The sequence below is a fragment of the Felis catus genome, chromosome B2 (assembly GCF_018350175.1).
Source record: "Felis catus isolate Fca126 chromosome B2, F.catus_Fca126_mat1.0, whole genome shotgun sequence".
Classification (NCBI taxonomy): Eukaryota; Metazoa; Chordata; class Mammalia; order Carnivora; family Felidae; genus Felis; species Felis catus.
The window spans coordinates 142,519,327-142,767,040 of record NC_058372.1 but is presented as its reverse complement, the minus strand read 5'-3'; the positions used below and the strand labels follow the sequence as shown (position 1 = coordinate 142,767,040).

Sequence of the window (247,714 nt, the reverse complement as noted above, 5' to 3'; positions counted from 1 at the left end):
TGAATGGACTCATTACCAGCAACGAAACCGAACCAGTAATCAAAAAAAACTCCCAACAAACAAAAGTCCAGGACCAGATGGCTTCAAAAGTAAATTCTTTTTTTTTTAATTTTTTAAAATGTTTATTTATTTTTGAGAGACAGAGTGAGCAGGGGAGGGGCAGAGAGAGGGAGACACAGAACATGAAGCAGGCTCCAGGCTCCAAGCTGTCAGCACAGAGCCTGACGGGGGGCTCGAACTCAAGAGCCGTGAGATCATGACCTGAGCCGAAGTCGGACACTCAACCAACTGAGCCACCCAGGCACCCCCAAAAGTAAATTCTACCAAACATTTAAAGAAGAGTGAATACCTATTCTCAAACTATTCCAAAAAATAGAAGATGAAGGAAAACTTCCAAATTCATTCTATGAGGTCTGCATTACCCTGATACCAAAACCATACAAAGACACTACAAAAAAAGAGTACAGGCCAGTATCTTTGATGAACATACATGCAAAAATCCTCAACAAAACATTAGCAAACTGAATCCAACAATACATTAAAAAAAAAAAAATCCTTCACCACAATCGAATGGGATTTACTCCCAGGATGCAAGGATGGTTCAATATTCACAAATCAATCAAATGTGATCCATTACATTAATAAGAGAAAGAATAAAAAAATATATATGATCATTTCAATAGATGCAGAAAAAGCATTTGACAAAGTACAACATCCACTCATGATAAAAACAAAGTAGGTTTAGAGGGAACATACCTCAGTATAAAAAAGGCCATATATGAAAAACCCACAGCTAACATCATACTCAATGGTAAAAAACTGAAAGCTTTCCTCTTAAAATCAGGAATAAGACAAGGATGTCCACTCTCACCATTTTTATTTAACATAGTACTGGAAGTCCTAGTCACAGCAATTAGACAATAAAAAGGAATGAAAGGCATCCAAATTGATAAGAAGTATAGTCAACCGATCCTGACAAAGAGCAAAGGGAATACAATGGAGAAAAGATAGCCTTTTTAGCAAATGGTTCTGGAACAACTGGACACCCACATTCAAAAAATGAATCTAGACACAGACCTTACACTCTTTAACTCAAAATGGATCAAGACCTAAATGTGAAGTGCAAAACTATAAAACTTTCTTGTTACACAAGGAAATCTAGTTGACCTTGTGTTTGGCAATAATTTTTTAATATAACAGCAAAGGCATAATCCATGAAAGAATTGATAAGCTGGACTTCATTAAAATTAAATATTTCTGCTCTGTAAAAGGCACTGTGAAGAGAATGAAAAAACAAGCCACAGGCTTGGAGAAAATATTTGCAAAAGACATGTCTGATAAAAGACTATTGTCCAAAATATACAAAGAACTCTTAAAACCCAACAATAAGAAAACAAACAACCTGATTTTAAAAGTGGGCCAAAGATCTGAACAGATACCTCACTAAAGAATAGAAACAGATGGAGGGGCGCCTGGGTGGTGCAGTCGGTTAAGCGTCCGACTTCAGCCAGGTCACGATCTCGCAGTCCGTGAGTTCGAGCCCCGCGTCAGGCTCTGGGCTGATGGCTCGGAGCCTGGAGCCTGTTTCCAATTCTGTGTCTCCCTCTCTCTCTGCCCCTCCCCCGTTCATGCTCTGTCTCTCTCTGTCCCAAAAATAAATAAAAACGCTGAAAAAAAAAAAAGAATAGAAACAGATGGAAAATAAGCATGTGGAAAGATGTTCCACATCATATGTCATCAGGAAAATGCAAATGAAAACGCCAGTGAGATAACCCCTGCACACCTATTTGGGATGGCCAAAATCCAGAACACTGAAACACCAAATGCTGACAAGGATGTGGAGCAGCAGGAACTCTCACTCACTGCCAGTGTACAAAATGGTGCAGCCACTTGGGAGAACAGTTTGTACTTTCTTACAAAACTAAACATACTCTTACCATAAGATCCGGCAATTGCACTCCTTGATATTTACCCAAAGGAGTTTAAAACTTAGGTCCACACAAAAACCTGAACATGGAGATGTATAAGTTTTATTCATGATTGCCAAATTGTAAGCAAACAAGATGTTCTTTAGTAGGTGAATAGATAAATAAACTGGTATGTTTAATTTGTTTTGCATTTTCCCATCTTACTTTGTATTGTTTATAAATAGTACCTAAAGTGTAGCAATTAGCTTAACATTATCCTCCTATTAGTCATTAAAGAATTTTAGGCTCTAAATACATATGATGTTAACTGCTTTCCCAAAAGATTGGACTAGCTTTCTACCCTCCCGTTAAGACCAGTGCAATATGGATAAGTTATATTTTTGCCTTCATGTGATAAATCATCTTTTATGCTAAACAACAAATAGGAATTTTCATGCCCAGCAATGACAGAATAAGACCTAACTGGAGGACTTCCCACAGAAAACAAGTATAAGCCCCAGACATAATACAAAAAGCAAATACCCCAATGAATTGGAGACTGAGTGGAGCAGACTGAATCTGATGGAGAAGACAAGCTCAGAGGAGGAGAGGAAGGGAGCAAACAAGTAAGTTCCCTGTGTTCATGGCTTCCCTTCCAGGGCTAAATGTAGTCCATGCCGAGTACATGGTCTTGGAGGGGGCACTAACTGAAAACAGCTGTCTCTTTGACCAGAAAAGCCTGAAACTATGGTATCATGCCACTGAAGAGAATGGAGGATTCTTGGAAGGAAAAACGCAAAAGAGGGTTTCACCAAAGTGCCTACCCATATTTCTGAGTGAACCCTGAGCCACGTATGTGTGAATCAAACTCACACATATTTAACCAACTGAGCCACCCAGGTGCCCCAACCTGGAATTCTATATCCATGAAGAATGAAGATAAAATACAGACAGTTTCAGATGAAAGAAGACAGAATCCATCACCATCACCCACCACGTAGGTCATGAAACCTACATGACCAGAAATTCTAAAGGAAGTTGTTGAGGCTGAAAGGAAACGATACCAGATGGAAAGCTGGATCCTCAAAAAATAAAAAATAAAAAAAAAAAACATGCTAACAAAAGATAAACATCTGGAGACACAAATGATGATTTTCTACTTTCCACTTTTTCCCCTTTTAAATTTTTTAAAGTCATAGAGTTGTTTAAAGCAAAAATTATAAAAATAATTTTGTTCTTGGTAATCACAAGTCAAATGTTTATTTACTCAGTATATGTTGATGAGCGCCTATGTGGACAAAGGTATATACAACTTACTATAAGCCAGGCACCACATCAAGCCTTTTCCGTATCCGTTTCATTTACCATAGTAGTCCTAGAGAAGGGGGCAAACCCCCTTTTTACACCAGAAGAAACTGAATGTGTGAAAACATGAGTGACTTGCCAATGGCTGCCCTGCTCATGCATAGCACAGCTGGTACCTGTTCTGTCTAATCCTCAAGCCGGGCCTCAACTCCTTACGATATCCTGCCTCTGGAAGAACCAATCTATCTGGGCTATAAGATTTGGGTCTATGCGCCATGAAAGAGATAAAGAGGAGAAGAGCCTGTGGTGTTGTGGGAGGAGAGACTGCAGAGAAGCAGGGAAACCCTCAGTGAAGAAAGGGAGATGTTAATACGCCTTGAACAATGGTTCAGGTTTGTACTGGCACTAAAGTAGGAACAGGCAAAACATTTTGGTGAGGGAGAAACCCTCTTAGACTTACCCAAGTATTTTGTGCTGGAAACGGGTGTGAGATTGGTTTAGAGAAGTAAATTGGAGCCAGACTAGAAAACCTCGGCTACCAGGTAAGTTACAGCCACACACACGTGCACGTGCGTATGTATTTGTGTGTGGGTGCACATGTGCGCGCTTGTGTATCTCATATTAGAAGCCCTTTCCCAAACCCCAGACACCTCATGTGTTATAACCCTCTGTCCTTTCCTTCACATCCTCTTCTGGTTACACGGGCTGGGCTTGCCCTCCCACCCTCACCTCCTGCTGGCTTGTCAGTCCATGGAAATCTGGATGTTGTCTTCATCACCCCCGGAAATTGGTCATACTAAAGTCTCCAGTGATCTCTCAAGTTTCAAATCCAGAGTGCTTATCTTACAGTAATTAATGTTCCTAACCACTCATGTTGGAAGCAGAAGTTCCTGTTTGTCAGATTCTCTGTGTGGGTCAACTTCACAATCTCTTCTTCCTTTCTCTCTTAATAGTTGCTGTTCTTGCACGTTCTCGTCTTTCTCGTGTTTCAAGTAGCATTCCTGCTACCCCCACCCCCACCCAACCTCCCCAATCAGCACCCGGGACTTCAACCCACCTATACTCCAATGAGACCCCAGTTCTGAACTCCCAATCTGGATTTCTAACCATCTCTGGCTGGATCTGTCCAGAACTCTGAAGAACCTGAGATTTATCTCCTTCCCGCCAGAGTTTCGTGGGTGCTGCTAAAAGACACAGGGATGAAAGGCAGTGCATTACTCGCAGCAAATGCAGTACCCAGAACATCAACCTTTTTGCGCTGGTTCCCAGAGCCCCAGTTCCCATTCGGCAAATAAAGAAGGCCAAGTGAGACTCGCACATGCAATGGACCACCTCATAGGAGAGGAGCCCTGAGCTTGGAGGATGCAGATCTTTCCCGTGGGCAGCAAGCATGCTCTTCTTTTGTTCCAGAGGGAGACACTCTTTTTCTTCAAAAGCTGCTCAAGTTTCTTTAGATTGTTTGCCACACAAACATCCCTAAAAAGATAGTCTGAAACAAGGAGCAGTCAGTGCCTTGCTCTCAAGATGTGCAGAAACTCAAGAGACTCGTGGAGAATGGTTTCTCAACGAGTTTCATTTTGCTATCCCACGGTCTCTTAAACTCAGTACATAGTTAAACCAAGCTCATCCTCATCTTCTGAATCGGTGCCTTTCTGTCTTCACTATATTGGATTAATGGTAGTACCATTGATTTCCTTACCTCTCTATATCAGTATAGGCTAAAAGCCAAAAAACTACTTATAAAATCCAAAAATCTCAATGGCCTAAAACCAATAAAACTTTACATTACTCTTATGCAAAACCCAGTTCAGATGTTCCTGGGAAAGTGACTCTCTTGAGCAGCTCTCTTCCAAAAAATAAATGAAGTATCCAGGCTCCTTCTGTCTGTGGCTTTACCATCTTGTGGCTTCAGAGCCCCTTTGGCATAATCCCATGAGCAGAGTCATTCAACCCAACAGATTTACCTCTAGACCACTGCAACTGCCTGCCTCCAGTCTTACAACCTGTCACTTTTGCTACAGCAACCCATCAAAACTCATATCTGATTGTGTCACTTTTCCCCTGAAAATTCTCCATCGTCTTACCATTATGTACAAAGTAGAAAGTCCAAACTCCTTAGTAGAATATAAAGGCTCTCTTTGATCTGGTCCCTTCCTATCTTTCCAGCATCATTTCCCATATGACTAACCCACATGCACCCTTTGTTCTTACCAAATCCAATTACTAACAGCCTCCTGATTTTTAGTTGCTCTGCTTTACTTCCGTACTTTTGCACCTGTTATTTCTCTTGCCCATATTCATCTCCTCCACTGCCCATCCACCCCACACAACATACACGGCACACAGGTATGTGCATTTGCCTATTTAGCAAACTCTCACCCTTAAATTCTCAGTTTGAGTGTCCCTTCCTTGGGCTCCAGCATTCTGACAGCACAGAGACCGCACCTGAAGAACACTCGAGGGAGGAAAACGTAGAGACAGTGTAGAGCAGCTTCCCCATTCACCATCACAATCTGGGAGTGTTTACAGGGATGAACCAGAACTGGCATTAGCCTCTGAAAGAGGAAGCTCAGTCCTGCCTTATTTCATGCGCATGAGCACCTGCATAGTAGGGTAAGTACCAAGTCCTCCCCCGGCATGACTGCAGTCTGGGGCCCATGCCCTGTAGCTGCAACAGTGTAACAGGTGGATCCCTGGCTTCCAGCCCTGATCTGCCCCTCGGCACTCAGGACCAACTGTACTGCCTTAGACATTCAGCTGAGGCCAGTGTGTGTGAAGCCTAGTCTAGTTCCGGTGGTCCTGTTCCACATGGGGCCAACTCCATCTCTGGAAGGCCACTCTTCAAGGATGAGTCCTTACCTCTCAGTTCACCTCCCTAAATTCAAAGGACTCCTCGTCCCATCAGTATTTCACACCATTTCAACCACAAGGACTAAGAGTCCAGCCTTGACATCACTCGAAAGAGACATCACAGGACAGACCGGAGGCCATCAATCCAGATCCAGCCAAGAAAAGAGGTCACAGGGTCAGAGTCCACTAACTGGGGGCAGCTGCACAGAGCCCATTGCTTATAGGTCTCCAAACTTGATGTAATGCTCCGCTATTACGGTCTTGACATTTTTAGTAAGTTTTGTACTAGGCCTGCAAACTAATATAGCCAGGCCTGTCACTGTGTTCACTGGGACATCATAAACAACCATCCTTCTCGCTTTGTGTGTAGGAGACTGATCTTTCTACCTGACCATTGGTATTGATCCATATTCAACATGATGTGTTGGCCAGCAGGCAGACAAACCCTTAGCTGGCCAACAGAAAGTCTGGAGCGATCCTGTTATCTAAAACTGCCCTGGCCAAGGAGGCAGGCCAGTCTGCTGGGTCTCTATGGTGTGGGAAGTCTCGCCACATGTTTATCAAGCACAGCTAACAGATTGGGATTGCTGTCAGCTCCCCTACCCACGCCCGTACCCAAGTGACTGGAGAAACTGTGGTGCCTCCTATATTCCATCACAATATTCTACCACTGCAGGAAGGCTGTTTGTTCACTCACACTGGGGTCAGAGGATGGCTGTCTGGACAGCATCGTATATAATCACAAGGATCAGTCAGTGGCCATTCTCCCCAGCCATGGGCACAGCGATGGCATGAGAACAGGCCAACCAGGGCTCACCACGGTCTGCAGCTCGCAAGCATCCTCCCTCCAACAGCATTTCTTGTCATCCTGACAGATGAGTGTGGCCCGCTTGGCTCCGGGGCCAAAAGCCCATTGCTGGCAGTTGGTCTTACCTCAGTTTTAGCAACTGTCACATGGGGTTTGCACTGTTAATTAGCCTGTTTCTACCACTAGTCTTGGCCCATGAGGACCAAGATGTACTTTGCATTTGAATTCCCAGTGTCCACAGAGCAAGCACCAACCAATGTCCACTGCATGAATAAACGGAGGCCGGATTAGCCAGATGATGCCGGCATAGGCTTAAACATGAACCGAGCTAGGACGTCAAGCTCACTTCACTTTGCTGTTTTCCATTAACCCCTTAATTTGCAGGCACATGTGCTTATAATTCACCTCAGCTCATCTGTCACATTTTGAATGAACAATTGTTGCCCGAATGACCAACACCTCGGTCACTTTTTTCACACAGCTAAGAATATTTTTGTGTCAACCTATTTTTCACACCTTGCCCATGGCTTTGGCTTTTCCTGAGTTTCTAACATTCAGTCACGTGTGTTTATAAGATGAACCAATAAGATATATTATTTCAGATGCTGCTACTCACATCACCTAAAAGAAATTCCTTTCAAAAGTGAGTTTACCAATTCAGCTAACCAGTGCTTTGTTTTTCGCAGTTACCTTGTTGGATAAAACGAAGTTATTCAAAGCTTCATAGGCAAACTTATAAAATGCCACTTGGTTTAGCTTCCTTGCGCTAATACAGTCACGCACGGGAGGGCAGACAGGACTCTGTTTTCAGAGTTTAGGCCCAGACTCAAAGGCCAAGAAGAATGCAGCAGGTGGGAGCTGCTGTCCAGGTGGAAAGGTGCCCACGTGCAGGCCCGGGAGAGGCTGCTCTCTTCGCCCTCTGAGGCTGTGGGGAGTCGGGTCTTCTGGTCGGGGCTTGTTTGGGGGTTACTGGTGTTCTGTGCAGGGTCTAGGCGGGAAAGAGGCTGCCAGCTGACCACTCAGGAGTTTGACCTGTGTTCCTCGGAGTTAGAGTTAATGCTATTGAAGGGTTTATTGCAAACTTGAAAGAAGTATCACCAAACAGTAAAGAATGGATTGACACACCATGTCATAAGCGACAAGTCCCAGTAACAAGAGCATTCCGACCCCATGGGACATTCTCAGACAGGACCTACCATTTCCCGTGTTCCCACCAGCCCCTCTGACCAACAGCCTGGTGGCTTGGGGCATCTCGCAGGTGAAATTCCCAGCCATCACTCAGCCGGTCACTACAACAGGCAGCCTGTAGTGGCACAGCACCCAGTACAGTTGACCTTTGGAAAACGTGGGGATCAGAGGCGCCAACCCCCCACAGTCAAAAATCCATGTATTACGCGGGACTGGGTCTGACTCTTAATTTCAGCTCAGGTCATGATCTCATGGTTCAGAGGATCAAGCCCCGTGTTGGGCTCTGTGCTGACAGCACTAAACTTGCTTGGGATTCTCTCTCCCTCCCTGCCTGTCTCTCTCTCTTCCTCTCTCTGCCTGCCCCTCCCCCACTCACACTGTTTATAAATAAACATTTTTTTTTAAATCCATGTATTACTTTAACTCCCTAAAAACTTAACTACCAATAGCCTGCCATTGACTGGAAGCCTTACCGGTAACAAAAACAGTCAATTTACACGTATTTTTTTAATGTTTTATGTATTAAATATTGTATTCTGGTAATAAAGTAACTAGAGAAAAGAAAACATTGTTAAAATGATAAGGAAAATACAATTCACATTACTGTACTGTGTTGAAAAAGATTTGTGTGTGAGTGAATCTGCGTGGTTCAAACACACGTTCAGGGATCGACTGCACGTCTCCCGCAGCCCTGAGAGCCACTCAGAGCACGTTTGTTTTCATCAGCTTGGCTTCAAAGCAACCACAGCCAGCTACCTCATGGGATCTTTGAGGAACTCCCAAAAGTTCTCTTTGAGGGGCGCCTGGGTGGCTCAGTCGGTTAAGTGTCCGACTTCAGCTCCAGTCAAGATCTCGCGGTTCATGAGGTCGAGCCCCGCGTCGGGCTCTGTGCTGACAGCTCAGAGCCTGGAGCCTGCTTCAGATTCTGTGTCTCCCTCTGTCACTCTGTCTACCCCTCCTTGGCTTGCACTGTCTCTCTCTCAAAAATAAATAAACATTAAAAAAAAATTCTCCTAGAGAGGAAAAGCTGAGACGCACATCCACCATCCAGAGGGACTGACGGCAGACCACAGCCCCATGCCTCTGAAGGCTTTCCCTCTCCCCACCTAGCCCCCCAGGAGTAAGAAACAGGCTTCACAGCAAGTTGGGGAGACTGGGAGAAAAGAGGAAGAGCCGGTCACACCACCCCCAGCCCTCAGCCACCCCACTGTAGACCACCAAACCCAAAGCTGGCTGAGTCACAGGACGGAAGAAGCTTCCAGCTGGATGAGAGTCAAGTTCTGACTATTGCACTGCATTAGATTCATTTAATATTAAAACAGGAGGTTTAAGTATCTTAAGAGTGATCAGAGGGACTCCTGGGTCGCTCAGTCGGTTAAGCGTCTGACTTCGGCTCAGGTCATGAGCTCATGGTTCACGAGTTCGAACCCCACGTCAGGTTCTGTGCTGACAACTCAGAGCCTGGAGCCTCCTTTGGATTCTGTGTCTCCCTCTCTCTCTGCCCCTCCCCAGCTTGTACTCTGTCTCTCTCTCTCTCAAAAATAAAATGAAACAAAAATAAGTAAATAAAGACTGATCAGAAAAGCCAAGAAGGAAGCAAGGAGAAACAGGTCCACAGAGTGGGCTCAACAAGCCAGGGGGGGAAGCATACAGTTGTGTTCTGCCCGCCCCCTCTCCAGTCCAGCTTGTTCCATAATCTGGGTACACGGCCGAGGGGTGAAATGCATTCATTAAATGCTATGAAGGTGCACTTCTCAGACATTGCCACTGTGTCTAGTGTGTTGCATTTCATTTCACAACTGTTTATCTTTTTCTGCACATAACACAAAGGAAATGCAAACATACGTGTTTAGAGAACACTGAGTTTCTAAACAGACATATCACCAGGCTGCCATCTTGCCGTGGTAAATTTTAATGCTTCGACCACCAGCAGGGTCCCTGAATTGTGAGTGAAAAACTAGTATAATCGATAGAAAATATAAGGTATCTACTTCACGTCTTTTATTCTGATTCCTTTTAGGAAAAGTCCTTAGAAATTTAAAAGCTTCCCCAAATGACAGGAATCCATACCATTTTGCACAATGCTGAACTGAATCAATTTAGTCGACAGAGTTCTCAATATTTATCTTCAAAGAGCTATATCTAGTTATCTTGTTTTTAAAAATCAGAAAATGAGAACGGAGTTTTTTAAACATCAACTAGTAGACTGAAAAAGCTCCTTGACAGCTAAACCTAAAAGAAACACATTACAGGCATTCTTGCGTTTGGAGGAGATTCAGGGCGGGCCCCCAACATGCGGGCTGTGGCGGTGGCACCTCGAGAACTCAGCATCAGGGCGCTGACAGCTCATCAAGCAATGTTATGGCTCCAGCCTGTGGTTAGCCTGCTGTTCTAGAACTTGTTTAACATCAGACACTGAAGCAATAAAAATCAGGGGTTTATTTCCCCAAGGTCTACAAATTAGGCAATATTATTCAGTAGATTAGCTCAGCCTGATGGGTCATCCAAGACCATCCCAGCACATAATGTGTGTCTGATGAATGTTAATTTTTAACATGAGAACAATACTGAATGAGAACTATTGCCTTTGACCAGACACACAGAAGTGAGTTCACTGTATCTTATGGATAGATGTATTCGCTATTGCTACATTAACACCTCTATACACATATAAGGAATGCCATTTGCAGTTTGCCTCTCTTAAATAACTATGCAGAGAAATAACATAGTACTTCCAAAAGATGTTGAAAACATACTATGTGTTCCACGTAGGAAATCGTGTGTACCAAATTCTTTTTTCTTTGCTCTTGCGTCTGGACTGTAGAAATTGTTTCGTTCCAGCTTCTGTATTAATGTCTAGGCAAGGATGAAATCTGGGAAGGAGGAGAGAGAAATCGTTTTTCAGAAAGGAATGACATCAGATTTGTATTTTGGCGTTTTTGTTTTTGTTTCTATTTATTTTGACAGAGAAAGACTGGGGAAAGGATAGAGAGAGAGAGGGAGGGAGAGAGAGAATCCCAAGCAGGCTCCGTGCTACCTGTGTCCCCTCACCCCTTGATGTGGGGCTCGAACTCACCAACCTTGAGATCATCATCTAAGCCAAAAATAAGATCAGACGCTTAACTGACTGAGCCGCCCAGGAGCCCCCCAATTTGTATTTTTTGAAGATAATTCTAGCAGAGCTTCAAAATAGATTTGCAATAAGACTGAAAACAGGAAGGTACACTTCCAGTTGTCTAGACAAGAGATCGTAAGGCAAGAAAGGGTGAGGGTTGAAAGTAAGAGCCAGTCATGAGAGACAAAGCTGAGAGATTACAGATGAAGCGAAGTGTGTAAATTAACAAATTGAGAGAAGATGAAATCAAATTTAGGTGAAGAAATTGGACTAATTAATTGCTCTTTGAGTCTCAGTTTTCACAATTCTAAAATGGGGATGGGACAATATGTTCCCCCAGCCTCATCACAAGGTTCTTGTAAGAAATAAAATAGGTCTCACTGGGTTTCAGAAGCAATCCACAAGTATTGGTTGTTAGTTTTTGCTGTAATTGTTTTGTTTTGTTAATGTGAATTTATTTTTGAGAGAGAGAGAGAGACAGAGCGTGAGTCAGGGAGGGGAAGAGAGACAGGGAGACACAGAATCCGAAGCAGGCTCCAGGCTCCGAGCTGTCAGCACAGAGCCTGATGTGGGGCTCGAACTCATGGAGTATGAGATCACAACCTGAGCCAAAGTCAGATGCTCAACCGACTGAGCCAACCAGGCACCCCGCTGTAACTGATTTTTTAAAACTCCATGTGCTGGGGTGCCTGGGTGCCTCAGTTAAGCATGGAACTTGGGCTCAGGTTATGATATCACAGTTGGTGGTTCGAACCCCAAATCAGGCTCTCTACTGTCAGCACAAAGCCTGCTTCAGATCCTCTGTCTCCATCTCTGTGCCCCTCCCTCTCTCTCTCTCTCTCTCTCTCTCTCTCTCTCTCTCACTGTCTCTCTTGCTCTCAAAAATAAACATTTTTAAAAAATTATAAAAAAGAAAGAAAATGTTTAATTAAAAAAAAAAAAAGAACCGCCCTAAGAAAAATCCATGCAAAAGAGTCACCGACAGGTGAAGTTGAGGGTCGTTTGGGCAACACATGTACACCGTGTATTTGCTCCATGCCGGGCACTACTCTTCTAGACCTGATAACAGCTGTCACGAAAAAGCCTTGCCCTCACAGAGCTCCCACTTGCACGACAGACGCAGGAGGAGCCGTCGGGAGCCCACCCTGCCTCTGACAGGGGAGAGCCGAGCAGAGCGGTGCTCGGGGCAGGGGAGGGGGCTGCCGATTTGCAGGGAGCCACGTGGCAGCTGCGGGTGTGGAGCCCAGTCGGGGTGGGCTGTGGGGAGACACCGTCGTGGAGACGTGTGAGGAGCTGTGGCGGAGGGAGGAGAGCGTGGGGTTGGAGGCCCCATCATCAAGGTCAGAGCTGGATCAGAAGCTTCAGAGGCCCTGGGGGTGGAGAGCGGAGAGGCCGCCGGCCAAGAGCTGCAGAGGGGCAGGTACCGCTCGGCAAGGAGGAAGGAGTCGGTGAGGGGACCAGACGATACGGTGGGAAAACAGGAGAGGAAAACTGAAGAGATGAGAGGATAGAAAGGAAGCTAGGACTTGCTTGCCAAGAAATCACGTACGCTCCTTTAGGCAGCCTTTCGTCTTACTTGAAAATTAACTTAACTGGCAAAAATCAAACTTTATACAGACTCCGCATATACATAAGCGGCATCTAAGAAAACCGTACCCAACCTTTTCACATTTTCAGACCCAAAACTAAAATCAGTCATGACGGACTATTAAAAGAACATCAGATTCTCTAAAATGAGCATATCAACACCTGACTAATTGGGTTCTGAAGAAAGTGGTGAGCAGTTTCTTTCTGACGTTGATACAACGTCATGCTACGTTTCATCGTTCGGGGCAATGTCACCCAGTGGAATTTCACTCCCACACCTTTCCGCACAGAAAAGAAAAGTTGAATGGTGGCTCCCCAAAGACGTCCACCCCCTAGCCCCCAGCACCTGTAAAGATGTCAGCTTCCGCAGAAAAAAGATGTGATTGAAGTAAGGCTCTTGAGATGAGGAGAGGATCCCGGATGATGCAGCTGGGCCCAATGCAATCACAACGCACCTTGTAAGAGAGAAACAGGAGGGCCAGCGTCAGAGGTGGCGATGTGATGAAGGAAGCGGAGGTTGTAGTGGTCTGTGGCCACAAGCCAAGAAACGTGGGCAGCCTCTAGACGCTGGAAAAAAGCAAAGAAATATATTCTCCTCCAGAGCCTCCCGAAGGAAACGGCTCCACTAACACCTTGATTTTAGCCAATGGAAACGAAGTTTTGGCTTCTGACGTTCAGAATGGTTAAGATAATGACCGCGTACTGCTCCAGAGTCCCTGAGCGTGTGGTCATTTGTTACAGCAGTGAGAGGAAACTGACACACCTAATAAACATTTTTAGAGGAAGAGAGACCCTTAAAGTCAGGTGAGTGAATTGTCGAGATTCCTAAAACTTCAGGGATTCCTTGTACAGACTATCAGAAACCAAAACAAATCACAAAAAGCAAACCTATTCTCTGGAGTACATTAATAATCGACATGCCCACTGTCATGTTGCTGTTGATGGCGTAGCGATTGCCACCCTCGGGTCTACTCCAGGAGAATTTTGTGCACGTGTGGCCTCAGAAACCCCTGGGTGTTGAGATTTGTTTAATTTTCCATATTTGTTCAGATTCGTACAATACTTTTTCTTCTTCCAAGTTTAAGTATTCTGTAAGAACTTGACCCACGATAACAAAAAACACTGGCTACGGGCACCAGGTGAATGATTGTTCCCTGCGCTACCCAAGCCATCAGCACAGCCTTGCACACAGTGGGTGCTCGATAAATGTCTGTTCAATAAATGAGCAGAGTGAGGCACAGCCCCCAGTGGGGGAGCCACAGCAGGGGAAGGTCCATCAGTTTGCTCATTCCCCTTCCTGCCTTTGCCCACTGCGGGCCTCAGCAAGAGCACCTGCTTGACGTCTCCGCCGGATGTCTGAGTACCGCGGGTGACAGCATCCTGCTGTCTCTGGCTTACTCCTCACCCTCAGTGACCGATGTCAAAGATGGTGTCAAAAGTCCTCCTCCACTTTCATCTGTGACCCTCCCGCAAATGCCCGCTTTTGAAGTCAATATAAATGTGATGTGTCTCATGCCTCCTGAACATCCTGCAAGGAACCTTCCTTGCAGGGCTTGAACGGGCAGTGCCGTGGGACTCCAGCCCACGAACGTGCAACGTGGACTCCAGCAAACGTGACAGGATCCTGGCTGCTGCAGGCATGGACACCTGCAACAGACACTGACCAGTGCAAGCGCCCAGAGCGTGTGAGGCTTTGTCAAGCATGGAGGGTGATAGCTAAGTGGGGAAGACTCTCACGCTAAGCTCCCTGCGCTCGGCATGCAGCCTCCCGGATGCCCCAGATTTAGTGAGGTGTCATTATCCCCTCGGTGCATGGGGAACTCACACCGCTGAGGTTAAGTAATGTGTCCCAAGGTCACACAACCATCCCAAAGCAGGGCCGGGACCCACAATCAGCCGGCTGGCTCCAGAGGCCCTCTCCCCACACTGCCTCCTCGTGAGCCTGGCAAGAAGTCAGCTAAGCGAATCAGGAAACGGGAATCTTAACTCCAGAAATTATGTTTACGTGCTAATTTTCAAGAGCCCTGACACCACGTTAAGAAAAAAGTTGGGTTTTCAAGATTAACGCTGGTGCCCCTTTTCTGGTCATGTTTAGACCATATAGAACCTCAGAAAGTTGGTGTCACTTTAAAATAAAAAGTGACCATATTCACATATTTCACACAGGATTTCATTAAGGATAGAGCTAGTTCAACATAAATAAAGTAGAATAACAGTTTAAATGACACTTCTTCCCAGAAGGTCAAGAGAACAGTTTAGTTTATACATTTGTAATTTATCGTTCCTTTTCTTTCTCTCTCTTTTTTACTTGGTAGTATCCATTAGGTTGCAATGCTTGGATTTTCCCTACAGGTAGACAAATATGTCCCTGGTTCCGAGGAAAATTCATCACTTAAAATTTCCTTAAAATTCAGTTTCTCATTTTTCAGTTAGTATAAACAACCAAATATCCCTGAAATGACTCATCTACTTCTGGTCATTGAAAACAAAAACAAAAACAAAACAAAACTCATTTCCTCTATTTAGAAAAAAAAAATGTAATGGCAAATAAAACCTATCTATAGCAATTTCTTAAGCACACACGACACAAAGGACTCATAAATACACAAATTTGGTATTTCTAATACTTTCACTACTTGTGTAGTACCTGCTAAAACTATTCCTAACAAAATCACAAACAAGTAAAATATGTTTATATGGCATACCTAGTATAAATTATCATAATTTTAGGAGATCTAAAGACTACCGTGTTATAAATGCATCAACATCACTCATGTAAAATATTGGTCATTACTTTAATAATCTTCATACAATCTTTTTATCAGAGTCCTGTCAGCTAACATATTTCCTCTGGACTCAGCCGAGCCATTCTTTCTGTATCCGAAAAGTGGGTCCTGTGGAAAATCATACTGTTTGGTCAGTAGATTTTTTCAATGAGATCACTGCCTTGTATTAATGTGATTTTTTACATATTGTGTGTGTGTGTGTATCTATATCTATATCTATATCTATATCTATATCTATATCTATATCTATATCTATATCTATATCTATATCTATATCTATATCCTCACAGGGAACCTACTTTATCCAAGATCATTCTTAATCCTTTGCATCAAGAAGATTTTGACCACAAGACTTTGAATCATCTATTTATTTTTGGATGGGGAAGAAGGGTCAAAAATGTGAAGACTTCTGTTTTGTGGTTCTCTATTCAATCTATAGATTATTCACAAAACCTTTTTCTTAACACAGTTGTTTTCATTTGTGAGTCAGAAAAAACATAAGCCACTATCTGTTCTTTCCGAAATAAAGAAAAGTAACATAAAAAGATAGCATTCAACAAGGAAAGGCTCAAGATCTTGCCTATCAAACCAGTACATTTGAAGGAAGAAGGCAGAGCGCACATCTATGCCATGAGGGAGAAAACATCATCTGGTCTTTATACTTTGTCATTTATTTCCTCCATGAATATTTATTTAGTACCTACATATATCAGGCTGTGCTTTTGTGGCTAGGAACACGATGCAAACAAACACAGAAAGTTGCTGCCCTGACAAATAAAACCCAGCCCCCCTTCAATTAGCAAGCTCTGTCAGCCCCGTAATGATCATTATGAGATCCTCCTAAAAGTCATTTTTAAACAACACTCTTTTCAAGGAATGTGTGTTGATTCAGCGGGTCCCGGGTGGGGCCTGGGTATCATCTATTTAAAAGCTCCTCAAGGCAAGGGCGCCTGGGTGGCGCAGTTGGTTAAGCATCCGACTTCAGCCAGGTCACGATCTCGCAGTCCATGAGTTCGAGCCCCGCGTCAGGCTCTTCTGGGCTGATGGCTCAGAGCCTGGAGCCTGTTTCCGATTCTGTGTCTCCCTCTCTCTCTGCCCCTCCCCCGTTCATGCTCTGTCTCTCTCTGTCCCAAAAATAAATAAACGTTGAAAAAAATTAAAAAAAAAAAAATAAAAGCTCCTCAAGGCAGTGGACTGTGCAGACACACACACAGTTGAAAAAGCTGAAAACCTCTTAGCGTTGTTTCTTCTCTGGGCTCTTTCATAAATGATGGTTTCTTTATCCGTTTTTGACCCAGAATATACTTCCCAATGTTACAGAAAAGGTGGAATTGGACCCAGCAAATTAGGAGCCACTGGCAGACCCTAGCGATTCTTGCCAATCTCTCAGTGCCCCCAGGACAGCGGCTGGTGGGGAGTAGGAGCCATATCCGCAGTGCCGGGGGAAATATGGGTCCGCTAACCCCATCCGCCTTCTCCCGCCATCTGCTACATGAAGTGGGCAGTTCAAAGCATGAATGAGAATTTGTGTCCACCGGGGGGAAATGCCAAAATTGTGCCTTTTCATGAAAATGACTATAACCAATTTGTATCTTATTTACTTTGGTACTGGTAAGAACAATTTTATAATCTATCCATTCTTATTCAGAAATTTAGGAGATATCTAGATTTTAAGAACACAGTCATGGATTTTATTATTATTAATATTGGCTTTGGCCAATATTACAATGGTAAAATAGTAGCATATAATCAAAATCATGAAGTATTAAAGCCTCAAATTTAAGTAAGAGTTATCTTTTAATTGATCAGTTTTTAGTGTGACATATATATACATAAAATTGTATATAGTGTGTGATAGATGTAGATGTAGATGTACATATAGATATAGATATAGATATAGATATAGATATAGATATAGATATAGATATAAAATACCTGGGGCACCTGGGTGCTCAGTTGGTTATCTGTCCAACTCTATTTCAGCTCAGGTCACAATCTCATGGTTCGTGAGTTCGAACCCCACGTCGGGCTCTGCGCTGTCAGTGTGGAAACTGCTTGGGATTCTGGCTCTCCCTCTCTCTGCCCCTCCCTTTCTCTCTCTCTCTCTCTCTCTCTCTCTCTCAAAGTAAAAAAAAAAACTTTAAAAAAATAAATAAAATTCTTACAATATGAGAATTTTATGTCCCATAACTTGCTTTGGTTGAAAATGTAATTTTAACAAGAGGTAGTTTATGAGCATGAAAGTTGACAATGTACCGTAAGTTATAATGAATCAGACCGGGTGGAAAAGTCTCACAGCGTGTATACTATGGTCTGACCAATCCTGACATTTAGCTTATTGACCTCATATAACATTATTTTAGCCTCATATCATGTTATTTTAAAAACGATTTCATAAGTATCAAGACATACCCAACACAGAATGTAGCACTTTTGAAGATAGAATCTCTCCCTGCCCTTCAAGAGCTTCCAAATTAAGCAAAACTAAATATTTTGAATTGCTGTCTGGGAGAACAAAGGGGAGCTTATAGTTCTTGATAAAAACCACATACACGTCTATAATCTGGAATTTGTCAGAGACCACTAATAATTTCCTTTTCTCCATGCGTTCATTCCTTCATTCCTTCTGCAAACATTTATCTCACTCCTAGGACTTCAAGACCCAAGGCTGAACGAGACAGACAGGGTCCCCCCCTACACAGAGTTCAGACTACCGCAAATGAAAGTTGCACCTCAAACTTCGGTTTGTTTTCCTGCAGAACAATCCAGGGTGTGCACAAACACCATAAACAGCAATGGGGGTTTAGCCCAAACCCGGCAGACATCGAGAACTGATAACAATGGTGGAGAGTCTTGATTTCATAGTAATCGTAAAGCATGACCATCTGGAGGCGAAGAGTGGAAAGACTTTTTTGTAAAATTCAAATTATACTATTTAAATATCTAAAACTAGCATTGACAAATAACTGCACTTAGGAAGGACAATTAGTTCTTTGAAGCATGGTACCGTTTAGTACCTGAGCAGGTCTAGCAACATGTTCTTTATGGTGTTTAGAAATATCGTGGATGTTGATTGCATTACCCCCAAACCTGATCCTCCCCAGAGCCCAGGAAAAGGAGGCATTATGTTTCACCAGTATTCCTCCTTCAGCTTCGGTTAATTCACTGACTCAAGAATCGGTGTTAAGAGACACGACACGCCACCTGCTAAACGATTCTGATACTGACTTCAGACCGCACCAAACACTCCCCAGGAACAGAACACCTAAGTCAGCACATCGACTCTTTGAGACCAGCAAGGCTGCATCGGGCAGGCTCTGCAGGATCTGAAGGCAGAGCAATTAGGCTGATGTTGGAAGCCACTCAATCCTAAACCCCTTTTTGGAGCCTCTGAGCTTCTGGGAAAGAGCCTCACACAATTCATCCAGTTGAATTCAATATGCGACAGTGCAAGGTTAACAAAAGAACCCTTATAAGTTACCCGCTTCACCACACTGAACTCGGACATAGGACCCAGGATGTTAGCCAGTGGGTTCCAAGGCCCTGAAATATGGGGAACACAGATAAATGAGCTTCCTGCTGCCAAAGAAACTCTTGGGACCAAAGATTCTGAAATGACGCAATAATGTTCCCATAAATACTTGAGTCGCCCCACACTTAAAAACAATACAATCAATTTCACTGACTTATCAACAAGACAGTCTAACCTATACTTTTACAGTGATTCTGTAAATATACATTTAAATATTTTTGAGTTCTTACTGTTTCTGGGTACTAAATAAAAATAGTCAGTAGATTTTGTAAATAAAGTTCTTGATCTAGCATTCTTAACTGAAACCAAAGTAACTTGCAAAAATACAAATGAGGCTTTCAGTTTGTTCTTAGGGCTTGAGGTGGAAAACTCCCCCGCCTTCTGTCCTCCCATGATTAGTGGCAACGCGCATTCTTAGGGGATGTTGTAAGGGCAGTGCCCAAGGACTCTGAATGCTTAATTGGAAATCTCATTTGGTCATTCTGAATTGTTAGTGCAAAATGGTATCTCTTATAATCCGCTATCACATATGAAGGAAAACTAGTAAAAGGATTATGTACATTCCATGATCACATTCTCCATTGTGTGATCAGACAATACAAGCAACTATTTTAAACAAGGTTTTTCCTGGAAAATCCAACAGCTTTACTACACAAACGAATTAAATGTTTACGCATTTTATATTACAGAGACACTGTACTTCTGAAAGAACACACAAAACTGTGTTTTTTCTCTCCTGGCTTACGATTTAATGCTGCTAAAGCTGTCGAAGAAGAAAATACTCTTATCTGATAACAAAGTCCTTGTGGGTTTTCTGCTTTTGAGAAACGTAAAAGAACAGTCCATAGTTGTGAAATGCAATTCCAGCATGCAGACAAAACCATGGATGTAAACACATTTACCGCCTAGGTGGTAGTAGCCCAGTAAAATGAGCTTGCTACCCCTGAAAAAGATTTCGCTTGAATTTCAAGTTTTGGAAGCTCCGTTTTCATCTATACATAACAGTTTTCATTGTTTTGCATGCACTGTCACTTTTCCCACTATGTGTTCTCGTTACATAAAGTGACCTTACCTGGGATTTCCCACACAGCCTAAGCAATTTAGATGAGATTAATAACTTTTTAATGTTCATTTATTTTTGAGAGAGAGAGAGATAAGGAGACAGAGAGAGAGAGACAGACAAAGCATGAGCGGGGAGGGGCAGAAAGAGAAGAAGACACAGAATCTGAAGCAGGCTCCAGGCTCCCAGCTGTCAGCACAGAGCCCACAACCCTCGAGATTATGACCTGAGTTGAAGTCAGACGCTCAACTGACTGAGCCACCCAGGCACCCCAAGATCAAGTATTATTTTTTTTAATGGTGGTAAAGTTTCCACTACTGGCAAAATTGAGATATTTTTGCGATACTCTTACCAAGAACAATTAGGAAACCCAGACAGAATATAATAAAAGTGGGTTTGAAGGTGTCAGAGCTCTCCCAAGGCACTGAGTGTCTTCAGAGCTAAGAGAAGAAAGCTGTGGGAACCCAAGAGAAGTAAGCAGAACATCTGGGGCCACTTCTACCCTCGAGGCAATTGTAGACTTAGAAAGCAAAAACAGTGGCTGACAGGTTAAGAAGATGAGCAGAGCTTTTGACAATCTGAGGGCTTAAGGACTATTGAAAGAGCAGACGTAGGCCGGCTGACTCCATTTTGTTCTGTGTCCTCCATCTTGTTCTGTGTCCTCCATCTTGAGCGACTATGTCCCCGACATGGCCACAGAAAGAAATTCCCGCTCAAACCGCAGACCACGCCTCCTCCCCTTGGGTAACTTCCCGATCAAACCACACCCCGCAACCTAAGTAACGGGACTCTGACCCTTCCCCAGCCAATCAGCTAAGGCCACGACCATTACCTCACCGACTACCCCTAGGCCCCTATAAAACCTTTGTGCTTTTGAAACTCACTGTCTCTCTCCAGTATCTCACCGCTGCATCGGTGCAGGTAGGGGAATGAGCTTGAGCTAGCTCGAATAAAGGCTCTTTGCTTTTGCATCAGACTTTGGGGATCACGAATTCTGGGCATAACACTATAACTGGCATTTCTGAGTCTGCCCCGGAGGAAGAGCCCTTGTCAGCACCCTCAGGTTTTGGTTGGGACCACAACTGCTAGATCCTTAGAAGAGTAAACCAAAAATAGACAACTCTAAAAAAAGACTGGAGCCCAGGGGTGCCGAGTGGCTCATTTGGTTAAGCATCCAACTTTGGCTCAGGTCATGATCTCACGGTTCATATGTTCGAGCCCCGTGTCGGGCTCTGAGCTGGCAGTGAGGAGCCTGCTTGGGGTTCTCTCTCTTACCCACTCTCTCTGCCGCTCCCTGACTCATGCTTTCTTTCTATACATAAACAAATAACTTAAAAAAAAAAAAAAAAGATTGGAGCCCAGCTGTGAACCATCTCATTCTCTAACAAAGTCAGGATCTTTCCTTACCCAGCTGTCTGCCGAGGGCAAGAGGGAAACCTCTCTAGAGGAAGACAACATCATGCAGAGCCTCAAATTATCACTAAAAATGTTGTATATAACATCTGGCATGCATTCAAAAATAACCAGAACTTAAGAGAAATCTGGAAAATTCCTTAGCCATGTGATCAAAACAGATATCCCTAAAAAAGGGACAGTCTGCGATCACAGGCCTCCTTAGTGATGCACCAAGAGGGACAAAATCTCAGTTATACGGTGCTTCTGCCAAACGAGTGGAACCTGATTCTATTCAATCAAACCCAAATAGAGAAATCTTCTCTAAAACAACTGGCCTGGCCTGACCTCATCAAAACCATCAATGTTACAAAACAAAGAACGGCTGAGAGAATATCTCACATTAAAGAAAATTAAAGAGACGGGACAAATAAATGCAAGAGGTGACCCTGGCTGGGTCAGGGATAAGGGAAAAATAGAAGAGATTGCAACGAAGGACATAATAGGAAAATTGGTGAAATTGGAATGTAGATTGTATTCAGACAAAACTGTAATATCAGTATTAAATTTCTTCAACTTGACCCTTGTGTTGCAGTTGTGTAAAAGAATGTCTTTGTTCTTAAAACACGCTGAAGTAGTTAGGGGGGAAAGGTTATGATGATGGCAACATATTCCCAAAAATACTATGTGTGTAACAAAAGCTGTACTAACAATAATATGGTGAGGGAGAGAGGGAGAAATGGTAAAATGTTAACAGCAACATTAGGTGAAGGTCTTATTCTCTGTGTTATTCTCGCAACTTCCCAGCAGACCTGGAAGTTTTTCAACAGAAAAGCTCAAAAGGATATAAGCAAACGGTACAAATTAAATAACACTTTTAATTAACCCACGGATCAGAGAATAAGTCACGAGGCAACTTAGAAAATATCTTGAACTGAGCTAAAATGAAAATACAACATATCAAAATTTGCACACTCTACCCAAAGGTTATGGAAACATTTACAGCTTTAAATGCTTATTATAGAAAAAATAAAGGCCTAAAATCCTTATCTAAGCTTTGACCTTAAGAAAATACAAAAAGAGGAGTTAACTCAAAGCAAAAGAAAGAAAATAATAAAGATCAGAGCTCCAGTTGGTGAAAAAATAAGTAAATAACAGAAAAAAATGACAAGACAAAAAGGACAAGAGTCAATGAAACCAAAACTGCTTCTTTGCAAAGAAAAAGAAAATTGATAGATCCTTAGCTAGACTGGTCAAGACTAAAACAAGACACAACAGATGGGCACCTGGGTGGTTTAGTCAGTTAAGTGTCTGACTCTTCATTTTGGTTCAGGTCATGGTCTCACGGTTGTGAGATCTGTCCCCACATAGGGCTCTGTGCTGAGCATGGAGCCTATTTGGTTCTCTCTCCCTCTCCCTCTGCCCCTCCCACCTTGCACACATGCGTGTGTGCTCTCTCAAAAATATAAATAAGTAAGTAAATAGATAGATAGATAAATGTCACAATGGAAAATAAGGGGGGGAGGACACCACTAAACCGATAATCAAAGAAGAATATTAATGAACTTAAAAGTGTAATAAGGAAATGTTATGAAAAGTTTATGTCAACAAATCTAAGAACTTAGATGGAATGAACAAATTCCTTAAAAGATACAACTTACCAAATTCGAGAAGAAATTCTAAAATCTGAATAGACCTATATCGAGTAAAGAATCTGGCATTCCAGAAATACCAAGGCTGTGAGACCAAAATGGAGTGAGCAAGTAGACTGGGAAGAGGGAAGTTTGAGGCCATAACAGGACCGAATCACGTTCACCTGGAGGGTTGTTGGCAGGATTCCATTGGCTTTCCTCTAGGTGAAACGCAGAGTTAATGCAAGATTTTGAGACTAGGAAGACCTATTATCAATTTATTTCAATGCAATGTCAGCATCACCAACTCCTTAATAAAGAAGATTGCCCGGAGGACACAACTACCAGGTGTCAAGGTGGAAAAGAGTAAGAACGATTTGCAGGAGTTGAGAGCTTCTGTCCAGCAGCCTGCTTGGGGGTGTGTGCAGGGGGCAGAGATGAGGCATCAATAACCACGTTGCCACTATGTGATCCTGTGTCCCCTCTTCCGCCTCTCCTTTGCTGACGCGCCCATAAGAAAACGAGTGACCCAAGGTAGACACATGACACACTGTCGTCACATAGCAAGCTGGAATTTTAAAGAAAGAGAGAAAGCAACAGAGACTGGTAATTGCTAGTATCGGTCATATTAAAGGCAGTGCACTAAAGAGAGGCTTCCAGTTCCCCAGGTCTCCGGAGCCTCCCTTGGTCCTGCCCTTTCAAACAGTTGTTCCAATTCCCTGAAATCCCCTGGCCTCCTTCCAGTGAATTCTCCTTGGTTCAGAATAATTATAGAGTCGGTTTCTGATACTGGAAACCCAAACAACCTCAGCAATTACAAGTAGACTACTCCAAAGCTTCAAACCTTGAAATGCAGTGAATGCAGAAGTTCCTGGGGGGGGAGTGGCATCTTGGCTGGTTGTAATAATTGTTTAAATAGTAATTTAATGATCATCTCTCTACCTCCTGCCACTATCTCCTCAGACAGAAATGACTTTCTGACACCCTTTGGAGAGCTGAAAGAGAACTCCAAACCTAGCTCGTATGTATTCTCCCACGCCGGCCTACAGCCACAGCCTGTGTGCTACATTATCTGATTATAATTTTTTGTTTGAAAGAGAGAGAGAGTGAGGGTGCAAGTGAGCAAGGGGCAGAGAGAGAGAGAATCCCACAGGAGCAGAGAGAGGAGAGGGAGAGAGAGAAAAAGAGAGAAGCCGGGTTCATGTTTTGTTTTGTGTTTTTTTACCTGCAGCGGGCTCGTGCTCACCCAATATGGAACTCGAATTCATGAACCATGAGATCATGACCTGAGCTGAAGTCAGATACTTAACAACCGAGCAACCCAGGTGCCCTGATTGTATTTTTGAAAGGGATTGTTTCTTGGTAACGATAGCCTGGCTCCTATAGTTTCACACAATTATTGGCAGGAAGGTATAGCCCCTGTTAGGTTTGTTCAGCTGGGCACAAAATCATGCTATGTGCCTCTCTCCACTTAGGACAAAAGGGAGAGTTTGCACACTATTAAAATGCTTGGCTGTATTGACCAATCAGGAGAATGAACTGGAACATGCCATCCAAAACGTATTAATTTTAGAACACTTGATTTTCATAAACTGTAGCCAAATGATTATCATTTTATGTATGCTCACCTACTAAACAAAGTTTGTGCTAGATCCATCCTTCTGTCTAATTCAGTCACATCAAGTTCTGAAACATTAAAAAAATAAAGCAAACACTATTTACTTTAACTGGGTATTTTAAAATTTGTCATGCTGAGAAAAGGCTACCTCTCTTAGCTTCCAGGACAAGCACAAGTGGGCCACTCCTCAGTAAAGAGAATTCCAGCACTTCCCAAACTTCCCCATAGCAAGAATTATCTGGTTGCTTGTTAACCACACAGCCCCCAGGTGATTCTGACTTAGAGGGTCTGGGGTGGAGCCAGGGTCGTTAACAGCTACCTGCGTAATTGTTCTCATCAGGAAAGCTGGACTTGATCATGGCTCTGTTCCTTCTCTGTTGCTGCTGCTCTTGATGACTTTGATTTGCAACAGTTGAATGATGTGTTCTACAAGTGTCCAATCAAGCTGGCTGATAGTGTTGGTCAAATCTTCAGTAACATACTGATTACCTACCTGTTCTGTCAATTACTGAGAGGGGCTCTTAGAAATCTCCAATTATACCTGCAGATTTTTCTATTTCTCTCTCGTCATTTTTTGCTTCATGCATTTTGAAACCTTTTCATCAGGCGTATGCACATACAAGATTCTTAGGTCCCTTTTGCAACTGATCCTTCATAATTATAAAATTTCCAACTTTTTCTTTGGTAAGACTCATCTTGAAGTCTTCTTTGTATGATACTAATATAATCACATCAGTTTTCTTACACTTACCGATTACACAGTACAGCTTTTCCATCCTTTGACTTTCGACCTGTGTCTTTGTATTTAAAGTATGTCTCTTACAGCATAGAGTTGAGTCTTCCTTTTTTCCAATCTGACAATCTGTAGATTTTAATAGAAGTTTTTACCCACTTATATTTAATGTAATTATTGTGCAATTGGGTATGTCTGTGTAATTGTTGCTATAATTGGATTTAAGTCTACCATCTTCCCATTTGTTTTCTAGTTGTGCCATCTGCTTTTTTTTTGGTTGGTTTGGTTGGTTTGTATTGCTTTGTTTGGGTTCCTCCTCTCAAGCCTTCTTTTGGGCTAAACAAATCTTTTTTAGTATTCCTTTTTAATTCCTATCTTGCCTCTTTAGCTATACCTCTTTATTTATTTAGTCATTATTCTGAGGTTACAATATACATACTATACTTACCACAGTCAACTTAGAGTTAATATTGCCGCTTTACCTAAAATCTAAGATCCTAAAAGTAAAATTCCATTTCCTTCCTCATTTTTAGTGCTATTATTGTCATATATATTTCACATCTACATGGGTATACCCCATAATACAATGTTATAATTTTTGCTTTAACCAGAGGTCAGCAGACTATGGCCCATGAATCAGCACTCATTTCTGTAAACAGAGTTTGTGTATTGTCCCTGGCTGCTTTCTTGCTACAAGGCAGAGCAGAGTAGTTGCGTCAGGGACTGTTGGCCTGCAAAACTAAACTACTTACTATCTGTAAATAACACTGCTGAACACAGCTTTACATAGTCCGTTGCTTTTCAATGATTAAGGGAAGAAAACAAAGTGGTTTATATTGACCTATATATTTGTCATTTCCAGAACTTTTCCTCCTTCCTGTAGATCGGAGTTTCCATCTGATGTCTTTCCCTTCAGCCTACAGGACATCCTTTAGCATCTCTCACAGTATAGGGCTGCAGGGCTGCTGGTGACCTCTTTCATCTTTCATCCATCTGAAAATGACTTTTTCTTTTCCACTTTGATTTTTTTTTTGTTTACTTGATTTTTTTAGAGAGAGAGAGAGAGAGCAGGACGAGGGACAGAGAGAGAGAGGAAAGAGAGAATCCCAAGCAGGCTCCTCACTGTCAGCACAGAGCCCAACGTGGGGCTTGATCTCGTGAACCGTGAGGTCATGACCTGAGCCAAAATCAAGAGTTGGACACTTGACTGAGTCCTCCAGGCACAGCCCCCCTCACTTTCATTTCTGAAGAATGTTTTTACTGGATATGGAATTCTGGGATAACAGGTTTTTTTCCTTCATATCAGTCCATTATTTTTTACCTCTGGTTGTTTCGCAGGAGAAGTCCAACATCATCTACATTGTCATTTCCCTATATGCTGTACATCTTTTTTCTGTGGATCTTTTTAAAGTTTTCTCTTAAAAAAAATAAATAAAGTTTTTTCTCTATATCTCTGGCTTCCAACAGTTTGACTATGATAGCCTTAAGTGTGGTTCTCTGTTTAAATCCTCTTTAGGGTTCCCTGAGCTACTTGGATCTATATATGGATGTTGATCATCAAATTTAGATGATTGAGTCTATTGTATCTTTGTATGGTTTTTCTGTCATTTTCTCTTTCCTCTTGCACTAGCATTCTGATTACTTGCATTTTAGACTGCTTGAAATTGCCCTCATGTCACTAAGGCTCTGCTTATTTTTCTTAAATCTTTTTTTCTATTTATTCTTTAGATTTGATCATTTCTATTGATCTATTTTCAGATTCACTAACTCTTCTGCAGTCTTCTGTTAAGTAGTGAAATTTTCATTTTATGTATTGTATCTTTTTGTTTCAAGATCTCCATTTGGTTCTTTATTATAGTCCCATTTTTCTGAGTTTCTATTTATGTTCTCTCATGATCATCTCTTCCTTTAAGTCTGGGTAATTCTATAGAAGTTGCTCAAAGTACACATCTGCAGCATCTAACGTCAACATCCAGTGTCCACATCTACATCAATTTGGAGTCTATTTTTATCGACTGTTTTTTTGTCTCAATCATGGGTCACATTTTTATGCTTCTTTGTATGTCTACTAATTTTTTATTGTGTGGTAGACATTGTAAATGATATAGGGAGTTTGAATTATGTCACCTTCTTTTATGTTTGAGTTTTATTCTGGCAGGAATGTAAATTGCTACTGTATCTTTTTTTTATCAGGATAGGCTAGTATTATTGTTTGTTAGAGAGGAATCTAATTTGGATTTGAATTTAGTCCTGAAGTATTGCTCTTACTCTATGACATAGTTCTTACTTCCTAGGCATAGACTTTCTAGGTCTCACTTGAATGGCCAAGGGGTTCACTGAGGTCCCTCTATTCAGGCCAGGCCAGGACTCCAACATCTCCTCTAATGTACAGCTCCGAGTATTACCATTCTTCTCTCAGCTCCACAATAGGCAATCTCTCTTAAGACTTGTGGAGTCTTGCCTTGGTCAGGCATAGCCTAATTCTTGGTTAGGATTCACACAACAAATCCCCACACAAACGTCTGTCCCCAGTATCTTACATAGGCTCCCTCTTCTCTAGTATCCCGCTCTGTAAACTTTAGCTGCTTCAGCAGCCCAGAACGCCAATCTCTGCCTCCTCACCTCAGGAAGGTCGCCACTCAGCTTGGGTTCCACCTCCCTGTATACCTACAGGCAGAATAGCAGGGTCACTGTGAAATTCATGTTCTGTGTTTCCCTTACCTCAAGATTGCAGTCCTGCACAGTCTGTTATTCAACATCTCAAAATAGTTGACTCATATATTCTGTTCATTAAGAAACAAGACTATTGTGAGTTTCTCTATAATGGCCAGAAGTAGAAGCTCAGCAGATATGACTGTGGTTCTGAAACAGCGATGTTCAACCGTGACAACACGCTGGAATGCCCTAACGGTTTTCTTTCCTTTTTAAAATTAAAAAAATAATAACAATAACCTAACCTCTATGTCCAAAATGTGAAGTTCAAACTCACAACCCCAAGATTAAGAGTTGCGTGCTCTACTGACTGGGCCAACCAAATGCCCCTTACTTTTCCTTTGTAATCCTAGTGCCCAATACTCTGGTTTCTCTTCAGATCGTATAAATCTTTCGCCTTTTAATCCTAGTGCCCAGAGGACTTTTTATAAGCTCTCCAGATGACCTGAAGATGCAGCCCAGTTTGAGAAGCAGTCCAAAGAGCATCACAGAGTTTCTACTCTGGCTTCTCACTTTCATAAATTGTAGGCTTCTTGTTCTTACTTAATGCAAAGTAATCCCCTGAAACACTCTGGCTTCCTTGAATAAGCCCATGAAGAGAGTTTGACAGCTTACTTTATGGCACAAGGACAGCTAGGGGCCGTCCTTTATAATGACTTGCTGGGTCAGCTGCTCCTGGGAACTCCCAGTCCATGTTGACTTGATTAATAATTTACAGTCATCATGACTGTTACTCTGTTTTGGAAGCTCATTTTTTTAAACTATACCATGGCTCACAGGTTTTAACACAACATCAGCATAGGATTACTGACTGCTTTGGAGATTCTTCAAGACCCAAGACTGTTCCAGTAAAACCAAGACAGTGCATTGAATTTGTATACTAGGAAGCTGATAACTATCTATAGAAAAAAACTGGTTTGAGCAGTACACCAGGCCAAGTCCCATGAATCCTAGTCACTAGTTGTGGGAGGAGGGTAGCACCCATGGGGTGGGGGAAAGTATCTGCAGAATGAGAGCAAGTGCAGCAACATCCTTCGAGTAGAAGTCACCACATTTTTTATCTCATATCCCTATCAGTAGGTTTTCCTAAGTAATGTTTTCCTTTATTGGTAAATGGTACCAAAAAATGGTTTATCCTCATTGAGAATATTAATAGTATATGTAATATAATAGTAATAGTATATGTAATACTAATAATATTATAGAGGCAGCAATGTGATTTAAAATGTTTCATAATTTTCTTTTTTTTAAGTTTATTTATTCATTTTGAGAGAGAGAGAGAGAGAGAGAGAGAGAGAGAGAACCAGTGGGGGAAGGGCAGAGAGAGAAGGGGACAGAAGATCCGAAGTGGGGTCTGTGCTCACAGCAGAGAGCACATATTAGGGGTCAAACTCACGAACCGCGAGATCATGACCTGAGCCAAAGCCGGACGTTTAATGGACTGAGCCATCCAGGTGCCCCTGAAATGTTTTATAATTTTAAAAAATATCCATTTAATACTTTAATTCAAAAGTCTGGTTTTAAGTTCATTTTATTTCATTACTTGCATTTGATGGGTGCCTAGAGCTCAAAAGATGAATAGAACCAAATGGCAGATATCATTACCTATGTTTGATTTACCATACTCGTGTATCAGTCCCATTCACCAATTACACAAAGGTTTTTTTGTTGAAATTCTGCTACCAAATGTGAATCCTCTCTGATATCCATCAGTTGTTCTTGCAAACCAATCAGCGGGTGTTCCACTTTTATAATTTTAGCAAATAGTTTGAAAGCCTGAAGTTTTCATTTGGGACATTTTAAGCAGGTTAGGAATTTCTGTTTCCAACTTCTGAAATGGGAAAATATGAAAATTTTAAAAAGTGCCACACATCATTTTCAATAACAAAATCACATATTGTAAGGGTAGGGCTAACCTGTAGCCTTAAGAGATAACATCTTTGCTTTAACATTATAGATTAAGAGACAACAGCCTTATCCTATCGATCAAGGGATGGATTAGCACTTGATTGGATTGGGGCAAGGGCCTGCTTGAACTGTTTCCACCTGGGAACTATTCCTTTGTTCTGTTCCCAGGTGATAATAAGATGTGATCGGCTATAAAAACTCTGTATCCTGGCTGTTCGAGACCGCACTCTGGTCAAGAGTGTCGGTCCCATCGATCGGTTTGCCTTGCCTCTCATTGCAATAAACTTTGTTGTGACTGTCACTGGTCCCCGTAGCATTCTGTTTCAGGAGTCGTGTGGATGCAACAATATGACAGAAATAGTTCCAAACATATTTTGAAAATGTTCTCTAGGGGCGCCTGGGTGGTTCAGTTGGTTGAGCGTCTGACTTCAGCTCAGGTCATGATCTCACAGTCCGTGAGTTTGAGCCCTGCGTCAGGCTCTGTGCTGACAGCTCAGAGCCTGGAGCCTGCTTCAGATTCTATGTCTCCCCCTCTCTCTGCCCCTCCCCTGCTCATGCTCTGTCTCTGTCTCAAAAAAAATAAATAAAAACATTTTAAAAAACCATTAAAAAAAAAGAAAATGTTCTCTAAACTTTCTTTTACTTATTTTTTTTTTAATGTTTATTTATTTTGAAGAGAGAGAGAGAGAGACAGAGGGTAAGTGGGGGGTGGTGGGCAGAGAGAGAGGGAGACACAGAATCCGAAGCAGGCTCCAGGCTGGGAGCTATCAGCACAGAGCCTGACACAGGGCTCGAACTCACAAACCATGAGATCATGACCTGAGCCGAAGTCAGAGCCTCAACCGACTGAGTCACCAGGCACCCAACTTTCTTTTACTTATTTTTGTTAACGTTTATTTATTTTTGAGAGAGAGAGAGAGGGAGAGCACAAGCAGGGTAGAGGCACAGAGAGAGGGAGACAGCGGATCTAAAACAGGCTCCACACTGTCAGCACAGAGCCCGACACGGGCTTTGAACTCACAAACCGTGAAATGAAATCAAAACCATGAGCTGAAATCAAGTCAGACGCTTAAACGACTAAGCCACCCAGGTGCCCCTAAACTTTCTTTTAGAAAACAATTACTGACATACTCAATGTTAAAATATCTCCTTTAATTATAAAGGATCAGATCAAGCATTTTTTTTCTCTTGGTTTTCAAAAATAGCCTCCAGGAATTGTATCTCTGAGAACAATTTGCTGTGTCAGTAAACATTAGCAAAGATCGAATACTGCCTCTTTACCGAAGAAATTTGTGTAACTCATCTGCAATTTCCATAACTCTTTTACGAGAGCTAGTGTGCATCCATCCACAGGGTACAACAGATTTTCATAGTCATTTCCTAGGTCATCAAAAACCTCTGCAGATAAACCCAGTTTAGAGGGTTTTTGGTTTTTTTTTTTTGCTTATACATCTTTATGGAGGCATAACTGACATACAATAAATAGCACATAATTAAGAGACAATTTGATGAGTTTGGACATATGTATATGCCCACGGAATCATCACCTGAATTAAGATAATGAACACATCTATCACCCTCAAAAGGTTTCTCCCGCCCCTTTGTCATCCATACACATAGCTCATCCTCAGGCAACCACCGATCTGCTTTCTGACTCGGCAGATGTGTCTGCATCATCTAAAATTTTATACAAATTGAGCCACACAGTATACGCTTGTTTTGTTTGGCCTCTTTCACTCAGCCTACTCATGTCGGGGCTCATCCATATTGTTGTATGTGCAAGAGTTGACTCTCCTATTGGCAACACCGGTGCATGGCAGTAATGGCCACCTCTCAATTCGTTTCTGTGTTCGCCAGCTGAAGGGCCATAACCTCGTGGTCCGGCCCCTACTTGGTATGTGAGCTTCTGATTCCTGTTACATGAGTGAGTCAAGATGGGAAAGATAACTTATCTCCTCCAAGGGGCTGGGGGAATGCTCACATCCAGGAAGTGGGGTGGGAGACACGCCAATATGTAGGCCTGATGTCAAGTGTGGCATAATATTTCTACAGACTCCCCACTTCAGCAGAAGGGGAACAAGCAGCCTGGACGTTCCCACATGAAGGAGAGTGTTCTCTGGGAAGTGAGGAGCCATCTTTGTATCTGTGACCGATCCAAGCTCAGGTGTGAATTTCTGTGGTCCTCCGTGAAGTTGAGCTATTATGTCTTCTAAAACATCTTTATATCCTGAAGGGGGGAAAAAAAGTGTGTGTGTGTGACAAAAATGTGAGGTCTTTGCTTCATGAGATTCTTATCAAGAAATGGCTGGCTGGCAAAGTTCACGTGAAAATGCCCATACTTGATTTCGCATGGCCTGTCATGGAATAACCTCTGGGCCCCACGGAATGGACCTAGGATTGGTTCATAATTCAAATGGGTAATTCAATGAAGCTGTTTAATGGTCTACCACAATAAAAGAGTAATCCTAACAGCTCCAAGCTATTTCTCGCACTGATCCTTACCCTAGAGGACTCGACCAACTACATCTACGTGTTTCCTGAGGAAAGAGCACAATTGGAAGAGGGCAGTCTCTCCATTGGTTTTTACCTCTCTGATCTAAGATGAATCTCCTTATCAGAAGTCTGGTGGGTAAGCCACAGAAGCTTCTCCTTTCCCCGGGCAGGGAATGACACAGCGGCTGAGTAGCCTGCACTCTCACTACCCAGACCTTCTGGTCAGGCTCCATACCGGGGGAGGAGGAATGAAGAGAAGTTGGGGCGGGGGAGAAGAGAGAGAGAAAGGCTTCAAATGACTTTTTCAAAAATATTTTTTAATGTTTATTTTTGACAGAGAGCAAGAACATGAATGGGGGAGGGGCAGGGAGAGAGGGAGACAGAGAGAATCCAAATCAGGCTCCACACTGTCATCGCAGAGCCTGATGTGAGGCTCGAACCCACGAACCACGAGATCATGACCTGAGCCTCAGTCAGACGCTCAACCGAGTCACCTAGAAGCCCCTTCAAATAACTTTAAATGCAAACCTAGTCATCTTCTGGCCCAGTTTCTTTCTTTGGACCAAGAACTTATTGCAAAATAATTCTAAGGCTAACTAAGTATATATTCTAGAGTTCCTACCACTGTGCCCTCATTAAAGTGATTGGAGTGGGGATGACTGGTCAGAGATGAAGGCACAGCCCACTTGTTTGTTTGTTTGTTTGTTTGTTTTTAAGTAGGCTTCATGCCCGGCTAAGAGCGCAACCTGCGGCCCAAACTCACAGCCCTGAGATCAAGACCTGAGCTGAGATCAAGAGTCAGACGCTTAACTGACTGGGCCACCCAGGCGCCCCTGCACACTCACTTTAAACACCCATTTGAACCACAACAGCCTTCTGCCTGTGTGTGCAGGTTGTGTGTCGGAAGCATCTAAGGAGAGGTGCTCAGCCTGAGGCCACCTTCAAGTCTATAAAACAACAACCCCCAGGGTGGGCTGCGGGACCAAATCCCTTTCCTGTGCTAACGTTCTGCCAGGTGCTAGGAAGAGACTTGGAGAAACCGGAAACAATTCTGCAAAGGCATTCTTTTTAAAGATGTTTCTCAACATTTGTTCCATTTCTACCTTGAAATCCACACCCAGATCGTGTCATCATGCTTTCTTCCCTCTTCACACATGCACGGTGTGGCCATTTGAACATCCTGCTGCTGCTCAACTGAGGGCCACGGGCCGTCTCGTTCGCCCGAGTGTCCCTGGGGCCCACTGCAGCACCCGCAGCCAGGAGGAAAACGGGAAGAAGTTATAAATGAGTGACTGAAGAAATTCACTGGATGGAGGTGCCTAACTGGCTCGGTCAGAAGAGCGGGAGACTCTTGATCTCATGGTCATGAGTTCCAGCCCCAAGATGGGTGTAGAGATTACTAAATAAATAAAACTTAAAAAAGAAAAAGAAATTCGATGGATGGGTGGATGGATGGGTGGATGGGAGGATGGACAGTGTCTGATCAGGAGGTGCTATGACTTAGGAAGATAGCATGGCCCTTTGGGAGGCAGGATAGGAAAACGACTAGAATCCAAAGAAAAATCAAGAAGACTCTGGCAGAGGGACTGAAGTGTAAGTTCCCCACTGCAATCACTCAGGGGTCTGCCCTGGGTAAGGCGCCTTTAAAGCTAGTAATTATTAATTTTTTATTTTATTATTTTTGAGAGAGAGAGTGTCGCTCCGAGCTATCAGCATAGAACCTGCCTTGGGGGGGGGGGGGGGCGGGCGTTGTGCAGATTGCCAAACTCAGGAATGGGGAGATCATGACCTGAACCGAAGTTGGACACTTAACCAACTGAGCCACCCAGGCGCCCCTAAAGCTCATGCTTTTTAACAACAAGACCTGTTACCTGCTAGTCTGAGGCATCTCCCCTGTCTCCGACTTCCAGCGCTCAGCTAAGTTACCCTCTAGGACCACCAGGCTCCATGTGGGTAGGAATCTCTGTTTTGAGTAGCTTGTATATTTTGCCCACATATTTATTATGAATACAACATATTTCGAGCGTCTAGCACAGTGCCCAGCACATAACACATCCCCATTGTATGTTTTTTGAATAAATGAATACAGTCAGAATGAGAAAGTCACCAAGGCTGTGGTGAGAGCCCTTATTCTCTGAGCAACCTGATATTTTTTCTGGTGGAAAGTAGATGCAGATTTTGAAAACACAAGGCTTTCCTGTGACTTAGGTGAATGAATGACTGCAAACGGGGTCTACAAAGGAAAGCAGTAGAGTGGTTGGACCCGCCGCCTGGGCACCAGGCCCAGCTTTGCCCCTCAGGAGCCATGCGTGCCTGTGTCCCCGACCGCCATGTGGGCCTAATGGCAGCACCTTCCTCTCAGCGTTTTTATGCAGATGAAGGAAGTCAGCTGGTTACAAGCACTTAGAAAAGGGCCCGGTGCATCCCACTAAATACTGTGTGCCGTGTTTATGAGTGTTTTTCGGGATCCCATGAATTTGCAGAAATTGTATGCAATTATTACATGAAAGAAGAATGCTGGATTCTGTCACCTCACAACTCCCTCCGCTTGTACTCACAAGGTCAGAGTCCCAGGTGGCATCTTGGTGAGAGTGACTGCCTTGTCCCAGCCCGCAGTCCTCGGGGTCACCTGTGTGGTCCACGTGAGGCAGTTGGGACATTAGTCCATCACCTCTGTACTTAAAGCCAGCCCGACATTTGGACTGTTAAGAGGTAACACCCTATAAAAAATAACACAAAGGCAAAAGGGGTGATTCACCTGGATGACAATATAGACGTTGAGCAAGGGGCCAGGTTGTTCCCAAATGGCAAGTGAAAATGCCGGAAAGGCAGCCTGCGTGGAGCTTACCATGTTAACCTTGATCTGTTTTAGGCATTATCGAAGAAAGGAGCTCTGAGGGCACATGGCAGCTTTAATCAATAGCTCGCTGTTCCATATTAGAGATGTTTTTTCCTTCTTTAGTGGAATTTTCCATTAGACTCACTGACAACGTTTCATGTCAAATAAGTAATGAATTGAGCTGAACAGTCAAGGCTGCGATGGGGCGATCCAGTAAGAAAGGCCACAAGCAAGTGCCAAAGGCACAGATCAACACGCTATTCCATCCCCGGCATATTCAGTTCCTAAAATGCAGTCACAAACATAAGGACTCAAATGAAGGTAAACTCTGAAACTCACAATTCAAGAAAAGTCGGACATTCCTGGCCCGTATTTAATTGCTACATCTCAGGAGAACAACCGCAGCCACTGAGAGGCAACGCCCTTGAATTGCCTTCGGAGGAACCTTTCCAGGGCCCTAAATTCAAACAGCTGGAATTACCATTCCAGAACCATCCGCTCAGGCTTTGAAAATGAGAGATGTGCCTCCTCCTAGGAAATGTACATTTTGTTTCACGGACAGGACACAGTGTTCTGGACCTCGTTTATTCTCCATATAAACAGGATTTTTTGAGAATCACATGTTAGTCTTCACCGCGGACACAAGTTACTGCAAATTCATTCCCATCGCAAAAGGTTCTGAGTGTGCAGAGGAAGTTAAGAATAAAAGCCTTATAACCAAACAACCTCTGCTCCCAAAGTTCCCAAAATTCCAAATAAAGAAGATTTTGGTGTGAAAACATCACTAAATTCCATTTTGAACATCCGAAATTCTTAAGAAGAGACTCAGCTGGGGGAGATGAAGTACTGTAAGATAAATGACAGAGCGGGGCGCCTGGGTGGCGCAGTCGGTTAAGCGTCCGACTTCAGCCAGGTCACGATCTCGCGATCCGTGAGTTCGAGCCCCGCATCGGGCTCTGGGCTGATGGCTCAGAGCCTGGAGCCTGTTTCCGTTTCTGTGTCTCCCTCTCTCTCTGCCCCTCCCCCGTTCATGCTCTGTCTCTCTCTGTCCCAAAAATAAATAAACGTTGAAAAAAAAAAAAAAGATAAATGACAGAGCAATGAAAACTTGGTGGTTCAGGTAGCAGAGGGCAGGTAAGTCAGCAGTGTGTTTGCACAGGACGAGGAGGCACCTGCCTGGTTTCCTAAGTTCTGCTCACATGCAGAAAGTGATATGGACGTCCCTAGCATTTCTAACAACTACAGGTAGATTTTTTAATTTATTAATGTTTATTTATTTTTGAGAGAGAGAGCATGAACAGGGGAGGGGCAGAGAGAGAGGGAGAGAGAAAGAATCCCAAGCAGGCTCCAAGCTGTCAGCACAGAGCCTGACACGGGGCTCGAACCCATGACCATGAGATCATGACCCGAGCTGAAATCGAGTCAGACACTCAACCCACGGAGCCACCCAGCTGCCCCTACAGGTAGTTTTAAAGGAGGAGGAAATCTTTGCAGAGTGAAGCCTTGACTCTCAGGCAGCCACATCTTCAAAACTCTCCGGGTTCCAAGCTGGGCCCCAAACAAGAGATATTATGCACACACACACTGGCATACAAAGATACCTGGCATATATTTGCATCTCTATTTTCTAAAGCAATTAAATATGTCTTGGCCTTGAACCACCAACCTGGCAGAAAATCCTGCCTGAGCTGTGCTTTGGGGATTCCCCTCTCTCTGAGCCTGTAGGCTCGTGCAGGAACCCCTGGGCCCCAGCAGTCCAGAGAACTGGAAAAAAGGCCACGTGGACGTCATGAAGGCCGGTTGCACATGCTCCTTTCTGACTGAGGATCAGCATGAAGATCTAAGCCAAGGCTTGCAGGTCAGGCTGGCTACTCTCCAAGGGCACGTGACTCAGGGGACCCATCCAACACCCTGTGGATATGCAGGGCATAGTTTTGGAAACTCCTATGGGCCTAAACTCAAGCCATCCCCCGCTGCCCACCCCTCCTCTTCCTGTCCAAGAGGCAGCCTTCTTCCTCTGTACTCGAGGTGGAGGAGGTGTGGGAGCAATTTCAGCCTCCTAACTGCCCTCCCTCAACGAGAGGGGTAACAAGATATTACAAACCACATGCCTGAAAGCAAAATTTTGGGGTGTTTTGTCCCTACTGTGTTTGTTTGCTTTTGTTACTTGCCAACACTTAAAAAAACCTAGAATTTTCACGTAGATATCCAGCTTCCTATTTTCTATTAAAAATCAGGTGCTCTGGTAATAGTGGGGTGCCTGGGTAGCTGAGTCGGTTGAGCATCCAACTCTTGATTTCAGTTCAGGTCATGATCCCAGGGTCATGGGCTAGAGTCCTGTGGGATTCTCTCTTTCTCTCTCTGCCCTTTTCCCCTGCTCGCATACTCTCTATCTCTAAAATTAAAAAAAAAAAATTTAATGTTTATTTATTTTTGAGAGAGAGAGAGACAGACAGACAGACAGACAGAATGCGCATGGGGGAGGGGCAGAGATTGAGGGACACACAGAATCTGAAGCAGGCTCCAGGCTCGGAGCTGTCAGCACAGAGCCCGACGCGGGGCTTGAACTCACAAACCATGAGATCGTGACCTGAGCTGAAGTCAGACGCTTAACTGACTGAGCCACCCAGGCGCCCCAAATAAAAAAAAAATTTTAAACAAAAAGGTGAAAATAAAAGTCAGGTGCTCTGGAAATAGCAGGTGCACATTCGCACATGCCATGGCTGGTGGGAGCTGACTAATGGCTTTCTTTGGGACAAGAGTTCCCTGTTTGCCACAGTCTCCACCACTCTCTATTGTTGCACTGGGGCTATGTCACGAATTTACATTACCTACTTGTGAGAATTGAATTTTACAATTCTTGATCCAGGCCTTAGGACATAAACGCTTGGCTGCCTTTCTGAGAACAGGAAAAGGAACAATTACATATTCCTCTCTGGGAATCGGAAAAGGAACTCTCAGATTTCCCAAAAGACAAGACAAAACATAATGTCTCAGTAGCTTATCCTGTCATTTACACACAAATATGACTCCTCTGATGGCAAAGCACAGGAAGGCCTAAGTGCCAGCAACCACGAACTTGCCCATCGCACATGGCACGCAGCAACTGATTCGTCCAAGCGTTAAGGAAAAAAAAAATCATTCTGATACTTGTTAAAGTGATAAGATGGACTTTGTTAGGGACCATCTCAATATGTGTGGGGATCACTGCAATGGGCTTTTGCAGTAATACAAGAAAAGTGGGGATTTATAGCCAAGGGCCAGTGGGGGTCCGTGGATGGAAAGCTGACCAGGTGGAAACATCAGAAGTGAGGAAGATTTGGTTAAAAGGAGCCAACCGGATCCTTGCTGAAGGCAGGCTAGGTGAGCAGGCATCCATTGCCTGGGGGCTGGGGGGTGAGGAATCTGGTCACACAGGACTCCACGCATCACTGCAGGGGAGGGGGTTGCTGGCTAAGCTAACCTAGGCTGGCAGGCCCAAGGGCCAGGCCTACTTGAAAAAGAGTCAGAGGAGCCAGACGCGTACCCCCTTATAGATAGTCCTCTCCCTGGAAGACCAGAAGGGCCATCACCAGCCGGCAATGTCTATAAAATGGCAGCCTTTTTCTGCCCCAACTCAAGGAGCCACGACTGAAGAAAAGACAGGAGAATGTGAAGAGCAGGACAAATTCCCAAAACAGCAGGGTGGGGTTTGTGAAAGGCGGCACTAGAAGTGACCAATATCCAAGCAACCTGGCTGGCTCCCGCAGGAGAGCATGTGACTCTTGATCTTGGAGTCATGAGTTTGAGCCCCACCTTGGAGGTAGAGTTGACTTAAAAAATAATAAATAATTTTTTAAAAAATGACCAACATTAACAGTTTAACCCAAGTAGAAAGAGAAGAGCTAGCCTAGAAGTGACAGGGGACATGGGCTCGCACTGCCACTGTCCACCGAGGGAGGCTATGCAGCCCATACAAGTGTGATATCACAACACAACAGTTGAAGTCAGGAGATTGCGTCGCACATTACAGGAAAATATTAGAATGCAGAAAGTTAAAAGGTTGTTGGGTAACCTCCCAATATCCATCTCATCCCCTTAACCAGAGTGACAACGTCCCAGAAGTCCTTGGGAGTGAGTTTTCCAATGTACCTGAATCTCGAGGAAGACTTGAAAGAGGAAGAGGCCCCCTTCCCTGGGCACCCAGGCCACCGGATATAACCCAGCGTGGAGCTCACCCTGGTGCCCCAATACAATGAACCATAACCAGCGTTGTTTGTCCCTTTTATTGGACAGGCTGGCAGAGATGTGCCACTGAGGGCAGGAACCAGGGGTCTGCCTCGCCTGGAGGACTTCCATCTGTCCAAGGAAGACATTCTCTGTAGACACACTGCATGAGCAATGCATTTTTGCCTTTGAAACATCTTTCAGATTCACAAATCTCATCCTCCAGACCCTTGAGCTGCAGTGTTAGTCTTTAGAAAGCAGCTACTCTTGACAAAATGCACACCCAAAAATGAATAGCTACCTACCTTCTAGAACCCCACCCCATCCCACCCCCCAGGCTAGCCTGGCTCCTCTCCACCTCCTTCACTTTCTAAACTGCAGGTTTTGGCAGGACTGTTACGGAGACCACGATCCATCACAAAGTCAGGGAAAAGAGAAATGTGATTTATTCTCTCCACCCACCCCCCTCATCAGGGTTACCTGAATTTCTAAAGGTAGACGTAGAGGGGCCAAATATGCAAGAAAACTCAATCATCAGAAGTCCTGTTAGTAATAAATGACTAAAGAAGAGCTTTTCTTTCTTCAATCCTCAGAGCCCTCTTCCCCTCAGAGAAGTCCACAGAACTGGAAAGATACAGGAGACAAAAGAGGTAAAGAAAAATCTAGGGCAAAAAAACAAAGAAGTGGAAAACGGCAGGACAATGTTCTTGAATGCTAAACCAAGCCCCGATTAATCAAACGCTTTGAATGTGAATCCCCAAGTCAATCTTTTATTTTTCATTAAAAAGAAAATGTCTACAGTCTAACAGTTTAGAGAACAGGTCTAAAATAGAATTGAAAATGTAAATTAAAAAATTTGTTACACCTAACTGAAGCAATAAAAAAAAAAAAGCGGGGAAGTGAAAGTAACTAAAATTGGCTTCCCTCCTGCTTTGTTTAAACATTTGTTGATGTCTGCTTAGAACCGAGCCAGAGAAAGGATGAACAGGGAGGGGGGCGGGGTGCCCGCTAATCAACTGTGCACTGGAACAGTGAGGGGGCAGGCGGAGGGCCGGGAGGGTTGGGGCTCGGGCCTAGGGTACTACTGCTCCCTCCCCCCACCGCCTCCCCGGCTTGGGCACCTCCACCTCTGAGCAGCCGCCTTCTTTCCACCTGCAAAGCTGCCTCCGGAGCCCAACTGCCCTTAGGAAGGTCTGTTACCGCGCGGCCTATCAAGCCCACAGCCTTCCGGGTTCAGTGGCCGCTAAGTCTTTTTAGATGTTAATTTTATGATTCGCTCAAAGGCTTTCCAGAGAAAGAGGCTTTTTAAGTAACGAAAGAATCCAGTGGGTTTTAAAGCCTTGGCAAGCTGATTCAGATCGGTCTCTGGAAAGGTACAAAAGCATGCTGCAGAACTGGTCTGGCTTGGAACTGAAACCTCACTTAGGAGAAAAAGCGTCCCACACGGGGAGGCGCCGCTTCCAGGAGGGAACTTAGCAAGGGGTCCGTTTCCCAGCGTGGCTTTTTTTACCTCAGGAGATTTCCTCCCTGTCCTGAGACACTGGGAAGAATCACCAAATGAAAACTCCTGTATCTCAATACTTAAGATGCGTCTCAACGCAGTACAAGTGCCTATGGCTGGATTGAATTCGATGAAAAACCATTTTTCACCAGTCTTGTCCAAGACTCAAACTTGGGATGACTTTTAACTTGCCGTGGAATTTTCTTTCCATTTGCAAGACTTAAGTGTTCAGCAAGTATGTGCTGGTGAAGGGGCTAACACGGCCCTGAAAGGCCACACGAGACCGCCGGCACCGGGAGCTGCAGGGATGGGGGGAAGAGCAGAGGGGCGCATGCTCTTCCCCCGCCCCCTCCCACCGCAGTCACCACCGAAGCCCAGCTGACCCATCCCCCACACGGGCAGAGAGGGGCTTAAGTGGCTTTTCTTTCTTCCCCCTTTTTTTTAAATTTTATGAAATATTTCAAACATACACAAAGGCATAAAGAGTAATGCAATCAGTGCCTTTTATCCTCCACCACACAGCTCAAGGAATAAAACATTTCAAGACGAGTTCCCAACGTAATTCTAACCCTAACCTAATTCTCTCCCTTCAAGAAGCAACTCCCACCTTGAATTGAATTCTGCAGGGGCCCTGTCTACATAAATAATTTGAGTTGCCCATATTCGTGTGTCAGCACCACGCTGGCAGCCCCGTCTTGCTCTGCGCCGTGAAAGAGAAAGGGCAGCAGCCAGCTGGAACGGTCTGCTGACAGCCCTTGCTGGAACCTAGCTTGGCACAGAAAGGCACAGTCCAGAGCTCCTCTGACATCTGAGCAACAACGTGTGCTGTGCAGGGGGGGGTGTGAGGACGGAGGTCCACGCAGGTCTCTGTCCAAGCGCTGACCTCCCTGCCCAGAGGGCAGGCAGCCCCAGTCCCAGGCACTGGTGGGGGAGGTAAAGCATGCCAAGGAAGGTGATCGAAAGTACAGGGACTCCTAGACAGGGGGACCCAGGACGGGGGGTCCCATATTCCCCAGTCGAAGACTGGGACTGGTATACACAGTATGTATTCTTCTGCAGTTTACATTTCCACGCAGTATTTTGAGATTTATCCATTCAGTATTCCACTATTTATCCATTCTCCAGATGATGGTAATTTCATGTTTGCAATTTTCCACTGTAAAAGTGTGATATTTTAGATAGTCCTGTACATGTCTCCTTGTCATGTGCAAGGGCTTGTCTAGGGTATGTACCTAAGTGAAGATTTACTGGGATCTCGTCATCTCTGTATTTTTTCAATTGGTTACATATTTAAATATTACTCTACCAAGTGGTCACCAGATTACATTCTGGACCGTTTGCATCTCATCCACACCAGTGGTTGATGCCCATTGACAGTTGGAATTTTCATCGATCTGAAGGGTATAAAATATTTCATCGCGGTTTTAATGTTCTTTTGCCTGATTACCAGGAACTTTTTCTATTAATTTTCCATTTTGTTTTTGTCTTGAGCGAATTGCCTGTCTTTTTCCACTGGGTTGTTCATCTTCCTGATTAACAGTTCTGCATGTATCCTGTCTATTAACCTTTTGCTGCTGGTACTTGTAGATAAAATACGTTGCACGTAACTTCTCAGAGTCGATGACTTATCTTTTTATTCCTGAATTTTGTCATGTGATGAAGTTTTGAAATTTAATACCAGGAAGTTCTCAATCTTGTTATTTATGCTTTTTTTGTGATTTGTAACAAGTCTTATCATTTTTTCTTAAAGGTGGAAATTTTTGTCTTTCCTATTAGGATCTTTAATCTACCCTGGGACTGATTTTTATTTATAATGTGAAGATGTGAAGATTCAATCTTTTTTTTTTTAATATGTGTAAAACTTACCCTTTTTTTAAAGATTTTATTTTTAAGTAACTTCTACCCCTAACATGGGGCTCAAACTCACAATCCTGAGATCAAGAGTCGCGTGCTCTTCTGACTGAGCCAGCCAGGCGCCTCTGAAGATTCAATCTTATTTTTTCCCATCTGATTAACCAATTGTCTGCACACCATTCTTTCCCCACTGATCTTCCACGCCTTTGGAGGTTTACCAAATTTCCATGTACACATGGGTATTTTTCTGTGCTTTCCACCCTACACCATTCATCTACTTGTCTGTGTCTTCACCAATGCCACTCGGGACCACTTAGTCCTAGTAAACAATGCCAAACCTGTGTTTCTTCTAATGTAGTTATCCTAGCACTTTGTTTTTCTACAAAATTATAAAATCAGCTTGTCAAGATCCCAGAAAACCCTGGTTTAGAATTTTTTTTTTAATGTTATTTTTGAGAGAGAGAGACAGAGAGAGACAGAGCGCAAGTGGGGGAGGGGCAGAAAGAGAGAGGCACAGAATCCGAAGCAAGCTCCAGGCTCTGAGCTGTCAGCACAGAGCCCGACGTGGGGCTAAGAACCCACAAACCGTGAGATCGTGACCTGAGCCAAAGTTGGATGCCCAACAAACTGAGCCACCCAGGCGCCCCTGGTTTAGAATTTTATTAGGATTCAATCAGAATTGAATTTATAGATAGATTTAGAGAGAATGGACAACTTTGTGAAATCATGTTTTCCTATTTTCCTTGCATATATTTTTTCATTTTTTTACTTTCAATTTTTTGATGTCTCATAAACAGCATATAGATTTGTCAAAAATCAATCTAAAATTCTGTCTTAAGAGGCAAATTTGGTCTATCAATATTTTTTATTAGTACTAGTATTAGTATTGATATACTTGGGATTGTTTCTATTTTGCTCTTTCCCCTGCTCATTTTATGCTACCATTTTTTTTTTCTCCTTCTCTACCTTATTTTGGATTAAGAAATTTGACTTAGTAGGTATCTGGGTGGCTCAGTCAGTTAAATGTCCATTTTGGTTCAGGTCAGGTCACGATCTCACAGTTCGTGGGTTCGAGCCCAGTATGGACCTCTCTGCTGTCAGAACAGAGCCAGCTTCAGATCCTCTGTTCCATTCTCTCTCTGCCCCTCCCCTCTCATGCTCTCTCAAAAATAAGTAAGCATTAAAAAAAAAAAAAAAGAAGTTTGACTTAGTTGTTTTCCCTCCACTGGGTTCAAACATATATAGTTAATTCCATGGTTCTCAAATGTTAGTGGCATCAGAATCACCTGAAGACCTTGTTAAAACACAGATTGCTGGTCTCCAAACGAGCATTTCTGATTTAGATTTCTGGGACAGAACCCAATAATTTTCATTTCTAAAAAATGTTTCTCTGTGCTGCTGATAATACTGGCCCAGGGAGCACACTTTGAGGAACACTGCTCAAATTCTATTCTTTTAGTGCTCAGCCTTTGATTTCTAACATTCATAATTAACAAAGCATAGAACTAATAAGTATCTAGGCTATTCTTCCCAAAAATATGAGGACTTTAAAATATTTGAAGTCTAATTTTCCTCTCCCATCACACATGTTTTTGTGATCCAGGATTTTAATCTGACCTTGTCTTTTAACTCCCAAATCAGATCCTACTGTAGGCTGAGGTTACAAAGACCTTCACATATGCTTACCAGTTTTGTTCACTCAGTTTTGCTTCTTGCATTTAAGAACTTCCTTCTGGAATTATTTTCCTTCTTGTGGATCACATGCTTTAGAAGTTCTCTCAGTGAAGCTGTGCAGGCAGTAAATGCTCAATAGTTTTTGCTGCCTTTGTTTGTTGTTTTTGTATTTGTCCGTTTTGTTTGTGGGGGTGTTGGGGGGGAGGTCTGAAAACATCTTCTTTGCACCCACATTCTTGAAGGATAAATTAGCCAAACGTATAATTCTATTTACCAGCTACTACTGTGTCTCTGCATTTGGAAGGCACCGCCCCTCTCCTGCCTCCACTTCCACTGTCACCTTTGAGGAATCTGGTGTTGAACTCACTGCTCTGCCTTCATAAGGCACCTGTCTTTTCTGTGGCTGCATGTGGTTCTGGTTTTCTTCAGTGATCTCTGTACCATGGTGCTGAGTCAAGGTGTTTTATTTATTCTGCTTGGGACTCGCTATTATTCATGAATCTAAAGACTCATAGCTTTTAGCGATTATGAAAAATTCCCAGAAATTCTCTTGTTGAAAAAAAAAAAACACCTTTTACCTGTTCTCTCCACTGTTCTTCTGGAAGTTTTATTGGAAACATATCTGGTAACTCCTGCCTTTTCTCCATTATTTTGTTTCTCTGTGCTGTGTTCTGGAAAATTCTTCAGCTCTAATTCAATTAATTCCCTAAATCTTTCTTTAGATATATCAAATCTATTTAATGCATTTGGTGATTTTTTTTTTTTGAATTTCATTGACTATACTTTCAAGCTCTTATTTTATTTGGTGCTTTTTCAAATCAGCCTAAAACTAATCTGTGCTATTAGAAGTCAGGATAGTAGTTATCCTTAGGAGAGGTATGAGTAATGACTTACAGGAAATATGGGGGATGTTCAGATTGTGAAATTTCACCAAGCTGTACACTTATAATTTGTGTACTTTTTGGCATGCATATTATACTATTATATTATATAGTCTCTTGTTCCTTTCTTGTGTATAGTTCATTTTATTTTTATTTTATATTTTTAAATTTTTTTAAATGTCTATTTATTTTGAGAGAGAGAGATCGCAAGCAGAAGAGGGGCAGAGAGAAAAGGAGAGAGAGCATCTCAAGCAGGCTCTGCGCTGGTAGTTATCAGTGCAGAGCCTGATGCAGGGCTCAAATTCAGCAACAGAGAGATCATGACCTGAGCAGAAATCAAGAGTTGGTCACTTAACCGACTGAGCCACTCAGGCACTCCTCTTGTGTGTATTTTAAATTTAATGAAGCATTTTAGACATTCTTGTTTTATATTCTGCATTTGATAAATCCAGAATCATAAGTTTTTAGGAGTTTCTGTTAATTTTAATTTATGGTAGGTTGTTTCTTCATCTGTTTAATTTTGGAGCGAAAGAGTATATTCAGCTGGAGTTTTCCTATAAGGCCTAGATTGAGGCTATGTCTCCCCAGAAAGATCTGCACAGCCTCTGTGACATATCCTAAATTGTTACCAACTCAGTGTAGATTCAAACCTCAAGCCCAAAACCCATACAAGTGGCAATGTATGGTTATGAATTCTCAGAAGCTCCTTCCCCCGCCTCCGCAACCCCCCCCAACCCCACCCCGCCCAGCATGGGCAAAGACAAATTTCATTATTTCTCTTTGCTAAAAGTCAGATTTTTTTTTTTTTTTAATTCAGTCCATTCTTTCCCAGGGACATAGTCCTTTGTGGGGCAGGGGGGGGTCTTCGAACCCTCAGTTTCATCTCCCTAACGAGGCACAGGCTCCCAAACCCACGTACCATCCAAGCACCTAAGTTACCAGACTAAGCACAGGTGTAAGGCCTTAGCGTTTGATTGTAATGCCCGTTTCCTGCTCCCTTTCCATTTGTGGCCCCAGGGAGTCTCCACGACCTCCTCCTGACCTCATATACACTTAATAGGATGTTTGTTGCATTAACTTAGCATTTCTAGGTATTTTGTGACTTGGGTTGTTTTCACTTTGTTGCTGTTGTCTGTTCCGATGGCTGAATTAGCAGCGGTTCCGGCCTAGTTCACAGCGCAGTGTGTGTTGGGAACAGGACGCAAGGCTTCATTCTCAGAGTCGTTTCTGGAAGCCTAGCGCAGGATTCCTGCTCCTCCAGCCCTTCCAGGGATTCTGTAAGAAGCTAATTCCCTTTGTCTAGCTCTTCCTCCTTAAACTAGAAGGAGTGCTGGGGCACCTGGGTGGCTCAGCGGGATAAGTGTGTGACTTCAACTCAGGTCATGATCTCACAGTTTGTGGGTTTGAGCCGGCGTGGGGCTCTGTGCTGACAACACGCAGCCTGCTTAGGATTCTCTCTCTCCTCTCTCTTTGCCCCTCCCCCTGCTCATGCTCTCTCTCCCTTCTCTCAGAAATAAATATTAAGAAAAAAAGAAAGGAAAACAAGAGAAAGAGTGGTTTCTGTTATCCACAGCTGAGCCCTGCCTGACAGACATCAAGAGTCTCAAGACAGAAGAGGAGGTTAATAAATACACAAGGGTTTGACCACATTTGTAATTGAAGAAACGCAAATTAAAATGAGATACTTTAAATTTTTTAAATTACTTTTCAAAAAGGTCCATTTCACCTATATATTGGCAACTATTCAAAATAAAATGCCCGGGATGGTAAAGATTTGAGGAGACAGAGGCCCTCTCATTCACTGTTGCTGCTAATGGAAAATTAGTACAACCTTTCTGGATAACAGAGCTTTAAAAATGTATACAACCTTTGACAGAGTGATTCTACTTCTGAGTTTATCCTCGAGGAATAATTAAGTAGGTGCACAAAGACTTAATTGCAAGAGTGTCCAATGAATTATTGTCTGTAATTTTTTAAAAAGGACATGATCTCCTGTGGAACAATGGAGGGCCGGCCAAATAAATTACGGCACATACATCATACAGAACATCATCCGGACTTTGAAAAATCCGCAACACAAGAATGCTAAAGACCAGGGAAACTGTTGCCAATGTGCTAAATGGGGAGACCAGTGACAAACAATATGCACAAGATGATTCCTTTTTGGCAAAATAAGAAGCTGATAAGATTTTCAACATATCTGCAAACAATATGCATCTCAGACATTATTTTGAACAAAAGGAGTCAGATATAAAAACTTCATCTTAAAAGAAGCCCAAATCATGTTTGCCTTTTTGTGTCCGGGGAGGAGAGGAGTCAGGGAAAAATGGATATTGACTGGAAACGAACATAGAGACATTTCTGTGCTGGAAATGTTTCATACCTTGAGCTCAAATGTAGTCATACAGGTACCCACAAATGTAAAACTGTATTGAGCTATGCACTTAAGACAAGTGTGTTTCGTGCACCTTATTGTCTGTGTGTTAAAACATGAAGAAGTAAATCTTTCTGCCAATGCATCCCTACCCCCAAACACCACTACCGCACACTGGAGCCTATGGTCAGTCACATGTTGACTGTATGGAGAGAGGTGTGACAAAGAGATAGTCTGTGTGGCAGTGGCTTCTGTCAGGCCACACTCCTCCCCGAGCTGCCCCTAGAGCTATACCAGCTGCCGTGCCTGTAGAGTCCAGTTAGAACCTTCCTTAGCCATTGGATATGCCCATCTTCATGCTGAGGTTTGCCCTGGTCTCTGCCCCTACACATGCGGATGACCCCAGCTGAAATCCTCTGAGGGCAAGAAAAAGGCAGCGAGAAGGAGGATGTGCCCCAGGAGAGGAGGGGGTTGAGGGTGAGAGGTGGGGAGCACAGACACTGAAAGGGGTCTAATTCTAGGAATTACCAAGCAGGCACGGTGGTTAAACAGCTCCCATTGCAAAGGAAGGAAGGAAGGAAGGAAGGAAGGAAGGAAGGAAGGAAGGAAGGAAGGAAGCAAGGGTAAAGGAAGGAGAGAAGGAGAGAGGGAGAGAGGGAGGGAGGCAAGGAGCATAAAAGATTTCGGTGGTGTGCACTAAAATAGAGTTATGGATGATTTTAATTTTTTGCTTGTCTGTGTTATCTAATTTTTTTCAGCAAATGTATGTTATTTTTGCAATAAAAAGAAGAGGGTGTTTTGTTTGTGCTTTCCAGTACTTAAACAACATGCCATAGTAGGAAGTGGACAATATGTATCAGTTCCCAAAAGGTCCTGTTCAATTTTGATCAAACGTCAATGTGCCCTGATCTTGATCTCAGGTCAACCCACTCTGGTGTCTGATCATCCTGGGCAATTTATCACCTTTAGGATTGTGCAAGAAACATGATTTTGCTGGGAGTCTTTTTCTCGATAACAAATTACTAAAGATAGAGCCAAGAAAAAATGTTGTCTGGCACACAAATGATCAGACTGTGCATTACTCCAGCACTACACACAGCGTGGATCCTGGCACAGAGCTGTGAAGCCAGCTTTCCCGGCTTTCCATGCTTTCTCCCTTTCAACACCTGTTCCCAGGAAAGGCTCTACAGACTCTTTAAAAGCACTTGGAGACCGCTCAGGATGCTCAGAATCTAAGGAGACATTCTGTGGAGATTTCTGCAAAAAAGTCAACTGCTGCACAGGTGTCTTAAGGATGGCACAGGAAGTCTCTGTGATGCCTTTAAGGTCAGCCCATACAAGCTCCGCCCACTCTGCCACTCAAAGACCCTGATCCAACTCCATTCCCCACTTATTGTTCTTACTTCTCTGTTCCTGACCAGGATAGCCTGGTTGTTGTGGGGTGTGGTTGCCACAATTTAAAATCACGTAGATGTTAGGGTGTTTGGGGCGCTCAGTCGCTTCCCGCTCAGGTCATGATCTCATGGGTTTGCGAATTTGTGCCCCACATCAGGCTTGCTGTTGTCAGCAGAGCCAGCCTCGGATCCTCTGACCCCCTCTCTCTCTGCCCCTCCCCCACTCACACACACTGTCTCTCTCTCTCTCTCTCTCTCTCTCTCTCAAAAAATAAATTAAAAAAACATAAAATCATGTCAATGTTGACATAACCCCATTCTATACTCTGTTTGGTGATTGTGTGCTTCTGAAAAGCAAGTCTGAGGTGACCTGGGATGCCCAAGGGGCTTCTTTGCAGGAGGTGGGCTTACCAAGTCCTAGAAAGGTGCACGTAGTTGGAACAGGCAAGGAGATAGTTTGCAAGGGCTTGGAGGCAGGACTATGATGAAACCCCATCTAGCTGGAGCAGAGAATTTAGGTGGAGCTCCTCCCCAGAGGCCAGATAGAAGCTCAAGCCACATTTAATGATAGGACGGAAGGGAGGGTAGGATCTAGGAGAGCAGCTGATTAATTTGGATTTTACTCTGAGCAGCCCAGTGATAAGCTGGAAATGTACTTTAGGCAGATAGATATGTGTGGGATAGATAAGGAAGGGAGAAGTGGCGAGGAAGAAGCTGGGCTGGAGGCTAACCCCCCAGAAGAGGGAGGACTTGGGGAAGCAGCCATAAAAACAGACATTGCAAAATAAGAATCATTGGATTTTAGTGCCTAACTGGATGTGAAGGGTCCCAAGCAGGAAAGAATCAGTCAGTGCTGACATATAAACCTAGGGAAATTTGATTCACTCTCTTGCCTCCTTCCCATTCATTCATTCACTGCTCATCAATTGAGCATTTACTATGTAGCAGGCCCCGTGCAAAAAGACAGAAAGGAAAAAGATGGATAAGAGAGATAGCATCTGCTCCGGAAGTTTATAGCCTAGTGCAGGAAAAGGTAGAATCCATAGTTATAAAAATGATGTGGAGCTGCAGGACTGGCAGGTGGCCCAGGGTATTGCAGAGCATGGAGAAGGGTCTTTAATCCCTTATGACAGGTTGCCATCAGCGTCAACACCTCTCCCCCACGCTGGCTCACTGCCAGGACTTTAGATGAAGGCAAAAGATGCAAATTCCCAAAGGGCTAAGGGTGGAGTCTCTCGGACCTCTGGGAAGGAGGAGTAAACGGGAAGGAACTCAAGAAGCCTGGCTTCCTTTACTGAGCACACGGTGTGGTGGGTGGATCCCAACCGTACCAGGTAACCACATATTTGGTTAGATCCCTGCTTAGCTTTTCATCTACCTTCCTCCCACTATTCTGAAGATAATGCTGAGAATACTGGATATTGGAGTTGGAAAAGAACATCTGATATACACAACCTTATTTTCTAGATAAAGAAACTCCCCTGGCAATTTCAACCATAGCCAATTTCAAACCCCATGGCCAATTTCATATGGCTTTTTACACCTCTCCACTTGCTCTCACCAACAAAACTTAACTATATTGATTGGGTCATTAGAAAGCTAGGTGATGAATACACAATACTGTATTAATGAATCACAGAATGGTATTAAGACCTATAATGACTTTTTCCTTCTAGGTTCATTTATATTTTGTAACAGAAAGTTCTTAAATGCACTTAACAAAAGACAGGTAAAGAAATGCATGCCTCCATGTAAATACAATCTGGTAGGAGCAGAAGAGGTAAATAGGCTATCAGCAGAAGGGAGTGAGAGCTTCTCTGATTTCACCCTCCACACCCAAGTCACTGCCTCCTTGGATTTCTATGAATGCAGCTAATCCTATACATTCAAATTCTCACATGGACCAAGCTGATGGTGGTATGATCTAGTTAGGAGAAAGGGCAGGTGGAAGATAATAGTCATGAAGGCAAGAGGACACTGAAGAAACAAGACAGGAGTGATGCTACATCCCAAAATTGGGATTTGAAACTATTTCACAAAGTAAGGTATGTAATGTCAGTTGCGTATGAGAGATTTAGATCAATGATTTGGGGTCAGAATCCCTTGGAAGCATCAAAAGATGGGCCCTCTCCTCCTAGTGCTGACAATGATGAGCTGGGACCCACTTCTCCAGGGCAGGTTGACTCTGTTCTCCAGTCCTCTGCCCTATCTTCCTCTCCAAACAGTGCACAATGTTTGTGCTGCACCAAGGCCCAGCCAAAGGGACAGAAAGGCTGAAATCCAGCTCAGGCTCAGCTCACCAAGCCCTATGTCATGGCCAGGTCTTTATCAGTCCAGAGAAAAGAGTAACTTTTCTTTTAGTGATCTAACCAAAGAAGTGTCTGTTTCTAATTTGAACGAAGGTATATACAGATCAGGGGCATCTATCGATCTCTTGCCTCCCTGGAGCCTACAAAAGACTAAATTGATGTCTTTGGAAATAAGTAAGGTAACCTCAGTCACTCCCAGGACCCATGACAGACCGTGCCAAACAAAAAACAGTTCTGAATTAAAAAGAACACACTGGAGAGTAATCTCCTTCATCACTCCAAGTCTCTTGGAAGGTGTCCACCAACACCACCTCCATTCAACATTGTACTGAAGGTCTCAAATAATGCAATAAGGCAAGAAAAAGAAATAAAAGGCATAAATATTGGACAGGGAGAAGTAAAACTATATGTATTTGTAGACGACATGATTATAAACATAGAAAAACTAAAATAAAATTATAATTAATAAATTCATCAAAGTCACTGTCTATAAGGTTAATACACAAAAATCAACCATATTTCTGTATATCTACAACCAAAAATTTGGAAATAAAAAAATTGAATACCATTTACAAGAGTATCAAAACTATAAATACCTAGGATTAAATCTAACAACAACAACAAAAATTGCCAGATCTCTATACTGAGAACTGCAACACATTTCTGAGAGATTAAAGAAAACCCGAATAGATATTCCAACATGAAGGAAGAAGGGATCTGTACAGTAGATAGATGTATCTTTGACTTGAAGTGATATTAGTTCTAATTAGGCTGTGAAATGTTAAGACTGTGAAATGTACATTACAATTCCTAAAGCCACCACTAAAAACATATACAAAGACATATAATGAAAAATTCAACAGAAAATTAATATGGAATATTAAAAATTATTCTAATAATCCAAAATAAGGCAGGAGAGAGGAAATAAAGATTGAAAAACAGGGAAAAAACAAAAAGAAATAAAGTTTTTAAAAAAAATAATCTAAATCCAGACATGTCAATAACTACATTAAACACAAATAATCTAGAGGAGCCTGGGTGGTTCACTCAGTTGAGTGTCCAACTCTGGATTTTGGCTTGGGTCATGATCCCAGGTTCATGGGATTGAGCCCCGCTTTGGCCCCTGCACTAAGCACAGAACCTGCTTGGGATTCATTCTCTCTCTCTCTCTTTCTGCCCCTCTCCCCTGCTCATGATCTTTCTCTCAAAAAAAAATTTTTTTTAGTTAAAAAAAAAGAAGAAACCATAAGTAATCTAAACCAGGATCTGCAAATTTTTTCTAGAGAGTGCCAAAGAGTAAATATTTGGGGATTTCTGAGTCATATGGTTTCTGTTGCAACTACTCAATTCTGCTTTTGTAAAGGAAAAGCAGCCAAAGAAAAGCTATAAATGAATGAGCACAGCGATGTTTCAATAAAACTTTAGTTACAAAAACAGGCAGCTAACCAGATCTGACTCACAGGCATAATTTGCCAGTTCCTGATCTAAATATGCAAATTAGGAAATAAGAGATTTTCAGGGTAGTAAAAAAACAAGACCAAATAATACGCTGTCTACAAAACAAAACACACACACACACACACACACACACACACACACACACACACACAACCTCATCTTAAATATAATGATAGAGGTAGGTTAAAAATGAAAAGATGGAGGGGCACCTGGGTGGCTCAGCTGGTTGAGCATCCGACTTCAACTCAGGTCATGATCTCTGGTTTGTGAGTTCAAGCCCCATGTTGGGCTCTGTGCTGACAGCTCAGAGCCTGGAGCCTGCTTAGGATTCTGTGTCTCCCTCTCCCTGCCCCTCCCCCATTTGTGTTCTGTCTCTCTCTCTCTCTCTCTCTCTCTCTCTCAAAAATAAATAAACATTAAAAAATCTTTTTAATGAAAAGATGGAAACCAATGTGCCATGCAAACACTAACCAAAAGAAAGTTGGAGTGGCTAGGCTAATATCAGACAAAGAGACTTCAGAGCCAGAAAAATTACCGGGGATAAGAAGGACATTATTGCTAAAAGACAATTCTCTAAAGACTCTCTGAACACCTTGTGAGCAGATCTGACCCAGAGGCAACGACTGTCTTGGATCTGGATTATCTTTTCAAGGATGTTTGTATACAGTCAACAGCACTGGGAACAGAAACAGTGCTTCCCTCTCAAGTAAGACAGCGGCTAGTTTGCTTCCAGTCCGGGATAATAGCGATAGTATCTCCCTTTGGTGCAAAGGTCAGGAAGCTTGCAAAGATTTGGGTTCCCTAATCACAGGGATCCTCTGCTGTGATTCAAGGAACAGCCTGTGCGGGTGCCATCTGGACGATGGCTGCCTCATCCTCTGAGAAATGGGGGCTTAAGGAAGCAGCACCAATGCTGAGTGTGGCTACTGCTCGTGGCTAATAGCATCCTGTGTCTTCTGCCAGCATCCATGAAACTGTGGCAGGCTAACGCAGTAGCTTGCAAGTGGGGTAAAACCTCGTAGCCTTCACTGTCCTTGCAAATGATAAAAGGGTCACCAAGATAGCACAGCCATTCTAATATATGCACCTGACAACAGAGCTTCAAAGTACCTGCAGCAAAAATCGATAAAATGAAGGAGAAATGGACAAATCCAGAATTACAGGTGAAAAGTCCAACACTCCTCTCAATAATCAACCAAACAAGTAGACAGAAAATCCGGAAGGATACAGAACTGAAAAACACCATCAACCAACTAATGTAATTGATACTTGAAGAACAGTTTGTTTAATATGTTCTTCCTGAGGAACAATGACCAAAAGAGAGATATCCAGGGTTATAAGACAAGAGCTGACACAGTTAAAAGAACTGAAATAATATAAAATACGTTTTATGCCCACCATGGAAATCAGATATCAGTAAGAGAAAGATAACTGGAAAATCTTCGTACTTAAAATTAATCAACAGAACTTCTGGTTTCAGGTCTCCAGTCTTAGAGGGTCCTCACATTTTCCTGGGCTTTATCTCCAGAAGCCCCACTATGCTTTTAGGCAGGAAAATTAACCATTCTGAAAAACACCCAAAGATGTCTCCAAGTAACAAAGGCCTGCCCTCTTAGGGAAACTACCAGAGTCTTATCTGATTTGAAGGAATGGCAATTATCCAATTCTAGGCCCCTCAAGCCTTCATGTCTCAGGTAAGGAGAGAGGAAAAAAAAAAAAAGGTTAAGAACTGCCTCTAAAGGTCACAACCCAAGGACTCAGGCCCACTAAAAACAGATTTGATTATATGATTACAGAACACCGCCCTCCCCTCACATCTTACCACCATATCCACAGGGCTCCGGATACAGTAACAGGGATTACAATGGATAGAGCTAGCTGCAAAACAGTGTCTATTCAAGGAGTTCTTAGGGAAACCCAAAGACAACAGGGAAGCACAGAAAAATAAGGAAGCTAGAGGAAGCCTCTCGTACCTACAACTATAGCAAACTAAACGTAGGCAACTGCTGGCCAGATTAACATAAAACTTTACCCTAAAAGCCTGATCACCCCAGTTCCTCTTACCTAATACATTATGTCTAGCATTCAGCAAAAAATTACCAGGCATGTTAAAAGATAAGAAAAAATATAGTTTGAAAAGACAAAGGGAGCATCAGAACCTGACTTAGAGATGACACAGAGCTTGGAGTTGTCAGATAGGGAATTTTTAATAATTATGATGAGTAAATTGAGGACAACAAGGAAAAAGTAAACATGTAAGAACGATGGTAATAAGCACACAATATGGCCAATGACTTTTCACACAGATGCAAAGTCAATTCAGTAGAAGAAAGTCTTTGAAAGGACCTATATCCAGAATACATAAATAATTCTCAAAATTCAATAGTAAAAAAAATAACCTGTTTTTCTTTTAATGGGAAAAAGGCCTGAACAGACCTTTCACCAATGAGAATAAATGCATCTCAAACAAGCCCATAAAATAATGCTCGACATCATTAGCCTTTATAAAATGGCACATTAAAACCACAATTATATACCACCATCTCCTATTGGAATCACTAAAATAAAAAGTGACAATAACAAGTGCTGATGAGGATACAGAGCAACTGGAACTCTCACATTGCTGATGGGAACACAAAATGGTTCTCTCTGGGAAACAGTTTGGCAGATTTGTATAAAGTTAAATATATATTTCCCAAGTCACCCAGTAATGCTCTCCTGGGTATTTAAACTTAAAGAAGCCAGACTCAAAAGGCTATTCACTGTATCATTCCATTCATATGCTATTTTGGAAAAGGCAAAACTATAACAAAGAACAGATTCATGATTCCCAGAGATAACAGGTGGCAGTAGGATATGACTACAAAGGGAGTTTTCTGGGTGATGGAACAGTCTGGATCCCGATTATGGTGGTGGTTACACTATTTACACATGTGTCAAACCTCACAGAAGTGTCAATTTTTAAAAACTCAATGTTATTGTACGTTCATTTAAAAAAGGTAAAATAAAGATACCATAAAAAACTAAATAGCAGGCGCCTGGGTAGCTCAGCAGTTAGGCATCCAAATTCGGCTCAAGTCATGATCTCACGGTTTGTGAGCCCCATGTGGGGTTCTGTGCTGACAGCTCAGAGCCTGGGGCCTGCTTCAGATTCTGTGTCTCCCTCTCTCTCTGCCCCTCCCCTGCTCGTGCTCTGTCTCTCTCTCCCTTAAAAATAAATAAACATTTTAAAATATTAAAAGGAAAAAAAACTAAATAGACAAGGCAGACTAGGAGAATATATTCATGATACACAATGCTTAACAAAAGACTCATATTCAGAAAATACAAAGCATTCCTAGGAATCCTAGGGAAAAGACAGACAAGTCTATTTTTCATGAAAAAAATGTTACCCAAATGGCTAATAAGTTATAAAAGGGGCTCGACATCATCATTCATTTGGAAATACAAATGAAAACCACAAGAAAATACTGCTACATACTCACGAAGGATTTAGAAGACTGTTAATGCCAACTGTTGGCAAGGATATTAAGTAACTAACTTTCAAAAACTGATTCAACCTTTTGGGGAAACTGCTAGGCAGTGTCTATTAAAACTAAACACACACCTATCCTATGACAGAAATTACATACCTGCTGCTACATACCCAATAAAATCGAGTGCATTTATTCACCAAAAGACTGTAAGAACGTTCACAGCAGCTTCTTCATAATAGCCCAAAACTGAAAACAACCAAATTAACCATCAATGATAGAATTGGATAAATTAATTGAAGTGTATTCATACAAAAGAATACTGCCCAACAATAAACAAACTATTGATATATGCAATACCATGCATCAATCTTACAGACATTATGTTGGGTAAAATAAACCAGACAGGAAAAAGAAGCACACTTCTTGATTGCCATTATATAAAATTTAAGAACAGGCAAATTAATATATATTAAGATTGCAAATAGTGATTACCTCTGGGGTGATAAGCATTGGCTGGGAAGGAGCAGGTGGAAACCTGGGGTGACTGAAACGTCCTACGTCTTGATCTGGGAGCTGATTTCTTGTGTATACATACATAAAAGTTCACCTACGTGTCCTCTTAAGTTCTGTGCAGGTTATTATGTGTAGGTTATACCTCAATTAGAAAAAAGAAAAATGAAGGAATGAAGGAGAAAAGAAAGAAAATGGAAATAATGAAAGGAAGAAACTGAGGAAAGAAGAGAGGGAGTAAAATTGAGGGAGAAATTAACATGATCACCCGGGGCGGGCAGGGGAGGGAGGGGCTCCTCAAAAATGTTACTGGGCATCTACTGCTATCTGCATCTTAAAGATGGAAACACGCTGAGCTTTGCTGATGTGTTCAGGGTTCACAGAGCGGGGGTGTGACCCGTGCAGAGGCTGGAACCCTGATGTGTACGACGTCAAAGCCTTTTTGTTTCCACCTAATAGCTCAAAAGTCACCTCCTCCTAGAAAGGTGACCTGGAGAAATGCCTTCCACCCTGCACTGACCTCTTCCTCCAGGGAAGGACGTCTATCTTACTACCATAGGCCTCGGCTGGGCGTGGACCCTCTATCTCCCACCCACAATTGTGAGCCTGCTCCCAGAGGGTAGAGCCGCGCCCCTTCATCTAAGACTTCTTGCAGGGCTCAGCGCCGGCTAAATTAACGTGTTCTCGGGTGGGCCCAGGAGTCGCCCCTGGAAACTCGGTTGCGGTCTGCTCTTTAAACATGCCCTTTGATTACGCAAGCCGCAAGTTGCGGTCGGCGCTTCTTTCCGACTTCGAAACCAGTCAGGAGAGCAGCCACGACTTGTATTGAACGAGAGCCCAGAGTCGGGGTTACACAGACCGCAGGTTCCGCGACCTCCGGAGAAGCGGCCGACTGCCTTTCCGGCACACGTCCAGCGGAAGCAGGTGCGCGCCGGCCCCACCCCGCTCACCTGCGCGCGCAACCCCGCCCCAGCGCGCGGCTCGGAGACTCTGGCTCCGGCACGCACGCCTTTATATGGCGCTATTTTTGTCACGCGCCCCGATTGGCCGGTTGCGAGTGACGACACGCTCGCGCGCCGCGGGGCGGAGCCGAGATCCAGGGGAGGGGCGCTTCCGGCGGGACCGGCGCCCCCTGAGGGTGTGTGTTCCCGTCCCCAGGCTTCGGCAGTCTGTAGGGGTACTCCGTGCCCACTCCGCAATCTGTCGGGTGCGTTATGTTTTAGTGAAAAAGCCTGTGTGGCCGAAAGGGCTGCTGAGAACCGCACTAACTCATGCTTCTGGGAGGGAGTTGCCAGATGGCATTACACTTCTTACAAACCACATGGTAGAAACAGCACGAACCTTACCAGATGCCAGCCCGACGCTGCTCCCGTGTCATTTCCTGTCTAGAAGCGCTTGTCAGCCCCATCTGCAGACCTCTCTCTGCCATCCTTACCTCTCCCTTTGCTGAAACAGCCCTCTGAGGCCTCTGTGCTTCCTCTGACAGTCGCTGGGCCTCACGTCTTCTCTTTCCTCGGTGCTGTCATCTGTCATCTGTCTGTCTCTGAAGCCAGAGGAACAAAACACTTCTTAGAAGTCTCAGAAGGCTCTCGTTTCCACCGTATTCAGGTCCCATATCGTGATCAGAGCCACGTCTGGCCTTTCCTGCTTTTCTGGCTGTCCATCGATCAGGCCGCATTACTTAGTTCTGAGTCTCCAGGTTTTTCTGTTTATTTTTTGGTGACTGGTTTTGAGCTTCTTTGGTAAAAGTTACTGAATAAATGCCAACTGTAGTTCACCGAAAATCCTTTTACTACTACATAAGCAGCAGGGACCATTCGAAGCCACTACTCCCTGTTGGATGATAACTAAGCTTGAAAGAGTTTCTGTTGATGAGTTCTGATCCTCCTTAGAATCACCTATCCTCACCTCTGGGTATAAAGCCCATAAAGGCTCTGTGATTTCCTTAGCTTACAGCCTTGATTGTCATTTGCAGTTGGGTGTAGAAAGAACATAACTTAGTGACAATTGAACGTGAACAACATCACTAAAAATTGTCATTCATTAATTTCAATGTGCCAGGCATTGCCAGTGCTTCAGAGGTGTTTCCTTTAATCCTAACAAAATCGCCACCCATGGCTTAGATACCATTATTATTATACCCATTTTACAGAAAAGGAAACAAAGGCCCAGAGAAGATAGAATAACTTGATCGAAGTCACATGTTAGTATAAAGGCAGTGCCAGGATTCTTACCCAAGTTTGTCTGACTCCAGTGTTTGTGCCCTGAATTACTAAGTTCTGTGGTTCTTTTATCCTTGTCGTATCTAATTAGAAATCCAGTCTTAGGCTGGCACAGAATTGAATTGAGATCAGTTCGTAAGTGTTATAAATCCTTATTAAGATGTGTGTACTGCTGCTGGCTTCAGAAAAGAATTACTACTGAGGGAAAATAATGGTGCCAGGGGTCTTAAAAATCTCCACTTCCCTGGAAAACAGATCATATGAAACCCGCAGCACAAGTTTTTTAAAAAGATTCTGGATCCTGCTGTGCTCATTAATACGGAGACCGGACTGTTTACAAAGTGGTTCACTTAGATCCACTTCGCTGGTTAGGAACCAAGAAGCAAACTGGTTAGAAGAATGACTTTCAGGTCGTCTGGGTTGCTCCGTTGATTGAGTTTCTGACTCTTGATTTCGGCTCAGGTCACGATCTCAGGGTCATGGGATTGAGCCCCATGCTTAAGATTGTCTGTCTCTTTCCCTCTGTCTCTCTCCCCCACTTGTGCTCTCTCTTTCTCTCTCTAAAACAATAGAAGGAGAAGAAAAATGCTGTTCAAACATTTTTCTACACTTTACCCTATACAACTACCAGAACTACCTAATGGAAGTTCCAAATACAGCAGACGCTCAGTGGGGACTCCCCTCAGGACTGGAGATGATCCCCAGACTATCACTCACCCTCTCTGGTTAATGCTGTGTGAATTTCCCAGTTTCTCTGAAACTCATTTTCCTTATCTGTAACCTATTTTGCTGAAAGGATGAAGTGAAATATATGAAGTTCCTGGATTCTTTTGTGGTGTATATAGATATTCAAAAATATTAGTCCTCTTTCTTGCCCCTTCCCCTGAGTGTTTAAGAAGGAAAGCACAAAACTGTGATGATTATGCCTTTATTGTTTCTTCTAGAGAGCTACATTTACTGTACTGAATGTTACAGTCAGGTGGTAATTTACATTAAGACCACTTTTACCATCCATAACTTTATTTTTTTTAATGTTTATTTTTATTTTTGAGAGAGAGGCAGAACATGAGCGGGGGAGGGGCAGAGAGAGAGGGAGACAGAATTTGAGGCAGGCTCCAGGCTCTGAGCTAACAGCACGGAGCCCAACGCAGGGCTTGAACTCACGAAACACGAGATCATGACCTGAGCCACCCAGGCGCCCCAACCATCCATAACTTTAAATATCCTTATTGAAACTTCAGTAACATCATTTTCAAATATCAGCTTCAGCTTTAGTTGTGTCTGCCATTCATTTAACAGTTACTGAAAATCTATTAAGTAGAAAACATCAGTTTCTTTAGTAGAGCTTTCTGAAATATTTCAGCAAAATAGCCTGTTTCACAAATAGGCATTAGGCATACTTTCACGGTAATAATGACCTGTTCTTTCTAACTGGTCCCAAGCTCCAATCTGACTATAATTCTTAATGAAAATGATTTGGTCTGGTAAGACCAAAAAGAAAACAAACACAAAGAACTAAGAACAGCACGAGGCATTAAGACAAATTAAAGGTTTTCTAAAATATATATATGATTTAGAGGATGTTGTTCTCTTTGAAAGTCATTCATTTTGTTAATTAATCTTGCATAATCAATTGTTCTCATCACTGCCAGTCAAAGGGAGACTTTTACAGCCTCTTCTCAAGTTTAAAGCTATAAAATGTACTGCGCGTGTGTACATGTGTGTGTTGCACAGTGAGGTAGCAGTGAATATAACTTCAAAACTGAAAACTGCAAAGCATTACACATCCAAATATGTTTTAAGTGAACTGAGTTTCCAGAAACTCACGAAGCATTAAGTTTAACTAAAGGATTTAAGGGTGAGCGGAGCTATTTTTTCCTAACTCAAAAGTGTGTGACTTAGGCAGCATGTTCTTGACATCGAATATCTTTTTGGATTATTTGATTCAGTCAGATGAGCAGCCAATTCAATAGAAAAGAAATTAGACGAACCCACTTTGTTAGACTACATTAACCCATACTTTTAGATGTAGCAGTCTTGAGGCACCTGGGTGGGTCAGTCAGTTGAGCAACCAACTTCGGCCCAGGTCATGATCTCACAATTTGTGAGTTCAAGCCCACGTCGTGCTCTTTGTTGACAGCTCAGATCCTGGAGCCTCTTTGGATTCTGTGTCTCGCTCTCATTCTGCCCCTCCCTGACTTGTGCTCTGTCCGTCTCTCTCTCAAAAACAAATAAACATAAAAAAAAAATTTTTTTTAGATGTAGCGGTCTTCAATAGAACTTGTATTTTAAGTATGAGAAATTAACATACAATTATATGTAATATGATATGAGAAATTAATATATAACATGTAATATACAAGATCAGTTATGGCAAAAAAAAACCTTGATGTTTTTAGCTACAAAAATAGTAATATGAACTGAGCGTGTAATGTAATAGATGCTGGCTGCCAATGTGCTTTAATATAATGGTTTTGATTCTTTTTTTTTTTTAATTTTTTTTCAACGTTTATTTATTTTTGGGACAGAGAGAGACAGAGCATGAACGGGGGAGGGGCAGAGAGAGAGGGAGACACAGAATCGGAAACAGGCTCCAGGCTCCGAGCCATCAGCCCAGAGCCCGACGCGGGGCTCGAACTCACGGACCGCGAGATCATGACCTGGCTGAAGTCAGACGCTTAACCGACTGCGCCACCCAGGCGCCCCGATTCATTTTTTTTTAATGTTTATTTTTGAGAAAGAGAGACAGAGGGCGAGTGGGGGAGGGACAGAGAGAGAGGGAGACAGAATCCGAAGCAGATTTTCAAACTCATGAACCCAGAGATCATGACCTAAGCCAAAGTGGGATGCTTAACCAACTGAGCCACCTAGGAGCCCCTGATTCATTCTTTTAACTCCTTTCATTGCCAGCAAGAGTGATTTAAGGTGTGATTCACTCAGATTATTGTTTGCTCCAGTAAAGGACTGCTTTTGAAAACCTGTCTATGCCCTAATGCTTTACTGTTGCCCCAATACAACATCCTCTGTTGACAAAACCAAGGAACCAAGCCGTAGCAGGTAATGGAAGTGTTTCCTACTATTGCTAAGCAAGTGAACACAACCCCCACACTGGAACCTGAGCCCATGAGAATCTACATTTTCAATGGCACCTTTGAAGCATGCAAGCATTCATTCATTCCCTCATTTATGCATTCAACAAATAAGTCTTGATCTCTGTATATATCGCAAGCACACAAATAAATCTGAGTAGGTCATGGTACCTGTTACTACTGGCTTGCAGTCTAGAGGGGATAAGAGACGAATAAGCAAATAATACAGCTGAGAACTAATTGGTACAATGGAGTGCAAGGGCATAGAAACGGAGATCATAGGCTCAAGGGCTCCGGATGCGGGGGGGTTGAGAAATGAAGGTAGCCAGAACCGCAGCAGCCTGAGAGCCACACAAAAGCATCTGCCCACCGTTTTGCAGGTAGTGTGGAGCCTAAGGAAGTGAAGAAGATATCAGGAAAGCAGCTCCCCAGGGTCTGCAGACTGGCTTTCCATGCTGTAGCACATACAGGAAGAAAAGTGGAGGACTCAGATCCGGAGTACAGTTCTCTTCCCCCAAATATTTGCCATGGTAAGGTGTTTCACTGTTTCTGCCTTACCCAAGGTGACAACTTCAGGTGAACTTTTGGGGGTATTTTTAGGGAAATTATTTTGCCAGACATCAATCATTGTTCTCCAATAGTAAAAAAAAAAAAAACAAAAAAAACCAAAAAAAACCAAAACGGCTCCAGTAGCCTGGGAGTAATTACCAGTTTTATTTTATTTTATTTTATTTTATTTTATTTTATTTTATTTTATTTTATTTTATTTTATTTTATTTTATTTATTTTAAAGGATATAGAAGTTTGTTGAATACACCACAAGAGAACAGCAGGCAAGACAGCACAGGAGAAGCTGTCTACCTACTTACCACATTTAATACATACAGTATTATAATATATTTAGGGGCGCCTGGATGGCCCAGTCTGCTCAGAATCTGGAGCCTGCTTTGGATTCTGCTTCTCCCTCTTCTCTCTGCCCCTCTCCTGCTCACGCTCTTTTTCTCTCTCTCTCAAACATTAAAAAAAATTTTAATAATATATTTAGACATGGCCTTTTGTTTAAAAACTACAAGTTTGAGGCTTACTGACATTGCTCACTTTACTGTGAAATACACGATGATGCTTTCTGCTGGCACACACTCGGGAGTCTATAATGGCTTGTTCAAGGCCTTAGCCAGCAAGGCTACATTACGGAATGCCAGGGTCGTTAAAGGGACACATTCTTTTTTTTCTTATTGAATGTTTATTCATTTTTGAGAGACAGAGAGAGACAGAGCCCAAGTGGAGGAGGAGCAGAGAGAAAGGGAGACACAGAACCCGAAGCAGGCTCCGGGCTCTGAGCTGTCAGCACAGAGCTGACGCAGGGCTCCAACTCACAAAGAGAGTTCGTTCGTGACTGTGAGATCACAACCTGAGCTGAAGTCAGACGCTTAACGGACTGAACCACCCAGGCGCCCCTTAAGGGACACATTCTAACATAAAAACAATTGCTATTGGTAAGATTAAGGCTGAGTATTCCTGCCAAAAGAATGAGTAGAACACAAGAAATGCATGCCATGGAATGAACACCTGAGACCAGTTTAGAGGCACATGTGAGCTGGGAAAGATGCCGGTTACTGATTCTACAAGAATGGCTGTGTCCAGAAACTATGTAACTCAAAATCCAATAGGATGAAATATAGAAATGTTCCCAGCCATTTGCTGTGCCTGGCACTGGGGAATCTTAATTATTCTCTTGATGCCAAAACTAAAGAATTATATCACATTGGATGGATCCGAGCAGAATGGTTCAAGACAATATCAGTTTATACCAGGAATCTTAAAAATGCCTGGAATGCAAGATAAACCCTTCCCTGGTTAAAGTCAGCAATCATTAGATATATTCACACAGTCCTTAGCCACCAAGCCCTTTTCCAAAGTTCACTTCAGATGACAGAGATCAATGTCTGAAACATTGTGGTGATTGCCATGGGACTCTTGGCTAATGGGATGGATGGATAGATAGGTAGATAGATAGATAGGCAACAGACAAGTAGGGCAGCTTCACCAAGTAAATGAAAGGCCTTTTAAGAAGGAGCTGATTCACACCACTAGAAATAGGTTGTTAAAAAAAAAAAAAAAAAAGAGGGGCGCCTGGGTGGCTCAGTCGGTTAAGCGTCCGACTTCAGCTCAGGTCATGATCTTGCAGTCCATGAATTCGAGCCCTACGTCAGGCTATGTGCTGACAGCTCAGAGTCTGGAGCCTGTTTCAGATTCTGTGTCTCCCCCTCTCTCTGACCCTCCCCCATCCATGCTGTGTCTCTCTCTGTCTCAAAAATAAATAAACGTTTAAAAAAAAGAAAAAAAGAAAAAAAAAAAGAGTCAAGATAGGCAGACTTTGAAAAAGCCTGATGTCCGGCTGCTGTCTAGCGTTTTCCTAAGCATACTCCAAGAATTGGAAGTTTCCAAGGGGGAGCCAGTGACATTCATTCTAGACCTGGCCACATGACAATTCACTTGCCAGTAGAAGGGTACTTTTCTGAGTAATTACTCAATTAAAATAATTTCAAGCTAGGTGTTCAGGACTGAAGTTTCTGGTAGCAAGTTGGACAGTCGAATTTGAAAACATTTTCACCACAAAACACCTAAAAATTCTAGTTAAAATAAAGCAAACTTCTCTTTAAATGCATATCTAAACTAGCAAGACATGATTATCTCAGGGCTTGGGGATATTAGGATGTCCTATTTTATCCCTATAGATAAAGTTTGTCACAGAGTTTGTGAAAAGTGAAAGACACAAAATCAAAATTTCTGAAGTCACCTTCTTCTTCTTTTTTTTAAATATTTTATTTTTAGGTAATCTCTACACCCACCCTGGGCTTGAGCTCAGGGCTTGAACCTGAGATCAAGAGTCACATGTTCCACTGACTAAGCCAACCAAGTGTCCCTGAAGTCACCTTCTTAACCCGTTCCCTGTTGTTGATGTTGCTTATCGTCAAATATAAAGTATATACAATCCATAATATTCTCATTCTAAAAATAAAGCAAAGCTCTTCCTTCCTTAAAAATTCAGTTGCAAAGTCCTTGGGATCAGTGGCCCATACAATCACTGCCCTTGTGCAGGGCAGTGGCCTGGCAGAGTCAGGAGATTGGCTTCATACAAAGAGATTGAGCAAATAAGCAAATATATAGAGGATAATGGGGGTGAAGTTTCTCACTGTGGAAAAGAGGAGTTACAAATGTGGAAAGGGGAGAAGCTAGAATGAACCACGTGGTATTGCATTGGAATTGGAAGTATTAATATGTACTGGTAGTTATGTGTGTGTGTGTGTGCGTGTGTGTGTGTGTGTGTGTGTGTGAGAGAGAGAGAGAGAGAGAAAGAGAGAGAGAGAAGGAGATTATACAGATATTTTCTACTTCTGACTATGGAGAAAGCCTAAAGCAGTAAGACCCCAATAGAAATGAACATCCCTAGGGGTGCCTGGGTGGCTCGGTCAGTTAAGCGTCCGACTTCAGCTCAGGTCATGATCTCACGGTCCGTGGGTTCGAGCCCCATGTCGGGCTCTGTGCTGACAGCTCAGAGCCTGGAGCCTGTTTCAGATTCTGTGTCTCCCTCTCTCTGTGACCCTCCCCCGTTCATGCTCTGTCTCTCTCTGTCTCAAAAATAAATAAACGTTAAAAAAAATTTTTTTTAAAGAAATGAACATCCCTAGCACCAAAATCTTGGTTTCTAAAGCCCATTCGCCACTAAAAGCAACCAGGGTTCCCTGATTCCAGGGCTGAGTCAGGGAAAGTATAAGATGAACCTTTTGTTGGAACATTTTGTTGGTCTAGAAAGTAAAGCACTCAAAGTAGGATGAAGGTAAGTAAAAAAGACATGGAGGCTAATTTGAATAGGGCCCCACTAGCCGAATCTGGGACAATTCAGGCATCAAAACGTATAATGGTAATAAGAGAATTATAATTGATTAAAATAAGAAACCCATTGAATAAAATAGGAAACCATGATTCTATACTGAGATAGATAGATGATAGAGAAGAGACAACTTAAAATTATTGTAGCATGCCAACACATAAATGTAGATGGCATGATACAATTCTGGTAGAATTTTGGTAACCATCATAATAATTTAAGCAACAAACTTCGATGGATGTTAAGCCAAGTGAATGAAAGTTTGAGAAGGAATGAGATATTTGCATAGTCTCGAATAAGTTCTTATTAGAAACAAGGAGCAAATACATAAGTTAATGGTGGAAAAACCCAACAGATACCACCTGAATCAAGTCATCAAAGTTAACCTCATTTGGTGGCTATAGAGCAGACATGCCAAGTCTAAGAACCACACTGCACACAGTCAGTCCCAAGAATGGTGCAAGAAACTATAAAGATAATGAATCTGTTAGTGGGATAGACCCCAAATTCTTTGCCAAGAAGCACAAGAAGAGCTTGAGGAAAATGCAGGCCAACAATGTCAAGGCCATGAGTGTGCATGGTCCGAGCCTGTCAAGGTCCTTGTAAAGCCCAAGGAGGTCAAGTCCAAGATCCCAAAAGGCATCAGCCCCAAGTTCAGCTAATTTACCTACACTGGCCATGTCATGCTCAGGAAGCATGCTGATGCCCACAGCACCAAGGGTCTCAGACTCTGCTGGACAGAGGCCAAGGCCAAGGCTCAAACCAAGCTCCCAATTCTAGCTCTGGCTCTAGCTCAGGCCCCCTAAAGGTGCCTACACCCCACAAAGGCCCTGCAGTAGAGGCTTCCATGTGTCAGTGTGAGGAAAGAAGGACTGGTGTCTTCGTAGGCTGCAGTCCTCCTCTGCCATTTGTACAAATAACCAGAGGCGGGAGCTGTCAAGAAATAATTAATATCATTGATAATGGGGCAAATAAAATCATGTGCCACCTGACAGGATGCAGTGTGGACACGAATCGCTTTTGTGAAATTCCTATCAAAAATGCCTAACTTGAATCTGATTATGAGAAAACATTAGACATACCCAAATTGAGGAACATTCTACAAATTTAATTGGCCTGTAATTTTCAAAATGTCAGTGTTTTGAGAGAAGAGGAAAGACAGAGCAACCACTCCAGATTGAGATTAAAGACCCCTGACAGCTGAACGTACCACCTACTCCTGGCTTGGACCATTTGACTATAAAGAACAGTATTCAGGGGCGCCTGGGTGGCACAGTCGGTTAAGCGTCCGACTTCAGCCAGGTCACGATCTCGTGGTCCGTGAGTTCGAGCCCCGCGTCGGGCTCTGGGCTGATGGCTCAGAGCCTGGAGCCTGTTTCCGATTCTGTGTCTCCCTCTCTCTCTGCCCCTCCCCCGTTCATGCTCTGTCTCTCTCTGTCCCAAAAATAAATAAACGTTGAAAAAAAAAAAAAAAAAGAACAGTATTCAGTTGGCGAAGCCTCAATGGCATTGATCGTAGTTGTAATGTTCCAGTGCTGATCTCCTCGTCTTGATGGGTCGGTTGCGGTTACACCGAACACTGTCTTTGTAGGCAACGTATGCTAACATTTTTAGGAGTAAGGGGAAATCCAGCCTGCCACCTACTCTGAAATTGTTCAAGAGCTAAAAAGTTCTCTGAGTTATTCCCGTGACACTTTTGTATTTTTGAAAGTATTAAAAAAACACAAAAACCCAAGGACTTCAAACATGTAATAAGTTTTTACTGCAATGGCTCCCATTCGTTCATTAAAGCTGTCGTAGGCACCCCCTAGGCGCTAGCTACATACAGTGCGTATGGTCACCCTTACTTATCTGGTCTCTGCCCCCCTGAAGAAAAGGATTCTGAAAAGTTGGGCCTGGCAGCAAAAATTTACTTTTGAGATCAAGTGTCTAAGTCAGAATCTGCAGCACACTGAACGCAAACCATTCATTCTCTCCATTGAAGCATTTCTCTCGAGATAAATCCAAGGCTTTATTTGGGCTATCCCTTTAGGTACCCTTTTGGTATCGACTGCACCCACTTTTGAAGGAGAACATACTCTGTAGAGCGCTAGAGTTCCAAAGGGTGTGTGCACCAGGCAAACACATTTGTTTAGAGCCATGCTTCACATGCAGAGATCTTATAATAAGGCCCCAGAGAACAACTGTGGGCTTTACAATGCACTCTGGAAAATGGTACAAGGTTGTTTTCTTGGTTTGTAAAAAAAAGTTTATTTATTTTGAGAGAGACAAAGATGGCTCAAGTGGGGTGGGGCAGAGAGTGAGGGAGACAGAGAATCCCAAGTAGGCTCTCCATTGTCATCGTGGAGCCCGATGTGAGGCTTGAATGCAGGAAACCATGAGATCATGACCTGAGCCCAAAGCAGGAGTCTGACACTTAGCCAACTCAGCCACCCAGGTACCCCAAAAATGGTACCAGCTTGTTAAGCCTAGTAACGACTTACTGCAATATTTCCCTCACCTATCTATGCCTTGTAGGGAACATCCCCTGTATGAAATCTACTAAGTGGGCACATGTAGGTACTTCTCCAGATACTGCAGACGTTCCCGACAGGGACCTCCTAAGTCTCCTCTTCACTGGATCCTCCACAGCACCACCCACCTCCTGTCAATCTCGAGGTCTCATCGGTGGAAACACCACAGTCCTCAAAAGGTCACTCTTCTATTTAGGTCCTCCCTGGCCTTCCCTCCCCTCAGGCTTGTTCCATCCCCACTCTAGTCAAAGTGGACTGCTGTCCCTGAAGAGGGCACATGCTTTCATGGCCACCGTTTTCCTCCACATCCTTCTCTCACAGCCTGGCGTGTCTTCTCCCCTCTTCTCCCTGTGGCAAACTTCTTCTTTTTTTTTTTTTTTTTTTTAATTTTTTTTTTTTCAACGTTTATTTATTTTTGGGACAGAGAGACAGAGCATGAACGGGGGAGGGGCAGAGAGAGAGGGAGACACAGAATCGGAAACAGGCTCCAGGCTCTGAGCCATCAGCCCAGAGCCTGACGCGGGGCTCGAACTCATGGACCACGAGATCGTGACCTGGCTGAAGTCGGACGCTTAACCGACTGCGCCACCCAGGCGCCCCGGCAAACTTCTGATCTGCCCTCAAAAAACAGCCTGACTTCGTCCATTTGGGCTACTGTAACAAAATACCACAGACTGGGTGGCTTACAAACAACAGAAATGTATTTCTCAGAATTCTGGAGGGTGGAGGTCCAAGGTCAGGGCACTGGCGTGGTCATGTTCTGATGAGAGCCCACTTCTGGCACGTTCCTGCTGTGTCCTCATGTGATAGAAGGGGTGACGGAGCTCCCTGGGGCCTCTTTTATAAGGGCACCAGTCCCCTTCATCAGGCTCTGCTCTCACAACCCAAGGATCGCTCACATGTCCCGCCTTCTAGTACCATTATCTTTGAGGTTTGAGAGTTTAGCATAGTGAACTGAGGGAGGCCCGTTTAGATCATAGCCCCGCCCGAATGTCACCTCCTCAGACCATAGCACAGCCCAAATGTCACCTCCTCTGTGAGGTTTTCTCACCTCTCAGAGGTAGACTCAGCCACTTCCTCACATGCATCTGGGGCACTGAGCACTCTGTTCTCAATTCTACCTTCATGGCCTTCAGTGTGTCCATCATCCCCAGTAGCTTGGAAACAGCCAGAGGCAGGGGACACATTCTGCTCATCTCTGTAGAGCCAACACCCTTACAACCGTGCCTGGTGTATGGCTGGCACTCAATTATTTCAATAAGCCTTAACTATTAATAACAATAAAAATATCAACAAGTACCTATTTACTGGATCCTCTGCCAGGTGATTTCCTAAATAAACCAATCAAGGCGGCAGCTAAAATGCATATAGGACCCAGGGAAGGGTAGGGGGGCTTCCGGGAGACTTCCTCCCTGAAGTAAATGTGAGTGACATAACTGAATTGTCGCCTTGGACTGAGACCTGGCAAGAGGAAGTCCATGGGTGGGAGGGGCTCCCAGCTGGTAAACTTTGGTCAGCCAGAGGCCACTGTGGGAGCCTCCTGGGGTGGGGGTGGGGGTGGGGCCCCTCAGGAGGATGGGGCAAGGAGACCCAGCCTTGGTGCTAGGCAGGAGAGGGGACACACAGCTTAGTGAGGATGGTTTGCCTTGTGTCTCTTTACCTCTAACACTGGGAAACCTCTTTGCATGTGGGCTCAGTCCTGGAAAGAGCAGATAAAGAGCTGAAGTAGCCAGAGGCCCCGATGGCCAGGCAAAAACTTCACGGGTTCACATGCAAATCCATCTGAGGAAAACACAGAGCACGGCCATTTGGCCTTCAGATGGTTTGCCCTGCCCTGTTAAAGAGAAGAGGAGGAGAAGAAAATTGAGGGTGAAAAACCGCCAGAGACTTTGGAAAATAAATCATTGCTGTTTAGACTCTGCCCATTTTCATCAACATTCGCAGTTGCTCTCCAGAGGTCTGGCCTAACCGGGGCGAGCATTGCCTGCTACCTTCCCTTTATCTCTTGCTTTAACTCTCAAAGGGAAATATTTGGAAAAGGTGAGGCTTTCTGCCCAAAGAGCCTTAGTGGCTGCCTCCAGCCCTTGGCTTGGAGCAGAGGGTCAGGGCATGGGGTACAGGGGGCCCTGGAGATAGCTGGCATCAGGAAACCTGGGACTAGTGAATCCCCATCCTGAATCTGGGGCACCTGGGGTTAGAACATGTCCTGCTATCCTGTGGCTGAAACAGAATCTGCCATTTGGTGACATTTCAATGACATAACAGGCTTTTGAATAACTTTTTTCCACTAATAAATTAGTCTTGAGAACCCTGAATCATTTCCCCTGTTTATGCCCAGGGTCAGGGACAGTCTTGGTCCTTCCTAGACCCTGGGTGTGAGGCCTTCTGCCTCCTGTTAAAGCGGTCCACTTCTCCAGTCCATTCCAGCATCACTGGCCAACCTGCACCTGGGGACACGAATGGGGAGAAGGGAGTGCCTGCCTCAACCAGGAGCAATCTGTTTGGGATATGTTGGCCCAAGGCTCAGAGGTGAATAGGAAGTCACTTTCACTGTTAATAATAATAATAATAGTAATAATATCAGGGCACCTGGTAGTCGGTTCAGTGTCCGACTTCGGCTCAGGTCATGATCTCATGGTTAGTGAATTCCAGTTCATTGGGTTGTCCGCTGTGAGCACAGAGCCCACTTCAGATCCTCTGTCCTCTTGTGTCTCTGCCCCTCCCCCACCAGCACTGTCTCTCTCAAAAATAAATAAAACATTAAAAAAATTAATAATAAGGGGCACCCGGGTGGCTCGGTCAGTGAAGCGTCCGACTTCGGCTCAGGTCACGATCTCGTGTTTCATGGGTTCGAGCCCTGTGTCTGGCTCTGTGCTGACAGCTCAGAGCCTGGAGCCTGCTTCAGATTCTGCGTCTCCCTCTCTGACTGCCCCTCGCCCATTCACACTCTGTCTCTCTCAAAAAATAAATAAATGTTAAAAAATGTTTAACTTTAGGGGCGCCTGGGTGGCGCAGTCGGTTGAGCGTCCGACTTCAGCCAGGTCACGATCTCGCGGTCCGTGGGTTCGAGCCCCGCGTCGGGCTCTGGGCTGATGGCTCAGAGCCTGGAGCCTGTTTCCGATTCTGTGTCTCCCTCTCTCTGCCCCTCCCCCGTTCATGCTCTGTCTCTCTCTGTTCCAAGGATAAATAAACGTTGAAAAAAAAATTTAAAAAAAAAAAAAATGTTTAACTTTAAAATAATAATGACATCAACAAGTGTTCTCTTTGCTGACTGCTTATGCTGTGCCAGGCCCTGAACTAAGCCTCTTATATACCATCTCATCTAATTACTATCCCCATCTTTCAGACCTGCCTCGTCTCCCGGCTACTGAATGGCAGAGTCCGGTTTCCAAGCTCCTAACTGCCCGAACCCTTCAGCTTCCCCAAGGGCACCTGGCCAGCTAATCCCGGTCCTTATACAAGGGGCCATTGCCATTTTCCCTGGAGTTCATCGGGTCACCCACCGCCTTACCAGGGAGATCTGGGGTATCTTTCCTCTCCATCCAATCTCACCACTAAGACCTGTCTCAAACCTCATGCCCCAGGTCCCCCCGACTCTCCCAGGGTTGATCTCCACCGAACACCCCTCTCGCATGTTGTCTGGCACCCCAGTGCTTGAAGTGTGGTCCACGGGCAGGCAGCCTGGGCTCCGACAAACACAAATGCAGAGTCTCAGACCCTACCCTAAATCCACATTTTAACGAGGCCCCGGGTGACGGCATGCACCCAGGCTCTTTGTAGTTTAGGTCATCCTCACTTATCAGTGGTTTTGTATGGTCCCAGAGCTGTTTGTTTGGTGGCATCTTTGTCATTTTGGAGAAATGACAAGTGGAATGTTGGTTTGACCCAATCACTGACGACTACCCAGATTGCATACTGGGAATAGAACTGGTGACCTGGGGTTCTTGCTCCCAGAGTGATCACGTCGTAAGCCCCTTGAATGGCAGCCTAACCGTCAGTATTATCCCAAGGCCTCCAGTCGTCTCTCAGACGCTACCTCCCCCTGACCTTTGTTTGGGTCCCGGAGGTGCCGAAACAAGCACTTGTTTATGGAGGGGCTTATAGGGCCCTGCCGGAAGGTTCATGAAAGAATTGACACTTTGATTTTTTCAATGCTAAAAGAACATTCTCTCCTAGGGCTCTGACCCCACATCTCAGGTGTCCCAATCGCCCCAATCCTGGGTACATTCTTGGTGGCATAGCAGCGCTGAGTCACAGAAGGAGCCACCTCCTGCGGGCTCTGGAATTTCAGAGCCCTGTTTATAAAAGAGTTTATAGGAATCCTGTGGTCTCCGCCCAGCTACTGCCACAGTCCCCTGACTCATTGTTCTTCTCCAGAGCTGTCACTGCCTCTTAAATAGCTCTCGATTTTTAAAATCACCTATTTAACAGTGTGCCAGCCCTTAGAGAACAACTATATATTTACTCTTTCTCGCTTCCTGTGGGAAGGGTGGGGCCCACCGCTGACTGCTCTTCAGCAGTTGCTATGATTCATCCTGGGAGTGAGCCTTGCAGCGGGGCGGGAAGTGATTTGTGTGGTCTTTGGAATGCAGGTAGGGCCTTACCTTCTGAAGTGTTTGCTGATAAAGGAGAGATGTGGGAAGGCAAACCTGTTATATAAGAGCACTTGAGTGTTTGTGTGTAGCTGCCCCCCAGCCCCCACCCCACTGGAGGAGAGGGCAGTCTTTTCTGACAGCCTTTGGCAGGGTCAGAGCACCAGAATGTTCTTTCTGTCATGAAAGTCAATGCCCCTCCTTGGGTGCAGCCCCAGGCCTGCCCTTGTGGGAAATGCATCTCCTCCAGGCACATGTGTTTGGAGTCAGAGTGCCTTGCCTGGCTCCCCACGAAGGGCTTTCAGGGAGCAGGTCTGGAGGGTTAAGCCTCAAGGCAAGCCCTGGGGGAGGCTGGGCTCAGGTGCAGCACAGGCCTAGGCCTAGTGCTCTGGGGCTGAGCCACGCTTGCACTCACTCACATTTGCAAGACCCTTAGGCCTTGGTGTGAGCGAGCCCCTGACCAGCCCGGAACAAGGCCAAGGAGAGTGTACTGTGAGAGGCAGCAGGTGGGTGGAGAGTCCACACCCGGCATGGTGACAATCCGAGTGTCAGGACTTGCTTTTCCCTTCTCTGTTTCAGAGGTGGCTCAGAGCAGGGTGGAGAGAGTGAAGTCTGGGGTTAGCCTGTCGGTTCCAAACTCAGTTCTGCCACATGCTGGATGCAGAGTCCTAAGGCAAGTGACTTAACCTCTCTGTGCCTCAGTTCCTTCCTCTATAAAAAGGACAATAATAGGGGTGCCTGGGTGGCTCTGTCGGTTGACCGGCCGACTTTGGCTCAGGTCATGATCTCACGGTTCATGAGTTCAAGCCCTGCATCAGGCTCTGTGCTGACAGCTCAGAGCCTGGAGCCTGCTTCGGATTCTGTGTCTCCCTCTCTCTCTGCCCCTCCCCCACTGGTGCTCTGTCTCTCAAAAATAAATAAAAACATTCAAAAAACTTTTTTTTTTTTAAAAAAAGGACAATAATAGCACCCACCTCACAGGATTGTTGTGAGGATTAAGGGATTAATCCATGTAAAGAGCTTAGAAGAGTGGTTAGCACATAGCAAGCACTTGATGAATATTAACCATTATTCTTTGGGAACAAAAATCAATGTTCCAGAGTGTGGCAGGGATGGGGTAGGGGAAATATTTTAATCTTCTCAACCCAGGAGACAAAGCTCATCCAAAGATTTTTCTTTTTTAAGTGTATTTATTTATTTATTTATTATTTTATTTTTGAAAGAGAGAGAGAGAGACAGAGACAGAGCATAAGTGGGGGAGGGTCAGAGAGAGAGAGAGGGAGAACACAGAATCCAAAGAATCCAAAGCAGGCTCCAAGCTCTGAGCTGTCAGCACAGAGCCTGACACGGGGCTCAAACCCCCAGACCATGAGATCGTGACCTGAGCCAAAGTCAGACATCCAACTGACTGAGCCATCCAGGTGCCCCAGTTTATTTATTTATTTTGAGAGAGAGAGAGAGCACGTGTGTGGGGACAGCAGAGAGAGAGAGAGAGAGAGAGAGAGAGAGAGAGAGAATCCCAAGCAGGCTCCACACTGCCAGCACAGAGCCCAGTGCGAGGCTTAATCTCATGAACCAGGAGATCACGACCTGAGCTGAAACCAAAAGTCTGACACTTAACCCACTGAGCCACCCAGGTGCCCCTCATCCACCATCAAAAAGAAAAGAATGCCCGGGACACGTCACTTCCTATTAGTGGGGAAACATTTTCAGAGTACGTTGTAGTGTGGTAGCAAAGGCCTAACTTTGCTCTAGGAGAATACAATATCTTGGGAAAAGATATTGAACCTGTGAGCTGGTTCTCAAGTCTATGTACTTTCCATGTTTCAAAGTATCTTGATGGTCTCCTAAGATTACAAGAGTATCAGCATTCTAGCATTCTGAATCTATACCCAAGCGTGTCTGGTTGCTATTTCTATATGAAACATATGACTTTTACATTCAGAGGAAGGACACGTCTCTAAATTAAGGGCATCTAAATTTTTGTCTCTTTTTATAATACCTATAAGGCCAATCACCACTTCATTTGCAGAACCTGCCTTGGATCTATTTGAAATCCATGTATTAGGAAAATGCAACGCTATATTAATCTTTGTGCTTCCATCCATTCTTCCATTCAATGAGCATTTATGAAGCATCTACTACATGCCAAGTTCTATGTCAGATGCTTTAAGGCTGTAAGGATGCAAGAGATCTAGGGCCCTATCTTGGGAAGACTGTAACCAGTACACAACCTACACGTGCTATATTCAGAATCAATAAAAGAAGAAGAAATAGAGAAGATACCGTAACATGTTCGCGTCAGGATTAGCTAACTAGTTTGAAATTATAACATCAAATCCAACAACATTTCCAAATGTGAAGATGTTCTCTCGATTGAGAAGCTCAGAGGCCCATTCACTATTCACCTGGGAGAGTTTAGAGGCTTGGAGAGAATGGCAATCACACAAACCACATCCAGACAAACCAGACAAGGGTCCTCAGCTGAGAAAAGGAAAGAATCGTGTCTCCCTGAAGCAAGTGATTTCTCAGGTGGCAATGGGAAGGAAGCAAATCAAAGAATTCAAAAGTAGATTCGCATTCCCTTTCGTAAACACTATCATATGACAAATTACTGTAAACTCTACATGTACTTCTTTTTTTTTTTTTAATGTTTATTTGTGTTTGAGAGAGAGAGAGACAGAGACAGAGTGTGAGCAGGGGAGGGCCAGAGAGAGAGAGAGACACAGAATCCGAAGCAGGCTCCGGGCTCCAAGCCATCAGCACAGAGCCTGACGTGGGGCTCGAACCCACGAGATGCGAGATCATGACCAGAGCCGAAGTTGGAGGCTTAACCAACGGAGCCACCCAGGTACCGCCACGTGTACTTCTTGTACCAAAAAAATGCACGGCTTTCATGAAACCAAAAAGAGCACCCCGGTTGTTCAGAGAAAAGGAATTGTTGTCACATAAAGCCTATTGCCTAGCAACAAAACAGCACACCTTTCTTCCAGCCATGGACACACACAGCCTCGCCCTCTTGCCTGCTCATTCCTCCTGACTGACAAATACAGGGCTCTTTTGATAGGATCTGGGGTTGGGAGAACTGAGTTTTAAGGTTCTGTCTTAAAAACACTAATCAGTATGAAGTTTTGAAAACAGCTAAGAATTTAATCATGTAGTCAGAGCCTCTGAAAAAGCCACAATACAATAAAACAAGAGGACCATTGGGCTGAGTTCCTTTTCTGTTTTGTCTTGTTTTGTTTTGTTTTCCATACTGACAGTTTCCCAGGAGAGTCACTCTTCTCCCCCTTAGCCACAGGCACCAAAGTCCTTCTCTGACTTTCATGCTTAGAGTGAAAATGGAGTCTTGCAACCCAGCACTTCTCTTCAGACCTTAAATCCATTGGTGAAAACCCATGCCCATCGATGCCAGCTTTATTTCATTGCCAAATGCTAAGTCACAATGGGCAACTTACCTCCTTTCATACGTGCTGTATAACAGAACCATTGGACAGAATGTTTGCAAGCAAGTTGCTAACCAACATTCTATAGAACAGAGTGTATTCAGTGATGACTCACAGATAAATTACTTCACCCTCACGGACCTCAAACTGGGTGTGCCATTTGCTGTAGATTGACTCAACGCTTAACCCTTCCAGGTATGGAGAAATCCCACTTGCCTTCTTTCCCCCACGATACCTCAAGTGCCTCTGAGTGGTGGCAGACACTGCTGGGGAGGGACAATAGCTGTTCACAAGGGCTATCTCATCACAGAGCATGATTACTTGTTTCTCAATACATGTTGCAGCCAGCAGCGGGGCATTGATTGTGGGAAAATGCAAATTCCAGCAGTTCAGCAATTAGATGCAAAAACAGGAGTAAAGCATCTCTAGCAATGTAAGCAGTTTTACATTCAAGAAAAACTCAATATTCTCCAACATGTTACCCCATCCCACTTATTATCTGTTCTGAAAGACATTTAACATGTCTTTTTCCCATCAGCATCCAAGGTCTTCGAGGTCTTCAACTTTTTTTTTTAAGTTTATCTATTTGTTTGAGAGAGACCGACATGGTATGAGTGGGGGATGGGCAGAGAGCGAGAGGGAGCAAGAGAGAGAATCCCAAGTAGGCTCCTTGCTGTCAGCACAGCACCTGATGCGGGGCTCGAACCCACAAACCATGAGAGCATGGACCGTGAGATCATGACCTGAGCCAAAACCAAGAGTCTGACACTCAGACCACTGAACCATTCAGGCACCCCAACAGACATTTATTAAATGAGCCACCCAGGCACCCCAGGTCTTCAACGTCTGATGCTAACTGATGACCTGAGTAGGAGGGAGAGGTCTGTATATCTCACTCAGGTTATGCTCCTTCTTTTTGTAAATGTTCTCTTGTGTGAAAAAAAACCAGGGACACCACTGTGGCATTAATACGAATACATGCAGCTTTAGTCATGAAAGACATATTCCCCCAATTTCTTTGTGATTTTATGACTTGTCATTTTCTTCCAATCTTCTTTCCTCTGCTTAAGATCAGTAATAATAGGAGTCTAATGACGTGTGATAATAGCAAAGGCAAAATATTTAATTCCAGCCCTGAAATGTTGGTATAGTCTTAAGACTGTTCATGGAGGGCTGATGATTTCTGCAAGAACTAAGAATGATCTAGAGTCACAAGCTGACCCAAAAGGCTAGGGGAGTACTTTCTTCTCTTTTTTTAAGGTGTTAGTTTTTAGAGCAGTTTTAGGCTCACAGAAAAATTGAGGTGAATGCACAGAGAATTCCTATATACCCTTTACCCACACATACGCACAGCCTCCCCCGTTGTCAGCAACCCCCACCAGAATGGGACATTTGTTGCAGTGGATGAACCTACATGGACACACTGTCATCATCCAAAGTCCATAGTTTACATCAGGGTTCACTCTTGGTGTTGTACATTTTATGGGTTCGGATAAATGTATAATGACATGTATCCACCATTATAGTAGCATACAGAGCAGTCTCACTGCTCTAAAAGTCCTCTGTGCTCTACTTATTCATCCCTCCCTCCCTCCAACCCCGGGCAACCACTAACCCTTTTACTGCTTCTATAATTTTGCCTTTTCCAAAATGTCATATAGTTGGAATCATATAGTATGTAGCCTTTTCAGATTATCTTATTTCACTTAGTAATATGCTTTAACATTTTCTCTGCATCCTTTCATGGTTTGATGGCTGATTTATTTTCAGTGCTGTATAATATTCTATTGCCTTGTTGTACTAACCTGTATTCACCTACTGAAGGGCATCTCGGTTGCTTCCACATTGTGCCGGTTTTGAATAAAATAAAGCTGCTATAAATGTTCGTGTAATGGGCTTTGTGTAGACATGAGTTTACAGCTCATTGGGGTAAATATCAAGGAATCTGATTGCTGAACCATATGGTAAAAGTATGTTTAGTTTTCTAAGAAACTGCCTAGCTGTCTTCCAAAGTGGTTGTACCATTTTGCATACCCACCAGCAATGACTGAGAGTTCCTGTCGCTCCATAGCCTCACCAGCATTTGGTGTTGTCAATGTTTTAGATTTTGGCCATTCTAACAGGAGTGTGGTGGTCCTCATTTTTATTTTAATCTGCTGCGTGTTCCTGATGACAGAGGATGTGCAGTATCTTTTCACATGCTTGTATCTTCTTTGTGAGATGTCTGTAAAGGTTTTGGCCGATGTTTCAGTCAGGTTGTTTATTTTCTTATTAATGAGGGAAAGTAGTTGTAAGGGGTAATTCACTCTCTTCATCAGCTAAACACCCAGATGTCTCAGCTGTGCCTGTAAACTCTATGGTGCAGTGAAGCTCTACCTCCTTCCAGAATGGTCCTCAGGTTGGCACAAAGTGCTCAGAGGCTAAGGGCACAGTCTTGGAGACCCCAGACTCTGTACCCTTCCTACTGGATAACCTCAGGCAAGTTACTTGATCTCTTTTATGCTCAGGTTTCTTCTGCATACAAATTAAGATCATAATAGTCCTCACGTCTAGGGGTTTGTACAGATTAAATAAGACAACATTGACAGCACTCCAGCATAGTGCCTGACACACCAGGTAAGCACTCAGGAAACATTACTTGTTAATAAGAAGTGAATCATGGGAAGGAGTTATCAAGTGAAACTGGGTTTTGAGAATCACCGTTGGCCGGTTTGGTTTGTGTGTCGGTTGCTAGAAACACCATAACAAAATCCACAGACGAGGTGCCTTCAATAACAGACATTTATTTTCTCACCATCCTGGAGGATAGAAGCCCCAAATCAAAGTGTCAACAGCGCTGGCTTCTCCTGAGGCCTCTCTCGCCAGCTTGCAGATGGCCTCCTTCTCCCCATGTCTTCCTTGGTCTTCCTTCCGTGCGTGTCTGTGTCCAAATTTCCTCTTCTTGTAAGGACACTGGTCATACTGGATTAGGTCCACACTAATGACTTCATTTTAACTTATTTACCTCTTTAAAGACCCTATCTCCAAATACAATCACATTCAGATGTCCTGAGGGTTAGGGCTTTAGTATACGAATTTGAGGTGGAGGGGCACAATTCAACAGATAACAGTTTGGAAAATCTATCTGCTTTGGTCGGACTTTTTCAAGAAAATGGCATAAGCTTTGAAGAGACCAGGAAAAGGCAATCTCCCTGCTCTGCTCTACCCAGTCTGAAGTCTGCTTTCTGGAGCCTGGCACATGAAGGAGTCAGCACTATTAAATGGAACAAGCAAAAGCTGCCTTGATAAATGGAGTCCTCTAGAACACAGGTCAGCTACCAAATCCCACAGCCCCATGTGTTATCAGTTGAGTTGCATTACCCCAAATGTGACCTTATTTGGAGGTAGGGTCCTTATAAAGGTAACCAAATTTAAAATGAGGTGTTTAGGGTGGGCTCTAATCCGATATAACTGTGTTATAAAAGGGGGAAATTTGGACCCAGAGACACACGCAAAAGAAGATGGTGTAAAGACACATTTACAAGCCATGAGGGAGGCCTAGAACAGGTCCTTCCTTCAGCCCTCAGAAGGAACCAATTCCACTGACACCTTAAGCTAAGACTTCTAGCCTCCAGAATTGTGGGAAAATAAATGTCTGTTGGGGCACCTGGGTGATTCAGTGGTTGAGTGTCGTACTCTTTTTTAAATTTTTTTTTTCAACGTTTATTTATTTTTGGGACAGAGAGAGACAGAGCATGAACGGGGGAGGGGCAGAGAAAGAGGGAGACACAGAATCGGAAACAGGCTCCAGGCTCTGAGCCATCAGCCCAGAGCCCGACGCGGGGCTCGAACTCCCGGACCGCGAGATCGTGACCTGGCTGAAGTCGGACGCTTAACTGACTGCGCCACCCAGGCGCCCCGAGTGTCAGACTCTTGATTTCAGTTCGGGTCAAGACCCCAGGGTCATGGGATGAAGCCCCACATCAGGCTCTGTGCTGAGTGTGGAGCCTGCTTAAGATTCTCTCTCTCCCTTTCTCTCTCCCCTCCCCGCCCCCTGCCCTCCTCCACTCCCGCTCTCTCTCAAAACAAATAACATTAAAAAATAAATAAATAAATGTCTGTCACTTAAGCAGGTAGTGTGTCACAGTAGTCCTAGCAAGCTATCATGCCATGCTTCCTTTCTGTACCTGACAGCTATATAATCTGTTGATGGTATTTAGGCCTTAAGATACAATGATGAATAATTTACATTTCCTGTCCTTAAGAAGCTCAAAGGCTTTGGAGGGGTAACAATTACATTAAAAACTCATTTGGGTTGGGGTGCCTGGCTGGCTCAGTCCATAGAGCACGTGACTCTTGATCACAGGGTCATGAGTTCAAGCTCCACATTGGGTGTGGAGCCTACTTTAAAAATCAGACAATCAGGGGTACTTGACTGGCTCAGTTGGTACAGCCTGTGACTGACTCTTGATCTCAGCATTGTGAGGGATTGTGAGTATGAGCCCCATGTTGGGGGTAGAGTTTACTTTAAAAAAAAAACAACTTAAAAACACCATCTAGGTTCAGTGTGGCTGGTGTTCCATTTCCTTGTTGGTCAGGAAATAGGTTTTCAGGTTTATTTTAATCTGTGTCAGAACCCTGACTCTGGCTAAGGAGGAGTCATTCTCTGTGGGGTGAGGGGCAACATTAGACCTCCTTTAGCATCCGGCCAACTGCCCTTCTCACCTAACTCCCCATCCAGTCTAGCCACCCTCCAATCCTTCCGGCACACAGGATCAGAGTCTTTGGGAAGACAAATCAGGTCTTACCACAGCTCGAACCACCTCACTCCTCTCTGGCTTAAAGCATTTCAGTGATTTCCCGTTTTCCAAACATGAGCATACCCCCCTAAAATGGTGTATACGCTGGCATGGCCTCCTGGGTCAGCTATGCTGACCTTACTCCCCCACAAGAACCTGGGTTTGCTGCTCCTTCTGCCTGAACCCCCCTTCCCTCCTCTCTTGACCTGGTCAATCTACCTCCCTCCAGATCTTGTTCATTCATCCATCATCGCTCCTAGAGAACTTTCCTTAAATACCCAACTTAGGGCAAATCTCACATGGTCCTCTCCAGCACCGGGTACATCTACCTCCTTATCATAGTTGAGATTTTTGAATTTATTGGTGCAGTTTTAAGCGCTATGAAAGCATGTCTATGTCCATTCACTATAGTATCTTCGGCGTTTGGGTACATGATTGGGGCTCAACAAATATTGTCTGAATGAATCAATGAATAAGTGAGTGAGTGGGTCAGTACTGACCCCTAGAATTTCCAATTTGGGAAGCAAGCTATCGTATTTGAAAAATAGTAAAGTATTAGTGAGTATGAACACAGTACAGATTTGAGCATCATTGTAGAAACAAACTTTTTGCCAAGTTGGTTAGTATTAAAAAGCTCCTTATCTCTGGAAATCAGCTTCCTCCTATGGCTTTGAGTACATTTTCTGAATATTTACTTAATTGTCTATTCGCTAAAAAAACCTCTCACACATGTTTAGAGAGATTTTAAGTAATTCTAATCCCCTCATTTTTAAACAGTCAGACACCAGTCGCCAAGTTAATCGATTTCATTGCCAGACTGAGAATTCTCCAAGCCTTCTGAATTTAATTTAAACTGATTGCATACTGAATGAGTTTGAAGGACTGTAAAGCAAAAGTGCATCTGCTCCAGAACTGATCTACCAAATGTTCATTGGTTTGTGCTGGTGCGAAGAGCATTCTGAGTCTAGCGGCCCAGCCCCGGAGGACGTGGTGATCTACTGTGCGCACAAGGGTATAAACCAGAGTCGCCGTGCAGCAACGTAAGTGCTACCCAAGGAGGGTTCAAGATGCTATCAACCTCTCACAACAAATGGAAAATGTAAGACTTAACACAATCACCCCAAGCCTCTACATTTTAATGAGAATCACGATCGGAGAAGGAAACACCCTGAAAAAAACCAAGATTGAATTACAGTTTACCTAACAGCAGAACAAATAGTTGGGCATTCGTCTTTCCTCACCTTTAGAAAACGTGAGCTAACTGCTTCCTTTGTCAGCTTGCCTGAGAATGCCCCTTCCGCTCTTGTCATTTCTTTGTATTTCCCTCCCTTCCTCCCTTGGCCAGGGCCTTTCTCCCGGGGTGTAATTATGTTTTTACTTTGTAGTTGGTCTTTGGCCACTGAGTTCCCTCAGGAGAGGAACTCATATTCCCTAAATCACCTGACTTTTCAGTATATCCTCCTTGATTCCTGGCTTTCTTAAAAATACAAATAAACCAATTCCCTATTAAAATACTTAAGAACTTGGAGTGGACAGGGAATTCAGAATCCTAAAATACAGGTTCAACCTTTCAGCTATTTTGGAGTATTTATAACGCAGCTCTCTAAACAACATGGAAATTGGGATGGAAATCAAAACTGTTAGCCCGTTCAAGGCAGACTTTCTAACTGTGAGATCATGACCGGAGCCGAAGTCAGACACTTAACCGGCTGAGCCACCCAGGCGCCCCTATAAGCATAATTTATTACTACCTACTTCTCTTCTGACCCCATTGGACAAAATGGCTCAGGTTAGTCAAAATGTTTTCCTCTGATATATTTTTAAACTGTCAGGTCCAATTAAGTTCTCAGTATATTAGCAAGTAAAGCTATTTTATGGTATCTGCTTTCTTTCTTTCTTTTTAAAGTTTATTTATTTATTTTTGAGGGGCAGGGAGGGGCAGAAAGAGAGGGGGAGAGAGAGTCCTAAACAAGCTCCTTGCTGTCAGTGCAGAGCCTGACTCTGGGCTCAATCCCATGAACTGTGAGATCATGACCTGAGCCAAAGTCAGATGTTCAACCGACTACGCCACCCAGGCACCCCTCCCTTCCTTCCTTCCTTCCTTGCTTCCTTCTTTCCTTCTTTCTTATTTTTGTTTTTTAGTAGGCTTCACACCCAGCATGGAGTCCAACTTGGGGCTTGAGCTCATGACCATGAGCTCAAGACCTGAGCCGAGATCAAAAGTCAGATGCTTAACCAACTAAGCCACCCACGTGGCTCATTCATTCACCCACTGCATTCAGAATTTATAGAAAGTAGAGTTTCTTGTTATGTAATTAGCTAACAAGAGATGTCCCTTCCTGAGAGGAGAGGTGGCTTTGCAGGTGGCCTGCTAGTGGACAGTAGTCTCTTTTGCTCTCTAGGTCACTGTTTGTTTGGACGCCAGCAATTGACTCCAGAGCTAATCATATAGGGAGAATGATATGAGAAGCCAAAGTCACTCACTCATGCATTCGTTCATTCAACTGATATTTATAGTTGGTGCCAGGCAGTGTCCTTGACCTTGGGGAAACAGCAGAGCACACCGCAGGCCAAGTGCCTGCCTTCATGGAGTTTGCATTCTAGCAAGTGAAACAGACCATAAATATATAAACAAGTAATGATGTACTTTTATGTCCAGTAACATTAAGTGGGACGGAGAAATTAAGGCAGATGAAGGGGTCAGAGCTGATGACAGGTGATATGAGGGACCTATTACTGACATATCCCAGTTTGGAATTAAAAAGAGGCCTGCAGAAATGCTCTGTATGTCTTGATGTTTCAGGGGCTGTTTGATACTCCAAATTCACATCCAGGTTACGGTCAGTCACAAGGATCTACAATTAGCTGAATTGTAAAGGTATACCACTCTGAGTGTCGCTTGTGAGTGACAGAAAACCCAGCTCAAACAGGTGAGGGAAAGAAAAGAGAATCTCTTAGCTTGCTTAACTGAAAACTTCAGGGGGGTTGGCCAAGCTGGACCCAGGAGTTCAAATAATGTCATTTGGACCCCAACCTCTCTTCTCTTGGGTATGCTTTCTTCCATTTTTACTTCATTTTCAGCAGGGTCGAGCAGATATCTGAATAGCTGAAGTCCATCTCTGTCTCCCAAGAGTTAAATCGACAAACAAAAAATGGAATTGAGTCCCGCTGAAAGAATTGAAGATCTCTGCTGAAACCAGTCACTGTGGACAGGGGGATTCCACCTCCTCACTGGCCATTCTGAGACACATGTCCAAACTCAGAGCTGGGGTTCAAGGCAGCTCAGCAAACCACATGGGCCAATGATGGAACAAGGCAAGCACTGGTTCTGTTACTGGAAGAACGGGGAAAGGATGTTGGGGAACTGAAATCAAGAAATGTCCATGATCACATACAGAAACTCTACTCTTTTACATCCTCTCCAACACCAATTTCGTTACTGATGTCACAAATAACATCTTTTTATATTTTGTATCCATTAACACGGGGGGTATAGTTTGTATTTTGGGCTTTTATCCTTTGAATCCTACACCAAAATTAAAAGTGATTTATGCACCACCATTCCAATATTACGGGATTATGTATTTGTCTATGTATTTACCTTTATCAGAGAACTTTATATTTTCATGTGCTTTGTGTTGCCATACAAGTCATTTTCTTAAGAGGAAAGTGTGTATACACACACACACACACACACACACACAAATATATTTCTCATTTTGGCAAAGTCCTTGTCCTTCAGTTACCTCGGGGTTTATTATTGTTCTGTCTTATGGATTTTTTAAAAACAATTTATGATCTTTTCCGTTAAGCTTGAATAATTTTCAAGGTGCTTTCAGTCTCTTGTTGCTTTTCCAGAACCTTAGGTCACCCAAACCTAGTCTCTGAACTTAGCAGAGGTAAATAATCTCCTTGCTTTAGAAAAACTTAACCGCAAAGAGTCTCAAATAAATTGTTTTCTCCTCAGTGTATTTCTCTCACTGATTGCACAGCTCAGAACCCCACCAAAATGTAACATCGTCCGAGATCCATGCATGGTGAGCATTTAGCGGGACCATGCCCAGTGTGGTCCTCTGCAGTGACATGTCCTGTTGCAGAAAGCAGAGGTCCCAGAACCCTAGAGATTTTCTTCAGAGAAACTTTACAACATCACTTCCTGGAAAGATCCCTGGCTGGGATCTTTTAACGCACCTTGTGGAACTCAAGTGGGAAATCCAACTTTCTGAAAGTCTAAAGCAGTTGTGTTATTCAAACAATTAGGGATTTAAACAATTTGAGCTATTTTTAGTTTGTTGCAGACCACAAAGTTGTAAATAACAAACGTAAAGGCTTCATGCTGGGCATATAATACGGTTTTCTAAAAGAAGTTGCCATGTTCGTTACCACTGTGGGGTTAGAGGTATGGGAACCTGCCAACAGTGGTATGTTTCCTGGATGCCATACAAGCTACACCTGAAGTTTTAGGTACTTTTTACTGCAAGTTAAGTGCTCTCCAATAGTCTCTGCATTGAAGTCTGTTCATATGGTTTGTTGGTGAAATTATTGGGCAGCTTTTGCTGATAATTATGAGGCTTCTGAACTTAGAATCCACTTTGACAACATTCTGCTGAGACTGCATAGGTCCCGAGACACGCCAATTGTGTGCCCTGTATTGCAGAGTTTCCTTACCTGGGTAAATGCAAATGTGATCAATAAATACAGAACCGGAATGGAAACTGAATGTGGTAATCAACATACCAACTGGGATCCAGGCCGTACTTTTTAGAGCTTGCTTTTCTACTTGTGGATCACCTGCTTACCACAGTTTTCTCCCTTCTCTTTATCTGACCCTGATCTCTCTCACAATAGAAAAAAAAGACACCAGGCATTCTTCTTATTGCCCCAAAGAATGTGAGCTCTTTATTCTTTGACCTCACCACACGTTGTAACTTTCGCGGAAGTTCCTTAGATCTGCGCAGTGTTCCAGTTATCTATGCACGTCGTATCCTTGCCCTCACTGGCTAGACTGAAGGATGTAAATTTAATCATGAAACTTCCCACGTTTGCAGCGTGTGTCGGTGTTGTGCAGCGCATAGGTTGTCTGGTGCAATGATGTCCGACTCTTTTTTTTTTTTTTTTAATATTTTATTTCTGAGAGAGAGAGCTCGCACAAGCGGGGGAGGGGCAGAGAGAGAGGAAGACAGAAGATCAGAAGCAGGCTCCATGCTGACAGCAGTGAGCCCAATGTGGGGTTTGAGCTCAGGAACCGTGAGTTCATGACCTGAGTGGAAGTCGGATGCTTAACCAACTGAACCACCTAGGCACCACCTTTTTTTTTTAAGCTTATTTTATTTATTTTTGAGAGGTGGGGAGGGGCAGAGAGAGGGAGAGAAAGAATCCCAAGCAGGCTCAGCAGTGTCAGCACAGAGCCCAACGCAGGGCTCGATGTCATGAACCCTGAGATCAAGAGTCGGACCCTCAACCAACTGAGCTACCCACGCACCCCTAATGATGTCTGACTCTTAAATGTGTGGTTCCTGGATGAAACTCCATCATTATCTTCTTTCCTGAAAATGTGCTTCCCACTTTGGTACATCTCCTTGAAGCAATTTTTCAAGAAATTTCAAGGAGTTGGTGATTAGTCTACAGTGGAAATATTTGTCTAGTATGGAGTCTAGGGAGGCCAGACGCCAGGTCAGCATTTTTCCTGAGGAAAAGGAACCCCCTTGAAACAGAAGCATACAACCTTGGGTGTTCATGAAATAGAGAAAGAATGAGGGATGCCAAGTTTCATCCTATGGCAGATGGATGTTGAGCCTCAGACATATTTTCTTCTTTCTAAGAGTAATTAATGGATTTTTCACTTCTGGTTGTGAAAATGAAAATAAAAACAAAGCAAAGCTGTGATGGTCCTCTGCAAATTTGGATATGCTCTGGAAATGTCCTTTCAAGGGTTGGCAACCTCAGGACATAAACAGCTGGCATTTGAATCATGTTCTTATTTGATAGGGCAGATTTTACCAGCCCCACCTGATACAAGAGAAGACTGCAATCGTGGAGGTCACCCCAGCTACTCCAACGTAGAGTTTTCTTTCAGCCCCAAGTCTCTGGTTCCATCTCCTGTGCTGTGCCCACTACCCACCCTCGTCCTGTAGAAGAATCTGATTCTTCACGGAAATTATGGAAGGTGCCCGAGCACGAGGTCAAGCTCTGGTTGCTAGCTTTTCATTCCAGCCTGAATGTCTCTTTCAGGACGATGCTGGGCCCCTCTGGTCCCTGTCTTCCAGGCCCCCATTCCCCAGAACATGTGCGCGCACGTGCGCACACACACACACACACACACACACACACACACCAGCTAGAGAACAAAAAACAGGGCGTAGGGTCCCTGCCTGCTCCACCTTCACATTCTCACAGAACCAGCCAGGATTCCCCGCTGTGAGGACGGGAGCCAGAATCTCCTGCCATCCAAGCAGGGACAGGCAGTGGCCACCGTGTCACCTCAGCAATTCCCACGATGCCAGGGGACGGGCTAGAGTCTCCAGGGCTTGCTGGCCACTGCCTCTCCCTCCCTCTGGAGAAGCTCATCGGTTCAGGTATTCTGCAGGCCTGCCAATTTAGTAAATATTTATTAGAGACAGTGACTCACATTTATTTATTGAGTCTCTACCCTGTTCAACACACAGCACTACTACCTACTAATTAAAATTTCCGGGGCACTCTCTGAGCACATGAACTGACATTAACATCACAATAGCTCTAGGTGTTGTGGTTATTTTACAGACGAGAAAAGACAAATGGCTTAAGGATCTTGCTCAGGTTTTACAAGAGGGTGAGTGACAAACCCAGGTCTGTTTCTCTCCAGATACCCGGCTGTAGGCAAGGAGCTGAGGATATAGAAGACGGCGGCCTAGATACCATGTCATACCGGGTGTGATGGGTTGAATTGCATCCTCCAAAAAGACATGTTGAAGTCCTGCTCCCCCATACCTCAGAATATGAGCTTATTTGGAAGTGGGGTAATACGGATTAATTAGTTACAGTAAGATGAGGTCAGATGGAAGCAGGGTGAACCCTTAATCCAATATGACTGGGTTCTTATAGGAAGAAAAGAGACGCGGAGAGGAGGGGGCCATGTGATGACTAGGCAGAGACTGGATAATGTGGCCACAAGCCAAGGAATGCCCAGGGCTCCTGAAAGCCAGAAGAACTGGGAAATCACTGGGAGGTGGTTTCTGAGGGAGCACGGCCCTGCTGACATCATGATTTCAGCCTTCTGGCCTCCAGAACCGTGGGACAATAAATTTCTGTTGTTTTAAGCCACGAAGCATGTGATGCTCTGTTATGGCAGCCCCAGGAAGCGAATAAACCAGGTTAAATGAAGAGTGTTTTAATAGAGGTATGCAGCAAGTAATATAAGACTGAGTCTGTTGGGGCACCTGGGTGGCTCAGTCGGTTAAACATCCGACTCTCGATTTTGGCTCAGGTCACGATCTCACGGTTCATGGGATTGAGCCCAGCGTCAGGCTCTGAGTTGACAGCACAGAGCCTGCTTGGGATTCTCTCTCTCCCCCTCTCTCTGCCCCTCCCCTGCTTGTGCACTCTCTCTCTCTCTCTCTCTCTCTCTCTCAAAATAAATAAACATTAAAAAAAAAAAAAAAAGCCTTAGTCTGTTATATAAGAAAACAGAGTGGGAAGGCCTGAAAAGAGAAAAAAAGCGAGTTCGTTTGCACTTAGTCTTTTTTTTTATGATTTAAATATTTTTCTAATATTTATTTTTGAGAGAGAGTGAGCACAGGGGAGGTACAGAGAGAGAGAGAGAGGGAGACATAGAATCGAAAAGCAGGCTCTGTGCTGACAGCAGAGAGCCTGATGTGGGGCTCGTGCTCACAAACTGTGAGATCATGACCTGAGCTGAAGTTGGATGCTTAACCGACTGAGCCACCCAGCACCCCTGTACTTGCTCCTGAAGGGTAAGTGGGCTTCAGGAAGTGAATAGATGGGGCGGAGCCAGGCCACGAAAGGCACAAGCCCAGGCACAGAGGAGGCGGCCTCTGACCCGCCTGGAAGGGGAGAAGGCCTGTGTCAGTGCAGTAAGGGGAGTGGTTGTCAGGCTGTTGTCCCCAGCCTTGTCCGGCACCCCTTCCTCAATGAGGGGTCCAAGTTGTCTCCTCTGGGCCCAGGACCCATCTTGCCCTGAAGCAGCTTTACTCTGCGGGACACAACACCAAGCTGGCCAAGGTCTGCCCCCTTTCCTGCTTGTTTTTACGACACCTTCAGGTTCCCCAGTCTCCTTGTGCTGCTCAGTCTAGTAACCAGGTTACTCCATTCATTTGCAGGTCCCCTCCCTGGGAATCGAGTCCTTCCTCTGTTGCCTGGGCCCTGGACCTTCCCGGAGCCTGGTGACTCCTTCCAGGACCTTCTACCCATGATCACGCCCACTGAGCTGCCTGGCTGTGCCCTCTGCCCAGCTGGGCCAGCCTGTCTGGCCCCACAGATGGCCTGGTTCCAAGTCCCAGTTCCTCGCAGCCACTCCAGCAGGCCCTGCCTTGAGCTAGAGCCCTGAAGGTTTGCGAGCAGGAGTGTGACATGATCCAAACCATAGCTCCAGCTGCCGTGTCAATGTTGCGCTGAAAAATAGATCATGTGGAAGCTGTATCTGGCAGAAACAGGGTGCTTAATGAGTATTTGTTGGCTCACCTAACAGATTAAAAGGCAACAACATGAGGATTGTTGTGATTGTCCAGGGCAGAGGTACTGAGCACCTCAACGTGGCCTTGTTTCATTTCATTTTATTTTATTTTTGTAAAAATTTATTTATTTACTTTTGAAAGAGAGAGAAAGAGAGGGAGGGAGAGAGTGGGGTAGGGGTAGAGAGAGAGAGAGAGAGAAAGAGAGAGAATCCCAAGCAGGCTCCATGCTGCCAGTACAGAGCCTGACTCAGGGCTCAAACCCACGAACTGTGAGATTGTGACCTGAGCTGAAATCAAGAGATGCTTAACTGACTGAGTCCCTCAGGCACCCTGGCTTTGTCCCATTTTAGATACAGGTGACAGCAGGGACGAGGGGCCTTGGGCTCTATGATGTAGAGGGGAGAGTGAGGGCTTTGCTGTTCAATCGTCTGGCTCCAGACCTGGCTCTGCTGCCTTGGGGAAGTGACTTCACCCCTGGGCCTCAGTTTCCTTTCATGGCACATGTCATGTGAACACCCACCTGTCAGAAGGACTGGAAGAGTGAGTGTAGAGCATGTGACCATTAACGTATGTGGTGGTCTGCCGTGGGAAACGGGTCAAGGGGTGGTAGACCCTCACCCCAGCCTCTAATTGCTTGGAGGAAGAATCAAAAGAATAAGGCATCACCGAGGTTCTTAAGGGTCTGGGGCACCTGGAGAAGGGGGTTACCTGGCAGGCACGCAGACTCAGAAAATAAAACTAAGGCGGTTGAGAAAACATAGACCAATTACACACATGACTGGATCTGGGTGCAACAAGAGAATAAGAAGTAGAAGCCCAGGGGTGCCTGGGTGGCTCAGTCGGTTAGGGGTCTGACTTTGGCTCAGGTCATGATCTCGCGGTTTGTGGGTTCGAGCCCCGCGTCGGGCTCTGTGCTGACAGCTCGGAGCCTGGAGCCTGCTTTGGATTCTGTGTCTCCCTCTCTCTCTGCCCCTCCCCTGCTCATGCTCTGTCTCTCTCTCTCTCTGTGTCTCAAAGTTAAATAAGCATTAAAAAAAAAAGTAGAAGCCCAAAGCCAGCCGGACTGCCCTGATGCACACCGTGGTGCCAAGTCCCAGAGTGTTCGGTCCACACAGACCCTCGGGGCTGGCAGACGGCTGGTGTGGACCGAGTGGCTCTAGCTGGGGGAGAGAAGGGCTGGATGCCAGGCTGAGAAAATAGCTGCGGGAGTCAGGCCAGAAAAGAAGAGGTGGATATGAGTGGAATTGTCCAGATCCGTCCAGAGGGTGTGGATGGGCAGAAGATAAGGAGCTGAGAATGAGACAGATGTTTACACCCAGTCTGACTGCCAAGCGGGCGCTGAGCCCCTCCAGGGGCGATGTGGCCCGCAGCCTGCCTGGCACAGCCGTGGAGTGGAAGCCGTGGACTCCCAGAGCACCTGGCTGTGGACAGGGCCGGGCTGCTCTGCCAGTTATCCTCACAACTGGCAAGCCGGGCACAGTCCTGGCCACATGCCCAGGTCCCTTCTCAGCAAAGGGGCCCCGACACAGTGTGCTGCATTCACTTTTTCAGAGGTTTGTGCTCCAAAGCTTCGTAACAATTATAATTGAGTAGAAATGAAACACCACTCTGAGTTCTACAACCAAAATTTTAAATTTGTAAACAGAGAGAGAGAGAGAGAGAGAGAGCAAGCAAGTAAGTAGGGGAGGGGCAGAGAGAGAGAGGGAGACACAGAATCTGAAGCAGGCTCTGGGCTCTGAGCTGTCAGCACAGAGCCCGACGCGGGCCTCGAACTCATGACCTGCGAGATCCCGAGCTGAGCCTAAGTCGGACGCTCAGCTGACTGAGCCACCCAGGTGCCCCACTGAAGTCTTTAATGAAGAAAGGTTTCGTTGTCTCAGGAGGCATTGGGAGAGTCCAAGCAGGAAGTTTCTGGCAGTCTGATGGCACTGGAGGGACGGCCATTGCTTTCCGCTTGTGTGGAGCAGCCTGGGGGAGAGACTAGGGGTGCCTTTACAGTGTGAAGGCACCTAATACAGAACGCTCCTCTTTCCCACCCTGGTTTCAAAACAGTGGAGAAACACCAGAAAGCTTTCTTGTGCTAAAGCCGCTGATGGGAATGTGGCCTACATCTGCGGGCAGGTGGACATCCTAGAACCACAGAATTAGAGGGGTATGCCGCCCTCCCAGCGGTGGCCCTGCACCACGTGGGCCTCCCAGCTGGGGCTGGGCCCTACCACACATGTGGCCCGAAGGGGCAGAGCCCCCCTCTTGGCTGGTGAGCTGGCCCCAAGAGAGACAGAGACAGGCTTCACATGACCAGGTTCTCCTTCCAAATGAAGGCCTTCTCCATCGAGGGGACAGGGGAGGCCAGACGCGTTACCCTCGTGGAGCTCCCTCAGAGGGAAGGAAAGAGTCTGTCTTCCACACGGAAGTGAGGTAGGTGTTTCTCAGTTATGGGATCTTCTCAGTTGCAAGTTCCAGAAGGCCACGGCCAGGCTTTGGGATAAAGGAAAGAGGACGGATAACACCAGAATTCTGAACTTTGGGAGAGTCACAAAACCCAGTTTGTCAGCGTCTCTACCCATTTGATCACTACCAGCTGGCTAGCATCTGCCCCAAAGTCATGAAACCCGGGACGGGAACCCCAGCAAACTCGGCTCTAAGACTTAACATAGCTTTGGGATCCAGGGTAGGCTGCTTTGCCTTCTTTCGTAAACAATTTCAAAATAAAGGCAAGTCTCGGGAGACGCATGCCTAACATCCCAGGTGTGTGGTAGGTGGGTCCAGGAGGAGAAGCATGTTCTAGGAGGGTCGGACATCTTGAGAAGAAGAGGGCTGCCTGGAACAGCAGCTCTGCACCGAGTACCCACATGGCGTGCTAGGTCGTCTCTGTGGCCTCCCCGGGGGAGGTTTTGTGGTGACAGAGATCAACCAGCGGAGGAGGTGGCCAATGACAAGGTTGTGAGACATTGCTAGTCTAGGTGCAAAATGGGCTGTTCTGGCAAGGAGATGTGCAGAAACCCAGAAGCTCCTCTAGCTTGGTGGGTGCATATGCAGGGCAAGGGGCCGGGCAGACAGCTCGGACGGCACCATAGCAGCCATCGCGGGGAGGACCTGCTAGGGAGGACCGGCACACAAATGAGGAGATCCCTTCCCTGAACATCCCTTAAGTCTAAGCCCTTGAGTTATCAGCCGTGCCAGACAATCCCCAAAACAGAAAGTATGACCAGAAGAAGTATGTGCAGAACGGAAAGACTGGATAGCAAGGCCTGGGGACCACCTGTTTTCTACCACATCCCGACGCGTGGAGAACAGCCTCTCCCGGCTGCTGTCCACAGGACAAGAGCATGTCTGCAATGACAGCACTCTGGACCCGGGGGGCGCAGGCGGGGGGGGGGGGGGGATACTACATGCACGGCGTTGAACCCATGTGCACCACAGATAATCAAGCCGGTCTGTAGAGCACAAGGCAGTGGATGTACACACCCAGTCTACAGACGTATTTTGTTTGGCTTGCAGCGTGTTTTGGAAAAAAAAAAAAAAATTTAACTCACTGCCAAATGTAAGAATTGGGAAATTTCATGTCAAAATCAGGATTTCAAGCTTTTCTTGAAAGGGTAGACATGTGGCAGGATAGGCTCACATTCTAGCCTGGCAATAGCCATCAGCAGAAACCGAGGGGTGGCTGGTCCTCTAGATGGTCCTGCTTCTCCAGTGACCACCATTCCTTCAGTCTGGCTGCTTCCCCCCTGTAGCATTCTCGTCTATACTGGGGTCTGCAGTGGTGTGCCAACAATCCCAGATAACGGCAGGTTGGCACCCACTCCAGATCTTACAGTTGTCTTTGGATGTCCAGCCATCCACGCATTCCTGAATCCAATTGGTGTGTGTGTGGCGGGGGGGGGGGGGGGGGGGTCCGTTGAGGACCAAGTCCCAGGAGGTGGCTTGGAATTGCAGACTGGCCAAGTGACAATGCCAATTTCATGGGAATTCACAGGAAGTCTGCTAAACCCCCAACAGCCAAAGGCCAAGTTTTATTAAGTGTGATCTTTAGGGGTTTCATCTGTCTTGCTCCCCCTTGTAACCCACTGCATGACAAAAAGCAGGAACTCAATATTTGTTGAATGACGTACGTGGTCCATGTTTCATCCTAAAAGCATTGCTCACGATGTTGTAAAGACAAGTTCATTCCGTAGATATTCAGTAAGATCCAGCCAGGTCAGGTAACCTTCATCACCTGCTACAGAAATTTGTCTGCCCTGTTAGCAACCAGTTTTTGTTGTTGTTGTTTAAGTGCCAAATCTTCAGTGTACGTTCAAATCTCTAGGATCCACACATTTCAATGCTTAGTGAGATAATATAGTCACTACAAATGCGCAGGCTCTGTGTTTGATTCAGCCCAATAAATATTTACTGAGCTCCCTTTATCTGCAGGGTTCTGTTCTAGGTACATGAGCTACTAAGAGAGCAGATTCTGGCTTTCCCTTCAAGGAGCTCACGGTCTGAGTAGACAGCAATCCAAACAAATGCTAAAGCTACCTCTGTCATGCCGGACATTTCCAGCTCATTAACCACGTTATTAACTTAGCTTTTGTGAAACCAAAAAAAAAAGAAAAAAAAAAAAAAAGAAAAAAAAGAAAGAAAAAGAAAGACAGAGTCATGATAAAAATGTTTATGGTTGATTATATTCTGCAACCAAGCACCTGATTAATAATAAGTAATTTATTCGGGACCTAGTCAGCTTTCACATTAAGTGTATTTTTTTTTTTCCATGTAAAGCATTAAACCAGGCATGGAAGAGACACATCAACTTTAGAACAGGAGCTTCTCCAGGGGAGGGCTAGGTGGGCTTCAGTGCTTTTTTTCATGAAATGTGAAGATAATGTGATAAAATATTACCATTTGTTAAATCTGGATAGCGGGTACATAGTTGTATATTGAATTATTTTTTGAAGATGAAAACATTTTGGGGCGCCTGGGTGGCTCCGCTGGTTGAGCGTCCAACTTTGGCTCAGGTCATGATCTCGTGGTCTGTGAGTTCGAGCCCTGCATCGGGCTCTGTGCTGACAGCTCAGAGCCTGGAGCCTGCTTGGGATTCTGTGTCTCCCTCTCTCTCTGCCCTTCCCCCACTCATGCTCTGTCTCTGTCTCTGTCTCTCTCTGGCAAAAATAAATAAACATTAAAAAAAATTTAAAAAAGAAGAAAACATTTTATAATTTTTACAAATTATAAAACAACATGCTTCCTGATAATACAGAGGAGACATAAATCCGTTTCCCGGGAAAACTATCGTTAGGAACAGCATGGGTTCCACTTTGTGCCCTTGGGGCCCCTGAGGGATGTGGCCCTGTCTGTCTCTGGCCTATGTGACCCTAGTCGGCTATATTTGGGTTATTGTCTGTTCTTTGTAATATTTCTGCGTCTTTGCTGTCAGGCATTGCGTCTTACTGCTGTCAGGGTGTCTGCTCATACCTTGCCGCCTCCTTTCTAATCTGCTGTGTCCTGGGAAAAGAGCTCATCAAACTTGTTAGAACCCCAACTAAAACTGGAATGAAGGGAAACACAGAAAGAGTCTTAATAGATGAATTGTTTAAACAGTTCCCCCCCCCCCCATCATCTGCTTTTCAAGGGTGTTTGGGGATCTAAGGAAGTCAAGCATTTTCCAGGGCACAGCAGTAAGGCGTGTTGGATAGAAAACTAACCTGACTCCTGTGACTTCGATACTAACTAGCAGTGTTCATTCATTTGTTTATTCAACAAATATACATTGAACGCCAACTAGGCGCCAGGCACTGTTCTAGCTGCTGAGGGCATAGCAGCGAACAGACAGACAGGAGGAGCTTCAATTCTTGTAGGGGAGGCAGAAAACAGCCACAAACAAGCAAGACACAGCAGAGAGCGTGAGGTGCTCTGAACACAGCAAATGAGGTGAAGGAGCAGGGAGCGACCTGGGAGGTGGCACTTCTTGTGGAAAGGTTGGGAAGTGCTCTCGCAGAAGGCAGTATTCAGATAAAGGCCAAGTTGGCAGAGATGGGGGAAGGGCATTCTAGGCACAGGGAGTGTCACAAGTGAGGTCCCTGAGGCAGGATAGGTTTGCTACATTCACGGAACAGAAACTCTGGTCAGCTGGGGCATGGTTAGCACAGCACCAAGGAGACCAACAGCGGGTGCAGGTGGAGAAGCAGGCAGGAGGGGATCCTGAGGGGCGGAGGAAGGGGTGTAAATGTCATGCTAAAACCCACTGGCTGGGGAGATACACAACGGGGCACATTCTGCGAAGCTGCTGGTAGGTCTGCTGGATTGGATGCAAGACGGATGAAGGATGAAGTGGGGTCAGGGGATAGAGAGGAACTCAGGCTGGCTTCTAGGTTTGGGACCAAGCAACAGGGCTTGGATGCGCCTGCTGTTTGCCAAGAAGGGGAAGGTTGGGAGACGGGAGACACCGAGTAGAGAGTTGTTCCTGGTGGGGGAGGTCGGGGCTGGGAATGCTATGTTAGCCTTGGGACTGGATAACATGGCCTAGGAAGTAGCTGCACACAGGTAAGGGCCCAGAAATGAGCTCTGGGCTAAGCCTGTGGTAGGAGGTTGGGGAGAGGGCCCTGGAGACGGGAGAGCGGAAAAAACAAACCCTAAGAACAGAATGCTCCCGGGGACTGTTATGTGTGGGGAAGGCTGCTCAGGAGAAGGGTAAGATGAGGCAGAGAAGTTTGGCCCCTGGATTTAGCAAGACGAAAGTCACTGGCTATCTTGACAAGAGAAGTTTGGGTGCAGAAGTTCGGGCAATTAACTTAATTTCTGTGGGGCTATTTCCTCTTTGAAGTGTGGGTCATGGAATAAATGACATCTGAGATCCTGTCCACTACCACATTGTACAATTTGTAAGCTGGATAAAAAAAAAAAAAAAAAAAAAAAAAAAAAAAAAACTCATAAAATGATCAGAGATAAGAAAAATGGGAAAAGAAGCTATACTAAAATTTTAGGGCATTTATTAGTTAAAAAGTTGTGTGGTCATTAATACGCTTCTACATAAAACCCAGTAAGGCTATTTATGCAAAGTTTTAAATAAGCTAAGGAAACTTTAAAATAGAACACGGAGTGGCCAGAATTCTTAGCAGACCCAAAGTATAGAAGCTGTTCGATCAAAACTACCAAGAGACTCCTTCTAGCTTATTGGCTGGGGAGTCCCTTAAACATGATCTCTAGACACAAGGCAGTGGCCACCTGTCGGGCTGCCTGAGTTCTTACCCCTCCTTGGCTCTTTCACCCACCGTCCTGAATTTTCACACAAGGTTATTGAGTCCTGAGAAATAACCCCAATTCTTGTTTCGCCAAGGGCACCCTGCAGTCTTCCCTATTGCCTGTTGCCTATTCTTCTGAAGTGAAAGAGACTAGAGACTGTCATACTATTTGTGAACTTTGGTTGAGATAATTCAGCACCAGTGCGGAGACAGGCTCGGAGGTGATCTCGGAGGAAACCTGCCCTCGAGGGATGTGCCTGCTCTTGTCCTTGATGTTGTGTCTAAAGCCACCTTGAGCTTCCCTGACTTTAGTATAAACTTGCCTGAAGAACTCCAAGCAATTTACCAACGGCCTTTCACCAGGTTCAGGGGGAGACATAGGATTTCCCTCATCTAGCTAAAAAACGGACGCCCTGAAATGAGAAGGGAGTCAGCCCTTCAAGGTGATGGGCAGGTTCAACGAGAACAAGGAATGGAATCCAAGACTCTCAGCTCCCAGTCTCCTCACTTCTTTCCGTGACATGGGTTACCAAATGTGAACAAAATCATGATTTACAAATACAGGGGAATAACTTTACAAAAGAAGCATGAAGGGAGGGGTAAGTAATATTTGTCAGGATCCTGACACATCCTAAGTCAGCTGTTCTCAAATTCTGGTATACATCAGACTCACCTGTGAGCTTGTTAAAGCCATAGGTCCCAGGGTTCACCTGAGGCTTACTGGCCTGTCATTCCTAGAGGGGCTCTTTGGATGATTCTAATAATGCACACTGGGGGTGCCTGGGTGTCTTGGTCGGTTAAGCGTCCGACTTCAGCTCAGGTCATGATCTCACGGTCTGTGAGTTCGAGCCCCGCGTCGGGCTCTGTGCTGACAGCTCAGAGCCTGGAGTCTGTTTCGGATTCTGTGTCTCCCTCTCTCTCTGCCCCTCCCCTGTTCATGCTCTGTCTCTCTGTCTCAAAAATAAATAAACGTTAAAAAAAAAATTTAATAATGCACACTGAAGTTTTAGTACCACCGTCCTAAGCAATTCTCATAGATGCCTTGGAATTCAGTCTTCTGTGTGTCCTGGGGCCACAGGAGGGAGAGTGGGAAGGGGTTTAGGTCTGAATGTCAGATGAAATAAATTTCTACTGGTAAATCCTCTGCAAGCACTCATAAGATACAGCACAAATGTTTTTTGTGGGGGCAGAAAACCCTGTACATGTTAGTATGATGCTTACAGTTAAGATGTGAATACGTATGCAAACCATGCCTCTATGCTATTTTAACTCACACGGGAAATTATGCCTACAAGACAAAACTAAATGCTCCACTCTATGACTCAGTGACCCAAGAACACCATGGAATATGTATTATTATCTCCATTCTGCACATGAAGAGCTGGGAGCTCGTCACTTTAAGAGACTCGCCCCAAATGACCGGGACCAGAATTCAGACTTAGCTCTATTTGCTTCTGATCTTTTCATTAAACTTCTTGAGATTATCTGTAGATTCACATGATGTAAGAATGTGATCTTTTCATTTGGACCACGTTGCCACAGGCCAGTTCATTTTTAAGCATTCCCCTGAAGGGCAAAGTTCGGAAATGCTCCAGAAGGTCTTAGGGCCACTGCTATTTCAAACATCCAATTTAAAAGATGATAAACTGGGTAAGATAAAAAACAAACAAAAAAGGTTAGAGGCCTATCCTATGAGAAGAGTTGGGGACCAAACATGGCTAATGAGACTCCAGACAGTGATAATGAGCTAGAGATAGCGTGCTAGGAGTGACCAGTTCCATCCAAACTATTATCACTGGAGGGTATTTAAATCTCTTTTCATAGTTCCTACCACAGTTACATCTCATTTTAATATAAAAGAAAGTCTCTCTTCAGGAACACACTTGTCAGAATACAGGACAAAATCTCAGAAAAGGCCTCCGGCCACACCTGTGCCCCTGCAACGCTGTGGGCCTGCAGCTTTGGGGGGGGGTTACCCTGTGAGCCATCTGTCCCTGTGACAGGTTAGGCCTTACGGGGAGGTTGGCACTGTGCTAGGCACTTTGCATGCTTTATCTCATTTAACCCCTACCTGTCCTTGCAGGAGGTGCTAGTCGCATCCCCGGTCGACAGACGGGGAAACTGAGCCTTAGAGTCTGGTGCTTTGCCCAAAGTCACCGGTTACTGTCTGTGCCAGGATAGATTTGAGCACTGTTTTAGGCATCCTCCACATATCACCTCTAATCCTCATAATGACCCCATGAAATAGGTGCCATAACTGTGCCATTTTACAGATGTGAAAGCACACACTAGCTCAATAACTCGCTCAACCAAGTAGGGAGTTAGTGGTGAGCCCAGGAAAGGAATTCAGGAGAGGCTCTGCTCTCAAACATTGAGCCTGCATCACAATCACCTGGAGGGCGGGGAGACACAGATTGCTGGGCCCCAGCCCTAGTTTGTGATTCCGGAGGCGGTACCTGTGAGTTTCCATTTCTGCAAGTTCAGAGGTGAGGTCGACGCTGCTGGCCTGGGAAGCAGGCTTAGAGAACCACTGCCTTAGAGTTAGCTGTCTTGATCACTGAGTGACAAATCCTACTGCCCACCACAGTCCATGTGTGTTTGTGTGTTTTTAAAATGTCTTCTGGAGAACCATCTGCAAAAAAAATTATTTAAAACAATTCCTAGAATTCCTGCCTATGGAGATTTTACCATAGCTCTGAGTTAGTCAAGTCAAATTAGACCACAATGTGCCCTTTAACCGGAGCGTTCAGCCGTGGAGCGTCTTCTATGCTTGTGTCCTCAGCCGAATCCGAAGGCAGGAGCTCCGACCACGTGCACGAGAACGGCGGCCCGCGGGTCTCAGAACCCGGCCTCGTCCTGGTGCAAGAACTACAAAATGACCTGACCACAGGGGCTGCCCCACTCTAAAACGGCCCAGGCTCCCCTGGGGCCGCCGGCTCCTTTGGGTTTATTTACGTTTTTCCCCCCCTCTGTCCGCTGTGGAGCGAACGATCTCACACCCTACATCTGCCATTAGGACTCGAACCCTAAATCCGGCAAAGTCCTCCGCAAGGCAAGGGGACAGGCTGCGAGAAGGGAAAGGTCTTTACGACACAGGCGGCGGGGGACGCGCCCACCGGGTCCCCGCGCCCCTCGGGAGGCGCCCGGCGGGGTGGGCGTGGCGTGGTTGGGGGGCTCCGGGCGGCGTGGGCGGGAGGCGCCCCGGGGCGCGGGCAGCGGCCGCAGCCATCTTGCGCGCCGGGTGCACCTCGCAGGTCGGGCGGGCGGGCGGGGCAGTTAGGGGCGCGGCCCCGGGACCCCGCCCCGCCGAGGACTCTCGGGAGCGCGGGCCGCGGGCTCACTTCGCCGACACACCGACAGCCGGGAGCGCAGCGGTCTCCTGCAGGCGCCGCGGGTGAGCCGGGAGCGCGGCCGAGGCCGGGGGGCGGAGGGTCGGGGCCGGGGGGTCCGCGCCCCACGGAGGGGATCGTGGCCCGGACTCGCCGGCAGGTGTGGCGGGGCCCGCCCGGCGGAGGGGGCGGGGGGCTTGCGCGGGAGCCCGGAGCCGGTGGTGCCCGGGAAGAGCCGGGGTGGTCCCCGGGCCGGTGGGGTCCCTCGTCCGGCCCTTGGCGCACGGTTCTCTCTTTCGGCCCAAGTAAGAGGCAGGTGAAGCCGAACCTTCCGGCGTGGCCGCCCCTGGTGCTCCAGACCTTCCTCTTTCGACTCTGTCCCCGGGGGTGCCCCACCCGAAGTGCCCGCGGAGCCCGGGCTGCGCGGGCGCGCGTCCTGCCCGCGCCCCTCCCGTCTCGCTCGGCCCGTGGCCCTCTGGCCGCTCCGGGGCGGGGACCATTTTTAAAAAAGTGTTTCTCAAAGGCTTGACGGTTGCGGTTTCAGCCCTGGGGCAAACGGTTGCTTCACAAAGTGAAACTTGCTGTCGGCGGCGTTCCCGCCTGGCTTCCTGGAAGTCCGAGAACTACCTCGGTGTACCCCCCCACCCCCACCCCGCCCCGCTCCGCTTCCGCGTCCCCGAGCGGGACCCCGCGCCCCCTCCCCGCCGCCCACGTCCCCCGCCGGGGTCCCCCGCGCCCCCCTCCCCCGCGCGGCCCGGCCCCCCTCCCCGCCGGGCCCGCCCGGCCCGCCGTAATTGCAGGTTGGGCGGTGACTCACGCCGGCGCCCGCCCGGCCGGTTCTTAAGCAGCAGCGCGCGGGGCGGGCGCCGAGTGTCGGGCGCGGCGGCGGGAGGAGGCGGCGGCGGGCGGCTGCGCGCTCTGAAGGGCTCTCCTCTGCCTGCAGGTCGGGAGCGCGGTCTCAGCTGCTGCGGCAGAGTCGAGTTTCCAGGGGCTTGAGGAGAACCCGCCAGGAACCGAAGATGCCGAAACCAGTAAGTGACCCAGCGTCGGGGCGGGTCGGACGCTGCGGGCGTTCTTGCCGGGCGGCGCTGCCTGGGCGAGGTGCTGGGGCTCTTCTTTGTGCCACCGGGGTTCTCGTGCAAACGGCGAGACGGCCGGAGTGGGGAATTGTCTCCCCTCCTCGGGATTCGTTGGTCCTTTTGTGTGGAACTCTTGGGAAGTCCACTGTGCTGCCCCTCTTTCTACCGTCTTTTTGTTTGTGAACGCCCCCCTGCCCGCCTGGGTACTTTATGCTCTTTTTTGTAAAAGAAAGTTTGGTCTGCTTTAAAAAAAAAAAAAAAAAAAAAGTGTATTCTAATGCAACTTGGGAGTTTTTTTGTTAAAAAAAGAGTCGGGTGGCTTCCGAAGGCACATCAACTCCGAGTCCCTTTAAGCACCGGAACCCGATTCACCCCAAGTCTGCCTTTGGTGCTTTAAAGGGCGTCCAGCTTAGAAGACCCCGTCTTTCTGGCGGGCAGCTTCCTGCCAGGCCTGTGAAGTTGTGCTCTCTTAACCTGGGAATTTGCTGCTGGCAGCAGGATTCCTATCTCTGAAAGCGGTTTAGTAATGAACTTGAATTGCAGGTGGAGGAAGGTTCCCCTGCGCTCCTGGTCGTGCGCTCCTGGGCTACATCATAAACGTCAGCTGATTCTGGTGCCCGCACCTCTGTCCCCTGAATCTGATTAGGCCGCTATCAGGGTTAGATTGCTGGCCAGGCCTGGGGTGAATCACTTTCACTGAAGTTGTGGGAGCAAACAAGGCAGGTGCTTTGTGACCGGCGTTTCTTGGAAAGTTGTGTAGATTTACCTGCTTTAACACAGGTGAACGGTGACCAGATGCTGCAGAGAGGCTTTAACTTTTTTTTTTAACGGTTTTAAATCATGATGAAGAAGATTTCTGGATTCATGAAAAATTGCAGTGAAAGATACATGTGGGATTTTTCTAGTTTTTCAAACAATTTGGTTCTGTAGTTGATGTTTATGTGCTTTTTCTACCATGAAGTCGTAGATTCTTAATAAAAGGAGCTCTTTATTAGTAAAGTCTGTACTGTTAGGTTAAATAACCATGTTTTTTAATTAAAAAGCTACTGTATCAGCATCAAGTAATTAAAAACATTCTTCATTTGAAAAAAAAAATAACCATGTTAATACGCTATCAGAGAAGAAGTCAATATAGTTTTGCCTGAATTACATGATTAAAATGATTCATGATGTAGAAATTTTTTTTCCTACACAAATTTATTTTTTTCTATTTAAAAAAATTTCTTTTAGAGAGCACAAGTGGTGGGAGGGGTGGGGGGTGGGGGAGAGAGAGAATCTCAAGCAGGCTCCAGGCTCAGTGCAGAGCTGAAGCAGGTTCCATCCCACGATCTGGGATCATGGCCTGAGCGAAAATCAAGAGTCAGGCTCAACCGAGTGAGCCACTCAGGGGCCCCACAAAATCCTTTTCATTTCCACTTGCACATAACATCCAGGCCTTACAATGCCTGTGATATAAAACTGACCTAAAAACACAACCTTACTCGGGGCACAGCCCCCATGCAGCCTTTTGCAGAGCTGTGGTCAAGATATTACAGTAGGTATGGTTTTCTTTATTTCACTAAAAGAAAAGATGCAGAGTTCAGCTTTGAAGATCTCACTCTGAAAAAAGTCAGTAAACCAGTTTCCTGTTACTGCTTTTCTCATTTCTCAAAGTGAACCGTAATTTCTTTTATTCTGTTTTTTTGTTGTTGTTGTTGCAGTAAAAGAATACATAATATGCAATTTGCTGTCTTAACCATTTTGTTTCAGTGGCATTAAGTACATTCATCCATCTGTAGAACTTTTACATCTTTCGAAACTGAAACACTGTACCCATTAAACACTAACTCCCCATCCCCTCCTCCAGCCCCTGGCACCCACCCTTCACTTCCTTTCTCTATGACTTCGACTGCTCTGGGTCTCTAATATAAGTGGAATCACACAGTATGTGTCTACTTGAGACTGGCTCATTTTAGTTTAATGACCTCAGGGTTCATCCATGTGGTAGTGTGTATTAGAATTTCCTTCCTTTTTTAAGGCTCTTTGTATTTCTTAGGGCAGGCATATTTTAATTGTATGTGTAAATATAGAAACATCTGAATATTTGGGGTTTGAGGCTTCTACCTGATCCTTTGAATTCAGTATTTTTGATTGATATCTAAGCTGTGAGTAGACAACTTTATAAAAACGGTGTAAATGAAATATGTATTTGCTGCTTTCCCTCTTAATACTGCTTCTCGAATCACTACTTGCTAGAAAGATTGAGTGTTCTCTCTGGCAAGCGTCTGTCCTGCCAGCTGCGTGTGCAAAGTGTGGGTGGGTGAGGCAGCTTGTCTTCGGGGAGCTTATAGTCTGGGACCTGAGCCCAGACACATGCAAATGCTAAAGTAGAAGCTGGGTCACTCTGAGTGCCACCAAAGAGGGAAGGAGGCTTAAGTCAAGTGCAGCACAATTAAGAGGAAAATCATCCGATGGGGAAATGGGTGGACTTCATTGAGAACCCTTCAGCTGAGTCTTGCTCAAGGCCTGTGGGTAGGATTTGATCGGCCTGGGCGCTCAGAAGGAGAGCTGTTGTCTGGTTTTACTTTTCCCACAACTGCTTTGGGGCTCTACTCATGTGTGACTTGTAGACAGACTTCCAGGGAGAATGATCTGAGGCCTAGAAGGCACTACGTACGCCCTCTGCTCAGCTGATATGTTTGGCCTTGTGGGTCCTTCTTATTTGGAGAGAGCCGCGGGGAGGGGGGGGGGGTTGTGCCCAGGGAGCGGTCTCAGGAAGCAGTCTTTGTGCCTGTGGTTCAGCCAAGGGTGACCTGTGGTATCCTTCCTCCTTACTTCTTACCACCACAGTTGCTCTCTTCATCGTGATAGGAAGGAGGCATAGGGCGGTAGGAAGGAAAACCACAGCAGTCAAGCTTAGGAATGAAAAAGGTGTTGCATTCAAGGCTAAGCTCTCAGAATCTGTTTTCTGAGTTTAGCCGCAAGCTGCCTTAAGTGGTTCTGGCAGATGCCGTAAATGTTCCTTTCTAAAGTTTTGATCTGGAAGTTTCTGATATAAAAGCAAATATTCTCTTCAGTAGGAAAACTGTGAAAACAGGTTCAGGATTCCGCCTTTTGCCAAAATTTGAAGATAATTTCTCAAATTGCCTTGTCTCTCTGGGAATATATTTTTTCCCCTTGGGTAGATACCCAGTATGGAATAAGTCCTTGTTTCTTAGCTTGTTTCTGCAGGTTCATTGTCTATAAAATGGGACTGCCGGCGTCCTTAATTCATATTGTTGCGCGAGACAATTAATGTCCACTAAATATTTCAACAGGCACGGGATTTACTGGATATACACTGATACATTTTCCATCCCCTCCATCAATTGAGAAGCACACATGGGATATGTTTTGTGTATCCCTCCGTCTTCAAAATGGGCAGATGGTGAATTAGCTAAGATTTTCCCATGTGGTGAGAAGTGCTGGCTAGGATTAGTCATTTGTCATCATCACACTGTAAGGCACAATGAGTCTATTTGTACATTCATCCATTAGTTCAGTCATTTATGCGTTACTATGGTAGATGTTGAGGTTACCAAGATGAGCAGGCACAGAAATAGTCCTTGTCATCATGGATTTACAGTCTGTTGAGGGGAACAGACAACAATCCTAGAATAACTTGATTGTGTACCATGGCATGCATGTGGTGGTGGTGGTTGGGGGGGAGAGTTAATCGGGCAGGACAGGAAGGCACTCCCAAGAGGCAATGACTATTCTGAGCAATGTAAAGAATGCAGGGCCATTCACTAGGTGAAAAAGGGAGGCAAGGAGTGTACCAGGCAGAGGGAACCCACTTGTGCAAAGATCCTGTGGTAGAAAAGGGGGGGCGGGTAGGATGAGTTCAGCGTTCCAAATATGGACGAGTATAGCTAGGGAGAAAAACAGGCCAGCTGTGCCTAGCCTAGTAGGTCTTAAGAGGGCATTTTCAGGGCTTAACTCAGGGGGAAGCACTGATGGGTGTTGATTGGAAGGAAGTGACCTGATCAGATTGGCTTCTGAAAGGTCACTGCACCTGCAACATGAGAATCAGTAGGAGGTGAGAGGTGGAGACTGTAGACTATTGGAACAGCCCAAGTGAGGGGTGGTAATAGGATCGACCAAGGCAGTGTGATGCAAGTGGAGAGAGGTGGGTGTTAGGGAGCTCTTTGGGAGGTATACGTGATAGGACTTAGTGATGGATTGGATGTGCAGGGGCAGAGGGCGGGTGGAAGGCTGACTTCTGGCTCCTGGCTTGCATAACTGGACGGATGGTAGTGCCATTCACTGAGATAAGGAACCTGGAAAAGGACTGGGTGTGGGAGGGAGGGTTGAGTTTGGTTTGTACTTGCTAATAAATTCGTGACTGGAAATGATGAAAGGAGTCCCTTTGACTTCTCTCATTATTATAACCGCTACCTCCTGAAATACAATATAGATGTCAGTGTTTTTCTTAAGCTACAGGTTTTTAAGTCCACGTAAAGTAAAAGTAATCCACCGGCTTCTAATTTTTCTTCCGAGTGCGTGTACACATTACACATAAAGTTAAAGGTGAGGATTAATTTAGTGCCGTGTTCTCCGACTTTAGTATAGGTAATTATCTGGAGATCTGAAGATTCTGGAGTCTCTCACAGTTCTGAATCCCCGTCTCTAGGGCCAAGTAGGATGTGCTTTTTCTAGTAAGCTCTCCAGATGGTTCTGAAGTGCCCCCAGATTTTGGGAATTGCTGATTTCATAAGAAAGGGACATAGTTCTCCCTTTGGAACCCCACCAGTGCGGTGAGGCCCTCTTGATACTGGTGGTTGTGTGTGAGCAGAGACCAGAGCCTGTGGTGTGTTTGGGGGGGAGGGGGGCGGCGGCAAAATCCAGTGTGATTCCAGAGCACCCATTCAGGCAGATGTTCTTGTAGGGAACATCTGTGTAGGAGTGGCTACACAACCACCTTCTTAAAGTTCCAGCTTAAATGCCTTGGGTGCCATCATTGGTGTTTGGAATGCGGCTGGGGTGGGGATAAAGGAGATAGCTGGATGGTTATCAAACTCCAGAAAGACTAGCTAAGATGTCCAATTGAATCTCTCTGATTTGAACTTCTCTCTCTGTGGGGGTTTGGTTGTGGAGCTTAATTTGGCCGCCACTGGTGCTCGGTCTCAAATTTTGGCTGTCTTTGTTTTTAAAGGGGAAGAAAAGCCAGCCGTTTTCCATTAAATGGCAGGGAAGAGGGGCGCCTGGGTGGCGCAGTCGGTTAAGCGTCCGACTTCAGCCAGGTCACGATCTCGCGGTCTGTGAGTTCGAGCCCCGCGTCGGGCTCTGGGCTGATGGCTCGGAGCCTGGAGCCTGTTTCCGATTCTGTGTCTCCCTCTCTCTCTCTGCCCCTCCCCCGTTCATGCTCTGTGTCTCTCTGTCCCAAGAATAAATAAAAAAACGTTGAAAAAAAAATTAAAAAAAAAAATAGGGAAGAAAGAGATCCCATTCTTAGGTTCCTCTTTGCTCTTCAGGCCTTCCACACTGGCCTCACTTAATTGCTGTTTTTTTGTTTTTTTAATGTTTTATTTATTTTTGAGAGAGAGACAGACAGGTAGTGCAAGCAGGGGAGGGGCAGAGAGCGAGGGAGACACAGAATCTGAAGCAGGCACTAGGCTCCAGGCTCCAAGCTGTCAGCACAGAGTCCAATGGCGTGGCTCAAACTCACGAACCCTGAGATCACCACCTGAGCCGAAGTTGGATGCTCAACCGACTAAGCCACCCAGGTGCCCCTCCTTAGTTACTATGATTTCTAACAAAATCATAGTGATTTCTAACAAAAATTTCATAAACTTACAAATACTTACAGGTTGGGTAAGGAAAACATTACTATTCTTACTGAATTACCATAATTTCTTTATTTTACTTAAACTTCTGTTTAAGTGTCTTTGATAATTTGAAGATTCTTAGGATGATTCAATATATGCCTGCTTTCTTAAAGTATTTAGATGTTTTACCTGCAGTCTTAAGCAATAAAATTCAGTCTGCTTTCAGAATCACTGAATGCATATTTTATGCATTATATTTTATTTCATTTCAGTAGTAACTGCATTTGGGATTCCCCAGCTACTCCAGTTAGTTTTTAGTTTAAGCACTAAATGTTTGGTTGCCACTGCTAATTACATGTGAATATTTATTGAAGAGACCAGAAGGTTGCATTATTTTCCTTCTAAGAGACTTACCATCCGTGCCTGTGGACATAAGGAAGATCTTATTCTAGATGTCTTTTTAAAGTTTACTTATTTTGAGAGTGAGAGGGAGCACAAGTGGGGGAGGGGCAGAGAGTAGGAGAGAGAGAGAGAATCCTAAGCAGCTCAGAGCCCTATGCAGGGTTTGAACTCAACCAACCTCTAGATCATGACCTGAGCTGAAGTCAGAGGCTCAGCCGACTGAACCACCCAGGCGCCCATAGACTTCTATAAATGTTTTTTTGTTGTTTTGTTTTTGTTTTTTTTTGTTTTTTAAAATTTTTAACCTTTATTTATTTTTTTGAGACAGAGACAGAGCATGAATGGGGAAGGGTTAGAGAGAGGGAGAGACAGAATCCGAAACAGGCTCCAGGCTCTGAGCTGTCGGCACAGAGCCCGACGCAGGGCTTGAACTCACAGACCGTGAGATCATGACCTGAGGTGAAGTCGGACGCTCAACTGACTGAGCCACCCAGGCGCCCCTGTTGTTTTGTTTTTTAAGACAACTATGCTATAATGTGAGTTGGAGCGTTATGGCTAAAAATGCTTAGTATAGCTAATATACATATTTTTTCCAAGTAAAAATATACAGCCATATAAAGAATAGTTTCATAATTAATTTGGTATTTTACTTGTACTTTGGCAAGCTTCTAGGAACCTCAATGGAAGTGAAGTTTTTACATGAAAAGAATGTTACATAAACAAAGTTTCTATCAAATCCAAATAATTTTATCTCCAGGTGCTGTTTCTTGTGTACATTTTCTTCCTGGGAACGAGCTTTACAAACTTTTCAGTGTAACGGAGCTAAAACTAAGGGTTTTAGTTTCCAAGTTGCTATTAACCAGGTAAAGTCTGTCGCTAGGCCTTCTAAGAAAAACAGCGATGTGAAGTGTTTGGGTTGTGTAGTAAAAGGGAGCATTCTTTCTCATCCTCTTGTAGTTGTGCAAATTCCCTGGGAGGTCATATGGGCTCCTTCCTTACCCCATTGAAGGCCTGTTGTATGCCATTACATTCTGAGTGCTAGAACTATGAAAAGAAATAAGCTAGATTGTTGCCTTTAAGGGATTCTCAGTCTAATTGGGGAGTCCCATATGTAAGCAAAGAATTATAGTGCAGTGTAGTAGGTATGATAATAGAGATACCTACAGAAGAAGAGGAAGTATGCCCTGGAGAGCTAGGGAAGGCCTCTCAGCTGGTGAGATGCTTGGGGTGGGTGTTGAGGGATGCCTAGGAGCTCACCAGTACACAGGAGCAGAAGTGAATTTAAGGCAGCAGCACTGGTCAGTTCTATTTTCCTTTGATTGTGAGTCACTTTTCATTCTCTAAGCTGTTTTTAATACCGATAGGTAAATGGTAATACGGTTCAAACAATGGGGAAGGCTGCATTAACATAGTAATTACCTTTTTAATCTAATGTATTTGAGAAAATCTTAAAAGCAGAATGAAAGTTTCCTGACCCTGACCCAACTTTTACTGTCAGCAGAAAGGAACAAATACCACCGAGGAGGATCAAACTATAATAGCCAAGTATAGTAGATTTTGCTTACCTTTTTGTTAACTATGAAGACACTTTCCACGTCCTATTTTTTTTTTTCTATTTTTGCCTGAAAGCCAGTTTTAAGCTTTCTGTATCAAAATCATCGTGTCAGATATCGTCACAAATAATCGCTTTTACTTTAGGTGGAATAGTAGGCCAAGGCCAAATCTGGCTGTGACGGTTTTGGTAGGGGATACCAGCTAGGGATGGTTTTTACATTTTTAAAGGGTTGTTTACAACAAAAGAACAGCAAATCTGCACCAGATACCAAAATGGCCCGCAAAGCGTAAAATACTTATCTGACCCTTCACGGAGGATTTCACCAACCCCTGCTTTCGGATAAAAAGAATTACTGTTCAATATGTTATCCTCGTATATATTTTATGACTAAGCTAATATTTTGAAGCAGACCCACACCAATTATTCCAGTTTTTAAAAATTTCTTCTCAAAGAGCAAGTAATCTGTTTTCTTAGTATTAGGTGTATCACAGGCTCTGTGCCTGGACAGGTATTGGGAAAGCTGTCATCACCTAGAAGCAGGCATGGTTGGTGTTGAGGTAATACTTTAAACAAGGCTGGTCCTCCAGCAGGTCTTTTGTTCTGTGGAGAAAGTGCTAGTATCTTGTGTCACACTTGCTAAGCCATTGTATAATGACAGATTTCTGGCATATACTAAAAGAACACAATTTGTATCTGATATTTGAGTCGAAAGCAGAATATTCTATAAATGAGTTGCTTTTTTTTTATCACTGACAGTTTGAAATTAGCTTTTGAAATTACTATCGCCTATGTGAATTTCTGACTATAGAGGATTTTCTAATTCAATCCCTAATTATTTAGACCACTCTAAAATAGAACCTTCTCATTGTCCACCCTTTGGCCCACTTTATTTTACTTAATAGAACTTAGTTCTATCTATGACAATGTTAGATACTTGGGGTGGGGGGTGTTTTTTATTTTTTGTGTTTTTTCTTTCCTGGCCACGAAGCAAGATGCAAAGTGGCTTAAAAAAAAAAAAGGCATTGTTACCTGCTTCAAGAACAAACTTTAAATTCCTACTTTATTGGCTGACCGACTAGATAAACATGCCTGCCTCTGACAGGGTGTTCTGCGGTGAGCTTGTCAACCTCCCTGTGCCCTGCCCCCTCACCTGTGAGACATGATCCAGGGACCTACCTCCCAGGTTCTGATGAGGCAGGACCGGAGAGCCTAGCACCAGAAGCTTCTGGCCCCGTGCCTGGCACCCGGGCACCGTCTCTTCTCACCATAGAGAACAGAGTAAATAGCAGAGGAACTCTACTTCTTTAACTACTAAATTCTAATCTGATTAAAAGCTTTTGTAACTCATGATGGGCATTCTTTTTCTGACTTAGCCTAATAATGCAATATATTTTCCTTTTGCTACAATGAACATCACCCCCCTCCCCCCTTCTGTAACCTCCACTTGTTCATTAACAAGTAGAGCACCTACTGTGTGCCAGGTTCTTAGCTCCTAGGGTTACACTGAACAAAAAGGGGAAAATCCCTGCTTCCAGGGGCGCCTGGGTGGCTCGGTCGTTGAAGCCTCTGACTTTGGCTCAGGTCATGATCTCATGGTTGCCTGGATTCAAGCCCCACGTTGGGTTCTGTGCTGTCAGCAGAGCCCGATTTGGATCCTCTACTCCTTGCCCCACCCCCTCTCGTGCGCGCTCTCAAAAATATTAAGAAAATCCCTGCTTCCAAACCTCTAACATAAAGTCAGGGAGTGATAGCAGCACTGCTGTTGGTTTTCATCCAGGCTTTGCCGAGAGGCAGAGGTGCTTTTCTTCTCTCACTGACTCTTTGTTGGGTGACCAGTTAAAATGACTGGGCAGACTGTGGTTTGTTTTTGTCTGTTTTGTTGTTGTTTGGTAAATCACTCTTGCATTGGGCAGTGAGCCAAGATACTTCTCTAAGAACTTGTTTTCAAGTAGGTTTGATGATAAGCATGTCATCATTTGCCATGCCCCTGTAGATTCTTCCATCATTTCTCAGGCATTGAGGTTCAGGGAAAATTAATTCTTTTTGAATAATATTTGGACTTTTGCACCATTACTGCATCCATAGGTTTCTTGTAAAATATGTCTTAGAGGGAGAGCCAGCCATGGTTATTATGTTTTTAAAGAGAAAATTGAACCACAGATCACTTGGTAGAAGCTTAGAACATAAATATTATTTTGGAACCACCTCTTTACGAAAATACGTTATGTATGTTAGTGTAGTGTTCTTGTTAAGGTGTTTCATTGCCTTGGTTAAATAATTACGGATGTTGCTGCTTCTTTTCAAGTATCTGCTTACATAAGTGGGACTTAGATGGGGAGATAGGGTGGGGAAAACTGGATGTTTGTTAAGAAACTGGCCAAACATGGCAGCTTGGAAATACAGTATGATGACAAGGCTGCCGAGTGCATGACACAATTCGAGGAATTCAACTGTAAAAAGTTTTTGAGACAATGGATAATTGAATATTAACTGAATTTTAAATATTAGGGAACAGTTTTGAATTACGTTGCAAGTGATAGTGGTCTGGTGGGTAACACATATACACACGTGTGTACTCAGAGTCCTTTAGAGCTACATACTGAAGCTTTTACGATTGAAATGATCCTGTGGCAGCCTAAAAAATGCCAGCAAAAAAATAATTTATCTTAAACTGGAAGAATATTTGAATCGAGAATGTTAGAAAGTTAATGGCATCCAGCTGGGTGACAGACAGTACATGAGGGGAGGGGGGAGTCCTTGTACTGTTCTATTTTTGTGAATGTTTCAGATTTTCCAAAGTAAAGTTTGTTTTTTAAAAGCACATAGGGGTGAAAGGGAAAGATGCTGTCACTTTTACAAACCGCCAAACGCTGGAGTGGTTGGAGGGCAAGCAGGAAGGGACGTCTCTGCCCTGGGATCTGGAGTCCCAGGCGGGTCCTGCTGAGCGGCTCTCCACAGACCCCCGAGTGGATGCGGTTTCTTGGGAGACCTTGGGTGTTCTGATCAGATGAGTGACTGACCTAACCCCATCTGGACCCTCTCACCTCCCACATACATATTTTATTCAAGGGGGACCTCCAGTCAACATTGCAGTAGATTTGAAAACACACAGAAGTGTTTGTTCCCAGCTAGTTCCAGTTACTCTGTATTCCCACAATCTTGGGGGTGGGGTGGGGGTGGGTTGTGCTGTGTTCTGAGCCCTGGCTGGAAATAGGTCATTGTCTCAATGGCAGCATTCGGGCAGCTGAAAATTGGAAGTGAGCGTAAAGCGTGGGGCATTCCGGGGCAGGGTTTTGGAGCACTGGGACCATGGGTAGGGGTAGGGGTAGGGGCGGGACGAAGCAGCACAGACCTCCCCCGCCCCCTTCCCCTCCACTAGTTATGTGCATAGACGTAATCCATCCTGGACCTGACAGACCAGATTGTGACCAAGTATAAATTGAAGGCTTTTGTTTTTGTTTTTCCCCGACACTTAGTGTAATTTCAGAAACACTGGGCCGTTTAAAGTAAGTTTGGTTGAAATGTGCTTATGCAGGCAAATTTTGTAAGGTTACTGATTTCATATGGAGTTTTAAAAAAGCTAATGGGGCCTTGCTCTCTGTTTTTGAAGATGTCAAAAGTAAGGGCTTCTTGGTCAAGTTCAAATGTATTTTGCCTAAGCTTCTTACAAGGGAAATGTTCTGTACCCCAAAATATTACGGCATATGTGGTTTTAACACTTTTTATTTTTGAAATACTCTTTACACCCAGCATGGGGCTTGAACTCACAAACTCAAGATCAAGAGTTGCATGCTTAACCGACTGAGCCATCCAGACACCCCTACTGCACATGGGATCTTAAGCAGGGGCAAAGATCTGTCAAAGAAATGGCACAGGATTTAAGTACAATTTATCTTTTATGTCCTTGCCTAAAACAACAGGTTAGTGAAAAGAATTCTGCTTGGACATTTCTATTTTTTCATAGGCTTCCCCCCACATCATGCCCCCTCCCCAGTAGGTTAGATAGGAGAAACCCTTCAGAGACTTGTAACTTTACAGAGAAAACATTCCAGGTGGGTAGTGAAGTTTAATCTATAGACCTTTAATTTCCTGTATTTGATGAGCCTAGAATTAAAAATCATTGCAGCAAGTGGTGGCCATCCTGGCCCTGGCCCTTCTCTTCTTTTATGGGATCCTCAGTTTGTGTATATAATTAATCTCCCTTTTCAGTGGACTAAATTGATGCTGAAGTATGTATGACACATCTAGCAAAACTGAAATCACGTGTTACAGAATCAAGACTTCACAAGCTTATTAGGTAAAGAGAAAGTGACCTTTGAGTGGGGAGAAAAGGATGTAGACAGCATCTGTGTTTCTGGAAAGAGTTTCTTTTGTGGAACGTGACATTCTTTGATCATTGCCTCCCCTTTCCTAGGTCAGGTGTCCAAGCATTGTAGCTAGTTTAGTGCCCATATTAAATCTACACACACAGTGTATGTCCTTCCTACTTACAGACTCTCACAAAAAAAAGGTTCTTTAAAACGCACAGCTGTGGGCGCCTGGGTGGCTCAGTCGGTTAAGCATCCGACTTCGGCTCAGGTCATGATCTCGCGGTCCGTGAGTTCGAGCCCCGCGTCGGGCTCTGTGCTGACAGCTCAGAGCCTGGAGCCTGTTTCGGATTCTGTGTCTCCCTCTCTCTCTGCCCCTCCCCTGTTCATGCTCTGTCTCTCTCTGTCTCAAAAATGAATTTAAAACGCACAGCTAGTAGGCGTCAGGAAAATGATTTTTATGTGCCCTCAAGCTGATAAGAAAATGTCCACCAGTATTCCTCTGCAGCACAGGTCATTGGAACTTGGGTGAGAGGGACGATCCTTTCATTTTGTCACATGTCTGGAGAGCAGTGTCTTCCTGCCTCTGTTTCCTCCTTCTAGAAGCAGTGCCTGAGCCCATGAACAGAGGGGAGCACGAAATGTTCCCAGCTCAGTTTTCAAGTAGTGGGAACTGACCTTCTTTTTAGTGGGGCTGCTCAGAAAGTTCCCTTCTAGCTCTAAGGTTGTGATTTTCTCTGGTTATAATGAGTACAAACAAGACTGGTTTGTCTGCTTTTTGTATTGCAGCTCTGCTTGACAGGAAGTGGGTCTGGGGGCAGGAAGTGGCTTATTTTCAGAAGCAAAAGGAGCCATTTAGAAAGACTTGGGGTTTCATTACGTGCTCTTGAAATTATGCGATGGTTGATCTGGGCTCTTCCTTTTTGTGTATCTATAATTTTACATAATTTTATCCTGGAATTTGGAAATACAAACTTTTCAGAATTGAAAACGATTGAGTTATTGAAAGATACAACTTTAGCAATAACATTTAGAAGCCCCGTAGATACAAATAAGTATTTTTAGTAGCTGATTATCAGAAGTTGAGGAAGTTGCATACACTTTTCTGGGCCTCAGTTTCCTCAGCCTTTCAAAGAAAGTAGTTGGACAAGGATAACTTTTCACCTCTCACCAAGCAGTACCCATTTAGAATCTCCCTACAAGATAGTTTTACCTTGTCACTACTTTTGTTGTTGCACTTATAATGTATGCATTTATGTAACATAAAATTATGATATAAAATATAACGTGTAGAGATACCTGAAACATGAAAGTTCTTTGGAAATCCCAAGACCCAGCTGTGATGTTAACACTCTGCCCTATTGTCCACAGCACATTAAAAATTTGACGTTTCTAAAGTTAAGAAAAGAGGTAAAGGGTAGATAGTGTTAACTCTTATTATGATTAAGTTACCCTCAAAATTCCTTAAGTGATATTGAATTCTTAGCTAAAATGATTGTTGGTGCCCCCCTCATGGTGTCAAAATGCTCTTGGGGTAGGAAGCAGGGGCCTGGCACACCCACCCCTGTATTTCCATGGTCAAAAAGACATTTTTAAGTGTTTACTTTTTAGAGAGTGTGCGCACACGTGCACGCAGGGGGGGGGGTGGGGACAGAGGGTGTGAAATGGACTCTTCGCTGACAGAGAACCTGATGTGGGGCTCAAACTCAAGCCATGAGGTCATGACGTGAGCTGAAGTCAGACGCTTAACCTGCTGAGCCACCCAGGCACCCCATCGAGGTTAAAATTTAAACTCCCATTCCCTAATACTAAGGACTGTGCTTAACCTGAACTGAGAAACTCTACTTACAGCTACTTGGTTGATAATGAAGTTGAGCTGGCTATTTGTCATTGAACTCTGTGATTGTGACCTTACTTTTCATTAGTAATTAGCACCTGGGCAGATGTTAACCGACCACTGCTTTTTTTTTACACTCCCATCTAGAAGGAATAGGAGGGGAGGGCACAGGATTGCTTTAATCCAGAAGGATAGTGGCCCATCCTGAGGCACTAGATTGTGGCAGGTTAATTTGGTTTCTTGATAGATACTCCCTCCCAATGGGACATTCTCAGGCTCCCATGAACTGTTAGCATCAGCTCACATGTAGCCAAGCTTGAATTGTCCAGGGGAAATGACTACCATCACCAGGAATGGAGTATCTGGAGCCCCGTGATGGGCACCATGAGACGGGAGGACAGCCATCAGCAGCATCGCCCAGTCCTTCTCTGTGACTTTCAGTGCTTCCTTTTCTCAGGAATAGTGGGACCACCCGCCCATGGTTCCTGGGAAGGTTCCAGGAATTACTGAGAACCGAGGATCAGCACTTTGACCTCTGTAGAAGTGCTGTATGTTGGTTATCAGAGCTGTCAAAATGGACTCTTGGTCAGCCTTAACATTTGATGATTTTATTATTCCTGTTACAAGGCAATAAAAGACTGGAAAAGACCAGTATGTTGTCCTAGTTTTGTATAACTATTTGAAAACTATCAGAACATGAGTTTTATATCTATTCTGCCCTTCTGTCTTCAGTGGTTTGTTGTGCTGCAGATAAAACGATGATGCATAGAAGAATTTTTACTGAATTCCCTGACCATTTTTGTTACAATCCAGCCTCTACATTTGCAAAGGTGGTTGACCGGTTCTCTTTGGCATCTGAAAACGTTCCTGCCCCAATCAACCAATTTATTCACTGCTACTCAGTTTCTTTAATCTTGAAATAGAAGAACATATAAAATGATGTGATTGGGTATAATTTAAATGTAAGATACACAGGAGCTCAAAAGAAAGGAATAGCAGTATTTTGAGTCCTTATCTGTTGATTTACAGGTTTGCTGTTAGTGTTATTTGATTAGTAAAATGTATTTATACTGCTTTTTCCATCTTCTCTGAAGGTCTGGTGTTAAGAGCTAGCACTAAACATGTATCTCTGGAATTTTAAACTTTGAGCCCAGCCTGCTTTGGGTGTGTGGTGACATGTGGTTCTGCTGGTGGTGGGAACATTTCAGGAGGGACTGCTGCCCCCCCGGCTCTGACCGACCGTAGTGCTGGTGTCGGGTTATTACGGACTTGGCTCCATTTGACGCACAATCGTATTTTAAGGACCACATTTCTATTTTACTTGTCTTCTCTCTGTACATCAGTGTTGTGCTGTTGTGGTAAATACCTCCCCATAGCAACATACCGGTTTTTCTTTTGGCCTCTCTATCCTTAAAAGAATGGTATATGACAGTAGGGTGGTTTCTGGACTGGCTTTCTTCAATAAAAGCCGGGCTCGTCTAATTATATGCTTATTAGAAACTATAACAATGTAAACTATGGTCACTGGATTTTTTCTTTTTTTTTTTTTTTTTAACGTTTATTTATTTTTGAGACAGAGAGAGACAGAGCATGAACGGGGGAGGGGCAGAGAGAGAGAGAGGGAGAGACACAGAATCGGAAGCAGGCTCCAGGCTCTGAGCCATCAGCCCAGACAGAGATCGTGACCTGAGCTGAAGTTGGACGCTTAACCGACTGAGCCACCCAGGCGCCCCCGGTCACTGGATTTTCAATGGCAACTACTTCTATATAATTTTGTTGTTTATATAAACAGTGTTACTGGGAGCAGCGATGTCCATTTGAAACAAACATTTTATATCCTAGGTAGAAAAAAGTTATCTTTTAAGTAGTAGTCATTACCATGATCCCCTAAAAAGGGCTGATGATATAGAGGGAGAAAAGCTAAAAAAAAAAATCCATTTGCCTTTGGGGCTTGGCTGAATTCATGCATCTGCATTTCTACGCTAAGCCGATTAAGGTTTGCTAAGTTAACGGTCAAGTTTGCGGAGCTTGGTCATTTGTTAGATAGCGTTTGTGAAAAATGACCACTGTGTGTCATAGCTAATGTTAGGATTATTTATTGAGTTGGAGTATTGCTCATAAGGACTTGATCTTTATCTCAAAGATCAGGATCCAGAGAGATGACCAAAATAGGGGGTCCATCTGTTGGGATATGGAGTATGCCGGATGGGAGAGCATAGGTCTGTAACTGTTTTTAGTTCTAATGAATGAACATTTAGTGAAGATATTTTTACGTAGTGGATTATAAATAACAGCAATAAATGCATTAATTTGGCCGAAAGGTGTTGTGGCTTCTTGTATGTTCGGGGTAGTAACCTCTTGCCCTGAGAGCAGTGGCTGTCTGGCGTGGCTCACCTGTGAGTTTGGTAGAGCGGTGTCGACTTATGGGCTCCATCCCAGCTTACTGAGTCAGACTCTCTGGGCCCGGGGCCCGGAAAGCTGTGTCAACAAGCTCTTCAGGTGAGTCTTTTGCGTGTGCAGGTTTGTGGAGCACTGAGGACTCAAGGAGTAGCTTATAAGGTGCAGCTGGCTGTATTTCTTAAACGATTACCAAGGGACACCAGATTTCCTACAACATGTCTGATGTGGTCACGTCCTTTGGGCAGCAGTGAACAGGGCTCTGGAGGTGTTTGTGTTAAGTAGCTGTAGCATGCCCGGCACCATCGGAGTTCAGTGTCGAACAGAAGACTCGGCTGCCTGCCTAAAAGTTAGATCAGGAACACGATTTACTTGGGAGAACCCTGAACAAGAGCCTGGGTTCTCCCCTCCTCTCCTTGGTGGTGAACGCCCAGTTGTCTTCCCTCATGTGTAAGGGGAAGGAGTTGACTAGAATTCATGATGCTAGAAATACTGCTGGCTTCAGAGAGTAAGTGTGGGAGCATAGGATTCAGAGTGTCTTCTACTGTGTTCACATCAGTTTGGCAGCTTGGACCGTCTTCCTGTGAGCACATAGAATATTTTCATTTACAACTTACAGCAGTAAACTTAAATTGAATTTTAGTTTTTAAAAATTCATTTTTCTGAGTTGCTGGGCTGGCTCAGTCAGCGGAGCATGTGACTCTTGATCTCAGGGTTGTGGTTTCAAGCCCCACATTGGATGTAGAGATTACTTAAAATCTTTTAAATAAGTACACACATAAAAATTCATTTTTTTCATCTTTATTTTCCCCTAAAGATTTTTTATTCTTACCATTTTGAATGCCAAACTGACAGTATAGTTCATATTTGCAATCACTAAAGCAACATGGAGCTAGTTAATAAGATACTCAACCCAAATGTCCCAAATGGTGAATGGATGGACAGCAGTGATGTATCCATACACTGGAATGTTCCTTGGCGATAAAGAGGGAAGCCCCAGTACAGGCTATATCATGGATGAACCTCGAAAACATTACACTGAGTGATGGAAGGCAGAGTGTTTATACGCCCTGTTGAGAACAGGGAAATCTATGGAGACAAAAAGTAGATGAGTGTTTCTCAGGGCTGGGGAGAAAGGAGTATTGGCAGGGGTGACTGCTAATGGGCACCAGGTTTCTTTTAAGGGAATGAGATGCTCTAAAAGTAGATAGTGGTGCTGGTTGCATAACTCTGCTGAAAACCACTGAATTGCATGTTTTAGATGGGCGAATTGTGTGTAAGTTATATTTCAACAAAGCTGTTATTAAAAAAGAACACATAATGACTCAACATGAAAATCAAAATACAATAGTCTCTATAATTATTGAATTACATGAACCAAAATAGCATCTCAGAAAACTGTTATAAATCACTTATTATCTGTTGTGAGAATTTTTCCTTGTTCCACTTCCCTGCTTCCCCCATTTGTGGCAGAAAGTTTACTGTATCTACTTCCTATCAGAGCATTTCTAAGTATTTGAAAGGTCTTATCCAAATATTTGAAAGCTGTTAGAAGTTGCTGAAGTGGCACCTTCGGAAGAAGGCTGGAATGTTGGAAAACAGCACTGACATTTTTAAGTGATTACGAAAGGTCAAGCTCTCAATGCAATCTTGGTGGTGCTTGGATGGTTCTACTGAGGCTAATTTTTGAGTAAATGCAGGTGTGATAGTATAGGGATTAATCTGTTATCACTGAATCCACTGCCTGAAATTCAAACGTTCAACTGTTACGGTTTGTATTTCGCTTTGTATTTTAAATGGTTTTCCTGCTGCAAACTTTCTTCCCCCACCCGCCGACTAAGATGAAATCTGACTGCCTTGCCCAAGAAGACAAGCCTGTGAAGGCTGTAGAGGAATTGATTGGTCTTGAATGTTTCCTTCTTGGTCTTTAGTGCACTATGAATTTATTCTGTAAAAAGTGTGATTAGAGAGGTAATCTTTTTTTTTTTTTTTTTTTTTTTTTTTTTTTTTTTTAGAGCAGTAATCTTAAACCAAATTCATTGTATTTCAGAAGGAAATGGGCACTTCCCAAAGGAAAAATTGCGGTACTGGATTTATTTACCAAAACAAACAAGGGAAAGAACTGGCAGATAATATGACAGCCATACGTGGGTTAGAAGTAAAATCCAATATTTCGTTGTCAATATCATTTTTATGCCTCTCAGACTCTTAGAAGGCATTTTAGATACCATTTTAATCAAGTAAACTGGGAAGACTTAGAAATCATGTTTTCCAGAGTACATTCTGAAACACCCGTCCTTTGGGATATTCCATGGAAGAAACTTCCGTAGGTAGAACATTCCTGGGGAACTTTGACTAGGACACTGCCCTGGGGTTTTGCACCAAAGATATTAACACAACAGAGACACTCAAGCCTTTCCATTAAAGAAAGAAAAAGAAAACAGAAACCACCTTAACATATAGCCCCCAGATAGCCCCCCATTTGTATCACCTCTTTGTCTCCCTATGAAGGTCGGATAATGTTCTACAGAACTGCACTGCCCCTGACTTGGGTGGTGTCAGAAGCCGTTCAGATAGTTTTTTAAGTTACAGAATGTTACAGTTGGGAGATCCCTCGTAGATAAAATGTTTCCAGTCACAGGACTTCATATTACAAACGAGGGGAAGGGGCTTTCTTCAGGATGTGGACCACTGGGCAGGGATTGGCCGGGATGCCTAGGGAAGCGGGTCTTGGCCCCCTACCTGCTGTCAGGCCTGTGCTTGTGGTTTCTCAGCTTTCTGGGGGAGTGAGCAAAGGGAACAATGGATTTATGTCTATTTTTTTTTTTTAAGTTTATTTATTATTCTGAGAGAGCAGGTGGGGAGGGGCAGAGAGAGAGAAACCCAAGCAGGCTCTGTCAGACTTGGGGCTCAAACTCCTGAACCATGAAATCATGATGCGAGACGAAATCAAGAATCAGTCGTTTTGACTGAGCTCCCCAGGTGCCCCAATTTATTTTTGTTTTAATAGGGTAAATTGTTAATTGAGTTTATTTAAAAAAAAAAAATTGTGGTTTAACACACTTACATTCTCCTCTTGGAAAAAGAGGTCAGTTGCATCAGAGCAATAAAACGTGTACTACTCTGTGTCCAGCCAGAGAGTTGCATTTTCCCTCCTGGAAATGTGAAATCAGGTATGAGCTTTCCTTTTGCCCATGAAAACCATCTCCTGGCCAGCTTTCAGTAGCATCACAGTTGGCTGTTTTTCTCTCATCCATCTTTCTGGTCCGTCCACACAGCTTTCCTAAGAAGTCAACCCACCTGTTTTCACAGCTCCAGCCTTCATTGCGCTCCTGCACCTCCCTGGTGCTGTTGGACTTCAGACCTAGCATTTCTGAGGTGGAAGGGACCTCGGGACTTCTAGTCCAAATCTTCAGCTTGCAGACAAAGCGGGGTGTGAGGCCCAGTGGGAGGAAGTTCTCAGGCTACAACACCAGCTCTCAAGCCCGGGCCCCCTGGCTGCTGTTCTCTCTTGCCCGTGTTTCAGTGATCCCCGAATTCAGCTGGTTTTCTTGGGCTGGGGCCGAGCAACTCAGGCTGCACTGGGGATTCTAATAGTTGGACCCATTTGGAAATAACTGTGAATGGGCGCTACTTGAGACCCATCTCTGTCCATCATGTTGTAAGTGACAGAAGGGCGAGAGAAGTCTGACTCCTCTGTCTGCACTGCCCATGGCACCCAGGGCACCCAGTAGGCACCCAGGCACCCAGTGAGCGAGCCTCCAGGGCATGCCATGTGCCCGCTAGCTGGGGTGGGTTGCCAACAGTGAAATAAAACCCTTATGGTTCATTGGCATGCAGTGTCACAGTTTTGAGCTGAGCTAACCCGTAAGAGCAGCAAATAGAATTTTTTTAGAGTAGATTATTAAGCGGAGGGAGGACAGAGACAGCATTACAGTTAGGTTTTCATTAACTTCATTAACTAAGGCAAAGATAGGTCTATGTGTTAAATTCCCTATCAGATAACCTATTCGTTATCTAGTCAAGAGGCATGGCTCAAACACCTGTGAAACAGCAGTCATTTCATAAAAACTAAACATGCATGGCATTTTGCTTAGATTTAAGAACTTTTACTGGCCAGATTTGTTCTTGTTTTAGAAATAAAACTTTTCATTCCTATTTTTGTTTTTATAGCCTTTGTCTCTTTCAAATACAGACCTGCAGCATATACTAATATTCTAGTAATCAAAAACTCGCCTGTCTTACTGAAATGAGAACACAAGTTCCCCACTAAGCCAGGCTGCTGGGGCAAAAAGAAGAAAGATTTTTCTGCTAAATATGGCCAGTGTGGAAAATCTGCATTATACTCATTAGAGCCTCATTTTTTTGGATGTGTTGGGGCATCTTCATTAGCATGTTTTCTTGACTTGTGTCTAAGCAAGTCCTCTTACTCTAAAATTTATGACATGGCATAGAGCAGTAGAAAGACCTCATTATTTTTAATCTGTGGAGTTGAAAAAGCTTTTGCTAACTTAACTCCATTATCTAAAGTTATTTGTGAATTCCCATTATACGTAGTGGGGTCTGGTTAAGTCTAGTTCCTTCTATGTTGTAACATTTTAGAACTCTCAGTATGGCTTTGTTTCTTAGTTTCAGTTGGAGTAGCACGGGGAGGGAGACATGAATTGTTGAGCTACCGTCTACACCGTCCACGGCATGGGGCATGCGTGTCTGTGTGCACGTGAGGGGGAACTCGAGCAAAACTCAACTTGAATCACTGTCATCATCCCTAAACAAAGCAGAATGTTTAAAAGGCTTTCAGTATTGTGTCAAGCCTGAGAGAATCCCTGCCTTTTGGGGTTAGACTTTCAGTGACTGACTGCATGCTGTCTATACACACGTATCCCACACATTACTATGGGATTTTGCTGCCTTCAGCAGATGTTGCCTTTGATAAGAAAAACTTAACCTGGGGGTAATTACCAGGACAATAAAAGTTGCAAACCATGCATTCTTTCCCCCAACGTTTGCACACGGTTTGGGTTCGTGTGATGGTATGTTTTAAGCCTGTGGACCTCTGGCTTTTTTTGTGGAACCATGCTCACATTGATCATGCAGGACCACACAAGCCCACTTTATTTCTGTGGCACCGTTGCAGATACGAGCATCAGCTTCCATCCCAGTACTGAAAAGAATTGCTTACCGTGGAAACTCAAGACAAAGAGAATCAAAAAGGAGAGTTGGGATTTAGACGTGTTTCCTTAATTGCTAAAGTCTGATTTCTTGTGCCATATTTCAGTATTTCATTATTAAAGATCTGTAAAATTGAAAATAATCTTAACAGGTTTTGTAAACCCAGAGCTCTATATCCTGCTTCTGATGAAGACAGCGCCTCTCTGTGGCCCTCAGTCTGGGTAGCAGCCTCCCGTTTCCTCAGCATCTGGAAATGATGGGAGCACTTTCAGATTGTCCCAGGGACTGGGGACACTTGTGTTTAGTAGGTGGGCTCAGACCTGCACTGGAGATAGTCTTGGCAGAGCGAGCACCTGTGCCTGGAATGCCATTCATGCCCCCATGAGAAACACTAGCGGGGCAGTGACCTTGTCCAGGAGCACGCACCTGTGGCGCAGAGCAGCTCGGCCACCGGTCATCATGTATTGTTCGTTCACGTGTTGTTTAGGGTTCCTGAGATATCTCGTCCCAGCCTCCTATCAATATTGTAGAGCATGCGCTATATATGAATATACACGTATGTTGATAAAATTCATTTGATTTATAATTTGGGGGCGGGAGATTGAAAATAAGAAAAATTCTGTTGTGTCCCCAAATCAGAAATGGAAATTACAGGGCCAGGAGACCAAACAATGGAGGAAAGCCTATTTGTTTCCTGTTATTTGTCCCAATTTTATTTGTTACTGCAATGCCAGAAAAACTTACCCTGATCTTTATTTAGGCTCACTGTCTTTGTTGGAGATTCTGTACCACACTTCATGCTTGCCGGTGGGTGTTGGGCCTCACGGAAAGAATTCTCTGGAAAGACCAGACCGACTAAAACTTGGCAGAATGGCTGTGTTGGAGCTGTGGACGGCAGAGTAGGTCCTTGTGGTGGTTCGTGTACTTTGTGGAGGTTATGCGGACCTTCTCTTCATGCTTCATTTTTAAGAAGTTTACTTTCTACGGACTACTGGCCTGTTACCCCCATCCTCAGTAAAACTACTCATTTTACTGGGTATTTGCTTTTTCAAAGAGTTGTGTGAACTTGGAATCAAATGTAGATCTGACTTAAACCTTAAAATCATTTTTTTTTAATATTCCTGGTAATCAGTTTGCAATCAGTGAATCAGAAAAGCATATCGAAGACCCCGTATTTGTGGGCCTCCGCCTTAGTTTTGGGTGTGATGTATCCTTGTGGGCTTATGAGTGTGTAATTGGAGCGACATCGTCTACTGGAATGCTTGACTTGGGGCTGCTATTTCATCTCTAATATGTGCATTTGGAACCATAATTGAGAAAGGTACTTTTATCTTCTTCATAATAGCCATTTTGTGATTATTAAAAAAATAAATTATTGCCAGCAGGAAAAGAAACTTAGGTTTCTATGTTCTAATATAGTTGAAGAATTTACAGTATGTTTCCTTTTGCTTCTTAGTAAACTCGAGTTTTTTAATTTGTAGACTTGAGATTGAAAGGGAGACTTTTCTTGAAATCCTGGAAAATTTATGCCTCCCTTCTCTTTACTATCAACCAGAGAACCTTTAAGACACAGTGGATTGTATCAAAGTATCTCTCCACTATCAGTCTTCAGGGTTGGGGGGGAAAAACATCCCTAAAGACTGGTTTTGTTCCTAAAGAGACAACCAGAGTGGTGACTGCTAAGCATGTGTAGTCTGCCAGCTCTCCTTAGACCTCTGTCAGCAAAGCGTTAGTCCTGTTGCTCTGTCCCCGTGATATTTACATCTGAGGAAGGAGGGGTTTAGGGTACACGTCTATCCAGCTACTTACGTATGTCACTCGAAAAATGGTGAAAAGCAAGCGTTTCCTAACATTGAGCATTCTGGGGTGCCTGGATGAGGCACCGGTTGAGCATCTGACTCTTCATTTCGGCTCAGGTTGCGATCACTGGGTCGTGGGATTGAGCCCCACGTCGGGTTCTGTGCTGAGTGTGGAGCCTGCTTGGGGTTCTGTCTCTCCTCCTCTGCCCCTCTGTCTCTCTTGCTCACATGCACTTGTGCTCTCTCTTTGTAAAAACATAAATAAATAAAAAAGATACTTAAGCTTTACTCTTGCTGTGTGGTGGTGTTTTTCTTTAGGACAGTCACATAAAGTAGTATGTTGTCTGTTTCATATGCTGGTGAGTTTGAGTTTTCTCGAGTGATATATTTGAAAACTACTTTGAAAGGAGTTTTTTAAACAAAACACTCCATGGGAATGTTAGAGACCTCGTTAAGGCCCCTCATCACCCCCACCTCAGTTCCTTGTGCTCCGACCCTCTTGTGATCTGTCCGTCCCCATGTCGTACTTTTGTCCTCTGCTGGATGGCTCTCACAGGTTTGTATTGATGGGATGTGTGCCATTTTGCTTGTCATAGCTTTCATTTCTGAAGCAGTTTTCCACGTTTCTGCCATCTTCTTAATTAGCATTTCAATTACTGCACAATATCCTCTTTTGATGTGTCATCAGTCATCTGACCGGTTCTCTTTTCACTATTCAGTTTCTGATGTTTCTAAACCTTCTGGTATATTGCTTGCTCCTTCTCTGTTCCTTTCACTTACTGTCTTGATCTGACTTCTCAAGGAGGCTGGCCAGCCCACTGGTGCCTTCCTTGGCTGTCGTGAGGGTCAGTGCGAGCTGGTGCACGGAGAAATGTTAAATGTTTATCAAGGTATTTTTGTAGAGAACCAGCTTAGACCTAAGTGCGAATGTGCTTTAGTAAAGCAAAGGAGGCCTGCGTTTGAGTCCAAACTGTGCACACACTGAGACTCAGCAGCTGTCCACTGTGAGTGGACACTCGCAGCGTGTGAGTGTGTGCGCATGCGTGTGTCATGACAGCATGAGAATGGATGTCAGTGAGGAATTTACTCTTGCCGTGTTGCTAAGTAGGTTTGAGTTTATGCCGACGGCTCAGAAGATCATTACAAGAAAGGAGCACCCAGTTAAGTGTAATTCATTTCGTTCTGTTTTCTAGATCAACGTCCGAGTTACCACCATGGATGCGGAGCTGGAGTTTGCCATCCAGCCAAATACAACAGGAAAACAGCTTTTTGATCAGGTTGGTCTTTGAGCTTAGGAGGGAGAATCCCTAATTACAAAATTATTTTTTGCAGATCTGAATAATTTTGCTGAGCATATTGGCTTGCGGCTTACCTCTTTTTGTAGAGGAGAACATTTCTCCTTCTTCCAGGGGGTTCACACTGTTGTAAACACCCTGTGCGAGTAGCCCCTGTTCACAGCCCTGTGAGAGGAAATTTGGGGATGCTCTGAAGTCTTCATTAGCACAGCCCGTGAGCTAGGCAAGGCAGAGCACGTCCACATCCCTGCATATTTCTTCGTGAGACCTGAAGGTGGATGCAGAACGCTGATCATAGTGAGCCACCCAGAAAGCGGTGATAATTCTGCCATGGAACAGTTCCAAGTTTTGGAACAAGATCTGCTTCTCTGGGCTAAGTAAAGTCTGCTCCGGGGCCAGGGCTCCAGGAGGGCAACAGGAGCAGACATGAGTTTACAGGTCCCTTGAGCTATAGCCTGCCTGGCTAAGAGGCTCCGCTGATGGGACAAGTGATGTTCTGAACCCTAGCACTAAGCCCAGAAATTGGAGTGGGTGGTGATCAGGAGCTGAGGGAGGGTGGGTGACTTCTAGCAAATTTAGGAGGTGTAGGGCACTCCCTCTTGCGTCTGGTCATATCTCCTTCTTGTCCCCAAAAGTGAGCACCCGGTAGGTTCATCCCCACCATGTGCTGGGCCAGCATTGGCGTGTGTGCTGGGCTTCGTGGGGTGGGCAGGGACACCTCCGTTCTGCCTGTGCTGCTCTTGTGAGGTCATTGCCTGGCTCTGCCCATACCCAGTAAGGACAGAGGCATTTACTCTTCGCGGTCAGGCTGGACTTGGGGCAAAAACCTAAAGGTTTCTTCTGAAAGCGAATCCTATAGTAAATTAAGTGGAGCCAGCCGAGCCCTGTGTGGGTTGGGTCAGTGGTTCGAACGTGGGTCGTACCAGAGTCCTTGTCTGTAAAGGAGTGGTGGGGCTGTCCTCAAGTGACTGTTCTAAAGCGGAGACGGAAACTGGGGGTTAGTTACAGAATTTCGGTGCCTTGGCCGTTTACCTGCCCGGCCTCCATCTGCCTTGTTTGTTCACGTGTCACTTCCCCGACATCGCATGAGGAGTCCGCGGTGACACCACTGCCAGTGTCCAAGACATCCGTGTCTGCCCGTGGGACCCTTTGGAAGCGGAGGGAGCGGAGAGAGCAGCGAGGCCTGCCCTGCTCCCTGAAATACTCCGCTTGGGTGGTCCGGTTCCATGGACGTTTTTAACCGCACGCTCGTGTGCTGGGCGTGGATGGAGCTGCGTACCGCTCGGGGTTCCCCCCGCTTCCTGGTCCAGGGTGCCACGTTGACAGAACTCGGCATGTTCCTACATGTTGAGCGATTGTACTCGTTTGGTGTTTGCGTTGGTTTGGTTTTTTTCCCTGCATTGGTTTAAAAACAGGTATTTTTATTAGATTATCTGCTTAACAGAGGCATGGAGCTGTGGGTTAATAGGTATACAAAAAATGGACCCTGAACTCGGTAGGTGTGGGTTATTTTAAAAACATATTTAATAAATCCAGTCAGCATGCCAAGTCTGGATAAATTCAGTATCTAAATTGTTCCAGAGCTCGTTAGCCCCATCAGCCACATTCAAGCGTGATGATACTGTTCCCCAGCCCTGGAAGTCAAGTCCCCAGATCTGTGTGCTAAACAGAAAACAAGGCCACATCCCACTTGAACCTCTGTTCCCAAATCATGTTTCCTGCCTGAATCTCAGCCAACCTCCAAGACAGGTAGTGAGATTCTACCACCAGTCAGTTATCAGAAAGGGAAGTAGTGGGAGACAGAAAGATCCCGAACTCCACCTTCAACAGTAGGACCTGGATCACAAAGAACTCTGATCACAGAGTGCACATTTAATTTCTTTTCAGTTTGGTGTGTCCCTAAAGAAAAATGCGATATAATCTGAGGGTGCTGAGGTTGGAGCTGACCTGGAAAGCGACTGACTCTATGTGTACATGGACACATGGAAGGACATGGAAGTTAGAGAAGAGAGTTGCCTGAGGTCATAGTGCTCACCAGGGCCCGGGCAGGTTCTGGCTGTGTGGCATCATAAGCCTGCTTACACTTGTCTTTTTGAAGATCCGTTTGTTTATCCTTCTGTCTTTCCAAGGCAGCACATGACACTGCGAAGGTCCCGCCTTCCCGTGAGTAGGTCATCAGGGGTGCCCTGGGTGCTTTCCGGGGCTCCTTCCCGCACCCCAGCCAGGCTGCGTGTGTTTTCTTCTCGATGCCTTTGGAGTCTGTGTCCTTTTCTCAGTTGCTCCACCTGATTCTAGGTTTGGACCAAACTACCAGGCACTAGAATATGGTCCTTAAGTAGAAGGGGTTGAAAGACACTTGAGAGGTAAGCTCGTCCGAAGCCTTCTCTCCCACCGCATGAGCAACATGAGTCTCTTCTGTGGGTCCCGGCCCGGCACATCCCTATCCCCGTCCCCGTCCCCATCCCCGTCCCCATCCCCGTCCCCATCCCCAGCGCTCTTGCTGGATCTGCCTGGATTCTAGTCCAGGGGTCTGACTTGATGGGGGGCCTCCCAGGCCAGCACCGCACAACCAGGCGAGATCCTACGGTTCCGGAGGCAGTGAGAGAGCTGTGACTCTGTGTGCCCTTTGTTTCCATCATCACAACCTGTGTTCAGCTGTCACTTGACGTGGAGTCAAGTAGACTTGTCCCTGCATTTTCCATTCCAAACTGCCATGTAAAACACTGCTGAGGCAGAAATGAAGGAATATTCTGCACACCTGTTCAAATTCTGCTTCCGTGTTGCGTATCTGCTTTAGTAAGCCAAGGATATTCGCGGGGAAGGGTGAAGTGTGTTTTTTCAGGAATATTGGATTTCCCTTGTAAGGAGGACTTACAGGTTGGTTTTTGGAATGGACTGAAGGAAAGCAGGTTAATTCAAGTGTGCCGTTTTGGGGAAGCCATAGAAATAGAAGTAAGGCTCTAAAATATACTCTGCGGGCAGTTACCCTGGAGTGAGGAGATTCATGCCACAGAGACGTGTGGCGGATCGGGGTACCCAGGGTTAGGCGTTTCATTGTGCAAGGGTTCTGTCCACAGTGTGGTTCTGGAGTCTGTGATCTGCTTTGCCAAGGGGGCTGGCTGCCTCATAGCAGAGGGGAAGAGAAGTCTGAGCTGTGGCTGCGGCTATCAGCAGGGGTCTGACCCGGTGGGAAGGGACGTGGAGCAGACAGAATCCTCTCTCACACTGGTTGGCACCCAGGCTAAGGCTCCAGTTTGGTGCATGGAGTGGAAAGACGAGATGCTTCTGTATGTGGACCTTTCATAGGTCGCTCTGAGACCACCCGAAGAGGAAGGCAAGGCAGGTTTTATATCCAGCTGCTGAGACGGAGGTTTATAGAGAGCGTGAAATTAGCAGGATTGGGTATGGAAAACCTGGTCTTCAGATCAGCGTGCCCTGCACTTAGCTGCCCTGACAGGACTTAGGCAGGGTTCCCAAGAGACTTGGGAGTTAGCACAGAACCATCCAAGTTCTTCCACATCGTGCATGATGGGGCCCTGCCCCCCTCCCCCCATGGGAGAGTGGAACGAGTGGGATGGGAACAGGTCCCTCCTGGGAGTGTGACGACCAGGCTCCTGGAGCCCCAGCAAGTATCTGGTCCCCCAGCAGAGGAGAAGACACGCTCCCAAGCAGGAGTCTATTTGGAATTTCCAATTTTATTTTAAGCAAATGCTCCAGATACCTGATTTGTCATTTCTCATGTGTTTGGGTCTCTTTCCCTTTATGACATTTGAAGAATGGTAACCTTTTTATATAGAGGCTGAGCATTGTATGTCATGGGACTCAGCATTTAAACTGCAGCAAAGCCCTGGGACTCAGTTGTGATGATGTGTAACAGGTGTCCCCAGGAAGTTGCTTTTCTGTTCCTAAGACAAAAGAATAACCAGGATGGGATTCTGTCTGTAGTGGACCACAGGAGACTCTTTCTAGTGCTGTGGAGAATTTTAAAATGTGAAATCCTTATGATGACCTAGGTTGAATTACACCTTCCTATATCAGAATTCCAAATTTCTGGAGGTTGAAGGAATGCTAGTCATCCCTTGGTGTGTGAAGCGTAACTCCCCTGCCCCCCCCTTTCCCTGGAAGTTTGCCCCCATCTTTCTCCTGCCTCTCTGGGGACTGCTGTTGCCCTGTTCCCAGTTAAGCAGAGGCCTGGGCCACTGAGAAGCAGAGACAGGCAGCCAGGGAAGACCCAAGTATTCCTTTGCTTCACATTAGTGACTTTCAACCCCTTTTTCATGGGAGCACCCCTGACAGGGGCATTCACACTGGGCCACACCCTCTCCCTGGTGTTCCCTGGTGGGGTCCGGCTGTGTGTGCTCGCTCCACCCCAGCTGGCTGTCTTTACTTGGGAAAGCGTGGGTGGGGTAAGAGGAGGGGGGGCAAGAGTTTACAAGGTCTTACGATTTTCTGAGATTTAAAGTGAACCCTGAATCTGCTCAAACGTATGTTAAAAATAAGCCATCTGTGGCTTTGGAGGAGCAGCCTCTGTTGGTAACAGGTTCCCTGGGATGGCGCAGGAGAGGTGTGGGACCGGGCAGCCGCCACCTGGCTCTCCTGGCGACCCTGCTGTGCCGTTTGCCTCCTGCCCTTCCAGACGTCAGCCTCTGCCCCTCTGTCTCATTCACGCAGGTGGTCAAGACCATCGGCCTTAGGGAAGTGTGGTACTTTGGCCTCCAGTATGTGGATAATAAAGGATTTCCTACCTGGTTGAAACTAGATAAAAAGGTAAGTCAGAGTTAACTATTCACAGGATATTTGGGTGTTGGTCCGCTCTGCTAACTTTGAAACTGGAACACCTTCTTCTGTCTTTTGTTTTTTGTTCTTTTTATTTGTGTAAAAGTTTCTATAGACAAAAAGGTTACAGGTTTCCAGTAAATGGGGATATTGGTTGGAAATTAGATCCTGGGATTTCTCCTTACTGCTCACTCATTGGAGCATATGATAGTTAATTGCTTAGCTTTTAGTTGACCTTAGTTTTTTTTCCCCAATGAGATTGTTAATCTTCTAGACCATGAATCATTCACTGTTTTGTAAGAACCTGTTATTGCTTTGTTTGAACCTGTGATAGATTATCTTTCAACTCGAAAGACTGGATAATTCCATTAACAATGGAAGCTTAAATGTGTTTTCTCCACACAGTTTGAAAATGTCCCTTTTCCCAAGCCTGTGTCTTCCTCCCATATTACTGTGGCAAGCCTGAGGGCAATTAGAGCTGGCAATGGGCAGGGGGGGTACATGAGCAGTTACTAAACATAAGTTCCGTGGCTCATGGCTCGACTGGCCGCGTGGGCAGATGCCAGGTGCACAGGTCACTAGGCAGGCCCTTTCTAAATTCGAGTTCTCTGGAATTGGTAACATTGTTCCCAGAAGTTGGGGCTGGTTCTAGTGGCTTGGTGAGTCCCTAACTGGCTGCTGCTAGACTTCAGCTAAGTATGGGAGGGCGATAAGACTTTAACTGGCCTTTTCTCATCTTACGTGCTAAAAAGGTGACTTTTGGAGTGAACGCTATCTCCTGAAAACTGGCCTGCATGATCCTTTTGACCCGGTGGTTATGACCTGTGTTTAGGGAGCTGGGGGGGGGGGGGGCGGCGGTCTCATCCTCTACCCTTGGCAGAGGGCATTTGGCTTTTGTCATCCAGGTGTCCGCACAGGAGGTCAGAAAGGAGAATCCTCTCCAATTCAAGTTCCGGGCCAAGTTCTACCCCGAAGATGTGTCTGAGGAGCTCATCCAGGACATCACACAGAAGCTTTTCTTCCTCCAAGTGAAGGAGGGAATTCTCAGTGATGAGATTTACTGCCCTCCTGAGACCGCAGTGCTCCTGGGCTCCTATGCTGTGCAAGCCAAGTTCGGAGACTATAACAAAGAAACGCACAAGTCTGGGTACCTCAGCTCTGAGCGGCTGATCCCCCAAAGGTGAGCACAGGGTGGCCAGGCCTGGACGAGAGCGGCGGGTTGCACCCTTGAAGGGCATAGGTGGTGTGTGTGAGCAGAAGCAGTCGGCAAGCACAAGGGTAAATGCTTCTTGAGGCTGGGGCTCTAGCACCCGCTAATCTGCGTGCTGGCCCGTGTGTGCTCTGGCCGGTGTAGGCACTGACCCGCCGTGGCCTCCCCTCGGGCACTGATCCACCTGTACAGGGTCTGTGATAAAGAAACGTAGCAGGACGGGGACCATTCCTAGCTCTCCCTAGCGTATAATGATTTGGCCCCATTAAATCTGTTTGTGTTCACTGATAGTCACATAAATTATCCCTTTTGGAAGAAGAGGCCCCAGAAAATATAAAATACCTTTTTAAAATTCTCCAGCAAGACTGGGTATGTCGCATTCCAGGTTCTAAGTCTTTCAGGTCGTTAATGGTCAGAAATGCTACACATCAGGAAGTGGAAACACTCTGTGTGGTCTTATTTGAAAGAAAACTCCAGGTTTGCAGGTGAGCGGTGGCCTGCTGCTTGCCTTCTGTGGCCCTTTGCGGTGACAGTTGTGTGCCCTCTTCCTTTGCAACTCAGAGTCATGGACCAGCACAAGCTCACCAGGGACCAGTGGGAGGACCGGATCCAGGTGTGGCACGCGGAGCACCGCGGGATGCTCAAGTGAGTGCTGGGCGGCCCCTCCCTCCCGCCCGGCTCCTTTGCATGGAGTTCAGTTGGGGTCCCCAGGGTGGTGCTTCAGGAACCCCACGGGGCTGCAGCCTGGGTGCCACAGAGCAGTGAAAGGTAACGGTTGCACAGGAGGTTTTCCCTAAATAAAGCCGGGTGTTCCTGACTGGGGTAAGAAGCAATTTAGTTCAAGCTTAAGGCCCTAAAGTCTTCTCCCTTGTTTGTTTTAGAGGAGAGACCGTCTCGTGTCTAAAACACTGTTCTAGTCAAGGGGGAAAGAGCCTTATTTTTCTTTCCTGTCATAGAGGTGCTGGCTTGTTCATTGTCTGTAAGGTGTTTCCTTTCAAAAGTGTATGAATGGGAAAAAATTGATCCCAAGTGAGAACCCCTTGCTATTCAGGGAGCATGAAGGAGGGACATGATGTGACATGTGGCTATTAGGTGTAAGAAGTGGCCACATTCTGGGGCGCCTGGGTGGCTTGGTCGGTTGGGCGTCCGACTTCGGCTCAGGTCATGATCTCACGGTCCGTGAGTTCGAGCCCCGCGTCGGGCTTTGTGCTGACAGCTCAGAGCCTGGAGCCTGTTTCGGATTCTGTGTCTCCCTCTCTCTCTGCCCCTCCCCTGTTCATGCTCTGTCTCTCTCTGTCTCAAAAAAACGTTAAAAAAAAAAAAAAATTAAAGAAGTGGCCACATTCTGTTGCCCTGGATTCTTCATCTCGGGTGTCACAAGCAATTCTGTGTCCCCCACCCAGCCTCAGAAGCTCATTTACAGTTTGGGCCTCACAGCCGTTGTGTCCTTCGAGTATCCTCTGTCCCAGGCATCTCTTGTTGGAGGGAAGGGACTCAAAGCCTAAGTGGCAAGTGCTGGTGAAATAGACAGTGGGAGTCCCTGCAGCAGTGTGTGGGCAAGAGAAAGATCGTGCCTACCGATACGATTTAAAAGGAAGATCTTTGTGTCCAGAGAAAGCAGCATGAGTCCGTTCAGTCCTTTCAGAATGTCTGAAGCGCATCCGTGGTCAGCATCCAGGACAGCTTGGGGCGCAGGCGTGGACAGTCAGCAGAGGGGCAGCCGCTAAGCCACGGCTGTGGGCCCACCCTGCACGACCTGCCTGAGGCCGAAGACCCTGGTAGCGGATTCATGGCTCGGGATGCTGCTCTAATGACCACGCTTGTTTGTTCCGCCCGCCAGAGACAGTGCCATGTTGGAGTATCTGAAGATTGCCCAGGACCTGGAAATGTATGGGATCAATTACTTTGAGATCAAAAACAAGAAGGGAACAGACCTTTGGCTTGGAGTTGATGCCCTCGGACTGAATATTTATGAGAAAGATGATAAGTGAGTTGAACTTTGTAATTATCTTCGGTGGGTGGGGTATCGGGGCTGGAAACGGTGGAGAAAATGGCATCTGTGTGTGTAGTGTGTTTTGACACATTTGTCTAGCGCGTGACTCTCTAAGGGCTTTTCAGCTGTGACGTGCCCACGTTGTGTCTGAGGTCAGCTCGAGGTGTTGGCCGTTTCTCTTCCGTCAGTGTAGCCTGTTCACTAGCCCTGGTGTGTGCTGACCCGTGACCCCACATGCCGGAGCTGCAGGAAGGCCTCCCCTGCCCATCTGCTGAGGCCCGGCCACCAGCTGCCCATAGGCACCAGCACACCCACAGATACCACCCAGGCAGCCCTAGCTGTGCTGGTGGCTTAAGGCTTGTGCTAATCCAACCAGGGATGGTTACGGTGCTATCAGAGACCTTAAGGTTCTGTAAACAGTGGCTTATGTACAGACAGTTTAGCTAAATCCTCTGAGCCTCTGAGAGGTATCTAATTGCCCCGTGCTAGCTGTGTGCATTGAGTAAGGTCTGCAAGAGCCAGAGCCAGCGTGGAGCCAGCTGGGCCCTGCGGCTGCCTTTGCCCTTCCCTGTGGTTACAGACACTGCGCATGGGTGTCTGCTTTCTGCCAGGGAGCTAGATACACAGAGAAAAAGATCTGAGTCAGCGGGGGCAAGGTCTCCATGGTGTCTTTGGAGAACACATCTCCTCCCGTCGCAGCTCTTCTCCATGTCCGGGCTCTCGGACCCCCCCAGAACCCTCTCTCTGGCCTCCATGAAGGGCATGCTGCTGCCCGCGACTGGTGATGTCACGTGAAGAATCTTCTTGCCAGAAGCCAGGGTACGGATACCTTTGACTTGGGTCAGACAGAGGCCCGTGGCAGGCCTTCCCAGACCCTCCCCTGAGTGCCAGAATTGGAGGAGGACAGTCACTCTTACTGGAAGTTATGGTTCCAGTCAGGGAGGACTCTGGTTACGGTGTAGGACCTGATACGCTTATCAGAGAATGGCAGGAACTCCCCCAAGAATCGAGAAGTGAGTTATTGAGGACTCCTGGTGTGCTGCTTCCCCAAGTGTGCTGGCAGCAGTGTTGTAGGGAAACGTCAACGGTCCGGGAGACTCCAGAAACCAGCGCCTGGTCCTTCCGGAGGCGCCCCAGTTGGAGGGTGGTGGCTGGTAGCGGGCGGTGCACACACAGTGAGAACACGGTGCCCCCGTGGGAACGTGTGTGGGAAACTGCCTGTGTCTCTGCACTCATTTCTTGAATGAGCAGATTTTGTAACATAGCCGTGGCCCGGGCTGTCCGGACAGGTTTTTCCAGCTGCAGGAAACAGCCACGGGCAGGAACTTGCTGATGTCAGCTGGTAACTACCTCCAGCCCACGTTATATGTTAATTTTTCCCAAGTAAAAATTAGAGTTGCACGGCTCATTCAGTTGATCCCTGCTCTCCTCCCTCTGTCCCCACCCCCAGTTTACCAGTGAAACTGACAGTCCTCTCAAAGGGGTCTTCTCCCCAACAAAGACTGGGGCGTAGGGCGACCTCACTTCTGCCTCGGAGGGCACCCCTCTTTTCAGTTAGGAAGAAACAGCCAGACATTCGGTCACCAGCGGGCCCAGGTGGTTCTCCTCGCCAGCAAGGATGGACAGCTTGCTTACCAGCGCCAGCAGGACCCTGCCTCGAGCCTGAGCCGCGCTGGGACAAGTCCTGGCTGTGGCGGGTGTTGGGTTACCCCCCTCGGTGCAGGGCCAGCAGTGAGAACTGATGTTCGTGGAGCACTGTTCAAGTGAGAAATTGGATCTTTTGAGTATGTAAGTTGGGCGATGAGAGACTTAGTGCACCTGCAGATAAACAAATATACCTTTATTATCCCTTTTTAGAACTAAATGTATCCTGGTTGGAAAATGTCTCTTGAGGTCCCTCTTCAGTGTGTACGTAACCACGGAGTGGGAACGCGTGGGACGGAAAGCATCTTAGTCTTTTTCATTCTGTAAACCGTAGATGAAGAGGGAGCAAAGGAAGTTCCCATTAGTGTGTTATGTGATCCTACCTGGCATCGTCAGACCCAAAGCAGAACCGTGAGAGGAGTGCGCCCTTGCCCCCGCGTTTTTCAGTCCTGCGAGAGCACCTCTGTGCTCCCAGGGCTCACCCTCCCCCACCCTCCTCTCCTTGCAGCCTTCCTGGTCCTCCTAGGGGCAGGACTCTGCGCCGTGTGACTCTCTGGGCCCTTGAAGGGAGCGAATGCTGCAGAGGGCTGTAGACAAGCTGGGGCCAAACAAGGACCAGTGTCTTTCTCCCTTAAATCTCTCGCTCAGAGTGGTAAATCACACACACTGATCTATACTTGTTTTGTTAGCTTTATTATGTATATAGTAAGCCAGTGGTTATTGTTAGGTTCTATAGCATACTGGTTATATACAGCATACGTATACTACAGCATATAGTATATGCAGTACAGGATCGTAAAACTGTAATACAGTATATATAGTATTTTATGTATCATGTAGATACTTAAGAAATTATTTCCAGTTTCTAAAATTACGCTCATAGGCACGATATGTTAATTTTGCCTCCACCCCCACCCCCCCTTTTTGTGTGTATGTTACATCTTTGTGCCTTAGTGCTAACAGGTTACCTATTTAAGAGAGGAGAACAAAAGGCAGTTCTTTGGATTTGTGGGAGTTTTCTTTTACCAGATATGCAATTGTCAGATACTTCTCTCCTTTCTGGTCTTTGGAGCCCTAACTTGAACGTGGAACAGAATTTCCGGAAAAACCTCCTAGTCTCTTACAGAGACCGTTGAAGGGAATACAGCTAATCCACTGAGAGTACTGAGTTTAAAAGTTCCCCTCAGACTGGCGGAGAGGAGGGTTTGGCCTCTGCGTGTCTGGATGTGCATGAGGGCCGAGGGAGAAGCGGTAGGACCTGGTTAGGAGTGGCTGGCAGGAGGTGGGCACAAGGGATGCGTGGGGACAGTTCCTTGACACGCCTGCCCTGCCAAGAGGTGGCGGCACGCCTGGATCGGCCCCTGCTGGTTCAGATCAGGATGTTTGCTTCTGTTGTAGGAGTGCCCGCAGAGCCGTCTGTGGAGCCCACAGTGACCTCCAGCCCCTTCCAACACCCCAGACCTTTTCTAAATGTTTTTAATGAAAAATTTCAAGCAAACCACAACATGGAGAGGATTTTGTTGTGAATGTCCCGTGCCTGCAGAGATTCTGTCCTTAGCGCTTCACTGCTCAGCCTCACGTCACTGCAACCTCGGGCCCCTTTCTTCCAGATACATTTCAGAGTAAATCGCAGGCATCTGTGTGCCTTCCCCAAAATGCATGTTGTTTACTAGAGCTCTTGCTTGTCTTTTGTTTGATGTAGTATTCAAGTACGTTGAAATGCACACTTCTTAAGTGTTCATTTGTTGAGTTTATTTTTTTTAAGTTTGTTTATTTTGAGAGAGAGAGAGCAAGCAAGCGAGAACGGAGGAGGGGCGAGAGAGAGGGAAAGAATTCCAGGCAGGCTCTGCACTGTCATTGCAGAGCGCAACGTGGGCCCGAAGTCACAAAACGATGAGATTGGACGCTTAATGTACTGAGCCACCCAGGCAGCCCCATTTGCTGAGTTTGAACAGACATGTGCCTGAAAAATTCAGACTCTTGTCAAGATACAGAAGAATAGTATCATCACTCCCCCCACCTGCATACTTTGAATTTAAATTTTTTAGCCATTTATTTTTTTTCATTTGACATCATTTCAGACTTTAAAATTGTTCCAAAAGTAGCAGGTACGAAGAATTCCCATATGGCCTCACCCAGCTGCCCCATGTGTTAACATCTTACATAACCACAGTCCAGGTCAGTGTTGACACGATGCCTTTCACAATATACAGACCCTATTTCCATTTTGCCCAGTTGTCACTAACGTCCTTTTTCTGCCCCAGGATCCTGCCCAGACTCACACCTGCACTTAGTTGCCTCCTCCCCAGTCTTGACCTTGACACTTTGGAAGACTACTGGCCATTAACTCTTTAGAAAGTTCCTCAGCTTGGATCTGTGTCGTGTTTTCTCAGTTAGATTTGAGTTCTGCGCTTTGGGCAGGAATCCCACAGAGGTCTGTCGTGCCTTCCCGGGGCCTCTCACAAGGCAGTGCGTGGTGTGGGAATATTTTACCACTGCTGGTGGTGTTAACTTTGGTGTCTGGTCAGGGTGCTGTCTGCCAGGCTTCTTTGTGAAGTTACTGTCCTTCCCTTTGTGGTCAGTAAGTACATTTCAGGCAGACACTTGGGAACTATGTAAATACCCTGTTTCTCATTATACTTTAATCTCTTCTAGCGTCCATTCACAAGTCTTAAACAATTATTACTGTGGTTTTGAGGAAACAGTGATCCCCCCACAAAAAAAAAAAAAAAAAAAAAAAAAACCAGAACCTTTCTTTTACATGTATGGTTTCTGAACAGAGTCAGTTTTCTACTCATGGATATTTTATTCTACAGGCTATAATCTATTACCATTATTATTTTGTTCAAATTAAGATTTGCCTTTAGGATCCCTTTCAAGTTGGCTCCTGTGCCCTTTTGATATGACCCCATTTTTTTTTAATTTTTTTTTTTTGTTTATTCATCTTGAGAGAGAGAGAACATTTGTGGGGGAGGAGCAGAGAGAGGGAGAGAGCAAATCCCAAGCAGGCTCCACTCTGTCAGTACAGGGCCCGATGTGGGGCCTGAACCCACACAACTGCAAGATCATGACCTGAGCTGAAACCAAGAGTCCCAAGAGTCAGTCACTCAACCAGCTGAGCCACCCAGGCACCCCAGACAGACCCCGTTATTTTTTTGAGCACTTCCTTACTTCCTGGCTCCTCAAGATGTTCCAGGATCATCTTGTACTTTTCCTCCTCCAGCCCTGGAATCAGCTGTTTCTCTAAAGAGCTCTGGTCCCTGTTTGGAGAATCCCATTTTTAAAAAAAATATATAGTCCCATCTCTGATCCTACAGTTAGGTTTCTGAACGGCTGTAAACCGTTATATGAGGTTCCAGAGTCTTAAAAAGATAGACTTCACAGACACCTCAGAAAGCAAGCAGAGGGCTGGAGGGCATGGTGACCGGACACCTAATCCTTAAAATTAAAAGAAAGATGCCTGTCTAACCTGAAGGTCCAGGTTTTCTAGGATTAGAACTGTTTTGAGAACCCCATATAAAGCTAGGAGCCTCAGGGCTGCCTGGGCGGCTCAGTCAGTTAGGTCGACACTTGATTTCGGCTCAGGTCATAATCTCACAGTTTGAGGGTTTGAGCCCCGCGTCAGGCTCCACACTGATAGCCCGGAGCCTGCTTGGGATTCTCTCTCTGCACCTCCCCCACTCACACATGTATGCACACTCTCTCTCAAAATAAACTTAAAAAGAAGAGGCAGAATCTTAAAAAAAAAAAAAGCTGAGCACCTGAGATCCTTGCCTCCTTGGCATTCTGAGTGTTGGAAATCTGGCTGCAGTGGTGACTGCACAGGTGAGAAATGAGCTAGCAGAGAGCCCTCGTGCTGTGGAGCGGGTGCTACGAAGCAGCAGATGTCTACCTGTTGTCCCTCTTACAGCCATGTAGAGGTGTCCCTCTAACACCACTGGGTTAAAGCCAGCAGTGGGACTAGGTGGTATCCTGAGTTCCTTTCCGGTGCTCAGAGGCCTGCAAACAACGTCACCTCTTTGCTCAGTAGCAGAGTGAACGTCTTGCGTGTCTGACTGTGTGAGGCATGTTGGCCAGATACGTTTCAGCAGGCATTGGTGACCCTGGAGGACAGAGCTGTAAAAAGGCGAATGCCAAAAAGGACTGGCCAGTGCCCTGACCTCATTCCTCCAGGTGTGTGGAACTGCTGTGTCCCAGAAGAGCCATCTGTGAGGCTTGGGTGTCCTCTCTTGGCCATCAGAAGCCACCCTGCCACCTTGACCTGGCTTGGCATAGCAAACCTACATTGCCCATCAGTTTTTATTAAACGTGTTGGTAGGCAATTGGTTTCTGTCCATCTCTGCTTATTTTCTAAATTGAAAGTTTTTATGAACTGGGGGAAAGGTTGGGTTTTGATGGTAGGATCTTTGGATGGTGGTTTGAGGGTCTGTCTTTCTAGATGGTGTCCATGGTAATATGTTGAAAGCATAGGGCGAAAGAGATGAAGAACAGGGGCGGGTCGTGTGGTAAGAGCCATGTGGTTGGTCTTAACCCTCTGGAGAACTTCTCCTGGGAATGCTAAAGAGCCAGAGTTTGAGCCAGTGGTCGGCTAGTAGCGACCAAGCAGGGAAGTGCTGGGGCTTTCCTCAGGGGGTTGTGGGCCTCATGCTGCCATAGAAGTTGGAGGAGGACACGGGAGGGTGTCTGGCCAGCCGGGTGAACGTGCCATGCACCCCTAAGATGAGACCCAGAAGAGCAGAGTCCATACCAAGTCCTCATCAGGGACCTCAAACGACTGTAAATACATGCACACCCAGCCCTGGAGCACCTAATACAATAAGCAAGTTCTGACACATGAAGGGGAAATAGACAATAATAGGTAAGAGTAGGGACTTCAGTACCCCCCTTGCAGCCATGGACAGATGATCCCCACAGAAAATGAGCAAGGCACTCTTGGAGTGGAAGCACACCAGGCACTTTCCCATTTCCATCAGCAAGCAGCTGCTCTGAGTACAGCATGCCTAGAAGACCTAAGACATGAACTTTGACATCAGAAAGCTTACCTGCCTGGTCTTCAAAGAGCTCAATAAAAACGGAGGAATTGGGAAAACACGAAGAGAATAGTTGATGTAGCACAAGAGACTACAGGTCAAGAAGAGGCAAGCCTGTTGAAGGAGGCTGAGCCGGCCTGAGGGTGTATGTTTGTGGTGTAGAGCAGGGAGTTCTACTGGCCAGGTGGGCCGCGGGACGGGTGTTGAGGGCCTGGGTGTGAATCAGGAGCTCGATCGGAAGCCTCTTGGATGCTAAGTCGAGGCCCCTGGATTCCATCCTATGGAAACAGGATTCCTGTGTTGACAGTTTAGAGGAGAATGGATTGACTACAAGGGAAATGGATCAGACCCAGTGACTAGAAGTGGGGTTCTGGGCACAAGGACCCAGTTAGGCTACAGGAGATGGCTGGGCAAGCTGTCACAGGGTGAAAGGGTGCACCGGGTTGGGAATCCGAGTTGACCTGGAGCTTACTGGCTGGGGCGGCCTGGTGCAGGTCTGCTGGAGCCTGGACCTGACCTCACCTAGCACAGGTAGGAACTCCGGTAACAACGTGTGTTATATCCTGTGCTTCCTGGGCTTTATACTTTTTCAAATTGAAGCAAAAATTCTAAGAATAGATTTGCAATCCAAATACACATCTAACTATCCCCTTCCCTCTTTTTTAACCTCAGGTTGACCCCAAAGATTGGCTTTCCGTGGAGTGAAATCAGGAACATCTCTTTCAATGACAAAAAGTTTGTCATTAAGCCCATCGACAAGAAGGCTCCCGTAAGTTTCTATGAATTCTAGGCGAGGGGTTATGGTTTTCTTATAGCCAACTATGTTTTCCGGGTAACAGTCTGATTTCTCTGGGACAAGGAGCTGGTGATAAGCAGGATCCCTTGTGTGGTACAGGGTAAACAAACTGCCAGCAGGTTACACTGAGGGTCAAGGACCCCTTGCATCATGTGACTGACCGCTACAGGAGAGGTGCGCTGGGGCCCAGGTGTCTGTCAAAAGCTAGCTGACTGTGTCCCCTAAGTTTTCAAATGGTCTTCGTTCCTTATGAAGAAAAGGACAGTTCTGAGTCATTGACCAAATGATAAGCATTTCATGAAAGGTTGCATTTCTGGGCTTGTGAAATGTTCGTTTTCCTGCGGAAAACCAACCTGCCTCCAGATGGTGTACCTGGGGTGGGGGCTCTCGTCGGCACCTCCCTGGAAGCCAGTTGGGGCACAAGTCTCAAGGGCCCGAGTTGGCTTTCTGAGCCGTCTTTGCAATTTACCACGTTACGAAAAGTCACACCTGCATCCAGGGCACCGCGGGTCCTCCTGTCCCCCACCTACATTCTCTTCCGGGACTGTGCCCCTCTGCTTTTCTCCAAGCACCGTCTGCCCCCTCCAGTGCGCTTTACGCAGGTGCCTTCGCGTTGGAGCTGATGTGGGAAGTGGGTCCTCACAGAGATGAGGCTGGTGGGACACTTCCTGGGAGGACTTAGCTAGAAAAGGGACTTCATTTCCTGCAGTCTGAAGAACGTAGACTGTTAACTAACAACCGCAAAGACTGGTGTGTGCAGGAAACGCATTCGGTTTTATCGTTGATTCTGCTAACGTGTAAGCTTTCAGCTATTTGGTGAGAAAATTTGAGACGTACATGCCGTAGTGTGACGGAATGAGTGAGGATTTTGTCTTCTAATCAGAAATCTGGTTCTTAAAACTGTCACTTAAAGGATTCTCTCATCCCGTGAGCCTGTTATGATTTTTACAGAACTGTAGATCGTAAAGGACTTTGTGTCTTGGTTACAGTGTTGGGCTTGGAGAGGCCAGCATGGGCTGTGGTCCAGGCCAGGGCGTCGGGAGCCTTCCTGGGCCGGGGCCCCGCTGGGCAACAAGTGACCCACGTGGAACAGTGAGCCGCATTATTGTCCAACTGCCCCTCCCCACGTATCAGTTAGTCTGGCGTAAGTGAAAAACAGGTCTTGACGCTGTTTGTGAAAGTATTTTCTCCTTTATTGAAAACGTTTCCTGCTGTTTGTAAACTCTTGACCCCCTACTCAGTGGGTAGTTGCCCAGTTATTTACAATTAAAGCAGCATTTAATACCGAGTTGCGAGCTCCATGGTAACAGGCCACGTTAACATGCAGCATCGCAGCCCAAGGGTCACAGTGTCCCCATGTTACCATGGGCCCTGAGGTGGGGCAGTTGGGACAGTGAGAAGACCCTCAAGTCCTTGGGTAGGCTGCCGTCTGCCCATAGGGTGGTGCTCAGTTTTCAGAACTGTTTAAAGAAGTTTGGCAGAAGCAAGAATACTGGACTGGACTACTTAAGGATTAATGTGGGGGGGGGTGGGGGGTGGGTGCGCGCGCATGCGCGTGCGTTTCTTAATTTGGCTTAAGTTTAGCTTTTGAAAACCTGAAGAATATTTCCTTTTTTTTTTTTTTTAAACTTATTGTCAAATGCTTTCCATACAATACCCAGTGCTCATCCCAGCGGGTGCCCCCCTCAATGCCCACCACCCACTTTCCCCTCTCCCCCACCCCCCATCAACCCTTAGTTCTCAGTAGTTCAGTCTCTTACGGTTTGCCTCCCTCCCGAATATTTCCTGATCTTAAAATTCCAAGCAAAGGTTGAATCAGCTGAGCATACTTTTACTATATACTAGTTCTGTGTGGGGCCGCTGATTAAAGAAAAGGCGAGAGAAGCACTGGTTGGTGGCATACTGCGAGCAGGCTCTTGTAGGATTGTGCACACAGCATGGGGTTCCTGTCCTCATGGTCCACGCTCTAGTGCAAGAGACGGATGAAAACAAGTACCGTGCTTTCCGGCGGTGAATTCAACAGTGTGGTTATATTTAGTAACAAATCAGGATGAGGGGACGGGGGACGGTGTGACCGCTCCAGGTGGTTGGGACTACCTCACCAAGAAGGCCGACCTTGTCAGGCTCCTGTCGGGGGGGGAGGGGGGGGCAGGGGTTCCAAGTGAGGAGCTGGTTTGAGGGGACGCATCCCCGTCCCCCTCCGCACCTCGCCAGGGTCGCTCTGCTCCTTCCTGCCTCTGCGGCACTGCCCCGCTTCTGGCCCTGTACTCGGGGCCGTAGAGAATCCCGTTGGCCCAGGAGACAGACAAGGAAACGCCAGAGGTCCGGGCTGGCTCGCTGGTGTGGCTTAGGATTCCTTTGCTGAGGCTGACTCGTGGAGGGCAGTTTCCGTGGCAGGCTTACAGACGAGCCACTGTCGCCCGTGCTCCCGGCGACCGGGCGTGTCCCTTATAAAAGCTGGCTCTCCTCCTGCCTGCTGGGACACTGCACGGCGGGCTGGGGCACCGAGAGTGCTCGGAGCCTGCCCCCTGCCCTGTCATCCTGCGGGGGCAGAGACCGGCTCTGCCTCCTTCAAAAAGGGCTTTTTGTCCCTGTGGCTTCGTGGAAGAGTGAGGGCTCTGGCAGCTACCTGTTTAATTTAGGAAAACCGCCGTTTCCCTGGGAGCAGCTCTGCCCTCAGTCGAGGGCGGCCTCCTGGAGGCTCGTGGGGCTCCTCGCTTCACTTGCGTTTCCATCTCCTTCTCTTGTATCCTTAGGGACTTGGATCCGTTCCCTTGAACTCGCCTCATGCCTCGAGTTTCAGGTTTTAGGACGTCCGTTCTCTCCAGGGTTGGGAAGGTCCGCTCCAGGTCTAGTTGGTGTTGTGGTTTTGCATGAGGAGGCATGGGCTGGGTACTTGGATTTAGAAATCCTTAAATAAATACTGGTTTCAGTTTTTGTTTTTAACTTGAAGTCGGAAACCAGCCTCCTTCAAAGGCAGCGTAGGAAATTTCCTCTTCTCTCAGGCTGTGTGCAGAGCTTGACTCAGGATCACCTGCCGCCATGATGCTACCGCAGTTTCTGTCCCTTGACGTCTTTGTAAGGAGGAGTTGGTGCTAATCGGAGCTCCTTTGCAACGCTTAGCCACAGTTGACATCTTTTTGGGTGGCATGCCCGCGCGGCCCTAACAGAAGATCGGTTTCTCTTGTGTAACAGAGATAGGTGCGCGGTGAACACACCTGCTTCTCCCAGCTCTGCAGACACTCCCTGGGAAACCCGATGACTTCGTCACGAGTGTGTGGAAGCCCGAGGAGAGCCCCCCCACCCCCGGGAACTCCGTGGGCTCTCGGGTTCAACATTACTGTCTTTCCAGCATTTCTGGCACAGATGAAAAAACAGAGAGGCTACATAGGGCCTTCGGGGCGTGTTGCTCAGCTCAGTGGCATGTCCCTTCGGGTTGCAGAAGCTGCTGTGTCTTTGTTTCATCCACCCTTCCCCTGTTCCCCTTCCCCTGGTCAGAATCTGGATGCCAGGAGCCCCGTACTGAGAAGAGAAAGGGGAAAAAAGCGGAAGCAGACTGGCATTTAAAAACAACTTCTCACCAGTTTCTAAACCCTCTCTCCCCTCCCATCCCCTGCATTAATCACAGCAGTAGCTGGAGCTAGGAGGCGAAGTCGTGTGACCTCCCTGTGGCACATCCCGGACTTCTGTGCTCATAGTCCTAACGTTCTTGGATGCTTTGTTTGGTCTGTTCTCTTCAAAAAGGTTCCACTTTCATAAGGCAGCCAGCACTCTGTCTGAGCCTCTGTGTACCAGGCAACTCCTGTCCTGCCAGACCCCATTCTGAGTCCTGACAAACAGGATCTGAGTTAATCTTCTGAGCAGTCCAGTTAGATTACTGTCCTCCCCACTGTGCAGCTGACGGTGTTCAGCCTCAGAGGAAATGACTCACTCAAGGTCACAGGCTCAGCCGTGGCAGCGCTGTGTAAACTCCAGCACCTGGTAAATATAGGGTATTAGTTGGGTCCTTGAGACAGAGATGGATGAACACAGGCCTGCTGGCAAGGGAGGTGCCTGTCCAGTAGAAGATGGAGACCAATACAAGTCAGCCGAGGAAAGTGTGGATGACCCCCTCAAGTGCAGGGGACACGGGAGGGGTCGCAGAGACCGGAGATGATGGCTTCATGCCGTCTCCTGATGTGCCGGTACCCCTGGGTTTATGGGATTGGACAGTACTTCCCAAGTAGCAAAGATGCTTTGAGCAAATCTGTTTGGGGGCACGAAAGTGCAGTTCAGGTGAACAAGGGGTAGGCTGGAGCCGGAGCCAGAAGCCTCCACACACACGTGCCCTGCCACGGCATTTGTACCTGGTCCTGGAGACAGGTTGGCGTCAGGCGTCCGGTAGTGACCCGATTGACAGCTGGTGGCAGTGTAGGAGGTGACGGTTGAGGCAGGGAGACCAGCCACACCCCAGGCAAGACTTGGACATGGTGGCTCTGGGGTTGCTGGGGATGGGTGTTACCTGCAGATCAGGCAGCACGGGAATCGGGGTGCTGGGTTTCCCAAGGCCGTAAGACCCCCTGACCCAGAGAGGGGCTTCGTAGTCCAGCCAGAGGGGTTTCAGTGCGCGTGTACACCCGCAAAGACCACACGCACTTGCTCCCTTTGTTCCGGAGAATCCAAATCCGGTGACACCAGGGACTTTCTGTCTGGCCACTTGTTGTCCCTGGCTTTTCCTTGAAGCCCCACTGTGGCCCCATTTGTCCTTTTGGAAAAGGTTATCCGGAACTTTGTGAAGTCGGGTTTGGAAGAAGACAGCCAGAGGAGGGAGCTCCCCCTGAGGGTCGGCCCTGTTCTGTTCTGTAGGACTTCGTGTTCTATGCCCCCCGCCTGCGAATTAACAAGCGGATCCTGCAGCTGTGCATGGGCAATCACGAGCTGTACATGCGCCGCAGGAAGCCCGACACCATCGAGGTGCAACAGATGAAGGCTCAGGCGCGGGAGGAGAAGCACCAGAAGCAGCTGGAGCGGTGAGCGGGCGGGAGGCCAGCGGGGCGGGGCGGCGCGGCGTCTGCCTGGGCTCACTGCCCGCGGGACACCCGGGCCCTTCCCCATCGGAGGAGCCGCGGGCACCTCACCTGGCCAACGAGGGTGGAGCTGCCTCGCTGCGGGCCGGGCGGCGGGAGGGCCCCGGGGCGGGAGCGCCGGGGGTCGCTGCTGCCACTGCGGAGTCCCTTCCATTGGAGGGCGGTCCTGGACTGGGCGCTGGTGACGTGGCAAGTGCCTGCCAGCTCCTAGCCTTCCCGTGTCCCCCCGCCCAACAGGCAGCAGCTGGAAACCGAGAAGAAGAGGAGAGAAACCGTGGAGAGAGAGAAGGAGCAGATGATGCGGGAGAAGGAGGAGCTGATGCTCAGGCTGCAGGACTTCGAGCAGAAAACCAAGAAGGCAGAGAAAGGTGGGTGTGTGCTGGGCACTTTTGCCGTAGGCCAGCGTCCCCGCGGCGAGGGCCAGGTGGCCGGGCAGTACGCTCACAGCCAGGATGGTCTCCGGTGAACACGGCACCCACAGTAGAGGCTCGCGGACCAGAGCCGATGACGAGGGGTTGGATCGGATGGTTCTGTACGGTTCTAAGTGCTTTCTGCACATCATCCTTTTAAATTTCCATTCCTCACTCCTTTGGGGTTAGTACTGAGTTACCCCCATTTTCCTGTTGAGGATGTTAAAGTTTAGCGGGTAAAACAGTTTGCCCAAGGTCACCGGCTAGTGACTGCCCAAACCATGCCACGTGGCCCTGGCCCGTCTTAGAAACTAAAACTTGGGCAGGCGGTGCAGTTTCTGCATTTGCCAGGAGAGCCTGGCCCTGGCCAGGAGGGAGAAACCCTGCGCGGCAGTTTCTGACCATGGTGAGGATGCCGATGTGCGCAGCAGGAACGCACCCCAGAGTGCTTTTCCCTTCGGTGTCCGTGGAAGCAGAGGCCCCGGTGCAGTGCTTTGTAGCCCGTGGGGTGGTTCCCGCCCCGGCCCCCATCCCGTGCCTCTGGGCTGGGAATTCGGGGCCCCTGGCCGAAGCCGTCGAGCAGTCCTGGGTCTGTGCCCTCTCTCCAGAACTCTCGGACCAGATTCAGAGAGCCCTGCAGCTGGAGGAGGAGAGGAAGCGTGCACAGGAGGAGGCAGAGCGCCTGGAGGCTGACCGCGTGGCCGCTCTGCGGGCCAAGGAGGAGCTGGAGCGGCAGGCGGCGGATCAGATAAAGAGCCAGGAGCAGCTGGTACGAGCTCCCTGAGTTTCACGAGGCTGAAGCACGGAGAGGCCGCCTCTGGGGATGACACAGTGACACCTGCTGTATCATCCGTCCTTTGTGTCCGTGGCCGGAAAACCACCTGCTCGAAGGCTTTCAGCCTGGTGGGAGAGGCCGTCCCGGTGGGTGGACCTCGGGTGGTTCCACTGTGGTCCTCTGAGCGAGGCCTCGAGGACACAGTGGGCAGCAGCGGCCGGGGAGAAGGCGGGGACGAGGCTGAGTTGCCCACGGGGCCAGTTGCCAAAACACGTGGCCGTCCGTCGGCAAGAGGGCTCTGGCCACAGGCCCCGCGGTAATCGGAGCTTCGTGCGCCCCGCCAGGCCGCGGAGCTGGCCGAGTACACCGCCAAGATCGCGCTCCTGGAGGAGGCCCGGCGGCGCAAGGAGGACGAGGTGGAGGAGTGGCAGCACAGGGTGAGTGCGCGCACTCGGGGCTGGGGCTGGCAGCACACGCCCCCCCCCCCCATGCTCCCCCCCCCCCCCACATCATGAGCCAGACCCCCCCAGGGGCAGGCTCGGTCTGCCCGGCAGGGAGCCTCGGGTTCACTTCCACCCACCTTGCCGTGTCCCCGCCCCCCGCCTCAGACCTTTTGGCCCCATCAGGCGCCAGCTTCAGACGCAGCTGTGTGGGTGCCCCTGGCAACGGGCCACCCAAGGCCTCCTGCCTCTCGAGACCCCTAGCGTATGCAGCGAGGCACCATGCAAAGGCCCAGGCTCAAGGTCTCAGGATGCAGGCAAGGGTCTCCACTCTGTTCCTCCCTGTGTGATAGGACAGGGGCCTGACCTCTCCAAGCCTCAGTTTCCTCGTTGCAGATCAGGACTAATAGCCAACCTGTAAGGTTGCTCTGAGGACCAACCTGCAGAGGGTTGAATGAATTGTAGCTGTAACAGTAAGAACCATGTTCCGCTGCAGTGTCCGGGGAGCCGGTCTCTCCAGCCGGGAGTCCCCCACACCCAGCAGAAAAGCATGGTCCCCGGGGGAGCTTTGGATGTGGTTCCGTGTAGACATCTGAGCTGTGACAGCCCCCCACATGGACCTCCCACTGTCCTTCCCTGGTGCCTCCCTCACCATTCGGCCCCCACGCCCCGAATCCAAGTTGCATGCAGATCTCCGGTCTTTAGGTTTTGGAGAAAGCACTCATTATAAGGTATTAAGTGGCAAAAGCTGATTTCAAACTAAGCTCATCTCCAGGGCTGGCATGGCAGCAAAGTAGGCATGATTATTTGTACCGCCAAGAAGTTGCCGGAAGGTTTAGGGGTAATGGCAGGTAGGAAAGTGCTTGAACACAGTGCAGGCAGGCAGTGAGGAGCTTAATGAAGAGTGGCCACACCAGGAAGGAGAACAAAGCTGCACTCTAAAACACTATAGTGGCTTTTTCTGGTGGCTAGAGGGTTTCTTGTTTAGTAAGTTCCCTTTAAGAAACCTATACAATGAACATATTCTAGAATTAGGCACAGAAGAAAAGTATGGGGTTTTTTAAAAAAATTTTTTTTATTATTAAGAGAATGCAAGTGGGGGAGGGGCAGAGAGAGGGAGACACAGAATCCGAAGCAGGCTCCAGGTTCTGAGCTGTCAGCACAGAGCCGGATGTGTGGGGCTCAAACTCATGAACCGTGAGATCATGACCTGAGCCAAAGCCGATGCTCAACCAACTGAGCTACTTAGGCGCCCAAGAAGCTATGGTTCTTAAAGTCGACCCCCTGGCATCAGTTTTTTTTGTGCCCTGGGCACGGTTGAGAACTGCTCAGAGGATCTGGAGCCCCAGACTCGGGAAGAGGCTGGTCACACCCTGCACAGGGACACGTGGTCCCCTCCTCCGCTCCGTGCCGCTTAGGCTCATGCACCCAGCCCGCCAGGGGAAGGGGAGGCGAGTGGCGAGACGAGGTGCAGAAGCCTTCGTTGGTTTAAGAAAAGGGGATTCTTCCAAAGATGGTCTAAACACGTGGTTCCACGTGACAAGTGGTCACCTGTGTCCCGACTACTTTCAAAGGCCAAAGAAGCCCAGGACGACTTGGTGAAGACCAAGGAGGAGCTGCACCTGGTGATGACCGCCCCCCCGCCCCCGCCCCCCCCTGTCTACGAGCCGGTGAGCTACCACGTCCAGGACAGCCTGCAGGACGAGGGCGCAGAGCACACGGGCTACAGCGCCGAGCTCTCGAGCGAGGGCATCTTGGATGACCGCAACGAGGAGAAGCGCATCACCGAGGCCGAGAAGAACGAGCGGGTGCAGCGGCAGCTGATGGTGAGGGCAGCGGGCGGGGGGGCGCCCCTCCTCCTCCTGTCTCCCAGGGTGGCGCGGGGGCTGTCCCCCCGCACCCACCTCTCCTGGTCGTGCCTGACCTGTGCTGCTTCACGTTGTAGACCCTGACCAACGAGCTGTCCCAGGCCAGGGACGAGAACAAGAGGACCCACAACGACATCATCCACAACGAGAACATGAGGCAAGGCCGGGACAAGTACAAGACGCTGCGTCAGATCCGGCAGGGCAACACCAAGCAGCGGATCGACGAGTTCGAGGCCATGTGAGGCCAGGACTGGGGTGGGGTGGGGCACAGGGGTGGGGCCTCACCTCTGGGCTTTGTGGGGGGATCGCTGGCAGACTCCAGAGCTTGTATTTGTAGTTCTTTAAATCTAGAACCCCCACCCCCATCGAAGTCCAGTTCCTTTAAAATGAGAGTAGTTATGTCAGCGGGAATATTCTGGGGCTGGGATCAGTGGACGCTTCCCTGGTTTATTTTTCCCAATTGTATCATTGTGCCAAACAGGCCCGGTTTCATTATTACTGTTATTGAATCACCTCCTGGTCTTTGCCTACAGCAGGACTGAATTAAGGAAAGATGCCTGTGAAGTCCATGCTGGCATGTGTGATACAAGATTCCCTGTAATTAAAACCACATCGTGGCTTATATTCTGTGCCATACTTTTTTCTGTATTTGAAATTAGCTCAAGTTGATTTTTGATTTCTATGAAGGATCCATCTTTGTATATTTGTTTTTTGAGGGGTGAAAATTATCTTGAAAACCGAGTCTAAAGCACTCACACACAGTGCACACACTGATTTTTCTTCCTCCCCTCCTCCAGTTCGGGATCAACAGGGAGGACACTCCAGTCTTAGATGAACTTTTGTTTTCTTGCTTAACAGAAGGGCTACCTTGTTGGACTCACACCAATTAATGATCAGCTGTCGAGAATAGTATTTATATATGTGACAATATGGGTTTGTAACATTAGTTTTACAAAGGGAAAGTTTCATTCTGTATATTTTGTTACCTTTTACAGAATAAAAGAATTACATATTAAAAACCATGCAACCATGGCAGGTGATGTGACGTGAGGGCAGTGATGAGGTTGATTAACTGCTATAATCACATCTGTGAACATGACTTTTCACTCTGCTCTCTGTGCACGTAACGGACTATGCACGGCTCGGTTTTCTGTCCAAGCTTCTTGTTTGAAACCATGCACACATGCTGTTCGGATAATTCAGGCCCCACCCAGCTATGAAGGGGCTCTTCCAACCTGGTCCGGTCTCCGTTCCCACAAGGAGAACCTGTTCTGACCTACCGCTTCCTCGAAAAGTTGTTGAAATGCCAGGTCTCGCCACCGGTGCCCTGTCGCGCTCAGCTGTGTCCTTTTCCTTTCCGGGCAAGAGTCCTGTGCAGATGAACCCCGCACCACAGATTGAGAAATAAAAAGATGTGCAAGGCAAGCTGTGGCCATGGGTGTGTACTTGCGTGTCGGGGTGGGAGGGCCCTCATCGGACTCTGCATCCGAGCGGCCCTGGGGGCCGTGCTCTCCAGACCTGCTGCCCCTCGGGTGGACCCTGGCGCTTACCCAGCCGACACGGGGGTCCCCTCGGCACTCCCCGGGGCAGCCTGATCTGCCTCCTCGAGGGACCTAACACCCGCCAGGGCTCTTAATGTTTCTTTCAAATGCATATGCCGTAAGTTTCACTCTCTGATAAGCATCAGGGGACAGAGGGGAGTGTTGACCATTTATTGAAATCGGACCATTTCCACACCTCAGCACAAAACCAACCCGAGACTCATGTTAATACCATCAGCCGTTGAACATAAATACACGTGGGGGTGTGGAGGAATGTTCTCGCTACAGCTGCAGCCGGCGAGTGTCCACACCCACGCGTCCAGCCACCTTCTGGCATGCGGCACTCGAGACTCCCACTGCGGACTGGAACCTTGGCGTCAGTGAAGAATGAGTGTCAGGTCTGTCCACAGATTGGGGCTGGAAAGGACTTTCTGCCATTGAAGCTCTGACTGAGAGCATGAGTCCACGCCGCCAGCTGCGTCTTCCTCTGCGAGGGCAGTGAGGTGACAAATCAGTAATGGGGGGTGACGAGACATGCCACCTTCCCAGCCCTTTCCTCGGCTTTATTATTTTTGAGAGCGCGAGTGGGGGGGGAGAGAGCCCCAAGCAGGCTCCGTGCTGCCAGCGCAGAGCCCAGCGTGGGGCTCGAACCCACGAACCGTGAGATTGTGACCTGAGCCACAATCAAGAGCCAGACGCTTTACCGACTGACCCACCCAGGCGCCTCACCTTGGCTTTTTAAAAAGGAGGACAATCGAGGCACCTGGGTGGCTCAGTCAGTTAAGCATTCGACTGGCTGTCAGCACAGAGCCCGCTTCAGATTCTCTGTCCCCTTCCCTGCCCCTCCCCCATTCAGGCTCTTACTCTAAAAAGTATTTTAAAAAGCCAAAGACAAACCTCTTAAAGCGTTTTTCACCTCAAGACCATATGAAAATGCCAACCACTGGTGAGGAAGGGCAAGACCACCTCTGCCCCGATACGAAACTTGGAACAGAACGCGCTTGGGCCTCCCTAAATCCTGTGCGGACTTCAGAGCCCAAAGCTGCTTTCTTTCCCATAGTTTGAAAGGAGGGGACGCGTTTGGTGGGTTGGCTCTTCGAGGTGAGTGGACGGTCTTAATACATTACTGTGGCCGTGGATCGAGGGGAGGGGGTGTCCCAGACTGGGAGCCAGGTTTGCAGACAGAAAGGAATCCCGACGGGAAGGGGGTGTGCCTTGAAGAATGTTCCTTTCAAAACAGTAATTGAGGGATTCTGGTTTGTCTTCAGAGGGCCTGGGGCGGGGAGTGGGGGCTCTGGAGATGGGTGCAGGTGTCTCTGGTTGGCACAGTGTTTGAGGGGCACTACTTGTGGGCAGGGACCAGGGTGTGCGACCCCCTGCACCAAGGGCCGCCTCCCCCACAAAGCCAGCAGCACCCCAGCCCAGCGACACTGAGGAGCATCACCCTTTCATCCCACTCTTTCTGAGCTTTGAGTCGCCATTTGTTTGGATTAAGGTATTTTCCCATAAGAAAATAATCCTTTTATGATGGACACCACGAACAAAAGCCAGTACTGTTCCCAGCCCATTTTGAAGCCTATCATTTTTGTGTCGTTAGCACATCTACATCTGATCTAAATTGTTGAAATGCTTCTCTATTAGAGCTCAGTTGTAGAGTGAGAACTAGACGTGGCCATCTCCTTAATTATGGTGAGTTAGGCCATTTCCAAGTCCGCCAAATCACCTGCCATCATGGAAGCACGATTGCCCTTTCAGTGGTAACCACGTTAAGACAGTCGCTAAGGATAAGCCGTGCTGCTTAGGCCCAATAAATACCTCGGACGGACTTACTGGAACCAAGCCTGGCTGCCCCCAGCAAGCGGTCGTTCACACCAAAGATGGCCTGGTCCCAGACGGTTAACTCCAGGCTGGACTGCCTCAGCTGAGAAGGGCTTACGCCACTGAACGTGAAGGAGTGCTTCCACTGGGGGCAAGCTTGCTTCTTGATGACTGGGGACTTGAGCTTCAGCTTGTGTTGGTCTGGCAGAGTCAGGCAGCTGCAGGAGAGAGAGAGAGAGAGAGAGAGAGAGAGAGAGAGAGAGAGACCCTGACTCTGCAGTTCCTGTCCTGCCCGGCTTCCGCCCCTGGTGCCCTCCGGAAGGGCTAAATCCACCACAAAAGAAAAATTCCAAGCCGGGAACCAGGATGGGAATCGCAAGATTGGCCATGTGACCTCTTGCTAGGATGTTCCGGATTTAGGGCTAAAGTCTGCTCCAGACGCTAAGGGTAATTGGGATTCCAGGCCACTCGGCCCCTCATCGTAATCCCCCCTCCTCGGTAATGCCTACCACCAGGCAAAGCGGGGCTTTAGACCTGCTACCCAGGGACGGGGACTCCGCACACACATTCTCTCCCCTTAACCCTGTTCTCAGGAAGTAAATGCAGAAGGGCCACATAAGTCGCCCAAGGCCATATGTTATGTGGCAGCCTGAGGATAGGAACTCAGCGCTGTCTTGACACGGTAAGCCCCCATTTTTCCATTATGTCACTGGGGACAAAGCAGTTCTGTATAGTAATTAATGGTGGTGCTTTACTTTTAGAGACACCGGCACACCTGTAGTGGATAAGGATGAAATAAACAGACTCCATCTTCTTGTTACTCCAGGAGGAGATGCTAAGCTGAGGGAATGCGTGCCAAACGCACTGCTTTTTTCCAAGCTCCGTTTCAGCCAGGAAAGGCTGACTTTCTGATGCAATTATATGAACCAGTAAGATCTGGGTTTGGGGTTAAAACGCAGTGTTCCAGATCTAGCCTCCACACGGCCAAATCCCCTGAGTTCTGGAAATCGGAGTCTTTAACACAGTGTCGGATTTTCCCAGGAAAGCTAAAATACAAATTCAAAATGGCTTGCCCTTTCTGGTGTTTCCTATGTAGCTTCCAGGAATCGGTAAATGATGGTTGATTAAATAGAATACTTACCCCTTAACAAAGGAGTTTAGGGTACCATCTGACCGCACAGCTAAATTCTTGGCTCCCAGCACGACCAGACAAAGCTGACCGTTAGGGGATGGCCCATCTCCCGTCCCTGGAAGGAAAGCAGCATTTGCTGTGAGCCCCACTTCTGCACGTAGCACCCCAAAACCGACAGCAAGAGGACATTAGAGCCCTGAGGCCCCAAGGGAGCAGACGGGAAGAGGAGGACATCCACTGGGGGAAGGCTCTGCTGGCCTTGTTCACATGCTGTCCCACTGCAAGGCTAGCGTGGCGACAGGATGGAGGGATCACCCAAATCCAAGAATGGAAGCTGCAAAGATAGTAAAGAGGGACCCAAGGAGAGGAAGGCTGTAGGGGTTTCGGTCTAGCTGCCGGGGGTGGTTTGGGGGGATGTGGGGGCCCCAAGACCTCTCTTCTAGGGGGTTGGCCTGCTGGTGGCCCTGTGAGCTCTGGCCACAGACCTTCCTCTTCCAGGCAAGTAAGAGGTCACCAAACGCATCATGGGATCACGCGTTCCCTCGTCCCCCTCCACCCTCCTCTCTTCCATAAGCCCCACTTTATTTCACTTAAATCTCCTGTAAGCACCTCAAGCGCCTGCCCTTGATCCCTTATCTTGCTGGGCAATAACTCCCTGCTTGGGAGCCGGTGCGCATTCACGCAGAGCCTTGTAGGCCCCAGCGCCTTGAGATGTGCTCTTGGTTCTCCTAAGGAGCCATACTCCCAACCTACGTGCAGGCGGTCAGGGGAACATTCCCTGCTCCAGACAGGTGGCAGCGGGGTGGTTTGCACCAGGGGGACTGTCCAGACCACCAGCCCCCTGGGAGGAAAGCCCCAGGGCTGGTGTCCTCAGAGCCTCGCAAAGTGGACATCAAAGGCGTGGTGGCCTCTTTGGCCCCTCACTTCCGTTCCAAGTCATAGGTTCCAAGAACCCACTCCCCAGGCTGAGCTTCCCAGATCCTGGAAAGTCACTGGAGCATTGCAGGCTCAGCGGGTGGCAGAAAAGGAAATCGTCATCCCACCTGTTGCTCTGGAGACAGTGACACGGTGACAGATGAACATTCGTGGGGCTGGAGGCCACCTACCTTCTTGGGCCTCTTTGAGCTTTCTCGGCCCTGCAGGGAAGACCAGTTTGGCCCGGACTGCAAGTTCTCCATTATTTGGAAGAATGCTGTCTTTATGTTTCTCTGCCTGGGGCGAGAGACAGAAGCACAGGCAGGATTCCTCAGCCCCCAGAACTTTCTGGGCTCCTCTAATTGTCCCCCTTCCCCACTAGCCTTACCCCTGCAAAGCCTCTGCAGGTTGGGGAGTGCGCTGGGGTGGAGTGGACATGCCCATGGCGGGACTGGTCCTTCCTGCCTTTGTGGGGACTCTCCATTCCCACTCCACTGCCCTGAGCACACTCCCCTGCATACCCGGTGGCTTCTCTGGTCTGGAGTGATTTTGCCAGACTACAAGCCAATCCTATCTTTAACCCTGAGGGGCAGAGGAAGGGTCTAGATTCGTCCTGCAGCAAGAGGAATGGTTGCCCAGGACAAGGACTCCTAGGAGAGGGTGGGGCCAGCCCCTGTCTACACTGGCCTCTAGGTCTCCTGGCTGCCTCACACACAGGCAGCTGGCCCTCGGGTGCCTCCACCCTCACTAATGGGGCAGGCCTGTGAGCAGGACCCTCCCAATCCAGCAGGGTGAGCCGGGGTGGAGGGAGGGGTCGCACTGTCTATTAGCTGGTATTAGGAGGGATGTCTTTTAGCCTGGCACCTTCTCTTCCCACCAGCCTTGGTGGTGGCTAGTCTTGTCCCTAAGCAAGGGGTCCTAGAGGGAAGACAGGCAGGGCACCCAAGTACAGGATCCTGGGGGAAAGCACATCTGGCAGGGAGAATCAAGGAAGCCTTCATGGAGGAGGTGGGATTTCAGCTAAGTCTTAGGCAGACCTTGGACAGGAGAAAGCATTCCAAGCAGACCTCCCAAGTGGATGTCTGCGGGCAAACTAGGCTCTGAGAAGGGTGAGCGTAAGGTGCCAGGATGTAGATACCGAGCTGCGCAGAGCAGCACAGAGAGCAGGTGGCTGGAGACCCTTGCGGTTTGACCTGACTGAAGCCGGGAATCAGAGAGACGGCGAATCAGCCTCCCCGGCTTCTGAGAGGAAACGGCACACAGGACCTGCCCCGGCCTGGTAGAAACTCAGCCTCACTGCCAGACTTTGGGGCAATTGGCACACCTGTAGTCATTTCTTAGATGACAGGGCCCCACGCTCCTCCTCCCCTATGACCTCATCCGTACCCTCTCCCAACCTTGGATCTTGGCACAGAAAGTAAAAAGCAGCTGCCCGGAAAGGTGAACCTTTCTCCCCTGGCTCTCCTCTTACCTGCGTGGCCTGTGAGCAGACCCCTAAATCTATCAGCTCCTCCTCTCCTGGCCTCCCCAGCGCCCCACCCTGAAATCCCTGCTGGTCAGGGCAGCCCCGGCCCTGCCGAGAGCATCTGGCCCAGCTTTTTTCAGCTATTACTGTTCTGGGAGTGCCTGGGTCGGGCATCTAGAAACAATACCTCACAGCCTGCATGACAGGGGGCGGTCTGACTGGTGCAGGCAGTGGACTCTGGCTATGGCAGCGGGGAGCCAAGGGCTCCCCTGCTGAAACCAAGTGATCCCGAATTCAGGGGCAGCCTGTGGCCCGCAGGGGAGGCCTCAACCCCGAGACCTGACCCAGGCTGCTGTTTGGGCTACGCTGAGGAAGGGGCTCTTGGGTACTCGGCACAAACCTGAGCAGGTAAAGATCCCTCAGCCCAACCCCACCCCGGAGATCGCAATATGAAGCCTCTCCTCCGTGGGACGTTCCTATCTAAGAGTCACAGCCAAGGTTTCCTGGTAGGTTTTCTCTTCTCCAATCCCTTTGAATGGGTTTCGTTTTCACAGTGGGAGTGGGGTAGCTCAGTCCCAAACCACACATCACCTTGGCCCTCAGCGGATACCAGCAGAAACACTGCGTCGAGCTGTCTTCAAAGTCCCATGTGGCCAGAGGAATGGTCACCTCTCCAAGAAACACCCTCCGGGTGAGCGTGCCCAGGTGCCACACGGAGACCTGCAGCCGCCGGGTCACCAGCTGGGCGGGCTCCACCCGGTACTGTGGAGGCAGAACAGAGGCGGTCAGTCTGGGCCCCCAGCCCACACTGCCCCCCCTCCCCTGGGCCACACGGGCCTTCCTCCCACAGGCTGGAGCCGGGGTCCTGATGGGGTCAGGATGTGCTGAGCAGCTTGGAGCGGGGGTGAGGGGTGTCTCTGCTTTCTCAAGCACAGAACAACTCCCCTCCCCAGCTAAGTGGCCTGTGCTCAGCCCCAGGGAGGGGTGGGGGGGTGGGAAGAGTGGGTTGCTAAGTCCTCTCTCGCTGTCAAGTTCTGTCCCCAAGGCAAGGACGAAAGTCCCCATCCAGCTCAAGTCGAGATCTGTCCCAGCTTAGGATCTGAACTTGCCTGGCTAGGATTGTCCCAAAATACTGAAAACAAGGTTTTTGGGTTTTGCTGTTGTTGGTTTTTTTAATGTAAAGCATGAGTTTTTAGCATGGGCATTTGCCTAGACGGGCCCGTGCCAGCACTCAGGGTCACACAGTATTTCTTGACCATCCTCCCCTTGCCCCCACCCCCCCCCCAGAAGCCTCAGCCCAGACGGAGGCCAAGAAAGCTTGCGCCTCCCCTCCAGTGAGGGTGGGCTTCTGCCCCCATGGGGACTAGAGGCCAAAGGCCCTGTGTGAGGGTGCCCTGTGCCCCTTCCCGAAGGCCAGGGACACGGCCAGGCTTCCCAAGAGCCGCTGACTCCACTCAGCCTCTGACAGCCTGTTCCAAGCTTCTTTGTTGGATTTTCTCAATAACAACAAAAGTCAAACTTTACTGAACCCTTGTGTGGCACCAGACTTTTAGCTACATTGCTCCTTACCCCTCGGGAGCACCCGAGGTGAGTATTGCCATTCACCAATTTACAGGGGCAACAGCCAGTCTTAGGGCTTCCTCATTGGGGGCCCAGCAGGCCAGACCTCGGATCTGCCCTGCAGACCTCGGGAGCCTGCTCTCTGCCATGTGCTGCCTCCACGACAACGTGTTGAGGGTGTGCTCCTGTCACACTGCGGGGCGGGACCCTCACACCCACTTACAGCAGCCGCGCACGTTTCCCTGAGTCGCGTCTCCTGACCACCGTTAGTGCCCTTCCAGGTAGATGATGGACGAGAGGGAGGGGAAGTGGGCCCAGGCCGGTGAACAGCCCCCGCTCAGGCCGGGCTGCCTTCCGCCCTCGCCCCCCCTTTTCTTCCCTCTGGGATTATCAGCGCCCATTGTGGTCGGAAGCCACATCCCTCTACTGCCTTGGGCTGATTCTCGGTCTGTCTTCCCTCAAGTCCATGGTCCGTTTCTGACTCTGCCCTGCACTCCTTCCCCAGTCTGTCCTTAAACTCTAAATTAACCTGGTTATTCCCTTCATGGCCACTCTGTGAGGGCTGACCGCTCACGGCGCCGCACCTGCTCCCTCTGAGAAAGAATCGTCCCAGGGAGGGCAGGTGACTGTCCCCCATGTGATCTCCATCCACCCTGTGTGCAGAAAGCCCTGTCCTCCACTCCCTCGGGAACGCAGACCTGCTCCTCAGGTGCTCACACACGAGCGCCCCTCCTCCCCAGCGACCAACGGGACTGCTCCCTTTGGTCCACTAAGTCGCTTTTGCAAACAAGACCTGTTCCCATCAACATGGTACATCCGCGAGGCGGTCCTGGCAGACCGTGGGGTTGCTACAGCCTCCCCTGGGCGCCCAGCCCCACGAACGCAGACCGCCGCTGTCCGGGGGCACCCAACACCTCCCAGATCAGGGGTCGCATTCCATCCTTCCCCGGCCCCCTACACTGGTCTTCAGGTGGGGTGCCAGCAGCCCTGGGGTGCAGGACGGCTTCCCTTCTGCTTAGAAAACCTTGAGGATCAGCTTCTAGATCCTCAGTTTGCACAGGAATGTTCTTGAAACTGGCGGAGGACAGTTCTCACACCCCAGGCTCTCTCGGTGTCTTGCCCACGGTTGGATGAACCTCCCGCGTGCTAAACACAGAGATCATCCGAAACACTGATTTCTGAAAACTCTCAATGATTGCTCCGCTTCTCTCCCCCCCCCCATCTTTGCTGCCTCACATGCCTTTCTGTGAAAAGTAAGGTTTGGCCCGTGTCAGGATGCTCTGATTTGAGAACAGATGAGGGACACGGATTCTCTTCAATGTATCCGGAAAGTTTTCCAGGACAACCGAAACATTTACCATCTACTGGGTAGAACCAATGGATACAAATTTTAGGTGTTTTGAGATTCTGCATGCATTTTATTTTAATGTTTATTTCTGAGACAGAGAGAGACAGAGCATGAGTGGAGGAGGGGCAGAGAGAGAGGGAGACACAGAATCTGAAGCAGGCTCCAGGCTGTCAGCACGGAGCCTGACGCGGGACTTGAACTCATAGACCGCAAGATCATGACCTGAGCCGAAGTCGGACGCTCAACCGACTGAGCCACCCAGGCATGCCCCCTGCGTGCATTTTGAATAAGGTGGCTAAAACTTTAAAAATCAAACTATATATTTATCTAAAATATAGTCAATCCTCCTCTTTGTCTCATTTCATAAAATGTGAAATATTTATCTGTTTAGTACAAAACACCTTAAACTTGTAACATGTGGTTTTAGATAAGAACTTACAATGTGTGAGGTGGTACACAGCTGTTCAAAACTCTTTCAGCAGATATGTGAGCAAAACCACCTGAAGACCAGTCTCTAGCGACTTGGTACCAGAGGGGTCCTAGACCGGTGATCCGTTAAACCCCACCCACACCTGCTGAACCACGGGCTACTTTAAAAAACACCCTTTGGCGGGGTGCCTGGGTGGCTCAGTCAGTTAAGCTTCCGATTTTGGCTCAGTTCGTGATCTCACAGTTTGTGGGTTCGAGCCCCATGTCGGGCTCTGTCGGATTCTGTGTCTTCCTCTCTCTGTCTGCCCCTCCCCCGCTCACATTCTGTCTGTCTCTCTCTCTCTCAAAAATAAATAAAAACATTTTAAAAAAATTTTTAAACCATCCTTTGGGGAGTCCTATGAACATAAATCTTGTGGAGGTCTGCTAGTCCCTTGTGAGTTAGAGTTGTCCTTCTGAGTACTCTCTATGCCTCGGTTTCCCCACTGGGAAACGAGGATTGCAATACCTAGCTCAGGGGGTATAGAAAATACTTGGCCGCAGCAGGGACACAGAAAACAGTGGCTTTTATTACTTAACAAATGGGACTCATGTCAGCTGGCCAGATGGTTCCTGGCCGGGCATTCAGAAGTGTCCCTACTTGCCAAGGAAGGCAAATCAGGCCCTCTCCTGGTTCAGGTTTAACAATGCGGTCCCTGGGATGCCCAGCGCTGACTGGGTATGGCCCAGCGCATCTGGACTGTTCTTCTAGCACGGAGCCTCCCACATCTAGCTCTCAGCCGATGCCGGACATCATCTCCACCCGTCGACCCCAAATCCCCAGAGTCACTTTCTAGCTCTGCCCCACATCACAAATCGTGATTTCTCAGCACCAAAGTGAAAATCCAAACAATTCCTCTGTACGATGTTTTTCATAAGGTGACTATTTTTTTTTTTTTTTCCATAAAAGCAGCAGCCTGGGGTTGCCAAGTGATTACGATAAAGGAGCACTTTGATGAAGACGGTAACTCAGCAGAGGAATACACAGGGTACCCGGCCGAGAAGTCCCTCTCTGAGAGTCATCAAAATTCAGTAGGACAAACCAGTTTTAGGGCTTGGGAGGCAGCCAGGTTCTTTTCCACCGTTTTCTCAGAAATCATTAATCAAATGCCTTCTCAAGTCCAGCACACTCTGCACTTTTCCTGTACAAAGGCTGCCATTTAGTTTCTACCGACCTGTCACTGATTGACAGAGGCCTGCAGAAACGTACAAGTGTCTGTTACTTATGTTTAACTGACTCAAGAGTTTCGAAGAACACTCTGCTGAACTCTGGCCCCGTGTGCCCAGCCTGGGACGGGGGACTTAGCATGTGAAGATTTGTCCAGCAAGTACCTTCAAGGTCTCTTGGAAGGTTGGGTCCACGGTGTTCCTTTGGACTCCAGTCTTGCGTTTTCCCTGGGAGGATCTGTCAGGCAGCAGGTAGGTCTTCACGTACCTGGTGGCCAAACGCAGACGGGACAGGGTGAAAGCTCAACCAGGGGGTGGGGGTGGGGGACAAAGGGATCAGGAGGAGGAGAATCACACATCAGCATTTTCTGTACCCTGCTTCCCGCTGGATTTGAGGTTGACAGGGCTTGGTGGCCTCCCCTGACGGGGAACAATGATAGTGCTGGGTATACGGCTTCTGGTTTACACAGTCTTTGGCCATAATCCTCTGGAATGTTCCTGGGGGTGGGAAGCTCCCCTGCTTTCCTCACGCCCTACCCCTAGAATCTACATCGCTCATTCCTCGCCATTTGGTAACAATCCTGGAACCAGAGGCTGGGCTGCTGAGGCTGCACGAGTGACAGAGTCTCTGACCGCCTGGGTGTGGAGGCCCCGTGCCAGCTCGTCCTCCCTCCACTGATTGCTTCCTCCAACCCGCCAAAAAAAAAAAAAAAAAAAAAGTAGAAATAGAAAGTACATGCCTCACACTTTACTTTTCCCTTGTGGGGCCTCTCCTCCCGCATTCGGCCCATCCCCTGAAATCCTGTCCAGAAGGACCCCTCCCTCCAGGGAGGTCCCGAGACTGTCCTGGTGATGCTCTGGCAATTTTGGTAACAGCAAGGACCCTCCCATCGCCAGGCGCGCTCCCCACAGGCTTGACTCTCCCGAAGCAAAACAGACCAGTCACATCTTGCTGTACGGAACCTCTTATTAGCATATAACATCCTTTATCTTTTATGATCTTTGTTGCTTTAAAGTCTATTTTGTGTAGGGCACCTAGGTGGCTCAGTCGGTTGAGTGACCAACTTTGGCTCCGGTCACGAGCTCACTGTTCGTGGGTTGGAGGCCCACATCGGGCTCGCTGCTCGCTGCTATGGATCCTCTGTCCCCTTCTCTCTCTTTGCCCCTCCCCAACTCATGCTCTCTCAAAAATAAGTAAAAAAAATTTTTGAAAAAAAGTCTATTTTGTGTGATATTAGCACAGCCCCTCCTGTTCTCTTCTGGTTACTATTTACATGGAAGATCTTCTGTTTCTGTCTTTGGATCCGGAGGGAGTCTCTTGTAGAGGGCACAGAGCTGTGAGACACTGAGGGTCCCTGGGAACTAGCCCCAAGCAAAAGATTGTGCACCTCGGGCACTTTCTGTCAGCTGCAATTGTTTTTGTTTTTTTTAATGTTTATTTTTGAGAAAGACAGAGTGTGAGCGGGAAGGGGCAGAGAGAGAGGGAGACACAGAATCCGAGGCAGGCTCCAGGCTCTGAGCTGTCAGCACGGAGCCCGATGTGGGGCTCGAACTCACGAACCATGAGGATCATGACCTGAGCTGAAGTCGGATGCTTAACCGGCTGAGCCACCCACGTTCCCCTGTCAGCTGCAATTGTTAAACTCCTTCCCTTGCAAAGTGGAGCCAGGATGTGGCCCCATGTACAAGCTGGACTTAAAGCAGAGGACCCCAGCTCCAAAAAGCACCAACAAGCAGCCTGAGTTGCCTTCCAACCGATCACGATGAAGTTACTTTCTCTGTAGAAAGGGGCCTCCCCTGCTCCCCCCTCCTCCTGTTTCGTGAGGCCAGCCTCTTCCCTGCACAAGGCCATCAGCCCAACCGCTCTGTTAGTGCCGTCTCTCTCTTCAGCTCGAGCTGCGGCCCCAGTAAAGCCTTGCCTGCACTTTGATTGTGGGGTCCAGCCTTGTTTCTATTGTTGTCGGGCCCAAGAACCTGATCCTGGCAACCTTTGGCTCTTATGTTTTTATCCATTCTGACAATTTCTGTCTCTAAATCATTGACATTTGAAAGTAACTCTGATAAGGAGGGACTTCTTCTGTCACTTGCCATTTGTTTCTATCTTCTAGCATCAGTGTCCCTCACTACCTGCGTTATTGTATTCATTCTTCGTATTTAGCTCAATTTTGTGGTGAAATGTTTAAATTCCATTCTCATTTCTTTTCATAGATGTTCTTTTTTTTTAATGTTTATTTTTGAGAGAGAAAGAGTGGGGGGTGGGGCAAAGAGGGGGGCAGAGGATCAGAAGCGGGCTCTGCACTGTCAGCAGTAAGCCCTACCCGGGGCTCAAATCCACGAACCACGAGATCGTGACCTGAGCCGAAGCCGATGCGCAAGGGACTGAGCCATCTAGGCGCCCCCCTCGGTTTCTTTATAGTGCCAACCTCACCTCTGTGCATTGCCGAGGTCACAGAATTGCACCTTTCTACACTGCGTGACCAAAGTCACCAACTAATCATTCCTTTAAATGCATTCCGCTCTTAAATTAGTTTAAAAAACAATGTGGAGTTACAAACGAAAGTTACAGCAACAGTGAGAGATGAATAATTAAAAATATATATATTAGTCTCTTAAGTCTTGTGGAAAACAAACAGTGGAAGCACATGCCACGGTTAAATAATACTTGCTTTTATAATTGCCTGTGTCTTTGCTTTTCCTGAGGTCTTTGTTTCTTTGTAGGTCTTTGAGTTACTGTCTGGTATCCTTCCGGCCCACCCTGCAGGGCCCCTTTAGAGCATTTCTTGCAAGACAGAAATTTCTAGTGTTAACAAAGTCCCTTGGCTTTTGTTTATCCAAGAATGTCTTAGTATCTGCCTCAGAACAGAAACCTAAAGAACAGCTTTGCTGGCTATCGGGTTCTTGGTTGACAGCTTTTTTTTTTTTTCCTTTTAGTACTTTGAATATATTTCCTTACTGCCTTCTGGCCTCTATAATAGCTGATGAAAAATCTGTGGGTAACCCCCCTGAGGACCCCCTTTGGATCCCAGTAACTGGAGGAGATACAGTAATGGCTGCCCACCTCTGTGTCTGTGCCTCTGTGATCAGAAGCGGCAGCCTGCAGTCAGAGCACAGATCCCTGATATTTGGAGGACAGATATCCCACGTGGACTCCTGTGAGAGATGTGTGAGCTGCTCCAGGAACACTGGCATGGCTATGGCTGCGAGTGAGGGATGGGTAGCTGCTATCCTGCTAAGAACTGACATTGACTGAAATTGACCTCGATGTCCCCTCCAAGGCTTCCTCTGGAAGTTGCCAGCCTTCACTAGACTCCAGAGTTCCAAAATAGTTACATCGGACAGATGGTACCAGTGCGATTGTTGTCTGCAAAGGGAGACCGATTCCTGGTGCTTCCCACCCTGCCACTGTCCCAGAATCCTCTCTGGGCTATTTTTCCTTGAAAAAGCATGGAGTTTTGTTCTAGCAGGCATTTCACTGATGGGCAAGTCAGTTTGCCCCTGGCAAGGTTTGATTTTGCTCAGCTGGGGTGAGTTACGGTAGCCCTTACTCTGGGGCTGGAGAGGTCCTACTGCTGTGTCTCCCTGACTGCCCTGGGTGTTTAGCAGTCTCCACTCTGGCTGCTCAGAGCTCCCATCTTCCCCAGCACTGAGCCACACCCAGTGGCTCACCAGCAGCCACTCTGTGACAGACCTCATGAAATCTTGTCCTGTGTGTTAACAGCTGAGTATTTGGCCCAAACCTCAAGGGGGTCCCTATTGTGGATTTTTAGGTCTGCTTGTCTGTGTACTTCATGTCTCACTTGCTTCCTATCTGTTGAGTGTTCATCATGTTCTAGACATTGTTCTGAAGGCTCAGTAGGGGCAAATTCAGGGAAACACCACAACAATCCTTTGAAGTAGGTGCTATTATTATTCCCATGTTACAGTGAGGGAACTGAGGTATCGAGAGGTTGAGTGGCTTGCCCAAGGTCAAACTGCATACATGGTGGACCAGGGTTCAATGTCCATCCTCTCAACCGCCTCACTATAGTCCTTCTGAGAATTACGGCAGAGGCCCAGCATGCATGCACAGTCAAGGGCTGAGTAAATGTCTCTGACTGGACTGGAGTCTGAAAAACGGACAGGATCAGGGTTGCTACTTGTAGCAGTGGCATTGGGAAGGCAGTCCCAGAACAAACATGAGGAATGCCTCTGTTTGGAAAAGTCAGGGCAATAGCTTTGAAACAACGACTATTCCAGGTTTCCTAAGCATAAGGTATAAGTTGGGGGGATAACAGAAGACACTAGCAAGACAAGAAGGACCCTGTTTTGGAGAACCATGAGTGCGACAGTGATGTACTTCATCTGTGCTTCGTGTCTACCCTGAAAGTTTCAGAGCAGAGGAGAGTCTGGTTGGACCAACAATCTATCCCCCCTCCCTAACTGGTAATAAAAAAACCGTGCTCAAAGTTTCCCATGTAGGCAAGAGAAAGACAAAGATGTGGTCCTTAACCTTAAACCATACACAGAAAATCAATTCCAGTTGTAATGTGAAAGGATCTAAGTATGAAAACATTCTAATAGATGAAAATAGAGAAGAAGAGATTTATAACCTTCAGTTTTTCTGCAAACTCAACAGGCAGACATTTTAAAGGAAAAGACTGATAAAATGGACATCAAATTCTCTGCAAGGAAAGCTATCATAAACAATGTTAGAAAACAAGTAACTCGGGGCGCCTGGGTGGCGCAGTCGGTTAAGCGTCCGACTTCAGCCAGGTCACGATCTCGCGGTCTGGGAGTTCGAGCCCCGCGTCGGGCTCTGGGCTGATGGCTCGGAGCCTGGAGCCTGTTTCCGATTCTGTGTCTCCCTCTCTCTCTGCCCCTCCCCCGTTCATGCTCTGTCTCTCTCTGTCCCAAAAATAAATAAACGTTGAAAAAAAAAAAAAAAAGAAAACAAGTAACAAGTAGAAGATATGCAAAATACACATAACCAATGAAGAATGGGTTTAAAAAAACTCCCACCCTCCTGTAAATAAATGACAAAAATGACAACCCGATAGAAAAATGGCAGAAGATAGGAATGGGACGTTCACAGAAGGTGACCCCTAAGTGTCTAAGTTGCTCATCTTTCTTAGTAATCAGGGAAATGCACACTAAAAATTAAAGTGATATCCTTTCATAGCAGTTGGGAAAAAAAAAACCCACCTTTTTTTAAAGAAAGAGAGCACCACAGGGGAGAGGGGCAAAGGGAGAGAGAGAGAATCTTAAACAGGCTCCAGGCTCAGCACAAAGCCCAATGCATGGCTCGATCCCATGACCTTGGATTCATGACCTGAGCCGAAATCAAGAGTCAGACGCTCAACTGACTGGGCCACCCAGGTGCCCTGGAAAAAATCTTTAATCTGTTTACAGATTGTGTGAGACAGGTTTTTGGTTTGGTTTTTCCTGTATGGGAAGTCAAATTTCCCAACAGCATGCATTGACATTCATCTTTTCCACACTGCACTGATTTCTAATAGCCCCTTGATCCTAGAAACTCCCAAATATAGCTTAGGTCTGCATCTGGACCTCTGATTCTGTCAGTTGACCTACTTATCTATCATTGCATCAATAGCACATTGTTTGAATTAGTGCAGCCTTAAAATAATTCTTGTTATGGCTTTTTAGTTTAGTTTTTGTTTTTGTTTTTTTACAATTGTCTTGGTTTATTTTCGACTTTTACTTTTTTTTTTTTTTATTTTTTTTTTCAACGTTTATTTTATTTTTGGGACAGAGAGAGACAGAGCATGAACGGGGGAGGGGCAGAGAGAGAGAGAGACACAGAATCGGAAACAGGCTCCAGGCTCTGAGCCATCAGCCCAGAGCCCGACGGGGGGCTCGAACTCACGGACCGCGAGATCGTGACCTGGCTGAAGTCGGATGCTTAACCGACTGCGCCATCCAGGCGCCCCTCGACTTTTACTTTTCTATATAAACTTTAGACCCAATACGCCTATCATCTAATGTCAAGACTTAGAAAAAGAAACTTACGGATTGCACTTTTTCTTCTTTTCCTCTCCATAGGCAAGATTCTTACAGGCCTTGATGCATATTTCTAAAGAGCAGGTTTTGAAGCAATAACGAATGGCAAACTCTATTTCTCCAGTGACATTAGCATTGTCAAAATTTCCCATCTCTGTACAAGTGCTGTTAATGCTAAGTAGACTTGCCTGAAATCAAGAATGACAGATACAATAAATTAGTTCACAATTAATCCTTTTGTTGTTGTTGTTGGCAGTTCTGGCTTCAAGATCTCAAAAAAAAAAAAAAAAAAATCACACAAAGCAAGCATCCTGACTCACAGTAAGTTAATAATACACCAGTTTGTACTTTGCCAAAATAAGTTGCCACACATTCTTTCCTAAGGAGATGAGAAATCCTCAGAAAGTCTGGTCTTGCCCAGCTTGCACAATCTCATTCTTTAACACAAATCAGTTGGGATAAAGTGGCTGATCTCCGTAATTCTGCAAAGATAAGTCTCAGGAGAGCAGATAATACCCATGGCAGGAACAGCCACGTGGAGAGCCAGAGAGCAGGCCTGCCAAGCACCATGACTGGGAGTCCCATAGGGCTAGATTCAAAGGCTTGTTCTGCTAAGGGAGCGACATCAAAGTCTAAATGGAAAAATTAACACTAGTCTCCTTGGGTTACGGTAAGGAGTAAATGGAATGAAACGTGTGAAGTATGTAGTCAAGAACAAGAGTAATTGTGTTTCGATTTTTATGGGTACCTAAAATGAGAAACAAAACTGCCACCATAAGTGAAAACGCTGTGAGCTTACATAACATAGACAGGTCGCGTGGGACGCCTGTGCCTAAAAGACAAACGAACTGCTGTATCACTGTTAAATTGGTTTCAATATTTGCCCCATTCACATGCAAAAATCTCAGTGCTGACTATGAAAATAGAGGGGGGAAAAATGATTTCCACTTCTAATTCCCAACAAGTTCCTCCACACCGTCAAACATCCCGAAAAGAAACGAAGAAGAAAGTCCGGGGCTTTCTCGCCCGCTAGAGAGAGCGCCGAGGCGAACCAAACGAAACCAACAGCTCATCCGAGGACCCGAACCTGAGTTAACTAACGTCAGGAACACAACCAACTTCGCCGCACCCCGTCACCGGCTCTGGAGGGCAGGTGGGTGCTCAGCCGCCCACATCCACACCATTGTTGGAATGGAACACAATCTTGAAATCTCGCATCCAGACAGGCAGGGAGTGGGGAGACAGCATGAAGCAATGAGGCGCACAGCAGCGAAGAGAGACAGGTCGGGACGCTCGGCGGAAGGCGGGCTCCGCTGGTGAGCAGAACAGGGGTGTGGATCGCAGGTGCTAAAAAGTTCCGACAATTAAAATGGCATTCGTCCCGTGGCTCACTTTGGGCCACGTCAGACTAAGTTGTATTATAGCAACTTTTCTGCCGAGAACAGACGGAAAACTGAATTAAATCACAAGCAGCTTCATGGCCATTGTAGAGCTACCAAGACAGCCAGGGAGAGGGGTCCACGCTACTAGAGAAGGGCAGTGTGGCCGTGAGCCTGACCTTCTGAGCGGTCGGTCTCCCTTTGAGGCATTTGTCCCTTTGCAAGCAGAGCAGGAAGACAGGGAAGTCAAGCGAAACACAGCAGCCACGGGGCTCAGGAGCCAAGCAAAGGGTTGAGAGACACACACCGGTGTTCAGGGCCCTGAAAGGCACATAGAACTTGAGCTGGGTTCACAGAGAAAGGGGAACCGCACCTAAGCGAGACACAGCGAGACAGACTCTAGATGCTTCTCTTCCCCTCAAGGGATTTGCTGATTTGGAAGGGCTCACTGAGCAGCTGAGAAGCTTAAAAATGCATTGAGAGGTTCATCTTACTGGAGAAGACCACCACAGAGGAGGGGCTTGGAGACCTCCAGACTTTCAGTGGGGACTCCCCCACAGCCTTCCTTCCCAGGAGGAAGAATCAACTCGAAATGGAGCAGTCCTCACAAAGACTGAAACCCAGCTTCAAACGAGCTGGACACCAGATGGATAAAGACTGTTGACCTTCACTCTGTGTGCTGGAAGCAAAAGTCCGTTCTCTCTGGAGGCGGGTCACACCCACTGAAAGCCACTGGAAGCTCCTAGCACGTGGGGCTCTGCACGTTCCTGCCCTCCGCCGTATCTCCAGCACCCAGCTCGGGGCCTGGCTCACCAAAGAGTGCCCGGTAAATATTTATGGAGGGGATAGAGAAAGCACTTGGAGTACTTTGATTTAAAAGTGCTCTACGTAAATATTCTGGGGTAGGCGGTCTTGTGCCTGAAAGAGCCATATGTAGAACTAAGTAAGACGACTCACTCGGTTGGTTGGGTAGTCGTCGTAATCTTGTAGAACTTCCTTAAGTCACTTCACTGCAGACGCCAGAGGAAAAATATTTTTAAATGAAACTACATGTCGGCACATGACAAACTTGCTGAAAATCAAAGACGAAGACAAAAATCGCTAAGACAGAGAACGAAAAGACATGCTATCTTTAATGGAAGAAACAGTAATGGGCAAGAGAGAAGGGGCCCCAAGATACTGCCGGGGTGGCTGGCTTCTTCCGTTCGGGAGGGAAAGGAGAGTAGGTTGGGCACAGACACAGTGAGGTTAATTTTGGTATCAGGAGAATCAGGCAATTCTGAACGGATTCTTTTTTTCACGTTTATTTTTGAGAGACAGCATGGAGAGAGGGAGACAGGATCTGAAGTGGCTCCCCAATGACGGCAGAGAGCCCGATGCGGGGCTCGTACCCACGAACCACGAAATCCTGACCTGAGCTGAAACTGGACGCTCAGCCGACAGAGCCACCCAGACCCATCTCCCCACCCCCCCTTTTCTTTTTTTTTTTTTTTTTAAGTAAAAAGGGATATTTGCTCAAAATGAGGAAGTAAAGCAGGGTGGAAGATCTGAAAGAGTCTTGAAAAAAACTGGAGAAGGCATGAAATGGTCGATCTGAGTCAGTAACTGAGCTACCCAGAGAAATACTTCGGGCCCAGGGGACAAAACAGGGCAGACCTGATCCCCGCACACTCATACCGGCCGTGAGGCCCGTCCTGCTGTGTGTGCAGCTGTTCAGGAACAGGTCCAGAGAGGGCTGCCCCTGGCTCACCCAGCTCGGTGCCCAGAGTGATAACGCATCCAGGAAGCGTTAGAATGACTCCTCCTTCATTTCATAAGTACGTTCACGGAGGTCAAAGCCGGCTGGGACGCACCCAAAGGTTGCCCAGAAAATCAGAGGTAGGACTGGAAGTGGACCGGGGGGCCTAACTCCTTGGGCCACCAGCTTCTGGTAGGATCTCTGAGCAAATCAGCTGCTGTGCCTGCTTCAGGAGGAAACGTGCAGCCTCAGACCGTGAGAAGACAGCAGAGCACATCCTCTGGTCAACCGCATCCCTGACATAATTTATGTCTTCGCCACTGTTGCCTCGGGAGGGCTTTCGGGTTCTCTTTCCCTTGCCAGCCAGAACGGGAGCTAAGAACAGCGGATGGAGTCCACCAAGAAGTCCGGGCCCAGAAGAGCAACTACGAGCTCAGCCTGACTTTTCCTGCAGCCATTAGTGCTGTTGGGCCTTGGCAGGAAAGGAAATCTGAGCGAAAGCAAAGGAGAACTACTCCAGCCGGGCAGGGAACATTCAGCGGTTTTCTCTGAAGGGCACACGTTACCTACCGTGACCTTGAGCAAGGCTCCATGCCCTCTTATTTTACCAAGTTAAGACGGGAGGGGTCAACTGAAACCACAGCTACAGCTGACCCTTGAGCAACATGGGTTTGAACGAGGCAGATCTTTCCAGTAAGCACAGGACGGTACGACAGATGTGATTTCTCTTCCTTACGATTTTCCTAACGTTTACCTTTCTCTAGTTTACAGTACGTTAAAAAATTTCTTTTTAATGTTTATTCTTGAGAAAGAGTGAGAGAGAGAGAGAACGAGCAGGGAAGGGCCAGAGAGAAAGGGAGACACAGAATCCGAAGCAGGCTCCAGGCTCTGAGCTGTCAGCACAGAGCCCGATGCGGGGCTCAAATCCACGGACTGTGAGATCATGACCTGAGCCGAAGTCGGACGTTTTAACTGACTGAGCCACCCGGGCGCCCTCTAGTTTACAGTAATTACACATGTAACATCCAAAATAGGTGTCAGTTGACCATTTGTGTTATCAGTAAGGCTTCTGGTCAACAGTGGGCTATTAAGTTTTGGGGGAGTTGAAAGTTATACACTAATTCTCGACTGCACAGGGGGTCAAGGCCCCTAAGGTCCACATTGTTGAAGAGCCAACCGTATACTTTAGGAAGAAAACGTCCTGATCACCGAGAACACGCTGAGAGCATTAGTGCAGAGTGGTCCAAATGGCGGCAATGAAGCCTGACAGGCTTTCATCCAGCTCCTGGCCCTGACACTTAGTGGCTGTGTGATCTTGAACCATATTCGTAACCTCTCTAGTCTCAGTTTCCTCGTGTGTAAAATGGGGGTCTATTCCATAAGACTGGGATGAGGCTCAATTAGTTAATGCGTCTAAAGAGACTTAGAGGGGCACTTGGTGGCTCAGTCAGTTAAACGTCTGACGGCGGCTCAGGTCATGATCTCGCGATTGTGGGTTCGAGTCCCGCGTCAGGCTCTGTGCTGACAGCTCAGAGCCTGGAGCCTGCTTCGGATTCCATGTTTCCCTCTCTCTCTGCTCCTCCCCTGCTCACGTTCTGTCCCTGTTGCTCTCTCTCAAAAGTAAACATTAACTATATATATATATATTAAAAAATAAATACATAAGGAGACTTAGAACCATCCCCACGCATAGTAAGTATAGAACATTCGTTACCATTTGGAAAATGCCAGACAATGTGGCTGCCCTTTGTAAGCAGGATAAATCATCTCCTTTTCTTTTCTCTTTTTTTCCTTCTTTATTATAAAACTATATCAAAAAGTACATATAATTGATATAGTTAAATAATAATTATGAAATGAACATCCACGTACCCACCACTCAGCTGGAGTAAAACAACATAACCAGGACCTCAGAAGTGCCCCGGGGCCCTACCTTTGTCCAGTGCCTCTTTCCTGTCCCTGAGTAAATGCTGTTTCGAAGTCTCCTGTTAATCATCCTCGTTTCTCTTTATGGTTTTAGTACAGATGTAGTAGATCCCCCCAAACAATATATTGGTTAGTTTTGCCTGAGCTTGGAATTTATATAATTAGAATCCTACTGGGTACCTATTCCTCTATAACTGACTTTCTCTTGACACTCTGCTTTTTAAATTCATCCATGTGGTCGTTGTGGTTTGAGTTCATTCACTATCGCTTCCGAACAGTATTCCACTGTCACGCCTGCCAATCACAACACCTTCTGGCAGGAAAAGTGTAAGCTGTTTGAAAACACTGATATAAATGCATTCCTTTTTAGCTTTTTTTAAACATAAGTATAAACAAAATTAAAAACCAGACAGGAACTCTGGTAGGATTTGTTTTCCCGTGGGAATGCTAAAATGTTAACGTATTTCTTCACTCCACCAAGTTCTACTTCTGATAACTGAACTTATTTTTTTAATTTTTAAAAAACATTTATTTATTTTTGAGAGAGAGAGAGAGAGAGAGAGAGAGAGACAGAATATGAGCAGGGGAGGAGCAGAGAGAGAGGGAGACACAGAATCCAAAAACAGGCTCCAGGCTCTGAGCTGTCAGCACAGAGCCCAGCACAGGGCTCGAACCCATGAACCATGTGATCATGACCTGAGCCAAAGTTTGACGCTTAATGGACTGAGCCACCCAGGCACCCCTGAGCTTATTTTTTTTTAACAACTTATTTTTTTTCTCCCAAAATATTACACGTTTATAGGAAAAATACAGAAAACACACATGAGCCCCCAAAAAATGTTTAAGAAAAAAGCATAACCCCATCATTCCAGGGTCAAATTTGGGTATAATCCTCCCACTTGGTTTGCAAAGTCTATAGTAGAATCACGTTGCTTTTATAAAGATGTGCTACTATCATACTATTTTATAACCTTATATTTTCATTTGTCAGCATATATTTTCTATATTAATATTCTTCAACATTCTTTTTAATAGCTACAAAGTATTCCTCTGAATCAATATACCATAATTCATTTAACCATTGCCCTATTTTGAATATTTTGGTTGTTTCCAATTCTTCAAAATTAAAACAGTTATAAACAAGGCTCCCTGGACAGCCACGTACACACATTTTGGGCAACATTCATGATAATTTTTCAAGAATATTTCCTGTAACTGAATTGTTTGATTGAAGAGAACAGGCATTTTCAAGGCTTTTGATACACATAGGTAAATGCCCTCCCGCAGACCCCAGGAGTTTATAAAGATGCCTGCAGCTAGCTCCATACCCCTGCCAACATGGACCTGTATCACTTCTAAAATTTGCTGACATGACCCTAAAGCAGAGCTTGCTTTCATTTTGCACTGACTTAACTACCTGGGAGGTTGAGTGTTTCCCCCTATTTACTGCCCCTTTGGCTTTCTCCTTTTGTAGTAAGTAGAGATTTGGTAAGCTTTATCCAAACTTCCTGGCTCTTAGCCTCAAGGTCTGTCGGAAGAACAGGCAACATCTCTGGGCAAGAAGCAATAATCAGTATTTGCTTTGTGGGAGTTTCGTTTCCTCAAACACTGCTTCAGCCTAAAGGAACAGGTTTAATCACATAATAGTTCAACTCCACGAGGAGAACTTGAAGGGCACACATCCGAGCCCACTAGAAGAAAGGACGAAGGGGAGCCCAGTTGAATTTGCGGTGTAGTTTGAAGGACAGAGCGAGACAAACACACTCACCCGCGTCTCCTTGCCACAGCATCATTTCCCAACAGTCCGAGAGGTTTTCTAGGTGCGGGGCGGCCCCAGGCCAGTGCAGCTGAACCAGGGACTGAGGGCAGGAAACCCACTCCATCGGAGAGCCCAACGGAACCCCAGGGCTTTGACTCGCGCGGCTCTGGGTGTTGAGTCAGGGCTCAGCGGTTACCGTCTGACCTCAGTGAGCCGCCTTAACCCCTGGGAACCTGTCTTCCCATTTGTGAAATGGGACAATAGCATCCACCTGACCAGATGGTTGTGCGAACGATTGCCAGGGGAGACACCTGGCTCGGTCGTTAGCACACAGTAGGCTTTCAGGAAACCAGAGCTCCGGGTAGGAGTAACACGGTCATTCCGCACATGTTTACCGAGTGCTGCTTCAGGGTCAGGCACTGCTTGGGCACGTGGGACTTACAGGAGACAACAAACAACAGATAAACCAATTACACAGCTATAGAAGGTGATAAGAATATGGGTAACAGAGAGAAGGTAAGGGCGATGGAGGGCAGGACAGGGCAGGGGGTAGACCCCGCCTACAATGTGACCTTGGAGCAAAGATATAAAGGAAGGGAGTCAATGGGTGTGGTGCCACATGGGAGAGGGCAGAAATGCCCCCAGGGCAGGCTTGCGTCTCGTGTGTTCAACGACCAGTGCGGTTATGTGGAACGAGCAAGGGGGCAGGTGGGGCGTGTGTGGGAAGTCGTGTGGGGCCTCGTGGACCACGTGGGGTGGATCCTAGCTCATGTCCATGCCTATGTGTTAGTTTCTGGGCACCCAAAGACATGATTCTGGCCCCTGGAGGAGCTTAGAGTTTAGTCTGTGGGACCCTGGGCAGTTCTGGGGAAGCTGCCCCTTGGACTCTCCCAGAAGGCTAGCGTCACCCTCAGGACCAGCCTTTTAAAAAAAAAGCTCAAGCGGGGCGCCTGGGTGGCGCAGTCGGTTAAGCGTCTGACTTCAGCCAGGTCACGATCTCGTGGTCCGTGAGTTCGAGCCCCGCGTCGGGCTCTGGGCTGATGGCTCAGAGCCTGGAGCCTGTTTCCGATTCTGTGTCTCCCTCTCTCTCTGCCCCTCCCCCGTTCATGCTCTGTCTCTCTCTGTCCCAAAAATAAATACACGTTGAAAAAAAAAATTAAAAAAAGAAAAAGAAAAAAGCTCAAGCTAGCTGGCATCCTTCCATCGGCCGGAGTAGGGGCAAACCTTGCAGAGAATCTTGGAAAAGCTCTTCCTGTCTCAGACCCACCGCAGGGTTGAACCCAATGAGAGAATGTTCTGGAACCATCCTTGCCTATCTCACCCTCAGAGAAGCGTTTCCTCTGTTCTTCCACCTCGCTGAACTATTCTCCAGCACCTACAACACCCAGCTGTGAAGAAAGGGGCTAACCCACCCTCAAGCATAGCTTTCTGAGGCCTCCTGGCCAGGCTAGCCGAGGTTCTCACCACCTCAGTCTCTGGAACGAAAAGGCACCAAGAAGCAGAGGGCCAGGGCGCAGGGTCGTTTCTTCCCCGGGGGCAGGTGGTTACACCCTGCTGGGACTCCCAGGAAGCCTGCTGAGGCTCCCGGGAAGAACTTGTATGAACCGAGTTTGCTTTTCATTCCTGGTCCTTGACCAGTGTGGGTGTGCAGACCTGTCTGAGAACTGATGGAAACACGAACCTTCTTCCCAGGAAACACACAGAGGCACATGACGCAACATTTGGGTAATTCCACGTTAGATCATCCCAGGTGCCACTGAACGCACAATCACCGTACCCAGACCAGTGCTGTTCGACAGAACTAGAATGTGAGCCGAATCTGTCATTTAAAATTCTCCAGGGGCACCTGGGTAGCTCATTCAGTTAAGTGTCTGACCCTTGATCTCAGCTCAGGTCATCCTCTCATAGTTCGTGGGATCGAGCCCTGCGTTGGGCTCTGTGCCCACAGCCTGTTTGGGATTCTCTCTCTCTCTCTCTCTCTCTCTGTGCCCCTCCCCTGCCTGTTTGTGTGTGTGCTTTCTCTCTCTCAAAATAAATAAACTTAAAAAATATTTAAAATTCCCTAGTGGCCTATTTTTTAAAAACAGGTGAGATTAATTTTAATAATACAGGCATCCCTGGTTTTATTGCATTTCACAGATGTTGTGTGTTTCGCAAACTGAGGGTCTGTGGGAACCCTGTTTCCAGCCAGTCTACACTGCCGTTCTAACCACGGTGTTTGTTCACTTCGTGTCTGTGTCACATTTTGGTTATTTTCAGGATCTTTCAAACGGTTTCATTATTACTATATTTGTTATGGAGATCTGTGATCAATGATTACAACTCAAAGCTCAGAGGATGATGGGTAGCATTTTTTAGCAATAAAGTATTTTTTTTTTAATTTTTTTTTTCAACGTTTATTTATTTTTGGGACAGAGAGAGACAGAGCATGAACGGGGAAGGGGCAGAGAGAGAGGGAGACACAGAATCAGAAACAGGCTCCAGGCTCTGAGCCATCAGCCCAGAGCCCGACGCGGGGCTCGAACTCACAGACCGCGAGATCGTGACCTGGCTGAAGTCGGACGCTTAACCGACTGCGCCACCCAGGCGCCCCAATAAAGTATTTTTAATTAAGGCACGTACATCGTTTTTTTTAGACATAATGTCATTGCACACTGAAACCAACTAGGGTGTAGGGTGAACATAACTTTTATATGCACTGGAAACAAACATTCATTTGACTTTATTATGATCTTCACCTTACTGAGGTGGCCTGGAAGTGACAGTATCTATGAGGTATGCCTGTACATTTTATTAATGTCATATATCCAAAATAGTATCATTTCAACATATGTCAATATAAAAATTATTAATGACACCTTTTATATTTTTTCCTACTTAAGTCTTTAAAACCCAGTGTGTATTTTATTTATTTAGATATAATTGACAAAAAACATTATAATCAGGTCCTGGGCAGTGTGTATTTTATATACTCATTTCGGACTAGCCGTAATTCAAGTGCTCGATAGTCACATGTGACTAATGGCTACTGTAGTGGACAGCATGGCCCTTGACTGTTAAGAAATCCTTAACAAATGACATACTTTACTCAGGTTTGAAACTGCTAGAGCTCAAGCAGCGTTTCTCAAACTTCATGGTGCATATGAATCACCTGGGGCTCTTGTTAAATTGCAGATTCTGACCCAGTAGGTCTGGGATGGGGCCAGAGACTCTGATTTCTGGAAGGTCCCAGGTGATGCCAGGGCTGCTGGCCCCACATTTTGAGTAGTGCGGGTATAGAGCAGTGGTTCCGAAAGAGGCAGGACCACTCAGTGAAGGGCTGGTTTGGGAGCTGCCAGCATTTATCAGATTGAGTCTAGGATGTTACCTATTCAGTGCACGGGTCTGGCCTGCTTTTGCCGTGACTTTGTAATGTTCTACCAGATATTCATCTGATAGGATCTGATAGATAGGATGGGGGTAAGTTAATTGTTTTCTAAAGTGAGTATCATTTTCCATAAAAACACAACCACCCCAATGCACAGAGAGGTTAAAGGACTTGCTCTGGGTCACACTATAGGAGCTGGAATGTGAACCAAGAAGGTGGTTTCTAGGAGCTGAATTCTTTTTATTTTTTGAGGTGTACTTATTTTGAGAGAGAGAGAGCGCACAAGCAAGCATGAGCAGGGATGGGGCAGAGACAGAGAATCCCAAGCAGGTTCTGCACCGTCAGTGTGGAGCCCAACGTAGGGCTCGAACCCACAAGACGTGAGATTATGACCTGAGTCGAAATCAAGAGTCAGATCCTCAACTGACTGAGCCACCCAGATGGCCCTGGAAGCTGAGTTCATAACCACTATAATACACCATAGAATGAGTGCATTTTCATTCTCAAAACAATCCAGTGAAATAAAAAGAACAGGCTTGATACCATTTCCTTCATGAGGACACTGAAGTTTGGAGAGTTTCTGCCACTAAGATTTTTTTTTTAATTTTTTTAACGTTTATTCATTATTGAGAGACAGAGAGACAGAGTATGAGCATGGGAGGGGCACAGAGAGGAGACGCAGAATCAGAAGCAGGCTCCAGGCTCCCAGCTGTCAGCACAGAGCCCGACATGGGGCTCGAACTCACAAACCGCGAGATCATGACCTGAGCCAAAGTCGGACACCCAACCGACTGAGCCACCCAGGAGCCCGTCTAAGATTATTTAATAAGGTAAAGAGCTATCACAGTGATCGAGGCCTCGTGACCTGTCACCCACGGCTCTGTCACACCACATATCACAATTTGAGGCTAAAGTAAGCATTCCGTCAGTGTTTTTGAAGCCACAAAAGAATGAATAAAAGGCTTGCCTATCAACAGAGCCAACCTTTAAAACATCTTGAAAAAGAAGAGCACAGTTGAAGGACTTAGGAAACTTGACTTCATGACTTCCTGCCGTAATCAGGACGGTGTGGTCTGGGCCAGAGCACAGAGATGAGAGGAACAGAGTGAAGAGTCCCAAGAAAGACCCACGCCTGCACGGTTACTTGATTTTCAACAAAGATACCAAAGTCAATGGGGAAATGAGAGTCGTTTTGTGAACAAAGGGGGCCGGAATAACTGGGTGTCCACGTGGAAAGAATGAACCTCAACCTATACTATTCACAAACATTAATGATCAGGGGCACAGACCTACACAGAACAATGAAATTTTCCTAAAGTTTCTAGAAGAGAACAAGAGAATGTCTTCATGACTTGTGGGTAGACAAGACACAGAAATAATTGTAAGAGAAATATTTGATACGTTGACCTCATTGAAAGTAAAAACTGCTCATCCAAATACGCCGTTATTTATTATTCATTGCTATCTGTGTGTATGAAAGAAAAACCATCAAAGTATATAGCCAGGTTTCCCCAGCTCCCAGTCTGAGTACAATATTACCTCCAAGTTCTGTTGTCACATTCCAGTTTATGCCACAAGACAACACTTCCCTCCTACCCCCGCCTACCAACCCCGTCCGACATCATGGCGACCGCCACACATCAGGGGTCCAGAGTGTTAGATGAGACTCACGTGTCTCAAGCCTCCTGAGAACAAAGTGCTGGGCGTTGGCCTGGGTGAGACGTCCTCTTGCTTCGAAACAGGGTTAGTAAGGTGTTTGGGACTCTCTTGGTTGAGAGGTTTCAGAATATCTGGTGTGCTTGGCTTCTGGAAAAGGAAACACGGAATTAACAACAGAGTCTGTGTCCTAGTGTGATTTTGTTCAAAGGTGGTGACTTCAATGAGCAGAGCCTGCACGTCTGACCTGACGGCACTCATATGCAAACTTCTGGGTGCTGAGTAAGAGAGCACGCTTCCGTCTGAATAAATGCATACACACACACCCGCAGGGCCCCGGGCAGGCATCAGCAAGCACTGGGATATTCATGAACGGTGGTGGGTGGGTCACTTATGGATTAGTAAGTCTTAAAGAAAAATCAAGTCCACATGTTGACCTTAATAGCGATCCCTGCATTTAATCACATGAAATACAATATTTAGCCTATCAGAGTTTTAGTTGTAATGTGCTCATTAAAAAAAAGGGAAAAATTAAAATATGTCTCTAAATTTTATAAAATAGTCAGTACCCCTTTTATCATGTATAGAGCTGTGCTTTCCAATGTGCTAGTCGCTAGCTACATGTGGCTATAGAAGTTTAAATTCTCATTGGTTAAAAGCAACTAAAATTAAAAAAATTTAACTCCTCAGTTGCACGAGACACATTTCAGGTGCCCAGCAGCCACATGTGGCCGTGATTAGAAGCTTCTATTGGACAGGGCTAGCACAGAGCCAAAAACACAATGCCCAAGGTAGGAAACCTCTTCCTGGCTGGAAGTACAAAGTTTCTGAATCCAGACTTTACATTTTGATGCTGGAAGTGGAACTTGGAAATATAACAAATGTAACATTTGCATCATAGCTGTAATTCTCAGGAATGACAGACTGAGAATATTAGGTTATAAGTGGAAGAAATGATTAGCTCCCAATTACCGTTCATGCTCTCGATCCCCAGAATGCCAGCTCAGCTCCATCAGACATTTGTTAAGCGATCCTATCTTTGACCCACTGCTCTAAGTCCTGGGGCAGAAAGAGGGGGGCAGAGGAGAAGGGAGGGGGAGAAGAAGCATCATCCGCTCTCCAGGGGCTCACCTGGCTGGTAGGAAATAGACCCACCACTGAAATGGAGGCACAAGCCAAGTCCATGGGAAAGAGGGGGTGGAGAGCTTATGCAGAAGGGGGTGTCAGGATGATCTTTAGCGGAAAGTAGGACCTGAGTGGGAGGTTCAAGGCTGGCTGTGGAGAGACTCAAAGGAGGGGCATCGTGAGTGGTGGGCCTATGCTGATGGTCAAGTACCGAGCATGTTCCTAGACTTGCTGATGACCCACGCAACCAAAGAGACTCAAGAGGCCAGATTCCTGCTGTGTCAGGCTTTCCAGAGAACAGGTAGCTTGGCGGAGGGGGGTCACCAAAGAGCCGGCCCAGGGGAGGAGACAGCCAGAAGAATCGCAGATCCAAGGGGAGGATTTCGGGCATGAAGGATGTTCAAAAAGGAGAAGAGTATGAGAAAAGGCTCACCTGAAATTAAAGAAATGGAGATTTTTAAAACTGGCCTATCAAATTAGCAAATATTAAAATAGAAAGTATAACATTTGGGGGCACCCGGGTGGCTCAGTCGGTTAAGCTGCCGACTTCAGCCCAGGTCATGATCTTGTGGTTCATGGGTTCGAGCCCGGCGTTGGGCTCTGTGCTGACAGCTCAGAGCCTGGAGCCTGCTTCAGATTCTGTGTCTCCTTCTCTCTCTGTCCGCCCCCCTCTCTCTCAAAAATAAATACACATTCAAAAATATATTTTTTTAAAAAAGTGTAACATTTGGTGCCAGCAGGGGTGCTGAAAAGCGGGCTACTCCGCCTCTGGTGGTCGTAAACTGAGTCAACCTCAGAGGAGGGCAATCTCGCAGCATGAATTAAAAGTCCTACAGGCGCCCGGGTGGCTCCCATCATGATCTCACAGTTCATGAGTTCGAGCCCCGCATCAGGCTACACACTGACACTGGGGAACCTGCTTGGGATTCTCTCTGACCAACCCCCCCCCCGCCCCTCCCCTGCTCATGCTCTCTCTCAAAATAAATAATCACTTTTTTAAAAAGCCTGAAAAAATAGCTGCAAAACAATGACAATATGTATGTATTGACAGGGAAGAAATTAAAATATAAAGTTAGAGATTCTTGAGAAAGCAAATAACAAAAGTGGATGTGCAGCACGGCATCGTGTTTGCAAAGTGAATGTACGTGTGTGCTCCAAGTGACTGGCCCGGCTCAGTGCTTGCTTGATTTTTCTCCTCTCCTGCCTCCTCCCCTTCCTCCTCCTCGTCTGTGTTTTCTAAACTTTCATTAGTGTGTAGGCCTAGGTTTTATTATACATACAAGCAATAAAACCATTTTTGTAATTAAAGAAAAGAGTGGAATTCTGGTCAACTGTGTCAAAGGCGACAAAGTCATTGATGAGGGTGATGCTCAAATGGGCCAGCAGGCTTCTCAATCAGGGGTGCCTGGCGGCGCCCCAGGGAACAGTGTCGCACTGGCACAGGGAACGGACTGCACGGGAGGTAGGCGTGAACAGGAGGGAGGGTGATGGGGGGCAAGGGCAGAGAGGACGTTTTTGTGGACTTGGGCTGAGATGAAGAAGTGGAAGAGCAGCTTGAAGGGGATCCTTCAGAAGATGCTGTTTTTCTTTTTTAAGGGGGGGGGGGGGATCAGGGCTAACTTGCAGGTTGAGGAGAGACAGAAGCGGGGAAAGCGGTGAGCTGATGGAGCAGGTCCCAGAAGAGAGCGAGGAGGATGAACCCAGCCCCCAGGGGAGGGCTCCACCTCGGGAAGGAACGTCCATTCCCGAGGCAGGAGGAAAGGTGGCTGAAGATCCAGAGAAACTGAGCGGGAGGAAGCAGTCAGAGGGCTCTCCTACGGCAAGGCCTCTACCTTCTGACTGTGTCTGGGGCGGGGCCGGGGGGGGCGGGGCTTGGAGGACGTGGAAGATTCCATTTGGAACGGCCTGTGAGGCAGCAGTCGGAATGGGACAGAAAGAATAAAATGGGCTAAATATTAATATACAGCTTTGTAACACATAGGCGTTCAATATATAACCACCTAATCCAGTTTTCTTTAAGGCAACATAGTTTTTAAATAATAAAAAAAAAAAAAAGTTGGGGCGCCTGGGTGGCGCAGTCGGTTAAGCGTCTGACTTCAGCCAGGTCACGATCTCGCGGTCTGGGAGTTCGAGCCCTGCGTCGGGCTCTGGGCTGATGGCTCGGAGCCTGGAGCCTGTTTCCGATTCTGTGTCTCCCTCTCTCTCTGCCCCTCCCCCGTTTATGCTCTGTCTCTCTCTGTCTCAAAAATAAATAAACGTTAAAAAAAAAATTGGGGGCGCCTGGGTGGCGCAGTCCGTTAAGCGTCCGACTTCAGCCAGGTCACGATCTCGCGGTCCGTGAGTTCGAGCCCCGCGTCAGGCTCTGGGCTGATGGCTCAGAGCCTGGAGCCTGTTTCCGATTCTGTGTCTCCCTCTCTCTCTGCCCCTCCCCCGTTTATGCTCTGTCTCTCTCTGTCCCAAAAATAAATAAACGTTGAAAAAAAAAAAAAAAGTTGATGACAGGGGCGCCTGGGTGGCTCAGTCGGTTAAGTGTCCGACTCTTGATTTAGGCTCAGGTCATGATCTCACGGTTTGTGGGACTGAGCCCCACATCCAGCTCCACGCCTAGAGTATGGAGCCTGCTTGGGATTCTCTCTCTCTCTGTCTCTCTCTCTGCCCCTTCCCCCTTCCCTCTCACACAATAAATAAATAAACATTTTTTTTTTTAATTGATGACAGAAGTTTCCGAAAAGGGACAAAGAACTATCTTTATAAAAGCGATCATGTGGCATGTCAAATTCATAGCCAGGAAAAAAAAATTCATAGACAGGGAAGACTGTTTCCAAATATGTTAGGATTCCGAAAAAAGTTAATGAAACATAAGTGCCGATATAAATATTTTGAAATCATTAGAAAAGCCGACACTGTTCTGAAGAACATCCCTATTTCGACTAAGGAATCGACGTGAACTTTGGCGTTCACCTCTTCCCTGGTAAATTCTGAAGGATCTAAATGACTCTGTCAGACTCAGTGCCCTGTGAAAGGGCATCGAGATTCAGATGGCAGCCTATCGACGACATTGAGAAAGGCATTTATTTCCCCTGTGATTTTTAATGTATTTCAGTAGCTATCTAGTTTGGGTCAGATTACAGAGAAAAATGATCGCCCTGGATGAGGTCTACTCTGTACAGAGTTATTAAGTTTCATATTATATGCTGAAAGATCAATAAACATTAGGCTCAATTTGATCAAATTATGGACTCCCTGGAACCACACAATTCACGCGTGTGGGATTGTTTGTTTTAGCTGATCTTAAACGTGAAAAGGGAGAGCACCTGTTGCCACCAAGCCTGCATCCGAGGGTCTCAGACAACCACCGGGGCTGGGCTCGGCCAACAATACGCGCTCTGAGCAACGTCCTGTCCCGGCCGAGAGGTAGGCCGCCTCTCCCGGGACCACCAAGGGGGTCAACAGCCCTCAAGTCTAAGACCAAGTGTTTTCATCCTTGAACTCAATGCCATTGCCTCCCTTTTCTCTGGCTGCTCAGCCTTTACGTGTGGCCAGCAGGTGGGGGAAAGAAGGATGCAGAAACGCCATGCCCTGGGGGCGGATGGTTTCTTCAGATTTCACAGGACGTGGGAAAACTTCACATAAAGGGGCACCGAATGAAAGGAAGGGTTTCTTCCCCGCCTCCGTCCTTGTCCCACTCCTCGGAGACAGCCCCTCCCAACAGCTTCTCGTGTTTCCTTCCTGGTTAACAGGGTCTTTACGGCCAATATAGATCAGCCACACATTAATACGATGCACAATAAAATCCCACGGGGATGCACAGGAAGTCTCAAAGGACAGGGGAGAGAGTTCACCTCTTAAAGAATCCCGGCCCACATGGGTAAATGAGGGTCTTTACGGGAGCATTTCCAGAACATGCGGTGCGTGCTTAATGGTCAGAGAAGTGGCATAGAAGCCGTCCTGAGCCGTTTTCTCAGTTACCATCTCAGAGTCACCACGTGGTCCTAAGAAAGTTATCTCCTATTTCTGTGCCTCAGTCTGGCCACCTGCAAAGTGGGCACTGACACCCCCTGCCTCCAAAGGGCACCACGTGGTGTGCTTAAGGTTGGCAGAATGCTCCGAGGCGTTCCGATGGAAATGTGAGTGTCAGTTTTATGAGCTCACCAACGAGGGCATGTGTAATTGCAGTCTGACAAACGTCCTATTTAAAGATGTACTCTTTATATGTCAACCCTGTGATTATTTAGCATTTATAGATCATGCCATGATTGCTGAGTACTTTATAAACATTTGGCTACATTGCTCCAAAACAGCCATATCCTCAAGGAAGGTGGGGAGACAGAATGCCTGCAAAAAGTAGAAAGTGTGTCGCTTCAAGAGCATGGCAGTCAACTGGATGCAAGTGGCAGAGCGTCCAGATGGTGGGGGCTGTCTCGCCATGGCCTCCCCTGTTCCTCCTCGCTTCGACCCTCAAGCTCCCTTGTCCCATCAGACAACCCTGCAATTACCCAGCAGGCTCGTTCCCCATGCACATGCAGTAGGGGAGGCCAGAAACTAAGCCTGGGAAACCTGGGACGCCCTATCACACGGCACAGGCATCGGAAGCAGAAACATGCCGTCCACAAACCCTGTTGGCATCTTTTCCCGCAGGCGTCACAGGTGTGGTGTCTGGAACAGACTCTGCCTCGCCCCGACACTTCCGACCACATTACCCCCTTAGTCATCTCTTTCCCCTTTGCCCCTCATCTTTCATAGGGACAGTGATAGCCCAGACCTCACAGGGTTGCTCTAAGGATTTAGTATCTATAAGGGCTTTACACGAAGAACAGTGCCTGGTAACCTTAGTGAGTGTTAGCATCCGAGGGGCTCCATCCCAAGGATTTGGGCCCTCATTTGTCGTCCTTATGTGGGGCATATAATGAGGAAGTTACAAGTTTAGGATTCAGAACCTACAAACTTGGACTCTACTCCCGGCTCCACATTGTATTAGTTACGTGACATTAGGCAGGTTGGTTACCCTCTCGCTGAAACTCAGATCCTGGATCTTCATCATGGGAGTGACAATATCCGCCTCAGCGTTTCTGCAAGAACTAAACGTGACTAGTACGTAATAACCACCACCGTGCCTGGAACATAGTGGTTCCTAAATGCACATGAACCTCTCCTCCGTCTGTTGACTCAGGGATGGTGTCTGGAACGGTGTTTGTGTAGACCCTGGGGAGCCAACAGGAACGAACGCTTGTTGGCCCTTCGGCGCCTCAAAGGCCTTCCAAATGCATCTCACACACTCTAGACACCTCCTCCTAAACCTAGCGAGGTCCCAGGGGCCAGGAGCCGCAACCCGCTCACCCAAGAGCTCCTCAGAAACTCACTGGAGATGCCACATCTCACACCTGCCCCAGATCTACTGAGTCAGACTCTGCATGTCAACAACATTCCCAAGTGACTCACACACACACACACACTGAGAACAGCTGCTCCAGAATTCAGCCTCCAAGCCAAGACCGCCCACCGCTTTCGGGTTATGTAACCGCGGGCACTGACATCATCTCTCTAAGCCTCAGTTTCCCTAAATGGACAACAGGGCCAAATGCAATACATAGTTCATGAGGTAGTGTGAGGATAAAATGAGATGGCCCGGGTAAAGCCCTGAGTGGAGTCTGGCACATAATTAGGAAGACCGGCAATTTAGATAGTATATGTAGATGGCTTAGGTAGCAATTTAGATACTATATTATCTCGGGGATCTTTACAAGCAGCCTGTGCCTTTGGGCGGAACAGGTATCATCACCTTCATTTTCACCAAGGGCATAGTGACGTTCCGGGAGTTGACGTGACGTGCCCAAGGCAGAGGGTCGTGGATGGAGGCAGAATTTGAAACCTCGAGAGTGGGTGTCTGGAAGTTCCAGCAGGAGGGTGGGGCTAACCTCATCTCCTTGCCTAAAGGAATCTGTCTGGGGACATCCCGAGCGGAGCCCACAGTGGCAGAGAAGGGACACCTGTCCTATCCAGGCACCCAGCGCAGTCCTGTTGACCAGGTGATGGCATCTGCCCTAGCCAGGTCACCTCCGCTGGACTGGAACCTAGGTGTCCTGATTGTAAAGTCATTTTCTCTCCTGTCCCAGTGCATCTGCTTCAGACTTGGTTAATCCTGGTGGAAAGCCAGAGTAATTATTTCCTTAAAAGCCTTTATTAGGTGAGCTCTCTCTCTTGTGGTTTAGATACCGGGAGGGAGCCTCCCTGGTGACTGCCCTCGGTCAGGCGGCACGTAGGTTTTTAGTGGGTTTCTATCAGACTCGAACTGGAGGTTGTTGGAAACAAGAAGGCCTCTTGACCCTCCATGAGGTATTCGGACCCCAGGAGTAACGTGGCACATCTCAGCCCTGCAGGGGGCCACTCTGCCTTTGGTGTGGCCTTGAGACCAGCGAGGCGTTCCCGTGGACACCTGGGACCCCAGGGGCTCAGAATTAGGCTGAAGCTTTTCCCTGCTCTGAACTATGTTCCGAATCGACCCTGGAATTTGACCTTCATTTGGCCAGGCCTCCCCAACAGAGAAGGGTTTGTAATTATGTTTTCTTCAGACTGCTTGGTGTTGTGCAATAAAAGAAAAGGAAAACGAAATCTATAGAGAAAATGGACTAGAAGTAGCTCTGGTGGCGGCCCGGCGGCCTCAGGGAATACCCTGGTGGTGACGTTGATGGCAGTGTCAGACTGGCTCCTCCTCTCCGTCCGGCTAGCACACTGCCTGGGACCCGTGGCTAGGAGTTGCTTGTCAGAGGTCATGTCATTCTGGGACTTGGAAAGCTCTAGAAAACAAATACAAGGGATGACAGGTGGGAGCACACAGCTTTGACAGACTCGTGGGGCCCTCCTCTGAGATGCCCTGCCACCACACCCCTGAGGAGCCTCAAGGTCTCTGAGGCTAGGCTCACGGCGTGGGGACGACGGCTCTGAGCTCTGGGCTCAGGGGGAGCCACCCCCAGAAGCCACATGCTGGACGCAGGGCACACGGCGCCCTGCACAGGACAGAGGAGCCAGATTCCCAGAAGGTGACAGTGTGGCCATGTGCCTCTGTAGGCACACAGCCACCGTCAGGGCGAGAGTGAAAGGAAGGACTTCCAGCCAGCTTACTCTGTATCCCGGGCCACCCGTCATAAGCACGCAGTTGTCCAAACACGAAAAAGGCAGCCTAACAAACCAGCCAGCTTTTTTAGGGCTCCTCACAAAGATTTATAACTAAATACCATCTCTTGGGACACTCTGAAGAGAGGCGGAAGATTCAGGGTACGCTTATAACTATTTTAATAGGCAAAGCCTGAAAATACACCTCCCCCCCCCCCCCAGCATACCAGTGGTCCAGAAGAGATGAATAAAGCGGGAAGGAAGGAATGCACACAAAGAAGTGAGAGAGCCACCTCAAAGGTGATTTTGTCTTTCAAAAATGTCTTCCCTTTTCCATGGGGTCCTTGTTTCTCTCAAAGATGACCTTGAAGTCATCTTTAGAGTGGCATTCTCTGATGGCTGTCATGTGGCTCACATATGCCATCTCAAATTTTCTAGTTGCCACATTTAACACAGAGGTAAGGGGTGCCTGGGTGGCTCAGTCTGTTAAGTGGCTGACTCTTGATTTTGGCTGAGGCCATGATCTCATGGTTAGTGAGATCCAGTCCCATGTTGGGCTCCAGTCCACCCTGGCAGCTCGGAGCCTGCTTGGGATTCTCTCTCTCCCTCTCTGTCTCCCCCTCCCTCTCCCCCCCCCCACCTCTTTCTCAAAATAAATAAATAAACATAAAAAGAGGTGAATTTAATTTTAACACTATTTTTCATTTACCACAATATATCTAAAATACTGTTAAAATATATGATCAATATTAAAATCAATGACATTATTTACTGGGTAATTGACATACAGTCCTTACTAGTTTCCAGTGCACATTACAAAATGATCACCACATCAAGTATAGTTACCATCCATCACCAGGTAAGATTGTTCCAATATTACTATCAGTATTCCCTATGCTGTGTGATTAATTAGCTTTTTAATTTCGCTTTTTTAAATACTAAGTTTCCAGAATCTGGTGTGCATTTTACTCTCCCCCGCCCCTGCCCCCGCCCCCCAGCAGGCCACTCTTCAAGAGCCACCTGTGGTTAGCATACTGGACGGCCCAGCTCCAGGGTGTAAATAATCCTCAGTTGTTGCTCTTGATTAGGTATTCCTGCATGTACTGCCAAGGGTACATCTGCAGAGTGTCTCTTTTCTCCAGAGGAGAAGCTCGCCTGCCCCCCCAAACCCCAGGGCATTCTGCTTCCCACCAGGATGTGCGGGACCTCTCCTCTCTGAGAGCGCTGCTGTCCACACTGGCCGCGGGTCTACCCTCCGGAAACTGTGGGGCAACTTTCTGCTCCCGGAAGTGAGCAAGCTCCCGGCACACCAGGCCCTCCAGGTGGACAGTGAACCTGGGCTCCTCATACAGCTAAATTCCAGCCCAGCTATGAAGGGGGTGAGGCCCTCGGGGCGGGGGGAGGGGGTGTCCCCTCACCACCATCTGTTTGGCATTCATCCCAAAGCCTGTGCCTTCATCTGGTCCATTTATGTCCACAGACGAGGCAGGTGGGGGTGTCTCCTAAGTATCCAGCTTCTAACAAGTAGGCTTGTGATCAGCATCATCGGGTGAAAAGGAAAAGTAACAGCGAGAAGCACAGAATGGTCCTGAAATGAAAATCAAGGGTCTTATTTGCTCCTCCCCTTCTGAGTGGGGGAGGGGGGGTGGGGGTGGGGCTATAGTGCTGGAATCTCCTAGAAATGCAAAGATAATAAAAAGGGCTGGAAATCGCTTTCTTCCAACTGGATCGGCTTCACGGGGCAACACGGGCCGCCAGAGGTCGTAGCTCTGGGGCAGCTTCCTAAACTCTTGAGGCTAAGGCCCCCTCCAGCCATCCCCCCAGACCCCAGGCACCCTCAGAATGAGGCCGTCCTCTGTACCCACTTCTGTAGGAAACACACAGCAAAAAGGATCAAGAGGGACCTGTGCACGACAGCTCAGGACCTGAAGAAGCAGGAATCAGCCCCACCCCTGCTACGTGCCCTGAGGCAGAGACAGGGTGAATGGTGTAGAGCCTGTGCCCTGCCCCGGGGAAGCAGCGGGGAGCACCTGAGAGAGGCCCCCCGGGCAGACCGCCCTGGGGGGGGGGCCAGAAAGCTGGGTGTTTCCACCCCTGCCTCTGGGCTGAGGTCCTGGCGTCCCATGAAGCACCAGTGTCTGAACAAGCAGGGAGGGGACCTGGTGGGGGGGTGCTTCAGTCCATATTCCATGGCAGAGACAGGATGCTGCTTTGCTCTTTTGAATCCCCCCTGCCACCCCCTGCCACCGGGGATTAGCCCCAGCTGTCCACCTGGGTCTGCTGCTCTATACTGATGCCACCCCCATAACACTCGAGGTATTGACACGGCAAGTCTCCAACATGTGAGCAAGGGTACAGGCGAGGCTATGGGTACGAAAGCACGCTCCAATGTACCCGTGCGTGGGTCCCAGCGTGTGTAGGAGGGCGAGTGGGACACGGGACAAGATGAAACGTGCGTCCTGTCTCTCTGGGCGTCTGGCTGAGGGATTACCAGGCCAGAGTTAATGCTGAGACATGATTCCAAAATACAGTGGTGGGAGGGAGTTCACATAAGCCGCATGGATTTGGGTAGAGGCCGTGCTTCTAGAAAGAGACGCTGAGAAGTTTCAACAAGAGCAGCGTCAGCAGGAACGGGGCCAGCCGCTCAGAGTTCAGGCCGCCGTTCCAGTTGGAAACCCGCGTCCAAGGCTGGTGCGCACGGAGGGCGGATGTGGTCCGCAAGCCCGGCAGACTAACGGGGTGGTTTTAAACCTCCGAGCTCTATTAGCCAACAGGTGGCATGAGATTTGGCTGCTTCGCCCTTCTGAAGCAGAGGGGGACAGACGGTCTCGTGAGATGGTCACTTCCCTGTTTATCTAAAAAGGGTGCTTTGATTTCAGTTGTCACGATACGGCTCGAAAGGGCTCGTGGGGGAACTCAGAGGACTAATTAAAATCAAATAATAAGACTGTCTCAGAGCCAAGGCACAAGCCCGACCCCATCCACAGGCATTGGCATGGGCAGAAACCAAACAGAAGCACCGTGAGAGAGAATGGATGCCCAAGACGCCCTGATCCCACTCAGGACCTTCTCTAAATGCCTGGCCTGCTCTGGGTACCTTAGCAGGTCTAAGTGGGGGCTATTCTCTGGGATTTGCAGCTTAAGATCCACAGGGGGAAATACCTGATAGGAAACAACATCGAAAGAGGCAAGATTCTGAGCAGTGGTAGTTCTGGGTTCCTTGCGTCTACAAATCATAGGGTTACTGCTAACTGAAGAAGATAAATTTACCAAGGAGGAAAGGACAAGTAGTTCCACGCAAGCGACAGACGCTGGGCCCTGCCTGGCCTGAAAGCTCCCAGTTTCCATTCATTGGAACCCTCTACTGTCTCCGCTGGTCCTTGGGAGAGGCTGTGATGGGTGCCAGGACCGGCTGCCAGGTCTGTGCTGAGCTCTGGCAGATTTGGGTAGCAGTAGGGGTAAACTGAGCCACTCCAGTGGCCTGAAGGGTGTCTCTTCTTCCCCCGGGAAACCAGAGGCCTGCTCTGCATGGGAGGGGTGAAGGGCCAGCGCTGTGGCTTTCCCCAGGGCCTGGAGACAGAGGTCCCTGGCCGTGCCTCGGCCAATGGGCTTGGCTGGCCCGGGGGGTGGTGGGAGGAACACATCAGAGGCATCCACTTACTTTTCATGTGGGTGGTAACAGACAGAAACAAATTTTCCATGGACTTATTAAATCCTTTAAACTGACCAAGTTCCTGTAACTAAAACAGAGACAGAGGAGAGAGAATGAGAGTTATATTTGAAGACCCGTGTCTGCCCCAGCAGCCTCCAGGTCGCCAACCCCCAAACACTGGCAGGTGTGAGTGGAGTGGGGGTGCTCCGGGTGCGTGCAGGTGTGTGTGCATGCATGTCTGGAGAGGGGAGGGCACTATCCTCTCAGGAGGTAGGGACCCTCTTACTCAGCTTCTTTCCTCTGAGGTTTGACACCCACATCTAAGGAAGGGGCATCAGCAAGGGGCGTTGACAGCAACTACCTCTTGGAAATAATAACCGACATTTCACTGGCTCAGACTGCACTCAAGTACACTCCTGCTTCTTTAACCTGCTCTTGTATGACCCCACCCCAGCTCCAGGCGGAGGGGGTGGCAACACAACAGCCAACACAACAGTGACACAGGGGCCGATGGTGGTACCAGGCTCAGGGGACCAGCCTGGAGCCAGGAGTTAGTTCCACCCCTCCAAGCAGGAGAGAGAAGAAAAAGCAAAAATGACAGAAAGGAGATCACTTCCCCTTCAAGTCCCATCCATCTATCTACCCCTCCATCTATCCTTCCCTCCATCCCTCTGTCTCCCCCTCCATCCATCCCTCCATGCCTCCACCCTTCCAGCCACCCATCTACTCATCCCTCCTTCCGTTTCCTTCCATCCATCCCTCCTTCCGTTTCCATCCATCCATCCCTCCATCCATCCACTCATCCCTCCTTCCTTCCTTCCCTGTTTCCATCCATCCCTCCATCCCTCCATCCACTCATCCCTCCATCCATCCATCCATCCATGCCTCCATCCATCCATCCCTCCATCCATCTATCCTTCCATCCCTCCTTCCCTCCATCTCTCCTTCCCTGTTTCCATCCATCCATCCCTCCATCCATCCACTCATCCCTCCCTCCTTCCTTACCTGTTTCCATCCATCCCTCCATCCCTCCATCCATCTATCCTTCCATCCCTCCTTCCCTCCATCTCTCCTTCCCTGATTCCATCCATCCATCCCTCCATCCATCCACTCATCCCTCCTTCCTTCCTTCCTTCCTTCCTTCCTTCCTTCCTTCCCTGTTTCCATCCATCCCTCCATCCCTCCATCCACTCATCCCTCCCTCCATCCATCCATCCATCCATCCATGCCTCCATCCATCCATCCATCCCTCCATCCCTCCATCCATCTATCCCTCCATCCCTCCATCCCTCCATCCACTCATCCCTCCATCCCTCCTTCCCTGTTTCCATTCATCCATCTATCCATCCATCCATCCATCCCTCCATCCATCTATCCATCCATCCCTCCATCCCTCCATCCACTCATCCCTCCATCCCTCCTTCCCTGTTTCCATTCATCCATCTATCCATCCATCCATCCATCCATCCATCCATCCCTCCATCCATCTATCCTTCCATCCCTCCTTCCCTCCCTCCCTCCATCCCTCCCTCCCTCCATCCATCCACTCATCCCTCCTTCCCTGTTTCCATCCACCCATCCACCTATCCCTCCATCCCTCCTTCCCTGCTTCCATTCATCCTTCACTCCATCTCTCTGTCCCTCCCTCCATCCCTCCCTCCCTCCTTCCCTGTTCCATCCATCCGTCCATCCATCCATCTGTCCATCCATTCAGGAAATACATCTGTGCTGGAACAAGTTGGGAGGATTTAGAATCTCAAGTAGAAAGTGGACAACAGAATTTTGAAGTTCATTCCAGGGTCTCAGTTTGAAACTGGAAAAAGAATGAATACACTCTCTCTCTCACTAGCATATGAATGTGCCTTTCTATGTACAGCTATAGTTACTCTCTTTAATTTGCAGAATGGTAATAATGAAAATAATCAAGACCATGTGTTTCCATGGCACTTTACAGTTTCTTTTTTTTTAATTTATTTCTTTTTTTTTTTTTTTACTTTACAGTTTCCAAGTACCAGTACAGACATTATTTTGTTAATTTCTCACACCAGCCATGAGAAACAAGCCAGAGGAATATAATTATTTCCACCTCCCAAGTGGGAACACAGGTAACTCCAAGATCATACCACTAATTTCTGTAGACAGAAATGCTCCTGGTCTACTTTATATTAGCATCTAAAAACACACAAAAGTACACACACACACACTCTCTCACACACACACACCCCAGGCACTCCCACACGTATAAATCACACACCTGTGAATCAACATGTATTTCTTTCTTTTTACACCCCCAGAGGCCCCCAACACACTGCAGCCTATTCAGAACCCCACACTCAAGAGCACAGTGCACAGTTAGGGAAGACAGCCAGCAAAATGACAAGAGTAAAGTGGTGGGGATGTGGGGTGCAGCCAAGGATGTGGGGTACAGGCCGGGATGCAGGGCACAGGTGAGGACACGGGGTGCAGGTGGATGTGGGGTGCAGGTGAGGACAGGGGCACAGGCAAGGATGTGGGGCACAGGTGCAGGTGAGGACGTGAGGTATTGGCGGGGATATAGGGTACACATGAGGTTGTGGGGTGCAGGCAGGTGAGTCACTGTTATGCAGATGATCCCATGGCCCCCAAAGCATAGCGGACACACAGACACTGGGCAGGCCCAGCCCTTCTGGCCTCTATTCTCTGCCTCCCTCCACGGCCAGCTTCAGCCACAACTGGATCCCTTTGCTCTGGGGGTCTTGGTCCAACCTCTCAGACCCCCTTTCTTCCTCCATTTCTCTCCCACGTCCCCTTCCCCAGGGAGGCACAGACACATTACCCTGTGGGAGCTGCTGGTGCACTGGCTTTCACTCAGAGGAGGTGGGGTAGGAGGAACCACGGAAATGTTGCTGCCAAGGAAAAACACAGGAATAAGAAACAGGTCATGGATGATCTAACTATTAGGCTTACAAATACACAAGACTCGCCATGACCCTACAGTTCATGTTCTCTGATTTTTTTTTTTTTCCTTTCCTTCCTCGCATTTTAGAAGAGGAGCCCGCAGCCCTGCCTGGATCTGCTCCTCCCGACAGGGCATTACTTCCCGGTATCGGAACGTGGCCAAGGAGCACCACGCTGCCGGTGTCCCTGCCTCGCGCCCCACCTGCGTCGCCTAAAGGAGCCCAGCCGCTCTGGGACCCAGACTCCACGCACGTGTCTGATATGGACGTGCGCGTTCTCTCGGCCCAAACCGCACCAGCAGAAGTGCCAAAAATTCCGTGGATGTCATAAATCATTAAATCGAGCATGAGAGGAATAAGAAGTTTGTGATGGCGGAGTAAAAGAAATGAAGAGGTCCCAAGATTGGAAAATCTCATTATGGGCCAAAAAAAAAAAAAAAAAAAGCTGCTGGTGGGGAGCTTTCAGCAACACTTCAATAAATTCGATGCAATCAGGGGCGCCTGGGTGGCGCAGTTGGTTAAGCGTCCGACTTCAGCCAGGTCACGATCTCGCGGTCCGTGAGTTCGAGCCCCGCGTCAGGCTCTGGGCTGATGGCTCGGAGCCTGGAGCCTGTTTCCAATTCTGTGTCTCCCTCTCTCTCTGCCCCTCCTCCGTTCATGCTCTGTCTCTCTCTGTCCCAAAAATAAATAAAAAACGTTGAAAAAAAAAATTAAAAAAAAATTCGGTGCAATCAGGTGTGTGAATTGTTGCCAGCTTCAAGAACGCTGGGTGTTTAGGATGTGCATCAAGAAGTTAGCATCTCGCAGAGTCTCCACTTCATTTCCATTGGATTACGCAGATGTCTGAGGCGTCAGGCACTGGGCATGATGTTGGAGACAGGAGTGATTCGTAAAACAAACGCTCGGTTTAGAATTTCATTTAAGATGCCATCAAAAATAATATTTCGTTTCCTTACAACATTTCAGAAGAATGTAAGCAATAAAACCTGTCGTGAGAAAATGCTCTGTGAGCTGCTAAGAAGGCTTTTCATAAGAATCTGGAAATATCTCTGTTTAAATCTTTTCCAGGCACTTTATCATTTAAAAAAAAAAAAAAGTCACATTCCAAAGCAGCCAGGTCTGAAAGTCAAGAGATCTAGAAGTTCTTTCAGCGAGTCCTTGGTGCTCCAGGCCTGGAGGGGCCAGGACGGTCTGGTCTGGTATAGCACTCACCTCAGTTCCTGATAAGATTGCAAGAGCTTTGCTCCAGCTCTGTCGTGTTTGCCTGGAAGAGATACCAGGAAAGGTCACTCATTAGTAAGAAGACAACCTTGGGGAGGCAAACACAGAAAGTAATCGATTAGAATTCTTATTTTTCTAATACCACTTCTTGCAATTAAAAAGTAAAAAACTGTCTTGGGGGTGACAGAAAGGCCCTAGGGGGCGCCTGGGTGGCACAGTCAGTTAAGCGTCCGACTTCAGCTCAGGTCATGATCTCACCGTCATGGGTTTGAGCCCCGCGTCAGACTCTGTACTGACAGCTCAGAGCCTGGAGCCTGCTTCGGGTTCTATGTCTCCCTCTCTCTGTCTGCCCCTCTCCTGCTTGTACTCACTCTCTCTCTCTCCCTCTCTCTCTCTCTCTCTCTCTCTCTCTCTCTCCCTCAAAAATAAATAAATAAACTTAAAAACAACAAAAAAAGAAAGGCTCTAAAGTTCTATTGTGGTGATGGTCACATCAATAAATTGACTAAAAAAAATTATGGACTTAAATGAAGTGTACGTTCTATAAACGACATTCTGCTAAAGCTGTTGTTAAAAACATGCACATACACCCACGCTAAGAAACCGCAATTGCTAGGAAAGGCTGCTTTTATTAAAAGTTGACGTTGGGTTAGATTTTCTAAATCTGGAAAATTTGAAAAGTAGTCCTAAGCTTCCAAGCTTCCATTTGTCCGTTGGAAACATTTCATAATTGAATGACTATATTCCTCTAAACATTCCTTGTTATGGAGATTAAATTAATCTGGTAAAAAATGTAATCTGCTTATTTCTAGTTATGGAGGCTAATAATTTCCTAAATAAGACTGCATCTGATATAGTACTCCTTTTGTTTCAAATAAAGGGGATTTTATGATGTATTACGTCCCCAAAAATAGAACTCTACATGTTCATAGTTCTGTGAACACAATGTTTCCTGGCCCAATGCATAGGAAGAGGTTAGTCTGCCCAGCTGGGAAGCCTTCTAGCAGATTCTCTTGCTCAGGGACGTTCCCCATTGGGCTTCACGCTGCTCAACACACAGCTGAGAACCACCGGACCTGGCATCCTAGGAGGTCTGTCTAGCTCCTGTGTTGTGTGTTTGAAAGTTTTAATCCATTCCAAAGAAAGGCTTACGTACCCACATCATCTCTGTAAGACATGGAGAAGGCAGGGAGGAGCTTGGGAGGGGGAAGGCAAGCATCTCTGATGTCGAGCCCCAAACCTTAAAGCCCGGAGGCAGCTGGCGCCCAGCTGACCCTAAGCCTTGCAGCCCCCAGGGCAGGGGCCCTTAATGGGAGCTGGCCTCAGGGAGTGCATGAGCCCTGACATCATAGGTCAGACTTTGGGTCTCCTGTTTGTGTACATTTGGGGAGAGGTTCATGACGGTGTTCACCAGATTCTAAAAGGAGTCTGTGAGCCCTCCCCATCCCCCATTAAGAAACGCTTCTGGGGGTATCCGGGTGGCTCAGTCGGTTGAGCTTACAACTTCGGCTCAGGTCATGATCTCGCAGTTTGTGAGTTCGAGCCCCACGTTGGGCTGTCTGCTGTCAGCGCAGAGCCCGCTTTGGATTGTCTGTCCCCTCGCTCTGCCCCTCCCCCTCTTGCGCTCTCCCAAAAATAAATATTAAAAAAAATAATAATAAAGAAACGCTTCTGCAAGGCAGAACAGAAAGGCGGCCCCCAAAGGCTGAGAGCTGCGCTGGTAATGGATGAAATCCCACATCTGCAGGAGCCACTGGAAAGAAAAGACCCAGAAGGAAAAGAGAATCGCCCCAACTGCAACACGGTCGGTTGTCATGAAAGCAGAGAGAAACAAGGCAAAGAAAGAGAAAAGGTAGTGACACTGTTTACCCGCGGTGTCCTGGTAAAGACGCAGAACCCCAGAGAGAGTGAGTTCTGAGCCCTCTTGTGGGTTGGCTGGTTCGCTCACTCTGGCTGCTGGCTCCTTTCCCGGCTGCCCGCCCTCAGCAGACCCTCAACATCTTGTCCCCAGATTGTTGTGACAGCGTCCCCATGGCACCAGAGTTACAGTCTCCCCGCCCCCCAAACGGTGCTGTCCTTCCACCGCCTAACGCGCTGCAGTGACTCCGTATTGCCGTCGCCCAACGTCCGAGCCCCACGCAGCATCCCTGGGCCTCCACACCTGCTCTGGGCCCACCTCTCCTGCCAGCCCCAGCAGCATCTCTTCTTATTCCTTCTTTCAGCCCTGCTTCCCCAGACGTTGTCTACTTACTCCCACCTCATCTCCCAGTGCCCTGAGCTCCACCCTTAGCTTCAGTTTAGTCCCCCTACACCGCATTTCCAAATACCCCTCCCCAGGTCCCAGGGAAGGCCTGGCCACAAACGGCTCTCTGCTGCCCCCTGCTGGCCTCATCGGGCCTGGCCGGCCACGCCATGGGCTCAGCAAACCCTTTCTGTAAGGACCAAATAAGTATTCCAGGTTCTGCGCAGGCTCTGTCCTCTGCCCCTGTGACAGCAGCCAGACACACTACGAAAGAGTGGGCTGTGATAAAATATGATGGACACTGAAATTTGAATTTCATGTTGTTGTTTTTTTTAATGTGATACAAACATTCTTCTGGCCATTCAAAAATGTAAAACTCATTCTTCACTCACAGGACATACAGACACAGACAGAGGGACAGGCTTGGCCCTTGAGACCTGCTGCACCCCATGTCCTAGGTACCCCAAGTGTGGGCAGTGCGGCCCGCTGCATCACAGCCGGAAGCTTGTCGGCAATGCAGAGCCCTAGGCCCATCCCCGAAGTCCGTTCACTGGAGTTTGGGAAGCGCTGCCCTGGGGCTGTGTCCCGTTCACTGTGTATGTCCATTTTATTTTCCTCTCCCATCCCTCAGTTGTTTCTTACCAGGGGCTTCCTTAAGAAGCACTATCTACTGTTTGTTAATATTTACTTATTTATTTATTTTTACATTTATTTATTTTTGAGAGAGTGAGAACAAGTGTGAGCGGAGAAGGGGCAGAGAGAGAAGGAGACACAGAATCTGAAGCAAGCAGCAGCAAAGAGCCTGAGGCAGGGCTTGAACCCTTGAATGTGAGATCATGACCTGAGCCAAAGTCAGACACTTAGCAGACTGAGCCACCCAGGCACCCCTATTTCTTTATGTTTAAGAGAGAGAGAATTGATTTCTTTTGAGAGAGAAACCTCGAGTCTGCGAGTCGGGGGAGGGGGAGGGAGAGAGGGAGAGAGAGAGAGAGAGAGAGAGAGAGAGAGAGAGAGAGAGAGAATCCCAAGAAGGCTCCTTACTGTCAGTACAGAGCCCGATGCGGGGCTCCATCCCAGGAACTGTGAGATCATGATCTGAGCCGAAATTAAGAGTCAGCCGCGTGACTGACAGAGCCACCCAGGAGCCCCTGTTAACATTTTTTAAAAACGACCCACGGCCAGGAAACGCTGAAGAAAGAATGACCTTGCGGGGTGGGAGGCCGCGTCCCACCGCCAGACGCTCCGGCCGCCTGGTTAGGCCTCGGGCTCTGCTGAGGCGCAGCGGCGGGCCGGGCGGGAGCCTAGGCTTCCGGGGCACCTTCCCGCGGAAGGCCCGGCTGACGATCATTAGCAGCTGACTGCGCGCCCTGTGCCCCGAGGACCGCTCTTCGTGCATGCGCGGCTTGTCCCCAGGCGGCATTCCAATTTAATCAATGAAAACCGAGGCTCAGGGACATTCGGTAACAGGCCCAAAGACACAGTCTACAAGTGACAAAGCTGCTTTGTGCAGCATGACTTGTCTCCGAAGCGGGACACACACAAGTTAAGGCAGAGCAGACCAGTGACTGCTACCTGTGTTGGGGGCGGGGGGGGGGGGGGGGGGGGGGGTACCATGCTCCCTGCTTTTCTCAGGTGTGAAAATGTTCCTAATAAAAAGCAAGGGGAAAAACAACCACTAATAAACCAATGGCCAACTCCCTGAAAACTCGGGGATTTCTTCATTTTATTTACTTTTAAGTGTTTGTTTATTTTGAGAGGGAGAAAGAGCAAGAGAGAGTGCAAGTGGGGAAGGGGCAGAGAGGGAGAGAATCCCAAGAAGGCTCCGCACTGTCAGTGTAGAGCCTGATGGAAGGCTCGATCCCACGAACCAGGAGATCCCTGACCTGAGCTGAAATCAAGAGTCAGACGCTTAACCCACTGAGCCCCCCAGGGGCGGGTGAGATTTCTTATTTTAGAAATGCTTTCTATTTGTCCTGTGTATCTTACCCTGCTTAAGTCAAGAAACAAAGCTGGTGCATGTGGGTTGGGACATCCGGCCTTGGGTGTGAGGGCCCTGAGGGGAGGCACGGGCCTGGCAGTGTGCATGCCAACAGCACCCTCCATGCGCCCCCTCGGCTCCCCCTTGGGTCCTAGCCCTGCCCCCTCCCCCTCCAACACACCCTCCAGAGGGGGAGGTGCTGTCCTTTGCGTGCAGCGCCCCGTGTGGATCCGACAGCCAATGAACTTCCTCCACCGCATCCAAGGCTGCTCTGGGCTGAGTTGTATCCCCTGAAAAGACATGCTGAATCTAACCCCTAGCACCTGCCACTGTGACCTTATTTGGAGATAGAGTCCTTGCTGATCAAGCTAAGGTGAGGTCATTAAATGGGCCTAATCCAACATGACTGGTGTCCTTATAAACAAGGGGAAAATGGGGGGCTCCTGGGGGGCTCAGTCTGACTCTTGATTTCGCCTCAGGTCATGATCTCACGGTTGGTGAATTCAAGCCCCGCATCAGGCTCTGCGTTGACGGCATGGAGCCTGCTTGGGGTTCTCTCTCTCCCTTGCTCTCTGCCCCCCCCCCCACCATGCTGTCCCTCACTCTCTCTCTCTCTCTCTCAAAATAAATAAACAAACTTTATTTTTAAAAAAAGAAAAATTTAGTCACAGAGAGAGACATGCACACAGAGAAGACGACAATGTGACACCTTGACTTTGGACGCCCAGCCCCCAGAACAGTGAGCCAGCAACACATTCTAGCTTTGTTCTAGCTCAGAGGTCCTTTGTGATTCAGTCCCTCCTGCCTCCCAGGATCACCTTCTGCCGTATGGATCACCTGTCCCCTTCGTGGGTCCTGGTGAAGGTGGATTTCCCAGATGCCGGCGCCTCACGAGACTGTGCTTCTCCCGTGTTCCTGGCTCACGTGGCTCTCTGCCCCTGCCAGGGGATTATTCCCCGGGATCCGGTGCCTGTCCTCACCAGGCTGGCCTCTTCATGCTTGCCCTGCACACTTCATTAACATTGCCGCCTGCGCTGTGATGGTGCGCCTCTGTGTCGGTCTCCCCGACTGGACGGTGAACTCTTTGGGGACACGGGTCCCATCTTACGCATCTTGGTGTCACCGGCATCAGCAAAGGGTTTGTCATGCGGGGGTGGGGAGGGGTGGCTATAAATCCAACAGCAACCAGCACTGTTTTACCGAGAAGCGTTACCTCCTCGTTTGAGCCATACGACCAAATACACGTGAAAAGACGGTCATCGTGTTTTCACAACTCAGCTTACGTGTAACTCATCCGCTCATTCACACTCGTCGTGTAGAATCCACAGGGGCACTTTTACGGGGACAAGGATAAGGAGGACGCAGCTCTGCTCACAAGTAAGAGCATATGGTGCTGGAAGGGTCCATTCAAGCTACAGAGCACGGCCGTGGTTTCTGGAGCAAAATCCAGGTCTGCAGCTGACACAAGCGTGCCCACGACAAATCACCTTCCATCTCTGTGCTACTTCTCGATGCAAAGGGTGCCTGGGTGGCTCAGTTGGTTGAGCGTCTGACTCTTCACCTCGCAGGTCGTGATCTCACGATTCATGAATTCGAGCCCCACGTGGGGCTCTGTGCTGCACTGACAGCTGCTTCGGATTCTCTCTCTCTTCCTTTCTCTGTGCCCTCTTCCACTTGTGTGTGCGCACCCCCCCCACACACACACACTCTCTCTCAATATAAACTTTAAAAAAGAAAAAATAAATACAGGTACGGCACCCTATTTCAGGTGCTCACAGAAACTCCCATAGAACGGATGTCCCTCCTGGCTGGGCTCCATCATCATGCCGGTCAAGCACACTAACCGCCAGCCTACCAGCACCCTGGACCCCAGGCCCTGCGGCAGGTGCCATGCCCCGCTACCCCAACACTCTTCCCGCTTGGGTGACATGTTCACAGCAAAGAGGGCGCGGAGCAGACTCTCTGTAATGTCCCAGTGCAATTCAGCCAGCCCGGCAACTCACGCTGTCGTGGTGGCCAAGTGGCCTCCCGTCCTCAACTGCGGGATCTGTGTGGGTTATTCTTCTTGCAAGGCATCACCCCTAACTTCTCCTGCTACACTGTAAGGCCCCACAGCAGCCCTTTGTTAGAACAGTTAAACACACCCAGACAGCCATGTGGGATCCAGCTGTAGAGCTAACAGATCGTCAAGCGGAAGGATGGCCTGGCCCACAACCACCTCTCTGTTGGTGCCCACAGAGGGGAGCAGAGCCCTATGTAGGAACCCACAGCCTGAATTCCAGGTATGACGCAAAGCATAAGGCAGGCGGGGCTATCCCATGTGGAGCCCTCCTGGGAACAATGCAAATGTGCCCCTTCCTCAAGACACTTTTGTCCACCCTTAGGAATCGGTCGTAATATACGGATTTTGTTAGAACAACACATCGTGCTGATTCTTCCAGAAAAGTCATCACAATAAGCACACAATTTTTGGATGTCGTGAACTGTACCCCTTTAGTGGTGGCTCCCTAGTACGGCATTCAACCTGTACAACTGTATGTGACAGGCCTGATGGTCGGTCCACACTGGAGCTCGAGTATCCTCTAAATTTTAGAAAAGGTGAATAAGACCAAAGGTTGGAGGGGGTATTGGACAATCACAGCGTGTTTTAGGACTTTTTTCTTTAGTAGGAAAGAAAATGCCTAGAATAATAAAGTTTTAAACCAGTTTTTGGCTCACATATGCAAAATGGAAAATGTCTCAAAAAACTTGACCTATAAACCCCTCAGCATATAAAGAATCACGATAGCCTGTCATAAATGATTTTGGAGGTGGATTCCAGAAAAATTTTTAAATATATTTTAGTCCTTAGAGAAGCTTTGAGTTTAAATAGCACTGGGGCCAAGCCACTAGCCCAATACGAAAGAAGATGAAGTGTACAACTGTGAATCAGCAACTAATGCCTCCAGGGGAACAAAAATTAATAACAGTAGATTTACGACCCTGTTGGCAGAACATATCTCTCATCCAGTATCCTTCTGCCACTAGACATTACTCTTCTGCTTAGTTGCAAGAGAGGAAAATAATTTTTGCTCCTTACTTAAGCTCCCTATGTTCTATCGGCAGAAATCCTGGATGGCTTTCATGTTAACAATAATCACCAAGCGCTGGGCAGTAACTCTTCCCCAAAGATATACTTCAGGTTGGTAGTAACTGGCCTAGGTTTGAGGACGTGGGGACTAGAGCATGGACTGCCTTCCTGGGTCTCTTGATTTTCTCTAAAAGTGGAATGTACGTTTCAGGAGTTCTCTATTCTAAAGAATTTGGATACTAATCCTTTATCAGATATGTGATTTTGCAAATACTTTCTCCCATTCCGTGGGTTGCCTTCTTACTCTCTTTACAGTGTCCTTTGATGCACAAGTTTTTCATCAGGATGTAGTCCCATTAGTCCTTTTTTTTTTCTGTTGCCTGGGCCATCTAAAAAAAATCATTGTCAAAGCCAATGGCATCTTTCCGTCTATATTTTTTCTTCTTCTTTTTTTAAATGTTTATTTATTTTGGAGAGAGAGAGAGAGACAGAGCATGAAGGGGGAGGGGCAGAGAGAGAGGGAGATAGAATCTGAAGCAAGCTCCAGGCTCTGAGCTATCAGCACAGAGCCAGACACGGGGCTTGAACTCATGAACCGTGAGATTGTGACCTGAGCTGAAGTCGGATGCTTAGCCAACTGAGCCACGCAGAGCCCCTATATTTTTCTTTTACGACCTTTATAGTTTTAGGTCTGTTGTCCATTTGTACTGTGTTAGGTAGGGATCTGACTTTGTTCTTTTACATGTGAGTGTCCAGTTTTCCCAGCACCATTTATTAAAGCCTGGCCCTTCCGCCTTGAACGATATCGGCATTGTTGAAAGTCATTTGATCACGTATGCAAGAGTTTTTCTCTGGGTTTTCTAGGCTATTCTATTCCACTGTTCTCTGCTTGTCCTTATGCCAGTGTCACATTGTTTGGATCACTGCAGCTTTGTAGTAAGTTTTGAAATTGGGAAGCATGAGTCTTCTAACTTTCTTCTTCCTTTTCAGGAAACAAACAGGGGCACTTGGGTGGCTTAGTCGGTTAAGCGGGCTCTTGATCTCAGCTCAGGTCATGATCTCACGGTTCTTGGGATCAAGCCCCGAGTTGGGCTCTATGCTGATAGCATAGAGCCTACTTGGGATTCTCTCTCTCTCTCTCTCTCTCTCTCTCTCTCTCTCTCTCTCCCTGTCCCTCCCTCTCTCCCTCCCTCCCTCCCCTCTCTCTCTCTGCCCCTCCCCTGCTTATGTGCACTCTCTTTCAAAATAAATAATTATTTTTTTAAAAAGAAACAAACAAAATGATCCAATTTTTAAAATGGGCACAGGACTTCAATAGTCAAGAAAATATACAAATGGCCAATGAGTACATGAAAATGAAAAGATGTTCAACATCACTCATCATTAGGGAAATGCAAATCAAAACACAACAATGCAGCCACTATGGAAAATAGTGCAGAAGTGTCTCAGAAAAATTAAAAACGTAACTACGATATGACCTAGCAATCCCACACTGGGTATATATCCAAAGGATATGAAATCACTACTGAACAGACATTTACACTCCCATGTTCACTGCAACATTGTTCACAACAGCCAAGACATAGAAACAACTTAAGTGTCCTTCAACTGATGAACAGTTAAAGAGAATGTGGGATATATTAAAACAGAATATTTTCAACCATAAGAAGGAAGAAATCCTGGAGCACGTGGGTGGCTCTGTCAGTTAAGCAACCAACTCTTGATATTGGCTCAGGTCGTGGTCTCATGGTTCATGAGTTCAAGCCCCACATCTGGCTCGATGCTGATGGCACAGAGCCTGCTTGGGACTTTCCCTCTCCCCCCCTCTCTCCCTCTTCCCTGCTCACACACTCCCCCTCTCTCAAAATAAATAAATTTTTTTTTCTAAAAAAAGGAAGAAATCCTGCCATTTGTAACAACATGGATAGACCTTGAAGGCATTATGCTAAGTGAATAAGTCTGACAGAAAAAGATCAATACTATATGATGTCACTTATATGTGGAATCTAAAAACATGAAACTCAGGACAGAGAGTAGAATGGTGGTCATCAGGGGCGGGGGGCAGGGTAAGTGGGGAGATATTGGTTAAAGGGTACAAACTTTCAGTTATAAGGTAAGTTCTGGGAATCTAGTATATAGTCACCATGGCGACTACAGTGAATAGGACTGTGTTGTGACTTCAAAGTTGCTGTGAGAGCAGTGTTAATGTTCTCACCATAACAACAATGGCAAATGGTAATTGTGGGAGATGAAAAGATGTGTTATCAAACCTTATTGTGATACATTTTTTTTTTGCAATATATACATCTATCAACTATCCAAAAAATCCATACACAGAATGGAATAAATGTCAGGCTAGAAGATACCTAATACGTACTGAGGGAATGACTTAAAGAAATAGACAATGGAATACCACCTCATGCCCGTCAGAATGGCTATTACGAAGGAAAGAGAGAAAGAAAGAGAATCACAAGAAGGATATGGAGAAACCAGAACCTTTGTGCACTGCTAGTGGGAACATAAAATGGCGCAGCTGCTGTGAAAAATAGTATGGTGGTCCCTCAAAAACTGAAACATAGAATTACTGTTTGATCCAGTAATACCACGCCTGGGTATAAACACAAAAGAAGGGAAAACAGGAACTTGAACAGGTATTTGCGCACCCATGTTCATAGCAAGCACTGTCCCCGATCGCCAAAATGTAGAAGCAAGCCAAACACCCACTGGGATGAATGGTAGACAAAATGCAGTATATATAACCAACGGAATTTTGTTTGGTCTTAAAAAGGAGTAAAAGTCTGACACATGCTACAACATGGATGGACCCTGAAGACGTCATGGTAAGTAAGAAAGACACAAAAGGACGAATATACTGATTCCATTTACATGAGGCAACTAGCATCGTCAATTCATAGAGCCAGAAGGCAGAACGGTGGTCACGGGGAGCTGGTTGGGAGGGCAGAATGGACGGTTTGTGTTTAACGGGAAAGAGAGTTTGGGTTTTGCAACATGAAAAAGCCCTGGAGTCAGATGGTGGTGTTGGTTGCACAAAACTGTGAACGTGCTTAATGCTGAATTCTGCACTTAAAAATGGTGACAGTGGTAAATTTTATGTCTATTTTACTGCAATAAAACAATGAGCATGGAGTTCTTAAATAGAAAATGATTTCCTTAGTTAAGTATGTATGTGTCTCGTCTTTCCAAAGATGTATTCATATAAGGAGATAGCTCAATGTCCAATTGTCAGGGTGCTCCCTACAAACTACCCTGATCGATAATTTGGTCTAAACATATGAACACATGAATTCTTAATTCAGAAATCCTATTCAGTTCAGTGATATCACCTTGGTTTCTTTTTTTTTTAATATTTATTTATTTATTTTTGAGAGAGAGAGAGAGAAAAAGGGGGAAGGGCAGAGAGAGAGGGAGACACAGAATCCAAAGTGGGCTCCTCACTGTCCACACGGTCAGCTCAAAGCCCGATGCAAGGCTCAAACCCATGAACTGTGAGATAGTGACCTGAGCCGAAATCGGGTGCTCAATCAACTGGGCCACCCAGGCACCCCTCACTTTGGTTTCTCATTCTGTTCATAAACAGGAAAATAATGATGGTCACCAAAACGCGGTAGCATCATCAGCCTATCATGTAGAGCGGAGGGCAGCAAACTTTCTGCAAAGGTTCAGGTTAAAAAAGTATAGGCTTGCCAGCCATAGGATCCCTGTTGCAACCTCAACCATTGTATTGCAAAGCTGGCCACAGACAGAAAGGAGTGAGCATGGCTGTGTTCCAATAAAACTTTACATAAACAGATGGTGGGCTACATTTGGTCTACGTGCTATAGTTTGCTGACCCCCAGTGGAGCGGGGAGTATTGAGCAAAATAAAATACTGCTAGCCTAATAACTAGCCCATTTAATCATGGTTTCCCCTTCATGTTAAAAGCAATGGATCAAAACCCAAAAGGAGATAGGGAGGTAGTCATGACAATTCGGGACCAAATATGTAAACTGCCTAGGGTGGCCTCATCATCAAGGGGCAGGAGACAGGGCACAAAGGACAGTGGCAGAGGCAGAGACACAAAAATAATCCTGGTAGGAAATCTGGCACCCAGAAACCAGCAGGAATACTCTAGTGGCCTGGGGAGATATCTGAGATACAATACAGAAAAAAAAATCTGGGTTGACTTGATGTATTCAAAGCACCTTGGACAATGTAAGCACTTCCATTTTTGAATTGCTCCTCTGAACAAAGCCAAAGGCGTCATGAAATCAAAGATGACTAAACTCAAGAACCTGTCTCTGGAAGACTATTACCTAGAAACACTGGGTCAGAACAAAAGGTTTGAAGGTCAAGGCGTTACTTCATACGGTAATCATCCAATCTGACTTGACAGTCTCTATTCTAACTAATTTAGAAGCACTGGTCTGAAAATCTGTCAGGGACGTGACCAGCAATCCGATCAGCTGGGAAAATCACTTCTAGGACACACACTGCCCATTGTGGGCTTGTGTTCGTTTCGTCTTTCCTCTTAAGGAGAGCAGTGAGAAAGAAATATTCGAGAGTAAGACACCACATCTTCTTTAAAAGAAGACAAAAGCATATACAAAATTATGTATCTGGTAAATCTGATTTCATAAAGACACCCTCTTGTGAACGTAAGCATATGAACTAGGCACTTGGTCTGCAACCTCTAGGAAGCTTTACTGAATCATCCTTGCAGACCCCACCTGCTGAATTGCACGGGTCAAAGGTCTTTCCTGAGCCAAATAACAAAGAGGCCATAAAGGCAGAGTTTTGCAATAGAGTCACCCCTATTTATTCATACCTACTTCTTTTAATCCACAGGCCCAAGTTTTCCAACCGCACACAGCCAGTCCTGACAGCTGTTCTCATAGCCCTGCAATCAGATGGGCCATATCTGAGCTGCCCGTTTAGAAGAATAAAACTCTAAAAAGTCACATGAAGAATTAAATCACAGTTACTACTAGGAGGGGGTGATAAAAATTCTTTTCCTTCATGATAGTGAAACATAATATGGTCCTGGTTAGTTATATAAGTGAGACCATCATCAGAGGCTATATTAAGGTACAGCCTTCCTAAATTATTTTATTTTTGCATTACTAACAACAAAATGAAAGTCACAACAGATTGTTTATAGATAACATTTAAATATTCTTAAACTCTGAAATATATTAGTATTAAGACTATTAGTATTGTGATCTTTCCCCTCTTAAACTGAAACATCAAGCAAGAAAATGTCATACTTATAAAAAAAATTTTTTTTAATTAAAAAAAAAAAACCACGCATTTACAGCGAGGAGCCAGAAGAGGGCGCTATCTCTATAAGCTTAGCAGATGCCAAAAAAAAAAAAAAATAAGATCAGGTTTTCAGTTCATTTTCTAAGTTATTAGTGATCTAGAAAAGGTCCATCATAATTGTTTATTATATTTGCTACTTTGCCAGGGGCTTTCAAACTTAAAATGCATAAAAGATTATTTGGGGACTTGTTAAATACACACTGTTGAGTCTCCCCTGGTCCCATAACATCAGGAGATTTGAATTTGAAACAGATCAGAGCTGATCCTGGCGCAGAGTTCCCAGAAGCCACAGTAAAAACCTTCAATGCAGAGACTGTCAAATGCCCCACGGTGAGGGGCAGGAGGTGACAATACCCAAAAGGCTGGGTAGCTGCCTACAGAAACACTGGAGACCCCATGAAGGTCTGTATGTTTTGAACATTCTGAGGCACCCCAGATGGACCGGAGCTATGGCATACAAGGAACTATTTTCAGACGGTAAAGCTAAATATCAAACTAGGAAATCTTGGACAGGGAAAAAAAGCCAGTTTATAATCAGAAAAAAAATTTAAGTAAAGCAAAGTATTTAAAATATTTTTTGTACCACCTACCCGCAAAAGAAAAAAAAATGGAGTTCATCTTTTCTTGCTTTTAAATCTTTACAATATCTATTATTCTTCATTGGATTACTACTTATACCTTATCTACTTTCGAGGAAATTTGGGGAGAATTTACCATAAACGGCATATATCTAATAGAACCATTAAAAGAGGCACATAAAAAAGAAATTGGGTGACAACGGGCATAATTATTGCTGGAATTACTTCCATTGGACATTAAATTTGGCTCACGGTTTCTGGATGCTAAAAAGGAAACGGACACCTAACTTTTCATCTGTAGGTACCTTCTTGGTATCTGACTGTATACCCACAAGAAAAGACTTCTGTATGTCAAAAAAACATAACACTGTGGGCGTAGCTGACAGAAAAGAGCTAAGAGCCTGAACGTATACAGAAAGGACAGCTGCAGAAGTTCACACAGGTGGGAAATCCTCAACTTTGCGAGTAATTAGACGAATTTGATGAAAACCACAGGAAACCACTTGAGACTACCAATGTGGTTTTGCCAAACTGACAAAGTTGAGTTTGCTTTTCAGGATAATTCCTACTGGTGAGGAGGGCACACGCTTCCCGGAGGCGATGTTCCCCACCTTTCACCTTACCCTTTTCTTTCTAGAAATATTCAGAGATGTGCTAAAGATTTATCTACAAAGAAGTCCGCTGCACTTTATTATTTTAGTAATATTATAAACTTCCAAAAATGTAACAGCAAAACTGGAAATTCCCTCACTGTGCAATAGCGATTTGGTTCAATAAATCAAGTCACATTCCAATGATGGAATGAGATGCAGTTATCAGAAATTATATAGCTGATGACAGTTAAGGATATGGAAGAATGTTCTTTGTAAATTATTATGTAAAGAAATAGTATAAAACTATATATATGATTTGATCCCAATTATGTAAATCTATTAGCTTGGCTCATACAAAATTGCCTTTATTTAATCATTTTTACCTAAAAACGTCAATTTCTTATGGTTTAATCTCAATACTCTTAAAAATGTATGTGTTTAGTTATGTGCGTATGTGTGTATATTTATATACACACACAGGGGCACCTGGGTGGTTCAGTCGCTTAAGTGTCCAACTTTGGCTTAGGTCATGATCTCACAGTTTGTGGGTTCGAGCCCCGCATCGGGCTCTGTGCTGATAGCTCAGAGCCTGGAGCCTGCTTCGGATTTTGTCTCCCTCTCTCTCTCTCTGCTCCTCCCCCACTAGTGCTCTGTCTCTCAAAAATAAACATTAAAAAAAAAGAACTATATACACACATATATGTGTGTATATACTCACAAACATACATACATTTCCTCACCAAATAATAGAAATAATGTATATCAAAATGTTAACAAAACATTTCGGGGTGAAGTTATTGTATTTTTAACATTATTTGGTATGCTTTTCTTCACTTCTTTTTTTTTAGTGAAAATATATTACTTTTACACTCCGAACAAATGTAATTTGAAGTCACGTTTCAAGAGATAGGAGGTAACGGGGCCAGAGTGTGGTAGGACAGCTCGCGTACCCTGCCAAGGTCGTGTAAATGAGCACACACTTCCCAGGGGGCAATTGGGCAAAACATATCAAAGCCTTTTAAGTGTTCACACATTTGATTACTCATTCTTCTTCTAAGAATCTATCTAGAGGAAATAAAGAGATGCCAAGATAGTACAGGATGTTCATCACAGAGTTATCTGTAATATGAAATTTTGAATACCTTGATACACTCACTGACAAGAAGGAACAGGTTGAATAAAAGATAATTCATCCATCTGATATATTTTATGCAGTGGTCAGGAAGTGTGTTAATAGCATAAAAAATGTGCTAAATTGAATTTTAAAAGCGACATTTTAGTCCATGTGCTGCTGAAGCAAGCACTAAAAGCCAGAGTAAAACCTACATATAGTCTGATCATATAGTCGTTTAAAAAATTATCAAGTCTGTACATGCACACACATACGCACAACATCACACAGAAAGAAGACTGCAAGAGTATGTGTGTGCATGTGTGTGTGTGGAATTAACAGTGGCTTGTTGAGCGGTGGGATTTTTATTGCCTTCTGTGCACCCTTCTGTATTTCCCAAATATTCTGCAATAAGTATGCATCCCTTCTATGATCAGATGAACAATTCATTTTTAAAGAGAAAAGAAAACTCTCTTTACAAAATGGGAGGAGGGAATGTGGGGGAAGCAGGTGGAGTCATGGGGACCAGCTAGGAGCTACTACACTGTAAGTGGGAATGAGGAGCAGGGAAGATTCTAGCACTGGGGAGGCAGAAATGTCAGGATTTGCTGACTGACCGGATGCGGGGAGGGAGTCAGGTATGATTCTCAGGTGCGTGGATTAAGATTAGGATTAGGATAAGGACGAGGATAAGGAATACGGGCTATGGTAGCCTGCTTCCTGATGGGCTCCAGGGCCCCTTGCCTCCTGACACCCCCTGTGCCGTCCCCTTCCACCCTGAATCGAGCAGACCTGTGTCACCACAGGATAGAGTGGCAATGACAGGGAGAGCTTTCTGAAGCTAGGCCATAAAAGAGATGGAAAGAGACAGAAAGTAGGAAGCAGCATAGAAGTTCCCAGGGGTTCTGTGGAGGTGAGGGAAGGGGAGAGCGTGGGAAGATGACAAATTTCCGAGTATGGATGGTAGTGACGGCTAGACAGCAGGGCGAATGCACTCAATGCCACTGAACTGTGTGGTTAAAAACGGTTAAAATGGTAAATTTTATGCCGTGGGTATTTTACCATAATATATATATATATATATATATATATATATATATATATATATATATTTAAATATAAAAGGGTAGGATTCTGCCTTTGTCTCTCTTGGCCCACGAGCCTGGGGGAGGTCAGCCACCACGTTGTTGTGAACACACTCGAGCAGCCCCGTGGGGAGGCCCAGGTGTGGAGGGACCCAGGGTTCCCGCGACAGCGGCACTAGCTCGCCAGGTACGTGCGTGAGCCCCGGAGAAAGCAGATCCTCCAGCCCCGGGCAAGCCCCCAGCTGGAGACAGAAACCATGTAAAATAATACTGACTGTTTAACCCACTACACTTTGGAGGAATTTCCTACCCAGAAATAGAAAGAGGCACAGATCTGAGCTGTCTCATACTCTCTCGTGGTTTAAACCACCATCTCGTTTCTCTGGCTTCGGATTAGGATGTGGAAGGCTGGGAAGAGCCGTGTTCACACCATTACAGCAAACACTGGATAATACGCAGAATCTGAGTCTGGAACACATCACAGAGCAGGGATTGCCGCGGGCTCCCCATCAGGGCCCACCAGGGGGTGCCAGACAGACCGGAAAGCAGAGGGCTCCCCATCAGGGCCCACCAGGGGGTGCCAGACAGACCGGAAAGCAGAGGGCTCCCCATCAGGGCCCACCAGGGGGTGCCAGAGAGACCGGAAGGTGGGAGGTTCCTGGGAGCGTCTGCTGAGAAGAGGCCCACCTGGTACTCACTTCCTGCAGTTACCATCGCTGTGTTCCCACAGGGCTCCCTTTTTGCCTTTCTCCCTCCAATAATACCTGTCTAACCAATTCCCTAAATTAAATTCTCTTTGCTCAAAGCCCCGCGTGGTTTCCATTTTCCTAACTGGCCCTCAGAGCATACCGCGCGTGGGTTCAAGTCAACTCCTCAACTACTGTGCCAGCTTCTCTCCCAGGGGGCACAGATGTAAGTGAGGTAGAGTTCCCACCTGTCCAGACAAGCCCTCATCACCTCACCCCCACTGCCCTTCCCGACGCCCGCCTGCCAACCCCCACCTACCCCTGGTTTAGCTCACAGAACTATGTGTGCTCCCCCAGCACGGCACTTCTCTGGGTCTTTCCACGCATTCTGAGCGCATCTCGCCCCAAATTGGACAATAAGAAATGAGACACCTCAGCACTGGACGAAGCAAGAGTAGAGGAGGAAGGAGTTGGGGTTTTTTCTTTTTTTGTTGTTTGTTACTTTCACACCTTGGGAGAAACAATAAAAGGATGATTTTGTCTCAGGCTGCCTTTCACTGTCTGATTTTTCTTATCTTACTGATATTTTCATGCTGGTGGAAAGTCAGTGGACAAAAAAGAGAGACCCAGGAGTTCAGGTTCAGTCCTTAGCTCAGGTGGCCGCCATGCTGGTTGCTTCTATTCACTTCTACTCACTGGGAGAGTGCCAGAAAGACGATGAGAAGATAATGAGCATGCACGCGCACACACGCACGTGCACACGCATGCACGCGTGCACACACCTGTGTTCCGGCCTGCAAATCAATTTCCCTGATTCAAATAATGACACTAACACTTTCAACAGTGCATAAAATAGTTGCCAGGAGAGGTCTTCCCAGACTTGTTATTGAGAAATTACAGGAATTTCACTCCCTACAGTCTTACCGTTTGTGAAGTAGAAACTGAGTGAAAAAAAAATGAGAATCTACCACCTGAAGAAGACCCCAGCCCCCCAACAAGAAAATTATTTTTTTTAGTACAGTCTACTCCCCAACATGGGGCTTGAACTCACGACCCCAAGATCAAGAGCCACAGGTTTACCGACTGAGCCAGCCAGGTGCCCCCCCAAAAAAGTATTTTAAAGTCACAAAACAAAGCCTAAAACTTACACCTCACTCTGCCAAGCCCGCCTAGATTATGCCCTAAATGGGGACGACGGCCCCGAGGGGCCAGAGAAAGGAGTTAGTGGAAGAAGCAAATCTTAGTGTGCTCCATAAGGCCTCGGTACACAAACAGATATGTACCTGAGATATGAAACTTTCACAGACGGGTAGTATTTAGGAAATAGTGTTAACAAGGCTGCTTGGGAGAGAAGGGCGGGGGGGGGGGTGTGCGGTGAGAAAAAGGATTGAGAAGCGGTGTCCCAGGTGAGGTCACACGCACTCGCTCACCCTTTTGCTTCAGCCTGCCCGTTAGCACTGTGCTTCCTTCCAGATTTCTGATCAACTTGGCAGAAACATCGTTTTTTTCTCGAGTAAGGGAAGTCAGGAATATGATCCAGCAGAGAATTTAATGCCGACTGAATGTCAACTTCAGCCGACCGTGCCTTTTACAAAAGCTGAGTGTCAACACTCAAACAAATGGCTTCCTTTCCTCACAACGCATCTGGGGTTGTGGCTACATAGCTTCTTTCCGGCAGAAAAAAGGTTTCAAGCCGCCCCATTCCCTCTAGGTCAGCCTGGGCTCCTTGTGTGCAGCCCCCGCTGTCACACACGTCAGAGGATGTGTGTTACCACCATGGACGAATGTGATTCACAGAGCATGTGAGCTCTGCTTTATTTTGATGACACGTGTGTGCGCCTTTGTCTGAAAAGTTGTTTTCCTGTCCATGCGGCTCACATCCTCTGATGTGGGCACCTCTGTTACCGAGGCAGAATTAGTTCTCCCCCTGGTTTCCAGCCCCAGCTACCAATTACACCGCTACATCAGCTTTGCAAAGACTCTGTAAGATATTCTTGTGGTACCCAGACCATATGCGCATTCACGCTCCTACAATCACGACATGTGCTCGCTTCCTAATCATCAACATCTGCTAAATTCTAATCCTGTTCACTCTCCGTGGCCTTCAGTTATTCAGTCATTTTGACCAAGTCTCAGGAACAAGGTATTGTGCTTAGTGCTGTAAGGGACTAGATTTTCAAAGCATAGTTTCTGCTTATGGAGAGAAAGAGAAGTATGCAAATAGTAATACCACATAAGGCACTTGCCACAAATTTTGGAAAAGGTGGACAACCCAGAGCTGCCCGTGTTTCGGAGGAGGGAGACCTCACTCCCACACGCGGGGAAAGGAGGCGGATTTCAGCAGTTAGAACTGAGCTAGAGAGGGGTGGTCTGCAGTCAAAGGCGCTGAGCAGGGTGGGCCAGGGGGCAGGTGGGGGAAAGCATAACTGAACAGAACTAGAGGTCAGAAATAAAGGCCTGCCTACCAGGACCTGTAAAGTTTTGTGTATTCAAATCTTAACACCAAATATTTTAAAACTGGGAATGACAGTATCATTTTACTTTAGTAAAAAACTTAAGGGCATTTACCTTCAGTTGGAAATTTCTTGGCTCGTTCCTCAAAGAACCATTCTCCAGTTTTTATTTTCACATTTCTGAAAAACAAGCAGACAGGAAGCCTCAGATAGCGATGTGGTCGGTGCTGTAGTTGGCTCATAAGGGGGAGGTAGATAGTAACACAAAAGATTAGTCTCGCAAGGTTCCTCAGAGTTCATGTTTCTGATCTCCCCCCGCTAACTTTACAGATCCCCTAGAGAGGTTAAGCAACCTGACTAGTTAAGTGATCTGACTAGTTAAGCAATCTGACTAGTTAAGTGATCTGACTAGTTAAGTGATCTGACTAGTTAGCAGCAAGGCTGGAAGACTGTGCTTGGGTATATTTTACCCTACATGTAATACGTACTTGTAATGTTTGCATACTAACATATGTGTATGACCAACACATATTAAGTACTTAATGTTTTCTGAAGAAACATACAATGAGAAACAAAATTGCCATCAAAATGGTCAATTTATGGGGTGCCTGGGTGGCTCAGTCAGTCGAGCATCTGACTCTTGATTTTGGCTCAGGTCATAATCTCACGGTTCATGGATTCAAGCCCTGTGTTTGTGGAGCCTGCTTGGGATTCTCTCTCATTCCCTATCTCTCTGCTCCTCCTCCGCTTTCTCTCTCATGCATATGCACACGCTCTCTCAAAAGTAAATAAATAAACTTTAAAAAATGATCAATTTATTATGTTTACAGCAGCAAACAGTGGCGTGAAGGATGGTCAACACAAAATCCAACGCTGCCTATTTGGCTAAGAGGGAACTCATCCCTAGGTTAGGTTAAGGTTAGTTTGTGTTAACCACGATGTTTACTAAGAGCTAACAGAGTAGCTGAGAAGTTTCCTGGAAGGCCCTGAAGTCTGGAATATGGGATCAGTGTACTTCATGGAGATCCGGGACCTGGGTCCGAGTGGACCACCTGAGAAAAAGGGGAAATGACCTGTTCTTGCCCAGCTGCTCGGCCAACACCCGCTAGGGTACGTCTACACCCCTACACCTCCAGTCTCGGTCACATGTGGAACAGGATGCAGGGCCCTTTATATGCTCACTGGCTGAAACCAAAGTCCCCAAATGCATTGTGCTCTACAACAGTTCCCAAATTTCTGGAGAAGCCACTGTCAACCTCAAAAAACCTTGGAAATGTAGAATTGTTAACACCCTTTTAGGATACAAAAAAGTAAACACACAGATATTACAAGTTATCCACACCCTTAAAATGATGTGCCACAAAACTTGCCAATTCCTGGGTTATGAAAGTTTAAGAAAAATTAACACTGTACCTTACAAATTCTCGTCTATGTTTACCGAAATAAGTGTTCTCCACTGGGTTCTTTTAGGCTATATATGAACTCAAATGCGTTTTTCTGAATGAATGCTTACAATTGCTGTAAATGTAAGCAAATTCACAAATATATGTCCATCTACATGTTTTTAAAAGAAATACCCTCTTTCTCTACGGAGTTCTAGTGATTGTTAGAAGATACTAACCATCTTTCCCCCTTCATCTAGTTAGAAACTATTATGTTCTCTGATTAGTAAGTAAGCCACGATTCCCAATGCTTAGCGACTAGAACAAGAGAAAAATACACGGGGCATTTATAAATTGTGATAGAAGAATTTTGATAATCAGTCACGACCGTTCAGAGCCAAAATATATAAAATGTTCAACTGTGGTATGTGTCTAGAGAGACAGAGAAAAGTTTGCACCATAAAATTGAATATCTAGTCTTTGAGAACTCAGCACCTCGAAAGGGCCCCCTCTGGTGCAAGAAAGCAAGCAAGGGATCAACCACCAGGGGAAGTTTGGAGAGATAAACTGGCCAGTGGTGAATTCATGTCCCTCAAAGGGCCACACCCACCAATTTCTCCATGCCTGTGGGGGCCTCCTCCGTCTTTATCAGCAGGGCAAGGTCTAAGTATCAGATGAGGAGAGTCAAAGAGCAAAATCAAATGTGGAACCAGGAGGCTTCCATCGAATGGATGAACTCCACTTCCTGGATTTCTTTTCCTGGTGGTGGTGACCCTTTCAGCTAATCAGCCCTGTCGTGCTTTGCAGCCATTATCCTTGTGTCCAAAAGCATCCGTATACAAGCTGGGGCCGGGAATGGGGCAAGGGCTCAGACTGGAAGGAGGTCGGAGCTGAGAATTCATCAGCGAGTCAAACCACCACCCCCTACAGCCAGCAGAGGCTAGGCAGACACAGGTGCCTGGCTGAGAAGTAAGCGCCCAGGTGCAGGGCCAGGAAAGGAGAGCTCAGCGGAGGGAGGGGGGAAGCTGAAGGCACCCGAGTAAGTCAGTGTTTTATTACCAAGTCCTCCTCTAGCCTAGTGCTCTAGGTTTCAGACAGAATTAAAATATACGTCGCCTGGTGCCAGTCATCTAATTGAACATCCCAACTGAGCACTTGCGAAGTTCAACAGGAGCTTATTTGGCAGGACAGATTTGGACACAAACTTGCACAAATTTGGTCTCTCGGGCTTGTCTGTGTTTAAAGAATAGAAGGAGAAAAATGCCACAGTCCTAAACCACATGCCAAACAGCACTTTTTTTTACTTTTGAGGCTGTTTGCTTCGAGAAACAGATTTGAGCGGGATCTCCCTAAACACTTCTTGCAGAACCAGCCGTTCCTAAGCAATGATTCCCTAAGACCCTTAATAAAGGCTCCCTGTGCACACCAATCCCAGCTGCAAAGGGGGGACCATTTGTTGCTCTTATCGTCTAAGACAGAGGTGAGCAGATCTTGCAGTGATGACACCATCACATCTGTCCTCAGTAGGGCCAGCGCAGGGTAGACTGACTCACAGTAACCAGAAGAAGCGTTTATTATTTCTTCCCAGATGATTGATCAGAATCTGCCTATGAAAGCTTCTTGGAATGAAATATGGCCCTTTGTGGCAACGTGGATGGAACTGGAGAGTGTGATGCTAAGTGAAATAAGCCATACAGAGAAAGACAGATACCATATGTTTTCACTCTTATGTGGATCCTGAGAAACTTGACAGAAACCCATGGGGGAGGGGAAGGAAAAAAAAAAAAAGAGGCTAGAGTGGGAGAGAGCCAAGGCATAAGAGACTCTTAGAAACTGAGAACAGGGGCGCCTGGGTGGCGCAGTCGGTTAAGCGTCCGACTTCAGCCAGGTCACGATCTCGCGGTCCGTGAGTTCGAGCCCCCCGTCGGGCTCTGGGCTGATGGCTCAGAGCCTGGAGCCTGTTTCCGATTCTGTGTCTCCCTCTCTCTCTGCCCCTCCCCCGTTCATGTTTTGTCTCTCTCTGTCCCAAAAATAAATAAAAAAAAAAAAACGTTGAAACTGAGAACAAACAGGGTTGATGGGGGGTGGGAGGGCGGGGAGGGTGGGTGATGGGTATTGAGGAGGGCACCTTTTGGGATGAGCACTGGGTGTTGTATGGAAACCAATATGACAATAAATTTCATATGTTGAAAAAAATTAAAAAATTTAAAAAAATTTTTAAAAAAAAGCTTCTTGGAACATTTTCTGAGCTCAGCAATGGGCTAATGCTTTTACATTCCTCAGAATGGAGACTTGCGTCTTTCAAACTTCTTCAATCAATTGCCAAATACATCTCACAAAGCAGAAGCCGAGGGTTGTGGGGACAGCAGAAGATGCAGAACTAGGAGACCTGAATTCCGTGCCTGACCTTGTCAGTAACACTGCATGAGGATCACTATCATTATAAATGCCAAGCTCGTGGTGCATAGCCAGCTCTTACTACACTTCTGGAGGTTCCAGCGTCCGTTTTCATAGCCTTGACCTCTGCTAATGCTGTCATTTCATCAGTAAACAGGAAATAACAGTTGGAAAGCCCTTTGCAAATTCCAGCATACACACTTGTTCAATGATACAATGAACGGATGACCCTAACAGAAAGACAGTCTGACCTGTTACTCTCAGCGAGCAGTGAGCCCAACAGGCCTGTTGGAAGGCAGTGTTATTTTGCATTTAATTACTTGCATCTGCAGATGGCTAGCTGTCCCATCCACGCTGGATGCTCTTCAGAAAGTCAGCATGATGTCCCTGGAGTTGCTTAATGTATCTTCCACCATGCAAAGGACAAGAAGTGGAAAGTTGATCTGCAGAGTCAGGATTCCTAGAAGGCCTAGAGAAGCACGTTTCTCTGGGCAGATCTGTTCTCCACCCAATGTCCTGATGGCCAGGGTGCCTCAAGAGTACCCTGGTGGCTCATCAGACAAACAGGCTGCAAAAAGCCCAAGTGAAGAAGCCTAATACTGTAAAACTGAGATCAACCTAACCGCTTTGCATGAGCTTGTCCACCTGCGTGGTCATTCCCAGCCAGAGCAACCTTGTGCATGCAGACAGCTGATTTTTTTTTTTTTTTACTTCAAATAATCTTGCATCTAAGATGGTTTTTAGTTACAAAGCAAAACAGGTTTTTGTTTTTTTTTTCCTGCCAGCTCAGTAGATCGGCTTTCAACATTTTTACAGGAAAAAAAAGACTGATCATTGTGATTAAATCCTCGGTAACTAGGGGAGGGCTCGGGGAATCGAGATGAAGATACAGAAATGACTGTATCGAGCTGTCACCACCACTTCTTGCGAAACATTAATAACTCTGCCTCACTGGACCGCAGAGAGAAGGCAGGTCCCCTCTGTGTCACTCTCAGGGCTGTATCCACAGCCCCAAGCGTGACTGAGGAGCAGGGCAGGGGCCAGTGAATGCAAGCAGCTTGGTGAATGAGTAAAAATGCCCAGCTCTGTGGGGAGCACCCTGGGGACTGAAGAGACAGGCTGGGACCCTGCTGGCGGTAAGCACTGAGGTCTAATGTGTGTCAGACTCAGGCACCGGGCAGAAACCGTAAATGAGGAAAGCGGGCCATTGTGAGACAGTAAGGAGGAGTGGGCGCCGTGGCGAACGGGAGAACCCACGGCCCATTTTAAGACATTAAAACGATAAATATTAGACTTCACGCAGGCCCCAAAATAAACAAGGCCTGTGGGCTTATGCAGCCTGTTGGCCACAAGTTTGTGACTCTTGGTTTGTTACATCGGATAACTAATTGACAAAAGTGAGAAAAATTCCACTGTGGCCGCACAGAGCTGCGCTTAAGACCTCAACAATAAAAATCAGATTAGAGGGACGCCTGGGTGGCTCAGTCGGTTAAGCATCTGACTTTGGCTCAGGTCATGATCTCACAGTTTGTGAGTTTGCGCCCTGCATTGGGCTCTCTGCTGTCACCGCAGAGCCCACTTTGGATCCTCTGTCTCCTATCTCTGCTCCTCCCCTGCTTGCATGCTCTCTCTCAAAATAAATTAGTAAACTTCAAAAAAAAAATCGGGTTAGATGCTGCACATCACCCTGTCTTCCCCAGAGATTGAAGGGGGGGGCTTCCCCATCACTCCCCTGCACCACCACATGAATGGCGAGAGATACGGAGCATGTAATAACTGAAGAGACAATGGAGAGCCTCTGACAAAATGCCAGCCGGCAGGAGAAACGGAGTCCCGAAGACCAGAGAAGCGGCCTTCTCAGAAGGTGCACCACAGGGGAATCCAGGGCACATTCCAGAAAGCACTTCGTTTTCAAAAGCACCTAAGCCCAGCCTCCAGGAGAAGAAAACAGAAAGACATAAGGACAAGCCAGGCTGACATGAAGAGACATGAAGAGACTCTTTTCAGAAAGAAAAATCTAGGAAACTAACAACACAAAAGCAGGGTGGCTGCTGACCAACCAGAAGGAACAGAACTAAGGGCCTAGGAAATGGAATCAGTGACACAGACTCAGTAGAGGCGCTGTTCTAGAACATGAGCAGAAAAGAAAAGACATTAAATGTTGCAGGAGAAGATAATACAAATGGGGGATAGGGAACAAAGCCAACCTACATATTAAAAGGTATTTTTTAAGAAGCAAGGGCAAGGGGCATAAAAGATCATCAGAATAGTCACATCCAACTGAAGAAAATGTTACTGAGTCAAAAAACAAGCTGACCTTCACCCTGCCCCCCCCCATTAGGACGACTATTATCAAAAACAGGGACACCTGGGTGGTGCAGCTGGTTAAGCGTCCAACTCTTGATCTAGGCTCAGGTCATGATCTCACGGTTTGTGGGTTTGAGCCCCGCGTTGGGCTCTGCACTGATGGTGCAGAGCCTGCTTGAGATTCTGTCTCTTTTTCTCTCTGACCCTCTCCTGCTGGTTCTCTCTCTCTCTCTCTCTCAACATAAATAAATAAACATCAAAAAATAAAAACAAACCAACCAACCCCTGAAAATAACAAGTGTTAACGAAGACGTGGAGAAGCGGGAGTCCTTGTACACTCTTGGTGGGATTATAAAATGGTGCAGCTACTACGGGAAAGAGTATGAAAAAATTAAACATGTGAGGACCATATGAGCCTGCAATACGTCCCAAAGAACTGAAAGTAGGGTCTCAGAGATATTTGCACACCCATGTTCACAGCAGCATTTTTTACAACAGCCAAAATGTAGAAGCGACTCAAGTGTCCATCAACAAACTAATGGCCAAACAAAATGTGACATACTTGCCCTATGGAATGTACAGCCTTAGAAAGGAAGGAAACCTGCAGTATCGCTGCAACACGGAGGAGGCTTGAGGACATCACGCTTAGTAAAATGAGCCGGTCATAAAAAGACAAGTACTGTACGAGTCTACGTCTAGGAGTACCTAGAATATGCAAATTTACAGAGACAGAAAATAGAATGCTGGTTTTCAGCAGAAGGAAGAAATAGGGTGTTGTTGTTTAACGGGTACGAAGTTTCAGTTTTGCGAGATGAAGAAGTTCTGGAAACAGATGGTGGTGATGGTCATACAACATGAACAGACTTAATGCCACTGAACTGTAGACTTAAAAATCGTTAAGTAGTAAATTTTATGTTGTATATATTTTACCATGATTTAAAAATATATATATATATATTTTAAATCATGGTAAAATTATATATATATATATATATATATATATATATATATATATATATAAACAAGCGGGGCACATGGGTGACTCAGTCAGCTGAGCGTCCAACTCTTGATCTCAGGTCAGGTCCTGATGCTGGGATTGTGGGATGGCTCCATGCTGAGCGTGGAACCTGCTTCAGATTCTCTCTCTCTCTCTCTCTCTCTCTCTCTCTCTCTCCCTCTGCCCCTGCCCACTCCCACTTGCACAACACTCTCTCTCTCTCAAAACAAAACAAAACAAACAAAACAAAACAAAAGCAAGAAATCCAAGGGATAGCTCAAAGGAGCTTGAGGAAAGGCTACTGGTGTCATCCTCAAATATGCCATGACTCAGACAATATGCCACCCACTTACTCTTCTGGGGCAAAAAATCCTTCAAGAGGCACTTTAGTTTACTGAAAAATGAATCAAAGTGAAGAACTTGCCCATTGGGAAATCATGGTCTCAAAAGATTGGCAACTAGTGCCTGAATCTATTAAAATTTAGACTTAGTTTACTAATTGTAAATATAATCCTAAAACCATGCAGGTGACAAACATAATTACTGAGGGAGATATTATAAAACATAAAAGTAATAATTTATAACAATATAGATACTTCAAAATATTTGACAAAATGAATAAAATTTATAAAACGTTCCTGTCTCTGTGGATTCCCGTCTCTACTCTGGATACCGCACGTGAGTAGAATCATACATTTTTCCTTCTAGCTTATTTCACTTAGCATAATATTTGCAAGGTTCATTCACATTTTAGCATGTGTTAAATTTTCATTCTTTTTTATAGCTGAATGATATTCCATAGCATGTTTATGCCACATTTTTTTTAATCCCTTCATCTGTGGATGGACACTGGGTTGTTTCCCCCTTGTGACTATTCTGAATAATGCTGCCATGAACACCAGCTTATTATCTGAATATGTGAAAGCTACAGATTGTTGTCAAAACCAACATTAATATTTTCATTTTGCTATTTCAGGTGGCAGAAGGCTTTACAATACATTAGCTCTTAGGATCTGTCAGCATTCATTCATTCATTCATCCATTTATTTTAGGTAGGTTTTATGCCCAACATGGGCTTGAACTCACGAGCCTGAGATCAAGAGTCACATGCTTAGGGTGCCTGGGTGGCTCAGTTGGTTAAGCATCCACCTTCAGCTCAGGTCATGATCTCATGGTTTGTGGGTTCAAGCTCCACATCGGGGTCTGTGCTGACAGACAGTTCAGAGCCTGGAGCCTGCTTCAGTCTGTGTCTCCCTCTCTCTCCGCCTCTCTCTCTCTCTCTCTCTCTCTCTCTCTCTATCTATCTATCTCTGCTTCTCTCTCTCTCAAAAATAAATAAACATTAAAAAAATTTTTTTTAAGTCACATGCTCAACTGAGCCAACCAGACACCCCAGGATTTATCAGCATTTACAAGGTTCAAATTTTAAATACTTGCAGTTCCTAAATCGAACTGAAAATGAACTCAGATACCTTTAACACATAAGATTATACATTATCTAGGATGTTATGTGCATCCTACCATCCTTTCCCAAGCATAAGGCAACATAAATTTACTGCCCCTAGATTATGGAGCCTTAAATATAAAGTAACCATTGAAAGAGGACTCTGTTCAAGTTAACAATTTCACTGCCTTGTTAGCAAGTTTTTACAATTTTCAAAGGGGAAGAAATAATTGATTTCTTATCTGATGACTTCATTTCTGTTGTTATAAAAGTATCCTTCATATGGGTAGAAAAGTACATAGCAGAATTAGGCAGACATATTTCTTTCCATTTGTTTATTTGTGGTTTATTAAATTTATTTTAGAGGGGGAGAGAGTACACAAGTGGGGGAGAAGGGCAAAGAGAGAGAGCATCCTAAGCAGGCTCCGTGCTCAGCACAGAACAGATGTGGGGCTTGATCCCAGGACCCTGGGATCATGACCTGAACCAAAATTAAGAGCCAATGCCCAACTAATTGGCTGAACCACCCAGGCACCCCTCTTCCCTTTTAAAGAAATAGTTTTGTTAATTTCTTTAAAAAAAACATTAAGTAAGTGTAAGTTTGAATCTGACAAAGATATCACAAAAGCGAATTCCATCATTACCAAAGCATCCTAAAGATAGAAGAAGGTGTTTCAGACCTCATACAGAGGTCAGCTTTAACATTAGCGAGAAATCCGTGGGCAACTTTCTTTCAACAAAAATACTGATTCTTAAATATCTGCATTAATGGAACGGTACAGGAGTTGAAACATCTAAAATCGCCAAATCCACGCATGACTTCTCTCTGGCGTTGCAATGTGCTTTGGTCTGACCTAAGGGCATGGGTAGGCTGTTGGGGAAATTCCCATGAAGACATGACTTCAAAGGACCCACCAGCCTGCCCAGCATCCCTACGCCTGCCAGTACCCTTAACTCTAGCTCAGAGTGTTAACTGAGGCAACACTTCCCTAGCAGGCAAAGTGCCGGCTGGGACGGCAGCCTCCTCGCTCTGACCTTCCCTGTCGGGTGAAAAGTTTCAGCTCGGCTGAGTGAGGTCACAATGTCAAGTATGAATAAGGGAATTAATGGTACGGAAAGCTTACTAATCTCAAAGAAAGGTTTTAAAAGCAAGAGCCTGCCATGACTAATCAAGCACTGATCGCAGAAGAAATTTCAGCCTCGACAAAAGGAATGATAGTCAAACTACTGTGAAGGTATTCCCTTTGGTACGCACAAAATACTTTTCAAAATAAAAATTTTCTCAAAATGTCCTATAAATGTCTACCTTTTTACTGTATGTTTTAGTAGCATAAGACTTCAAAGAATATTAAATAGTCATTACTTCCATCTGGTCAATGGATTAGAAAGGACGTCATGATCCTACATCTGATTACCATCTATCGCATTCCTAGAGAAAGCAATATACACAAGCCGTGTGAAACAGCCATGCTGTTGTGAGGACCAAAGCAGATGCCATCTGTAAGTCAGAACTGACAGGAAAAAAACACTTCATTTTCAAAGAACAAAAGGCTTTTCCCTTGTGAAATTAGATTCAGTGGCTAATCTCTCAAAAATGTGCAACAGGGGCACCTGGGTGGCTCAGTTGGTTAAGCGTCCGACTTCAGTTCAGGTCATGATCTCATGGTTCATGGTTTCCAGTCCCGCATCTGGCTCTGTGCTGACAGCTCAGAGCCTGGAGCCTGCTTCAGATTCTGTGTCTCCCTCTTCCTCTGTCCCTCCCCTGCTTGCACTCCATCTCTCTCTCTCTCTCTCTCTCTCTCTCTCTCTCTCTCTCAAAAAGAAATAAACATTAAAAAAAAATTTAAGAAAGAAAGAAAATGTGCAAACATACAACTATGTGAAATATTTTACTCAATATATTTAACTTGTGTATACTTTTTGGTGTGAAACACATGAGCATAGTTTCCATCAGCAATGTTCAAAACCAGATTAGAAAAATTGCTTCTTGGCCTTTCGGCTGAGATCAAGTATTAAAATGAGATTAGAAAAAAAAATCAGGTCTTGAAATAGAAGACAGGCAGCAAAGAAATGTCACTTTAACCCTGGCATCAAACTAAACTCCTTCTTTTCCAGCCCTTCCATACCACACCCATCATTCAATTTCTTTTCAATATTTCGTAGAGTTAGACCTTTTACTCACACAAAGAGCAGAAGTGTTTACAATAATGACCGCAAATTATTCCATTCTCATACATTGGCTATTTCCCTTGATGGGGATAAAGTGGGGATTCAGTATTTTATCAAAACATGGGATTAGGAAAACACTGGGGGTAGCAGTCTGGAATTTCAAAGATTATATTTTCCAAACTCTGGGAAGTTTAGCTTTAAACAGGAAATACAATTGTTAGAGAACTTGTCTTGAAATGTCACTTGATTTTCAACAACAATTATTTTACGCATTGCAAAAAATACGTCATCCTCTAATGATATCTTTACATCTAAATCCCAATCTAAAATGTATTTGGACGACAACAACAAAAATCCCCTTTAATAAATTCCAAAATTGTATTTAACCCTTACTGCTCTGCAGCATTAATGCAAATCCCAACGTGAGAACTAAGAACGTGACAATAAATGCCAACGTCTGTATCAGTTTGGAACGGGACACGCTTAGGTTTCTGTCTGTTAGCCTCAGGCATAGTTCATCACAGGAATGTGAGCAGCCCATACTCTGAAATCAACAGTACTGCCCCCTACCATCTGAAACCCTAACTCTAAAATCTCTGCTCTAGTTATTTTATGAATAGCAAAAGTGCCTAATGAAACCGAGAAAGCATTCCAACAAATCTCTGAGGCTAAAGAATGAATGAATGATTGTTTATGGTCACAGCCGATTACGAAGCAAGAGAAACGATCACAGTTTGAAGAGAAAATGTCTTGAACATGTGTAAGTCCTCAGCAATCTACTTCAGGGAGATGAGCAGGTTTTTTCTAGACATGTGGAATTTGATGCTATTGCACAATAAATAATTTTGAAGGGAAAACAATCAGTGTGAACCTAAGTCATCAACCTCAATCTTATTTTTTAAAACAAAAGCTAAAACAAACAAGTAAATATAAAGTTTAGTCTCCTTGACCTATTTCAACATGGTTGTTAACCTCGTGCCATTTCATTGCGGAAACTGTCCGTATACTTGAGGGTGGGGGGTTGTGGTAATCAACCAAAGAAGCAAGGATATTTATGTCTCTTTCTCTTCTTTCCTTCTCCTAAATCAGCCTCTTTGGATGGCTCCTGCTAAGGACAATATACGTCTCCTCACGACTGGAAGCAACCTTCAACCAACTTTGTTCTCCCAAGTCCTTTCCAACTTGTCTTTGTTTCCTGGGGTCTTTTCTTACTGCTTCTCTTTTACTCCCGAGTTCTTTTCGCCTCCAGCCTCATCACTTCATAGCCCCTTCACTGCAAAGACTCTCTTGGATCATTGGCCTTCATCTTCCTGTCCCCTGGGTTGCCCTGCAGAACGCTGGTCCACTTTGGTATGGCTTTCTTTTGGCAATGGTTCACACCCCATTTCCTACGGTCCAATATCCAAGGTCTTCTCTCTCTCTTTTTTTTAATGTTTATTTATTTTTGAGAGAGAGAGAAAGAGAGAGAGAGGGCCCAAGCAGGCTCTGTGCTGATACAGGGCTCGACCCCACGAACTGTAAGATCATGACCAGAGCCGAAATCAATAGTTAGATGCTTAACTGGCTGAGCCACCCAGGTGCCCCCAAGATCCAAAGTCTTTTGAGTGGCTTTTCTCCCTTCAGGTAGGACGGGGCAGAGATCTAGGAGGGATAGGATTCAGGAGACCAGGGTTTTCATCTAACTGACTCCCTGACCTTGGGCTAACTTTCTTATGTCTCTTAGCCTCTGTTTCTTCACCTGTAAAATTAGAATAATAGTTGAAGCTGCCCCATAAAACTGTTTTAAGGTTTAAATGAAACATGCAGTGTAATGAAATGCTAAACACTCATTCCCACACTGTCCTCTCTTCCTGAGGATGCCTGTCTCCCTCTCTCCCACTGACCCTCTTCCAGAAATACTCCAACCACGGATACTCTGAAAGTCCCCTCAAACCAGCTCAGCCCTCCATCCTCTGAGCTCCTCGTGACCTTTAGCAGCTCTTGGAGAGAAAACCTGCCTGTAGCAGAAACCTCAAAGGTCTCCTGGAACCTCCACAGAACCCCTAGGCACATTCCATAGGTCCTTTGCACCAATTTGTAAGTTGGTTTTATTTATTTATTTATTTATTTATTTATTTATTTATTTATTTATTATTTATTTTAATGTTCATTTATTTTTGAGAGAGAGAGACAGACAGACAGAATCTGAAGGAGGCTCCAGGTTCCGAGCTGTCAGCACAGAGCCTGACGTGGGGCTCGAACTCACAAACTATGAGATCATGACCTGAGTCAAAGTCGGACACTTAACCAACTGAGCCACCCAGGCACCCCTGGTTTTACTTTTTTAAAACTGCTAGCCTACTCCTTCTTCTTTCTGGATTTAAAAAACCTCCTTCCCTCCTCCTGGTTCCATGATGGATCCACTTCTTCCCAAGGACTGAGTCTCCAGCTGAAGGTGACCCAGGGAGAGGAAAACATGGGGCTCAATCACCCCTCTAGGACCCAGCTCAGTTATGACTGTCAAATACTCTAAAGTTTTACCAGGCTCTGCTGTGGCCCTGAAATAGGATAGCAGGGCAGGGTGACAAAACCAGAGAGAGGACATAGGGCTGCAAAGAAAGGAGAACGAGAAAGTGTGTGTTGTTATAAATTATTTCCTTCTCTCCCCATACAATTTCCTGAGGCAATGGACTCCTAGTAATGCAATTATCTTAGGTATTTTGAAAAGCAACCTTATTTCAAAATAAGGAAGCCAAGGTTTTAGAAATCACACTCTGTGTCCTTAGCGGGTAGAGTTACAAGAGCCAGGACACGACGCCCTCTCGGGTGGAGAGATTTCAACACCGCCGGCTTCCTGGGAGATTGCCTCAGCCTTGTCCTTTTGTTTTGATTTTTAACTTATAGTTAACTATTAGAAGACAAAAAAAAAAAAATGCTGAATTTAATCCCTTAGCGGGCAATGTTTACCATTAGACTTCAAATACATATGGCTGACTGAAACGAGGGAAGAAAATCTTAAGACCTTTCCAGACATTCTTTGGAATTGTTTCCCGCTCTCTCTAGAGCCCGGGCCTACGTGAGCACAGTGTGGCCGGCTCACAGCACATCTCCGTCTTTCCTTCTCAAGGTAAGAAAAGCCTGCAGGGCTTGAGCAGGGAGCACTAGCAAAAGGAGAAAAGAAAAGCCTGAAGGACACTGGCCTCCACAAACCAAGGAGCACATATAAAATGTGCAGACTCAGCTGACTGAAGTCTGATTTCGCAGCTGCCACAGAAGTAAAGGAGCAAAGCAAAAGCTGGTCAAACCACTTCTCTCTGGATGAGGGATTGAAATGAAGCCTCGAGAAGGGACAGGAGGTTTGAGGCGATTAATGGCAGGCGCCCAATAAACACAAGCCTCCAGTTTAGGGGGAGAGAAAACCCTGCCAGCGCACGCACACCACGTGATCTCTGTCCAGGGCACTAGCACTTCTGCAGCAATATTTAGAAGTTGTTTTCAAATCTCAAAGTCTCCAATGATTCTCCTAGACTCACACCAAGCAAACATTTCTCCCTCCCTCTGCGTTCTGCGATGCCCTCGTGCACGCTGACCCCAGCAGACAGAAACACCGCCTCTTGCGTTTTCAAGGAATCGATGACCAGTGCGTGCTTGCTTTGAAAAGCAGGAACCCGGGACGCCTGGGTGGTTTGGTCGGTTAAGCGTCCGACTTCGGCTCAGGTCATGATCTCACGGTCCGTGAGTTCGAGCCCCGCGTCGGGCTCTGGGCTGATGGCTCGGAGCCTGGAGCCTGTTTCCGATTCTGTGTCTCCCTCTCTCTCTGCCCCTCCCCCGTTCATGCTCTGTCTCTCTCTGTCCCAAAAATAAATAAACGTTGAAAAAAAAAATTAAAAAAAAAAAAAAAGCTGCTGCCTATAGATCTGGCTTCCAATCAGCCCGAAACTAGGTTCTAATAGATCTTTCCTTTTGGAATGCTGACAGGTCTTAGCACACCAACAGAGCCCTATCGAGCATTTGGGGGGTGGGGGGCTCAGTCGGTTAAGCATCCAACTTTGGATCAGGTCATGATCTCACAGCTCATGAGTTTGAGCTCTGCACTGGGCTCTGTGCTGACAGCTCAGAGCCTGGAGCCTGCTTTGGATTCTGTGTCTCCCTCTCTCTCTGTCCCTCCCTCACTCATGCTCTGTGTGTGTGTCTCTCTCTCCTTCAAAACTAAATAAACATTAAAAAATTGAAAAAGGAGGAATAAATCAGGCTGCTTGGGCAATCACAAGGGTTGGGGAAGACAAGAAAGAGCTAGGGCAAGGTTGAACGACAAGGTTCATCACCCATACAAGTCCACTCCTTCAAGATGGGGAGAGGTTGCTGTTTGTCCTAATGTATAGAAACACATAGAGAAAGTCAAGCCAAATGAAGACACAGAGAAGTACATTCCAAATGCAAGAAGAAGACGAAATCTCAGAAAAAGGCCTTAATTTAACAGAGATAAAGATAAATCTGTCTGATAAAGGAGTCAAAGTAACGGTCATAAAGATGCTGGGCAGACTCAGGAGAAGACCAGATGAATGTGGTGAGACCATCAACAAAGAGAGAAAAGATCAGCACATGCCAAACAGAAGTCACAGAGCTGAGGCATAACTAAGGGGGTTCACCAGCAGACCAGACGAAGCAGAAGAACAGATCAACAATCTGGAAGACATAGCAGTGGAGCTCACCCAAACAGCAGCAAAGTGAAAAAAAAAAAAAAATGAAGACAACCTAAGAGCCCCATGGGACAACATCAAGTGGAATAATTAACATTCACATTACAGGGTCCAGAAGGAGAAGAGAGAGAAAGGAGCAGAAAATTATTTGAAGAAATAATGGCTGAAAAGTTCCCTAGCCTGGGAAGAAAAACAGCCAGACAGGCCCAGGAATACCAGAGAGTTCCACGTAAGACAAATCCAAAGAGATCGCACAAAGCCCAGTATAATTAAATGTCAAAAGTTAAAGATAAAAAGAGAATCTTAAGAGCAACAAGAGAAAACAACTTGCTACATACAAGGAACCCCCATAAGATGATCAGCAGATTTTTTCATTAGAATTTGCAGGCCAGGAGAGAGTGGGAAAGGAAGTACTGAAAGGAAAAAAACTTCCAACCAAGAATGCTCTACCCGGCAAGGTTATCATGCAGAATTGAAGCAGAGATTAAGAGGATGGTAGTAAGATTTACTGTGCCAATCACTTTGCAATGCATAAAAATATCTAGACATTATGTTGCACACCTGAAATCAATATAACGTTATATGTCAATTATACCTCAAAAAGATATTTTTAAAAATAACATGAGGCATGTGAGTGGCTCAGTTGGTTGAGCATCCAACTTTTGATTTTGGCTCAGGTCATGATCCCAGGGTCATGGGATTGAGTCCGCTTAAGGCTCCACACTGAGCATCGAGCCCGCTCAAGATTCTCTTTCTCTGTCTCTTTCTTTCTCTCTCTCTCTCTCTCTCTCTCTCTCTCTCTCTCTCTCTCCCTCTCGGCACCTGGGTGGTTTGGTCAGTTAAGTGTCCAACTCTTGATTTTGGCTCAGGTCATGATCTCACAGTTCATGGGGCCAAGCCCCATGTTGGACTCTGAACTGATAGTGCAGAGCCTGCTTGGGATTCCCTCTCTCCCTCTCTCTGCCCCTCCCCCTGCTTGTGCACTCGCTCCCTCTCTCTCAAAATAAATAAATAAACATTTAAAAAAAAAAAAATTCTCTGTCTCTGCCCCTCCCCTGCTCGCGTGTACACACACACACACTCTCTCTTTTTTTAAAGTTTATTTATCTTAAGAGAGAGGAAGAAAGTGCAAGCCAGGGAGGGGCAGAAAGAGAGGGAGACAGAAAATCCCAAGCAGGTTCTGCATTGTCAGCACAGAGCCCGATGCGGGGCTTGAACCCATAAACCACAAGATCATAACCTGAGCTGAACTTAGACACTTAACCAACTGAGCCACCCAGGCACCCCTCCTCTTAAATAAATAAATAAATAAATAAATAAATAAAGCTACACAGAATCATTCTAATATTCCCTAGGTTAAAATTCACTCCACTTTCTCTGAAAGAGATAAATTAAGCTCTGAGAAAACTTCGGCACCTAGTTACAAAATCCAAATGGATCTTAACTCCTGGGTTAGCCCATCCTCAGCCATTACAAACAAACGTTTGCAAATTTAAAAATATCTTTTTTATTTAAAAAATTTATTTTTAAATTATTAAAATTTCCAAGTCTAGAAAGGTAGCTTTGTATTAAGCACTCTATGAACCTTTGAGGAGGGACAGCTCTCTCTGTCGGGGGTGTGTCTGGGACCGTCTCCAGGGCTGAGTCCACGGGAGGAATTGAACACCCGGGCAATCTCACCTGTCCTCAAAGCACACGGTGCACTTCCAGGCGCGGGTCCTCCGCAGGAAGACTCGGCACTCGGAGCACACGCGGTGGCTGCAGCCCTTGCACACGGCCCCCCGGTTCAGCAGAAGCCCGAGCTGGCACTGGCAGCGTGCGCAGGACTTCTCTTTGTATTCCGGGCTCACACTCCTTGCTCCTTTCCACCTGAGATGCTGCAGGTGCGTCTTCAGTTTCCTGCGACCCAAAGAGTCAAACGATGAGACAGGAGTGAATGGAAGGACAGGTGCGAGGCACACTCCTACGCGGCAAGAGCCCCAACGCTGCTGCTCACAGCACGAGAAGGCAGACGGCGCTTTGGCCTCCGACACCCCCAGGCGACAACATGGCCCTGAAAGCGAGGGGTCTCACTCAACCTTCCAAAAAGAGGCTCAGAGATTTTCTCAACTGTGAAACAGAGATGAGAAAAAGGTGATCTCCCAGGGATGCTGAGAAGACCAAATGGCAAAGCATAACAAACTCCTGGCACAGATGAGTTAGCTACTCACTTTGTTCTAGGCTCATCCCTCCACACCCAAAGGGCGTCATAATGGTTAGCAAGAACAGTGGGAGAAGAAAACAAAACAAAACAAGGCAAAACAAAACACACATACACACAAAGCGTGGCATCAATTTTAATACAGAAGGCATAGAAAGAACTATAAAGATAGAACATACACACTTGCTATTGTCATAAGTTATCCAACACAATTATTCAACTGATGCTATGCTTTTGCTACTGTTTTTGTTTGTTTGTTTGTTTTTGTTTTTTAATGGGTGGTCAGTTCACCCCCAATACCTATTTCCCCTAGACAATAGCACAGGTGCAAAGGGACCTTACACTGGACCCCAGAGAGGCGTCATTAACCAGAATACTCTTTTATGAAATGTCTCTGCCACCTACTTTTAGAAGAGAGAAGCCAGTCCCAAAGAAATAGCTTACATTCAACTTGCAGGATTGGCGCTACAATCAGGGCAAATGTCCCTTTGTCCCTCTGGAACAAAGCTTCCTTTCCACGGTGTCCATGTTACTTTGTTGATATTCAAAATGATGTTTCTAAATCACTGAAAGACCTCTAATCATCAAAGACAATTCCATTTTGTTCAGTGTATTCTATTTTTTAGTGGAAGAAAGTATAAGTACATTTAGACAGACAAGGAAAGAAACTGCCTATTGCAGATCAGTCAGGGAACTGGCTGAGCAGGTTCACATTTTACACTCCCCTCCCCTCAAAGCCAACTTGTTAGCAAAAGCACACAAAGAAAAAGACGGGGAAGGATTGCACCAGATCTGCCGCAGGATCGCACAACGGAGGCAGCCCTTCCCTGGAGGTCTTTCCCTTGAGAGGTATAGTAGAGGCTTGAACATCTTCCTTTGAATTATTCCCAGGAAGTAGCAAAGCGACAGGCAGCAAACAACACACTTATCACAGAAAGGCATATTTTTAAGTGAATGACAAAAGCAGCCTCCCTCCTCCCTTAGGGAAGCTCAGTCACACGGCGGGGGCCACCTGGCCTCCACCCCTCACTGGGACGCCCCGTGGGCAGCAGGAAGCCAGCAGCCAGCCAAGTGGCATCGGGCTGTGCTGTGCGCAGGAAAAGCCCAGCTCCCAGGGAATCGCGCGGCGCGGGGACAGCATACCGGATCCTCTCCTCCTCGGTGTTTTGAACCGCCTGGTCTCGGTACAGGACCTGGAGGATGACCTCGCGTTCCAGTTCCTGGAGGGAATTCAGACTGACTTCCCCGGCCATTCCGTCTCTCGTGCGCGGACCCGTGTTGAGTGTCGCTCCACGACCGAGCCCCCTGGCTGGGGGTGGGTGAGCTCAGAGCCTCCAGGAGCGGCTCCGTGGCTTGAAAGCGCTCCCTCTCCTATGTCATTGGCAACTCTCTGGCTTGTGGCTCTTTTTTTTCCCTTTTTAACTGCGTCACGCTCCTCAGGGAGAAGAAAGCCCCAAGAGGCTGTCCCTCAGCTGGACTGGTGGCTCCCAGAGCCTCGGGCCACCGGAAGACCCTTTCCACCGGCCCCGCTGCCGCCTCCGAGGTCCGTCGAAGACAAGAGTGTTATCTCTTTTCTGGGTTTTTGCCAGAGATTGTTATAAATCAGGCAGGGCTCTAAGCAGATAATTTCTGCGCAAAGCGGAAGCGAGCCCGGGTCAGAGGAAACTTACGAAAGGCGGTGAGAAGACTATCGAGGACGTTTAGAAAATAACCTTCGCCTCCAATGCTTTCAGGTCAGCAGTAATGGTAATTAAAAGCCCAGCCAGGTCAACACCTGTAGAAAAGACAGCAACAAAAGTGGCATCATTTTCCTGGCTTGCGTTCGCCCGCGGCATTATTTCAGAAACACCGAGTGTTCCACACGGACCCGTGCACTTTCTGCCACGGCGATAACGTAAGAATTTAACTTTTATTAAATTGGCCTTCTCATGTTTCTCAAAGCCAAAACTTCTAAACTTGAATTGTTCTTTTTTTTTTTAACTTTATTTATTTATTTTGAGAGAGAGTATGGGGGAGGGGCAGAGAGCCAGGGGTCAGAGGATCCAAAGGGGGCTCTGTGCTGACAGCAAAGAGCCCAACGTGGGGCTTGAACACACGAACTGCGAGATCATGACCTGAGCCTAAGTCAGACGCTCAACCGACTGAGCCACTCTGAACTTTAATTGTTCTAATAGGAATCCAGTATCTCCATGATTAGAGGCATAAAGGTCCATGATTAATGTACCTCATCCTAACTGACAATACACTAGAAGAACAATGTGCTCAACGCATAGCTATTATTTTTACAATTAACTTCAAAACTCGAAAAAAAAAACCTTTTAATCAATTGGGGAGGTGTGAAGGGACATCATCACAACCTCAATATAGCAATTATTTGTTTTTTAATGGTTTTCGTGGACTGCTTTATGCACGGGGTCTCGTTTCTGTTTAATGTTGATTGAAAGGTTCTGTATACATTCTCCCTGACTTTTCCCACCATTGGTGACACTGGATTCACATGACCTTCCATTTGTTCCTCTTCCCAACCAAGAAGATGGCATTGAATTGATAAAACACTGGCTAGATGCATATCAGTGAAATGCAGAACGTGTAGATCAAATCAATATACTTTCTGTAAATGCCATTTTGTTATCAAATCTACATGATTTCCTTAGCAATAAGACTTCCTTTCGATGCTTCAGAACCTAAACTCCTTTTGTTGGGCTTCAACAGAAACTCACATTATATTATGATTCATAACAAATCACTGAATAAGAGGTTAATAGAGCCCTAAGGGATCATTTCCTTTTTTTTTTTTTTTTTTTTAGTTTTTTTTTAATGTTTATTTTTGAGAGAGACAGAGACAGAATGTGAGTGGGTTAGGGGCAGAGAGAGAAGGAGACACAGAAGCCGAAGCAGGCTCCAGACTCTGAGCTGTCAGCACAGAGCCCAATGCGGGGCTCGAAACTCACAAACTGCGAGATCATGACCTGAGCCCAAGTCGGACGCTCAACCGACTGAGCCACCCAGGCGCCCCAGGAATCATTTTCTTTAAGCAGAGATTCTTATTCTTTTTTTCTTAATCTTTGGTAGTCTAGTGAAGCCTGTGTACTTAAATGCATAAAATAAAATACATTAATTTACAAAAGGAATCAATTATACTAAAATGTTTTAATATAGGAATATATATGTTCATTGACGCATGAAGTCATGAGTCTAACAACTACTATAATTTCAAAGTAGTGGTGATTGTAAATCATATTTTGAGATATCTGTAACATGCCTTGTGGTATGAAAATATCTATGATTTCTACTGGTGACAGTCAACAGGTCCTGCTAGTTCTTCTGTGGTTTGATGCCTATATTCACAATGGAAGGAAATGCTATATTGTAGTTAGAGGTAAATAAATAAAGGTGGAATCCCTTCCCCATCCAAGTTCATGGCCCTGTAGGCTAAGGACCCGTGGCTCAAGGGAGTCTAGATTTGTCATTTCCTCTGTCATGAGACAAAGTCAAAATACATCGCTCACCCAAATGCACTGGTTGCATGACAAATAGGGTGTCGCAGAGCTCTGCAAAGGCGTACACTTGGCCTCTAGTCTTCAGTAAGGTTCTCGTCAGCGCCTGCTCTCAAAAGGCATCCGATCTAGATGGTGGGAAAATGACAAATCAACAAGGACTCTGGGCTCTGGCCCAGCCTGGCTGGTAATCGCTGCATGGCTGTGGCAAAGCCTCGATTCTCCTTGGTCCCCACTTTCCAGGTGAACGGATGGAACTTGTAGATCTTAGTTCCCCGAGGATCTGAATTTCTGAAAAAAGAGGAAAGTAATGTGGAATAAAGTATCATCAAGTGACAAGTGGTGAGGCGCAAATTGGCCCAATAAGTCACCAACCTTATGAGCCTATTTCTTCTCAACTTGCCCCTTGGTTCTTCTTTCTTTCATCTTATTTCTAATCATTAACCATACCATTGGACCAAGAACTAAATCAGTGGTCTGATTCTCAAGTCTTTAAATTTTATTTATTTCTTTATTTTTTAAGTTTATTTATTTATTTTGGTGGGGAAAGGGGCAGAGAGAGAGAGAGAGAGAAAAAATCCCAAGCAGGCTCTGCATGGTCAATACAGAGCCCAACGTGAGGCTCGAACTCACCAACCATGAGAGCATGACCTGAGTCGAAATCAAGAGTCAGACGTTTAACTGACTGAGCCACCCAGACGCCCCTCAAGTCTTTCAAATGAAGAGGTTTGCACTTGGCTCAAAACACATGATTTGTGTGCACTGAGATTTCTTTTCAGGTGGTTTTTGTATTCCACCCTCTAGCTCTGGTCGTGCAGTGCTAGGCTAGAAATGACATGACCAATGAACTCACTGGGGGAATCCTGGAACATGTAAATGTTCACTCGTTCAGATGGCAGGGTTTTACAGAAATACAGGATACAATTATCATTTAACAACACTCCTCATCCTCTATCCAATCCATGGCTGTGGGCCTCCAGTGGGAAGTGCCCTTTTCATGGATGAGAGGGAGCTAACCCTCCCCTCAGTGGCCATTCACTCCTGGCTATAGAAAAGTGAAGTTCAGTTTGTTTCTAGGATCCATCCATCCATCCATCCACCCATCCACCCATCCAGCAAATACTTACTGAGCACCTGCCAAGTGCCAACACTGTTCAAGTGCTTATAGCACACGACTTGATTGGTGATTTACACCCTATCCCCTGTCTAACAAGAATATGATGCTACTTACAATAAAAGCACAGAGGACAATTAAGATAAAGTCAGAGACATATCAGCAGTCAGAGTGGCAAGAGGAGATCATTCTAGCAGGAACCTGCAGTGAAACAGTCATTGTACTTGAGCATGGACGTATTTCTGACCTTCTTAGTAGCAAGACAAAACCAAATAAAGAAACAAAACAAAAGAAAAATCAAGGTAGTATAAGGGCACCTGGCTGACTCAGTCGGTAGAGCATGTGACTCTTGATCTTGGGATTGCGAGTTCAAGCCCCTCATTGGGTGTAGAGATTACGTAAAATTCAAATCTTAAAAAAAAATCAAGGTGGAGTATATCATTCTGATAAACTGAAAGAACACAAGAAGGACATCCTTGAGGTATAAAGGGCATAGACTAAGAAAACAATCAATTATTTGAGCAGCGGTTTGGCAGAAAGTAGCAAAGTTGTGCTTGAGGTATCGTTACTATATCGGTTTTAAAGCTAAGAATATAGAACCAAATCACAATTCATTGAATGCATTTCAAATAGAGAGCCAAACGTGGTGGTTTCTGGTATTCCAAATTGATGCTGGCATAAGCTTAGAACACTAGAGGTGTAGGTGTTCTGTATCCATCCCACTGTGTTTTTTTATCCTTGACTTCCAGAAATTTGATTCTAACTTCTGTAAACCTTCAGTCACACAAGCACTTGGCTAATATTTATTAGGAGTAAAGCCTTCTATTGTTAGATGGAAATGTGCTTTTTTTCTTTGACCTGAAGGATCTGCCTCCAGAGCCTGTCTAACCAAGGGGTGACTTTTGAAGTGATGCCCTCAGCACTGCAGACAGCATCACTCCAGAGTCATAAATCGGTACTGTTCATAGGGCATCACCCCAGGATCAGTCACATCAAGATTTAACAGAAGTGGAGAAAGATGTTTTCTCTTTGGTCTCCAGTGTCCTCCTAGTGTCCTGCCTAGCCTGGTGGCTTGGACTTTCCACGTAACAGGTTTGAGCCATGGTTGCTTCATGGTTGTTTCCTAGGACTCATTCAGGATTTTCAATGGGGGCAGTAACACCCTTACACCTTTAGAAATTTGTGGGGTGCTTCTGGTTGGCAGAGTGACAAAGAACTGTCTCGCACTCCCATGCAAATGTTGACTATCTTACCAGACCATGTAATTGGGGAAAAATTACAATTATCTGATGAAATTTAACTCTTTTATAAACACAGAGTATATCTTCAAGGTTTTTAATATGTTCTGAATTTTCCAGATTGCGAATTACAATATATTTCATATAATGAGTAAGCATTGAATTTCATAGTTTTAAAAACCACTGAATTAGAAGATCCAACAATTTCTAAGGTCACTTACAAATTAAATTGTATAATTCTCTTGTTCATGTTGCAACACATTATTGGGTTTGTAGGAGAATGGGGTAAGGGAAATACAGAATTGGTTGGTGGTGGTGGTCGTTTTGTGTTTTGATCTGGGAACTTTAGTTTGTGACTTTGCACATGTAATTTCAGGTCTGATTTCCAGGTTATAATTGAGAGCTCAGAGTTCTTCTTTCAAGATGCAAATTATTTGAATTATTTCAGCTGCATTTTTTCCCCATCCTCTTGAAGAGAAGTTCTGGGGCTCCTTCTGCACTGGGATTTGAATTCTTAGTTTTCTATCAACTGCTAACTTGAAGATTCTACTCTGTGACCCATTTTGCAAATCACTCCACAATGATTCACTAAAACTGTTCTTAGCTCATGCTCTATTTCTGCAAGACAAAGCGCCCCCAGAACCGTGGTAACAATTCATTTTTAATTTTTAAAAGTTGCTTGTGGTTTTTAGCGAACTTCCCAGTCAGTAAGCAGCACAGGCCCATGGTAAACACCCAGAAAGCCAGAGAGAATCTCAACCACCTCCTGGCGTTAGCAGGGGGAGGTACACCTTTACAGATTCTAGTCCCCTGTAGTAGAAACCATGCTGGAATATGTTTCATAGTCTTTGAAACACGGATAAAACAAACCTACTTCTCTTGTGGATATTTTGATTGATGCGATGTTTTGGAGTAGAACACGGAGGTAGTAAAAGAATTACGTGAAATCTATCAAAATCCGTTTGCATGCTCCTTGCACTGTGCTACGTGTTACTGTCTAGGATGACAGAGTAAGAGAGGAGAGTAACATCTGTAACCCTCACAAGGTGTCTTCGTGGCAAAGTAGAGACCCACCGAGCCTAGGGGACGAGGAGGAGCTGGTCTGAGGCATGGAGAGGGCATCTCTCAGGTGGGAACAGTGTATTTACCAACCCTGAGGCGGGAATGTGACATTCTTCCTCCAGCACGGGAGTCCAGCTTCTCCACAGCCTATAAACAAATTCCGAAGCACGAACATGGCCTTCCTGACATCCCCAGATCTGGGGTATTCCTACTTCTGCATCCTCACTCCCACTAAGTGCTCCATTGCTCCCATAGTGGACTCCTTCGAGACTATTCCCTCGAGCCCACTGGGCCCTTTTCCTTTTCTGTGTATTGACTGGCGCCTACTCTTCCCTCCGTCGACCAAAATCTAAATTACTCAGAGACAGTGAGGGAACAGTCAGGAAAGCAGGCTTGGAGCTGACTATGTGGGCGAGTAGCTCAGCTCTGCCTCTCACTAACTGCTGAGATGCTGGACAAGTTACATAAACCCACTGGGATTTAACTTCCTTGTCTATACAGAGAACGACCGTGCCTACTTCATAGAGTAGTTGTGAGGATTAACTGTGTTGCTACCTATCGAGCACTTAGATCACAGTGGCAAGCACATAATAAGCAGTTGATAAATGTTCGCTGTAATTACTAGCGGTAGTGACAGTATCACCATCATCATTTTTAATCTTTCAAGGTCCGGCTTAATTGCTACCCAATTTTCCTTATTTGCAATCGAAGGTAATCACTCCTTCTTCATTATAACACCTTTCCACTTCGTATATTTCTCTATTGGGACGCTGACTTCATGCTGGCTTGTAGTCAAGAATCCTTTCTAGTGGTGACATTGAGTTTTAGTGATCCCTCACCACCCAGCAAGTAGTATTTGGCATGTGTTGAGAAACCCAGTAAATATTGTGCCACGCGGGTTTGCTTGCAAAGCAGGAAGCACAAATTCAAGTCGAGTAGGAAGTAAGGAGAGTCAGGTGGGCAAGCACCCAATTCTGAAAGCTTCAGCCTTCAGAAATGTGAAAAGCACAGGAGAATCAGAGTCATTTCAGAATTTGAGAAGCGTACTAACAAGCGTTTTAACGATCTCATGCAGAAATTCACAGCCCCACAGCCGGAGAGATGAAATCTCCCAGATCCATTTTTCTGAGATGCTCCTTTTTCAGTCACTCTCTCACCCACCTGACAGATTCTTAAATTGTATTTATTTTGTCCCAAGCAAAGAAGCCAGGCTCCGTTTTCATCCATGGGATGCCCCAACCTCCTTTCTCCACTGCACGTTTGTAATTTTGCAACCGTGACTGCCTTGGCCTTACAGCACTCCCCCACCTGTCCGTTTGTATGTAACAATTAAAACATAAAACCAACCAAACTGTACCATCTCCACATCAGTGGGGATACAGGGCGATCTGAGATCAAGCCCAATTCCAGGGCATAGCCACGTGCTCTCGGGCCAGTTGTTCAATCTCTGCAACACCCCCCTTCCTTCTCTGCCTCCTCTGTGACCTCCTCTGTGACCCTGCTTCACAGGGTGGGTTTGGGGATGAAATAAATCACCCAGGTGGAGACCTAGAGCAATGGCTGGAACGAAGCAAGCAACGCTCAAACATTCCTCCCTGCAATCCGTCCCCCACGTAGGAAGCCCCCAAAGTAGGAGGAGAAGCCGTTTCTCAGAGACTGATAGGGACAGAGGCAGCAGGGTCCCCTCCTAAACGCAGCATGGTACTTCAATCCGTGTATTTCCATTTTGTCTGTATCCAGTCAGGCTGCATCCTGGTGCAACTCTGGCCTCCAGACAAACACAGCTGGGTTATGGTGTTGGGGGGCATGGGTTCAACAACGTGGATCTCCAGGCCTTCTGTGTGCCAAGCATATGCCAGGTATTAAGGATGTACAATAAGGAAGACCCAATTCCTGCATCCAAGAAGTTCACATTCCGGGGGCGCCTGGGTGGCTCGGTCGGTTGGGCGTCCGACTTCGGCTCAGGTCACGATCTCGCTGTCCGTGAGTTCGAGCCCCGCGTCGGGCTCTGTGCTGACAGCTCAGAACCTGGAGCCTGCTTCGGATTCTGTGTCTCCCTCTCTCTCTGACCCTCCCCCATTCATGCTCTGTCTCTCTCTGTCTCAAAAATAAATAAACATTAAAAAAAAAAAAAAAGAAGAAGTTCACATTCCAGCCAGAAAATTTACTTGCAAGCAAATAAATTATAACACGGTGGGTTGAGCGTAAAGACGCCAGAATCTATCAACAGTAGCCAAGTTACGGAAAGAGTCCAAATGTCCACTGATGAATGAATGAATAAAGATGTGGTGTATATTTACAATGGAATATTACTTGGCGATCAAAAAGGATGAAATCTTGCCATTTGCAACAACACGGATGGAACTAGCAGGTGGAATGCTAAGTGAAATAGTCAGAGAAAGAGAAATATACGATTCCACTCATATGTGCAATTTAAGAAAAAAAACAGATGAACATAGGGGAATGAACATAGGGGAAGGGAAGGAAAAATAAGATAAAAACAGGGAGGCAAACTATAAGAGACTCTTTTTTTTGAAAGAGAGAGAGAATGGGGAAGAGGCAGAGAGAGAAGGGGACAGAGGATCTGCAAATGGGCTCTGCGCTGACAGCAACTAGCCCAGTGCGGGGTTTGAACTCACAAACCATGAGATCATGGCCTGAGCTGCAGTCGGACGCTTAACTGACTGAGCCACCCAGGTGCCCCATGAGAGAGACTCTTAAATACAGGGAACAAACTGAGGGGTGCTGGAGGGGTGCTGGGTGGGGAGCACGGGCTAAGTGTTGATGAGCACTGGGCGCTGTGTATAAACGATGAATCACTAAATTCTACTCCTAAAGCCATTATTACACTACATGTTAACTAACTTGGCTTTAAATAAAATTTTAAAAATCAAATAAAAAAATGGAATTCTGGAAATGGTCCTTGAGTTAAAAAATAATAATAAAATGCAAGAAGCTACAGAGAAGGAGAATGCTCGGAGGAAGGTGGGATTCTCCTTATGGAGGAAGCAGAGATGGCTGGGGGAGGGGGGACAACCCTGTGGGCCAAACATGTGGGGACAACCTTGCCGCGGGGACAAAACAGTCAATGGTGTGTTGAAATACTGCCTGCTTTCCTTCCTCGGCCTCGCAGCAAAGCTGGCCTGGCTTTTAGACCTGACAAGGGGGAAGCACGAGAATCTCGGAACTGAGGCAAAAGAACGAGGAGGACAGGAAAGGAGACGTTCTTTGCTTGCCGGCAGGTGTCCCCGGTCCTTTCACCCGATCCCGTGTCATCTCTGAGCAGCTGGTCATCAGATCCTGGGCAGGAAAGCTCCCCCGCCCGACCGTGATGCAGGGGACGGGGACAGTGGAAATGCGGCAAACCGCAGGGGCGTCCGTGCGCATGGCCGGACGGTCGGCGCTGCCGGGATGTTCGAGGGCAACTACAGAATGTTCTCAAAGCCCGAAAGCCACAGCCGCACAACGGCGGGTCGTTTCGGGGGGCCTCAGCCTCCGCCGCTCTGCTGCTACCACAGCTGTTTCCTGGAAGGGCCGCAGTCTGAGAACACGGCCCCAGCACTCTGCCTGGTACGCGGAGGGGGGGGGGGGGGGGACTGAGTGTGGGGACGCTGACCCCCAAACTTCACCCGAAGCGCCGTCCCTTTTCGCTGGTGTATGGCACAGCCACAGAGGACACCGGGTCCACGTAAGGCAGGAGGTGGACGAATAACAGCTGTTGCCTCCGTGGTTCCGGCCCAAACGGGGCCGGTTCGTTCTTAACAAAGGCCAGGAGACGCGCATGCGTGTCCACCAGAAAGCCCGACAGGGGAACGGAGGGGCGTGTCTACGGATCCTTCGCCTCCCTGGTCCCTTAACCAGACGTGCGTTTTCCGGGCAGCTGGTGAAGCTCACGCTTTGGCGTCCCTCGCGTGGCCCCGTCCGGGGCCCCGACCTCGTGTTGCATTCGTTCTCTTAAAAAAGTCTCCACAAGTTGTATGCGCTTCAAGCCCTTACGGTAGGAAGTTGAGCATACACGGGCTTAACTCAAGAAGACGCAAAGCCCACCTGACATGGGAGAAAGGGAAATGAGCCTTTGTCCTGAAAGGTCGCTGCAGTTCACTGCTGATTCTACCGGCTCTTTCTCGTTCAGGTAGGTATCTTGCCACGAGAAAACCCCAAAAGTTGAGATCACGGTGCTAGGCGTAGAACACGCAGTTGATAAACGTTAGTTTTAGAATCAAAGTTAAACACTGAAATAGAAACCCACAACTTCCAAGGCTTACACTTGACCTCTTCTCAAGGAAGAGTAAAGAAATGAGAATTAAAATTATTACCTTGTCACAGACACTGCTCATAATTGTTGTTATACTTTTTGTTGGACCAAAAGCAACTGTTCATTTAGCACTTACTCGGGGCCAGTCTGACAAGGGCTCTGCATACATTACCTCTACCTTCATTACAACACTATGAAGTAAGTACACCCATTTCACAGATGAGGAGTGTGAGGCTGGGAGCGATTAAGTAATTTACCTAAAATCACACTCCAATTTGGGTCTGTGGAACTTCAAAGCCTTATGCTTTATTTAGGCAGAAAAGTTCAGAAGCTAGAGTCTCCCGTTCAGCTAAGTCTTCAGTCTTAGCCGAATAATCTTTTTCTTACATCGATTCTAACTTCATAGTGGATCCTTAATACCTAACGCACATGTCTCCCTCATCATCTCTCCTCTTGCCAAGAAATGCATTTGGAGGTGAAGGCAGCTTACCCGAAAGAAGTTAAAATTAGACCCCAGCTAACTGACTTTCTTTTTTAATTTTAAAAGTATATTTATGTTCTATCTCCAAACTAGAGATTATGCATGATGGAAACAATCTGAATCTATGAATCCACAGCAAGGCAATAATAAACTGTATGTACACTAATTTACAAGCCACAGAAGAAGTCCGACATATGCAATAACCACAGTACGAAAACAATATAAATACAATCAAAACAAGCACCACCTTAAAAAAAATTCACACCATATAACTTTTAGATAGAGTTGTTTGGTTTGGTGTGGTTTTCAACTAACTCTCAAGTATTTCCTCCATTCCATTTAAATCATTATTACCCTACCGTTTAAGTGTATGCTATTCAATAAAATTAGAAGTCATCCTCTGGCTAATTTATCACTGTTTTTGTCTCCCACCTTCTCAGTGTCATTAATTTAGGAAAAGTTACAATCACCATACTCTCTACCCACCTCGCTCTCAGCACAACCTCCCCACATGGCTGGATGTGGATACTCACCTACCTTGGCATCTGCTTCAAGAGAGGAGACAGGGGGGCCTGTTCTGGAGAGAAGGAAGTCAACTTTTCTTCACTTTGGAACAACTGACGCATTTCTCTTTCCTTCCTGTCGGGCCAGTGCTGAAGCGGGGCAGCGTCTGCGCCCGCCCAGACAGCTTCTGTGGTTGCCCCCACATCGCCAAGGACCTCAGGAGCGAGGCCACCCAAAGCCACACCCAGGGGCTCTTGTAGGCCAACAGTCCACGGTCTTCAGCTGGAGGACAGACGAAGCTGACGTTCCTGAAACTTTCACCCCTACCAGGGAAACCCCAAGACAGACTAGAGGCTTCAAATATTCAAACGTTTTCACATTTGCAAGGGGTTTCACATTGACCTCAAGTGTAAATGACTGATCACATTGTGAAGAATGGTTACAAACACAAGAATAACAAGACTGGCATAAGCTTTGGAGGGGGGAGGGTGCACCGCGGGGCAGGGGCAGGGGATTTCACTGAGGTATCCCATACAAATAGAATACGATAAAATCACAAGCGGGGGGAACACACCCCTATCAAGAAACTACAACGGCACCCCAGAAGCCCCTTTGTCTGCCCTTCCAGTTACTACCTTCTCCCCAAAGATGACTATTTTCCTGATCTCTAACACCACTGAGTCGCTTTCCTGTTTTTGCACTTTGTGTCAATCAATGAACGTATATAATATGTTCTGCGTCTGGCTTCTTTTGTTCAGCATGCTTGAGGTTCAACCGTACTATTGCAGGTGTTGGAGAAAACAGACCTCCGTGCTTTGGAGACAAAACATAATGCCAAGACAGAGTTCGGGATGGAGAGGAACCACAGCTTTAGTGCTTTGTGGGCCCGGGAGGCTGCTGCAGGCTGAGGCTTTCAAGAACCTGCAAGCCCGCCTGGAGGAGGAGTGGGGAAGGTGTAGGGAAATGCAGGATGGGGCCGGTTTCCACAGGAATAGGATACTTTCTGCCAGCCTCTTCAGTCGCGTTTTCAGGGTGGTGCCAGGTTCCTGAAACAAAAGGCTGACGAGGCAGGAGGTGAGGTTTTGCCAAAGAGAGGAAAAAGGTGACTTTAAAATCAAGCTTCTCTGAAGCATTAGTGCAGCCATTTTGATTTTTTGTTCAACTTTATGCTTTTAAGGGGTTTCACATGTGGTTATAGTTTACTCATTCTCGTTGTGGCATTATATCATATGAATACATAACAAGCTTACCTATAGCACTAGCGATGGCCATTTGTGCGATCCGTCGTTTGGGCTGGTCTGAACAGAGCTGTTACGAACATTCTGGTATAGTGTCTGGGGGAATTCTTGTCCGTGTTTCTGTTGGCTATGTGCCCAGATATGGAACGTTCAACACTAGTAGCTGCTGCCAGTCTTTCAAAGTGGTTATGCTAATTTGCACACCTATCAGAAACATGTTCCCCCAACACTTACTATTTGCCTTTCTTATTTTATCTATGCTGGTCAGTGTGTGTTGGAATCACATTCTGGTTTTGATTTTCATTCCCCTGATATTTAAGGCAGCTGAGCAATTTGAACGTTATTTTATCGGTTTATTCATCATTTAGCTAGCTACTTTTTTTAAAAATTTTTTTTAACGTTTATTTATTTTTGAGACAGAGAGAGACAGAGCATGAACGGGGGAGGGGCAGAGAAAGAAAGAGACACAGAATCGGAAGAAGGCTCCAGGCTCTGAGCCATCAGCCCAGAGCCGGACGCCGGGCTTGAACTCATGGACCATGAGATTGTGACCTGAGCCGAAGTCGGCCACCCAACCGACTGAGCCACCCAGGCGCCCCTTAGCTAGCTACTTTGATGCAGGGCCTGCTCAAGTCTTTTGCCTATTTTACGATTGGGTTACCTGTCTTTCTGTGATTGATTTATAGAAGTTCTTTATATATTCAGGATATGAGTCCTTTGTCAGGTATTTACATTACATGTATCTTCTCCCACTCTGTGGACTTGTTTTTCCATTCCCTTAGTGGGTTCTTTTGAGGGTCTCAGACTCACCTTTGGGAGTGAAGTAGTGTGACCTCTAACTGAATGATCAGGCAAGTCAGATGATCCCTGAAAATAAGGTGCACTGTGTGGCCTTGGGAGTCACTGGATACCTCTGAACACTACTGGGCCTCAGTTTCCTCAACTGTAAATGAGGTTCACTTTGATCATCCCTCCGGCTCCTCAGTTCTGAAATCTCATTCTTCTGCGGCCTGAGGATGATGACCTGAGATGGTACATTCCATCAGGGGAGGAGCAGGGCTGGGAGGGTGGGTGGTAACGGGCTGTGAAGGGTAGTGGGCTGCGACAAGAGGCAAGAGTGAATTAAGAGGGCAAGCTCTGGGGTGAGACAGACAGATCAGAGTGACCTTGAGCAAACCATCTGGCCTTCCAGAGCCATTTCCTGGTGAAGGCCACAGGCTTCCCTCTTCGTTTTACAGTTCATTCTGTTCATTCACAGATATTTATTATGTATTTGTTATATCAGGCCCTGCCATAGTGACTGTGGTTGAGGACCCCTGGCCTAAGAAGATCTTTAGTAAATAATACCTGTTATCTGTTTAATAGTAATTTTACTATTTGTAGCATAAGACACTAAGTGAATCCATTTAGGAATATTTGGAAGAAAATGTTTTTGGAATGAGGGTACCCTATGATATTTATTTCCAAAGTGGGTGTATTACTTAGCTAGGGGCTGCTGTAACAAATACTTGTGTGGCTTAAACAATAGAAATTCATCTTCTCATAATTCGGGAGTCTAGAAGTTCAAGATCAAGGTTTTGGTAGGATTGGTTTTTTTCTGGAAGCCTCTATCCTTGGCCTGTAGTTGGCCATCTTGTCTTTGTGTCTTCACAAGAGCTCTCTGTGCCTGTCTGTGTCCTAATTTCTCCTTTACTTTAATGTGTTTTATTTATTTTTAAAAAAAAATTTTTTTTTCAACGTTTATTTATTTTTTTGGGACAGAGAGAGACAGAGCATGAACGGGGGAGGGGCAGAGAGAGAGGGAGACACAGAATCGGAAACAGGCTCCAGGCTCTGAGCCATCAGCCCAGAGCCTGACGTGGGG

General features: G+C 46.4%; 2 protein-coding genes and 3 long non-coding RNA genes across 18 annotated transcripts; 4 read left to right on the top strand and 1 right to left on the bottom strand.

Moving 5' to 3' along the window:
• Positions 1–76,852: 76,852 nt before the first annotated feature.
• LOC102901180 lies at positions 76,853–85,194 on the top strand. Of its 5 annotated transcripts, none has more exons than XR_006598451.1 (5): positions 76,853–77,050; positions 82,411–82,885; positions 83,208–83,422; positions 84,437–84,563; positions 84,718–85,194. It is a non-coding gene; the product is annotated as an uncharacterized LOC102901180 (long non-coding RNA). The 5 variants fall into 5 exon arrangements; XR_006598450.1 differs by having other exon boundaries at positions 84,715–85,194; XR_006598452.1 differs by lacking the exon at positions 83,208–83,422 and having other exon boundaries at positions 76,857–77,050; positions 84,715–85,194.
• Positions 85,195–100,772: 15,578 nt separating this feature from the next.
• EZR (ezrin) lies at positions 100,773–151,916 on the top strand. Of its 2 annotated transcripts, XM_023254543.2 has the most exons (14): positions 100,773–100,919; positions 101,798–101,885; positions 126,382–126,465; positions 131,155–131,250; positions 132,165–132,439; positions 133,031–133,114; positions 134,310–134,456; positions 141,809–141,905; positions 146,778–146,941; positions 147,236–147,366; positions 148,017–148,177; positions 148,528–148,620; positions 150,198–150,449; positions 150,569–151,916. In XM_023254543.2, exons 2-14 carry the CDS (start codon positions 101,874–101,876, stop codon positions 150,731–150,733), a joined length of 1,761 nt encoding a protein of 586 aa, XP_023110311.1. In that variant the 5' UTR covers positions 100,773–100,919; positions 101,798–101,873; the 3' UTR covers positions 150,734–151,916. The 2 variants fall into 2 exon arrangements, with proteins under 2 accessions (XP_023110311.1, XP_023110312.1); XM_023254544.2 differs by lacking the exons at positions 100,773–100,919; positions 101,798–101,885; positions 131,155–131,250; positions 132,165–132,439 and having other exon boundaries at positions 126,407–126,465.
• A 273-nt stretch (positions 151,917–152,189) lies between these two features.
• Positions 152,190–246,212, bottom strand: SYTL3 (synaptotagmin like 3). Of its 8 annotated transcripts, none has more exons than XM_019831441.3 (17): positions 244,642–246,212; positions 235,971–236,086; positions 233,605–234,235; positions 231,942–232,160; positions 215,002–215,066; positions 195,763–195,814; positions 194,430–194,499; positions 191,624–191,702; positions 187,522–187,646; positions 179,743–179,877; positions 167,912–168,090; positions 162,071–162,173; positions 157,954–158,124; positions 156,089–156,194; positions 154,992–155,097; positions 153,848–154,068; positions 152,190–152,519 (listed from the first exon to the last, which is right to left on the bottom strand). In XM_019831441.3, the coding sequence occupies exons 3-17, from the start codon at positions 233,712–233,714 to the stop codon at positions 152,410–152,412; spliced, it is 1,851 nt and encodes a 616-aa protein (XP_019687000.3). In that variant the 5' UTR covers positions 233,715–234,235; positions 235,971–236,086; positions 244,642–246,212; the 3' UTR covers positions 152,190–152,409. The 8 variants fall into 8 exon arrangements, with proteins under 8 accessions (XP_019687000.3, XP_044914245.1, XP_019686999.3 ...); XM_045058310.1 differs by having other exon boundaries at positions 244,646–246,212; XM_019831440.3 differs by lacking the exon at positions 244,642–246,212 and adding an exon at positions 243,002–243,259.
• LOC109500010 lies at positions 161,640–196,030 on the top strand. Its single transcript, XR_002157644.3, has 3 exons — positions 161,640–162,157; positions 193,616–193,719; positions 194,640–196,030. It is a non-coding gene; the product is annotated as an uncharacterized LOC109500010 (long non-coding RNA).
• LOC109500009 lies at positions 242,254–245,344 on the top strand. Of its 2 annotated transcripts, XR_006598449.1 has the most exons (3): positions 242,254–242,942; positions 243,253–243,504; positions 244,549–245,344. It is a non-coding gene; the product is annotated as an uncharacterized LOC109500009 (long non-coding RNA). The 2 variants fall into 2 exon arrangements; XR_002157643.3 differs by lacking the exon at positions 243,253–243,504.
• Positions 246,213–247,714: the final 1,502 nt, after the last annotated feature.

What these genes read in the sequence shown, in the direction of transcription:
- EZR (XM_023254543.2), top strand. An exon ending in GAGCGGCTGATCCCCCAAAG is followed by an intron (nt 132,440 to 133,030) that starts GTGAGCACAGGG and finishes TTTGCAACTCAG; the next exon opens with AGTCATGGACCAGCACAAGC. An exon ending in CCATCGACAAGAAGGCTCCC is followed by an intron (nt 141,906 to 146,777) that starts GTAAGTTTCTAT and finishes TCTGTTCTGTAG; the next exon opens with GACTTCGTGTTCTATGCCCC.
- SYTL3 (XM_019831441.3), bottom strand. Translation starts at nt 233,714, where the DNA reads ATGGCCGGGGAAGTCAGTCTGAATTCCCTCCAGGAACTGGAACGCGAG. An exon ending in GCACCAGCAGCTCCCACAGG is followed by an intron (nt 191,703 to 194,429) that starts GTAATGTGTCTG and finishes TCTCTGTTTTAG; the next exon opens with TTACAGGAACTTGGTCAGTT. An exon ending in TGTTACCACCCACATGAAAA is followed by an intron (nt 187,647 to 191,623) that starts GTAAGTGGATGC and finishes TTTGTTTTCTAG; the next exon opens with AGCTTTCCAAGTCCCAGAAT.